At 43.5% G+C, this 288358-nt stretch overlaps 4 protein-coding genes and 1 non-coding gene across 7 annotated transcripts; 2 read left to right on the plus strand and 3 right to left on the minus strand.

Annotated features, from left to right (window-relative positions):
* Positions 1-22194: 22194 nt before the first annotated feature.
* On the plus strand, positions 22195-64616 carry Dapp1 (dual adaptor of phosphotyrosine and 3-phosphoinositides 1). Its single transcript, XM_051185428.1, has 9 exons — positions 22195-22423; positions 36486-36608; positions 40857-40990; positions 51253-51383; positions 56883-56930; positions 58310-58372; positions 59344-59429; positions 61471-61558; positions 62198-64616. The coding sequence occupies exons 1-9, from the start codon at positions 22323-22325 to the stop codon at positions 62264-62266; spliced, it is 843 nt and encodes a 280-aa protein (XP_051041385.1). The 5' UTR covers positions 22195-22322; the 3' UTR covers positions 62267-64616.
* Positions 64617-67245: 2629 nt separating this feature from the next.
* Positions 67246-75432, minus strand: Lamtor3 (late endosomal/lysosomal adaptor, MAPK and MTOR activator 3). 3 transcript variants are annotated; one of them, XM_051185429.1, is made up of 7 exons: positions 75303-75432; positions 75048-75093; positions 73811-73845; positions 70574-70632; positions 69259-69392; positions 68674-68737; positions 67246-68096 (listed from the first exon to the last, which is right to left on the minus strand). In XM_051185429.1, the coding sequence occupies exons 2-7, from the start codon at positions 75054-75056 to the stop codon at positions 68023-68025; spliced, it is 375 nt and encodes a 124-aa protein (XP_051041386.1). In that variant the 5' UTR covers positions 75057-75093; positions 75303-75432; the 3' UTR covers positions 67246-68022. The 3 variants fall into 3 exon arrangements, with proteins under 3 accessions (XP_051041386.1, XP_051041387.1, XP_051041388.1); XM_051185430.1 differs by having other exon boundaries at positions 75307-75421; XM_051185431.1 differs by having other exon boundaries at positions 75329-75408.
* Positions 75433-81523: 6091 nt separating this feature from the next.
* On the plus strand, positions 81524-81627 carry LOC127222993 (U6 spliceosomal RNA). Its single transcript, XR_007834607.1, has one exon. It is a non-coding gene; the product is annotated as a U6 spliceosomal RNA (small nuclear RNA).
* Positions 81628-85418: 3791 nt separating this feature from the next.
* On the minus strand, positions 85419-123641 carry Dnajb14 (DnaJ heat shock protein family (Hsp40) member B14). The gene is made up of 8 exons (XM_051185432.1): positions 123406-123641; positions 110803-110974; positions 103168-103313; positions 92016-92201; positions 90383-90477; positions 89551-89660; positions 88922-89094; positions 85419-85868 (listed from the first exon to the last, which is right to left on the minus strand). Exons 1-8 carry the CDS (start codon positions 123536-123538, stop codon positions 85744-85746), a joined length of 1140 nt encoding a protein of 379 aa, XP_051041389.1. The 5' UTR covers positions 123539-123641; the 3' UTR covers positions 85419-85743.
* A 905-nt stretch (positions 123642-124546) lies between these two features.
* LOC127222966 (histone H2A.Z) lies at positions 124547-126820 on the minus strand. The gene is made up of 5 exons (XM_051185433.1): positions 126652-126820; positions 126141-126218; positions 125728-125841; positions 125223-125352; positions 124547-124993 (listed from the first exon to the last, which is right to left on the minus strand). The coding sequence occupies exons 1-5, from the start codon at positions 126652-126654 to the stop codon at positions 124932-124934; spliced, it is 387 nt and encodes a 128-aa protein (XP_051041390.1). The 5' UTR covers positions 126655-126820; the 3' UTR covers positions 124547-124931.
* Positions 126821-288358: the final 161538 nt, after the last annotated feature.

The following is a 288358-nucleotide window of genomic DNA, read 5'->3' on the forward strand; positions in this document are numbered from 1 at the left end:
TCTAGAAATATTTATACAACACATCCAAAACAAAAAGAAACAGGGCTGGTACTCAAGGCTGTCTTAAGTAACCTCTACTAGATCCATTCTGCTCCTCTGGCAGGCCTCATTCCCCAACCTCCCCACCCCCAACCCCTCAGCACTCACTCCTCCTATCTGCAGGATGCCTGCAATGACAGGCAGACTGCTGTGACTGTCTCGCAGCCTGACTCTGCAATGGTTCTCACAGCAGCAAGTCTTAAAGAAAAGTTCAGGAGACTCCCAGCACAGAGTGTGCTCTAGCTCAAAGAATCCCATCCTGTCATCTCTGTCCCACCCCATTGGTTCAAAGCAAGGCTCAGGTTTCACCTTGTAGTGTTGGGAAGGGGTAACATGGGTTAGTGTAACAGAGACTGAGGAGGCCATCTTAGAACTCTATTGCCCCCAGGACCCCTTATGGTGCTGTTATAAATAGATTCATTAAATGAAGCCATGTGTGGAAAGCACTTAGCCTACACCCAGCAGGTGGCAAACACTTGACAATTAGCTATTATCCTACACCTTCCCTTGCTAGAGGGATGCCAGCCACTCAAAGCAAGCATCCGCAGCATCTTGCAGTCTCCATTTACCCATCACATAATCACTTATTAAAAATCATTCCTGAGGTCCTCCTATCTCTCAGCTGGTTGCTTGCCTGGCTCCATTGCCCGCCTGGCACCAGCATGCAAAGTTGTTTTCTCAACACAAGGAGAAAAGCATCTTTGTTAGACTCAAGGAAAGGTGTGGAAGGTGTAGCCATCAAAATGGAGTTGCTTGTGCCAACCTTCCTTTTACAGAGGAAGTAAAACGGACGGTTGGGAAGGAAGCATTCTGGCATGCATTTGCCTGGTAATAGCTATCACAAAAGAGCTTTCCAGAGCTTGCACAGAGACCACCTCAAACTTGTACCAAAAGTGTTTCTACAAGGTAATCTGCCCAGCAACAGCCTGGTCATCTTACAATGGACACTATGTGCCATGCTGGCCCAGACTGTGTTCAGGTGTCAAGTATAATGACACTGCCTTATTACATAGATAGGTAGATAGATAGGTAGATAGATAGATAGATAGATAGATAGATAGATAGATAGAGAGAGAGAGAGAGAGAGAGAGAGAGAGAGAGCCTCTCCCATCTTGGAAAGGTGGGAGAGAGGAAACTATAGAAACCTATATTTCCCCCCTATATATCCCATTTGTGATCATATAGAATCATAATCAGGGACAGGAAATAAAGATGCCCAGAAGTCAGAATAGCCTCTGTGAGGTTGGGTAGCAATGTCAACACCACTCCGGGTCATGCAGAACAGAAGGTGACTAGCAGGTGAGAACGCCACACAGTGCTTTCATCCAATATCTCAGGTACACACAGAGATCTATATGAAATCTGTCTATGGTCTCCGTTTTCAAAGTGAGCCATGCAGGAGAGAGGGTGGAAATGTTACAGTGAGGTGAGCTTATGAAAGAAGCGATCTTAGTCAGGTCTGTTACTGTCTCACACGCTTTTTTATCCTCCTCAACGCCACTTCCTATGGCTCAATGTACTACACAAGGACAGCCCCGCACCACACTCAAACCGTCTCTCTTCTGCTTCAGAATGTTCCCACCCATTGTCTCCGGTTCTACTGAAAACCTCAAAGGCTTCTGTGTCTGCCTGGGCCAATGCCTGTTCTGTAATGACTGACCCTCTGCAATCAAGCCCAGATGAACCTGCTTCCTGCTTTGAACACTCGCCTGGGTTATCTTTGATCCTGCCTGACATAAGCCCTGAAGTGTTGTGTGTACACGTAAAACAGTAACATTTTCATCGCCAAAGTCAAATAATGGGGCTTACACAGTGACAGAGTCTTCCTGTTCCCCACTCCAGTTAAAACCAGCTAGCACTCTCTCCTCTTCCTTTTTGCAGGGTTAGAACACTCTGTAATATAAACTTCACTTTGCTAATTTTACTGGTGTGTTCACTAATCAAACCACACTGAGCTGTGGCAATAACATGTGAACCCCTATTCAAAACTAGGGGTCTAACTTAGTTGGAAAAGTGCTCACCAGGCATACATAAAGCACTGGTTCAGTCTCTAGCATCCCCAAAACAGGCCTGTGATTCCAGTACTGAGGAAGTATAGTCAGGAGATCGGAGATTCAAGGTCATCCTCAGCTTCATAACAAATTGGAAGCCAGCCTGGAATACATGAGGCCATAGACAGACAGACAGACAGATTATAGACAGACAGAATACAAAATAGACCCTTAATTAGTTTTGGAAAGGAATGGTTCCTTAATATTTTATATAATAAATTTAATGAGTATTGAGAAAATTCTGGGGTTTTTTTTTTTGTTGATCCAATGTCCCTTTCATACACAATCAGTTCCTCCTATGAATAAAATCATTTTATTCCATAATTCTACTGTCACTTGATAGAATTTTCATTGTGATGATCATCTTCCTTGGTTTTATCACAAATGAAGTAATAACAGTTCCTTGTGGCTCCCAGGAGCAAAGATAGACTGATTTCTTACAATGTGTCCTGGCTACTAAAAAAGAAATCTCCTACAACACTAAACCCATATAGGTTAATAGGATACTAAAAGACAGGCAATACTAGATTGGTAACATCTGAAGACAGAACCATATTTTAAATTTGATTTAAAAGATACATACATATGTATATACACATGCACGCACACACTTCCCAAATGATTTTAAGTAAGCAAAGGAGCTACCACAGCTTCTAGCCTCTCCTGTCTGTCACAGCATGGCCCTAGTTAGCCACTGGGCTAATCCTATCCCTTTTGAGGGGCTTTTATGGTTACTACCTTCCTCCCCCTGTGACTAACAGGATTAAAACAACACACACCCCAAAATCCCTTTGCCTGAGACTCTATGCATAATGCTCATGTCAAGCTAGAAACCGCCTACAAACTACTGAAGTTATCGTGACTGTAGGGTTCAGGGCTATAATATTTTTAGTCATCAAAGAGAACACTTTCTAAGCAGCAGTTCAGTCTGGTGTTTAGTATCTGAAGTAGTTTTAGAACTCTAGGGCGTCCAGACGTTGTCTAGTCATTAAAGCTTAGACTACATTGCATTCTCCAATGTTTTCTAAGCCTTCCAATCAGCTAGGATGCACTTATTAAGTGGGGCTGTGCCAGGAGGCAAACACAGATGCATAATGCCTTTAAAAGTCTCACCTTCTGTCCAGGAAAGAGAAATTAATGTTTTCAAAGGGTGAGGAGCCCATCATCAACCCCCAAAAGCCCAAGTGGGTGTCACTGATGAGAAGTGCAGAGGCAACCTGGAAAAAAGAGATGCTATGATCTGCGTAAACCAAGGTGAAGTCGTAAAATGGGAGCAGTATCTTAACGCATGAGAAAGATTAGGGTGGAAAGGGAAGGAGGGGGTGGGCATTACAGCAAGAGGAACATAAGCCAAAGCATGGACATCTCTCCTGAGGGCTTCTTCATCCAGCATGGAATCTTTAGCCTCCAGCCTCCCCTCCCTCGAGAATACATGGTTTCATGGTCACTGTGGAGTTCTGGAAGCCCCTGAGCCCTAAATGCATCTTTGCTAAGAGGCTATGTGGAGACCAATTCCTAGAATAGCGATGAGCAGCCTCTCAGTTTCTCCAGTACATTTTGAAGAAAAGAAATAAGCAAATGTCAGATTCAAATAGATGGCTCAAGAAAGATAATTTTAGTTGACTATTTGGAACTGGACGGCTGTCTGGGCACGTACGAGAACATAGATATCAGTTACCTTTGGTAGCTGGAGAAGAGCAGGTGTCTAAACAAAGCTACTGCTAGTCAAACTGAATGAAAATGACACTGTACTCCTCCACAACCCTGGGGATTAGTGTGCATGCAGCAGGCCCAAGATCACCTTCTCTCCAAATGGCTTTTGAGGACATCTGTACCTAATTAACTGTCACAGTGGATGGCTACATTTTGTACCCAAAGGATCATGAAACTGTGAGAATATAACACATCAAAGAACAGACAATATTCTTTTTGTTAGAAAGATAAACGTTCCAAGGTAAAAGATTATAAGTAAGCGAATACATAAGGAACAGAAAATGTACAACCTATTCAGATGAGAAGCACATGCTTCAAGAAGCTATAATGCAAAGTGAATTTTTTTTTAAAATGGGTTGAGCTGAACACACAACACACTTTGGCAGGGCATATAGAAGTCAAGCTGGCACTTGTTGGGAAATCCTTCCCCTGGTGGCTAGCTTTCATAGTGCAGGCTAGCTATGCAGGCTATTGCAGGGAGAAGACATTGTCTTAACTATCACTGTACCTTGGGTGATACTGTTGGAACATGGTGACAAGAATGACACATGACGAACAATGCCTTGGGGAACTGTGGAAAGACCACCGGGATGGGGAGGGGGGACAAAGGGTTTTTACCTCAAGTGCATTTTTTCCCCTGGATTGTTCTTGGACTGGATTTTGTACCTCCTGCAACAAATATTTGCATTCAATTTACAAGGCATGTTTATTCTTGTTAAGTGTCAGAACATCGCCAGAACCCAATCTGGTAACAGGATATGCTGAGTGTTGTCACTGGTGTACCCTGAACCTGGGCATGGCCTTGCTTTTGTGCTCTCCCAGATATCATCTACAGTACCTGCAGGTAGTTATATTTAAGTCAGTCTGTCCTGAGAAAGTTCTGGAAAAGAGCTGCCCTGTTAACATTTAGTGTCTGCTTACTGGTGTTTATTCACATGTTCTTCTGATCACAATTTTTCTAAACTCAAACAACCAGACTTGGGTCACTGCTTTCTTTGTTACCTTCATTTATAAAAACACACTGAAACTGAAGTGAGGTTGTCTACAGCATTAAACTGTAGTCCACCCATTTCTTTAAGGTCCTCAAATCCCAGTTCTCAAGGACAGATTTGTATAGGTTGGTGAAAGTTAACAGATACAATACTAACCTGCCAGGCAAAGTTTGCCTACAGATGCAGTAGTGGCATGACTGTTATGACAGTAACCAAATACTTTCTGGTTAGATTTGAGGCCTGCTGTACAAGAAAGAATCTATGCCTGCTACTGTAAACTTGGTCAGAAGGGAACCTTCTGTTGTTTAATAAGTGGACATCTTATTAAACCGCCTTCTAAATAATTATGTTTCTACTCCAGATGTGTGCTACCTTGGTCAAAGAAGCCTCTTTTTGCAGGAGATAGTGGCTAATACAGACTCTCATAACTGGTCAAAGTACTAAGGGTAGGTGACTGTTAAGGGTCTCCCAACATGAGATGTCTATAGTAATCTACCCAAGGGTCAGAGAACATCACAGAAGAAAGAGAAGAAAAAATGTAAGAACTGGACAATTTACTACTAAATGATATTTATAGACATGGCATGGTCATTACATTATGAACTCACGGCAGCTCTAGTTAACTACATAAAATTAAATCAGTCATCATTCAAGAGTGGATGGAGGAGGGGCTCAAGAGGCTCCACTACAGCTTAGAAGCCCATAGCTGTTGGGAGGGATCATTTTCCTTCCATAGCAGTGCCCCTAATAATTTACCTATAGTCATGAAGGCAGCATTATTGGACTCGGGGGATTATGAAGAATAAGGAGAACATGGAGGAGGAGGAAGAGGAGAAGGAAGAAAGGATTGCAGCATGAAGTTGGGAAGGGAATATGCTCAGGGTCTCTGGGATAGTAGAAGGGTGAATGAAATTGGAATGAATATAATAAACTGGCACTATGCACATATATGAAATTGTCAAAGAACAAATAAATTTTAAAAAACATAGGGGGCTGGAGAGATGCTGCTCAGAGGTTAAGATCACTAGCTGTTCTTCCAGAGGATCCTGGTTCAATTCCCAGCACTCACATGGCAGCTCACAACTATCTTTAACTCCGGTTCCAAGGGATCTGACACCCTCACATAGAAACACTTGTAAACAAAAAACAGTGTACCTAAAAAATATAAAATGGAAGCATCTAAGAGAAAAGCTGAAGGCTGGGAATATAGCTCAGTAATAGAGTGTTTGCCTCGTATGTGTAAGGCTCTAAATTCAATCCCTAGCACTAGAGGGGAAAGTAGTTGGTGAGAGCTGAACTAAGGTTAGACCTTGTCACCTATGGATAAATAGTAAGGAGCTAATCAAAATTGTGACTACTTTGAGGTATGCTACTAGAGCGATGAATGATAAATTAAATGTTTTTATTTTAAACTGGTTAAAATCAAAAGTCTCCATGTTCCTGGCATACTATGATAAGAATTATAGCTGCTTCAGAAACAATGAGAACGGTAAGGGAGATCAATTCAGTGTGTGACCCACAGTGAATAAAGCAGAAGAATGTCCCACATTGCCCCTTAGGACTGTGAGTGTGCACTATCCTTCACAGTGCCCCTTAGGACTGTGAGTGTGAGCTATCCTTCACAGTGCCCCTTAGGACTGTGAGTGTGCACTATCCTTCACAGTGCCCCTTAGGACTGTGAGTGTGCAGTATCCTTCACAGTGTTTACACACAACCTACACTGTGACAGTTAAAATTATGTTTCAAGTTTTAATTTCTGTGTCTAAGATCCATAAAACAAAAATGCCTCTGATCTGCAAGCCCCTTGCCCAAGGACAGATACTTCCTGAGATGCTGGAGGTTGTTGTTCATATAAGATAGCAAGCTACCCATTTCCACTCCTCTAAACAAGTTTGGTTGTCCTAACTCTACCAGAGGTATTGATCACATGTAGGTGGAAAGTATGTGGGAAGGAAATATGCCAGGATATATGCTTGCCCCTGATTAGATGTAGGTGGGAGGTGCATAGGCAGGAAGTACGTAAAAATATATGCTTGCCCCTGATAGGACCTGATGGCAAATATGGCGGCCTTATGGATGTGCCTTTATAAGCCTCAGCAAAATTTGACTCATAGCCGCTTTTAAGGAACTCCAGCTGTGGTAGTGGTCTATTCTCACCCAGTGGGATTAACAAAATCTCCTCCCTCCTATTTCTGATAAGAGATTGCAGGGTGGCTCTGGGGTAACATGTAACCATGATAACATGTAATCATACATTGCAAGGCTTGCACAAAAGGGTTAGGACGCATCTTTTACTGTAATTGGGGTTTCTGATGCTTAGACGATTGCAGGCTTATGGTTGAAAGGGGGGAGAGGTCATATGCTCTTAGCCCTAAGCTTAGCTCACTAACATTCTTTGAAAATATCTCTCTATGAAAGAATGTCACCTCTGTGTCAGCAACCTTCACAGCACTTGTCAGGAACTATGCTAGCATTCTTGATCCCCAGCTGGGGAGGGGCTTCAAAAGGCTCTGGAGTCAGGGGTCCCTTCCCTTCCTGTCTCTGAGAATTTTCTCTGCCTTTCCATCCTGCCTCATTACCATGAATGGGAATGATTTTGGTTAATTATGCCTTCCACATGTCCCTGATTCCAGGTGAGTGTAAAGTCCACATCCATACAAGAGCCTTGGCCAGCTTCTCAAGAGAACAGACAGTCTCTCCTGCTAATCTTGTCCGAAACAGACAACACCTGGTGGCTACACTTCATTAAAGCAATATCCCCTGAGGCTGGAAGATTCTAGCTACACAGCGTGTGGCTCTCCACACTCATCTCCAGGAAACCAGCTTCTTCGTGGCAGGTGTCCAAGAACTAATCCATTCTATAGATGGTCTGGAGGGACAGTCCCCGGGATCAAATGACCCTGCTCTCTGAAATTCCCTTACAGAGCCATGCCAGAGCCAGGTTCACAAGATAGGCCCCCAAGGAAATGGGTCAGCCCACGTGCAAGCTCTGGAAGTGAAAACGTGGCCTTGGGCTCAACGGCTGGGGAGAACTTTGAGTTGAGCTAAATATAACAACCAAGCTGAAAGCCAGTGCTGGGGGCCCCGGCTCTGTGACTAACACAGAGAATTCTAGGAGGCTTAATTGCCACAGGTGGGCCACAGGGTTCTTTTAACTCCCTTCTGAAAATAAATGATTAATGAGTCTAACTCCTGGTGTTGATTGTGCAGTCATTTTAAAATTCAGGCTGAAAAAAGGTAATGGGGGTGGGGTGAGGAAGTTATTTGTAGGAAGTTGAAGTGCCTTCCATGAGTTGCTCAGGGGTGATTTTGCAAACTGATTTTCTTTCTGAGAAGATTGCTTACCAGGGCCTGTTTCATTTTTTTTCTTTGCAATAGTCACTGTGTTTCACAAAGCCGAGAGCAAAGCATCTGCCTTCCTGTGCTTTTCATTCTCCCTGGGTGTGGAGTGGGATGAGCATCTTCTATCTCCTGGTAGTGCCTGTACCATTTGGGGGAAGACAATCCAGCCTGAAAGCAAGAAGGATCCTGTTTCCAGCCACAGGAAGCTCCATCAGAGAGCCCAGCATGGAACCCTCCCCAAGCAGATGCCGGGATGCTCAGATGAGGGAGTGATTCAAAGGGCTAACGAAGGGCGTGGCGAGTGACCACCACTGAGGAACCTTAGCATCTAAATAATGATCTTGAATAATTCGGGTGATAGTAGTTACCCTCACTACATATGAAATGCTTTGACCAAACAAGTTGATATAGACTGTCAGATAGAGGTTACTAGGGACAGGGTACTGTTAGTTTTATAAAAGTCAGTAGATGGACCAGGTGGCTCAGGCCTATAAATCCTAGCTACTCAAGAAGTTGAGATAGAGGCATAGCTACTTTGGGCTACAGAGTGTGTTCAAGACCAGCCTGGGCAGCTTGGTGAAGCCCTGTCTCAACATTTAAAAAAAAATAAAAAGAGGGTTGAGGGTGTAGGTGGTTGGTACTTGCCAAGCATTCGGGGGACACTGGGTTCAATCTGTAGCACCACCCAGAGGAGAAGGAGAAGCAGCCATCCTGTGAGACAAGTCACAGAGAAGGACTTACCTTATTGACTACCAGAAATAGGGAGGGATTACTCTATTCTTAACCGACACTCTAAATAGATCCAAATTTTCATGTTTGACTCTCGATTTAAAGTCAAATGCATCTTCACCGCAGGTGAGGGAATCCAGGGGACTTGGTTGTTGTCACTGGAGCCCAGCTCTGACCCACTGCCACGATATGCGTTTGTCTGTGGTCTTCCATATTTTCCTCAAAAGCAGCAGCCATATGTGTCCCTTTCACTACTGTGTAGGGGACATAAGTTTCCTCCAACTTCCTCCACTAGGATAGACAGGAGAAAAAGGAAATAAGCTATTCACTTCTTTTATACACACACAGGACCCTTCGTGACAAAAATGTAGCCAAAAGAAGCAGTTAGGGCCAAAGGCATATGCAGTAAGTTTGACATGGGTGGTAAATTACCTAGTGTGTCCACACAAAGGTACTTAGGCAAAGGCAGCCAACTGCGGGTTCCTTCAACAATGGCTGGAATACAGATTTCTCTTGGCTTCAACTCCCCCATTGTGAGTTCTTAGGCACATGTATAAAAGAGTTTAAGAGCTGACTCAGAAGGAAACACATTTTGCTTCAGTTTGAGAGAAAAACCAAAGGGCAGGTGAACTATAAATTTAGGCAGCTGCCATGAGGAGGGAGAAGACAGAAACCTTTGAAGTTGGCCACGGAGCTCAGCAAGCAGGTGTAGAAAGGGCAGGTCTTCAGACACAGTGAGAAAGCAGTTTCAGAGAAAGCATCCCTAGGCTTTTGGGGCTAGTATCCAAAAAGAGAAACAAGAAAAAAGAAAGAGAGGCTTCGTTCTGGGTACCGAGGGCAGCCCATTCCAGACTCTTGTGTCCCTGGACAAAGGATTGCACCAGGATCACATGCTTAGAAATAGAAACTGCATTAAGGGAAAACCTCCCATGACTTAGGAACAGGCTAGTCAGCCGAGGAGAAAACCCCCGAAACCCTGCGGCACAGGATGGTTACCTTTTACAGGGAATTTACATAACATCTGTGTATCATGGTTTTGCTGTGTCCTGTTAGCAAAATGAAGCCCAGGTGGGGCGGCTTCCAGTCTTTGTCCACCTCTGCCTAGATTGATCTTGACACGGCTTCCTGAGGCCTTACACTCCTGCAGCACCGGTTCTGGTTTTAAGTGCCAGTTGTCTCTCTTTGTGCTCCAAGAAGGGACCTTGCATATGCTGTTAGGAAGACAAAGCAGAGCTAGGCAGCTCCTCTCCAATTTGCTGTTTGTCAAGAGCCCTTAACTCAAAATGATCAATATCCCAGAGTGGCACTCACTCGGGGGCAGTATACCCTGCATGTCTAACCTAATCACCTAATTTCGGCAGCTGTGCATATTCGGGGAGCCGAGGAACTCACTGGGAACTCTCAAGTTGCTAAGAGATTTCTTATAAAGGCTTTGAATTGAGTTTTCCAGCCACAAGTTTAAAAAAAGTAAAATAAAATAAGAACAGCAGATCTGAATCAAGAAAGCCCCACCCCCTTTCTAGGCGCAGTTCATTCGCTCTCTGCCATTAAACTCCTACAGATGTAGGAGTATGGCCCTCCAACAGCTTCCTGTCTGCTCTTTTGCTCCGATGTTGTTATAATTCAGGACTATTCCTTCATGTTTTCCTCCTAAAACTCCTTTTAAATGGGTAAGCTTTGAGACTTTCGGGTCTTGCGAGGCTGGTAGTCTTGTGTCCTGCATTTTGTTTTATTTGCTTTGGAGATTCTAGTCATAACCACTGTTTGGGTGGTCACTCTCCAGAGGAAAACGAAGAGGTGCATGTGAGGCAAGGATCAGACAGCTGTGGATCTAGGCTCAGCTGCAGCCACTGATGGATGCCACAAGGACACAGGCTTTGCGACGGACGCTATGAATCAAAGATCCCAGTTTGTTGTTGTTGTTGCTTTGTTTGTTTGTTTGTTTTCTGTTGACTGAGGCTGACTGATTTGAGTGTAACTGGGGAGAGTTTGGAATGTTGCAAGTCCAGAGCCAAAATATCTTGCACCATCTCTAGCCCTCTTAACAGCCATACATTATTCTCCTCTGTACCTTAACCTGGAGGCTTCATGGCCAATAGGCAAATAATTTGGATGTACAAACAGCCTTGGTTTCTCATCAGAGTGTATTAACTTGGCAGGCACCAACCCAAAAGCTAAGAGCGTCATCGCATCTAAGACCTAGCAGATGTCTCTGTTTCCCCCAATGATTCAAAAAGTGTCTTGGTTTACAGCTTTCTTTGTTCCGTTCCTTTAAACCCCTAAGGAAACACCTTCCACGACGGGACATGGATTTGGAGGTAACCTATTTCCGTGCTTGTGCTTCTGTGTCCCTGGGTCTTGGTCACTCATATTTAGCTCCAGAATAAGCTCTCTTTTCCCCTTGAAAGCTGCTTTTTCTCTCACCGTCTTTGAAGCCTGTCAAGGGAAGTAGAGGTGAGGGTAAAGATCTCCTTGCTGCTGCTCTAAACTGGTTAGAGTCACTGAAGGGGCTCCCCCACGGGTCCCCCATCTCAGTCTCGGAAAATGGTCCAGCCCTTGCATTCAGTGATGAAAAGGTGGTGTCCTCTAATGTCACTACTGTGGTGATGGTGTGGGGGGGGGGAGGATCACAGCCCTTCAGGGAGCCAGCAGGAGCTTCATAGCAGGGATTCTGTTTACACATGCTGTTGCAGACAAGGATGAAATAAGTCCCTGCCATCCACTGAGCATCCCTAGGGGTAAACTCTCTTCTCCTACCACCCCTTTCTCAACACAGAGTCTACAGTGTACCATGAGCTAGCTGCCCTGCAGCCTCTGGAATGAAGAACTGTCTTTTCCCAGGTATCTATGCTTTGCCTCCCTTTGCAAATATAAGGGCTGTGAAGGACCATCCTGCTGAAACATCAGCTTGCTTCAGATGAAGAGCACCCCCACACAAATGCCCAGGCCTCACTTCAGACCCATTCGACCGGCATCCAAGCAACATCCCTGGTGAAGTTTGTAAACATTAAAGTTTAGGATGCTGTGACCACAACCTGGGGCAGTTACTCATCTTTGGTTTGCACACTGGGAAGATGATGTGTCTTTTTTCTGCACATTAAGAGAGGATGTGAGAATCTGGGTGCCCACTTCTCCTCTTTAGTAACTTTATTTGAATAGCACCCAGGACACATTAGTCCGTCAGTCCCTGGGAAGTCAGGGTACAGTTTGCTCCCAAGGTTGCTGGATCCCAGGCATCCGTCCGCCAGGTGGGCATCCCCATGCTTGTATGTGTCCAGAAGTTTCCAGAGGGTTTCTCACCATCACTTGGGTCTCTGCCTGCTGCTGTACTACCGGGGGTTCTAGCTCTTGTTCTGTTCTTGAGGGAGAAAGGCCCTCTCTGGTTCTATGAGGGTCCTCCCCTCCCGCAGCCTCCTCTACTGCTATCCCTTGGAGCTCTTTGATGTGTTTCATGCCTGTAAATGCTGGCCTCCCTTTCAGGAAAGACCCTGTCACTTCCAATGGTCCCGTCAAAGCTGGAGAGAGAGCAGGCGGAGAGAGAAAGCAGGAGAGGAGTCTAGCAGGTGGAAGAAGGGGTGAGCAAGCAGATCCCCCCACCCTCTACCCCCCCCACCCCCGCCCACCATGAACTGTGGGGTGTTGGAGAAATTCAGCCGAGACCCTACCACTCAATGGTAAGGCAGTTCCTAGGCTCTCCGAACTATGTTCACACTACCATATGAATTGGCTACCATGTCCTGAAGCAAACTGTTGCTAAAACTCTGCTCCCTCAATACCTTCATGAGAAGGCTGAGCTTGGAGGAACCCTGCAGAGTCTGAGGTAGATGGTGTGGAGAGGAGAATCACCTCACAGGCTGGCTCTAACACCTATGTGGCAGTGGCTGGAAGAAGTTGGGAAAACATTAATCATGGGAGTGTAAGCCTCCAGAATTCATAGGTGTCTCCCTGGCGTGCCAAGTTACTGGCTTAGCCAGCCCACATGGATTAGGAGGACCTGCAGTTATTATTATGAATTACTGAAGAAAAGATGACCTCAGAAGGCTGAAATACCGCTGCTAAGCCTAACGGTGCTATCTCCTTCCACGACGTAGAATCTCACTGGAGAGTAAGGTAGACTAAGCCACTAGGACCAGGAATCTACCTACTCCCGGCCCTGAAGCCATGAGTAATCCACCTGTTAGATTAGTGCCCCTGGAGGCCTCTTCATCATTCCATGGAATCTACCCTTTCTCCTTTTCCTGTGCCTGTCACGGTGTAAATGCTAGTTGTGGACAAAGTTCAAGATCCCACTCATGGGATCTCACCCTTGGGCCCAAGTTCATCAGTGCGAACAAGCCACAGAGACCTTGCTGGTAGAAAACACATGGGCACGTGGGCACTTTCCATGGGAAGCAGCAGGCCGGAATGTTAGCATTCCCCTCACATGAGCTCCAGCCAGGACGCACAGAGGCAAGGGACCGCAAGACTGCTCTGCTGCCACCATCAGAGCAGGAAAAGTTGTCTCTATCTTTCTGAAAATTTTCCTTTCTTAATGAAAAAAAAAAAAAAAGGAAAGGACATGACTGCTCCTAGGTAGAGTGGAGAAGACACTTTGTTACAGATAAAAGAAACTGGGAGAGCATAGCCAGAGGCAGGGACATTCATTCAGAGTAGACACAACCCGGAGCCATGTGGGGGGAGGGGAAAGTAACGAGGGGGGGTGGGGGGACCAGGTACAGCAGCCAGGAAGGCAAAGGTACAAAAAGGGATGGGTAACCAAAATGGCTGATTTATAAAGGAAAGAGCATCTGGGGGCAGAGGGTGGGGTGCACCAGCCATGGGAAGGGACTGAGGCTCCGAGGGCCTGGTGGCCAGGACCACTTTGATATGTTAAATAGGCAACTCAGCCAACTCAGTCAGTCTGCTGACTCCCAACATAGGCACAGGGAGACAGAGAGAGAGACAGAGAGACAGAGACAGAGTCACAGAGACAGAGAGTCACAGAGACAGAGAGAGCGAAAGGGACCACTGAAGACCTCTTTTGTTTAGGAATGTGATGGACACCAGGGCCTTAAAGCTGGTTAGGTCCTCAGGCACTGTGACTTGACACAAGCTCACAGTACAAATCCTCTCTCCAGGAACCACAAATCCATCACCACACCATCTTGGCCTGCAGACACTGACCTTGGCTGGAGGTTCTCCATCTTTGCAGAATGAGACACTCTTGGGGTGGCTGTGAAAAATGGAGATTCCAGGGCCTCCGGGGATTTTTTTAGGCACTGGTCCTAGCCCTTGGCTTTTATTTCCAGTGTGCCAACTCCAAATTGCCCTCTCCCAGGCTCTTACAAACACACACTTCCTGTTCCTCCAAAGCCTTCTGAGCCTCGGGTTCCCTTCAGGGCCAAGTCCGGTATGTTTGCTTTCATCCACCATGTCTCTGTCCTCCATTCCAGCATCCCAGTCTGCCGTCCTCTGCTGCCCTCCTCTCTTCACAATACTTTCTCTGGAAACGTCTCCTAGTTCTCATAATCCAGCTCTTTTCCTCTTCCACATCCCTGTAGCAAATCATTTTCCCTGTAGGAACTACTGTAAGCTGTTTCCATTGTAACTCTGAGGACCCTAACGTTGTTTTTACCATTAAATGACAGGATACTACTCTGGCAGCTTTATAGATTATATTCAAGTTTTATTTTAAATGAAAAAAAATGGAATATTAAGAAAATCTATATTTTACTAAATAAGCTAAGAGAAACAAAAAGCTGATAATCTTAAGTCCTAAAAGTATGGTGCATTTGTGGGGGAAAACATATTTTGGAAATAAAATGGAAGCTTTCCATTCCAATCACTTTTTGCTCGTTTAAATCCTTTTGGTAGCTATCTCAAAGTTTTAGAAGTTGGGGATATAGCTCGGTTGGTAAAGTGTTTGCCCAGCACAAAGCCCCGAGTTTTTGTAAACTGGGTGTGGTAGCAGAGTCCTGTAATCCCAGCCAGTTGAGGAGCAGAAGTTCTCGGCTCTCTATGCAGTCCGAAGACAGGCTGAGAAACCTAAGATTCTGTCTTGACGATTAAAAGGCAAACAAGCAGGGCGGTAGAGGCTCATTCCTTTTATCCCAGCGCTCAGTAGGCAGAGGCAGGTGGGTCTCTGAGTCTGAGGCCAGCCTGAACTACAGAGTGAGTTCCAGGACAGCAAAGAGTCCCTGTCTCAGAAAACAAAAGAACTACCTAGCATTCAATGTAAAGTGGAATTAAGAATTAAACCATATAAAACTTGAAAAGATAGGTTGCACCGTATACGTAAATCTTTTTATAAATGTAGTTTAGTATCTCCCATGAAAGTGATAATATCATGAGATAAAATCATTAGATCCCACGGCTTTATTGATAATGCAAACCGGGGATCATGAAGCAACAAGAGAGTTGAACTCCGAAAACAGTCCCAGCCCAGTACAGCATGACTGCCACCTAGTGGCGAGATATCCTCAGCACAGGGGCCCTGACAGCCCTTGTTATCTTGCCACGGCAAGGCTCATGCACAAACTAAGGTCACCGCTGGGTGGCGAGAGTGGTTCTATTTTCTGCAATGCCAACTCTTGTAGCTTCCAGGGTTGATGTAAGAAAGTTGTTCAAGGACCTTCAGTGAGTCGAAGTAGTACTCCCAAAAGCACATTGCCAAGGCCTGCCTTTCCTGTTGACTTCATTTTAGCTCGGTAAATAGTTTGCAGTGTTAGAAACGACCAGCAATATTGTTTGCTGGGTTTTGAACCCCTGGAGTCAGTAAGGAAAGAGCAGTGGTCTAAGGCATGCAAACCCATCCTAAGTTTGGCAGAGCAGAGCCAGAGTATCTCCACATTGCCAAGCTTCCCTGTCTTCCAATAGGCGCTCCAGAAGTTCCAAGACCCTGCCCACTCATTTTTTTCTCCTTACTTTTTTTTTTGATATTTTAATATAATTACATCATTTTCTCCATTTTCTTCCCTCCCGTCCCTCCCACTTGCTTCGCCCTTGCTTTCTTTCAATTTCATGGCCTCTTTAACTGCTGTTATGTGCATTTGCAAGAACGTGTCTGTGCGTGCGTGCGTGCGTGCGTGCGTGCGTGTGTGTGTGTGTGTGTGTGTGTGTGCTAAGTCCATATAATGTTACTTGTATGTGTGTTTCCAGGGCTAACTATCTGGTTTTGAATAACTTATCGGTGTGTACTTACTTTCCTGGGGATGACTGTTTCTCCTGCTCTCAGCGGTCCTGTATTAGTGATGCTTCATAAGCTCTCTCCCTTCCGGGGTAGCACATCTATTGGTGATATCCTTGTTCGGGTCATGTCCAGGCAGCCATGTTGGTGAGTCTTCTGGGGGTAGTTTTTCTGACATTTCTAGGAGATGACCTCACAGCAAAGTTCCAGTTTTTCTGACTCTTCCAAACATTTCGTCTCTCCGGAGCCTGCAGGAGTTGTGTTGGAAACGAACCTTTGCGATTTAGCGTCACCACTAGGCATTTGGGTCAGCTGTGCTTTGCTGCTGCAATCTGTCTGTCACAAAGAGAGGTTTCTTAGATGAGGCATGAGGCTTCTATACCTGTTGGTATAAGGACAATTATTCAGAATGCGGTCAGGGTTTATGCTACTTTGGTTCCCTTCCAAGATCCAAGACCTCATTAGTGCGGGTAGTTGGGCGGCGAGGTTTCCAGTACCAGGCATGGCTTCCCTCTTGTTCAGTGAACTCTCAGTCATTTCTGAACTCCAACTCCAAAGTGTTCAGACATCTTGGCTGAGCTGACTCCTCACTCTTGTCACCATTAGTAATTTTAAAGTATGAGCCATATTCATGTTTAAGTTGTGCAGATACCTTTAGGAAGCCAAACCTCTCACAAATACCACAGCTGGCCAGTTAGTTGCTCTACTTGTTTTTTGAGCATTGTCCCTGACATCTATTAATCAATAGATGAGGGCCAACGAAGGAGACAAAGTCATAGACGGATAAGGCCCACAGCACAGAACAGAGTTCAGCTGACTGGCTTTCACTGTGTTGAGTCAGCGGTTGCTTGTGCTGCCTAAATAGAATAACTGGAAAGTTGGAGTTTCATTTCAGCCCTTGCTTTCACTGTTCAGAAATCAGTGCCGAGATGATTAAGGGAGACCTTTCCACGCAGATGGTGTCTCGCTTCATCAGCACCAACAGCACCTGTCACACTAACCCTCAAATGCAGATGTTAGCATATTTCGGGACACCATGTCTTAGAGTGGTAAATTAAGTGGTGTGGAGAAGGCTTGGCAGGAGCCTAATGATCCGTGTTGGAAAGCCACTCTGTGGTTCCGGGATACTCAGGAGCATGGACAACGCAGAACTCTTCTTGCCCTGGGACCACGTGGGCCTCCTGATTGCTGGAATACTGTGGGAACGCTGCTGTCCAAAGTGAAGCGGTTCTCCTGTAATAGGAGATTAAACACCAAATACAGAAGGTCCTCAGCATCGACACAAAGCCTATATTGTGCATGGATGTGAAGGAGCGTATTTGTTCTTTAAAAGTCACAAGAAACGAACTTTGCCCTCAATATTTTCTCTGTCTAACCAATAGATCAAGAGAAAAGAAAGTGTGTTTCATCTCAGCATAGTAGCAAACTATTGTGACAGAGATATACAAGGTATATTTCACCAGAAGGGAAGTATAGCCACCAGGAAATTCACATAATCCATTCAGTAGAGAGTAGAGCTAGAAAACCCATTCAAATCTGCAGGGTGGGAGTTATAAGAAAAGGCAACACTTGTGCGTGCACTTGACAAATGAGAAAGAGTTGGCCCCACGGTGTAGGGGAAACCCATTCTAAACACAAGGAGAGGGAGACATGAGCATATTAACACTCCTTTGCAGGATTAAAATGAAGCTGATATTAATTATAATCTGCCATGGCAATGAACCAAGGTGATAATAACTCAAGACATCCTCTCAAAAATACCTGTGTTGTAAGCCGGGAGTTGGTGGCCCATGCCTTTAGTACCAACACTCGGGACACAGAGGCAGGTGGATCTCCGTGAGTTTGAGGCCAGCCTGGTCTACAGAGCTAGTTCCAGGACAGAGAAACTCTATCTCAAAAAAAAAAAACATTACAACAACAACAAAACATCTGTGCTATGCTGGAGCTGAGCAAAGTTTGGAGGCATAGTGTATGTATTATGTATATATGTATGTATGTATGTGTATGTATGTAAAATGGTATTATTTGAAAATTTGCCATGAGTATATACTCTATGTTGAGCATATTTAAGCCTGCAATTTTCTCCACTTTCCCTCACCCGCCTCTCCCCACTCCCACTAACCCCTTTGTTTCCCCGGTACCAGTTTTTATCTCCTTTCATGTAGAATACATTGACATAATTTATGTGACTATATGAGACGCAGAGACTACACAGAAGAGAAACGATATATTTGTCTTTCTGAGATTGACTGAATTCGCTTCACAGAGTTGCCTCCAGCTGCATAGTCTGCCTCCATTCTCCCATAAATCATGTAATTACATTCTTCCTGTGGCTGAAAACTAATTCTATTGTATATGCAAAATATATTTTCCCTCTCCATCCCTCTGTTGTGGGATACCTATTTTGGCCTCATGACTTCACTATTGTGAATATTACAGCAATATGGAGTCATAGCTCTTTAAAAACATTAGTTCTTTGAAATTTTCATACACTATGCTCTCATAATATTTATTGCTCTCCTAAGTCCTCCCAGACTCCCCCTACTCTGTATCCTCTTTTTTCTTTAGCCCATCAAGTCCAATTTGTGTGTCCATATATAGATGAATGTGTGGTCTTCCTTTGGAACCTTATCGGTTTACCAGGGGCCACACTGTTGAAGAAAACTGATACTTCCTGTCCTAGAAGCTGTCGGTTCCCATGAGCTCCTTGTCTAGAGAGGGACTTTGTGCTCACCTTCCCTCTCCATGTTGGGACTTGGGTCTGCTTGTGTTTGTACACATTGTGCAGGCTGCCGCAACCACCGTGAATTTACATGTGAATTTACATGTACAGCTACAGTGAGAAGCTTCTAGTAGCAGTGATGGTGGTTGACTTTGAGACCCACAGCTGCTCTAAATGGAGAGAATAAGTGATTGAAGAAAATTCAGCTCTAAATGGGACCTCTGTATCTTAGTACCTCTTCCCAAGGCTGGGGTGGGAAGATGGGATAAGAGCAGAAGAACCAGACAAGTTAGATAACTACAGAGAAACAGAGTCTCCCAGACACAATAATAGGGCAACTGTAGACACAGTTCTTCAACCTCCTCCAACTTCTGCTGTGGAAAGATCCTTCTGTACACTGTGTGACTAGATGTCACTATGATGGTTTAATAAACAAGTCTACTGTCCAATAGTTGAACAGGATAAAGTTAGGAGAATGATGGGATGAGGAAGGGCAGAGTCAGAAAAGTCATCAGCCAGATAGAGAATAAATTGGACACAGAAAATGGGATAGAGATAAAAGCCATGAGCCTTGGGGAAGCATGTGGATTAATGGGAACGGGTTAGGTTGTAAGAGCTCGTCAGTATTAAGCCTGGCAATTGGCTGAGCATTTATAATTTGTATTAAGCCTCTTCATAATTATTTGGGGCAGGCATTGGGGACAGGAAAACTCCACCTACAAGCTTCCTGCTCTTAGCCTACTTAGACCATTTATGTTGCATAAGATTGTAGAGTCTCTTCTCGAGTTGTGATTTAGACATACACAGGTGTGACTGATGGACTAAGGAAGCCAGCAAAACTATGTCTGCTTAAAATCACCCTTGATCTCTCTGATTCCTGTTCTACCAGATGTGAGGCAGTGAGGGGCCCCAATGCATGCCCCCACCTCTGTGGACCTACCTGCTGCCTGCCTTCTCCGCCATCATTAACTGTATCCTCTCAAACTGTGAGCCACGTTACATACTCCTTCCCTCCTTCCCAAATGGCTGGCATTTGGTCACAGCGAATAGCATTGCACCAAATAAGGAAAATCGGTATTGAAAATGAGAGCAATAATTATGAGTAAAGCTGAGCATGTGGCTCTTTAAAGATCTCTGGGAATGTTTGGTTTTTTTTTCTGAGAGAATGCGGAAATGACTGGAAAGGAGGGTAAAGAAGATATAGACTGTTGTTAGCTTACAATGGGACTTTCTGCTGGAGTTCAGAACACAAGAATGCCTACTGAAATCCAGGCAGAAAAGATTAAGCTTGTGAGGTTTTGGAGCAGTAACTGGGAATCTATCAGGAAGTAGGCTATTCTGGGGAAAGATCTGGCCGACTTCCACAAGAACTGAGAATTTCTGTGAGACCAAATTCAAAAGTAAGCTAATTTGTTTGGTGGTAATTGGAGAAAGCATAATACCCACATTGTGGCAGTGTTACTACTCTTAGTCAAATTTCTGGTTGAGAGAGAGCAGAAAGATAGGAAAAACTGAGCAGACAGCGTGAAAAAGGAACGCATGTGTAAAGTTATAGAGAAACAGTTAAATATTGCTACGTGCATCCAGCATTTTGTAGACACCAGCTCTCAATTGTGGCAGACCGTACCAAACAGTGTGAGATGGGTTGATGAGAGGATAGGGCTAGGGAAGGGAGAATGCCTGGGGGAAGTGAGTGACAAGGGGGGAAGGCTGTTATCAAAGGAGATAGATGGGGAGCAAGGTAAGAAAGGGAAGCCAGGAAGGTTGAGAAAAAGAAAGGAGCCATCTTAGGTCGTTACTCCCCACCCACCCCCAATCATGAAAGGCGGAACCCCAGAATGCGCTGACATGGGAATGAATGAAAAAGACAGACACTGAACAAGGGCTACGCGAAGGGGGAGGCAGGCCATCTGTCGTCCTGTCTGTCCTGCTGTCCTGCTTCCTCTGCCCAGTGCACACCGGTCCCTCCCTGCTGTATAAAAGTCTCCATTCAAAGGAACTGTAGCTGCCGGTGCATGCTCAGTTCTGTGTGTGCTACCAGAGCAGATTCTCCACAAGACTGTCTCTGAGCATGGAGAAACTTCCCGGTGGCAACCAGAGGAAGCACGGGCCTCGGGGACCACTGGGAAGCAGAGATGAGAGGAAGATTCCTGAGGCAACATCAGCCTCTGACTACTGCTGCTGTAGAGGATGCCCGGTCAGATAGTCATTCTAGCAGTTTCTTTATGATCCCACATGAAATAGCCCCCAGTGAACCCTAGTTCATTGTGGAATAATGGAGGTGTATAAGAGTCTAGATGCCACTGCATCTCCAGCGTCCATCACCCCAGTGAAGTGACCCATTGGGTACCTGACAAGACAGCTGCTATTCTGTAACTTTCTTTTGCCTTCTCACTGAATCCTTTCCCTTGCTCGTTTGGTTATTTTTGGTTTTTGTTCGGAAACAGGGACTGGCTCCAAATTCAACATGCTTCTGAGGGTAGCCTTGAACTTGTGGTCTTTCTGCCTCTACCCTCTGCGTGCTAGTATTACAGGATTCTATGTGGTGGTGTTGGGGATGGAACCCAGGGCTTTGGGCATTCATGTGACAGCCTCAGTCCCTAGTTCTTCTTCCCTAAGAGAAACAATAACTGTTGCCCAACCTAAGCCTCAAGGGCATACTGGGAAAAAATCCTGAGACAGTGGGAATGGTTTGATGTTTGACTCTAATTTTTTATTTTCAAGACCGGGTTTCTCTGTGTAGCCCTGTCTGTCCTGGAACTCACTGTGTAGACCAGGCTGGCCTCGAGCTCACAGAGTACTGAATTAAAGGCATGACCCACCACCACCACCACCACCACCACCACCACCTGGCGCTCTCTCTCTCTCTCTCTCTCTCTCTCTCTCTCTCTCTCTCTCTCTCTCTCTCTCTCTCCCTCCCTCCCTCCCTCCCTCCCTCCTCCCTCCTTCCTTCCCCTCTAATTTTTTTTCCCCCCCGGGACAGGTTTTCTCTACGTAGCTTTGTAGACCAGGCTGGCCTCGAACTCACAGAGATACACCTGCCTCTGTTCCCAAGAGCTGGGGTTAAAGGCTTATGCTGCTGCCACCACCACCCGGTTTACTCTAATTGTTTAACCCATCAAAAGATGTAGATGTTTCCTTGGTGTTCCTTGTGCTGTTGTAGGAGATTGGTGTGCATATGCACTCTCCTCTAGAAACTGCAGGCAAACAGGACCAGGGAGAAGCTACAATTTGGCCTCATACAAAGAGTTTGAATAGTTCAATCCTGGGTGAGTGGTCATTCTGTTTGCTTTGGCAAAAACTGACTTGGTGATGCATTGTGGGTATCAGAGGTGCCGAGGTGCTGCGGGAGTTCACATACTTCCTGACTGACAGAACAGCCCTCCCTGCCTATGCCTCAGGCCTAGGGTGGCAGTGTCAGGGGAGGAGCCACCGAGTTTCACTTCCTAGCTTGTCAGAGCCTCAGTCCCAGGAGGCTCCTATCTTACTGAGGAGCTGTGTCCAGCACTGGAGCCCATCTCTCCCTACAGCACCCGGCGGGGAGTCTACAATCAGCAGCGGAGGAACGAATGGGCAGAGCAGAACTTGTAGGAGGGAACATGAGTACCCAGGATCCCTCAGAGGTGTGGGGGCGATCGGATGGAGGAGCAGAGCTGCTCCAGGACTTGGGGTAAGAGCGTCTTTTCAGGGAGTCTAACTTGGTACTACTCCCACCAGTGAGTCTTTTCAGTCTCTTCCCTCCCTCTCCAGAGGACGCTGGTCCTCTGCATGGCCATTGATTTGTGGGAGTGTCCTTTTGGGGAGGCTGACTCGTTGTATGTATTTTTTTTTTTTTTGTTTTTTTTGTTTTTTGTTTTTTTCCTAAAAGTGAAAACAGATTGAGAGAATGGGACAAAACCCCACTGTTGGGCATCCTTTAACAATCGGGGCTGAAGTGGGATGTGTGAGTGGAAATGGAGTGCCTGGTTTCGTTGATAGTGTGCTGGTTTATTATTAACGTGGGCTTCAAGAGTTCTGAGCGCTGCCTCCTGGCAGTGAAGTGGATCAACTGGTTCCATAAACAGAAAGGCTATGCTGCACGGAAAAGGGATTTTTTTTTTTTTTCCTTTCAAAAGAAAAGGAAAGAGGAAGTTTGTGCCACAATCTGGTTGATATGGTTCTTTCTTCTGACGCGGCACTTGTGAGCTCTTGCCTACCTGTGTGTGTAAAGGTAACACAGACTTTTATTAGACAGCCACGGTCCAGGGACAAGGCAGCAACAGTTCTGATTTAGATGGGTAGGTAAGGTTAGGTTAGGTGAGATCATCGGAACACTTCAGAAGGGAGCCAGATGACTCTGCTCATCGGGACATTTGGTCAAGAAGAAGGGGCTACTCAGAGAGGAAGGGGACTTTCTTGGAGACCAAGCCCTGCACCCACACTGCTTCCTAAGGGGGGAGAGGCTGGGGTTTGCCGTCTGCAAACGTAGCTGCAATCCCTCATTACCTACTGACATCTTGCAAAGGATGAAAGCGAGCACCAAAGGGGTTTAAACCCCGTCTTTATCAGTCAAATCATCAAAATGAAGCTGTGACACCTGCCAGAGGCTCCATCTTCCTCTGAAGATGGCTTCAAATCTCTGTTTACACTGAAGAGATTGTATCTTCTTGTGTTGTTCTACTGTGAAATCTCTCACCCCACTCAGCTGACTCAGAGGGTAAAGGTGCTTGTGGACAAGCCTGACAACTTGAGTCTCCCCCCCCCCAACACACACACACACTGTCTCTCTACCCATGTGGTAGAAAGAGAGATCGAAGTCCACAGAGTTGTCCTCCGACCTCCTCATGAGTAATGTGGCAGGCAGGTACACACACACACACACACACACACACACACACACACACAGTATGCCTATAATAATGATGAATTAATAAAATTTCTAAAAATAGCTGTCAATAATTCTTTACATTTAAAGCCAAGGTCTCATCTGAGACCTACACCCTCATTTGGCAAACCAGACTTGACAGCTAGCGTTTTCAATAAAGGAAACTCCTTAAAAGGCCATCAGTCCCAGAATCTCCTTGTGACTCTTCGAATCTAAAATGGGAGAGGTAAGGGCCCCTCTGAGAGCATCCAAACTGGGATTGGAGGCTAGCAATGCAGCTGCGGCCTTACTGCCCAGCTCCCCAGGCTTTGTAAGAGACCCCAAAGGAGAAGTCAGACCCAGGAAATATTCAACTCTGTCTCTTTAATTAAACAAATCCTGAAAGCAGGATCTATGCTTCAGAGCTCTGAACATACACAGAGGACACAAAGGAACCTGGCTGTATGTCTGTGCCTGGAGCTGATGCAGATCTCAGGACACAATGAAGCCACTGCAGGTGAACCACAGGCTTCCCTCCCTGGCCAAAGAATAGACACCTGGTACTTAGTCCCCAGGGTCCAAAGAAAGTGATGCATTTGTGTCCAGACTGCTCAACTTCAGAAGACCTGGACATTTGCTTGAATGTTAGAGTTTGGTTTCAAGAGCAAGTAAACTTCAGTTGAAGAAACTGTAGTGTGGGTATCAACTTTCTCTGTGCACAAGACAGACAAAACAAAAAGACATTTTTATTTGGATTTTTTTTTAATTCTTGTCTGACACAAAGTTTCATGTGGCTCAGCTTCTAACTCAAGATAACTGGGGATGCCTTGAAGCCTTTGATCCTCCTGACCCCACCTCCCAAGGGCTGGGCTAACAGGTGTACGGCACCATGCCCCAATTTATGCATGGCTTCCAGTGTTCCAGTGATGCAAACACTCCATCAAGTGAGGTACTTCTTTGGTCTCTGCTTTGTTTCAGTTGTTGGTGCCAAGGCCATGCATGACACAGAAACAATCTGTCTCTTGGGTGAACATTTGTTTCCTACTTCTATAAGTTTCTAAAACAGGACCATAATTGAGAATGAAGGTATACAATGTATATTCTCTGAAGTGTTGTGTTTTTTTTTCCCCCTCCCAAGTGTTAAGCACAGTTTTATCATTTATTTTAATTCTGTTAGGCGTGTCCCCAAATTTTAAAATCACTAATAAGTCCTGGCATTCTGTTTGAGACCTTGTGGCTGATGAATTATCGAGAGGCATTTTACATATAAATCCACTCATTTCAACTTTAAGAGTGTGACTGTCATAGTAAACGCGTTAGCACCTTTTCACCTCCTTTGAAAAACAGTAAGGAACACAGTTCATTTAAACATAATCAATGGTCTACGTGGGTGGGGAGCAACTAAAGCCTTGATTTCTAGAATTCCTTTATTTCCAGACACTGCCTGTTTGAGCTATTTGCTATACAAAGAAATAAACAAATACACAAAACTGCTGGTGACTTAATCTCCGTCCTATAAAACTGAATTTTAATCAGCAGAAGCCTGCTCTGGCCCCCAGCACACCAAAGATAGTCTTTTCACAGCAGATAAGGAAGGGTTCTTGGCAAGGACCTGTTGCCTCTGGCCGGATTCTGAATGTAAATGTAAACCCAGGCTTTGAACATTTAATCCACTTGGGTGATGATCTGTACCAAGCCTCCAGAATAATCCAGTTTTTTCAAAGTTCTGTTTTTGAAAAAAAATTTTTTTTTGTGACGTATATATAAAAGATGTCTAGGTTTAATGGCTTGCATTTTTAAATTACTTTAATGGCCTATTTCAGTCGTTAGATGTTTCTTTTTGTTGTTTGTTTTCTGTGGTGCCAGCGATGAAACTAAGGGCCTTGTGTATTTTATATAGATGTAAAGAGATAATTTAGTGGAGGCATACACACACCGAAAGGGGGCCGGGGGTTGATCTTGGTTCTCTGGCCCCATTTTTCTTCAGGCTCTGGAATATGTAAACACTGTGAATTGAACCCAGAACTGCAGTAAATCCATCCCTGGCCCTCCCAGAGCACACAGGACTTAAGCTGAACACTGGCTGCAATGTCTCTAAAGGAGGTTTGGGCTCATCAAGCCACTCTGCTCCGTTGGAGTGCCGGTCCAAAAGCTCTAATTTTCCCCTCCCATGCATTAGTGAGCCGCAATGGCGAAGAGAAACAAAGCCCTGTTGGTTGTGGAGGGGTAGGAACAGGGCCAGGCCCAGGGAGCGAGAGAGGTGGGGGAAAGTCAGCTCTCTGGGACCAGCTAGGTCCACGCCTCCTCCTTCCAGACCAGGAGGTGGGTGTGGGTCAGGCACTGAGAGGCCCAGCACTCCTGCCCCACAACTACCGCTCCCCATGCCCAGCACCCCAGCAAGTCACAGGGCCAAAGACCACAGCACCATCAGAGCTCTCAGGGCCAGAGGTGGTGTGGGTGGGCCTCGTGGCCAGTTTTCCAAGTCTTATTTGATAAGGGATTATAACCGGACCACAGACACTTCTACACAGAGCATGTGACAGAGGAGCAGCCAGATCACTCTTCGGGTCCACCAAGACACAGAGGCCCAGGGGCGGGGGAAGGGTGCAGTGTCCTGCGGGGTCTTTTATGGTTCAAAGACAGGTCCCAGGAAAAGCTGCAGATGGGTCTGGGAGCTTTTAATTGATAATGAGGCAGAGCCTACTATCAGCGGGAAGGTGATTCAGGAAGGACAGCGGTTGGCATGACAACTTCTGCTGACGTATGAAGTGTCTGCTGAGGTTAAGATGGATGTAGATTAAGCTTCCCTACGGAACCTTGCCTGGAAATACAAAAATAGAACTGCCCCCCTCATCCATCCCACTGGTAAGAAAACGAAGCGCTAGCTAGCTACTGTGGTGTTCTTCCTAAGAGTCCCCGGAATTTGAGCTGCTACTTCCAGGAATGCCCTAACCCCTCTCCTCGCTGATTTCATCTTTACTACTCCCTAGCCTCAGGCAAATTACAGAAGAGTTAAGGGTTAAGAGTTGGCTCCCAGTCCATACAAAACAAATGGTTGGGAGAACTGATCCTTGGCTGGCAGTACATGACAATAAATGCAGCGAGTCCCCATTACAAGGCAGCCACTCTGGCTTCCCCAAACACACTTCTTCCAGCTTTACACGTAAGGGGTCTCTGAACCTGAGAAATCCAGCCGGCAGAAGCTCCAGAATGGCTAGATCCAATGTGCATGCTTATTTTACAAAGCAGGTGGTAGCTTCCTGTGTGACAGTCATCAGCCATTCTCACCTACTTTGCACCAACAGCTTGCCATCCTCTCAAACTGCTGCACTTAATCTTCATGGTGCCCACAGTGCAGTGCTGGGCATTGCTTTCATAGATACAGACGGTGGTGACTTTCAAAGCCAAGTGTCCTGTCCAGGTCACAGACCTCAACAGTCAACACTGGGGTCAGGAGCATGAAGAAAGGATTACCCACAGCTGAGCTGATTGACTCCCTCTGTGCAATGCTGCTTCCCTTTTTCTTTTTCTGGCCTTCTTCTTCCTTCTTCTTCTTCTTCTTCTTCTTCTTCTTCTTCTTCTTCTTCTTTTTTTTCTTTTGGTTTTTCGAGACAAGGTTTCTCTGTGTAGCTCTGTAGCCCAGGCTGGCCTCGAACTCACAGAGGTCCACCTGCCTCTGCCTCCCCATTGCTGGGATTGAAGGCGTGCACACCAACGCCCGGCTCACAATGCTGCTTTGTTGAACCCACCAATTAAACAATAATGACGATCATCCCATCTTGCAGGCTTACCACTCACAACAGTCTCATGGTCTTTGCCTGTAGGAACTCATTTAATTCATATACTGCTGGAGTGCCTGACACGAGAAAGCGAGGAACCTACCTCTTACCGTATGCCCACGTTTACAAAACCCATACGCTGGACCACAAAGACAACTTCCTACTTTTCCTTGAACTTCTCCCTTTTCATGAAACGGTGCGCTTTCTGGTACATGTGTAAAAGGAGAAAGTTCTATGACTTCTACAAATCAGCACGCCTTACTAGAAAAGGGTTCAGCTTTTCACCCACCTCACAATAGGTGGGCCATGTAGACAGGCCAATATCCCAGTGAGCCAGAACCTTACTGAATTCTGTATATGTCTGATTTTCTGAGCTAGGAAACAAAACAGGCTGGGAACATTTTCAGGTCAGAAGTGTCAGAAGAGCTGTGACAGCCAGTAGAGTGATGGGACTCGTTCTTCTTTGGACTCTTCTGAATGAATTCTAAAAGTGGAAGGCGGTTCTTGTGTGGCTGTTTGTTGTCGTGTAAGCGCCGAACTGTCTGGGATGTTTTGGCTCAAGCCAGTTTCATCCTGAGTTGTCTTCTTCTCCTCCTCCCATGGGTGATTTCCTTCTGCTTACATATTTGGGAAGCTGTCCCGTACATCCCTCACTTTGGGAGGGGCTGCTTAGCTGCATTCTTTGCTCATCCACCCATTCATAAATCCGTCTATTGGAGGAAGACATTGGGCAAGACTCGGAGGATGTGGAAGGAAAGCATGGGCTACACAGAAGCAAAACGCAAACCATGCATAGCAACAGTGTGGGCCATGGGCCTTACACTGCCCAGGGAGACACATGCAGCTGGAAAAGGGGGCGAGGGATATTTGTCAGCTGAATAAGAAAATACGGCACTTTATGGGGGGAGAGGGGGTGAAGATGAGGTGGGGAAGGGTCGGGTGGGGAGGGTGGGGGTCATGAGTCTGACTTGCTCTAGCAAAGCAACGACCTGACTTCTGTAGAATTTCACTTTTAGGACCAGCCCCATGAGTTTGCTTTTTAACCCCTTGCTTGATTGCTGGCTCAGATAGTAACCTTTCCACACTCTGGCTCCTGCTCCCTGCTCTGCACTCGCCTCTGTAGCCCAGCTGGGTCTTAGCACTTCCCCTTAATCACCTGCTCTGCCCAAGATGCCCCCACCCCCACTAGGCCCAAGCCTTACCACCTGGTAACTGCCCATGTTATCTGTAGTCTAAAGAAAATGTTCACGATTAAAATACGTACATGTAGCCATTTAATTTATATTGGCATGAGATTTACATGAAAGGACACTGTATTTTGGAGACACTAATGGGATTATATAGACCTGACATATCAAGATTGAAGGAACCCTCAAACAATCGGGGCTTCCTCGAAGACCCCAGATTAGGCACAGACCACACCCAAATGCCTGTTTTCACAAAGAGATCGTTTATTAAGCAGGGAAGAGAAGTTAAAGTGGCTGCTTTCTGGCTCGGGCATGACAGCAGCAAGTGACTTGCAGGTGTCCTTCTTAAGAAAGGGGAGGTCTGCCTTAGAATGGGCTAGGGTGTGGTGGTAAAGGAGATAGGGGACGAGGGGGAAGGGTAAGCATTTGTCCCTCTGGATGGAGAGGAGACAGACATGGAACATAAGCATATGGCCGTTTGGTTTATAAAGGTACAGGGGGAAACTGTGTGTTAGGATGAGGTGTTTTGATTTTACAGCTGCTCATCAAAAACTATATAAAAGACACAGCAAAAAGTTAAAAATGTATTCTCCCTATGGAATAGATACTGTTGAGGCAGAGAGATGACCCTGTAGGTAAAGGCAGCTGCCACCAAACCTAACAATCTGAGTTTGATCCCTGAGACCCACATGGTGTAAGACCTAATTTCCATATGCTGTCCTCCAGCCTCCACACATACCCCAGGGCATGCATGCTACACACACACACACACACACACACACAGAGAGAGAGAGAGAGAGAGAGAGAGAGAGAGAGAGAGAGAGAGAGAGAGAGAGAGAGAGATGCACACAGGAACGCTTGTACACACATGCACACAAAATAATAGGTATTTTTAAATGTAAGCATTGTTGAAGCTATTTCCCACTTTTCTGTGTGGTTGAAGGTGTTTATAATAAAGTTAAAATTTTATTAATTGGTTAATTACTAAAAATTGGGAAGTAAGCCAGGAAGTAGAGAAACACTCTGTCTCAAAAATAAAAAAATAAACAAAAAAAAATTGAGGAAAAAGTATGGAAAATAAAAAAGTTTCTTCTACCCAAACAAAAAAATCACTCCTGTCTTATAACTATATATGCAGATTGAATTCCATTCATAATTTTTCTCTTAGTGTCTGTCAGAGCAAGTGCTGGGTCTCATGTTGGGGTGGGATCTGTTAAACTTTAAATGCTTGGGTTAGCCTGGGTCCCAGAGGGTCTGAGATAGACTTGGTCAGTGGGTGATATGGATTCATTGGGTGTTTGTGGAAAAAATGGAATTAACTACTTGGTCATCACATTTTATTTTTCCGTGGGATAATGAGGTAGTTGAGCATGGTGAAGGGCCATGGTTTGGGAGCCTAGAACTCCTTAGGCAGTTCACAGATTGGTGAATGAGAAATAAAGTGGTAATACAGGTAAAGAATGTGGTTGGGAGCCAGCCATCCCATGGCACACTGAAAATAATGATTCACACCCTAACAAAGCATCTACTACTTTCAGATTTTTGTTTGTTTGTTTTATGTGTCCCCTCCCATGGTGATTTTTTTGTTGTTGTTTTTGTTGACTTAGTGTAATAAAAGACATTGTGAAAACCTTGAGGCTCACAGATAACTTCTAATTCTTCCTTTGTTTGCTTGAGTGCTGTGTATTTCTGGAGTTGCTTGGGTTCATTTCACTGTTCCAATTGTTCTGACTCACACCTGTGCCTTTCACATTTTGGGGTTGACACTTTGCAGGTGTCAATGCTGTGGTGTTCAGGTCGGGTTAGGCCACCTAGTTCACCCCTCCTTTTGGAAAGGGGCCCCTTTTCCACATGAGCTTACTTTTTGTCAAAGAGCAGATGTATAAACATTTGTCAGGTAGCCAAGACTGGAACTCAAGACTGCTGACTTCAGCCTGCTGATGTCATACCCCCTCACTCAGTCCCTTCCATCCAAGGTTCTTTACTGGTCAGCGAAACCAATGCTGGTTGGAACCATGCAGTAGAAACGAGGTGGAACAAGGACCTACCTGCCCATAACTCTGGAGGTTTAGGACTCTTTTCTGTACCCACAGGGGTTGGGCTGCCACTGGCAAAGATAGTCCTAAGTCAGCTAAGCCTGAACCAACACTTTCTGAGGGTTACAAGATCAATGACAGCGAGTGCACAATCAACTTAGTTTCCCTCAGAGACAGAGCCTTCTGAGGGAACCTTGGGTTTGGATCCTTGACCAGTCAGTCTAGGCAAATTCAAGTTGCTACCCACAGAATGTTTTTCCCAGTGCAAACTAAGCATTTCCTCTGTCACCGCTTTGGGGAATGATGCTCTGACACCGCAGACTGGCCTGGGGATGAGGAACTTGCAGGGATGACATGCAATTTCTACCCCTCTCTCCAGTTAGTGGCTGTGTCCTTCAGCTGCTCCGGTATCATAACTCCTCTGGGCATATGAGTGTATCTCAGGGCTGCTCTGTGAGTTTCTCTTTGTGTGACTGCTGTGATCTCCTCCGCTGTCCTCTAGATGACTGGGTCGCTCTCTGTGTTCTCCACATCACTACCTACTGCGCACAACACACATACTTCTGCCTGGTTGTGTGAGCTGTGGGATGGAGTGCTCTCCGTCTCCCTCCTTTCTTCAATCTCTTCCCTCCTTAGATTGCACTTGGAGGTAGGTCCTGATGAGAGAGGCCCCCCCTCCCCTTTTGTTTTAGCTCATTCTTTCCCTCATCTTTTGAGATTTGGACTAACATGTAGCTTAGCCTGGCCTTGAGCTCCTAATCCTCCTGTCTCACTCACTTGCCTGCTGGGATTGCTGGCTTGCACACATGCCCTGCTGTATCTCTGTCTCTTTGCCTGTGTCTCTGAGTCTCTGCACCTCTTCCCCCACGTGTCTGTGTGCTTCCGTCTCTCAGCAGTTCTGGTCTCCTTCCCCAGATTCCACTGACAAGTTGATGCTAGATATCTGCGTGCTGCGTCTCTGCAGTCACCCGTGTCTGTTTCCTAAAGCCCAGGACAGCTACCCTCATCATTTCACTGTGCAAGTAGGGTGCATACGTGGGACGTTTAAAGCAGTGATATGGGAAATCCCAGCCACACTGATTCCAGCACCGAAAACTCCCTGCTGGAAAGACCGTGGCGAGACTCGGCCTCCCCCGACAGAGCACTGTGCCTACCTGAGCTGTTGTTGAACTTCCTTAACCCTGTGTATAGCTTCTGCTTGCCTCTCTCTACTTGAGAAGCCAAGTTCAACCCTGTGGGTGTGTGCATTCACTCGTTTCTATAGACAAGACCATCTTGCTTGGATATAACCTGACTGTAACACCAACTATAGCATTGAGAGCTCTTGAGCTAAACAAGAGACAGCTTTATCCTACATGGACAATTTCTGATGACACAGAGAGAGGCTAAGAGCCTTGCCTTTCACACATGTATCCAGCACGGACTCCATGTACAAATGAACACAAAGGAAATCAACGCCCAAGCAATCCCATGGAACAGCTCGGGAGCTGAGGTTAGATCAACCCAAGTGAAGACAGCTTGGACCAGGAAAGCCCAATGGCGTCATCTCATGCTGTGTCACCCCTCTGCTCACAGGAATGTGAAGCCAAACCACAGGTTCAACCACAGATCTGTGCCATGGCTGTAGAGGAGAGTGACACAGTCTTACACATTTGTCATTTAGGGTACGAAGTCCTATGATCGGGGGGCTTCTATTGCTGATTTTTGTTCTGAAGTCCAGGCCATGATCCTCTTCCTTCATGAATCTTCCTTCCTTGAATCTCTCCTACCTTCCACGAAATCCAGTACAATACAACTCTAAGACGTCAGCCACAGGAGATCTCTGATTATGCTAACCTGAAGATCCTTCTCCTTGCCTTTCCATATTGAAACCCATGTAGTACTTTGCCATGCTCTTTAATCCTGATGCCAAACATGAAACTCAAGCCAGAAGTAAAGGGAAGTTCTTAAAATCAGGGGTCTTTCATATTCATGTTTCTCAAATTCTTAGCAGGGTAACAATTCTTGAGCCTTAACAAGTCAGGGGCCTGGGGCACAAGAATATACATTTCTAGCAAGACCTCAGGTGCTGAAGATAGCGCTAGCCCAAGGCTTTGCATTCATTTCAGAACACCAATGGTAACTCATTAGTAGTCTGGTAGTGAATTTAGTAGTTTACACAAATACTTGCTCAAAATAAATATAAAACTGTTGAAGTAAATAGTATTAGAATGATAATTTTTGTATGTGTATAACATTTGCTTTTTGGGTGTGCTTTATTTATTTATTTTTGTTTGTTTGTTTGTTTGTTTGTTTTTGGTTTTTTTGTTATTGTTGTTTTGTTTTGTTTTGTTTGAGAGTTTTTCATGGTGTAGCCCTGGCTGTCCTAGAAGTCACTCTGGAAGCCATGCTGATCTTGAACTCAGAGTTTCACCAAGCCTCACACCACCAGGCTTGGGTGTGTTTTAACATATATACATAGGTATATGTGAGCCTGCAATGATACATAACGTGTTATTTCAAAAGTTTTAAAGTCTGTTCTTCAAATGACAGAGCATAAATGAGACATAAATTTAGACAAGGATATTAAAGTAATAAAATCCAAAGGAAAAAGCACCTTGGTGTTTGCAGCACACTAGAGCAGTGTCCTAGAAGATTCTAGCATGAAAAGGGATGAAGGCAGGAGGGGCAGAATTGAAGACAAACTTTCTGGATCCAGCCTGCCTGTGTTCTCTGTGGTTGAGTTTATTTCCTGCACCTCACTGAGAGGCAGCTATGAAAACTTTAGTGTGTGGGTGTTTCCTAATTTGCTACTGTATCATGGAAGAGATAATACCACTGTTTCCTTCAAGGTCAACTGCTAGCTTTGATATTCTTCTAAATCCAGTGCTGTTCCAGTCTGACCTTGAGACAAAACTGAATATGTATAATCCATAGGGATAAAAAGGTGGCCACAACACATTGCTTCTAAAACACTGTTACCAGTAGTAGTTTCTTAACCTTCTTGTTTCTTTAGAGAAAGAAAGAGCAAAAGACTTGAAGTAGGAAAATAAGTTTTATTCTAAATTGCATAGCCAAATACTACCAGCCACTAGAAGAATGTCTGGCATATTAGTGATATATAACTTAGGAAAGCTTGTGGTTTCTTCTCTTTTGAAAAAGTTAAGGAATTTGGAAAAATGTACACTAGAAGATAACATCTCAGTATATGAAAAGAAGGTTTTCTGTCTGGATATTGTGACTTGCCATCTTAATGTGTGACAACCTAAGTTTCTGCTGCCAGGGGACCATAAAGTTCCTAAGCTAAAGCAGTTGGAGCATCTGGAGCTACTGAAGAAGAGATCCCAGTGAAAGCATGGCTTCTTTTCACAGCATTGCTTGCTCTGTTCCACATGTTCTTGGGTCCAAGAAATTAGTTAGCTCTTTTCTCTTAGCATTAGCCACTAGTCACCTGGTTTCTTACTGTACTTCATGCTAAAAGTATGCAAAAGTGTGGAGAAAAATGACAATGGGGAGCTTTTCTTTTCCACAGAGGGTCTATGTGAGCTCCCTCAATTCTGTGTAAAATCCTTCACGAAATTCTGAAGAGACTGGAGCAAGCTCAGGCCACCTCGTGTGTGCCCTACAAGACCAGACAAATATGGGGCTGCTCCATTTGGAACTTAGCTCTTAGATAGAATTCAAAATGCAAAATCTTAAAAGGTACTCAGAGGAGATGAGGGCTCTGGGTGATAAAGGAGACAAAAGGTGATAAAAAGAGAAGTTGAAGGTGATGGACAGGCTGAGAAAGGAATACATTCCAGGTGCTTCCAGCTACTTGTATAGTTCCATTTATGAGAGGATTATGCTGAAGAAAGAGGCATTAGCAAATGCAGGCTTAGGAAATGGGTGACTGGGAGATGTATGTAGCAACTTCCACAATCTTGTTTATTCTTTACTGCTCAGGGTGACAATTGTGCCACAGCCACATCAAAATGGATGTCTGTGATATTGACAAAAAGATGTTCATTTGGATGCTTTGTTAACACCATTTATCCCATCGTGCTGGCATTATCTGAAGGACCAGCCATCTCTGCCTCACCGTCACTAGCATCTTGGGACTGGAGGTCTCTGTAGTTGGCATCCACCTCTAGTCCCTAGATTTCTATTATCCGCAGTAAATGGAAATGATACAGTTTAGAATAAGGAAAGCATACCACAGCAGAGAATTTTCTAGGTATAGCTCAGTGACTCTCACCACTTCATGACAGTAATAACCTACTGAGTCCTGCTATATTTCACTGGTGTGAACATAAGCAGTTCTCACCTATGATGTACAGCTATTGTTACTCTGTCTTTGGATATAATGGAGCTGAATTTTCAGACTGGTGAAACAGATTGCCTAAGGTCTTGCTTCAAGTAAAAGGCATCACTACCCCAGTTATCACACTGTACTGTCACAATAATGTACTTAAAGACCAAGTGAAGGGCATATCACTAGGAGAAAGGTCCAACATGCCAAGCCATGGCCTAGAATGCTCTTATCCATAAAGAATTAAGGAGTGGGGTGATTGGGGGCCAGGAATGAATACTAACTAAATTCATGGGCTATCTCTGAGTTTTGTGGTCAACTGTGTCCTGGAGAAAGAAACAGGGAAACTAAGGCTCAAGGGTAAGAAAATGACTCTTCCCCCATCTTCTTTTAACCACACATATGTATTGCCTTTTCTAAACCACAAAGATCAATTAAAACTACAGGCACATGAAAAGACAAATTTGAATCTCCTTGGGACTTTCCCAGCTCCTCGGATATTCGTCAACTTGAAACAGTGTTTGTTTGACTTGTCAGACCAATGCTCACTCTAAAACACCAGGGTTCTTTGTGCCCAGATTCATTTTTCCTGTGACCATGGACTGTAGAGAAGTTTGGCTTTTTTACCCGTGAAACCGTCCTGCACTTGGGACAGAGCGACAGAGGGCAAGAGGAAGAGAAAGTGGGCAACACTCTTACAAGTGTTTGATTTGTACTTCTTTTTCTTTTCCCATTGCCATGTTTGTGTGTATGTAGGCATGCTTGCATGTGTGTGGACAGATGTTTACATTGGGGAGGCATGCATGGGACTGTGGAGGCTTAGTGGATGTTGGGAATCTTTCTCCATACTCTTCCACCTTACCTATTGAAGTGATGTCTCTCAGTCAAACCCAGAGCTTGTGGGTATGGCTAGTCTTGTGTAGTCTTGTGAGCAAACTTGCTCTGGAGATCCCCTCTCCATCTTCCCAGGCTATAATAACAGGCAAACTCTGGGCCTCATGCCTGTGGGACAAATACTTAACCACTGAGCTGTCTTCTGGGCCTCTACTGTGGCTACTTTAGCTTGGGCTCTTTGAACAACAGTATTAGTTTGCGGAGCTCCCTCACAAACTGGGTGGTTTGTCAAAGAATAATCCTCTACTTCACAGCTTTGAAGGCTAAATATTCAAAACTGAGGCATCTCTGAGGTCTGCTCCCTGGGAAGGCCATGAGGAAGAACAAGTTTGAGGTCTCTGGCTGTCTGGCCGCACCATCCTTGTCACACAGCATTCTCCTGTATGGAAATCTCTCCAACTTTCCCTGTTATAGGAGGTTTCCAACCACACTGGATCGAGCCCACCTACTCACTTCTCTCCAAATAGGGTCCCTTTCTTAAGAAGTGGAGGTTAGGATGATGTGGGAATCATCAAGATGTAATCAGCCCATATCACACTGCTGTGAGCCACTCCCATCCCTCACACTCACCCAGACTCCACCCTGTCCTCTTACTGGGACTGAGAGCGTGACCTCTGGCATCCTGAAGATGGAAACTGTTGCTAGTTAATCTTTGAGAGGAAACTCCTGAGAAGGGTCACCCATGGCTCATCCTTAAGGAAAGCTCTGTTCTGTTCTTTGTAGGTGGTATCACGGCAACCTCACACGGCATGCGGCCGAGGCGCTTCTCCTCTCCAATGGACATGATGGTAGCTATCTGCTGAGGGACAGCAATGAGCAGACTGGACTCTATTCTCTCTCCGTGAGGTAGGCGCTTAAGGACTTGGTAGATTTCATCCCATCTGTCACTTGTTCGCTTTACAGCACTCACACAGTAAGCAACAAAAACTCCCTGATTCCTACTGAGTCACCAGATTAAAGGATCTCAAACTCTGAGTGGAAGACTGTGAAGAAATCTTCCCAGGGCTGGACAGACGACTCAATGGTTGAGAGCACTGGGCTCTTGGAAAGGACCCACGTTTGGTTCCTAGCATCTAAGCCAGGCAGATCACAATGGCTCATGGTCCATAACTCAAACTTCAAGGGATCTAATAGATCTACATGAACACTGGCACATACAAGAACACACACACACACACACACACACACACACACACACACACCTTCCTTGTTCCATTCACTAGCAGGAAAAATGTGTCAAAACCAAAAGAGACTTTGGGAATGGTTTAATCTTAACCTATCCCTGGACACATGAATACCCTGAAACCCAAAGTGGTGGGATGTTTGGCTTGACTCAGTAAAACCGGAAACAGCACTGTCATCCGAGTTCTCAGACTGGGCCCTTTGGCTTTTCCTTTCTTGCCTGGGAAAGCCAGAATGATTTGTAACCATGAGTTCTCATAGTCACAGACTCAAGAAGACAATGTTGAACTTCCAATTCTTTCTGTGGACTCCATTTCCACAAGGGGTGAGTTCATGTAGCTCCTCAAAGTTGCACTTGGCTTATAGTCTTCAGCCCCTCCCTGGTACCCTGGCTTCTACTGGCAAGAAGGGTTTTCTTGAGTTCTTGTAGCTTTGGCTGGACATGCAGGCAAAGGTTCTTCAAGTTTTCCTGGGCCACTAATAATGGCCATTGTATGACTGTGGCAGCATCTCCACAAATCCAGCAACCCTTGAAGGAGGCCACAAGTTTCCCTCTCAGTAGATTCCCTCAAGCCAGTGTGGGTCTCTCCTTCTCCCCTTCCTGTGGACCCCTGCTTCCTTGAACTTTTTGGATGGTGGATGGCAGTACCTGTATCCCTGTCGCTGTATATATATTCTTTTCATCCAGTGAAGCCATTTTAGTTTATTTGGTTTGGAGTTTTGTTTTTAATCCCCCCCTCATCCCCCTTCCTTTCTCCTCCTCCCTCTGATTGGGAACAAGACTGGATAAGAAAATAAGAAAGTATTTCCTAGCTTTATGAGACAGCTTAGTTGGTAAAGTGCATTCCTTGAAAGCATGAGAACCTGAGTTTGGGCCCCGAAACTGAAAAAGAAAGGAAGAGAGAGAGAGAGAGAGAGAGAGAGAGAGAGAGAGAGAGAGAGAGAGAGAGAAGAAGGGAAGGAGAGAGGGAGGGAGGACGGGAGGGAAGGAGGGAGGAAGTCAGATATGGCAGTGTATATTATCAATCGCATTGCTGTGAGTTCTAGGCCAGAGGTCTCTGGTGCCTGAAACAACAACCAAGGCTGACTTCTGGCCTCCACCTGCACACACACAGACATGCACATGAACTTGCACACACAAGTATTTCTGTACACACGTGAACATGCATGCATGTACACATACAAACAACCCCCCCCTCAAAAAAAAAAAGGATTTCCCTGAACAACTGTTGTCAGGCTTCTGTGAGTTCAATAGCAGAGAACTAGCATTGCTTATCCTCCCTTTAGACCTGGGAACTTCAGAATTGATTTGGCTTAAACATCCAAATTGGTCACGCCACTCGTTCTGCATGTATGAAACTCCAGGCCTAGCATGGGTGGGTTCTCTATTCAAATTCTACCAGCCTGAAATAAAGATGCCCCTTGCAGCTGGGGCTCCTCCCTGCCTGGGGCTCAGTGTTTCTTCATCACGCCTCCTTCCCTTTTGTGTTTTTCTCTCCTTTCCTTGCTGTGGTAGCACTAGGGCCCCTGCCCTCCCAGCTACCGTTCAAGGGCCAGGACCAACTGACAGATGCCACTGGAGTTCATGCTACGTGGCCTGCAGGATGTACGCGGCATGGATGTTTGCTGCCTTCCCGGCAGCCAGAGCATACTGCTCTGGTGTCCTCTTCTGTGGACAAAGAGAATTCTCTTTCACGGAGCGCATGTGAAGAGGTTAGGCCCACACAAAGATTCTTCCTATTTTAAGATGAACCAATTTAACGATCTAAAGGATCCACAAAATCTCTTCACAACTCCATCTAGACCTGGATGACAACTGGAGCAGGGATATACAATCTATGGGGCTAGGTTTGGGAATCTTTCTGCCACACCTTTGATTTCCTAACAGTGGGTCTACTTGCCTATTTAAAGGGGAGAGGGAGAGATAGGTAGAAAATGAGAGACAGTTTAGGCAGCCTGGTGAGAGGGGTATATCTAACATTTTGATGTTACCCTGGCCGGTTTTATTTGTAAATTTTCTAAATAACAGGACTAGAGGCTAGGGTAATAGCTAAGTCTATGCAAGAAAGAATAACTGAGTTTGACTCCCAGCACCCACTTAGAAAACAGTGTGTATTAGTATGTGCTAATAATCCAAGGACTAGGGAGGAGAACACAGAAGTATCCCTGGGGCTTACTGGCCACAGCCAGCCTTGCTGAAGCCATGAACTCCAGAGTCAGTGAGAGACCTTGCCTCAAAAAATCCAGGTAGAACTGGACATTGGTGGCACATGCCTTTAATCCTAGCACTTGGGAGGCAGAGGCAGATGAATCTCTGTGAGTTCGAAGCCAGCCTTGTCTACAGAGAGAGTTCAAAACAAACAAACAAATCCAGATAGAAGATACATGAGAAATGACACCTGAGGTTAACTCCTGGCTTCCACAAACACGTGAACACATGTGCTTACACACACATGAGAACACATGTACATATATACAAGGAAAAACTAAAGAATAGGAATAAAAAAAACCTACCAATCCAGCAAGTAATTCTGTTTTAGTGGAGGAAAAAGTCTTGCTTTCTCTTATTGACAATGAGGGTGGGCGCCCGAGAGGTAAACTGTGTGTTAGGGTGCTGTATGGCATGGTTCACCCAAATATCTCAAATAAACATGTAGAAAGAATTATTGGGTCACAGATGTAATTAATGTCTTATCTATGTGTGACTCATCATAAGCTATTAATGAATAGATTGCATGCATTTCATCTTCCTGAAAAATTAAAATATAAATCATTGGTTTTCATTAAAAATGCTTGGTAACATTTGTTGGTGTGGGGGGGGGGAACTGCCAGCAGAGGTGACAGAATCCATAGGCCAGTTGTCTAAAGGTATGATTATTATTTATGTATTTGTTCACTCCCTCAATAATAGAGCAATCTTAATCCAAAGGCCTTGTTGACAAGAAGTACAGACTCAGCACCCACAAACCCCCAACCTTGCTATGAAGTAGAGTGCAGTAGTGGCATGACAGAAGGCAGGCTGAGTGTGGGGGTGATTGAGAAGCCAAGTGGCTCAGTGTGAGCCCGAATCACCATGCGATGTGCGGGAGAGAAGGTGGGGAGAGAAGGAAAAGTCGATGATGGGTAGCGAGGAACTCAATGGGTAGCGAGGAGGGTTTCTACCAGCAGAGACCAAGGGAAAGGTGACAGGGACACTGGAGGTAAGGAGCACGGGCGGAGATAACTCATAGGACAGCAGCAGGTCCGGATGGATAGGGGTCCTGAAGCAGCTTCCACTGACGGCCCCTTAGGATCTAAATTCTGAGGGAGGGTCTACCTTCCACCTGCTGAGTCTTTGTCTGGGGGGGGTCTTAACAAAACTTACAGTTGGCTTTAATGATTCTGAAGTTGGGGTGTGGATGACACATGGGAGGTGAGCCTGGGAAGATAGAATGGGGACAAATAAAGTGAGGGGGGGAGAGGTTTTATGTAATTCTTTTTTTATAAAAACGACAGCCTTAGAAATGTGACATTTTATTTAGTAGACAGTCACACAGGCAAGGGAGGAGAAGACTAGGGATATGTAACTCACTGATAGAAGCGGACTTCTGACTGACTCCCTGACAGGGGAGGGCCAAGGACAAACACGTCATTTCTGTCACCCCTGTCTTCCTGTATTTATGCCCTTTATGGAATTAATGTTCAAGAACCTTTGCGGTCAGTTCAAGAGGAGGTGGGGGAACCATCTCTTCCCTTCTGGGGGAGTGAAAAGCCAAGAGTATTTTCTGCCAAAAGAAATGTGTGACTCGTGGCTTTTGAGGGCTTTGTGTTGTGCAATCTCAAAGGCTGAAGGTGATGCTCCCTCATTGCTATATTTGCCTTCAGAAAGAACCAACATTTGTTAAATAACATTAAACACTTCTTTTCTTCCAGAGCCAAAGACTCTGTCAAACACTTTCACGTCGAATATACTGGGTACTCATTTAAATTTGGCTTCAATGAATATTCAACTTTAAAGGATTTTGTCAAGCATTTTGCAAATCAGCCTTTGATCGGAAGCGAGACAGGTAAGCAGTCTTCATCCAGTTTTAGTTGCTATAAACAACTACCTGGGGTGTCTGATTTATTTAAGAAGGGCATTATAATTCTTATCTCTTCATGAGAATTTGCTTGGATTCTGGCGACTTCTGCTGGGGCTAAGAACTTGCATAGTGAGAGCCAAGGGATAAACACATCAAAGACCAAGCAAGCGCTCACAGCAGTCCAAGCTTGCCTGAAGCATGTGATCCTCCTACCTCAGCCCCACAAATGCTGGAATTGTAGACATGTACTGCCACACCATGTTCAAGCATCTATAACAAACCTGTTCTTGGTATAATCCATTAGCCCATTAATCAACTGACAATATAATAGATTAATATTTAATGTTAGGATTAAGCCCAAATCACTTCTAAAAGTTTGATCTGGTCCTTCTGTTTAAATATCATAATGAAAACTAAATCTAACATTAGGATTGAAGAAGACAAATTATATTCAAACCGTGGTATAAAGTGTAGACTTGACCTCCAAAATACTGCTCCAGGAAGAAAAACTGAAGTACATTTCAACAAATTTCATGCTCTTGAATCTTATGCCGGTGGTGGGAAATTGCTATGTTTAAAAACAATGTTTATATTATTGTGCCATATGGAGCATTAAAACATATGTGTATGAAGGGGCTAGAGAGATGGCTCAGCAGTTAACAGTGCTTGCTGTTCTTGACCTGGGTCAGTTGCAAGAACCCTCATCAGACAGCTCACAACTGGCAGTAGCTTTAGTTCCGGGGATCCAACACCCTCTTCTAGCCTCATGGACATGTGTAAGGAGTAGGGTTTTTGACATCTCCCATCAGACATGGGCATGCATGTGGTACTCTACAGAAAATGAGGGCACCCACATACACATAAACAAAAATAAGTATTTTTTTAAATGGAAGTACTGGGATTTCAGCACCCTCTAGGTGAAAACAAGGTGTATTTTACATATATTCTACAAAGCACTTATCTTCTCAAAACATATTAAAAGCTCACATAGGCAGGAAGATCTTGAGTTTGAGGCCAGTCTGGACCACATAGTTAATTCCAGGCCAGTCAGAGACCTGATCGAGACACAGTAACTTTAGAATGTTCTCTTTTATAATACATACGGTAAAGAAGACACAAGCCACATAAGCCAAGAAAGATTTTTTTTTTTCCTTATCATTTTAAGCATGGGCACTGAAGGAAACTGTGCCTGTGACATGAAACTGATAGGGTTAGAACATTTTTTCTTTTTTTTTTTTTGCATGCAGGTGAGACCCAGAGAACTTAATTTGAAGCACTTTCAAAGATAAATTTCACATGAAATGTCTACAGTGATCGATCAAGTGCTCAATATTGAAAATGTTGCTTAGAAAGCATTTCCTAAGAACAATAAAGGCCTATATCTGTCACCTTGGCTCCTTACAAAGTTTTAGGGCTGTACTTTTGTATGACTTGTAAAGATTCAAAATTTCCCATTTCAGTAGTTAGACAAACTGGAATAAAAATATATATAGGAAGCCATTTTGTCAGCCAGCATTCTGTTGGTGTAACAAATATTAATCCCTGAGCTAAATGGAAGTGTGAGTAGGAAAGTTTTATTTTGTCTGATGATTTCCATGATGCTTTATTCCATTGTCATCATAATGGAAACACACAGCATCGGAAGCCGTTGACCGTAACCAGGAAGTAAATGGCCGAGTCCCATTGTAATATCCCCTTCAAGGGACACCAACAATGACCTGTTTCACACTGGTTCCACCTTCTTGTAAGGCCAAGCAGGGGGCCACGCCTGTAGGATATGGGCCTTTGACGGCTTTTCTCTACCCACACTCACACACACAGTATGCTGGTACTTGACTTACCTAATGTGTCTGTCTATAATTTGTAAAGCAAGTAAAAGGTGGCCCACCTCTGCATTGATGGCTTAGGGTTCCAGCTTTATTTACTCTAAACGATGAGGAGTCTCAGTTTGTCAACAGTGGGAACACTTCCTAACACAGCCGATCACCATGAACTTGCCTGTGTCAGTTTCTCAGTAAACTCCTTGAGTGGTCTTTGTGCTCGGCAGTGTGGGGGTAGAGCTGCCATCGCTGGTTTCTGCTTTTGCATTTATGTCGCTGGGACAGACCCCAGAATGAGTCAGTGTCTAGCACAGATGAAAGCCACACAGAAGCCACACAGCGGTCGCGTGACTTTGTACTGAAAAGACCAGGTCTGCGGTAGAATATTCTGAACTTGAACCCTAAGCTTTAAATCTCTTTCCTGGTGGAGACCCTCTGGGTCAGCCCTGACAAGGTCCTCCGTCTTTAGCCACACTGTGTTTATCAACAAGCACACGTGGGGATGCTCATCTCTACCGCTACCTTCACCTGAGCAAGCATTTCAGTTTCTCTATCCCTGCCCTGCAAACTTACTTCCTGGTTATGGCTAAGCCCACACTGGATTTTATCCAATGCTTGGTGTCTTGAAATGGAGACGAGTGTCTTAAATCCAGAGCTCCATTTTGACCACCTCCCCTTTTGTACCCTCGCCTGCCCCCATATTTGCTGGCAGTGTAGGGTGTGGGTGAATGAGTACGTGAAGTAACGGATATGTACCAGGAATCCCGTGGCCGTCAAAACCATTGTCATCATCTGTCCACCTTCTCTTCTCCCCAAGCAAAGTCAGTTTTGCCATTTAAACTTGTATCCTGGACACTATCAAAACCTCTCTTATGGTTCTCTGTGCTCACCCCTGGACCTTCTCAAAATCAGGGGAAGGTGCACATCCTGCCTTCAGGTAGACCTCAAGGCAGGCTACAATGAAAGTGAATACAGTGTGTCTTGAGTGACTCTTTTCCCTCCCCGGTGTGGTAACCCTCACACTGCATTTGGAGCATTGTACAGACTCCCTATAGATACATTATCCTGACTAAAAAAAAAGAATCTCATGGCCAAGTGTAGTAACTCTTGCAGTTCTAACACTTGAGAGGCTAAGGCAAGAGGATTACAAGTTCAAGGTGAGCCTGGTCTAAAAAGCAAAGTAGAGGGTGGCCTGGTCTGAATAACAAGACCCTGGCTTTAAAGGGCGGTGGTGATTAATGCGCCAGGATTTATAATTAGAGTTTATAGAGTGGTTCTCCAAAGTTAAAATTTTCTGTGCAGTATTACCATGGTTCCCATCTTACTTATTCTAGGAAACTAAGGTTACTGTCCTGTCCACTGGCTGTCCTGTCTCTTTTCCATCTGCAACTTGATTCAGCTGATGGGTGTGAGCATTGAGTTAGAATACATTCATTCTCCTTGCTTATCTGTCCCCACCAGATGAAGGCAAAGCCACCGAGGCTCATCCAAGGGACAAAACCCAGGACACTTGAGTGTTCTAATCTGCCCTCTGTGGGAGTAATAGGCTTCCGGAGAACAAGATAGTATGCTGAAGTCACAATGACAAGCCTAGAAGGGCTGCAAATGTCACAGAGTCACCTCTGTAACCATGAGGAATGGTGAATGGAAAACAGGAGGCCACCTTCTAAAAATAGCCCTTGCCTTCTCGTTCACTTATGCACTGGCTCCTGTGCTATTTCAAATTTAAAAAATAATACTAAAGCAAAAAAAAAAAAAAAAAAAAAAAAGTGTGTGTGGGCTGGGTCTATAGGTCAGAGGTCCAGTGCTTGCCTGACATGTGCAGTGCCCTGGGGGGAGGTGACATTGGTGGGAATGTTGCTACCTCTGGGGGCAACAGGACTGTATCTGTGCTCTACAGCTCCGGTAGCATGACCCCAGGGATACTCGGCTGCAGGTCACAGAAAGCTTTTGTCTCAAAGGCAGGTGAACATGTTGGTCCAAAGGGACACAATGCAAGTGCCTATTTTCTCCTCTATTTCTACTCCTTATTCCCGAAACACTCAGAACTTGTGCTTTTTAATCGGAAGAACGCAGGCTCCCCAAATCACACCTAAACCGCTGCCAGTTGTGTGAACTCTAGACTTCTCCCTCCCTGTGATCTCCATTAGAGTTTATATTCACTCAAAGATCTTTGTGTTAACATCCATAAACACTCCGAAGATGTTTCTAATCCTCAAAACTTCATCATTCCCTAAGTCCACAATAGAGCTAAACAATGAACTCACTTGCTTTTCCTCCAAGAGATTTGATGGTTGTACAATTTTTATTATCTGCTGTTTTAAGCTATCTTATTCTGCATATCAACAGACTCTTGAAGAGGGGATTGTGGTAGGTTTTGTTTCCTAATGTATCCCAGAACGTGAAAGAGTAACGCTAATCATTTTCTTAGCATGCCACGGTTGTGTGTGTGTGTGTGTGTGTGTGTGTGTGGAGGGGTGAGGGGGTAGGAGGGGTAGGGATGGTAAGGGTGAGAGGGTGAGATGTAGAGGGATACCTCATAGTGCTCAAACACTCCTGACAATTGTAACTAGCAACATTGATACAATGCATAAAGCAGGCCTATACCTCTGTGTTCAGGATCTGCCTGGTGGTAACTAAATCCAGAATCTGCCTTTCTTTTGTCATGGATGATATCTAGAAAGCATATTCCTTTCAAACAGCACTCAGTAGACATGGGTATTTGAGAAACGGTTCTAGTATAGTTGATTTTTACTAAGTCTTCCTCTAATTAGCTAAGTTTCGTGCACACAGTCATGTACATGTAGACAGCAGTTATATTTATACTGAAGTATCCTTTTCTCATTTAAATAGCTTCCAGTGAAGACTGTCATGAACATTTGCTTATTTGTTTTTAGTAACGCAAGGTAACTTCAGCCACCTAACCCACGTAGGAAAGCATGCACAATGCTCCAAGTCGGGGCTCTGTTTGTGACTTCCTCAGTTGGAGCATTTCGGACTTCCTGTATGGTTCTTTCCCAAATGTCAAATTTCCACTTCTGTCTCTTGCTGTGATGTGGGGATGCCCAGGCTTTGGGTAAAAGTCACAGCTGTTATTATTCATTTGTGGCACCAGCTGTCCTCCTCAGGTACGAAGAATTTAAGATGTGTGTGTACTGCTTCTGGAAGAAGCTTAATAGGCAACTTGGAATTTTGCCAAATCACAGCTAGCCATCACTTCCTCTGTTCATGCTGGCCAGACACTAGTGTTTTTCAGTTATGAAGGGAGGTGTGTTTGCAATGGGACAGGTAAGGGGGTTGTGAACCCACGCTGTAGAGTGCTCTCAGCAGGTTCCAGTTTTCGGCTCACAGGTTTTCACACATATCAAATTGTTTAATCTTCCCAGCTGCCCACAAGACACATGCAGTGACCTCATTTTCAGATGAGGAAATAAAAAACAGAGCTTTTAAGTTACTGAAGACTCAGAGCTGACACTGGAATTCAAGCTAAGCATCATAAGGAACAGGGACTTTCCAGCTCGCTTCGTGATGGAGACCTATTATTGTTCTAAAGAAGGTGGATCGGTTTCAACTTCCATCTTCCCTGTTATGGCTATTGCCCTGTATTTAGGTGAAATGCCATTTGAGAGATGCTTAAGTGTTTTTGTAGCATTTAGTTTGTTTATTTATTTTCAATGCACTCATGGAAGTCAGGGGAGAAGTTTCTGGAGTCTGTTCTCCCTCTCCACCACATGGGGCCCAGCGTGAAACTCAGGTCATCGGGTTTGTCATTGAGCACCTTTACCAGTGAGCCATCTCACCAGCCATCTCCTTCAAGCTTGCACTACAGAATAAAATCTTGGCATAAGAAAGCTACCCAGGAAGCATCCTCAGACAGTAGGCCTGACTATATGTCTTTTGAGAAAGGACATCACACTGCCTGAGTAACTAAGCAAGGCAAACACAAATGGAAAGATGGGTGAACGAACCCTGGGAAGGGAAATGGGAAATAAGAATGAGAGGAGCTGGGGACAAAGTCTTTCAAGGGAACGTCATAGTTTCAGGAAGCAGGACATGCACTGGTTACAAAGCTTCTCATCGTCTTCCTCACTCTGGGGCCCGTGTGTTTGAATTGCTTTCCAGGCAGTTAGAAATGAAAAGGCAGACCTGTTGAGTCTCCAGGCCCCTCGAAAACCATTCTTGATCTCAAACACTTTATGGTCCAGTTGGGAGACCTAACAAGATGACATTAGTGCATAAAATAAATATGAAAATAAAAGTTTCCTAAGTGTGTGCCAAGCTACATTTTGTTTGCAAAACAACACCCTAGGCCTGAGGCCATTCCTGTCTTTTTTCTGAGTTTCATCTAGAGGAGTCCCCTAGCACAATCACAGTGTTGGGTATGGATTTATAGATGTCACATAAGCTGTCACATGTACTGTTATCCAGCAGCCCATCGATGTAGAATGCCTATGCTGGTCCAGTTCTGATCATCTGAGAACTGCACCTCTACTGAACAAGACAAGCCACGCTTCATGTCTGCGGCAGGAAGCGACCTTCAGGGAGTTCAGAAACTGAAGTGAAACTTGGAACTAAGCGGCCAGGGCAGGCAGTTTCTGATCTGCTTCCCTCTCTGTCCTCTGCCACGCCCCCCCACCTCTCCACACCCACCCTCCTCCCCTTTGCTTTTTATCTGATTCTTCCAACCAAGTTCCTCTGTCTAAATTCACCAACCGAGAGCATCTTTCCTATAGCGTGGAGACACTGTCTTGGGCTTGGGGTGGAAGTCATGAGCTGTGCATCTCTAGCTGGCTCAATTTAAGAACACTGGAGTGCAGGAGGAGGAGGGAATGCTTTGGTACATTCTCCCAGGATGCAAGGACAAGCTGAACAAGAGAGCAAAGGGAACCAGCTCAGTAGTCACAGGCAGTCTGAGGCTGTCAGTGATGGACATGTCCTCTACTCTTCTCACAAATGGACTTTCAGTCATGTTTGTGGAGCAGGAAACGGCAGTCAACTTCTACTGAAGTTGCTGAGCCTTCTTCTAGAGGAGGAGCCAAGTGAAATGAATCCAATTAGTGTGCACTCACACACCTGCACATATCCACGCATGCATTCACTCGAGCACACACACTAGAGCTTGAACATGCATGGAGGGGGCGAGAAAGATAGGGGGAGGAAGGGGGAAAGAGCAGAGGGAATGAATGAGTAATGATAAGAGGACTTAGAGTGTGGAGCTAGAGAGAGGGCCCAGCAGTTAAAAGTGCTTGCTCTCCTTGCTGAGGGCCAGAGTTTGATTCCAGTCAAGAAGCTGAGGTGCCTGTAATTCCAACTCCAGGAGATCTGACACACTCTGGCCTCTGCAGACACCAGCATACACATGCACACAAATACAGACACATACACACACACTAAAACCTTTAAAAAAAAAAGTTGTCAAAAATTTAGTCATTAGAGTTTCATTTAAGGACTTTTAAATGTTCTTTATCACAGAATAATGTCTACTTTTTAATCTTTCCACAAACACCCGTTATCTGGTGCACAGCTTCCCTGTGAGGGAAGTTCAGCTGTTTGCACTAGTTAGAGGAAGAACAAAAGCAGAGAAGTGCTGTACTAGGTCAGTCGGTACAGCGGGGCAGGGAAGGGGCTGTCCAGCCTGGTCTTGACTGGTGGGTCCAGGGATCTTTCCACAGTGCCCGAGTGGCTATCTGGCAAAATCAGTGGGGTTGTTTCTTGGGGGTAGGACACGAGCCCTGAGCTCATCCAGCATCTACAGACTGAGCACTGTAGCCCTGACCTCACCCAGTGTCTACAGATGTGAGCAGTGTTCACATAGACCCCATCTACAGATGTGAGCAGTGTTCACATAGACCCCCCCTCCATCTACAGATGTGAGCAGTGTTCACATAGACCCCATCTGCAGATGTGAGCAGTGTTCACATAGACCCCATCTACAGATGTGAGCAGTGTTCACATAGACCCCCCCTCCATCTACAGATGTGAGCAGTGTTCACATAGACCCCATCTGCAGATGTGAGCAGTGTTCACATAGACCCCATCTACAGATGTGAGCAGTGTTCACATAGACCCCATCTACAGATGTGAGCAGTGTTCACATAGACCCCATCTACAGATGTGAGCAGTGTTCACATAGACCCCATCTACAGATGTGAGCAGTGTTCACATAGACCCCATCTACAGATGTGAGCAGTGTTCACATAGACCCCCCTCCATCTACAGATGTGAGCAGTGTTCACATAGACCCCCCTCCATCTACAGATGTGAGCAGTGTTCACATAGACCCCCCCCTCCATCTACAGATGTGAGCAGTTTCACATAGACCCTCATCTACAGATGTGAGCAGTGTTCACATAGACCCCATCTACAGATGTGAGCAGTGTTCACATAGACCCCATCTACAGATGTGAGCAGTGTTCACATAGACCCCCCCTCCATCTACAGATGTGAGCAGTGTTCACATAGACCCTCATCTACAGATGTGAGCAGTGTTCACATAGACCCCATCTACAGATGTGAGCAGTGTTCACATAGACCCCCCCTCCATCTACAGATGTGAGCAGTGTTCACATAGCCCTCTCCTTAGCTCACCCTGTGTCTATAGATGTGAGCAGTGTTCATGTAGCCCTTGGGCCTGCTCAAAGGCCGCTCTTGACTTAGATGCCAGGCTTTCATTCTGACTCCTGCCCCACATATGACTGATAGATTCTCAGAAAGTCACCGACAATGTGCAAGAGCAGAGCGTGCCCTCTGATAACTGCCAAGCCGTTTGTCATTGTGAGCCCCGTGCTATTGGTGTGAACAGGACACACAGAGGGGCTCGGATCTGTTGTCTAAGGCAGCATCACACAGGCCTTCTTTTGTCTTTGCTAAACACCCCCTTCTCTGACTTTGTGGCAGCCAGGGTATCTGATTTGACGTCAGTCTTGTATAAGCACTGTATACATCATAAGTACCACGCAGTGCTTTGAAGCGATACAGTCATCATTAACATTCTAGGATTTTGCATCACCAAGGAGGTATTTTCTAGCATTATTTGCCCCAGTTTGTGTCTATCTTTTCTATAGTTTTTTTCAATTCATCGTTTCAAAGACAGCCACCTATGCAGACTGTTCCTCCCCTCCCCAGCTTCTATCTTCTGCCCTTCTTTATTCATGTGCTCATATGCATCTTACACCAGAAATGCACTGACCTTGTGTTTCTGGTCCCTGGATCTTGACTGTCATAGTAAGAGCAGGTACCCCATGTCTGCTGTGATGGCCTCATGGCCAACACATGTACTTGGGACAGAACAGAGCAAATGACCTAATGATTGAATTACTTATTTTCTTCAGGCCTTGTTCAGTCCTGAATAGAGCTGCTAGAGAAAAGACCACTTAAAATAAAAAGCCAGGAGGAGGCTGGGGGTAAGGCTCAGTGGTTGAGCTCTTGCCTAGCTCATCCAGGACTTGGGGTGTGATCTTTAACAATCCCATTCCTACCCCAGAAAATTATCAAGAAGCCATTGCAATGGAGAAATGGAAAAGGACTTCGGCTTTCTTTGTTGTCAAAGTTTCTAGTTTGTGATTGACTGATCAGTAAGGGAAGTTCACCGAATGGGAAATGTCAGGATGCTGAGTCAGAAGTTCTCTGAGTCTTCAAATGATGTTCTCAGGGCCTACTTGTCTGGGCTGACCCTCCTATCTGCCTGGTCCCCTCTTCTAGATGGAAGTGAGAACCATTAGAAACAAGCTTCTTCCTGGTCTGCTCAGGCCATACTTCCCCAAGTCCCAGGCTTCCTTGGGGTGCTAGGAGAGCAGGGGAAGAAGGGTGGGAGGCCACGGTTTTGAGGCCCACCTACTTGCTATATGTTTCAATGCTGCTATGCAGTAAAGGCAGAGGCATATACTTTCCCTGTGCCCTGTGCTTTCTGCTCTGACTTCATGGCTCTGTTGAAGTCTACTTGCAAATTTTCTGGTCATTGCTTCAGTCGATGGCAATCGCCTTTCTGAATATCCCTCTATGTTCCCATTACTCTATGGATCTCATCACCCTGCTCACTTAATGACTATGTTGATTATTCATGTCTATACCTCTGCATCCACGTTATGCGCCTTGTGTGAAACTGGTACTCTCCGAATGCTGAGAAGATGAGCAAGCACATGTTTATAACGATGCAGGGAGGGGAGAGTGAGAAGGCTCAGCTGGGAAGAGCACTTGCTTGGCAAGCCTGGTGACCTGGATTTTACCCCTGGAGACCCAGGGTGGATGAATCCAAAAGTTGTCCTCTGACCTCCACATTTGACACATACACACAGATTGACCAATCAATCAACCAACCAATCAATAGACTTTACAATTCAGCCAGTCACCTAGCCAACATTTGGTTCTACCCTCGGGGTCATATTGAATTACATGTATACATGTATGTATATTTCTGTTTTCTTTCAGGGACTCTGATTGTTTTGAAACATCCCTATCCAAGAAAAGTAGAAGAGCCATCCATTTATGAATCAGTCCGGGTGCACACAGCAATGCAGACAGGAAGAACAGAAAATGACCTTGTGCCCACTGCACCTTCTGTAAGTGCCCCCATGCTTTTCCCTGAATGCCATCAAATGTGGCAAGAGCTAAAGGTCATGAGCTCATATGAACCTTCCAGCTTGGAGCCAACCAAGTGGCATGTGCTTGTAAAGCCAGCTCTTGGAACTCTGAACTTGAGAGTTGCTACGAGTTCAACCCTGAGCTAAACAGAGGGTTTCTTGTCAGCCAGAGCTGTCTTCTGGCACCCTCTCCTGTCTTGAAAAGCAAGCAAACAAAGAAACAACAAAACAGTGTATTCTAGATGGAGCATAAAACTTGGAAAGTAATATTCATATTTGAAGGCTATAATTTAGTTCATCTGGTTCAAGGAAAATTAAAGACAAAACAAAAAAAAGGACCTACAAATGCTTTAGTTGAGGATAGCTCAGTGTTTCAGTGCTGGCGTGGTGCTGTGAGGTCCTAGGTTCCATCACCAGTTGGACGGACACACACACACACACACACACACACACACACACACACACACAGGGGTGGGGGCATGCCTTAGTGAAAGGATTTGAAAACTTGGAAAACATCACTGGAAAGTCTCTCCTTATATAGCCAATCAGGTTCATGGTGGAGTAGAGGAGAGCGAACTAAGCAGTCGTTCTTTGACAAGCTGCTTAAGAGTTAGAAAAACAATTTCCTGTGCATTTCAACTGTCCATGGGAGGAAAAAAAGCCTTCTCCAGTTTCACCATAAAACTTGGGGTGCAACTGGGCATAGTGGTGCACACCTTTAATCCCAGCACTTGGAAGGCACAGGCAGGCTGATTCTGAGTTCAAGGCCAGTCTGCTCTTCAGAGTGAGTTCCAGGAAGGCAGGGATTATATAGAGAAGCCCTGTCTTGAAATACCAACGGGAAAAAAAAATACCTTGGGGTACTATTTTCCTAACTGGTACCCACAGAGAGGAAGTATTCATACATCTTTGCAGCATGAGCCCCCTTTTGTATGAGTGTTTCAGAAGTGCTCATGTCTGTAGGTTCCTCCTATACCCCCTCCATTCCCTATTCTCAAAGTTTACTCGACGTCTCTTCCTAGCAAGCTGAATACTTCCAGTAGGAGGACTCTCAATTTTTTTCAGATGATAAAAATGGCAATGCCCAAATAAAACACCAAGAATCAGTTCCACTCCTGAAAAACAGTCACTTGCAATTAGTTATCTCCCAACCACATTAAAACAAATGAGGTCTCCCTATCCCCGAAGTGATATTTCTTTTTCCATTCCGATACCAAAGAAGGCTTCCTTGTTATATACCACACTGGGTGTGATGGTGTGATCTGATAATTCCAACACCGGGGAGGTTAACCTTGAGGCTAGCCAAGGCTATGTAGAAAGATGCTGTGCCAATAAAAGAGGAAGAATGGCATTGGCTGGACTGTGACTCAGTGGGTAAGGCACTAGCCACATAAGCTGAGCACCTGGGTTATGATCACCACAGGCCGTGTAAAAAGCAAGACTCAGCAACACACACATTTTTATTCCCCATGAGACGATGGAAGGCAGAGACAGGGCGGCCTCTGGAAGACTCGAGTCCAGCTAGCCTGGTGTGTCTCTAAGGTGAAGATACTCGAGGTTGCACTTTGACCTCCGTAAACATGCTGTAGCACACATATGCAACATATACACAGGGATCATGTTTTTGTAACCCGGATAGTTATTGGTATGCCTTTTTTTTTTTTTTTTTTTTTTTTTTTTTTTACCATTTTCCTTCAACCCCTCAAAAGTTGGTTGAGAAAAACAGTTTTTGTGCATGCCAGGGATGGTGGGGTGGGCTTTGTGAAAGGGTTGGCAAAAGGAAGCATCAGACGTTAGAACTGGAGAAATCCAGGAAAGCAGAGTGGGTGACACATATTCCAGAGTCAGTGGGGACAAGAGACCAGACCAATACTTGCTTTCTGCTCAGTTCTTCTTTTCTATCCAGCCAGTTCCCTTCTTTCCTCTATCCCCATTCTTAGCTCTCTAGCCCATCACAAAACCACCTCTCCTATCAATTGTCTGCTTAACTCCACAATCTCCTCTGCTAGAATTTTGTTACTGAGAAAAAAAATTATGCAATCTATTCTGATCACACTCTCCCCTCCCCCAACTTCTCCCAGATTCTTCCCATCTCCCTACCCACCTAACTCATGCCCTTTTACTCTGTCTTTAAGAAACAAACAAAAACCAAGAAATGTACCTCAAAAACAAAACTCAAAACATACATGCAAAATACCAGTAACACACACACACACACACACACACACACACACACACACACACACACTGCCCCCCAAAAGCAAAATGAGACAAACAGTCTACTAATAGCAGTGAGTTTGCTTTGTGTTGGCCAACTGCTCCCAGGCATTAGGTCTACCCTGAAACATGATTAGCGAACGTAGTGAGATGCCGTCGAAGAAAATGATTTTTGCTTTGTCTGCAGGTTTCAGTTGCAAGTAGTTTCTTGGGCGTTCCCCTCTTGGACTCTGCTAGACTTCTGAAGATTCCTGATCAGTGAAACTCGCATCTCCTACAAGTTTCTTTCATCAGGAGTAGGAATCAGTCAATTTGTAATTTGTAGCTTTGGCCTTAGCAGAGAAGACTAGGACTCTTTAGAGCAAATTATGGAACTCTTACTGCTTTCTGTTTGCTCCCTCCATGTGCCAGATAGATCACCTGCCCAAGTATGTAGACACTGTAACACAGGAGGGAATTTTTAAACAGTGCTTAGTGCTTGGTCAACAAGGAACACACATTATATAACGAGAGACCCGTGAAATTTATTATGTAATGATACCAACCAAAACAATGAAGACTTTTAGTACATCCTGAAACATATCTCATTATTTTGCTTATGGAAGCCTGGACTGACATGGTCGAGGGACAAATTTTGTCCCCTACTGAGCACAAGGACTTTGTTTACTAATTGTTCCAAACAGCCATCTGATGTGGCACGTCTGTCTCCCGGTTGCAAGGTCTGAGATGTCCACACTTCTGTTTTCTTTTTTGAGAATTCAGTTCCTACCTCAGTCTGTGGAGGAAGAACATTATATCACACTTACAGAAGAAGAACTTGCTTGAAGTAAAAATGAAAGTGTCCCCATTTCCCTCAAATGAGGGTGCTTACATAAAATTACTTAATATCCTTTGTCAATTGCATCTAGGGAAATTATTACTTAAGTATTGTGAAAAGCAATGCATTAGGTTCCTGGGGTAAGAGTAAATTTAATGAACTCATTTGTTAAACTGTTTTAAGCCCAGATTTAAGTGCCTTGAGTTTTTCGGTAAACTTGACAAAGGCCCACCCTCATTGAGTTCCTGTTTTAGTGCAGGTCACAGACAAAAGTCAGCATAATATAATATCAAATGGGTTAAGGGAAGGACAGAGCAACCTCTCTGAGCAAGTGACATTGGGACAGAAATGTCATCTCAAGGAAGGTGGAAATGTGTTATGTGCATATATATAAAATTGTCAACAAACAAAATCTTAAAAAAAAAAATAATAAAAGAAGGAACAGTTTACATTCAAGGAGTAACAAGACAGAGTAGACAGAAAAAGTAACACAAAATACCTGAGGCAGGAATTCCATTGAGGGACTTCAAGGACTAACAAGGTCAGCAACGCTTGGAGGCGTGAGCCAGACCAGAGAACCAGTTAGAGTTGCTTCCCAGCTGTAGGAAGGCTGAAGCAAGCTAAATGTCCTGCAGTGCCTGAAGATTCATCACAGCCCAAGTGCCACCTCTCTCCTTCTTGTGCCCTGAAAGTCTCACTATCCAAGGCAGAGAGTCTTTGCTCCGGGTGTTGAGAAAGTTTGAGAGCATTCCTCATTTAAATCTTCACATTTGGAAAGAGGCCCCCTAACTACTAATTGTTCAGTGGACTTGCTGCTAAGTTAGGGGCAAGGAGACCTCTTAGGACACGAACTAGTCACCTTCAAGATGTTGTGCAGGAATGAGAACACGGGAAGATAGACTGAATGTAGTTATATTCCAGGAGACAATGGATTTCAAGTTTCTGAGTAGATTGGCTTGGTGAATCCTTAGCTTCCCTTTCAACAACCCTCTCCTTTTTAAAAAGAAAGTTTCCTTTGCTTCTGTGACATCTTTCTTCTTGGGTGCATCTCACTGCTCCTAGGACCCACCAAGTTTACAGTTTCTCCAATGAGGATGGGTTTGATAACATGAGAGGTATTGCTAGCTTTCTTCACTTAAAATTGCTTTATTGCTTTTGTTATTAATAAAGATTTTAGGAAAGCTACTGGGAACTGAGTAAATATGCATACTCTTTTCCTTGCTAAAATTTGGCATAGCAGTCAGTGTTTATTAGCTTTCTTAACTACAGCTCTGGTTATTGAGAGTGGTGAGCCTCAGACGCTCTTACTTTTTTATGTTTACTGTCTGTCAGGCTGCACTAAGGGGAAGCTCTTCATTTCTCACATTAGCCAGTGTTTTGTGTATTGATGGATTAAGATCCTGACTATCACAGTTTATTTTGAGCTTTCAAAATTGCCTGAAATTTGTCGAGTAAGAGCCTTTTCAAGGTGGCTTCTGTGTCTATTGCCTCTTGACATTTTGATAGCTTTACATTTTGATAGCAAGATGCCCTAGACTTAGCACATGCTGTCCTTGGGCTCATATATAGAACCAACTATTTTTTTTTAAATGCCTTGTTCTTCTTTGTCTTTTAAAGTGGTACTTTATAATCTATATCTGAGCCCCAGATACCTGTTTCGATTGAAATGTTACTTTCCCACCTACTGGGGGATAAGGAAATGATGCATGTGTCTGCATGTGTACCTATGCATTTATGTCTGTGTCTATTTGTCCGTCTGCCCATCCACTCTTCCCTCCATGGATACACAACACTGACTGAAGTCCTTACCAAAACCACAAGGCTCATTCTAGGTTTTTCCTTTTTCATGGTTGGGACACCCTTCTCCCATGGGAGATATATGGATTCCGTTATCTGGAATTTGCGGGTCAACAGAGTGTAAGCAATCTCTATCTACTACACCTGCTGCCCATCCCCCTACCCAAACTTCCTGCCACTCGATGATTAGTTCCAGGCCACTGCCAACCCCTCTCCCTGCAGATGTCTACTTCCCCCGTTTCTCTGTGACTACACCGGTCGCCACCCCCACCCATTTGGAAAGAAGCCCTCACCCCAGCCCGTTTCATCACCCACACAAGCTGCTCCCACAGCTAGCATCAGCATCCACATGAATTCTCCCTGTTCTCTGCGTGGACTCCACCACTCTGTGACCTGGTGCATGAATGTCAGATGACCCAGTCTGCAAAGAGTCTCCCACAGCCCCGGGGAGAGTTTTGAGAGCTAGGTTAAAGACCATTGGCAACCATGTTCCTCATAGAACAGGACAGAGGGCCAGCCTGTGGCTTGGCGTAAAGCGCTTGCCTGGAGGAAGGGTTCACCCCCTAGCACTGCAGGATAAAACAGGACAGGGACACACGGCCATACGTGACAATTCTGGGATTCACCCCAGCCTTTTTCTTTTTCAGCTTGGCACCAAAGAAGGCTACCTCACCAAGCAGGGCGGCCTGGTAAAGGTAAGAGAGCGTGGTTTGCTCATGGCGCCGCAGGAAAGACACCACACCGTAGACTAAAATGTTTTTAAAGGAAAATTATAAGCTTATTTTAAGCCACTTATATTTTCCTGAAAAATGTCTCGCGTTCTCTGGCAGAGCTCTGTGTGAGAGTAACCTGCAGTTCATATTAAAAAGGAAGCATTGTGTTCAGTGCAAAGCTAAGAACAAAGGAGATAAATTAACTCTTGAAAATTTCTGCTCTTTAAAAAAAAAAAAAAAAAAGCCAAACTTTTATACAATGTTCAGTGAAAGTGAGCCAGATGCATCAATGGTGCTTTAAAAGATTATAACAAGCCAAAGTAAACATGGATCAGATCTTTACAGGTCCAGGGCGCCTGACTGCTCCGTCTGCAATTGTCCCTCCATTCCCACGTGCCATGGCCACCATCACTATATCGGCTTCACTCTTGTGAATTGTGCTGGCGCTGGTCTATTTTAGGGGTCTGAGTCCTTACCTCCACCTTCTCCTGTGAACAAGCCGCTTGACTCCTCATGTGGTTGTCCGTGCCCTCACTGGACTGCAAGTTCCCTAAGGATGGGAGACATTCCCACGTGTAGCCTATTTATTAATGTTTGTTTCAGATTCAGATAGGCTTTCACTCGTAGCCTAGGATGGCCTCAAATGTACAGCCCAGGATGTACAGTCTTACTTCTCACTGTTAGAATTACAGCCTTGCACAACCATGCTTGGCCTGAAGGTTTATTCCTGAACCTTCTCTTGTCCCTTTTAAGTGGGTGCATTGCCAGCTGAGACAGGTCAGGGCTTTGTTAGGATTCAGGAAGGAATAGCAACAGCTTTTGCTGTGAATCCATGGCTTTTCAGGTAAGATTTAGAGTGTCATGTGGTTAAAGGTTCCTACACTTCAACTGGCTTATTTGTGAAATAATAGTAATAATGATGATAATAATAATAATGATAGATGGCGTTGTTTAGTTGTATATTTAGCTAAATACACATTATATGCAAATAAAATTTCAAGAGTATACATGAATATATATGTAAATTTCTGGTATGGGGATATAGTTCACAGTATGTTCTCAAAACTGATATCTCTTTGTATTACAGTGTTAATAAAAAAGGAAACTTGAGTGGCTTGTTATGAATTGCCTTGAATGTTTACAACAGCTGCACCTATTCATTTAAATAAGCTAGTGGTATTTCTACTGTGATCTTAGAACACAGAATCATCTTTTTTTCTTAATAAACTTTTCTCAAAAGTGATACATAAGGATATTTTAGGCTTATTTTATCTAACTTTTATATACTTTTAAAATGAAAACAAACTATCAAGTTTAGATATTACATTCTCTTCTCTAACTTAAAATTTTTTTCCACTCAGACCTGGAAAACAAGATGGTTCACATTGCAAAGGAACGAACTGAAATATTTCAAAGACCAGATGGTGAGAAAGACATTAGCAGTCGGTTCCCCCTTAGATGTCAGCTCTGTAAGGTTCCCGACATCCTCTGAAACAAGAGTCTAGCTCTTTTCAACTTGTATTTGTTTACAATGGGGATGGGGCATACTTGCTACATCGTTTATTTGGACAAGCTGTGGGAGTTGTTTCTCTTTTTCCAAACTGTGGTTCCTAGGAATCTGGGCTCGATTTGACAACAAGCATCTTTACTCACCATACAGCCCCTTGATTCCTAATCTGCTCTGACTCTGTGAAACAGTTTGCCCCCAGAAGCTGCTCTTGGTCAGCACAGCTGTAGCTATCTGGAACACATGGCCCCCTCTGTTTGGGGTAATGGAATTCTTCCCTTGCCATATTTTATTAACTATCCCTACGAAGAAATTTCCCCTTTTATTAAAAGCCTACCCATTGCTCAGGTCCGTTTTATCAGGCCAACTTAAAATGATTCCCTTTCTTTTTTGTATACAAATCCTCTGCAAAAGTAGAAGTTTTTTTTTTTTAAAAAAAGATGGGAGAAAATACAACTCCGTTCCATGTGTTAAAAATCTGTCTCTGTCTGATATAAAACAACAAAAGCAATATTTTTTAAAAATATCTTAAGTTATGTGTGTGAGTATGTGTCTGTCTTTTGGGCGTGCGCACATGAGTATTGGTACCAGGCCAGAGGCACAGAGTCCTTTGGTTCTGGAATTACAGGCAGTTTTGACCTGCCTGGTGGTGGTGGGGGGTGCTGAGAACTGAACACATATCCTCTGCAAGAGGAGGTCAGGTCCTAACCACTGGGCCATCTGTGTGGGCCCAGCAATGTCTTCCCATTGCTTAGTCTGTGAAAGGAAATTGGCAACAGTTGCATACAGCAGAAACCTCCTTAAGGGGTGAACGATGGACACACGTGTGTGTTTGTTCTTTTGACATAGTTTTTTGTTGTTTTGTTTTTTGTATTTTTTTTTCCACAGTCACCGGAACCAATTCGCATCCTGGACCTGACAGAGTGCTCAGCCGTGCAGTTTGATTACTCACAGGAAAGAGTAAACTGTTTCTGGTAAGTTACTCCCAGAAGGAAAGGAAATGTTTCTAAAAGTCTTTTAAGCCAGGAGTGAAAAGCCACCTATCTCAATGTATACATGTCTGGATGGGAGGGACATGGACCTCACATGAGGTTGGCGCATGTTAGTGCCTCCAGATGCAGAGGACACAGTGCCTTGTCTGAAGTGGCTTCAACAAAGGCAGGCTGGCTAGGGTCAGGCTGTGCCCTGCACAGCTAGGACGCGTCAGCAATCCACATCTTAACACAACTTTGCTCCCTTGAGATATTCCTCTCAGTTTTAATCATCATTTCACCGGCCTCAGAGATAGGTGACCTGTATTGTCTGGCTGACAGATTAAGTGTTTTTCTCTGATATAATTGGAATACCATGAAACATTTATGATACAAACAGTGTCTTGATAAAGGAAGGCAAATCTTCTTCCCCACAAGCTTCTATCTGAAAGATTCTCAGACATAGCCAGGCTGGAAGGCATGAACAATTCTCTGTGCACTAAGAAACTTATACCACTTGTCTGCAACATTTCTTTTCCTAAACCAGCTGAAAGTTAGAAAGATCCGGCATCCTGCTCATGTACCTCCTGAAAATAAAGGTAGTGTGTATAGAACTTAATTTCATTATTACATCTGGGAAAGTGAACAATTTACAGTTATCACCCAGCCACAGATACCTTTTTAATACCTGCCATGCGATCTAGCAAAAGTTTGCTTTCCTTGAGTCACAAGAATTTGAGGGGCAGGTACGACAAGATCCCACCCGTGAACCCCGCTATTCTCTTGACTGTCCTTCAGCTGGCTACTTCAGAGCCAAGTGGCTACTTTCAGCCCTCCTGTTATCACAGACATGAAGAAAAATGTATCAACCGTGCCTGACCCTGTGTACCAGGAAAGTCAATGTTTCCCTGGAAACCTTGCCTTGTGAAGCTTCTGCATGACTCATTGGCTGCAACATAAAAGACCATAATGTCATTATAATCATAACTGACTGGCTTAAGCTAAGTAGAATTTATTGCCTGGATTGCAAGAAGAAAGGGAAATTTTGGGGAATTTATAGAGCAACTCATAATGTCTCCCCCAGGGAGCATCAATGGCAGGTTCAGAAACCAGTTTACACTCAGCACTGTGTACACCGTGTCCAATGTCCCAATGTCAGCATCCCTTCATCCCCACCCTACCTTATTACCCACTCATCCACCCACCCACAGGCCTGATAGCTGCAAGATGTGCCACTTGGGCATTACGGTGACAGGATTCTGAATTTCAGCTCACACAGGAGGATCAGGAATTCAAGGTCAACTTCCTTTACATAGTAAGTTCAAGGCCAGCCTAGTATACAGAGAGAAAAAAAAATATATAGTATTTGTGTCTTGATTGTAAGGATAGAAAGAATGACCAAGATATGTTAGGGTTGCCTTTATCACTCAAATAATTTTGACTAACTAATCAGAGGCAGCAAAATGAGGACTTACTATACACCTACCCAATCTTTTGTGCTGAAAGGAAGGTTCATTTTCTTTTTGGCAGAGATTAACTCATGGAAAGAAATAGCAGTAACTCGTGGGTGAAATAGCAAACTGAGGCTTATTGGTCCCCTCTTCCTAATCTTTCTATCTCCTGGTGGAAGAATTACCCTCCTTAAAGCAGCCGGTGCAACTGAGTCCTTTCAGGAAACCCTCATCTGCCTGGCTTGTCCTTTAACCCCCAGACAGGCTCTGGACCGCTGTGGGGCTCAGCTGAGTAGACTTACATTCCACAGAAGACAAGCACAACAAAAGGATGTGGGTGTGTCCTGAACAAACACTTCTTTGAAGTCTCCTGGGAGAATATAAATCTCTCCTGTACTAATACAAACTTAAATCATCCTAGGCATGTCTGCCATTGCTGGCAGGAACTGGTCTATACACCAATTCTTCAAAGTCATCATGATAATTACAGGAGCCCTAATTCTTCTTTCCCTGGAAGGCGCCCAGATTGTTCAACCAGGATATATTCAACTAGCCATACCGACTGTCACACATTCTTTCTTTTGTTTCGTCAGCTTAGTGTTTCCATTCAGGACATTTTATCTCTGTGCAAAGACAGGAGTGGAAGCCGATGAATGGATCAAAATACTGCGATGGAAGTTGGTGAGTTCCAAACGTTCCCCAGATGTCTAGTCTTGATAACTAACATGTTGATGATGTCAAACAGACTCCAATTGTCAGAGCGGGCCCTAGGATCAAAGGGAAGTCTGTTTGCAACTTTGTAGGCTAACCCATGCATGTTTAAGGGGTTGAAAAGAAAGAGGAGCTTGTAAGGAAGGTGGTGGTGTGCTCAGGTCTCAGCCTAGCCTTAGCTGCATCTGCTGGCAGTCTTCCTGTAAGCTGGGTTGGTCAGTCCCATTCTGTCTGGAAGAGAATCGTCCTGGGCAACTGGATCTTTTAAGAACACAACCCTTCTCTGGTGGTTTTCAGAGGTGCTCCCCCAACAGTACATTACCAGCAACTACAAGCCCCAATCTTCCTTTTGATTGGACGGTGTTGGGTCATGCTTTCCCAGAAATATTAGATTGATTCCCAAAGTGTACACATTGTAACAGCCACTCTACAATGTCTGGAAGGAAAATTAAAAACAAAATTAAAACTTGGTAGCGGTATTGGTAATTTATAGCTGCATGACTACTTTACCACTCAACATGTCTTCCTTAGGAGTCAGTATCTCAAGTGACTCAATAGTAAAGGTACCTATGTTCTATTAATAACAGATGCACCTATGTTTTGTTACAGTCAAAAATAAGAAAACAGCTGGACCAAGGAGAGGATACTGTCCGAGCGCGGTCATTCATCTTCAAATAGAACTTTCTTGGCTCAGGGGCAAGGTGGAATGTTCCAGGTGCCCTTATCTGTAGCAGGTTTCAGAGGAAAGGTCATTAAGGAATTTCCTCTAAAAACAAACACCAAGTAGACTGTGGTCAGGAGCTCTACACTGTTTGCTGATTCACGGAAAACAGCTGGTGGGAACGGCCATCTGCTCAAGAATGCAGTAGCAGCCCCCGGCTGGTGAAAACTGCCTACCTTCTACCAGGTGGAGCGGCTCTCAGAACAGTGCCAGATGAAGAAGAGCTTGTTGGCGCTCACAGTGGCTTAGGCTTGTTGACTTTGGTTGCTGGGCGTCCTGCCCCAAATCTTGGGCCAGCATGACTAAGCTTTAGATGTGTTATTAAACAGTAAGGAAACAGCAGTATGCCAAGCCCAGACTGCTCTTTTAGGAAGCAAATTAAGATAATAAACACCAAGGTCTTTCAAAGGAGGGGCTGCTTGTTTTGTTTATATACAAAAACCCCACATAGGGCTGAAGAGATGGCTCGGCCATTAAAAGTACATCTGCTTTTGCAGAGAACCTGAGTTCAATTCCCAGGCCCCACATCAGGTGGCTCACAAAGCCTTCTAACTCCAGCTTCAGAGGGCTCAGAAGCTGATGACCTCCTTGGGGACCGGCACTCAGGCACACACACTCACACATACGCACATAATGCAATAATAATAAATTAATATAGTTTCCAGCTGAATGGTTGTGATGCACGCCTTTGATTCCAGCACTGGGGAAGCAGAGAATCTTTGTGGGTTCAAGGCCAGCCTTCTACAGAGTGAATTCCAGGACAGTCTCCCTACATAGCTACTAAGAAATCCTGTCTCAAAAAACCAAACACAAAAAAGTTCTCAAAACTAAAATGAAAAAATGATGTTCATCCTATTTTATTTTTCCTTCCAAAAGGCTTAGAATAAGGCTGGTGAGATTTACTAAGCATCTTAAAGGCGTTTGCCAAGCAACAGTTGACATGTGGGACTCCTCAAAACTCATAGAAGAATTGGAAGGAACCAACTCCAAAAAGTTGTTCTCTGGCCTCTACATGTGCGTCAGCATGTGTGCCCCACATCATACATACATCGTATGTAATCGATTTTAAAAGCTCACAAGTCCATTGGATCCTTTACTGCTAATGCTGAACTGTGAGAACTAGATAGGGAGAAGTAAATTAATGTGCACTAAAGGGTGAGGATGTTTTAATCAGCACGAAAATGCATTTTGAGGAAGGGTGACAAGCTGTGGGTGACTTTTAGTTTAATGGTTATCATTCCACATGTAATACACGTATAAGCACTAAGTTATCTTCAGCAGCCGTTTCTTCAAATTGATTGAGACTTCCCCATAAAGGCTGTGCTCTGTGTCTTTGCAGCTGTAACAGAGTAACCCTGTGAAGCTCCCCAAGATTATCGAAGGCCACCTTCTGTGACATAGCTGCTGTAAACTGGGGTGTGAGGGTTGAACTGGACCGAGGTGCTGGTGTTCAGGGTCATAGGTTTTAACTCGTACTGTCGTTGTTGATGTGGCTTTTAATGACAGAAGTTAAAGGGACACAAATGGCTGACGAGCCAGCAAGTGATGCAGAGCTGAGGGAACTCTGTTCTTGCAGTAGGAAGAGGCAGTGGTTAGCACTTTCATCAATGTGACAAAGATGCCTGAGCGAACAGGGATAATTGACTTTGCTTCACGGTTCTAGATGTTTCAGCTCACTGTGGTTAGGGTGTGGCGTAACTGTTCATGTCACAGCAGGCAGGAAGCAGAGTAAGGCGGTAACAGGACACAGAGGAGGGAAGAGAGACCCCAGGGACCTGTTCTGAGTGGCATACTTCCAACCAGGGCCCAGCTTCAGCATTCTGCCACATCCCAGGAGTGTGTCCAAATTCTGATCCATTTGGATGAAATGAGTGGACCGGAATGCCTTCAAGGACATACCCACAAGGTATTTCCTGGTATTCCTCAAGCTGCCATCGAGATTCATTCATAGTACTTTGTTAAATATTTGTCTCTGTTGTTTAAACAGCTAAGACACAGAAACTGTTTTTCCAGGAGGGGTTTTGGAGTTGGGTTGTGGATCAGTGGGAAGAATACTTACTTATCTGACTGCAAGGGGAACATTTATTATGTTTGTGTTGTGCAGAATAAACGAAGGTCAAGATAAAATGTATTTGTCAAGTTTGCAAAATAAGGAGTAACAATGGCCCTTCCTTGAGATGTATGGTTTTGTTTCCTTGCAAACCACCTTTCTTTATGTGTTAAATACTCTTTTTTGCCGTCTGTAAAATATGTTTATTTATATCCTTTGGTTCTATTTACTAATAAAAAGCGCATGATTTTGTTGTATATGTCCAATTTTGTTACCATACATTTTTATTGTTTTGAAGTAGAATACGGTAGAAAGGAACAATCAGTAGATACTGTTATGCTAGTGATTGCTTAAAGCAGTTTGTACTGCCTTTTGCCAAGCATGACTTCACTTGCCACCTGGATCGGAGTAACCTGAAGAAACAGCTGAATCATGGGTGGTTGCCCTTAATAACCTTCTGACTGCCACCGGAAACTTCTGTACAATCATGCCTGCCTGCCCACCCACCTTGTGGTGTTAGAGTATAAAATGAGAATACAAACTGGACCCAGGATGGAAGCCGTTCAGGAGCTGTCCTGGCCTTGGTCCGCCTGGGATGCCTCCTCTCTTCTACTCTCATTAATGTGATAACGTTTTCTCCAGAGAGATTCCTGCAGGCTTTTAAAACTTAAATATAACTGATTAAGATCATAAATAGCAATGGTACTTCACAGAAGACTATAGAAGCTTAGGAAATATTCACATTTCTCCAGGGATTTAGTTGAATATGGAGAGGACAATACATACATGCATACATACATACATACATACATACAACATACACACACACACACACACACACACACACGCACATATCATATATAGCAGTCAATACTGCGAAGGGTCTGCAAAGCAATGTAGGAGTGTGTGTGGGTAGGGCATTAGACATCTGTTAGAGAAGCTGACACACACCCCTATTTGCCTAGGACCAGGTCACAAGCTTTATCTGCTTTTTGTCTGTCCAGAAAGAACATCTCCCTGGTGGGGAGTTCTTGGATAGTTCCCCAAATCCAAAATGGCAGAAGGGAGGATGCTATGTGCAGATGGCAGACCAGAGCAGGGGATGTGGGAGAAAAGTGAGTGAGGCGTGTCTAAGTTCCCCTAAGAAAGACACAGCCAGACGCTAGCAATAATTGTCAAAATTCCTGGGAAAATCTTGCTCCACATAATCCTACTAAGATGATAAAATCTTCCCTTGGGTGAGTGAGGACCAGTGCAGTTGGAGAAGCTGTCCCCTGCTTCAGAACCCCCGGGCATCAGAACACTGCTGCGCCCCTCTCTGCCTTTCTACATAGGAGGCATACAGCAGGGCATTAGCCTCCTCCCCTCCCCCGTTCTGATGAATGAGCCTGCTCAGAAGAGAGAGCATGAAGACTGTGGTGGAGGACACAAGACCCTACTTCCCCTTCTTCTACACTTCAGCCTGTCACTAATCTCTTCCTCACCAAAGAAATCATACAGTGCAGGGACTTGAGCCATGGCTTCAAGCTGTGTAGCCAGGGCTTCAAGTAGAGTTGCTTCGCCACCTGTGCTGGAGGACCAGTTTTACTTTCTAAAACATTTTCTGACCTATCAAAGGCAGGGATTCTATAAGTCATTAAAAATGATTTAAGGGGACTGGAGGAAGAACCAGAAAGATTTCTAGCATCCACATCGGAGAACTCACAACCATCTGTAACTCCAATGCCTCTTCTGGCCTCTACAAGCAACCCTACACATACCTACCCCATCACCACACACATACACATAAATAATAAACTAAAATTACATATATTACATGTAATATATAAGTGAAATTATAAATCTCATTTTAAAGATCAGATTTAGCAGACAGCAAATTAGTGTAGTCTACCCCCCCCCGCCCCCAACCAAGTGCTTGGGAAGAGGCAAGGAGTTAAGCACCAATCTCTGTATTTTCCACCAGTACAGAACAGCTTGGGCCACATTCTGAGTAGCGCAAGTACAGCTGCTGTTGGGCAAGAGGGAGAGACCACTTGGGAAGGAATCTACGTGAGGTTGGCAGGCTTTGGGGTGTAAAGTTTAGTTAACAAAGTATGAGCAGGACTCATCCAATCAGCTGGAAGATCTCTACAGCAAGAGGGAAAACCCTGAGTGGAGATGGTCTCCATCTCTGGGCATTCTCCACTTTTGCTTCCCAGTTTCTCGCCCAGATCCTTTATAATGAATACACATACATATGTGTATGCTCTGGTTGAGAACTGATACAGCTTTCTCCCCAAATACCTCACTTTGTTTTGTTACTTGAAGCATTTTAAAGTTTTTACTTATTGTGCGTGTGGCCAATCTGGGTTCGGTCCCTAGACTTCCATGGGAGAGAACTGACTCCCCAGGTATCCTTTGACCACTTATACATGTACATGCATGTGTGCATACACACACAACACTGGATAGATAGAATTTTAAAAGTTATTCTAGCTTTATGTTACCTTTACAAAGGAATATTTAGCAATCCCCACCTGCATGATTTTACAAACGATGAATAATGTATCCCGTACATTCCCTGAGACAGAAACCCAACAGTAGCATTCAGTTAATAATCCAAGGACAGCACCAGCACTTACTCCATGAGGAAAGCCTGGACCAGAATGGTTGATCCACTCCTGAACCTCTTAGGCGTATGAAGCAGGTATAACCTCCTTCCTGGTGATTAGGCCAGGCTCATGGAAGAGGTTTCCTTGACAGTTTCTATTAGGTAAAACAATCTCCAACACAATCCCTGCAAGCAGCACTCACGGCCTACTCTTACAACTGAAGGACAGGATTAATTACATCCATTGCAGTTTTGAAAGTCTGAAAAAAAGAGACCTGTACAAAGCTCATTCTGTATTTTTAAAAATACTATTTTATTTGTATTTGTGTATGAAAATGGCTATACTGTCATTTTATATACATACTGATATGGGAAACAGAATTCAGTAACACGGCATTTCCAATGTATAGAGAACACAATTGTGGAAGCACTGTTACAGAAAGTAGAAGAGAAACCATGAGCAGTGATTTTCTTTCTCACTGAAGAGCAGCACCCTCGAAGATCAAATCCACCGGTAATACTCATCTACACTGAGACCACATACAGAGCAAAGTTAGTGATTGTACTTATGTATTATTTGTACTAAGCCATTCATCTTCCTCACACTCAATGCAAAGAAATAAAATATAATCTTAAGAAAAATATGTCCTCATTATTATTCTTAGGAAAAGAGTCTCTGTGGCTTGTGGAGCGGGAGCACTGTGCAGCAGGTGCGGGGAGCACCGTGCAGCAGGTGCGCTTGCTGGCCCCCAGAGCGTCAGTGTACCGTTCAGATCCCGATGTGCTGGATGGAATACTATCCACTATCAGGCATCCACACTAACTCCATGGGAGCTGCACTAGAATGAACCATTTTTGTGGGGTTCCCAGATCTCACTAAGTAAGAGAAGACTTTATACACATAAATACAACAATTGATCTGTCTATAAATTATAGCTATAGGCTCTTCTTTAGTTTAAGGTGGAAAAGCGGCCTCTGAATAGATAGATAAAGTATTACTGTGGTCTACAGATTGCTGACTGCTACAGTGTTGTTGCAATGAAGACATAGCACGTATCAAAACCACCGTTAGACTAAGACACTTCCACAACTTTTATCAGCTCTTCGAATAACGGAGCCAGGTCCTTTTCTAGGCTGACAATTAGTCCTAAAAGAGATTTAAGAAATTAGAATGTTAGAAAAATTTTCGTATGAACGCTGAGCTAAAAGCCAACCCTTTCTCCTCCTGTTCCTGTTGCTTTTGTCAGAGTATTTCACTAGGCGACAGAAAAGAAGGGACTATCTCTAAAGTCTCAGTCAAACTCAATTTTCTTACAAGTATCCAAAATCTTAAAGCTGTAATTTAACTGATGGGTCTATAGAATTAAGTCATTTTTAGCATTTAATATGTGTTCTGTTCAGTTTGTATTTTGTAACCCTTCGTTTCTGTAGGTTGTTTTAATGTGAGTATAACAGCACAAGATGTAACACTGAACTAGCTTCTACTGCAAAAACACCCAATCTCTTGACCACCTCTTTGCATATGGAAACGACCCTGTAAGATGGAGAAGGTCCTGTTATGTGGATATGGGAACTAGGAATCAAGTTACGAGAAAGTGGGGCTGAGCCACAAGTGCAGACTTCCCTCACTCCAAGGCTGTCATTCCTGATCGATCATGCTGCACATGTGACAAGCACAGTACTGTAAAGAGGTAAAACACACACTTGTGGGACTTCTAACATACCTGTGTTGGCGTTACTGCTGGCTATGAAACTCACGACCAGAGGCAAACGATTGAATTGAACCACCTGCAAGGAAAATAAGTTCTAAGTAGTTATGTTGCATGGTGAAAACACAGTTATGATTAGGCTGGAACAACAAATTTAAACAGGTCTTTTCAAGGAAGGTCTTTTACCATCACAACATAGGGACTGTGTTGAGAACTCACAGCTGTGTAAGTTAATGGCACCATCTACTGGGGTTCACAGCACACATCTACTAGAGAACACATCTACTGGGGTTCACGGCACACATCTACTAGAATACACATCTACTTCAGTGACCTAATACAGCATACTTCATAGGATAAGAAGCTCTTAGCTCTTTATTTTTAAAGTTTTAGTATTTTCCCACAATAACTATTTCCTGATATAAAAATATCAAAAAAGACTAGTTTTAACGTAAGTACTTTGAAGACCAATTTTTCTTAAATTCTGTCCTTCTCATGCTAAAATTTAGACTTATACCAAAAAAACAGTTTGTAAAAAGATATAAAAATGATAGGTGAAGTCAGCGAAGTATTTGGTAGCTGCATATTGACTATACCAACCTGGTAGGTATTATAGTAACAGATGATACTTTTGTTTTTTGAAAGTCCGAGTTTGCTGCCTTGGTCTGTTGCGAGGGCAAAGGTGGATAAGAAGCCAGGCCTCAGGGCGTGCTCTGGAGCACTGTCGTTGGCCACTGAGGAATGAGAAATAAATAAAATTATACAGAGTAGGAGGAAGAGTTTAACAGTAATGTTCCAAAAAGCATAAACCCATAAAACCCTAGGCACAAAGGTGCATTCACAGTGTTGAAACCCTTCTACTACTACCTGGGTCTCATCAATTCAGGTGGGAAAAATTACTTAGTTGGAAGTTCAGTGTTCATAACTCAGATATACTGATTTATATGTAATAAAATGAATATTCTGGTCATCTAATAACACACTAGAATAGAATGGAAAAAGCTACACAAATCATTTGCTCTCATAAAGTCCCCAGAACCAGTGTGTCTCATACTAGCTTACAGCCCCATAGCTGCCTGCTTCATCATCCTGTCAATCATTCAAGGCTGGATTAGAGTTAGCTGCATTGGTCAAGTATGGAGTTTTCTGTGTTTCACAGAATCTGTGAAAGAACATTAGTGCTGGAGAATCATAGAGGCAAGAACAGACAGCTGAACTTCCCATAGCCACCCACACTGTGCGATGGGCAAGCCATCAATAATGAACTCTCTCGTGTCTTTCACCAATTCAATGCGCAGCTGTGGACAGGCAGGGTTCTCTCTGCACTTGATCATGCTAATGTATAAAATAGAAGAATTAACCCAGGTGACCTCTAAGGAATTTTTTAGTCCTAATGTCTAAGATTACCTGATCTGTTTGTCCTGATGTGGAAAAGAAATTGTAAAAACTATGCATAAGATATTGTTTAATATTTGCTAAGTAAAACTAGCAAGATCCACTTTGATCATGCCAGAAGATACAAACAGTAAACAATCTGAGTTCACACTAACTCTGTTACAGCAAATACATGTTAATTTATAGGAAAAAAAAAAGGTGAGAATCAGCCAAAATCATATTGGGTGGATTAGGGGGTTGTAGTGAAGATGATGGAAACATACTGTATACTTGCATGAATTCTTATGAAAAATTGGGCCTGTGGTATGCATGCAAAGATTCCAGATGTTCCAACTGACATGTAACCCACTACCCCACTATAGTTCCACCCAGCCTCCAACAGACGAAAGTACGTACTCCCTCAGAAAACTAACAGTCTTTCCCATTTGGTGAAATAAGCTTTATATAGTTTTAATTATTTAAATATTAGACTTGTTTGTCCAAAGTAAACACACCATATGCACAAAGTACTCCGTTTTACCTTTAATAACAGGCACCCCGTCTCTATCTGATACAACAATTGCATGGAGCCCTTCAACGCTACAAGAAAACAAAGTTCAGCATTACAAAATCAGTTTGAATTCTACATGTACCTCAGATTCATGATGGTATTCTCAAGTGTGTGTATGTGAGAGAGAGAAAGGGAGGGAGGGAGGGAGGGAGAGAGGTGCACAGAGAGGGAGGGTAAGGAGAGAGAAAGCATGATACAGTGTACATACATGTGAGGTAAGGCCACTGTCAGCTCCTAGGGATCCACCATTTCACTATAGGAGCGCTGACTTCAGGCAAACTTGGGTCCTTACTCTTGCATGTGAAGTCTTTACCCACTGAGCCGTATATTCTCATTAATTTTTTTTTTTAAATCAGTGTGTCTACTTGGATATATTCCACACGAATGAAGGTGCTTTCCAAAGCCAGAAGACAACATCAAGGTCCCTGGAACTGGAGTTACAGCTGACATGCATGTAACTGGAGTTAAGTTCCCGTGGTGGGACCTTAACCAGTCTCTGTCTTCTGCAAGAACAGCAAGCGCTCTTAATTACTGAACTTAATTACTCCAGCCCCTCAAAGTTATATTCTTCAGTGAAAAAGAAACTCCAGTTTTCAAAATTATAACTTAAGCAACACATTGCATAACAAAATGTGTAAGCAAGCCTCATGTGTGTTGTGTATTACACACACAAGTGTACATTTGTATCTGTGTCTGTGTGTGAGTACACAGATACCTGTCACCAGATGCTTCTAGCAGCAGAACTACACGACTGAACAACAGGCAGGAGAAGCTTCTGAATCTTGAATTTTATAAATACACTGTCTACTCAAAAATCATCATCAAAAAAAAAAAAAAAAAAAAAAAAAAGACAGATGCTCAGGGCTGCAGAGATGTCTCAGCTGCTCTTCCAGAAGACCCGGGTTTAATTCCCAGCACCCAAGTCTCAGCTCACAACAGCTGTTTGTACCTCCTGTTCTAGAGGATCCAGCACCCTCACACTGACATACATTCAGGTAAGACATGAACATGCATAAAATAAAAATAAATAAATCATTTTTTAAAAGATAGATGCTCAATATATTACTTAGAAAAATCTGTACACCACAAGATTTCCTAACTTCCACAGTAATTAATTTACATAGAAACTAATGCACCAAAAGAGGAGGTAAAGAAGTAGGGTGTCCTTTTTACTGCCTTATCTGAAGGCCAATGAAAGGGACACACGCCCTGAAATGACCCCACAAAAACAAACAAACAAACAAACAAACCTTAAGTTTCTTTTGCTTTTTAGCTGCAGTAGCAAACAGTTTCATTTAGTGTGTGCGCAGCAATGTGGTCAGAAGACAATGTGCAGGGGTCAGCTCTATACTTCCACTATGCATGTCGCACCACCCACATCATGCTTTACAGCAAGTGCCTCCTTTACCTGCTGAGCCATCTAACGTCCTTGTTCTTTTGGGACAGATAAGACAGAATCTCCACCTGTCACCCTCCAAATGCTGGGATTACACGCCTATCCATCATGCCCAGCTCACTTGCACAATGTTTTTACTGTTTTAGGATACTAAGCAGACACTAGTTAGTGGATTCGTCTGTGTGATGGTTAGATTTTTGTCAGGTTGGTATAAGCTAGGGAGATCTGGGAAGCGGGAACCTCAGTTGAGAGCATGCCTCCTCCATTGGACTGGCCTGTAGGTAAGTGCAGGGGCATTTTCTTGACTGAGCTGATAAGGGCGGTGATCCTGAGTTGTATAAAAAAGCCCACTGAGCTAGTTCTGGGCAGGCAAATCAAAAAGCAGCAGCTCCCCTGTGGCTTCTGCTTCAGCTCCTGCCCTTTCTTCCTGTGATCCTCTTAGTCCGTGTTTTATCACAGCAATGGAAAGCAATTGAGGACAGTCTGCATGCCCAAAAAGTATTTGTAAGCAACAGTGGTAAAGTTTTAATGTTTGAAAAGAGATAAGGTCACAAAGCAACGATTATTCCCTCCACTATTCACTAAAGTTCCCCTCCATGGTTTTAGCCTATGCCATGGTTTCTGTTGTCATGTGTTAGCATGCAAAGCTATAGCTGCCGTCTTGCTGGCCATGTGTGAAAAATAACCAGCAGCTATAATTTGCCATTTTATTCAGAGGAAGAGAATTAAAATTAGATTAACGATTTCCCATCATTTTATTCAACACTCCAATAGTGTTTTCTTCATGAAGACATTAAGAAAAACACATGTAAGTCAACACCAGAACACAGTCATTAATCTCCACTGATCTACAACCAGAGTAAAAGCATAAGACAATATATGAACACATCCAACAGTTCAAACAAGTGTCAAAACAACCGTTCATTTTGCCAGCCCACTGAGATAAACTGATATCCAGACACAACCACTCATAACCCTACACTGAGGAGACAGGAAACGGTGTCCTAGGCTATTCCCCTGACTATCTCAAAGGTTGTTCAATCCAGTCTGATTGCTTTGTTCTGGAACGTGAAAACACAACACTCAAGTCATTGTCCCCCTCCCTCCTCTCATCCTGGACCATCACAGACTTTGAGTTATTTGTGAACAGTTGTGAATGTAGACAAGATAGGCACTGTCAACAAACACCTCTCTCTGTCTCTCTCTCTCTCTCCCTCTCTCTCCCTCTCTCCATTAAACTAAGATGAGTTTTAATGAATTCAAGTGAGAAAGTCCTCTGGATCAGTAAACTACGTACAAAGAAGTTTGTAACATTAACGCCTGAGCCTTTGTAAAACGGCATCCAAAGCACAGTGTGGACGCAAAGGTGGGCTGAGGTTTTAAGTATGAACCCTTGTCTGAGCCTTGTATTCTTGGATGATGTTGACTCAGCAATGAGGTCCCAATAATAACACTAAAAATAATGGCAAGTTCTTAATTTACTTCCTTAAATTTACTCAACAACTTAAACTACAATCCAATAAACAAGTGTGGTAGTGTACTTTAAAAATTTGAAAGTGGCAAGAAACCTAAGTTCTGGGCTTCAGCACCTGTTTCCTATTGAATATAAAATGTCATGAGACAGCTCTGGCTTTATACTATCTATCTACAAACTCAAGTCATTACCTATGACACTTGGGGTTAATTATAAATTTAAATGCGGGACATAATTACCATGACACATATAAAATACATATACAAAGGTGGAAAAAAATCCTCATAAAATTCATGTTACAATGAATTAATTCAGCAACAAATTAGTAATTTCTTACCTTGGCAATTTTTTGTACAGGAATCGCTTTAGATCCTGAAAGAGAATAATTTTTGTTTTGTTTCGTATTTCGAGACAAGGTTTCTCTGTATTGCTTTGAAGCCTGTCCTGGAACTACCTCTGTAGACCAGGCTAGCCTCGAACTCACAGAGATCCGCCTGCCTCTGCCTCCTGAGTGCTGGGATCAAAGGTGTGTGCCACCAATGCCCAGAGAGAATAATTTTTAAAAATCATATTATAGTATGCTTTTTTTAGCTCTGTCCATATGCCCCTTTAAAGGACATGAAGTCACCATTTTAACTGTTGTCTCATCTTGTATAACTTGGAAGAAGTTAACTAACCTCTTTTCTAGGCCTCAGTTTCATTACATGTAACAGAGATAATCGCAGATCCTACATCCTAAGAATGCTGCACAATTTTAGCAAGGTGTGTGTGTAAAGATTAGTAAGGTTTGTGTACCTGGGGTAGGGAAACACAAATACACATTTGCTGTGAAATGAAATAATGTGTCTTACAGTAATTTACATCCTGATAATACTGTATTCATTTGGGAACAGTCTATGAACCTCTTCTCATGTCCATACAGACTTCCCACAACCATTTTGAATGGGCCTAAGTCAGTTAAGCTACTCTGATATTCAGTCTCTTGACCAAACGTAATGACGTTGTGATGTATTCAACATGCAACGTGGTTCAGACCTAGAGAACAGAAGGCGATCTTGTCCCATGACAACTCATCTGGAAACACTGACAGTTCAGGTATCACTCACTTATGAGCCCCACCCTAAAGGAGGGCTGTTTTGAACATTTATCTCAAACATGAATACGTATCTTATCACATGTCACCACCACGAACTTACTGATGCTCTCGTCTTAGACAGACAGACACCCAAAATCGGAACATGGGTTGCAAAAGGCGCACCCGTTAGAAATTCTTAGATTGTAACAATGGACCTAAGGAGACATCCTGAGCACTTAGTGTGAAAGGGCCAGAGCACCGTCCCGCGGAACAGTCATCCTGTAGAATTTCAAATGTTAACTAAGAGTTCTTGTGTGCCCAATAGGATCGGGAGGAATAGGAACTCAGCACCCTGCAAATCCACTCTCATATTAGTCCCCTGCAGCAGATCCGGGAAGAGGGGGCACGGCTAAGGGAAACAAGCTTCTAGCTCTCCCCACTCTGGCCCCACGCAATCCCCCCCACCTCGCCTTTCTATTGGGAAGGGGTGTCAACTCACATCCGCCATGATGAACCCCTTCCTCTCGCAGGATCAATCTGCACGCCTGGAAGAGAAACTTCCGTGACCCTCGCCGCATCCCGGGCTTTTCACCCTCCCCAGACCCAGCATCACGAGATCCACCCTCGCCAGGGCCGGGCGAGACGCCGTAGTTGTGGGTCTCCGTCGTGGGAGGGAGGTGGCCAGCCCCGACGTCCCGCCTGCGCCCACCCCCACCCTGTCCCCGCGCCCAGAGAAGGGGCGACCTCTGCAGACCCGCGCGCGCTGCAGCCTGGGGCGACCTGCCCGGGTGTCCCCGCAGTTCGCTCGCCTCTCTCCAGCCGCCTGTCAAGCCGCTGTCACATGACTCGTGACCTCCGCCGTGCTCCAGGAAGAACTTGCTGCACCCTGGGCTCGCGACGATTCGATTCGGAAGTTCCGGGGAGGCCTGGCGGGGACTGCGCCTGCGCGTGGCGCCGAGCGCTGGCACCTGAGGTCCCCGCACCCTAATTCCTCCCCCCCCCCCAGCACCCCTGCAGCGGGAGACGTCCCTGTGCCGAGTGTGCACACGCTTTTCCCAGAGCCATTGTCTCAAGTCTTTTCGTATGAACGAAGACGTTTGAGGAGCACGAACTGAACAGCCTACCTGTTAGAAGCCCCAGGTCCCTAGATGACCCATTTTCTTTGTCTCGCCGTTGCCTTTATGCTCGTCCCCTGAGTTTTTACCCAGAGTCAATGCAGGAGCCGTGGGCGGGGGGCTCATGTTTGTCAAGTCTGTTTTAAACTGGGCTGCCCCTTTAGCTCTGGATCTGCTTTGGTTGTGTCTTCTTCTAAAAACTCTACCTTTTGTTTGGTGTTTGCACATTCATACTGGAAGGGGAATGCTAGCAAAAAAGGACTCCCCAATCGCCTTGGCCCAAATGTTTCTCACTATTGACGCTTTGCGGAAAAGTCAGCTTAGTGGACTCCTGTAAAAATGCAGAGACGAACAGAAATCCACCTGGGATAAAAGTCATGGCCCAGTAGGCCAACTGTCTGATCTTGGGAAAAGTGAAGTTGATGGCTTTTGAGGCATATTTCCTCTTACCTCATGTGTTCGTGACAGTAGCGCGCCTTGAAAAGATGTATGGGAATACATTCCTAATCTTACTTTCCAGTCCCTAAAAGGAGGGGCGCAAACACGGGAAGATGTGGAAATGTCGTATATGCCTTACCTCCAGTTGTCTGTGAGGATGGCACTGTTAACTACTCAGCGGAACAAATGACCCGTCATTTCAGGTGTGGCATGAGGAATTGAGAGGGCCATTCTTAAAACCCACTCCCTCTTTTCATTAGTAAGACACTTCAATTTAAAAAGTATTGTTTCGGGATAGGCTCTCACTGTACATCTGGCTGGTCTAGAATTTGCTATGTCCAAGCTGGCCTCCACCTCACAGAAATCTACCTGCCTTTGTCTCTTGAGTGCTGAGTCTAAAGGGCTGGCCCAATTTCTTTACTGCATAGCATGATTCAGATCCCCATTCTCTGTGGTCTCCTAAGACAGAATTTATTATTAGTTGTTGTTATTGTTGTTTTGCAGTTCTACTACTTCCACAATGAATTCATTCTGAATCTACACTTTCCAACTGTGTTCTATCTTCATTTTCTCTTACTTACTGAAAGTTGAAATTTTTCTTTCCCATCTCACTCTCTGCTCCAACCCAGTGAGCGTTTGTCCTTACGGTTGTATGGAATCATGCCTCTCTAAGTCAGTGCTCATATTTGTTGACCTCTTTCCTCTTGCTGTTTTCTCTAACAGTGACTTTTGCACATACATCTTTCAGCTCTTGATTGAAGCCCTCATTTCTGTTCAGTGACAACATCCACCCATGTCAGCCAGCTTATTCTTAGTCTAATAGTCAGCTTTGACTCAGTTTAGACGTTCCTTTTCATGACTGATTGGTTCCACTATTTGGTATTAGCATACCAAGATGTGGGATGTTGGGAGACAAATGATCAAGGTTTTACCATCTAAACCATTGGGAGATACTTAAGATCCAAGCTACACCACCACTTAATAATAGCAAACAATACTGCTAAAATTGTACATATTACTAGCTGCTCAACAAGTTGTTAGGAATATATCACTGCGAGCCTTCAAATAGCAACTAAAATTATACTCTAAAAACTCAAATCTAAGCTTTTGGACAACTGACTTGAGGTGTAATATCATCGTCATGACTTGTGTATCATCTTCTGAAGATTAGGACCCTATCTTTAGTCTCTCACCTACTTGGGAATTCTTACACTAAATCATCATTATTTTCATTTCCATACAGTTTTGTTTTGTTTCTGACAGTATTTCTCTATGTAACAGCCCTGGCTGTTCTGGATCTCACTCTGTAGACCAGGCTGACCTCAAGCTCACAGAGATCTGCCTGCCTCTGCCTTCCAAGTGCTGGGATTAAAGGCATACGCCACCACTGCCTGGTTCCATAAGTTTTAATGCTTTTATTCTTTGAGAGCCTTATACAGTGTATTTTGATATTCCCCCCCACCCCAGCTCCTCTGCTCCAAGTCCTCCTACGTCCACCCCCAAGACTGTACCCCCCAAACTTTGTGTCCTTCCCCCCCCCCCAATATTCCATCAAGTCCAGCTTGTGCTGTTCATGTGCTCCCAGGCCTGTGGAACTGTCCAACACACCAGGGGCCACCGTTAAGGGAAAGTGACACACTCTCTCAGAAGCCAGCGGCTGTCCATAGCTGCATAGTTATGAACTGAGGGGCCCTTGACCCCTCCCCACGCCATGCTAGAAAGCTGACTGGCTTGATCTTGTGCAAGCAATCTCAGCTGCTGTGGATCCTAACAGTTTCCTGATAACATCAGTTGGCACACACTGTGTGAAGGTTTTCTCTAGGATTTTACCTTACTCTGTCTTCATCTTTGGGGTTTCAGCTTAAGTTTACTTTCTCGGGGAAATCTTCCTTGACCTTTCTGGAATAGTTTAGGTGCCCTAGATAAATGTTCTCACTGTACTCTGTGACCCTCTCACACTGTATCAAAATTAAAACTAGATTCATCTCTTTGATTAAATTTACACTTAGAGCTTTGTCTTGATCAGTTAATATTCCCTGGCCTTAGCTGTGATACAGCAGAGATTCATACGTTTATTGAATGGTTCAATGAATTAAAGAATGAAGAGCATAACATAAGCCAGGTGGCGATGGCACACACCTTTAATCCCAGCACTCAGGAGACAGAGGAAGGCAGATCTCTGAGAGTTTGAGGCCAGCCTGGTCTCCAGAGCCAGGGAGTTCCAGGGCAGCAACAGGTACAGAGTGAGACTCTGTCTCAAAAAACAAAAGGATAAAATATAATGAAGGCAAGCCTTTCTTTTTATTATGTTGAGATAAATTACAGAGACTGAAAGACAAAAATCCATAAATCATTCATTAGAACATTCATTAAAAATCAAAAGCAGCATGAGAGTTCTCACAGGAAATCTTATATATGTCTGATATAACATTACATTTTTACAAATCAGACCTTTCATTTTTGAACCTAATTATGTGATCTTGAACGAACTACGAAGATCTCATTTACCAATAGCACTTTGTTTTACTAACACAAGGCTTCCATTAAAATCGCACCAGACCTTGAAAATCTATATCACACCTTGGAAATTACCCGCAGCTTAAAAAACAAAATAAAACAAAACTTTAAATGGAAAGTCTCACATAGCAATCTAAAGACCAGAAATGAAGCACTTTTTAATATAAATAAATTACAAATACCAATTGTTTCTTTCTTACTGTAGTCATCCAACTCAAAAACAATTTATTTCGAAGGTAATGATGAAAATGCTAGTGTCAGTCAAAAGTCCCTTCCAGTGTTAACGGTGCCATTGAAAAGCTAAGTGGAGTCTGATGACGAGACGGCAGACTTGCCACTCTTGCATCCGATGTCTGTTGCCTCTACACAGTTATTAGGCATCTCAGCAACCAGTCACCCCAAGTTTTAATAACCTATTAATGCAGGTCATTTCAAGAACCATGTCTGGGTTACCACTCGGTAAGATACAGTTTTACTCGACACATGAGCCTTATAATAGGAATCTTCATTAGAACATGGAAATCAACTGAACGACTTCACGCCAGTGAAATTCTGTTGACTGATGGTCAGAGTTTTAAATAGTAATACCCACTGTTAATGGAAGCCCTGCTCTGTGCAAACAGTATGGTAGTTATTAAACAATCACACATCTGAGGTATTAGCTGGAAAATATATACATTTATATATATGTATATATATAATATATATACACTTATACATGGACGCATCCACAGAATATTCACAAATCTATTGGCCCCTACACCAGCAGAAAATCAAATTAGTTGAAAAAGAATCAAGTAATAGGAAAAAGTTACACAGGGGGGAATTTACAAAAATGTGGTTACATAATCCTTAATATAAGGAGCATGTTTTGAATAATTGCTTTGAGGAAAAAAATGTTTCCATTTATATGAAAATATCTGTCTTATAGAAATAAAACTAAAAGGGGAACCTGGATTCAGGACTACGAAGCCTACCAGATTATTAAAAGTTGTGCAAGAATTGCTTGAACAACCTGGTTCTATCTGCTTTTGTTTTCATTTTTTATTGTATTTGAGACAGCCTTACAAGGTACCCAGGCTATCCTCAAATCCATAGTTTCCCTGCCTCCTAAGTGTTGGGACTACATGTATGTATGAGTTACCCTGCCTGTCTTTGATTTGTAATGGAAAACTGGATTATAGAAAAAAAAAAAGTGGAGGTTATTATCAGGCTATTCTCCTAATTTTCATTGGTTTACAAGAATTTTAATGATTTTACCTACTCTGATATGGCTACCAGACAAGGGTTTTTAGCTTTCTTATGATTAAAATTCAGACTGTTCATTTTCATACATTTTTCTATACAGATAATAAAAATTGATATGGGTTTCCTTTCAGTTTGCCTCACTCAATAAAAAGATGGCTAGCAAACCATCTAAAACCAGGCTCAAGCATCAAGTGGATAAGCTGAGCAAAGACATTCGTCCCTTTTTAAACCATTTGGTCCTTTGTTACAATACTTGCCTAATTGAAAGGATGGTTCATGTGGCCCTCTGGCTTGCCAATAAATATTTCATTGTTTTAAAAGGTGGGAGTTTAAATTACACATCTTAGAAAAAACAGAAACAACTGTATCAATTGTTAACAGTTGCATTTCAAATATTACTAATACAGAGGAGGAGAGTAAAACCTCATTTTAGTTTACACATCAGAGTAAAAGTTAGAAAGATTAAGCACAGTAGTGCATTTGGAGTCACGGGCTATCCTTGCACATTCCTGTTCTTGTGAACACCCGAGCTGACATGAAACAGAGTACTCTGACGCACTGGAGACCGACCGCAAGCGCCTGTGCACACCCCGTGTGTTCTTTACAGACCTTCATTTTCCTTAGCAAAATTATCATTTGAAAATCATAAACATGTGGTGGTTATGAAATGATTGTGCACTCAATGCCATCGGGTCTCAAAATGTTGTTTTCACTTATTAGATGGAAAACTTGAGATTTCTCAGTGTTCATTTAACCTATTTAGTAAAAAAAAAAAATAATAATAATAAAATAAATAAAATCCTAAGACTTCAAGATGACTAAATAAGTAATGTCACTGTACTCAGGAAGAAGGTAATCAAAAGGAGGAAAAGTTTTGTCTTCTTTCCTCCCAAAGAGTGTGTGTGTGAGCATGTGTGCATGCTGCTCTATGTATACAGGGATAAAATGCCAATTACTAGCAACTATAACTACTGTTCCCAAACTTCAAAAGAAAAAGCACCTAGAAACCTAATTAATATGCAAAGGTAAATGCTACTGGGAAAAGATGAAGGTGATCAAATAAAATTAAAACTTATGTAGCTATAAGACAGGAAAGTATTGGGGTTTGTAGCAAACCTCAAAATCTTTCAGCTCAAGCCATATAAGTACAAAGAAAATTAAATTCAAAGCCACTATGTAGTATTTTCCATAACAGAGGCATCATTAAGGATTCAGTTTTCACTTACATACTTTATTTGTAGCATAAGAGACCAGGCACTCAGCCAACCACACCCACAGCTATTTCCAAGTTTGATTTAATCCAACCCATAATATCATAAATGTGATGGGATGCAGCAACAAACCTGAAACAATACTGTCTAAGCCATGTGTGACTCTGCATTGTGTTAGTTTCTCTCCATCTGATTACCTGACCTATCTCCTCTATCCTTTTAAAGGTGGGATCTAAGTAAGTCTGGCTCATGTAAATATCAGTAACAGTAAATATTAATCACATTAATGTAAATTTCCCACTAAAACTGGAAAAATAGCTTAAAAACTTTCATTCAAATTCCCACAAATTTCCTGATAGATTTGAGCCTTCAAAGTTAATTGGAATGCTATATTTTTAAGTGATTTATTTTACAGCCTCAAGAAAATGTTTAAAACTCTATGATGTGTGCTCACTCTCGCAGCACATCTACTGACAGCAGAGCAATACCGAAATCAGCATGGCCCCTGTGCTAGGATGATGCGGAGATTCATGAGGTTCCTATATTTTTTAATCCAATGAAAGGCAAGTAGAAACTAAGAATAAGCACAGTGAACTACTTCAGAGAAAGTGGGAAATGAGACCGGTGTGCGTCAAGACTAGCAAATGTAAAACCACGAGGGCCGCAGGCCGTTTGGAAGTGGAGACAGAACTTTGCAATTGCAGACTTCCATTAAAATAAAAAGGCAACAAACTGCTTGTTAGGTTTTGTGCCCACAGGTGAGAGCTACAGCCAGCTATTGTCAGAGAACCTTGCTTTTATAGTGGGCAGAAGTAGCCTTCGGAGCTCACAGTAATGGGAAGACATGACTATCGAGTACTCAGCGTAGGCAGGACATCTCCATCACCCACTCTGAGGCTCAGAGAGCACTACAGAACAGGGGGTGGGAACCATGCAAGAAGTACTTAGTGACCTGTTGTGGGACACTGTTTTCTGACTGCACCGGTCTCTGTAAGGTTGGGCCAATCCACATCCTGTTGTGAAGGGGGAGGACTCATGAGGCTGCACCCCACCCTGAGCATCTATAGGTAGGTAGTGGTTGATGAGGGAGGGAGGCATTTTCTTCAGGGTTGCAAGCACTGGGAATGAGCCAATTTCTATAAATAACCCCTCATCTATGTACTACATGCAACCATAATGAAAAGTCTTTGGGTCACCATCATCATCATCATCAATAACGACAAAAAGACAGAAGGGAGGAAGAGGATCAGTGGAGTGGGGGGTGGCAAGAGAGGGTCATAAGGAGTGAAGACGACGGAATGCATTATACATGTGTGTATGAAAATGTCACAATGAAACCCAATGTCATATATAATTAATATGTGCTAATAAAACACAGTTCTTGAAAAAGGAAGGGAGAAAATGAAAACATTAAATGAAGTTACCGGGGAGAAAGAGCTATATAAGGAAGAGGCTGAAGTCTCTCTGAGGACCACTACCTTGAAATTAAGCTATAAAACAGAATCTGAGGGCTGGTGTGCTAGCTCAGTGGTAAAATACTTCCTGCACAAGTCTGGGGACTCCAGGTAAAGCCACAGAATTGAACAAGGTATAAAAAGAGAACTAACTCCTGCAAGTTGTTCCCTGATCTCTGCAAGTGCACCTTGGTACACACACACACACACACCATAAACATAAGAATAAATACAATTTATAATAAAACAATTTCAAACAGTGGCAAGAATCACAGGAATGCCCAGAGTCTGACTCAGTCACAAAGCTGGAAGCTGAATGTTCTAAGTTAAAGGCTGTGCTAACAGCAAGGTGGAAAACAGAACAGACTGAGACCATCCGTGCAAATCCGACTGGAGAGGAAAGGGAATGATTACAGAAAGTCACTGAGTTGAAACAATGTATACAACGTGTCATTCTTTATAAATAAAATATAGAGGAAAGAAGACTTAAAAAGTGCACTGGACTTAAACTCTTAAAAGTAAGAGCAAAGGACATACATGAGCAGGAAACTCAAGAAATTAGTTGTCACAGAGCTTTAACAACTAGAGAATTTGAAATGGATACTTCAATGGCTGTGTTAAATATGAGACTCTCCATCTTCATGGGAAATGGAAAACTACAAATTCCTCAGAATGAAAATAAACATTATAGCTAGGTGGTGGTTCACATGCCCTTCATTCCAGCACTCAGGAAGCAGAGACAGGTGGATCTCTGTGAGTTCCAGGCCAGCCTGAGAAACCCTATCTCAGAAAAACAAAAACAAAACAAAAAGCAAAGCAAATCAAAAAATCCCACATTATTACCAGATGCGGGAGTACATGCCATTAATTCCAGCATGGGTGGGGGTGGGGTGCAGACCAATCTCTGAGTTCCAGGCCAGCCTAGTCTATAGTGAGAGTTCCAGCCGGCCAGGGCTACATAGTGAGTCAGAATGAGCAAGCAAGCATCACAAAAGCATCATGGCAGCCTCCTCAAGGAACAGAGGACTCTGGGAAGAGATGCACTATCTCTCATCATCTTGTACCAGAGAACAAGGCCGTCAGGTGACAAAAATGCAAAGAGATTAAAGGAACAATAATGGCTCAATGTAATTCAGAAATCTGCAAACTGAATGCTGAAATGGCAGCTGGAGAAGATTCTAATGAAAGAAACGGAAAACACAAACAACTATGTTTAGAGGCATGCAGTCTTGGAAAACCAGTCACACGAACTAGACAACACAGATTCAGGCTAACTGTCAGACAGGAAGTTTGCTGAAGGAAGCAGACCAGAACTTGGAAGGCTCTGAGAACAAGGCCTAGAGAGTACCCTAGGATTGTGAGGGTGTCACTAGGGTAAAAGCTCAGCCCCAGGCTTATCCCAAGCAAAGAGCAGTGATTCCTACATCAACCCTCGGCCTCTGTGAGAGCAGGAAGAAGATCCTGAGCAAGAGGTGCTCAAAACTGACAAGATACACTGACGAGGCAGAGGCAGCCACTGGGGAATGCAGTCCTTTAAAATCACCCCTCAGAATCTACAAGTCAAGACTCTAAAGTAGAGAGTAACAAAAATATGAATAGATGGCGAGGAAAGGGCTCTTCCTAAAGATGGTGAGATATACACACAGCATTTTCACAGTGTCGCATAAAATGTACTATGTGAAAACTTTAAAATGGACCTTTTCTTTAGAGCACTCCTATTTTTAAAGGTCATGTTTCTAGACATGGTTGGGCTGTCCAGACTCCTAAAACGATGTGTATAATTTAACCCACTATTAAAACCAGGTATTATACTGCAGGATCTGCCAACAGGACACAGGAAACCATTTTAAAGAAAACTCAACAGATGACATAACCAGCAACATTTAGAAAAGAAATCTTAAAGCAAAAGCACAAAGCCACTCTACCTAGCGTTCTAGTTCTTGAGCAAGGGATTGGGGCAAGGGCAATGACAGCAAGCCACCAAAAATGTGTTTGTATTTCTTTAACTGTGTGAAGCAAAACCATTAAGCCATCACTATCATTACATAGAAGACCAGAAATCATTTCAAACCCAACAAGCACCGAAACCTAAAGTCCCAGCTGTGTTTTCCCACCATATATTACAGACTTGGTTACAAGGAGCGTATTCTAACGATCTAAGTGGAACTTAGCTCAGAATGCTCTGATGATGCCTTGCTGTCGATCACTGCCCTAGCTGCTGCTCTATCTCTGCTCACGGCTGTGTGTGACCCAACAGATCAGGTGCTGTCAAGTAAGCCAGCCGCAGTTGGAAGGCACGAAGCTGGGTGTTGGTCATTTTGTTCTTATTTGTAGAAGAATCCATTTGCTTTGGGGGCTTGCTTCAGTTATCTCCATGAAACTGTATTTCCATGGGAAGAAAGTTCATCTTTTCCTTCATAAGCTTCAGTAGCCTTGAAAGACACATAAGTGAACATTTGGGGCTAACTTTTAGTTACCAGAATTGTGAATGGCATAACTGCAACTTACCACTGAAAACTCATTTAGCATAATATTATCATCATATTTTCTTTAAAATCTATCTTATAGCATTTTGTTCCTATGTATGGCTTAGCAATTCATAAAACTAAAGAGCATACTGATAGTATACACCAGTTCATTTACCTCATTACATATTCTGGGATATAAGAACACTATTAAAAATGTCAATTCCTTCTACACTGATAAAAGATTTTACATAAAGTTTTGCTTTTGCTTTTTGAAAAACTTTCATTGTTTAAACTCCACACACCCAAACACCTAATGGAAAATGTGACTGTGTCATAGACATTCATTCCATCAGCCTAAACCAAGTGTCTCATGGAGCTAAACGCTAAAATAATTTAAATAAAAGGCAAGCGCTCATATATACACAAAATCATTCTAAAAATATTTACATGTTAAAGGAATAATGGAGAATCACTAGAACTGGCAATTGCTACAGGTGTGATAATCCTCTCCAGACATCGTAAGGAATCACGTAAGGTTTTAAAGTGAAAGTAATTGCGGAAGCATACTAAAATATTTAGTTTTCAGTTCTTACTATTGAAATGAGCCAGTAGGTCATTAACAGTCCAAGATTTCAGGAGTCAACTACTCAGCTTAGTCTTTAATCAAATCTTCTTCGGCTTCACTGCGAAAGGAAATTACAGAAAAGACAGAGTCTATCAGAAGGAGTAGGCAGGACTTCCGGCTTATCCCCCCTTGTAGAGACTGGTCAGCCGCTCTAGCTCTTTGCAGTTGTCCATGCTGAGAGCATCTGCCTTCCTCCGCAGCCGCTCATCACGGTACACTTTTGCTGCATACTGCATATCTGTTTCTGCAGACGAGACAGACGAGATGTTCATTAGTTACTAACCATCCACATCACCTTAGTTACTTACATTTAAATAACACTTTAGAGAAGTTCATGTATGTACATATATATTTCTCTGAACTGCCTTTGAAGAAAGAATCGAGTACAATTCCTATAAACCATTACACATGGATATTTTCTTTTCTTTTAAGCTGCTTTGTTTGTTTGTTTGTTTTGTTTTGTTTTTTGGACAGGATCTCTACATAGACCTAGAAGTCCTGAAGCTCTCTATGTAGACCAGGTTGGCCTTGAACTCAGAGATCCTCCTGCCTTTGCTTCTGAGCGCCTGTACCACCACACTGTCAGGTGTTTTCTTTATATAACCTTACTCTGAGCTTAGCACACAGAACCAACACCAACAGGAAATAAGGTGGAGCCTGCCATCTCTTCCCAGAGCCCTTCCCCTGCAGCCTGAGCCCAGTGGCTAAGGCACTGGGATGCCCTCTCAGCCTTTTCTAAAGTATCATCTTGAAACAAGGTCTGCCAAGGCTCTGTTCATCGTGGTTTGTGATAATTCCAACAGTTAAGAACACACATTAAAGTGCCTTTAATCCTAGAGCTCAGGAGGCAGAGGCAGGTGGATCTCTGAGTTCAAGGCCAGCCTGGTCTACACAGCAAGTTTTAGGACAGCCAGAGCTAGATAGAGAAACCCTGTTTCAAAAACCAACCCCCCCACACACACACACAAAACACACAATTAAAATAAACCCCTTCTCCCCATCTCCCTCCTCCACGTTCTTCTTCTTTGTGAGAATAGGTTTCATTATACAGCCGAGCTGGACGCTAACTTGTGGTCCTTCCGCATTGGTATCCCAAGTGCCAAGGCTGTGTATGCTTTCACACATGGGGGAAAACTGGAAAATGCAGCATTCCCCCACGCATATGCAAACAACGCCCACACACATCTGCCTGCCAGAACTAGATGATAAGGCCTCACAGCTGGACATATTACATGGCTTGGTCACAGGAGAATGCAATGGTAATTGTGCTGGAAGCCTCCTCCTTCCCAGATAGCTTTCATAGTGACAAAGGGGGCTATGCAGGCTGATGAAGAATTTTTATCTACAGTCTCATTCAGCTGTGATGGTCTACTGATCTGCTAGGCACTATGTGCCCATCACACAACAGTGCCATGGCTGCTCTGGGGTAACTGAGCACTTTCTGATTGGGGCTGAGGTCCACTCCACATCTGGTACTGTAAACCTGGTCAAAATCCGGGGCTGTGAGATCACAGGCCCAACTGGAGAAGCTATGCTGTTGTTTTGCTAAATGGATACAACAAAGTTGTCTTTAGACGATTTTTTTTTTTTACACCCAGTGATTAACATGTCATCAGCTTTGAAAAGAAAGCTCCTATTTGTAGAATGGAAGAAAGGAAGAGCTGGAGAAATGGAGGGTTATAGACTGATGCCCACCAGGCATGATAGCATGGACTCACAGTAGCTGTAATCTGCAAGGTCTGAGCAACATTGGGTCCACCAGTATTCTTACATGGAAGGGCGGGAGGCCCCAGCCCTCTCTGAGGATCTATAACCAGTTAGCAGATGGTACGGGGAGAGCATCATGAGGCCCTAACCCTCCCTGAGGGGCTATTTGCAGTTACTGGTTGCTGGGGGGAAAAGAGAGGGTTTTTTTTTTTTGTTTGTTTGTTTGTTTTTCCCCCAGTAGTGTCACAGAACTAATGTGAAGATGCCCATGTCCCTGTAAATATCCATGCTCCTGAGAGTGGTTTAACTTACAGAGAGAAAGAGAGAGACAGACAGACAGAGAGACAGACAGAGACAGAGAGAGATGAAAATAGGGAGATTAGCTGGGAAGAAAAGAAGGAGGGATCAGCAGAAGTATGATGGGAACAAGGTAGGTAATGGGAGGTAAACATGATCAAAATACTTTATATACAAGTATTAAATGTCACAATGAGACCCAATGTTATGTACAATTAATATTTGCTGTGGTTGCTTGAATGAAAATGGATCCCATAGGCTTATAGAGTGGCACAATTAGGAGACAGAACCTTCTTAGAGGGGGTGTGGCCTTGGTAAAGGAAGTGTGTCACTGGAGGTGGGCTTTGAGGTTAAGTGAGGACCAGTGGCATATCCTCTTCCTACTGCTTGCTAATTTGGATGAAGAATTCTCAGCTACCTCTCCAGCACCATGCTCCCTGCCATGATGACAACAGACTAAGTCTCTGAACCTGTAAGCCATCCCCAATTAAATGTTTCCCTTTATAAGAGTTGCCATTGTCATGGTATCTCTTTACATCAATAAAAACCCCAACTAAGACATATGATAACAAAAAATAAGCCATTGCTATATACTAAGTAACACTTAACAGTGATAAGCCACTATATTAAATGTTTACTGAATAATATGTTAGGATGATAAGGTAACTAGTTTAGCAAGAAGTAATTTAATCTTCTAGATAATGTGTGACTGGAAGAAACACTGTGTAAGGCTATCTACTCAGCAAAAATACTTATTAAACACAGTAAGACAAGAACCATTTAGTAAGTTCTTACACCGTACCAATTATTATTTTTTGTCACATGTATAAAAATCATTACAATCAACCCCTAATAGATATGTTAGATTGTTTCCAGGGTCTCCAGATACTAAAATACAAGAATGCTTAAGTCTCTTACACAAAACATCTATGTTTGCATAGCCAATACATATCCTCCTGTGTATGTTGCCTCCGTCTTACTAATGTTGCCTAATATGGTGGAGACATGCAAATCGCTGTTAGAATGGACGAGTGAGAGCAAGATGGCAACAAAAAACATAAGCACATGTTCAGGGCAGAGACAACTGCTCTTCTCCTGCAGAGTTTTGATTGACAGCTAGCTGAATCCATGGATGAGGGATGCCTCAAACACAGAGGGCTGACTGTACTTATTCATGTTCTGGATCCCAATTATAAACCAGGTAATTTCCCTCCCTAAGTAGTGAACTCTACAACAATAATCCCAAAGACGCTAAAGGTTTTCTAAAACGGTAAAAATGCCTGACAGACTTACTCTGCTGTCTTTCTTTCCAACAGTTGTTTCGAATGTTGGTCACGTAGTCCTCCTCCACGCTCTTTTCTACCTTCTGTAACAGCGCCCCTTTATATTCGCTTTTAAAGTCTTTACCGACGTAATAAACAACGCCCAAGTTTTCTGTCTGCATTTTAATAGTTTGTCCTGATCCACTGCAAAAGAGGTACACGATCATTCTTCTTTTAATTAAGACTACATCCTAATATGCAATTCAAGAGGCAAAAACAAAAGTAAACATCAGTATTTGTTACATTTTTTGAAAACTTTTCGAGGTTTTGCTTAAGCTTATTTTATTTTCCCATCAATTAAGTCATGTCCCACTTAGTGAAATGAGCCTAAGACCAATTGTTTTCACCTTTCCCCTTTTGTCCCTCATGTCAATATACTGACTACTACACTAAATTCAAATTCAAACATGGCGCTTTTGCCCTTACCCACAGTGGGACAGAAGTGTACAACACCAAGAATCATACAAATGTACCACTTATTTTAACTATTTTTAAAATCAGAGACTTTCTTTAAAAGAGTTGGCACGTAAAAAGCATCAAAGGACCCTTCGAAGGAAGAAAAGAAACAGCAACAATGAAATTTTGTAAGACTTCACTTACGATCTGGGATATAAGGAGTAAGGAGGGTTGGAGACCATCAGCTGGCTTAACAATGACACCAGGATCAATACGATAATTGGCATCAGCTGGATAAACACAGAAAACCCTCCCTATAAAAAAGATCAGAGAACAACACAACACAGTGTATCATGAGCATCAGAAATCCAGTGGTTGTCATACATTCTTACAGGTATAAAGGACATTGTGGCCATCTAGGAAAGTGCTTTCAAAACTGCTAAGTAAACCCAACCTCCTGTTATAATCCCTAAAATACAAACTCCCCAGGGCTTGAGAACTAATCTGACCTCATTTTAAAGATAAGGAAGCCCCCTCCTGTCATATACCCTGAGACACCTGAGTTCTAAGGGGACACAATACACAACGGAACTGGGCTCTGGCCTCTTCCTGTCTAGTCTAGTGTCCTTTCCATTCCTTTCTTTTCTACAAAAGTTGCTCATTTAATACAGGCAATCAGGTATACCCGCATTAGAACCATGCAAAGGCAGAGATGCTTCTAACGAAGGTTTTTCAGTATATTCTAAATCTTTCCAGGATCTATAAAAAGAAGCACCTTCAGAACATGCAAAATAGACACACCATTGTCAGAACCGTGCAATACCAAATCAGAAGGATCACACTGCACCACCCTCCCCGACCTCTACTCCTGCGCCTACTCCTGCACTATTCTCCCAGGATTTGAGTCACTTTTGAACATTGCTAAGATAAAACTCATTATTTCCTAAAACAACTTGCCCTATTTTTAGACAATTCTAATTGCTTTCCTGAACTAGAATTTGTCATTTTGAAATTGATAATCACATTAGAAACATACATCTCCTCTTTCTTCTTCTCTCTCGTGTCCACTGTGTCCGTGCTGATGCGGATGGCTATAAGCAGCCCGGCCATTTGAAAATGAGTGGACACTACCTAGAAAATGAAAAGCAAGGTAAAGTTAGTGAACCCTGCTTGCCTTGAGGCAACTAAAAGCACATGCCACCACGCCTACCCTTCTTGAACTAAATTAAGGGATGTTTGTTTTGAGCAATGAATGTTTACTGCCTGATCTTGCCTCCACCTTCCAAATCAGATATGAGCCACCATCCCCAGCTTTCTAAATTTCTCTGTGAAAATGTGAATAAGAGCTCCTTAACAATGCTAAACACATGAAAGGCCATAGCTGTTGGTGACTGCTCCTACAAACCTTAGGTCTTTATTCCGAAAATTCTGATTTCTGCACTTAAATGAATCAAACACATCTAGAAATCCAAAGAGCACTTCACAGTCAATGGTTTTAAAATGCTAATATATTAAAGTATACGTGCATCACAGATGGACATTGAAGTTGTTTTCAAAGGGGGTGAAGAGCCAGAAATGGTTATTATTGACAAAGTAAACCATGGTATAATTAACAGGGAACTGCAAATTAACTATTAAGAAAAAATTGCTTCAAAGATTTCTGATTGTTCCCAACATGTTTTCAGTCAAAATTCCTAGTTTTAGTAACTTTTCTTGGAGGTAACATATTCTAATTTGTCAAAACACAGGTTAAAGTTTTGATCATTCATTTGTATATTTTACAACTCAGGGATGACTTGCAAAAATGTCCCATCAATGAAAACTGTCTTTCTCTACGATACTAAGAGAGGCTCTCAGGTCACATTCTCATTTTGAAAGGTACACTTTACTCAGCACCTGAAGTCAATGCCATAAACAAGCCTAGAGCTGAAAGAAACTATTCTTAAATTCATGTCCTCTTAAACAATTCACAGTATGTGAAAATAAGAGTTTATACTACTTATGCCACAGTGGAAAACTGCATTTCCTGTCAGCCCCGTTTAAGTGGCTGCTCCTACTGTAACACAATAAAAAAGCACCAAAAGAGTTTAGATATCAATCAGACTGTCTACTACTTCAATGAAAACAACACAGATGGAGACATTTATACACATTGGCATTAACAGTCTAGGGTACTAGTGTCAATCACCCAGGTACCAGATGCTTCCCCTAACTGTAACACTGCCTCTGAATCTCCAATTGAATGCTCCTTTTCTTCAGTTTCTTTTTTAATAAGACAAGTCATCTGTACTATTCAACTCTTAATTAAAGTGCTCTGAATCTCCAATTGTATACTCCTTTTCTTCAGTTTTTTTTTTTAAATAAGACAAGTCATCTGTAATATTCAACTCTGAATTAAAGTATTCTCTAGGAAAAAGACAGGCTTAGTTTTAATGTTTTCCCTCCTCGACAGAAAGTCCTGTAGAAAATGGGAGATATTCATGCTCAAGCCTGTAACCCCAACTCTTGGGAGACCAAGGCAGGGGGCTGCTGTAAATTAGAGATTAGTCGGGGTTACATAGGCAGTTCCAGACTAGAGTGAAAGTGTCTCAAAACAGAACAAAGCCCAGATGTGAATGCTGGAGATCTCTATGAAGTCTACCTGAGGAAGTACAATGAGCTCAGAGTACCTGAAGGGAATCCACCACCAAAAAAGATATTGAACAGGTCCTCTGGAGTTATGTCGGCTTCACAGCCACGGTGGAAGTTGAACCTGCCGTTGTTTTGGTGATTACAAGCTTGTTCCTCACTGCCTGTGAGGTCATACTGTTTTCGTTTCTCTGGATTGCTTAAAACCGCGTAAGCATTTCCGATCTCTAAAAAAAGCAACAAGCAGTAGCATTGAAAAGCAGTGTCTTCAGTTTGTAGAGGACAGTCCCACACACAGCCCATCACTCAAATACTTCTTGAAACCAACTGAGGAAAATCACAAAACGGCAATGGTTTAAGTATTATGTGTATGTTTTGCAGCATCACAAGCTATCTCTTTACACAAGCTAGCTTTCTGTACTAGGCAAATCTTTCCACTGCCTTGGAAATAAAGGGATTGCCATCTACCCCCCCCCCCCCGCCCCCTGCAGCACTGTCCCAAAGCCTTTAAAACCCTGCTCCCCCACTCTGAGTTCTCAAGTTAAGCCACTCAAGATTGCTCAACCTACACAGCATGGATGGAGGTCACAGACCTTTAATCCCAGCACACGGGAAACTGAAGCACAAGGGTTAAAAGTTCAAGGCCACCCTTAGAAACAAGACCAAACCATCTCAGAGGGCTCCACCATGTATTGAAAACCTCCTGTGTCTGCATTTCACTGGTTAATATTTTCCCCATCACAATTACTTGCTAAGTAAGACGTTTGGGGTCAAACACTCAGCATAATATACATATCTACTACTACTCCAAGACATCTCTGCAGGAAATCTACATATTCTTTTTGCACACTACCATCCATTTATTTCTGAACAACTCGTTTTCCTTAAGATAAAAATTCCCATGTGAGAGTAGGGTCCTCTACTGCAATGCTCAGGGTCCAGCATAAAGTCTTATGTGTTGTTGCTATTGTGTTTTGGTTTTGCAATTGGGTCTCACTGTATAGCCCAGACTAGCCTTGAATTATTAACCCATTTAGTGCCTGTGGAAAAACCACAAATGCTTGTAGCTCCTCATTATTTAGAGAATTAAATACAATTTTTATTTTGGTGTTCAAAACTTTACAAAGTTCATTTCTACCTCACTGTCATTTTTTGCACATAAAAAGACCTTTTTTTCTTCAAATATTTTATTTTGTGGTAATTATAGATTCATACACAGTTCTAAAATATAAAATAGAGATTCTCTGCACCTTTTTCTTAGTTTCTCCTGGTGATAATATCAATTATAGCAAAATGTCATAAGTGGAATACTGATGAACACAGAACATTCTATAGCCATCTTTCAAGTATTCTAATTCTTCACTTTGTGTGTGTGCATGATGTGTGTTGGGGACACATAGACCATGGATAACCCTGATCAAGTTGGTTCTTTCTGACCACTGTTCTGTGAGTTCTGGGAATGGAACTTGGGTCACTGGGTTTGCTTGGCAAGCACCTTTATGCTAACTGAACCATCTTACTGGCACTAAGAGGTCCTCTTTCATAACCACATTCAATTCCTGCTCCATCCTGATTCTCTTCAATACCTGATAACTACCTAACTATTGGTCATTTCTCTAATTGTATCATTTCTAGGATGCTGAAGGCCCAGTTGGGGGTGCATGTATATAATGTCAGCATGAGAGAAGCTGAGACAGAAGGACCCTGGGTTATATGTTGAAGTTCTCTCTCTCTCTCTCTCTCTCTCTCTCTCTCTCTCTCTCTCTCTCTCTCACACACTTCTCTCTCTTTACACACACACACTCTCTATAAAAACAGGATTACTTCATATAAGTGAAACTCTTTGGAACTGACTCTTTTCAATGAGCACAGTACCCAGACAGATCCAGCTAGTCATATCAGAAGTGTGTTCATTTTTATTACTACATACCACTCACTCCTACACCATGGTATGGCTACAGTACTGCTGGTTTAACTGCTCATCCTCTCAATGACAGCTGGGCCCTTTCTAGTTTGGGGCTATTACAATAAAGCTGCTATATGCCTTTACCACAGGTTTATGTATAAATGTAAATGTTCATTTTTCTGGGATAAATGCCAGGAGTGCATTGCTCAATTGTATGGTAGCTCAGAATTAGGTTTTTGATCAACTTCCAAAGCTGTTCTGCAAATGATTCTCATTTTACATGAATAATCCATTCCTTGCACTCAGAACCTTTAAAAGGAGCCAGTGCACTTTCCTACGCTAGCCATTATGATAGGCGCACAGCATTATCTGGCATCTTGCTTTCACTCTGCATTTCTCTAGTAGTTAACGATGCCGAAGTCTTTCCATGGCTCCTTTGCCATGTGCAAATTATCTTCAATAAAATATCACTTCGTGTGTGTGTGTGTGTGTGTGTGTGTGTGTTTCATGTTGTATGGCACATGTGTGCATGCTCATGTATGTATGCATGTGCAAGCATCTGTGTTTGCATGTGTGCAAAGGCCAGAGGATAACCTTTGGGTGCCCCAGGGATTCAGCAAGGATTCTGAGTGTGTGCTGCCATCACGCTTTTCTTCACATGGGTTCTAGGGATCTAACTCAGTGCACTTTACTGAGTCACCGCCCCAGGCCCTTCTGGGTGCTTTAAATAATAATTTTAAAAGCTTTTATTATCATACATTAATTATGCATAATAATGGGTTTCACTGTGATATTTTCATGTGTGCATACATAATGTATTTGATCATATTCATTCCCATTAGCCTCCCATACTGTTTTGTCCCCGCCCACCCCTTCTTGTCCCCGCCCATTCCCACAAATCCCTGTTTCTTCCCAACTGGCCCCACTTCTATTTTCATGTCTTAAACTTTTTAAAAACATATTTCATGTACGTGTGTGTGCTGCACGCATGTGGAAGTCAGAGGACAAGTCTGTTTATGTCTTTAATCTCCACAAGGTTGATTGTGATATCTCTGCTGTAGATTTCCTTTAACTGCTTAGGGCTCATTCAATTTCTCATATACAAAAACTTGCATTTTGGTGTGAAGTTTGGGAAGTCTCCAAACTTTCATTATCGGCACTTTCAGCTCAATCTTTCTCCCCGCTCTCAGAACCCCCCCCCCCTTCCCAAGACATGAGCATCAGATCTTCTGTTACAGTCATGGTCTCTGAGGCCGTGTCTTCAGACATGAGCATCAGATCTTCTGTTACAGTCATGGTCTCTGAGGCCGTGTCTTCAGACATGAGCATCAGATCTTCTGTTACAGTCATGGTCTCTGAGGCCGTGTCTTCAGACATGAGCATCAGATCTTCTGTTACAGTCATGGTCTCTGAGACCATGTCTTCAGCCCTCTATCACAGTCTTGTTCAAAGTGTCCATTTTTCTTTGTCTAGTTTGTCTGTTCTTTGCTCATTCTGCCTTTCTTCCACTCATTCATTAGTAGGGATTTCAGATCTCTACTTTTGATAATGCATTTCCACTTTGTTCAGATTCTGTATTTCTTTTCAGATCTTGTTTGCGTTTAGCCCACTAAAGTTCATTCTTCAGATCATCTGTATCACAGCTACAGTAATGTCTTTACTCTTCTGTCCTCTCCATGTGGGTATCTTTAACAGACTGAGTTTTAAAATTCCACTCGAGGTCCTGGTTCTTGGAATAAGAGATTTTCAATCGAAATTTTGTTATTTCGTCTACTGGAAGGCTCCGCATCTTAAATGCTGCGCTTTACCTTCTTTTCCTTGTACCATTCCAATGGCACAGGGGACACTACCTCACCACTTTCAGGCAGGAACAGACATCCAAGCCAGGTTCCTTGCCCCTCCGACTCTGATGACATCAAGTGTTTGAGTGGGGAACTCCTCACCAGCGCTGGGAAGATATGGGGTTTCCAGACTCAGATAGGACTATAGCTGTCTCCTGGCTAAAAGAGAATGAGTGCCTTATTGCTGCTCTCTGTGTGGTTTTACTAACACTGTGAGGCTATAGCTTTGTTGCTTCTAAATGGTGGTTACCATGTCATTTGCAATTCCCCTTGTGATGGTAAATCTAAACTACCAACATGATTAGACTTAAAACTGCCTAGGAGATTGGTAAAGCAATACGTTGAGTCGTAGGTGCTGAGGGTAGAACGTAGAGCCCAACTGGAGGAAGTATGCCGTGTGCCTCATGCTGTTAGAGCGGTAACTTATTCTGGCTTCCTTTCTGCATCTCTTTTCTTTGCTCCTATCTACCATTATGTGCATAGCCTTGACACAGCATGGCATGGCATGCCATGTACTTTCCCTTCATGATAGACAGACATTTCTTAAACCATATCCCCAAATAAATCTCACACACTCCCCTTAAGTTATGTGTGTCACTTATTTGATCAAGCTGGTGTGAGAGTAACTAATATGCCACCCCAGTAGGGAGGAGAATAGCTATTCATCTCCAGGGAAGCAGGGGTGTGGCCCCCACAGCATCCCATTGACACCATGGAAGGGCAGGAAAGGTAAAGGGGACTATGCAGCATGAATGAAAGTGGAAGCTATTCCTGAGGCTGGAGAGATAGCCTGGCAGTGAAGAACACTGGTTCTTACGGAGACCTGGGTTCGGTTCCCAGCACCAGCATGACCATCTGAAAGTCTAGCTCCAGGGGATCTGATGAGGACATCAGGCACATACATACATGAAGGAAGAACACTTACATATAATAAATAGTTTAAAAAAAAAAAAAAAAAGGAAGGAACCTGAAGCTCCCAATTCCTCCTCTGCCACTGTCCCTCCAGGGGATTAGAATATCTGTTAGGGCAGGGAGCTTAGTGTGGGTCGCTATGAGGTCAATTTTGTAGTATTTGAGCACAGTGGTATTTGGAACAATTACTACTTCTTTCTTGTATATTTCTCGGTGTTTTGGGGTTGCCAAGTCTTCAAGTCCTCCATCACCTAAATTTAGGATATGCAAGGTCAGATCTACCAGATACTACGGTGTCCCCGCCACACTGCTCCCCGAGTACCGCGGTGTCCCCGCCACACTGCTCCCCGAGTACCGCGGTGTCCCCGCCACACTGCTCCCCGAGTACCGCGGTGTCCCCGCCACACTGCTCCCCGAGTACCGCGGTGTCCCCGCCACACTGCTCCCCGAGTACCGCGGTGTCCTGCCACACTGCTCCCCGAGTACCGCGGTGTCCCTGCCACACTGCTCCCTGAGTACCGCGGTGTCCCCACCACACTGCTGGTGTGGTCCTGAGTACCGCGGTGTCCCTGCCACACTGCTCCCCGAGTACCGCGGTGTCCCCGCCACACTGCTCCCCGAGTACCGCGGTGTCCCCACCACACTGCTGGTGTGGTCCTGAGTACCGCGGTGTCCCGGCCACATGCTCCCTGAGTACAGCGGTGTCCTGCCACACTGCTCCCCGAGTACCGCGGTGTCCCTGCCACACTGCTGGTGTGGTCCTGAGTACCGCGGTGTCCCCGCCACACTGCTCCCTGAGTACCGCGGTGTCCCCACCACACTGCTGGTGTGGTCCTGAGTACCGCGGTGTCCCGGCCACACTGCTCCCCGAGTACCGCGGTGTCCCCGCCACACTGCTGATGTGGTCCTGAGTACTGTGTTCACAGATCTTCTCAACACCTGTTGGTTTCCTGTGTGCACTTGACCTGTTCATTGTATAACATTCAAGCTTTTCATCTACCTGGTATGAGGAATCAGGACAAAATTAGTGATTTTATCCAAAAGGCTACTGTTGTTTAAACTACTCTGCCTCGCTCTCACATCCAAGCCTTTACCCTCCCTCTCTTCTCTAACCATAAAAATCAAACATCTCACCAAAAACCGGTTCTCATTGAGATATGAATGATTGTTCAATGACTCATCCTAATGTCACTTCAATTTTCATCTTTTCTCTTGTATGGCACAAGGGATCAATTACTCATGAGTGCTGGATAGGTGCTGAACACTTAGCCACATACCCAGGGGCAGGGGCTCTTAATAAGTTACCAAAGCTGTCCTGAGTGCACTCTGAATCCTGCAGTCCCAGCAACCCTTGACTTTCTGGGCCTCCTCAAGTGCCTGTGGTCACAGGTTTCACACACAGGCACAGCATTACTTGTCTTTCTGACTCTTCCTCAGACATCCTTTTCTGTTTGAGTATTTAATTACAGAGAGTCTCCTGGGAGACATGGAAAACGTCAGTTAATCTTTCTGAGTCTCCATTTTCTCATTTATGAAACAAGGGTGACACTAGGTCACTTTGTAGGGGAGGGTGTGGTTAAGACAGGCCTCATGTAGCCCAGGCTGGCCCGTACATATCTGAGGGTGACCTCAAACTCCTGATCCTCCTGCCTCTTTCACCCAAATGCTGATGTCACAGATGTGTGTCATGAAGTATGGTCTCATGGGAATTTTAATGAACATTAAATGAAAACCAAAAGGAAAATGAAAAACTGCAATATGCTTGCCTGGTCTTAGGCTTCACGACGCTGTGACGTTGTGTGTGAAACATGTCTCATTTTATGAGTTACAAATTCTGTGAGGATGAGGGGATCTCAAATCTCTCATTTAAGATAAGAAAACACCCCAAGGTAGCTATTACCTTCTTTGTTCCGAGAGACATGCTCTTGAATCTACAATGTTAATATTAAACTGCCAAACCTAGCACTAGCCATGGCACATGATCCGTAATTATTTATGAAACCAATGGCTAGTGCCCTCTGCTATGACACCGTGTATACACCCGTCAGACAGGGTAACAGTCTGACATACCTCGGTCTTGGAGGATAGTCTGTACTAGTTTTGTTGGGGTTTTGCTTGTTTTGTTGTGTTGTGTTTTGCTTGTTTGGTGGTAAGGGCCGACAATGGACTAAAGGCCTTGTGAATGAGAGGCAAGCATCACTGAGCTACAGCCCACTTCAGTCCAGGCATCCTTTAGTGGTATTTATGCCAGAGAGGATAGAGGAAATCCATGCCACTGGAATAGTTTGTAAAACATGGTTGGGTATGCTGTGAAAGCCATTCTGCATAGTAAATATTTCTCTGCTTTGGTAAACAGAACAAGGTTCATGGAAAGACAAAATAACCGCATTCAGTTTACTGCTGTAAAGAGTATTTGTTTGCCTCGCAAAAACACGTCTTTAGTGTTTAACTTGAGTCCCTAATCTAATTATATTTATTTTTCTATTCATGAACAAAAGAAATTGCCAGTGGCTTCCACTTTCTATAAAATAATGTCTCAGTGTGATCACTTTCGTTTTCATATAAAAGACCAAGGCGGGGGCTAATGCAACGGCTCAGCAGGTAAAAATCGCCCGCCACAACCCCAGGGCTCACATGTGGGAGGAGAGAATCTAGTGCTGCAAATTGTTCTCTGATATCCATGTGTGTGCACACATGAACAGGTGTCCAGGCATGTGTGTGCAAACACACACACAAATAAATAAATAAAAGGAGGGGGAGGAGAAGAAGAAATCACCCAAGCATTAGAAGAAACCACTTGATATCTCCAAACAAAGACTGGTTAAGAATACCGTCAGACATTCAGGGATTGTGTGTCACAACTGAAGCCAACCATTTCTGTGTGCTTGCTGCACACTTGCTGCAACCAAAACTTGCTGCAAGACTGAAAATCTGTGGATTACAGCTTGGAGTTTCTGTCATGTTTCTACTGGGAGAAACTGGCTCCTGACCTCCCAATTCTGATCCCTTGGGGACCAGTAAGATGGAATTCTGATGTATAGATAGCCACTCATACTCTGGCTGTGTGAACCTCTTCATAGAGATCACCATTCCCCAGCATGCTGATCACTATTATTTCTCCTTTATAAAGCAGAGCATTAAGCCATGACTATATAACACCCAACCCTTAACCATCTTGGTGAGTGCATGGCTGGCTTTGTCTGGGGCATTTGTGCTATTTGCTGCTTTAAAGGGACAACAGCAACTATTGCAATGCAAGCACCTATATTCTTAGTGTTTTTATAAGCCAATAATGTTCACATGACCTTCCTATATTAGTGGGAGAAATTGGTTTAACATTCTTCAGGGTGTGTGTGTGTGTGTGTGAGAGAGAGAGAGAGAGAGAGAGAGAGAAGAGAGAGAGTGGTGTGTATGAGTGTGTGTGTGAGTATGTGAGTGTGTGTGTGTTACTACAGACCAAATCCAAGACCTTGTGCACACTAGCCAAACATTCCACCACCTGTCTACAGCACTACAGCTACAGACAGCCTAACATTTCTGTTGGTTCATAAGTTACCTTTATTTTATGTGTATACATGCTTTGCCTGCATGAATCTATGTGCCTTGTGCATGACTGGTGCCTACAGAAGCCAGAAGAGGGCATCGGGCGCCACAGAACTGATGCTTTAGCCATCATATTGGTTCAAGGACTCAAACCTGGGTCTTCTGGAGGAGCAGCCAGTGCTCTTAACCACTAAGCCATTGCTCCGGGTTGTTTGTTTATTATTCTTTATGTGTGGTTTTTTGAGACAGGGTTTCTCTGTGTAGTCCTGGCTGTCCTAGAACTCACTCTGTAGACCAGGTTGGCCTCAAACTCACAGAGATCCACCTGCCTCTGCCTCCCGAGTGCTGGGATTAAAGGCATGGGCCACCACCTGTAGTGAAATAGTTCTGTGGCACTGACCACGCCCATTGGGGGGTGGAGCCATGGGCGGAGGTGACCTGTGGAAGGAGGTCGGAGGGGGCCAGGAAGGCGCTCTCTTTTTGGCGTGACTCGGACAGGAGAGGATTGGGTTGAATTTCCTGGTGTTCATCTGTCTAGGTTGTAAGTTATTTCTCCCTGAATAAACATCTATTCGGCCTATTTGTTTATCCTGAACCTTATTTACCACGATAACCACCTCTTGGCTTCTCATTATCGTTTGACATAGTTTCTCCTGTAGGTCTGAATGACCTGGAGTCCCTGTTCCTGCTTCGCCTGCTTCTATCTCCCAAGTGCTGGGATTACAGGTGTGCACAAGCACACATGGTGCCAAGCCTAACATTCTAACATGACGAAGGACTACTATTTCCTTTTAAGTGCATGAGTATCTTGACTGGATGCTTGTACCACATGGGTGCAGCACCTGTGGGGACCATGAGAGGGTGTCAGATCCCCTACAACTGAAGTTACCTGACAGAAATTCAACCTGGGTCCTCTGGAAGAGCATCATGGACTTTTAACCAGAGCAGCATCTCTCCAACCCAGGAACAAAATTACTGACAACACTGGACGATCACAAACATTCCGATCACAAAAGTATTTCTAAGCATTTTGAAACAAAGCATTTGTGTTCATTTCATTAAGTTTGTCCTGACACTTTTATACATGTATAAAATGCATTCTGAGTGATGACACTCCCCAGGCTCTCCTATGCACCTCCTCTAGAAATCCTGCTAGGTCTTTCTTGTGTGCCCTGCTGAGTTTAACCAGGGCCACCTGTGTGATCATGGGGACGAGCTAACCATCAGTCTGGTGGACTCATGAGACAATGAGGAGACTAAACTAAACTGCTTTAACTCATAATGTTGAACTGTTCAAATACGGTTTCTCTTAATTCCTTTCTTTTAGCTTCTTATTTATTTATGTGTGAGTGCGCACACATGAACATATGTGTGCAGGTAATAGGATGACCTGTGGGAATCAGCCCTCTCCTCCCACCACCTGGGTCCCAGACTCAAACTCAGGTTGCCAGGCTTGGCGGCAAGCACCTTTACCTGCTGAGCCATCTTGCCCGTCCCAGGCTTCCGATACTTTCAACACACCACTGTTAAGAAAACGCTGCTTTACTTTTCCATAAGCACAACTTTGGCAGTGCTTTCATTGGAATATATTACTAATTCCCAGTTGTATTTTCCTTGGCAACTTCCTTCAACAAATAAGACTGTTCTGTAAACAGTATTGTCCCTCCCCTACTCACCTCTCTCCAGCTGATGGGAAAACAAAAACAATGTTATAATGCATAGCCCTGCTGGCCTGGAACTTGCTATGTAGACCAGGCTTGCCTCAAACTTGTGCTCCTTCTGCCTCAGCCTCCTGAAAGCTGGGGTTATAAGCATGCTCCACAATGCCTGGATGGTTAACAGTTTTATGAAGGACCAAACAGGTCTTTTTTTTTTTTTTTTGACACCTTTAAAACATTAAGTACCTCCTTCCTTCCACTGTAAGACCTCGGCATGCTACTAAAAACAAACACTGGCTCTATGAATATCAAATTCACAAGGTTCATCAGTCACAAAGTGACATGTTGCACTATGGATAACATATTCATCGCTACAATGAAACTATAACAAAACATGAAACTATTGCTATTGTTATTAATAAGCCCAAAGCATAGCCATCCTACTGCCGGAAGCCCAATCTTTCAGAGAGGGGGGCCTCCCAAGAAGACGACGTAACAGGAAGCATGTGCAGACATGGGGAGAGAAGGGTAAGGGAGAGAAGAAATGGCCATGTCTCTTTCATTACAACATACAAAACAGGAAATTATGAAATCAGTTACCTAATATTTATTCATATTTCATATAATACTTACTAAACTCACCAAGACTTAAACAAATATTGGGCAGGGATGGAATAAAAAAGTGCAGACAAGAGATAAGAAATCAACTTTGAAGAGGCAAAAGGAATCATATTACTAGAAATGCACACAAGGAATGGAGAATTGTGCTGTGTCTATGACCTCAGCCCTCAGAGACAAAGCAGGAATGCTGTTAAGTTCAAGGCCAGCCTGAGTTACATAGCAAGACCCAGGTTCAAATATCCCAGCTCAGCAGCCAAATACTTGCCTAACATGTACATGGCCCTGGGTTTGAACTGCAGCATCATAAAACCTGACCGGGGTCACAGAAAGATAAAACTATTGCCATCAGTCCTCGAATAGACTGTCTAGGAAATCCTGGTTCCAGACCATGTCCAGGAAAAACTTATTAACACTGTCACTTCCAGTTGACCTGGAGCCAGATATCAAGGCTGGAAATGAATGCAAACCATCAATCTACCTCCTCAAACTAAACTAGAAGGCATGCAATTATCTAGAGTAGGATTGCGGATACCAGCCACATCGCATTTGCTTGACTGAGTAATGGAAGCTAGTGCTAAAGTTTCAAAGGATCTTTAGACAGTCCTTAAGCTGGTTTCTAGATGCACCAGCAGAAAAGCCTAATCTCACATTCTGAAACATTGTAAAGTGCATTCTAAAGAAGACTGTGTTGAAGCTTTATAAGTTACTTTACTTTTGAAAGCATCGGTGGCTCCCGGGGCGTGGTTTTTGTCTGGATGAAACTTCAAAGCAAGCTTCCTATAAGCTTTTTTCAAATCTTCATCACCAGCATCTTTCGTAACTCCGAGAACTTCATAGTAATTTTTACATTTGTTTATGCTGTGAACAAGAAAAGTATGATATAAATTTCAAGCAAGAGTACACTGTCACTATTAGAATGGTAAGGGTTGTGATGATCTAGCCAGGCTGTTTGGCTCCATTCTCTCCAGTACACAGACAATCCCTCCACCCACAAGAATGTCCACCTCATAGTTTATCAAAGCTCCAGGGGAGTATAGCTCATGGAGAGTACAGATGAAGGGCGGTACGCTCACTGCAGCTACAGTGGGAAAAACTCCTCAAAAGTGTGTCACAACTAAGAACTAAACATTGCAAGAACAGTTAGTGCACGGTGCAGATCTAGCCAAGAACAAGGGCAGGGCTACCCTCTGCACAGGAGCTGCGGTCCTGTCCCGTGTGAACCCAAGACAAGCCACTGCCACTGAGAATTTACCTGAGTACTCTAAAAGATCAGGGGTCCTGTGCTAATAAAACATTCGAAGGTGATAATGGGGATTAAAGAATACTTGTAACACCCAATTTCCATCAGGGCATTCCTAGTGACTACTTTAATGCAGTCCATTTCTCAGGTCTTCCCGAAGGTTTGCACACTGAAGTCTGGAGTGTTGAAAACATGCCAGGAAAAGCAGAGAAACAATGAAGGGGTCTGAGAATCTAGGATGGCAACACTCTACAACCAAATTACCTGGCACCCAAAAAGCCAAGGTAGGCGTAAGGGCAGAGCCCTGTGGCTGAGAGCACCCAGCATGCACATGTGTATTTCTTTGTACAATATTTTGTAACTTGGGCTGTGTCCCATATCCTGTGTCTTGAGAGCTTAACAACAGGCAAGCTACCTGGGGCAGCTGGTCAGTAGGGGCCAAACTTGGAAGAGATGGGGGAGAAAGGGAAAGGGGGACAGAGCCCAGGAGGAAAAAATCCCAGAGACCAATCCAAAAAGAGCTGAGGTGGGTTTCAGTGCTTGGCACTCAACAGGCACCTTGACTCTTGCTTTATAATGAAATCACCCATGGTGTACTGTGTCTATGGAGAGGAAACAAGAGAAGGGACAATTGCAGAAATTACAGTTTTCTTGGAGAAGCCAGTACTGTGGGGTGATCACCAAGGACAGCAGCCGCTGTGGCACGGAGCCGGCCTCAGTCTAGGAGACTCCCTACATGTGCTGTGGCAAGCTCATTGGAGCCTACAAGCCTGAGTCCCCAAAGCCTGACACTGAACTTCACAGTGTGGGAGGGATGCCAGCTTTGCTCTGGTATGATTTTGACTGTATGCTCTGATTCTTTCCTCTTGGAGTAGGAAAAGGACTGAAATTATTTTTCCTTCCTTCCTTCCTTCTTTCCTTCCTTCCTTTTTTAATTTTATTTTTATTTTACAGGAGTCCAAGGTTGACAGAATTTGAACTTTTATAGAGACTTTGGTGTTTTGGAGAGACTTTGGATATTTTGTTTTTTGAGATAGGGTCTCTCTGTGTAGGCCTAGCTGTCCTGGAACTCTCTATGTAGACTAGGCTGGCTTCAAACTTACAGAGATCTGCCTGCCTCTGTCTCTAGAGTTCTAACATTAAAGGCATTCACCACTGTGCCTGGCTGATTTTGTATATTGTAAAGAGACCGAAATTTTTAAGGCTTGAATTTTTAAAGACTTTGAGACACTTAAAGTTTTGAATATGTTTTATATTGTCATGCTGATACTGATGGTATCTTAGGGACAATAAGAAAAGTTATGGCTTACTGGTGGTGTGTTTGTGCAGTAAGTTGACAAAGGGTCAATTGTAATGAATAGTTTCATGTCAACTAGAATCATTTTAGAAACGGGAACCTCAATTGAGAGAATGTCCCCAGCAGACTGGCCTGTGGGCAAGCCTGTGGGACATCTTCCTGATTGATGATGATGGAGAGAACTCAGCTCACTGTGGATGGTCCCTGGGCTGGTGGTTCCTGGGTTCTATGAAAAATCAGGCTGAGCAAGCCATGAGGAGCAAGCCAGTAAGAAGCATTCCTTCATGCCTCTGCATCAGCTCCTGCCTCCGGATTCCTGCCCTAACTTCTCTGGATGATAGACTACAAGCTCTAAGGTGAAATAAAACCTCTCCTCCCACATTGCTTTTTTGTCATGGCCGTTATTACAGCAACAGAAACTCTAAGGCAACAGTGTAAGTCAAAGTCCTCCGGAGATTCTTTTTCCTAGACATGTTTAGAACTATGTGTCGGGAAGGTGTGGCGGCGGAAGGGGGACTGCAGAGCACCTACTACATGCCAGGTGCAGTCCATGGGGACTACAGGTGAAGAAACTGATTGGCTGCAGAATGTCACTCTAGTTTGCTTTCTGCTGTTGGGACCAAAAGCAACTGGAGGATGAAAGGGTTCGTCTTAGCTTATACCTCTGGGTAAGTCTACTGAGGGAAACCCTGCACTCAAGCAGGCACTGAAGCAGAGACCTCACAGGAACACTGCTTACTAACTCACGCACCCTGGCTCACTCATAATCTGCTGTGCAGTGGCAGCTTTCATAATATAGCCTAAAACCACTGCCCCCCCAGAAGGCTAGTGTAACCCCAGGTTAGGGTAACTAATGCTGTGATCAAACACCAGGACCAAAAGAAAGTTGGTGAGGTAAGAATCTATTTCACTTACAGGTCCATATAACAGATCTTCACCAAAAGCAGTGAGGGCAGGAACTCAAACAGGGCAGGAACCTGGAGGCAGGAGCTGATGCAGAGGCCATGGAGGGGGCTGTTTACTGCCTTGCTCCTCACGACTTGCTCAGCCTGCTTCCTTAGAGAACCCAGGACCATCAGCCTAGAGATGGCACCACCCACAATCATTAATTTCAAAATGCCCTACAGCTGGATCTTATGGAGGCATTGTCTCAATTGATAGTCCTTCCTTTTAGATTACTCTAGCATAAAATTAGCCAGCACAACTGGGCTCTCCCACACCGATGAACAATCAATATAATTCCCCACCGATATGGCCAAGGCCAATCGTGTCTCTGCAGACCCTTCACTGTGATTCATTCTTCCTTCTTGGTAGAGTCGAGTTGGCCACACAACTAGCTAGGAAAGTGACACACTTCAGTGTAGTGCTCCACCATAGGCTCACATAGTTGAGTGCTGAGTCACAGGGGCTAGGAGGCGTGGCTTTGTTGGAGTGGGTATGGCCTTGTTGGTGGAAGTGTGTTACTTGGGTGGGCTTTGAGTTTCAAACGCTCAAGTCAGGCCCACTGTCTTGCTCTCCCTGCTGCCTGAGGATCTGGATGTAGAACTCTCAGCTTCTTCTCTAGCACCACGTCTGCCTGCCTGCTGCATGCTCTCTACCATGAAGACAATGGACTAAACCTCTGCAACTGTACGCCAGCCAGCTCCAATTAAATGCTTTCTTTTATAAGAGCTGCTGTGGCCCTGGTGTCTCTTCACAGCAACACAACAATCACTAAGACACCTTACTTTCTCACATCATCAGCTACATGTTACTTTTCTCATGAGCAAATCCTGCCTACAGCAACTTAGAAAGCAGCCGGGTTTATTCTGACTCACACTGGTAGGGAAGTCCGTCACAGCAGGAAGGGGAGATGTGAAGCCTGACCGCCCTAAAGTGCAACACTAAGCACTGAGCAACGAATGCTCACCGTGCTCAGCCTTCTTCTTGCTAGGCAGACCAGACCTCAGAAGGTGCTGCCCATCCAGAGAGCATCTGCCCACCCCAATCAACCTACTATAGAAAATCCTCACAGATGTGCCCAGATGCACCTGTCTCCACGGTGATTCTAGATCCTGTCAAGTTGCTGGCTGAAATAAGCATTTGCCATGCGTTTAGTTTGTTCTTTTCTGAAAGAATCAAACTTTCTGCATCCTCAACAATAAAACAAACTTTTAAAAAGAAGTTTCAAAGGATAAGTCATTTACACACACGTGCAGTCTCTCCGTGTGCTCTCTTGGACCTCAGCCGGCAAGACCACAAACAGATACACACCACCCACTCCCGGAGCCTGGGCCAGAAGCACAAATCAAAGCAAATCTCCTTTCTCAACAATTTTAAAAGGCAGGGGTCCCCATCACCTATTTTGGAAGAGAACATTGCACATGAGGCCCACAGGACCTGTCTGGCCCACTGTTCACACCTTCTTTAAGTGGGTTGGAAGTATAGAGGCAGGAAAGGAAAGTCATTTGTCAACCCCCTCTCTCTTTGTAAATGTTATAGATGCTCATTTAAATTGATTCCAGTAGCTGGGGATGCATCTCAGTTGGTAGAGTGCCTGGCTACCATGCTGAAGCCACGGGTTCACTCTCCAGCATGGCATAAACTGGGTGTGCTGGCAAACACCTAGGACGCCAGCATTCAGGAAACCGGAAAATCAAGGTCATCTTCAGCTGCACAGAGTTCTAGACCAGCCTGAGCTATGTGAGACCCTGTCTCGAATAAATAAGTAGACTCTAAATGAACTGGTGTTTGGGGAAACACTTCTGGGTCAAGGCATCATTCGTTTGAAACAACTTTAATTTATCTTCCTCTAATTTAAAGAGCTGAAATGTAGTAAGACCTGTAATCCCAGTATTCTGCAGGGAGGCCGAAGCAGAAGGAACATGAACGAGTTCAAGATTAGTCGAGGCTATGCACCAAGAGCTGGTCTAAACAACAAACAAACAAATGGGCAGGGGAAGACATGGGAGACTGAATCGAATCTGAAACTCTGGTCACTGTAATTCAAACGAGACAGAGCTATATAGAAACAGGTGCAGACTTACAACTGCCTGTTAGACTCCACACTGACCTTACATGTTTAATACAAAACTGTCTTTTTTACAATGATGTATTAAAAACCAAATAAAATTCATTTTCCTCAATTTTTAAAACCGATTTCAATTCAAAGACACAGAGCCTAGTGGCACAGACTGCTCCCTTGCTAAGTTACACAATTTTTCTTTAGTCTTACTGTAAGTTTGCACTTATGCAATGGGTACAGGATCATTGCGTGGCTTCTCCCCATTGAGCCAAACTGTTACTGAGCAACTTGTTTGCATAATCATCCTCTCTATCTAGACAGTGTACTTTCCTAAGGAAAACCCCTTGTGTATACATAAAACAAAACATGAAATGACAAGTACAGGCTCTTCTCTCTGATCTGCCGCCTCACCAGGGCCACATTTATGATGTCTACTATGAATATATACATACACTCGCCAACTAGGCAACTTACATATAAGGACTGCCTGAAATATTTCAAATAACTTAGGGATTTCACGTAAAAGAATGTTTCATAATTGCTCCCAGAAGGGGATTTTACATATATAATTTATATTATATAGGTAAATGTAATTTATATTATATAGAATTAAAAGATGCAGTAGAGTTATTGGCTTAGACACTCAACCTGTAATGCAGGAGGTAAATCCTTCTAAAGTAATTCATTCATCCATAAAGAACTATGATCATAAATATGGCTGGACTCTCAGTCAATGCTAAATCCTAGTTCATTCCATTCCATCTGTAAAGAAACCCACGCTTTACCAGTCTCCTCAAACTTCAACCTCATCAACAGTTTTACCTCCAATCTCACAGCCATAATGGAAGTCTACAGACTCTTTCATTCTCAAGATGTCCCAAAGGCATGTCCCCTTGCCTTTGGGGAAAACAAAAACAGACACACATGCACACTCACACCAGTAGGAAAACAATATACTTCCCTTATTCATGCAAGTCCATCTGTGTGTGCTCTCACACATGCTCTCTCTCTCTCTCTGTGTGTGTGTCTCTGTCTCTCTCTGTATGTCTTTATCTCTGTCTCTCTCACTCTCTTACACACACATACACCTCAAAGTAGGGATGAGGAGATATAGATTTAAAATCAAAACAAAACAAAACAACATCAACAACAACAAAACAGCAGCACGGAATCTGGAAGAATAGAATTTTCCAAAATTTACAACCATAGTTCTGTTTGTTGGTGACACTTCCAAGCAAATCAGTGATTCTATTCTGGGGGGGGAGGGGTGTCACAAAAATCACCTACATTACAATTAAATGTGTAATCAGAAAAGTCAAGGAGGAACTGAAGAGATGTCTCAGTGGTTAGGGGTACTTGCTGCTCCTCCACAGAACATAGGTTCAGTTCCCAGCACCCACTATTGGAGAGGCCTGAAAACTAACACCCACAACCTTCTCTAACTCCAGTTCCTGGGGATCAGCCACTTTTTTTCTGGCCTCCACAGGCACCAGGCATGTGTGTAATGTACATATATACATACAAGTAAAACGCTCAAACATATAAAAGTAAATAAATCCAAATGGAAAGAAAGAGGGTTCATGGAGAGTGTCCTCCTAGTGTAATGTAAAGCCTACAGGAAAATACGACTTGCTTTAGGATATAGTTTCCGGAATTGTTTCCTTATAGCTTGTCCCCGAGAGAAGCCAGAAAGCAGTCTTTGTCTCCCTTATTCAGTTAAATGTGGTAAGGCGCGGCACATGGCTTCACTGACGCCTTTGAAATGCTTGCCACCACTCACACCTGTCCAGTGTCCTCTTTCATGGCTTTACCTGAAGGGGAAGAATTTCCCTCATTGTGAATTCAGACACTATGGTCCAGTCAAGCTTTAGCATTCACATACAGAGGGAAAAAATAAGACACGAATACATCAATATCAGATTCAAGACACTTTCCTTCCTAGATAAAAACCCGAGTCTCAAAGTACCAATCATACAAATGATGTTGAGGGAAACAAAGTGAAAAGGATGACAAAAGCAGGGTCCAAGGACAAGGGATGAGACTACTCTGCCCCCGCGTTAGCCATGCCTTCTTAGTTACTTCCCAATGCCACGGGATCCACTCACCCTGAGAGCTCGGGTTGGTCATCTTCAGGGTCCATCACCTGTAAGCTCCAGCTGCCCAAAAGAGCAGCAGCAGCCGCAGCAGCACACTTCCCTCAACTTCCGAAAGGAAACTAAGCCATCTATTCTGAAGTATTTCGTGCCTCAGAGCTTAGCCCATTTGCCAGAAAACCCTTTCTCCTTTATAACATTAGAAATGCTGTATTTCTAAAAGGGAGGTTCTGGAGGATCAGCGCAACCCAGCTCTACTGCACTGGGAGTAAATGGAGAGGCTCTGGAGGCAGAGAGGATCACCGTGGGGGACAACCAGAAGGGGCACTGTGGTGTCTGTGTACAAAGGTGTAGGGAATTTAGAGCATTGCTTCCAAACTTTTTTCCTCCTATGAAACTCTCCCGTTTTCAATTGCATATCACAACAAAGCAATCCATTCTTTCACTACTGCAGACCGAACAGTGCATAGCATCAATGCTGAGATCATCATTTTACAGTTGTGGCTTGTTACTTAGGAGAATGGAACCTTCTGGAGAGTTAGCTCCTAACAGGCTGATCTCACAAGGAAAATGAAGCACGGGACACCCAGGTAGCACCTTCATTTCCCTCCTGTTGAACTGCACTTCAAACACCTTTCTTAGGCATTATAACATCAGTTAGGCTCTACTGGAACCAATGGCCATGGGGGTGACAAGCTCACACTCACTCCTACCTGAGAACGCCATCTACTTGGTCTTTGGTGTAGACTTTCCCACCTTCGCCACTACTGGGCGAGCTGTCCTTTGTGCAGGTGGGCTTGCTCTGGTCGCCACTCCCTGGGGGTTTTCGGCAATGTGTGCTGTTTCCAGTGGTGCTCCCATTTTTCATAATTATTTCCAATAATGCTGCAGAAAATAAAGCAGACAAATTGCAATGTCAGCCCCCTCCTTTCCTTTTTCTTGGGGCGGGGGGTTATATTGTTTTGGTTTTTCCTTTGTTTAGACAGGATCTTGCTATGCATTTGGGCTGACCTAGAACTATGGGGCCCAAGCTGGTCTGAACTCTCAACTCTGCCAAGTTTCCCAGTGCTGGGACTACAGGCACAAGCTAACAACCAATTCAGGCTCTGCAATGTTTATTTAAATAAGAAACCTCCCACTGGGTGTGGTGGCCCACACCTTTAATCCCACCACTTGGGCTTAGAGGAGGCATTATCTGTGAGCTCCAGGCCAGCCAGAACTCACAAAACAAACAGTGAATATTGTGATTCTTTTAGTACAAAACTGTCTACAGAGCATTAACTGTCATTTCGGAGAGCTCAATAACTAGAAATCACTATCATCTAATTGTTATGACATGCTTATCACACAGTGAAACTACAGGTTTTTAAAAGATATTTCAAAGTAGTTAATGAGACTATTAAAAAAAAAAAAAAAAAAGATGGATCTCTGCGTTCTAGGCCAGCCTTGTCTACAGAGTGAGTTCTAGGATAGTCAGAGAGAGATACATAGAGAAACCCTGTCTGGAAACAAACAAAAAACAACAAAAAAGGCAAGCAGAAATCAGATCTGTTTATTTTTCAGCAGCAACAAGAGGAACCAAAGGACACGGAGATATGACTTTTTAAGTACGATCTTTAAAGTAGAAAAAACAATTGTCAACTCGAGTTGAACAGTAGTATTCTTTCAAATACACAAAATAGAAAGATTTTAAGAGGCCAGAGAGATGGCACAGCAGTTAGGAGAGCAGTAATGCTCTTCCGGGGACCCAGACTCAGCTCCCAGCACCCACATCAGGTGGCTTCACAGTCACGCTCTAGTTCCAGAGGAGCCAACACCTCCTGGAACCAGCATTGTTATAGAAAGATGCATCACTCAGGCATGCACTAAAGAAAGAATACTGTAATGTTTACATGTCAGACAGAATAAAATTGTGTCCATATGAGCAGAAATTACACTTTTATAATTGATTTATTCCTTAAAGGGGAGCACAGCTACTCCTAGGTTGTAGTCACTGGACACTAGTTGACTAGTTGGTTTTTGTTTTTGCTAGAGCTCAAATGATACAAAGTATTGGTATGGGAAAAGTAACTGTGACCTCTAAAGTAATCAGTGGTGCCACAAAGACTTGTCAAGCCAGCAGGTGAACAAGGGACCCTGCTCTATAGGAATAGTCAAACTACAACCATGTCTTTAATCCCAGCACTCAGAAAGGCAGAGAGAGGCAGGCAGATCTCTGTGAGTTCCAGGACAGCCTGGTCTACAGAGCTAGTTTCAGGACAGGCTCCAAAAGCAATACAGAGAAACACTGTCTCAAACAAAAACAAACAAAGCAAAACAAAACAAAAAACCAAGAAACAGTTACTTAAAACAACAGAGAGTACCATACAGAGAAATAAGACATATAAAGGTTGAAATTTTCAAAATTAAAAAATAAAAAAATTTTGAAGGAAAGTGGCAGATACTGATGATGAAGAAAAGCCAACACATGGGAAACAGACATCTTGAAAAAAATATAACCAACATACAGTAATTAGATGACTTCTGACATAGCAACAAAAATAAAAATATCTAAATGACATAATAAAATACCAGAAATTCTAAGAGGAAATAATACCTGAGATACACTCAAGTAAAATTGCTGTGTATCCACACAAAACAAACACAGAAACAAAAAAAAAAAAAAAACCCACACTTAAATGAATGAAAAGTGAGACTGTTCTTAGACTTTGTCCATCACTGGCGCTCACACAAGACCCTGGAGTATCTTGCATACCCAAAAAAATAAGTGTGAGCTAATGATTCCCTATCCAATGACATGGTTAACCTTGATGTCTACTTGACAGGCTCCAGGATGACTGTCAGATACGCCTCTGGACATGTCTCTGAGGGATTCTATAGTCTCTAGAGGAGCTTATCTGGGATAGGAATAGCCATTCTACATTTGGGCAGCACAGTTCTGTGGGCTCAGGTCCTACATACCATGAAAAGGGCAAGGCAAGCTGAGCACCAGCATCCATCTCTCTCTGCTTCCTGACTGCAGATGCCTGTGACCAAGCAACCTCAGCTCCTACTGCTAGGATTTCCTGCTATGGTGGCTAAAATAAACCCCCTTCCTTAAATTGCTTTCGTTGGGTATTTTAACCCCAGTAACATGTAGAGTAACTTAATACTTCAACAGCAATGTCACAGGTAAACTGTCTTCAGCATTCTAGAACTTAAGGAACACAGATCTATAAACTCTCCCTGTGACCCTCTAGGACACAAGCTTCAGAAATCCAAAATAATGGCATACATCTTGGCATAAGGACTACTGGCAAACATCACATGCATACTTGCAGAATTAAGACTGAATTATGGTTGAGAGAAGACTGTGTATAAAATACTGTGTTCTGACACTATAAATACTCTTCCAATACTCTAACTAGTGGGCTAGAAAGTTATGAGGGTCTCACTCCCTCTGTTCCTTCTGTCAGCTAACGTTTGCAGGACCTATAGGCTTGGGACAAGAAACATTTTTGGGATCAAACTTGACCTAGGAGGTCTTCTGTATGCTTCGAATAAGTTTTGCTTTTATTAGTTGATAAAGATGTTTTGACCAATGGCTAGGCAGAATATAGGTAGGCGGGAAATCCAAACAGTTATCAGAGAGAAAGAAGGCAGAGCCAGGGAGATGCCATGTAACCACCAAAGGAGTAACATGCTGGAGCATTATTGGTAAGCCACAGCTTTGTGGCCATACAAAGACAAATAGAAATGGGTAAATTTATAAGAGAGAACTAGCCAGTAATATGTCTGAGCCATTGGCCAAACAATTATATTTAATATTAGCCTCAGAGTGCTATTTCATAAGCAGCTTCGGGGACCTGGTGAGCGGGAGAAAAACTGGTCCCGTGGGAGCGGGTGTGACAGAGAAAAACTTCCAACTACACAGACAGTCGTAGCCAAACACATGGTTCAGCTTGACACCGCCTGCATCTATGCAGTTAGGGAGTTAATTTACAACACACAGAAAATGAAGAAATAAGTGGGAGCTACATTGCTTGCTGAACAGCAGAAGCGACATGGAAATAAAGAATGTGAGTGTGGTCTGAGTAAGAATGGCCCCCATAGGCTCATCTGTTTGGATGCTTAGTCCATAGGAGGCAGCACATTTGAAAGGATTAAAAGGATTGGTATGGCCATGTTGGAAAAAGTGTGTCACCGAAGGTGGGCTTTGAGGCTTCAAAAGCCCATGCCAAGCCCAGTGTCTTCCTCTGCCTGCAGATCAGTTAAGTAGCCCTCGGCTACCTGCCGTGCCTGCCGCCATGCTCCCTGACATGATGATAATGGAGTGAGCCTCTGAAACTGTAAGCACGTCCCCAGTTGAATGCTTTCACTTACTGGAGTTGCCATGGTCATGGTGCCTCTTTACCACAGAAGACTAAGGCAGTGAGAACGAACAACGTTGCACTGGACTGAAAATGAGAGGTGAGTTATGTGTATACGTGTGATATGTGGGTTACAGACACCAGACACATGAAAAATTAAAATAATCACTTTCTCATAATGGAATGCCAACACAAACAACAGATGCACATACAGGACTGGACACAGTGATGATACTCCTATAGCAATGACCATCTATATCTATCTCAGCTTCTGTATTTCTCAGCTTCTGTATCTCACTGCACCAAAAGGAGGCAGGAATAGTGGGGAGCTGATTCCTTTGGGCAGAAAATATAAAACTCTTATGGGCTAAAAAGTAAATAAGTTCAATAAATGGTGAAGGTATGTCAAAAAAGACTTTGAAAGCAGGACACCCTCTGACTAACCTTTAGCACCAAAATAATGATGATGAGAGGCTAAGTGGGAATCCATGAATCCATTCAGAACAAAAAGAATCGAGAGCAACTAACATATGATGAAGGAATTAAAACTCCACTTTTTTTTTTTTAACAACTACCAGAACTTAATTCAGAAAAAAAATCATCGATGCACATTACAAAGAGATGGAAAGTGTGTTGAGGAATATATTTATACAGTTTCAATGATGTCTCCCCACAAAATATTTATTAATTACAAAATAATTAATTATAAAGTCAACTTTATAGTAGAAAAATGTGTTGCTCAACAGCTTAATTGGGAGAGCAGGTAGTCTCAATAGGAAAGTCCAAATTAAAATTATGTGTCTCTTGATAAGTTACACCAAGAACAAAACATCAATTCTATGGTCTTCCTGCAAAAAACAAAACAAAACAAAACAAAACAAAAAAAAAAAAAAACCTGAGAAAATGTCAATCAAACCCAAACTTCAGGGAATTCTATAAAATAATTAATTATACTCACCAAAAACGCCAAAGCCAAGAAACAAAAAATACGATGATGTATACAAACTATCCTGCTCCCCCCCCCCTTCACCCCTGTGCCCCAACAAAAAAACAACACAAGCTGGAGAGAGAGTGGCTTTAGCGGTTGAGAGCACAGGGGGCTCTTACAGAGAACCCAGGTTTGGGACCCAGCATCTTCAAGGTGGCTAACTGCAGTTCCAGAGGATCTGATGCCCCAATTTGGTCTCTGCAGGTACTGCTTTAACATAAACATTGAAGTAGGCAAGCCACCCACTCATGCACATAAAAGTAAAAGGACAAATAACTCCTTTTAAAATGTTTAAAAGGTCTAGGGCTCAGTGGTAGGAGCATCTGATACTCATGGGTTTGATTCCCAACACCCACATAGAGGTTCACAACTGCCTGTAACTCCATTTCCTGGGGACCTGACACCTTATGTCCTCTGAAGGCTCCTCAAAACATGTGGTGCTCATAAACTCATCTAGGCTTACACATATAAACACAAATAAAAAAACAATTAATAAAAACGTTTTTGTTGTTGTTTCTTGAGACAGGGTTTCTCTGTGGCTTTGGAGCCTGTCCTGGAACTCACTCTGTAAACCAGGCTGGCCTCAAACTCACAGAGATCCTCCTGCCTCTGCCTCCTGGGTGCTGGGATTAAATACAAAACATGCCCCCCCCATTTTTATCATAACAGATACAATGAGTCTACTGACAGACTTTAAATGAATGTGTTAACTAATGGCCTAAATGGGATCATTATAATGTGGCTACATATGGATGTCCTTATCTTATAAAATATATGCAGAATTATTCAGCAATGGGACAAACTATCTACAACTATTCTAATTGGTTCAGGGGAAATAAATTGTATGTGCGTGTAAACAGAGAAAATTCATAAAAACTTGAATACTAACTTAGGTGTTTTGGGGGTTCATACTATTCAGGAGAGCCTTGCATTACTGTACAGGCAGCACAGGGCTATGTCCTAAAGTGTTATTAGTCAGTTTTACCATTGTGGGAACACAGAGTGTATTTGCACAAGACCAGGACTATAGCTAAGGAAGACAGAAATGTTTAAGCAAAGACTGAATGCTTACCTTGAATCTGAAGGAATCCTGTACACTCATAAACTGACTATCTTTAAAAAGACAACACACTATCTAGGAATAGTGGCATACATCTTTAATCCCAGTACTCAGAAGACAGAGGCAGGCAGATTTCTGTGAGTTCCTGGTCAGCCAGTTTTAAAAACAAACAAAAACCGACAGACAGATACATACACATACACACACACACACACACACAGACAGACACTCACACACTGCATTTCCCAACCCTATGCTTTGAATAGAGCCACAGACAAAGATCTAGTATTTGCAGTGTCCCTAGTACTTGTATTGTGATACTGAAACACAATTTTCCACTAAAAGAAACCAAGATTATAAAACATAGGGTTAGCCCGGCAGTGGTGGTGCACACCTTTAATCCCAGTGCTTGGCAGAGGCAGGCAGATAGATCTCTGTGGTTCAAGGCCAGACTAGTCCACTAATAGAGTTCCAGGCCAGCCATAACTACATGGTGAAACCCTGTGTCAAAAAATGAAAACTAAAAACCAGCACCACCACCAGATAAAAACAGCCCAGTCTTTAGCATTCATATCCAATATGAACTGAGTGTGCCTCTTCACAGTTTCAACTAAAAATGAAGAACGTACTTTTAAAAGCTGTGGACCAGAGGTGAAAATGGTCATTTTCTGAATATTTATAGGTGGCCACTATGGAGTTTAAGGCTAACTCTTTATTGTCTCATTCTTAGCTAAAAAAAAAAAAAAAAAAATGTTCCTGGTATGCTAGACATGTACAGCTAGATATGAGGCGATGTCTAAAACAGGCTTGATGAAACTGCTTTGGATTTTCAGTAGCTACAATGACAAATGAAAATTTTCCTACGATACCATGCATATGGGCTCTCTACCTAACAATGGCATTATGGCAGGGTGTGTGTGTATGTGTGTTCATAAACTTCCTGGATCCACTAAGTTAAAACAGCACAGGGGCTGGGAAGAGGACTCGATCCCCCGTACTTCAGGGAGCTCATAAGTACCTGTAACTCCAGTTTCAGGGGATCTGAAACTCTCTAGCCTCCATGAGCTCTAGTACACACTAGACATGGAAGCATATGCAAGCAAGGTAAATCAATCTGTTTAATTAAATAAACTGGGACAAATTCCACTACTCTGGAACTCAAAACCCAGTTTTATTAACTAAACAATGTGACTAGGGAAGCCTTCGTGTTAGCAATCATTGCATGTATGAGAAAATAATGATTCGGAACTATTATTTAATTCTATATGCGAATGGAGGGAGTGTCAAGCAGAAGCAGGAGGATGTCTGTGAGTGTGAGGCCAGCCTGATCTACTTATCGAGTTCCAGGACAGCCAAGGCTACAGAGTGAGACCCTATCTCAAATAAATAAAAACATAAGCTTTATTCTATTTGTTGACGTGCTGAAGTCATCCTTTTACAGAAATAAATATATGTCCTCGTCACTGTTTTCATGGGTGACATGCAGCTTGTTTTATCCATTCTCATTTGTAGACGTCTACATTCTTGCCAAAAACTGGTCATAATCATTACTCTATACCATAATCTATTTTACAGTTAATTTAATTTTGGACATGCTTTATATGTGGGTGTGACAACATAGAACACATCTAATGTAACCACATGTAACTACAAACGTTTTATTTCGGACTGGAAAGATGGCTCAACAGCTAAGCGCACTGGCTGCTCTTCCAGAGAAACTGAGTTCGATTCCCAGCACCTGAATGGCAGCTCACAACCATCTGTAACTGCAGATGACCTCTTCTCCCTACACATGCGTACATGTGTGCTCCCTCACATGCGCACACTCACAAGATTAAATACATAAATAGCTTTTTAATACAAAAACGAGGCTCCAAAATGGAAGGTGGGCTGGGGACATAGGTAATTTGGTAGAGTGTTTGCCTAGCATGCATGGAGCCCTAATCGTGACCCCCAGTACCACACAAACCAGGTGTGGCTGTGCCCATGTATAATCCCAGCAGTGGAAAAGTGGAGGCAGGAGGAGCAGAGGTTAAAGGTCATCCTCAGCTACCTGTAGAGTTGGAGACTAGATCCTATCTAAAAAGGGGAGATATGGAACTACAGAAATCACACTATCATTGTTACAGCCACCAGATACTTAGTTCTCCTTTAGAATATAAATGCCATAAAAAAAAAAAAAAGAGAGATTGGCATCATATTATTTACTTACTCCGTAGTACCTAAAAAACCGCCAGGGGCTAGAGATGGCTCAGCTCACAAGTGTCCATAACTGCAGTTCAAGAGGATTCAAAGCGGTCCTTCCACCTCTGAGAGCACCAGACACACACACACACACACACACACACACACACACACACACACGGGCACACACGGGCACACAGAAATATGTGTCCTATACACATCTGTTGAATTAATGAACTCATATTTTGGTTAGAAAACTGCAGCTCAGGAGTGGAGATTTACACCCAAGCCCTAAGTCCAAACGCAACTCAGAGCTCTCTCCTCAGAGCTAACATCTGAGTTTCACCACTAATGGGAATTTGGAAGTAATTTTCTAACACATAACTCCCGATACAGAAATAATTGTTTTCAATGTTCTCATCACTAAATTTTAATTAAGCCAATTAGGAAAAGAATGGAATGATCCTAAAAGAAATAGGATGTCTAATGATTCTGATACACATGATGTTTTAAAAACTTATCAGATGAGACAAAGGGAGGAACAATTTTCAATTTTGTATTAAATACAAAGAAACAGGGCAGAAAAATAGGCTTCGTCTCTCACATGAATGGAAATAAACTAAAAGGATTACTTTAACTATTATTAAGCCGGGAGCATATACAGATTATCCATGCACTTAAACTTATCTGTTCATTCATTACAGCAGATTCTGTGGTTCTATTTGATTCAAACTGCTACCATGTTCTTGAAAAGAATAAAAAGTTCTTCTCTGCTTGCCAGATATAATGGGTTCAGATGCCTTTAATCTTAGCACTTGGGAGGCAGCAGCAGGTGGGTCTCTATGAGTTCAAGTTCTATATAGTGAGTTCCAGGCCAGCCAGAGATACATAGTGAGATCTGTCTCATTAAAAAGGGAGGGAGGGAGGAAGAGGAGAATGGAAAAGAAGAAAAAATCTACACTTCTAAATATTCCAAATTACTCTGAAAATCTAAAGCTTCAAGCAACAATGTGTGGGGCTGGAAGGGTGGCCCAATGATTAAGTGCACCTGTGTTACTTCTGCAAAAGGCCTGGATTTGGTTTCAGCACCCACATAATGGCTCACAACCATACTTTAACTGATGACCTCTTCTGACCTCCATGGGCCCAAGCAGGCAAAACAGTCACACACATAACGTAAGAATAAATTAAAACAACAACAACAAAAACAAAAAATGTGCACCAAGCCCCAAACAGTGATACCCTCTCCCTCTACCAAACACTGAACCATACCAATTAAGCAAACATACCAATGTAACTCAGAGTATGAGCATTTGAAATTTGTGCTAGTCGATAACTACGCTGAAAGGAACAGTCTCAACTAAAACATGGAAAACAATAGTGTTCTTCATCCATCTCAGTGTCAAACTTTTCTTCAAGAAAAGAGCTTGCCAGTTTACTAAAGTGTTTTACCAGATTATCTCCTTACTTGATAAGAAACTCTAAGAGGACTAGAATTTAATCTTGTGGTTCACCACTCATCAAAATATAAGGATAATGAAACGAAAGCACAGTATTTTCTTTTGCCTTGGTGCAAGCAAATCTAAAAGACTATCCAGTCAGTCAGCTTACTGAGCTTTCCGCTTGGGAATCATCACTCAAAAGCACCAATTTTCCCATATACAAAACCTTTATCAGGGTCTTTCATGAACATTCCAGATGTTTCTATTTCCTCAGTTCTTATTTAATTCCCATAAACATTTCCTGGGAATACTCTATGTAAAAGACATTTTTTTTCACAGAACAGTCACACTGTTTTATTTTGGGTCACATCAACTCTGTGATGACATCTTCATTTTGCATGTAATTAAAGCTTAGAATAGCTAAATATCTTGTCCCTGGTTATAGACATGGTAGGCAAAGTCTGCATGTGAACTGTTTTCAGACTTTTCCACAATTATACCCTACCACTTTATTTGATAATTACCCAGCATCTTTGTAATATCTCTGTACCTGACTCTCTCTTCCATTTCTTCACGTGTCCTACACCTATGACTTTCAGAGCAATAAGGATGCTGAACTTTTAGTGTCCTTTAGGAGACTCATTCTAGCTGTTTACATGATAGAAGCATGGCCGGTTGTGAATTTGGGCTAGTTTTGAGGATTCTTAGATGATTTCACTTAAAATAGAGAGGATTCATGAAGACTTACTAGATGCTTTATGTCAGTTCATTTTGTCCTCAGAGTATCATGGGATCAGCACACTGTTCCTGCTGCTCAAATGAAAAAGCCAAGGACTACAGGCTCTCCCTTGACTACAGTTGCAAGCCAGTTTGTGAAGAACCAGGCCTGCAAAGCCAGGCTACCTTGCTGAGTGTCTGCTACTTTGATGCTCAAATTGTTCCTCCAGGACCAGATGACACCTAATTGGAATCTAACTACCCAGTGGAAAGAGGGGCACAAGAATAATTTCTGCCAAGGATTTCTTAGATAGGGCACCAAAAGCCCAGACAGCACAGCAAAAAAAAAATTGACAAATGAGACACAAATGACAGGGTGGAAAGATGACCTACGGAAGGAAAGAGGACATCTGCAAGCTAGAGATGTCAAAGAGCTAATGCCCCAAGTGTACAAAGAGCCCCACAACAATATCAATGAAAACAGTCTGACTTCTAACTGGGCAAACAAGTAAAGACATTTCTCCAAAGGACACACAAATGGTCAAGTAGATACAAGAAAACCGTTCGGCATCCGTAATCATCAGCGGGACTGCGATCAAAGCGACAGCGACTATCACCTGACAGTCACTGGACTAGCCACTATCAAAACAGGCAAAAACCGGAGGTGCTGTGTAGTAACGGGACACTGGGAAACTGCACCCTGTGTCTGTTGCACTAAACGGTGCAGCCTCTCTGGAAAACACTGTGGTGGTTCCTCAAACTTCAAAATTAGAATTACCCTGACCCACTAGTGCCACTTCTGGGTATAAATGCAGAACTGAAAGCAGGCCTGCAGACACTCATGCTCACGGGAGCAATATTCATTCGCTATAGGCAAGAGGTGGACAGGACCCAAGCGCCCACCCACAGTGCGTGACTAAACTGTGATGGCTGGTGACAGGTTAGAGGACCGTGTGCAGCCCTACACTGTGTAGAGAGAGCCTTTCCCCCACAAGTTGTCATCTCATCTTCATGAAGGTGCTATGGCACGCACCCCCACACACATAAGTACCCCCCAATGTGACTGATGTTTGAATGTTCATGGGCACACTCACACCTATCTATACACATGTGTGTATGGACAATAGAATGCCATTCAGCATTTTTTTAAAAAGGAAATCTGGCCAGGCCATGGTGGCGAATGCCTTTAATCCCGGCATTTGGGAGGCAGAAGCAGGCAGATCTCTGTGAGCTTGGGACCAGCCTGGTCTACAGTGAGTTCCAGGACACTCAAGGCTGTTTACCCTGTCTCGAAAAAACAAACAAAAAAAACAAACAAACAAACAAAAAAAAAAGAAAACAGAAAGGAAAGGAAAGAAGAAGAAAAAAAGGAAATCTGTCGTATGTTGAAATATGGATGAAATCTGAAGATCTTAAGTGAAATTAAGCTGGCACAGAGTTAAATTCTGTATGATTTCTCTGAGATCGGGTACCTAATTGGTCTAACCTATGAAAAGTGTCAGCAGGGTGAAGGTTAGGGGTTAGTTAGGCAGCAGAGGGTGTAAGATGAAAAAGTAGATACTATGGTGCACAATGTGAAAATGTGGAAATACTTAACACTGCGAAACCGAACACCTAAAAACGATTAGAATAATAAATGTTATGCTGCACTTTTTATAAATAAAATTAACTTTTCTTTTACTGTCTTTTCCTGCCCTAATCCAATGTAACAAAAAGATAAAAGTGAAAAACAGCACAAACAAAAGACTTCAACAATGTAAAAAGAATTAAGAAAACAATCGTCAAACAGACGCCCTGTATTGTTTCCTCTTAATTCTCTTAACCTGGAAATACATTAAACGACAGTAAAATGTCATCCCATCGGCAAGGCGAAATGGTAGTAGTTAAAGGCCATTTGGAGATAAAACTCAGCTTCTATTCTGACTTTGCCACTTACTATACGACCTTGGGCAAGGTATTTTCACTCACTCAGTCACTCACTCACTCATTCATTCATTCATTCATTCATTCGCCAAAGTCTCTGTACATGGGTTAACCTAGGACCGGTCTAGGGAATAAATGAGGGTTATTATACAAAACACTAGGCACAATTCTTGGCGCTTTGTGAGTTTTGTGTTGACTGTTTTACCTCGAAGCCTAGAGAGTTAGGCAATGAATAAGGTGAATTAAAGTAGGGTAAGTCCATACCCCACTCTTCAGCGATTTGCCCAACTTGCGGGTACTTACGGTGTCATTATCAAATCAGACACTAGAAATCATTAGTAACTTCAGCATCCCTATCAAAGTGGAGCGGTCTTGTAAGGGGCTGTCACCCTCTCCCTGGGAAAAGCAGTGTCATCTAAGGTATTGAAGATACTTAAGGAAGAGCTACATACAGAACCCGGGGATGGTGGAGCCCGAGAAGCCACCGAGCGCCGCTCCTGTCACTTCACAGGGGCCTAGGCTCATCTGGGGAGGGGCCCGGTCACCCAGCACCCACGGCGCCCGGCCGGCGTCCCCGAGGGCTGGAGCGGCCGCGGCCCGCGGGGCGGAGGGCGCGGGGGCCGGGGTGGGTCACGGCGGGGGCCGGGGCTCACCGCGCGCGGCCGGCAGCGGGTACAGCTTCTCGGCCTTCTGCAGGAAGCGCTGGGCCTTGTCGCGGTTGCCGGCGCTCAGGGCCTCGCGAGCGATCTGCACGCATTTCTCCGCCTCGTCGCGGTTGCCCTCCATGGCTCGCGCCTGCCTCGGTGTCGGCGGCCGCGCAGCTGCGAGGGGGGCCCGCCGCGGAGGAGGCGAGGCGGGCGCGGCGCGGGGAGGAGCGGGCACCGCGGCGGCGGCGGCCCGGAGACGGGCGGCCTCGCAGCTCCGCCTCCTCACGGCCGCCTCCCCGCCCCCCGCGGCCGCAGCGGCGCCAGCCGCGTCCCTCCCGGGCCTGCCGCGCTCCGGCCCCGGCCAGAGCGGGTGGCGCGCCCCCGGGGAGGGGAGCCGGCGCGACCTCAGGCGCTGCCCCGGAGCCCGCCTTCCGCGCCATCGGGGCGGGGACAGGGGACCCGCACTCTCAGTTCGAGACCCAGGCGCCCGAGGCCCCGCCTCTGGGCCCATTGAGAGGCCTCGGGCCTGTCAGGGAGGGGGCTGCACATTACGAGCTCACCCCCCCCCCTTCCCAGTGGGGGCACTTCTGACCCACACCCCTCCTGGGCCCAGCAGGCGATGCAGCTCTGCTGGTTGGTTAAGTCAGCTGTAACTCTAGCAGGGAGTTTTTCACCTACGTAGGCTGCACTGCACCTCCTGTTCCGTGTTTTGTTTTGCCTCAGGAAGTAGCAGGAATGTTGTCTCAGGAAGGGGAAAGGGGCAAATGCACAGCAATGTATTCTTAAGGAACATGCCTGAGGTTTCTCAAACCCATGTCTTCATGTTATCCCAGTCTGAAAATAGCACTCATCCCTGTGACCAACATTTGTGGACAGCAATGTCTGGTCTCCGTGGAGGCTTTTACTTATACCCCAGGTGTCTCTACCAGTCGGGGCTGTGGAGGCTTTTACTTATACCCCAGGGGTCTCTACGGGTCGGGGATGTTCCACATTGGGATACAGTGCCTTCCACATTACTGTCAAATTGCATGCCTACTTCATTATGACAAAATTGGTTATGACTGGATCTACAAAAGAACTGTTTAATTAGTAAGCAAAGAATGTACTGGAGCTGAATGAGATCTAAGAGACACGTTCATTAAGCAAGTTTAAAACTAGTTTGGGATATGACCTTTATTGAGCTTATCCACCAGAGTGGAAATAATGTCTGTACAAAACCAAATGTTTGTTACTATAACTTCTGCATCACAATTAAAATCCAAACAGTTTTTTAAAAACAGTCAACTCAATCAAAACCCACTACTTCAGAATCAATAGCTTCTTTGAAGCCACAGTAACACTTAAATATGGTTAAGACTCGAATGCAGAAATTTGGTTGGCTGGAAGGCTAATTAAGCCTCCAACTTGCTCAAATAGAATTACAAAAAGGCAAAATTGTGTTTTTCACAGAGATACAGTCCACTGGAATCACCGACACTGGACAGCTGTTAAGAATATTTAGAGTCCTGAGATAATAAGGAATCCAGGCATCCTTAGACAGTCTTCTGTTGTCCTTTCTTCCCAATCAGAGATTTGTGGATGTGTGGGATGACACCTAGGAGAGTGACAAGGATTAATTCTACTTTCTGTAGGAACATTTTAAAACAGCACATAAAATCAAAGTAGGTACATCTACAACTTGAAAGGTCTTTAAAAAAAAAAAAAAAGTTCAAACACAAAGTAAAAACTGAGTGATAGAAGTGTAAACCAAATTTCATAAAGAAGCAATGAAAATTTAAGAGCGTTCTACTTGGAAATTTAACTGAGTTTCAATGATAACATACCACCACCAGCAATTGTAGCCTTGATCAGGGAGTCCAATTCTTCATCCCCACGAATGGCAAGTTGCAAGTGACGAGGGGTAATACGCTTTACCTTTAAGTCTTTTGATGCATTTCCTGCCAACTCTAGTACCTAAAAGGCAAAATTCTGATCAATCTTCCAACTTCCCTGATCCCATGGATCAGTCAAGATCCATGAAGCTGGCTAAACCCCAGTGGTTTTAATCTACCAACTGTCGTCATCCCCCCACTACCTGAATGACAAAATTATGCAAATTATGCAAAGGACTGAAGGGGCACGCAATTGCTTTTGCAAGAGCAGCAAACTCTGGCTCAGCAGGAGCCTTGGCTGAACACTAGCTCCCTCTAGCGCTCTCTCGGCCTCTGCGCCGCGCTTACAGCCTGGGAGTTTTCTTGCATCACTTTCCTCCTTCCCTCTCGCCACTTTCCCCCCCCCCCCCGCCCCCCAAACCTTTCCCAGATCACAGGCACACACACTCCCGCTTACCTCTGCGGTGAGGTACTCCAGGATGGCTGCGCTGTACACAGCTGCGGTCGCGCCCACACGTCCGTGGCTGGTTGTCCTAGATTTCAGGTGTCGATGAATACGGCCCACAGGGAACTGGATTTTTACGCACACAAACAAAAAATGCACAATGATAGGAGATTCGAAGGTGGAAGGATGATGTGCGCGCCAAAGCCAAGGACGGTGGTGCACCCAGGCGCCCCGGCAGCAACACGCGAGCTCGACGTTTCCCCCCCCCAACCCACCCCGCCCCAATCTTCAGCCGCTGAAGGCCAAGTCGCGACACATCACCCACGCAAAGATGGAACACGCATGCAAGGCGCCGACAAACAAGCAAGGGGGTGCAAAGATAAAGGCCGGGCCACCGGGCTGCGGCTGCGGCAGCAGCTGCCTACCTGCAAGCCGGCTCGCTGCGAGCGGGAAACCGCCTTTGTCTTGGCCTTTCCGGAGTCCTTTCCAGCCTTACCGCCAGCCTGCGGCGCCGCCGACGCCCGCGAGCCCGGGAGGGACGGAGAGGATAGAATTACCGAGGCGGCGGGCGCGCCCCTCCCCCACGGCCGCGCGTCCCGGGGCCGAGCGCGCGCTCGCGGCCCGCCGGGGTCTCCGGGCCGCCGCTCGCCCCCGCCCGCTGCCCCCGCCGACCCCGGCCGCGCGCCCGCCGCGGCCGCGCGCCCCCGCGGCGCCGCGCGCGCCCTCCCCAACCGTCGTCGCCTCCCTCCCGGGGGAGCGGCGGGCTCCCCAAACAGCTCCCTCCGCTCGGCCCGACCCTGTCTCCGCACGCTCCCACTCGCCGCCGCCACCGCCGCCGCCTCGCCCCCAGCCCCCGGCGACGGCGGCCCCGCCCGCTCCAAGCCCACAGCCCGCGGCCGCCCGGCCGCCCGGCCGCCGTCGCTCTCTCAACGTTACCATCTCGGACCGCGCTGAAGATCGGACGAGCGAGCAAGAGACGAGGCCAGGCGGACGCACAGCGAGATCCCGGCGCCCACTCCTCCGTCGTACCGCGATTCAAACTGCGCCGTCTCCCGCCTTCCTCGCGCCCTTTATACCGCAGAATGTTCCCTCATCCGGGAACTCGGCTGGCTCGGCCCACCAATGGTTGCCGCCCGCCTTCGGGCCGCGTCCTTGAGGCTCCGGCCAATGGGAGAGCGCGGAGCGGGCCGCTGGGGCGGGCGCTCGCGAGCTCGAGCGCTGATTGGCGCGCGGAGAGCGGCGGCGGGGAGGGGGGCGGAGGGGGAGTGGGGGAGGCGGCGGGACGGGACCGGGCGGAGAAGGGCGCCGCGGCGGGAGGGCAGGGACTGCGCCGCGCCGCCCAGGCCGCGGACGCGGGCGTCACGTGCCTGCGGGGAGGGGCTGAGAGGCCGGGGAGGGGCGCGCTGGCGCCCTCCCCACCGCAGCCCCCCTCCCCGCTCCCCGCGGGGTGGACGGGACCACGTGAGCCCTCCCCCCCCCCCGGGCCAGCCTGGGCCTCGCGGCCTCCCTCCCGTCGGCCTGGCCGTTCCTCTCGGCCGTCCTCGGTCCCCTCCAGGCCCCTGCGTGGTGGTGACAGGTGGCTCGGAGGCCAGCCCCGCGGGAGAGGAGCTCAGGTCGGCCTGCACCTGCCCCGCCGCTTCCCTGATCCACTGTCGCCGCCGCCGCCACCCCCACCCCGAGGTGGTTTCTCATCTTCCTCCACTCCTGTCCTCTCGTGACCGCTCACGCCCCCCCTCCCATCCTGTCTCATCACAACAGTGGGGCCAAGTTACCTTGGTGATAACAAATAATTTTGTCCACACACAGGAAGCTTAGAATGAAGCGTCATTATAATGAAATCATCAGCCGTAATTTTGCAGAGACTCCGCATCAATGGGATGCGCCTATAGCCTAGTGTCCAAAGTTGATTTATTGAAACATCAAAGCTATTATGTGTCAGCTTTCCAACACTAAACATTTTGCCACATGAAAAATGTTGGGTAAATGTCAGTGGGGTAACTGTAACATGATTCACAAGCAGTTACAGATGGTTCATGTAATCAATTACAAATGCTGGACTAAAAAAAAAAAAAAGGGCTGTACACACGGTACTGTCCTGATGCCAGCCACTTAGACATGCAGTTAACAGGTCGACGATGCCTGTGTACATCACTAGCTGCTTGGAGACCAGAATGATCTAAGTCTCTCGTGTTTATGGTACTTAATATGTAACATTTTTAAATAAGAAAAATTATTGGGTGGGTGGGTGCCGGTGCACATGTCTTGACGATTTTGTGGAAATCAGATGACAACTTGTGAAATGGGTTCTCCCTAGATGGGTTGCAGGGATCTCTGTACATGGGTGGCAGGGATGGGACTCAGTCATGCTTGCACAGGACTTTTACCCAGAGTCATACCATTCATCATCAGTCCAACGGCGCTTTACACTTTTTTATGTAATTGAATAGTAATGTGAAGAGAATTTTGAAGCATAAACTACATCACATCGGGCTTCAGTTTGAAAGGTTTTATGAAATTTGAGACCGTCTCTGGTGCCAGGAGATTAATGGCTAGAGGAGAGGCTCCCAACAGTTTTGATGCCAAGCCTTATTGGAACTAAAGAATTATAATGTTGTCATCATATAAATAAAATAAAACTGTGAACCTGCAGTCCCAGCCCTTAGTAGGCTGCATCAAGAGAATCACAAGCAGAAGGCCAGTCTGAACTACACACAGATTCTATTTCAAAAACGTAAGGACTGGTCTGCAGCCCACGTTATTACCGTTACACCATTAATTCTAGCACTAGGGAGGCAGAGGCAGGTTGATCTTAGTGAATTCCAGGGCAGCATGGTCTACACAGTGAGTTCCAAGCTATGTAGTGTTACAGAGTGAGGAAGCCCTGTCTAAAACCCCAAACACAAAACCACAACCAAATACCTCAAAGCAGTTTCATTGGTAGAGCAGTGATCGTCTAGCAATCTGCAAAGCGTGGAGCTCACAGCTTAGCACTGGAAAAGAAAGAAAAGTACAGCGCCAAGCCCAATGCAACCGTTAACCTTGGCTTCACTTCTGGTGAGAGTTCTTGATGGGCTTCTTTGACTTTTGGTTTTGTTTTTGTTTTTGTTTTGTTTTGTTTGTTTGTTTGTTTGAGACAGGATTTCTCTGTGGCTTTGGAGCCTGTCCTGGGACTCACTCTGTAGACCAGGCCTGCCTCTGCCTCTCGAATGCTGGGACTAAAGGAGTGTGCCACAAACATCCGGCTAGAGAGAGTTCACCTCACAGCCAGCATCAGTGCATTCTCTCCATAAAGCCCTTTAGCTATAAAGTCTAGCTAAAGGAATTTACTTTTACTGTTTTTTTTTTGTTTGTTTGTTTGTTTGGGTTTTTTTTTTTTTTTTTTTTTTTTTGGCTTATTTGGTTTTTGGCTTTTCAAATCAGGGTTTCATTGGTGTAGCTTTGGAGCCTACCCTGGCAATCATTCTGTAGACCAGGATGGCCTCGATGGAACTCACAGAGATCGGCCTGGCTCTGCCTTGAGAGTGCTGGGATTAACGATATACGCCACCATGCCTGGCTTTTGTTCTGTGGCCTAGGGTAGCCTGGGACTTTCTCTATAGATCAGACTGAGTTCAAACTCAGTGATCCCCCTGCCTCTGTCTTCGATGTTCAGCTTACAGATGCATACTATCATGTTTTTCGAAAAAGGTTATAAACCTTTTGAAAGTTGGAGTTTCATTCCATCTGATTTCACATAGGTGTCCAAAGAGTAAGGAAAAGGGTATGCGAAGTACATGGTAGCATGTCCTTGACTGACACACGGTAAATAGGGAGGGTGTGGTGGTTTGAGAGAGAAAGACTGCTTGGTCTCCAGTTAGTGGTACTGTTTAAAAAGAGTTAGGAGGCGTGGCCTTTGTTGGAGGAGGTGTATACTGGGATGAGCTTTGAGGTTTATATGACTTTGCCAGCCCCAGTCTCTCTCTGCCGGGGTGCCTGCAGATCAGGCTGTAATAGCCCATGCCTGCCTGCCTGCCTGCTGCCATGAGGATCATGGACTAAGCCTTTGAAACTGTAAGCAAGCCCCCAGTTGAACGCTTTCTTTGATAAGAGTTGCTTTGATCCAGGGAGAATAAAACATAAGGATAAATAAAGTAACTTATATTCCCAATCTGTTTATCCTGACCAGTATTTTTACTTCTTTTGATGTAGGATCTGAAAGTTTAAAGGACACCCAAAGTGTGGTTAAATGAAAAATGTTGCTCATAGTCTTGGGCATTGGAACTCTGGGTCCCAAGTTTGGGGAGATTTAGGTGTTGCCGCCTTGCTGGAGAGGTAGCTTCACACCACCTATCCAGTTCCCAATGCTTACAATTGAAGATGTGAGTTCTCGGCTCCTTTTCAACCCCGCCACTTGCCTCTGCGCCTATTCAAGGCAATGGAGACTTACCCATTGGAACTATACGTCAAAATAAACTTATGCCAGTTGCCATGGTGATGGTGTTTATCACAACAACAGAAAGGTTCCTGATACAAAAGTTGGTACTGAGAATGGAGTGTTGTCGTAAAGAACCTAAGCATGTCTTTTGGAGGAATGTAGAAAGACTTTGGGACATTGAACTACAGAAGTTGTTGCATGGTGTGAGTAGAGCTTAGTAGACCATCACTGAAGCCTGGAAGACTGTAGTGCTGAGAGCCACTCAGACTGTGGGAACCTTGCCAAGGAGAACTGCCTACATGGAGTGGATCCAGCCCAAGAAAGAGCTGTTTCGTAGACAGCAAAGCTGGATGGGCGGAGCCTTTGGTGACAGAAATAGAACTACAGAACTTGGTATCTGTCCTGTTGAGTTTGAACTTATTTTGGGCCAGCATTTCTTTATTATGCTGTTAATCCCACTGGGTAAGAATGAGGCCACTATCATAATTCTCTACCCAGATTCAAAGCAAGTTGTATTAATTCCTGAAGAGGACAATGGACACTGGCCAGATCCACAGCCAGCCGGGATTCCCAGAGAATGGCCAGGAGTTACATTAGTTAGGGGCTTATAAAGGCACAGGGCTATGTATTTCCCACCTTCATCCAATCAGGGGCAATCATGCATCCTGATGTACTTCCTGCATATGTACCTCCCACCTACATGTGGTCAAGCACATCCTGTGCAGTTGGAGCAGCCAAGCTTGTTTACAGAAGCGAAAACACATGGCTTATTATCTTATGTGAGCAATAGCCCCAGGTTCCCAGGAAGTTATCTGTCCTTAGGCAACTAGGGCTTAGAGGTTAGAGACATTTTTGTTTTATGGATCTCTTAAGCACAGTAATTTGAAGTCAGAATTTAATTTTATCCCTCACAATGTCCCTACTCCTCTCTTTTGGGATGATAACGTATTCGCTGTACATATGTTGGAAGTGTGTAATTCGCTTTTTAATTTTACAGGGTGTTACGATTAGATTTCCTTGAGTCTTAGAAGAGACTTTGGACTTTTAAATTGTGTTGAGATTGTGAAAGACTTTAAAAGTTTGACTAAGCGTATTTCACATTGTGATCTGTCCACAAGCCGATGAGGACCAGGAACTGGACCATTAAGATTTGAATGAAAATGTCCCTGTCTTCGGGTTTCTGTTGCCGAGATAAACACCACAACCAAAGGCAACTTGGAGAGAAAAGGGTTTATTTCAGCTTAGTCAATTATCCAAAGAGGTCAGGGAAGAAACTCGAGGCAGGAACACGAGGCAGGAATGGATTCAGAGGCCATGAAAGAGTGCTGCTCACTGGCTTGCTCTCCATATCTTGCTCAATGTGCTTTCTTCTAGAACCCAGGACCACCAGCCTCGGGCTGGCATCACCCACAGAGCCGCTCCCTGACATATCAGTCTCTAATATGCACTGTAGACTTGCCTTCAGTCCTTTTCCCCAATGACTCTAGCTTTGTGACATAAAACTAACCAGCACAGTCCCTCAGGCATCTGAGCGCTTGGTCCAGTTTGGCAGTGCTATTAGGGGAGGTTTAGGTAGTCCAGCCTTGTTGGAGGAAATCTGTCATGGGGTGGGGATTTGAGAATAGAATGCCTCACATCTCACTTCCAGTTCTCTCTCTCAGCTTCCTGTCCCTGCAGCCATGCCTGTCACTGGCTGTTACGCTTCCTTGCCGTGATGGACTTTTACCCCTCTGGAACTGTAAGCCAAAGTAAACTCTTTCTAAAATAAGCTACTTTGGTCTTGGTCTTTTATTACAGCAACAGGAAAGTAATTAATATATGTACAACCAAGTCACCCAGCCTCCCAACTGAAACCCCAAGATTATTTATATACAGTAACAAAAGCTTCCCTTTTCTTTCAAAAAAGAAGACAGTATTAGTTTATCTTCTTTTCACAGTAATTCTGTGGTGATCTCCTCAGTCCCTTTCCTGTGCTAAAAAGGATATGATACAAACATGTTACTGTTTGTTACCGTGTGTGTGTGTGTGTGTGTGTGTGTGTGTGTGTGTGTGTGTGTGTGTGTACCAATGCAATATCAATTTTGTATGGTACTGAGGATCAAACCTATGGCCTCCCACATGGTAGGCAAGTACTCTACACAGAGCTAAAGCCCCAACCCCACAATTACTAATGTAATAAGTACTCTTCTCACAAAAATATAAAGTGATACGAAGTAGATGGTACCACTAGTATAACTTTAATAACGCTCTCAGACTGAGTTTCTATTAGCAGTCACTATCTTCTCCCAGACACCACCATCGTCCTTAGCCTTTCATATACAGAATTTGAGATAATGTCACACTTGGAAATTCCAAATTCCCAAACTACATCTTGCTTAAAATGCCTATTTTTAAGCAGAGAGGAACAGATTTCCAAGCTATTTCAAAGGATATTAACATTTATAGACAATGGCAGAATTTCTCACCAGAAAATTCATGTAAGAATCTTGATTCTCTCAGGACATGGGGTGGAGGGACTTCATAGGCTCACTGATCTGTTAGTAACTGAATTCCAGTGTGATAAAATACAAAATATTGACCGAGAATAAAAGAATCAGACAGCCACTCACATTCTGCAAGGCATCAAGAAAAGCGAACTCTGAGCCACGGTGTTTATTAAATAGCTATTAAATAGTTATTAAATAGCATTTATTAAATAGCTCACAGAATCAGAGAAACCAACACTGAATAATTGTGAAATGGCTTAATAAGGCGAGAACATATACACAGATGTATCACTATCCATGTCCAAATCCCTCACATAAACATAGTAAAGAGATGCCTTGGAACCTAAGAGAACCATTTAATTCAGTGGTGAAGCTAAAGCCATGTGTTTATAGCACACTTCTCATAACTACTGATGCAACACTAAATTCACAAGTGCATGGCATAAGGTGTAAACATAACCAGCAAAATCTACTCAACCCAGACTTTCACATCAGGGAAAAACATTCATAGGTTATAGACTCCATTGTATCTTTTTAAATTTTGTAATACTTATTATCTGTTTTCTTAATTACTTTTATCTGCGTGTATGGGAGTGTTGTGTGTATGTATGTAAGTATACCATGTGTGTCCCCAATACCCTTGAAGGCCAGAAGATGGCACTGAGTGCCCTGGCACTAGAGTTACAGATGGTTGTTGGCTACTACGTGTGTGCTTGGAGTTGAACCCGAGTCCTCTGGAAAAGCAATCAGTGCGTTTAGCTATTGATCCAATTCTACAAACCCCTTTAATATCTCTTTTAACTCAGTTAAAAAAAAATTGTATCAGAGTTTCAGAATTTTTGTACATATACTATTTTAACAAAAATGGCATTTCCTCCTCATGATATTTAATTATCTAATATTGTGGATAGGTATTAATGCTGATCTTTAAGAGTTATGGGATATAGGGAACTATGTCTATGCATTGATATTATTTTCTTACATAAGATCTTAATGTTATAACTCTTTTCTCTGCAGATAATTTAACAAGTCCATGTGCACAATGTTTGTAACATAACCAGGAGATGATTGTAGATTCTTAACATGTCTTCATTGTTCCGTTGTCTCCCTATAGTCGAGATGGAATACAGGGACTTACATTATAGCATAGGGTATGTAACACTCCCCAGCAATGGAATATGACAGATGGGCTCTGCCACTCAGTTTGGTACAACGAGGCATGGCTACCCCGGTTGTTCTGTGTCAGGCATTCTGCCAAGCAATAGCAGCTGGGAGAAAGAACATGTAGAAGTTTCTGCCCACCCCATCTTAATAAACCATAAATAATATATCGCCACAGTCATAGGTCCTTCCCTCAGGCTAGCTGAGAAGATCAGACCAGGGGGAAACTTCAAACAATAATGCCTCAGTCATTAAGACCGTATTGATAAGGCCATTGCACCATTGCAGCCTGAAGACACCAAGTGGACAGCATCTCTAGTTTAAAGACAGAGCTAATGTAGAGGGGTGGGTGCTTCTGAGGACTGTATGTTTAACTGGTTTAGTGTGGCTGGAGTGGCAGGTTGGTCTGAGGAAGTGGCAGTTGGAAGGTAGGTGTGGCAGAGATTTCCTGTTTGTAATAGAAATTAGTAAATTGCCATATGCTGTATATATTTAGTGAGGGCTGCCTCTGAAAACAAGCCTTATTTCAAGTAGTCCCCAAGTCCTGAGGCAAACTGCGCCCTTGGCCCTGTAACAGAGAGAAAGGAGAACAGCAAACAACCATGGCTATCAAAAACAGTGTGCCCTTGGAAACAGCCAGAAGGCAAACTGTTACTGGTAAGGTTACCACTGTTTGTCCCATAGTAGAAAAGTACCTGTGTGGGGCTGGGAATCTCGGAGCCCAACCACAGAATGCTCTGCTCTGCAGAATGCTCTGCTCTGCCGGGGTTCTTTCTCAGTCAGACACTCTAGCATGGCCGTCTCAGCGAGGTTTCCCCCAGTCATCTCCCACGGATCCTGTAAGCACCTGATTTGATGACGTTTTGCTGTCTATCTGCCACTTGCTATTTGTTCTTTTACGTTTGCTTACCACACATTTGGAGACTGAAAGCATGGTGCGGTGCTTTATCTTGGTTGCCAACTTGGCTAAATCTGGAAATAAAACCCAAGCACCTGAATACAGCATGAGGGGCTTTCTGGATTGAATGATCAGAAGTGGGAAGACCCACCCTAAATCTGGATCATTTGCAGTTGGCAGAACTACCCTAAATCTTGGCCAGACCTTCTGGTGGGAGTGACATAAAAGGCTACCGAAGAGGGAAGCTGTTGCCTTCTGCCTGCTTGCCCTCTCTCTCACTGGCCAGGTCATCTATCCTGTTTCTGAGACATTCCTTCACAGCAGTTAGAACTACTTCTTTAGGATTCCAGTGTAGACTGAAAACTGGCAGCTCTCTAGGACTTCCCTGGGGCTCCAGCACCAGATGGAGACTGCTGAGACATCCGTATCAAGGGTGTATGTGTGTATGTATATTATATCCAGCCTATCGAGTCTTTTCCTCTAAACAGCTCTGATACACATAGCTCCAGTGTGCATTCTCTGAGCCTATGCCTACTTTCCTATCCCCTTCAGCCTTAGAACCTCCAGTCTTCAGCAGGATATGAGGTATGGTTGTTTTTTGAGACAAGGTTTCATATAGCCCAGGATGGCCTCAAACTCATGATCCTCATGTTGTAGTCTCTCAAATCCCACCTTACTTGATTAGGACATAGGATGTCTTCATCCACTGCTTGCTGCTATAGAAAAAAGTGCCTGAGGTTGAGTAATGTAATTGTGTCTATTAATATTTAAGTTAGTATACAAAATAATGGATTATTTTTCACTATACTTTTATTTATTGACAAACTCCTGTATCAAGGGCTGACTTTCAATAAATTCGTTATGACATTTACACACAGAGATTTATACACCCGACACCCCCCCCCCCAACTGTTCTTCATATGTCTTCTTCTCAATTCCTTATAGTTTTGGAAGCTGGGAAGATGATGAGCAAGACTCCAGGATATTAAATTATGTGGCGAGAGATGCTTCTTAATACCAAGTTAGCATCGCCATGCTTCATCCCAGGTAGGAAGGAACAAGGAGGAAAAGGAGATGGGCTTCCTGGGTCACACCTTTCATAAGTACCTCTGATCTTATTCACAGGGACAGATCCGTCATGACACAATCACTTCCCACTGTCGCGCTAGCCACTGTTCAAGTTTGGCTTCTGTTGCTCTGATAAGATACTAACCAAAACTAACACGGGGGAGAAAGGGCTGTATTTGGTTTTGTCTTGCCTGTCACAACCCATTATTAAGGGAGACCAAGACAGGAAATCAAGGCAGGAGCTGACCCAGAGACCATCAGGGAATGCTAACTACTGGCTCACTCCCCATTACTGGGTCAACTTGCCTTCTTCTACAACTTAGGACCACTTGCCTAGGGTTGGCATGTCCATGGTGGAATGGGACCTTTCATATCGAATCAACAAAATCCCCACTGGCATGCCCACAGATCAGTTTGATAGAAACTGTTCCCAAATTGAGGTCCCCTTTTCCTAGGTGACTCTAGTTTGTGTCAAGTTGACAAAAAGTCTAATGACCACAGAGATTAAGTCACAACGGTGATTTCAGAGGGGGCACAAAACATTTAAATCAAATTACTAGTTTTTATAATGTGTACTGGTTACTTTTCTCGTTGCTCTCACCAAATACTTAAGAAGAAACCACTTAAGGGAGGTCTCCTTATGGCTTGAGGTCATAAAGTCTGTTGTGGCAGGGAGGCCTTGGCTGCTAAGCCCGAGGTAAACTTACAGCTAGGACAGCTTACTGCATGGTTCAGATCAGGAAGAGAGAAGATGGAGGGGTGGCCATAAACCTCAACAGAGCTCCTGTGCTCTGTTCTCCCCTGTTAATTCCACCTTCCAAAGCTTCTATAGCTTCAGAATACAGCTAACAGCTGGTGGTCTAGTGTGTACAGTAGCAAACCATCCACAGAAATAGAAAAGCCAAGATCTGGGGCTGCAATCAGTGGCTGTGTTTGCTTCCTACATCCCAAGCCTTAGTTCTCACACAGCCCAGGCTGACCCTGCAAGCTGCTTAGTAAGCAAGGGTGCTCTTGCACTGTAGATTCTTCTACTTACATCTCTCACTTGCTGGGATAACAGAGGTGTGTGTGTGTGTGTGTGTGTGTGTGTGTGTGTGTGTGTGTGTGTGTGTGTGTGCATGAGCCACCAGGCCCAACCCTCTCTGTGTAAACAAAATCCGCAAAGCATATAGCTGAACAACCTTTAAGAGATCAATGTCAGTTTTTAGAGGACCATTGTTGACTTTGTCTGTCCTAACATTTTGCAAAACCGTCATTAGTTCCTTCGGCAAACCTCAACTGCTCAGCATCCAAGCTGGAAACAGAGATTTCTTCATCCATTAATAGATTAGTCCAACTTCTCCAGGCAGGAACTGTCTAGACCATTTATCATTTTTCACCACAGGATGTGGAAATTTACACTGTGTCTTTGTTTCCTTTTTAGTATCCTATCTTAAAACAGTGTGCTTATCTTAATGAAAAGAATGACGAGGGCTGGAAGATGGTCCAGGCGGCTTGGCGCACTTTCGGATGACTGGAGTTAGTGTCCAACACCCACAGTGGGCAGGTTCACAGCTTCCTGTAAGTTTTGCTCCAGGGAATCCAATGCCTTCTTTTGGCCTCCAAGGTATCTGCACTGGTATTCACAAGTACATACGTGCACACACACACAAGTTTTATAAAAAAAAAAAAAAAAAAAAAAAAAAAAAAATTCGCCTGGAGTGGTGGCATATGTTTTTAATTATAACACTCAGGAGTCAGAAGGATCAATGCATTCAACATCAGCGTGGTCTATATAAGGAGTTCCAGGTCAACCAGAGATACACAGTGAGACTCTGTCTCAAAAAGTAATCTAAAAAATATCTTTAAAAACAACATGGGTGTGGTAGCACACATCTTTAATCCCAGTACTCTAGAAGCAGAGGCAGGCAGATCTCTGTAAGTTTGAGGCCAGCCTGATTTATAGAGTGAGTTCCAGTCCATCCAGGGCTATATGGAGAGATCTTGTCTCAGAAAACAAAAACAAACAAAGGAGCTGAAAAATTATTGTATACACCTTTAACCCCAGCATTTGGGAGGCAGGGGGATCTCCAGGTTTGAGGCCAGCCTGGTCTACATAGTAAGTTCCAGGACAGCCAGGGCTACACAGAGAAACCCTGTCTCAGAAAAAAAAAAAAGTAATAAAAATAACAATGAGGAAAGCTGGGCACAATACTGGTCTTCAGACTTAGTATTTAGGAAACTGACACGGAGGGTCAGGAGTTCAAGGCTATCCTTAGCTAGATAAAGTTCAAGGGCAGCCTGGACTATTGAGACCATGCCAACCTCTCCTCTCCCCCAAAACCAAAACAAGGAACAACTCATTTCCCCCTCCAAACTAAGTTGAAAATGTATAAATGTTACACCCTGTAGGAAAAACCAGCAAAAAGGGGAAAGTGCACTGAGGCTACTAGCATCTGCTTCCTGACTGTGGATGTCAAGAAACCTGGCGTCTCAGCTGCTGCCAGCTAACTTCCCAGCGTCTTTACCACGATGGACTGCGTGGCCTTGAACTGAACTGAAATAGGAGTTTCTCCCCCAGTGGCTTTGGTCAGGGTATTTTGTCACTAGAAGAGCAAAAGTCAGCAAAGCAGCAGCAGACAAGGACACATCTATTAAGACTGAGTTCACAGAAGGAAATCTCACAAGTGGGAACATCAGCCCTTCCGTTGTGACAGACCACTAGGATCATGTGTGGTACAGCGTTTAACCCTCCCAACTAATAAAGCATATGAAGGTAGTTTTGAAAGACTTGTACCTGTGAAATCTGTTATTATTAGGATTCAACTCTCATGCTTGAAAACTTGGGTTCAACCTTCCACACAAATTAAAAAAAAAAAACTATTTAATATTTGAGACAAGGTCTCCCTGTGAGCCCTAACTGACCTGGAACTCAGTAATGTAGACTAGGCTGGCCTTGAACTCTTAGAGCTCCACCTGCCTCTGCCTCCTGAATGCTGGGATTAAAGGCAGGCACCATTACTGCCCAGCAGTTATATTCTTAACAATGCCCATAGCGTGGCACCTAGTGGCTCATAACAGTTAACCCAGCACTCTGGAGACAAGAGCAGGAAGAGTGTAATGTAAGTTCCAGCTCCACAACAGGGCTGTGCCTCAAAAGAACAAAAAAGGAAAAAAAAAATACTGAAAGTAATTAAAGAAAATATCAAACAACTGTTTGGTTTTAAAACGCTCCAGCCTACCGAAAAAGAAGACACGGGTCATCTCCATTAGGTTTTTGTGGCTGTGATAAACATCATGACACAAAGCACCTTGGAGAGGAAAGGGTTTATTTCAGCTTGAAGTTGTAGGCCATCATGATAAACAGGTCAAGAATTTAGGGCAGAAACCTGGAGATAGGAGCTGATGCAGAGGCCATGGAGGGACTCTGCTTACTGGCTCACTCCCATGGCTTTCTTCGCTATCTCAGTATGCATCCTACGCCCACTTGACTAGGGATGGCATGACCCACACGCAGGTCTAGGACCCTTCCACATCAGTCATTAATCAGGGAAACACCCACACAAACTTGTCTACCTGGCCAATCTAATGGAGGCATTCTCTCCACAACGACTCCTCTTCCAGATAACTCTAGCTTATGTCAAGTTTACAAAATGTAGCCAGGACGGAGGTGGAGGGATGGAGAGATAGGGCTGACTCTGGCAGGAGTTAGGAGAGAATATGCTCAAAATGCATTGTATGGCATTTTCAAATAATTAAAATGTTATACTGAAAAAGGAAAAAGTGCCAATTTTAAAAAAATAGGTGCAGGAAAAGTAAAAGTATGGCAAAATCTTGATGACTGTTAAACACTATACTCATGATTGAAAATTTTCCTAGGAATTCAAAATGGAGAGGCAGATAGTGAAACTGTCGGGGACGGTATTGTTCAGGACAAAAAATGGCAAACACAATTTGTCCTTTCTTGGGGCCTGTATTCTTGTCGCCTTCTCCTCCTCCTTCTCCTTCTCCTCCTCCTCCTCCTTCTCCTCCTCCTCCTTCTCCTTCTTCTTGTTTTCTCCTTCTCCTCCTCTTCCTCCTTCTCCCTCCTTCTTTACTTATGAAGAACAAATTCAATATCTGAATTAAACAAGCCAGGCTAGCTTCTCAGGATATTTGTTTGAGGCTGGGCTAACTATCTTGAAAAGCTAAATTCATCTGTGTAAATGTATTTGTTGCAACTTTTATTTTGCTTGAGCTATACTAAAATAACATACAGGAACCTTGTGCAAACATTCACAGGAACTATCATGGACCATGAAAACTAAGAAATGCTACAGCAAAGAAACAAAAGAGGAAAACTGAATTCAGACAGCCCAGATTTGACATTGACACTTCTCAGCTAGGACACACTGGCTTAATTAACCTCTATGAATACCCCTGTTGAGCAAAATATATTTGCATAAACTGCAGGAAGCGCTTTGCCAACCCTAATTCATCCATCATACCAAGATGAAACTGCAAAGTGAGTGTGACCCACACATCTGTAATCCTAGAACTTGGGGTGTGGGAGGAGGACCATGGGCTTGAGGCTAGCCCGGGGTATATCACAGATACATCTCAAAAATAAGTAAATGAGTGAAGAAAGAATACATAGCCTAGCTGGCAGAATATGGCTCATGCACGGAAGGAGGGGTGGAGAAATAAGAATGGCCACTCTGACATCAGTGAGGTGGTCTTGGGAATATAGTAGTGACTCCACAGGCACATCTGTGGTGTGAGCTTCAGGAAGCATGCTCGTCAGGCCCTCACAAAGGTCTGGAAATTTGCCACAAAGGAGATGGAAGCTTCAGATGTGTGTATTGATAACAGGTGTGACAAAGCTGTTTGGGTCAAAGAATGTGAACCTGCTTCTGAGAGCGTTTGCCTCACAAACATGGTGGTGATGATTCAGCAAAGAAGCTCTGTGCTTCAGTGACCTATGTACCTGTCCCCATGTTCAAAACTGGACAGTCAATGGCGTGAGAGCTGCTCAGTGCCAAATAAAACCACAAAATACCAAACAACAATGGCAAAACGAAGCCAACCTCCCCCCCAATGAATGTTGGAAAGGTGACAGATTTTTCATTTTATACAAGTAAAGAATTATTTGCATTGATATTTTAAAAATCTTTTAGATTCACTTATGTATGTATGTGCACCACATGTATTCCTGGTGCCTGTGGAAGCCAGAAGAGGGTGCCAGACTTGTAGAAGTGGAGATAGATACTGATGATTGGAGACACTGATGATTGGAGACACTGATAATTGGAGATAGATACTGATGATTGGCAGCCACTATGCCAGTGCAAGGACCATACCAAGGTCCCCTGCAAGAGCAGCAAATTCTCTTAACCACGCAACATACTGTCCAGACCCCACAGTCATTTTTAAAATAAAATCATGTAGTCAGACACAAAATTACCATTAAAATAAAATTACTCACTTTGCTGGCTCATTCTTTTCTTGTTTGTTCTGGTCTCCAGTAACCCAGGCTGGCCTGGTACTCACTGTGTAGCCAAGGATGGCCTTGGACTTCTGACCCTCCTGCCTCTGTCTCCCAGGTGTTAGAATTATTAATTATAATGATAGAAGTCCCTTATTCTTAATATAGCCAGTCAGTTTCTTTATTGATTTTTTTTTTTTTTTTTTTTTTTTTTTTGAGTCAGTCCTGGAACTCACTTTGCAGCCCAGGCTGAGATTATAGGGAGCCTCCTGCTTCTGCCTCCTAAGTGCTGGGATCTAAGATGCACACCACCACATCTGGCTTTTTTCTTTCTCTTTCTTTCTGACTTTAATTTCAGCACAAAATACAGCTTTATGTCTTAAAAAATTTGTAGGTAAACCGAGGACCACACTGAGAAGCCCTAGGTCATGTTAACTATTGTTTGGACTGCTATGTGTTGTAATTTAAGAAAAGCAGCATGCGAAAGAAAGACACCATGCAACGGCGATCAAGCAGAGGGTTTTTTTGTTTTAAATTAGGGAAAGGGATCATAAAAAGAGGAAAGGGAAGGGGGGAGACCAGCTTCTGAGACAGGAGCAGCAGGAGAGAGGAAAGGGGGGAAGAGGAGAGGGGGAATAGACAGGAGAGAAAGAGAACGGGAGGCAGGCAGGGCCCTTTTACAAGGGAACGTAGTGAATGTGCACAGGTGGTGCTCTTAGTGGCTGCAGCTGAGGGCGTGTCCTGTCAGAACCCCAAGGCCAGGCCAGTACAGATGCCTGAATACTAACACTTTGAGTAGTATTTTATAATTCAATTTGAAGCAAATACTAGTTGGTGCTCAGACTTCTAAGAAATTGTTTACTTAGTTAACCATAGAAGAAGTTGTTTTTACAACATAATTCTGTCATGAAAAGAAAACATAAACTTTTTACATCCCCGTCTTGGAGAAAGAGGCCACAGGCAGGACTCTGGCCATTTCTAAAGATATTCATTTATGGCCGGGAATGCTAGCCTAATGGGTAAAGACACTTGCTGTCAGTCCTGATGACCAGAGTTAGATCCCTGGAACCTACACGGTAGAAGAAAAGACCCAAATCTCCACGTGCACCCCACCCACTCCCGCACGTAAATAACTGTAAGAGGCTGGAGAGAAGGCTCAGCAGCTCAGAATACACACTTCAGCACCCACTTAGGTGGAGTTTTTCATCGGGACTGCTCCTCAGCTCTGTCCCACCAACAGCTTCCCTGATAACGATCTGCTGATAGCTTGGGCTTCTCTCTAGCCAGCTCTTACACTTAAATTAACCCATTCCTAGTAATGTTGCCCCAAGGCTCATTGACCTCATATATGAACTCCCCATGCTCCATCTTCTGCATCTGGCTCGTGATCCCTCAGACTCCGCCCTTCTTCCAGGCGCCCTCCTGGTCTGGCTCTCCTGCCCAGTCTGTTCCTGCCCAACTATAGGAGTCTGCTCTTCATTAACCAACGAGAGTAATACATATTTACAGTGTACAAAGATAGCTTCACAGCAACCACTGTAGCAAACTCACAGCGCCCGCTAACTCCAGACGCTCTGGCACCCTCTTTTAGCCTCCCTGGGCACCAGACACATACGGTGCACATGAACTCAGTCAGGTGTACACCTACACATAAATTAAATAATTAAATATTTTTGTTTTAAAAAATCAATCTCTTTACAATGTAAAAGGAAAATTTCATTTACTTAATTGATGACTTTAAAAACTACCAAGTATCTTGGAGATAAATGGAAAGTCAGCAAGAACTATGTGTTCTGTTGCTAACATATCTTCACCAGCGAAATGATGCAACCAGCTGACAAAGGCAGCACTGGCTTCTTTTTTAATTATGTTTTTATTGACTCTTTGAGAATTTCATAGAATGTATTTTGATCATATTCACCCCCTACTTCTCCACATCCATCATCTCTACCCCCAGCTCCCTACTTACCTGACACAATAGCTGTTCCTTCTTTCCATCTCTCTTTAAACGTCCACAGAGCCCAGCTTGTGTTGCCCATTTAGTCCTGGGAACAGGGATTGTCCTGGAGTGTGTTGAACCTACCAAGGGTCACACCATTAGAAAACGATTGTAATGGACTCCCAGACCTCAGCACAACCATTTCCATATTATAGGCACCATTCTGACCTTAAAACCCAGCATGCAGGCCCCAACACCTGCCAAGATGGGAACAAAGATCTAATCCATTAAAGACCTAGTCCAAAGTTCCAGGACCCAGGAAAGTCCCTAAGTGACTACCCTTACTTTTTAGCTTCTGTGGTTCTGCTTCTTGAGATGTCCACCAGGATATGGTTTTTTGTTTGTTTGTTTGTTTGTTTGTTTGTTTTCATAAAAGACAAAGAGCAGGAGGATTGGGGCTGCATGATTTTGGCAAGTTCCCAGTTCAAATACTTTCTTTTTATTTGTTTGTTTTTGTTTTTTGAGGCAGGGTTTCCCTGTGGCTTTGGAGCCTGTCCTGGAACTTGCTCTCTAGACCAGGCTGGTCTCAAACTCACAGAGATCCACCTGCCTCTGCCTCCTGAGTGCTGGGATTAAAGGCGTGCGCCACCACCACTGTCCGGTCAAATAAAGACTTTCTGTTAGGCTTTAAGATTGTTTATATGTATTCTCTGGTGAGCTTACCTTGCAAAACTTTATTTCTGAACACTTACTTGTAGAAAATTTACAAATAGTTGAATAAAGTACTAGCAAGTTTTATGTCAGCTCGACACAATCTATAGTCACTGAAAAGAAGGGTAATAGGGGCAAAGATAACTAAAATTCATTAAGTATAGGTATGAAAGTGTCAAAAAAACTTTCAAAGTGATTTTAATTGGCTCAAATTTCATTTGGGGAAGCAATAACATCAGAAACTTAAATAATTCTTTTTTAAAAATTATTTGCACCACTGGAGTGGAATCAAGGGCTGCATGCTTGCTTGGAAGGGCACAACCACAGAACTATATCCCTACCCTTAGCCAGATCTGCTTAAGTGATGATCTGGTTTAATACTGAAACTTGGTTCATACATGGGTTGGTGTGCTTATGATAATTATTATCTGTCATGCCATAATTTGTACTGTCTATTAAGTAATATACAAATGTTTAGAGTAATTTGAAGAGTCAACAGCATGCCTGACTAGTGTTGTATCTGGAGTGAGTTGTATTGGGGGGGGGGGCAGACTGCCAAGCATGGCTCCTCAAGCCATATATATGCACAACTGTGGCAGTTACCTTGCTGACTCAGTATTTCTGCAACCACAAACGGTATACACACTTTTGTAAAGATGCTCGGTATTATCAGGAAACTGTGTGTATGCCTGAGACCACAACTAGAACCTTATACATGTTAGACAAGTGCGGATGCTGCCCTAACTAAGCCACAGGGTGGGCATCAGGAAATTAGCAGTCTGTGTCAAGCCCGCAGACCCCATTCAAAGGTCCACAACTGTCTCAATACTAACTTGATTGTGAAAGAATCCATCCAGTTCTGAAGCATGGAGTACAAGTCTCTACTGTACCTAGCCACTTGGGATTACCTGTCAGCCTCTTTGGACTTTGGCACTTATTTTGTCAAATGGCTTTCAATTTCTGTTTGTCTCGTGTTTTCCGTCTTTGGTAAGAATGTTGCAACCTCATCACACTCTATGTAGTTTATAATTTCCTTCTCTCTCTCTCTTTCTCTCTCTCTCTCTCTCTGCTTTTTTTTTTTTTTTTTGAGACAGACAGAGTCTCTCTACATATCCCTGGCTGTTCTGGAACTCACTATGTAGACCAAGCTTGCCTCAAACTCACAGAAATCCACCTGCCTGAGCCTTCATAATGCTAGGAGTAAAGATGTAAGCCACCATTCTCAGTGGTAGTTTATAATCCACTTTGTTCCATTATTCTTACTATGAATTTGGATTCCATAACTAGGGTACCACCTGTCAGTTTTTATACTGTGAAATTTTATTTTTTTTTCTCTGTAATTACTAAATGGTTTTATGGTTTGGTTTCTTTTTCTTTTGCCTCAAGATAGGGTCTCAGAATGTAGCCCTGGTTTGGAACTCACTCACTATGTAGACCATACTGGTCGCTAACTCACAGAGATCTGCTTCCTGCATGCTCGGGTTAAAGGCAACGGCCACTACACCCTGAAATATGTTTTCGAGTAAAGATACTTTGAAGCTTTCTTCTTCTTTTCTTTTCTTTTCTTTTCTCATTTCTTGGCTGTTTTGAGACAGGGTTTCCTTGTGAAGTCCCTTCTGCCCTGGAACTTGCTTTGTAGACCAGGCTGACCTCAAACTCACAGAGATCCTCCTACCTCCTACTCTGCCTGCTGAGTGCTGGGATTAAAGGCTTGTGCCATCATGCCTGTGGAAACTTTTTTTCACGTGCTATTTCTCATCAGACATTCTCTAGGACCCCTTATCTGTTTTATAACATTGTCCTAGTTAGCTTGAATTGTCAACTTGACACACATGAGAGGAAAGGCTGAATTAAGGAATCTCGAGATCATATTATTACGGGCATATCTGTAGATTATGTCTTGATTAGTAATTGATGCACATGGGTGTGTGTAGTCTACTTTGGGCAGCCCCATCAGGCAGGTAGTCCTGGGCTCTATATGAGAGCTAGTTAAGCAGGACTCGGTGATGCCTTTCCTTAATCTCAGCACTAGGGAAGAAGATGAGGTGTATCTGTCTCTTTGAGCTTGAGGGGTTGCATAGTGAGACTGTCTCAGAAGGAAAGAGAGGAAGGGAGGGAGGGAGGAGGGATGGAGAGAGGGAGGAGGGAGGGAAAGAGGGAGGAAAGAAGTGTTAATCCCACTGATCTAGAATAAGACCACAACCACAGTTTAGAGCCAAATTTGAAGCAAGCTTTAATTAAATACTGGCCATGAGGATGGGCTCTGGCCAGTCCATACCCAAGTTCCTGGGAAATGGCCCCAAGTCACAGTTTGCAGCAGCTTGAGAAGGAAACTCCACAATCCATTGCATTTCCCATCAGAGCCAATCAAGGTCGAGCATACATCTTGACATACCTCCAGCTTACATCCAGTGAGGGGCAAGCATATATCCTGATGTATTTCCTGCCTATGATCCATCCGCCTTCAATGCAATCAAGCACATCTGGTGCAGATGTGTCAAACAAACTTGTTTGGGGGGGTGAAAACATGTGACTTGTTATCTCCCTTAAACAGCCTCCAGCACATCAGGAACTGTCTGTCCTTGGGCAAGGGGCTTGCAGATCAGAGGCATTTTTTGTTTCATGGATCTCTAAGACATAGTAATTAAAACTTAAAATGTAACTTTGGCTCTCATGGAAGGAAGAAAGGAAGGGAGAGAGGGATAAAGGAAGAAGAAAGAAGGTAAGGAAGGAAGGGAGAGGAAAGAAATAATGAAAGGAAGAATGGAGGAAGGGAGGGAGGAAGGGAGGGAGGGAAAAAGGAAGGAAGAAGGAAAAGCAAGCAAGCTAGCTACCTAAGCACGAGTATGGCAATAAGCAAGTCACTAACAGCATTCCTGCGTGGCGTAATCCTGTGCTTGCCTCTGGTTCTGTCAAGATGGAATGTGACCTGGAAGTGTAAGCCAAACAAACCCTTTCTTTCCCAAGTTGCTTTTCATGAGCATGGTTTATCACAACAACAGAAAAGTAAGTAGAACCCATTTCATCTACTGCATCCTATGTTTTTACTGCTATGCATCACTAGCATGCCTCAAAGGTCCCAGATGTGTATGAGTTTGCTGTAGCATCTTTCCCTCATCCTCCCTTGCACTCCTACTTCTTCAGAGTTGCATCAGCTACATGTCAGCCCCATGGTCTCAGGGTAGACCATCTTCCTCCTTACATCAGGTCAGTGGCCTTCCTTTCCCCCAGATACATAAAAACAAAAGTGAACTCATTGCCCAGCATAGCTATTGTAGTTCATAGCACCTCACCTATAAAATGAGAGGGGAGGGTCTAAATTAGCTCAAAGATAATGGCTAACTCTGAAATCCCATGTCATGGAGAGGGGGGAGCATTTTATCTCATAAAGACAGAGTTTTAAATACATGTGTCAGTAAATTATAAAATACTTTATATGGAAAAATCTCCAACGAGGGCAAGAGGAACTAGCCAGAAATGAGATTTAATCATAAGACACCCTCAGGACTCTAAGAGGAAGGTGTGGCTTTCCCTCCACAGGTACTGTATCTGAGTACTAGGCTCTGAGTCCAGTAACTAATTAGCATTTGAACTAGGCTGCCGGGATTCCCCCAGCAGGTAATTTCCCAGAGCCTTTCTTTCCCCGTGTCTAGCCAATCAGAAGACTGCACTCCAAAGTACACGTGACACCCGGTGGGCACAGTCCTTCTGCGATCGATCCGGACTACCTCTACAGCTTCCTTCTTTCCACTCAGCCTGGCAGTTCCAAATTGTCTTCAAGTTTTTCTAGGCCTTAAACCAACCATGTTGCCTTCCATGGGTGTTAAACTGGAGAAAATTGGCAAATGAGTCAAGAAGGGTGGAGTATATACCTTCGGTCTCAGTACTGGGAGGATGAAGGCTGAAAATTTACCATACTGAGGAAAGTCTGGGCTGCATAGTAAGACACTGTGTCAAAGAAAGGGAGGGTCACATATGAAATGGGATTCAAACTTTATTTAATTCTTTTAATTATTACATGTATTTAATTATTACATGCATACAGGCGTACATGTGTACGCAGGGATGAGGGTCAGAGGACAAGTCTTGAGAACCAATTTTCTCCTTTTACCTTGTGGGTCCTGGGACATCTAACTCATGTGGTCAGGTTTGGGTAACCTTTGCCACTGAAGCATATTTCTGGTTCTATTTATTTATTTACTCACGTTCCTCTGTTTATGTATGTTTAGGTGTGCACAAAATTGTGTGTGTGTGTGTGTGTGTGTGTGTGTGTGTGTGTATGTGTAGGCCTGAGTACACCTGGGCTGTAGTTCTTCATTCAGTGCTGTATGTTTTCCTTATTTGCTTATACAGCTCCTTTTCTCCAGCCTAGAGCTTGCCGACCTAGCTGGCTGGCTGGCTGATCCCTGAGCCTTAGGGTCCAATTTGTCTCTGTCCCCTCAGCACCAGGATTACAAGCATGGTGACACCATACCAGACTTAACTAAACAAAAACAAAAACAAAAACAAAAACAAAAACAAAACATGGCACTCAGCGATCAAACTCTGGGCCCTGTGCTTGCAAGGCAAGCACTTTACCAACTAAGCTATGTCTCCTGGACCCTGGTTTACTCTTTCCAAGAACTTTCTAGTTCTGTGTGGCTATTGCGAGGAGGTAGTGGGAGTGACCAACTGCTGCTGAAGTTTCAGTTGTGCAAGATAAATAAACTGGCTGGGCATTGGTGGCGCACGCCTTTAGTCCCAGCACTCGGGAGGCAGAGGAAGGAGGATCTCTGTGAGTTCGAGGTCAGCCTGGTCTACAGAGCTAGTTCCAGGACAGGCTCCAAAGCAATACAGAGAAACCCTGTCTCAAAAACCAAAACAAAAAAGATAACTATCTGTAGAGATATGCAGTATAACATCCTATAGTCAACGATATTGTAGAGTTAAAAATTTGTTCAGAGAGTAGAATACATATTAAATGCTCTTCTAATAATAAAATACAATTTTCAAAAAATATTAAATTTGAGAGTTAGGTATGGTGGCACAGGCCTGCAATCCCGGCCCGGGAGAGGTAGATGAAGGGCCATCTTTGGTTATGTAGTGAGCTTGAGGCCAGCCTGGACACCCTGCCTTAATAAGCAGAGTAAGACAAAGCTAAGGGAAGAGGAGAAAGGAACTGAGCACGGCAGGGTAGAGATGCATGCATCACCTCCATTATTTTTCCAGTTACTGTGTGGGACTGATATATTATCATCGCCAGCAGCAATTAGGAATAAAGCAATTAGGACCCAATCTCCTAAAGTTTCCATCACCTCAGGACACCAGAGGCTGGAGAACAAGCCTTTAACACATGGGCTCCAGGTAGTCTTTTTAGATCCAAAGTGTAGCAGGACTTTCTTGTTAAATCCAGTAAGACCACTCTTTTGGGAGCTAGAGAGATGGTCGAAGTAGTAAGAGTGCATTCTGCTTTTCTAGAGGACCTGAATTTATTTCCAAGCACCTGTGTTGAGTGGCTCACAGTTGCCTACTCTGCCTCCAGGAGATCCAATGCCCTCTGCTGCGGAATATTAGTTGAAGATGTGGAACATTTGTTTATGCTGTGGAACATTTGTTTAATGATGCAAAGATGTGTTTCGTCCTTTTATATTGCATGTGCTTAACTCTGTGAAGCTGTGTTACTTTGTCTAAAACACCTGAAGGTCTAATAAAGTGCTGAAAGGTCAATAGCTAGGTAGGAGAGAAAAATAGGCGGGGCTGCCAGCCAAAGAGAATAAATAGGAGAAGGGGAAGAGCGAGAAAAAGGGAACGTGTTCTTAATTATTAACCCGCTTCTATTAAACTATGTATTGCCACGAGGCTGGGGCTTACCTGTAATCTGGCATGTTACTCCTTCCACAGCTATATGGCGTCTCTTTCGGAGTCAATCTTGTTATACGTATATTCCGACTCTAGTTTAAGTATTGTGTTTATACAGCTCATTTTTAAATGTATAATATATAATTAAATACAGATTATATATAGTCACCTATAACAGTCAAAACTTATAGTGGATGTTAGTTAGGTTTTCTAGATATATAGAAGTATACTTCAAATGGAGAAGTATTCTTCAAAACCTTTCAAAGACCTTACAGAGACTCTGGCTACAGGAAAGAGAGGAGGACGTCAGGGGCCAGCCGTCCAGCCATACAACCAGCAACAGAGTAAGAAGGAAGGAAAGGTGTACAGAATAGAGAAAGATAAAAGCCCAGTGGCAAAAGGTAGATGGGACAGTTTAAGAAAAGCTGGCTAGAAGTAAGCCAAGCCTTATTAGGGTGGGCATTCGTGAGTGAGAAAAAGTCTCTGTGCATTTAATTGGGAACGAGGTGTCAGGCCCCCAAAGAGCAAAGAGTTGGGGAGGAGGAACAACACAAAACCCAACAACTACAGCCCTCTTCTGAACTCTGTGGCCACCTGCTCACACATGGCATGCTTGCACAGAGACACATGCTTAAAGATAAATCTTTAAACACACACACACACACACATTTTTCAGAGATTTTCCTAGTTGCCGTGATAAAGCATTGACCAAAACCAACTTGGGAAGGGAAGGGTTTATTTTAAACCTACAGATTACAGTCTATCAGCAAGAGAGGATGGAGGAAGAACTCAAGCAGGAACCTGGAGGCAGGAACTGACACGGAGGCTATGGAGGAGCACCGCTGGCTTGCTCAACCTCCTTTATCTAGCCCAGACCCACTGGCCTCCTACATCAACAAGCAGCTAAGAAAAATGCCTCACCGACTTGACCACGAGCCAATTTGAGCTTGGGCAGTTCCTTACCGGAGGTTCCCTCTTCCGGGGTGACTATAGATTTGTCGTGTTGGCAGCCAAAGCTGACTGTGACAGCGATCATTTCTATAATTTGTCACATGACAAGAATCTCTGATGTAGAGCACTGAAAACAATGAGGCAGGAGGCTCGGATGGGTGGGGGATGGGGTGGGTTGGAGGGGGAGGGGTGATAGACGTGGGGGTGGAGGTGTCTCTCCGGAACCTGAAACAGGCTCTTAGCATTCAAGAATGCAGTCTGGGTGGCTTTGAAAACAGCACAAATGAAACAAAACCAGCCAATTGTTTACCCAGAGGGCAAGGGGAAAAGGCTTCAGAAGCTTAGGGCATAGCCTGTGGTAATGACTCAAATGTAAACTCAGTAGTTTTGTATACTGAGGATGTATACCTCTTTGTGCGTCAATCATACCTCCCAAGGTGATTTGTAAAAGCCAGAACATCCTTGAAAGCACCTGGGCTGTGATTTTCACTTGCCTCTGCTTTTAAGGGCTTTTCCTCTTCTCTGGAGTTGTTACCATTCTTAAGAATTTGGTTGATGTTTAAAGCTGTCCCATGGCAAACTTCACACAGATCCCTTGGCCTCTGCTGATACTTGGAATGAAACAATAGTGTAACGAGTTTATAGTTTGCAAGGTTCCATTGCAAACAGAGTATCAAGACCGTTGATCATTTGTCACCATGATTTATAACCTTTCTCTAAACATCCCCTAGCTGCTTCTTCCCGGGGCCCAGGAGCATTCTTCCTCTCCCAGGCATGTTTAGAGGACCTGCTAGCTGTCACTGCCATGTCTGCACCTTGACATATGCAGTCCCTGCTGCCTGGGATGTTGTTTCATTGCTCAAGTATGCCGAGATCTCCCCTCCACCTGATTTCCAAGCACTCTGTCTTCTCCGCACTTCTGTGCATTCATGGATTTGTCCTCTAATCTCTGTCGTCTAATCTCAGTCTCTCTGTAATAGAGACTGTCAAGCCATGCCTCTGCCTTAGTCTGTTTTCTGTTGCTATAACAGAACTCCAGAGAGCAATTTATAAAGACAAGAGGTTTACTTTGGACTCTTCTGGTTCTGGACGGCTGCAAAGTGTGTGACTGTGCAACCATGTCTGGTAAGAGCCGTGTGTTATTTTTATCATAGCCCCTTTCACTTTGTAACTAATCCAGTGCGAACAAGAGCTCACTTTTAGGAGAAAAGTAGCAATCCCTTTAAAGTCCTCCTCTCGATACTGTTGCTTTGCAGCCCAAGTCTTAACAGGAGACAACAGGCAGGCCTTCAAGCTACTGCTGAGCTAACTGCCTGCTTTTTTTTTTTTTTTTTTTTTTTTACAGCCTGCTTTGTAAAGGTGACTTGTTAGAGCTGAGCCTCCGGCCTCCAGAGTGTCCAAGTATCATAATTGAGACCATAGAGCACAGGAAGCCTCAAGGATTTGCTGTTTTTCTAGCTTTTGAGCTATAACAAATCTCCCTTCCCATGCACTTGAAATCCTGATCAGGGCTGGGGATGGCTCACTGGGGAAGTCTGGGATTGATGCCTGTTGTAGTTTTCTTTCTATAGTTGTGATAAAACATTGACTGAAAAGTTTTTTGTTTGTTTGTTTGTTTTTCTTCAGTTTACAGGTTAGAGGCCATCATTGAGGGAAGTCAAAGCAGAAATCTTGAGGCAAGAACTAACCCAGAGCTGGGCAGTGGTGGTGCACACCTTTGATCTCAACACTCAGGAGGCAGAAACAGGGGAATCTCTGTGAGTTTGAGGCCAGCAAGTTCTAGGACAGCCTCCAAAGCTACAGAGAAACCCTGTCTCAACAAACAAACAAACAACTAAAGAACGGACCCAGAGACCATGAAGGGGTGCTGCTTACTGACTCGCTCCCATGGCTTGCTCAGCCTGCTTTCTTACATAACCCAGGCCTACTTGCCTAAGGATGGCTGGCACCACCCCACAGTGCTATCCCATATCAATTATTAGTCAAGAAAATCCCCAAGAAGCCTGTCTATAGACTGACTTTACTGAGGCATTTTTCTCAGAGGAGGTTCCCTTCATCTCTGATAGATGACTCTAGCTTGTGTCAACCAACCAGCACCACCAACAAAAACAAACAAACTCTTGCCTCAAAAACAAGAAATAAACAAAGGCTGAATATTTTACTACTATACACTTTACACAACTTATAACTAGTCACAAGTGTAATGGGATAGAATGCATTTTAGTTCTCTGGCACTGATAAAACAGCAAGGCAAGTAATATTGTGTGGTTATTAGAAGATTAGTAACACTGAATGATGGCTAAGGTAACGGAGGAGAGTCAGATAATAAAAGGTGACCCATCAAAGGAAAGTGGCTGGATGAGACAAATCCAAGGTATTTGCTGAAATAGAGAAAACTAAGGCTCAAACTCAGAATGAGAAACCTAAGACCCACAACCTGTTTATCATGGTTAATCTTAATTTAATAACCCAGATATCCCAGGAATGTCTGAGAATGTACATACTAGACATAAGTACACAAAGAGCTGTGACCTAAAGGATAATTTAATGAGTATAAATTTTAATAGAGCAAGGAGGACATACATGGTGGAGTGTGAGAGGCAGGGCCTGTTGGAGATATGTCCTGGGGCTGTGTCTTCTTCTGGCTCCTTCCTGTTCCTGCTCCACACTAAGTCCAGAAAACCAAGAAATCCTCTGCTGTGGCCCACCTCTCCTCACTGTCCCTCCATGTCCTTCCCTTTTCCTCTTAAGTTGTTTACTGAAAAAACAACAGTCTACATCAGGCATCCTGTCAGGAACCAGACTGCTGAGAAATGGTGGACAATTGGCTGGGGATGGTACCATTTGTGGGAGATGCCACTCTTGTAAACATGGCTGCTGGCGGAGCATGGCTGCTTTGGAGAGTCCTTCTGCAAAGTGGCCTAAGTCAGTGGCACAGGTCAGGACGTGCAGGTGTCTATGTTACTTGTTCTTATATTTTCTTGGTGGATGCTATTTTCTGAGCCATAAAGGATATGGCGGACATACAACCATCAAGCACATTTTTGTAAGAGACAGTGTTACTTTATAACATTTAAGGCTGAACCTACACTTGGCTCTGCCCTTTTTTTATATGTGAGTCCTTTTACTTTTAGAGAATAATCTCAAAATTAGATTATTTCTCATGGAACCAAGAATCGCCATATTGATTAAAGAAATACACACACACAAACAATAAAATATAATATAAAGCACATATAAAAATAAAAAATGTTTTACTGAACATTTCACACATGCATATGGTGTGTTTTGAACAAATCCAACCCCCGTTCTTTCCTCCAGTTCCTTCCTTGTCCTCTTGAGCATCTTCCCCCTTTCCAACTCCAACTGCATGCTTGTCCTCCCTTCCCCCAACCCCACCATGCCTGCAGCACCGAGTCCACTTAGCTCCATCTGCACATAGATTAAGGCCATTTGTAGTGAGAGACCCGCCCAGCTGCACCTGTGGCACTGACCACGCCCAAACGGTGGTCACAGGTGCATAGGTGAGCGTGTGGTATTTGGTCTGGGGTCTGGGACAGGCTTGCTCTCTCTTGGTTCTGGTCCGGTCATGGAGAGCAGCCTGAGTGTGGATCCTCGGAGCGGGAACTTGTGGGTCATTGGTTTCTTGTGTAAGTGACTTCTCCCAGAGTAAGATGTATAACCCATATTTTACTCATCCCGTGTATCTTAATCTGTGCATCATTAACCGTTAGCTGAAGCATAGGAGCCCTTCAGGGCTGTATCCCTGAAGAAAGCTGACTCTCCCTTCCCCAGTGCCATTCATTGTCAATAGCTTTCAGGTAAGGATAGGACTTCATGAGATTTGCCCTTGTTCATGCCGGGATTTTGGATGGCTTGATCTTATACAGGTCTTGTGAAGCTATCACCGTCCATGTGAGTTTATGTGTATAATGGCCCTGTGGTGTCCAGTAAATATTATTTCACCACAGATATTCACTCCTTCTGGCTCTTATAACCTTTGTGCTACCTCCTCCTTAATGATCCCGAGCCTTGGGGAGAAGGATATGACATAGATGTCCCATTTAGAGATGAACACTCCACAGTCTCTTATTCTCTGAATTTTGACCAGTGTGTGTTTCTGTATTGGTTATCATCTACTACAAAAAAGGGTTTTCTGATAAAATTCAAGAGATGCACTAATCTTTACCTATCCTTTTCCCCTAAGGCGGTGTCTGTCTCTAATGGTAAGGTATATTTTTTTGAAGGCATCAATGAGATGGTCTTGCCTCTTTATTTGGCTGGAATTGAGACAATGTTAAGAGTATTGAACAATATGCATTAATATATGTTATTTTCTTGTTTTGGGTGCTCTTCTATATATCTTTTGATTAATCAATTGTATACTTTTTCACTTATTCCTGTGAATAATTGGGTGTTTTTAATCCTTCTCTTCAAACTAAAGCATCCTTTCCAGTATTCTCTATGGAACTCTTAGCTGCCATAAACTTCCTTAATCTGTTTTCATCGCGGAAAGTTTGGATTTTTCCTTCAATTTTAATATTTGAGGGCATGTGGAAAGTGGGATGTAGCATGAATAATATAAACCCAAGAGACAGATATAGGGGTTCAAGCTGAAGATCAGAAAAGCAAAGCAGCCAAGCGACCAGAGCACTTTCACCTCTACCAATGCTCAGACGGAAGGGGCGATCCACTGAAGCTCCGATTGCATCTCTAGACTGCACTGCTCCCATCCAAGCCTCAGAATCCTAGACTGCTCCCAACTTCACTGCTCCTCAGATTCACTAAGACTGCCCTGAATTCCTGTCTCCTCCAGGCTTATCCTCTCTCTTCCCAGCCATAGCATTCCTGTTTCTGTCTCCCTAGTGCTAGGATTAAAGGCTGGAGTCTGTTCTTCTTTTAGAATGTAGCCCTGGGTGGCTTTGAACTCACAGAAATCCATCTGCCTCTGTCTCCTGAGTCCTGGAATTCAAGGTGTGGCCACCACTGCCCAGCTTCTATAGCTAACTGGTGTGGCTAGTGGAGTTAAAGGTGTGGTCACCACGGCCTGGCTCTATGGCTGCAGTTAGCTCTGCATTTTGATCTCCAGTAGCTTCATTAAATTATAAACAATACATCACCACAGTGGGGAAGATGATATTCTAGGAGTTTCTTTTCTGGTCATAATTGGGTTTCTGTAGGCCTCTTGTACCTGGAAGAACATCTCTTTCTTTAGGAATTTTTCTCCTAAGAAAACATTCATTATGTTACTGTTCTCTCTCTCTCTCTCTCTCTCTCTCTCTCTCTCTCTCTCTCTCTCTCTCTCCTTCAAGGTTAGTTCTCTTCTTGGTTTCACAGAGCTCTCTCACATTCTATACCTCTATACTTTCAAAATGGTATCATTGGCCTTTATCGGGTGGACCAATTAGTTTTCTTTGCCTTCCATCCCAACTTGACATTATGTGTTTTCTACACCCTCCATTCCCTTGTCTCACTGGCTCTCATTCTGGGCTTTCTTCTGCAGCTCTCTCTCTCCGTTCAATTCCTTTTCTGGCTTGCTCTGGCTTCCTTATTTTATTCAGGTATTTCCCTTTGCCCTCAGAGTATATTCATGTCTTCTTTGGACTGTTTGAACATACTTCTCAGTCTTTTGTGTTATTTGTCTAGAAGTTCTCCTGTGTCAATTTCATTAGGGATGAGTGATTTGTGGTGGAACCCCATCTTGAACTTTTGTGTTATTTCAGCCTCTTCTCTGGGACACGCTCAGCTGGTGTTAGTTTCTTTGTTAAATTACTATCTTTCTCTTTTTAAATCAAACCTCTCTCCTTCTTTAAAAAAAAAAAAAGCTTTATATTTACATATTTTATGTATATAGATGCTTTGCTTTCATGTCTGTCTGTCTGTGTACCATGTGCCCATGAAGATCAGAAGATGGCATCCTATTCCCTAGAGTTGGAGTTAAGAATGATCTTCTGTAAGAAGTGCTCTTACACAAGCCAAGCCATCTCTTCGGCCCTCCCCATTTTTCTTTCAGTGGTGGTGTTTTCAATGTTCCATAAAGGAAAAAGACTTAGAGTTCACTTGTCACTTTCCCCCTTGGAGACTGGTATTTCGGGCTGGAGGCATTATCTGAAGTCTTCATCTGAGAGTTAGTTATGATCCCGTGTCAGCTCAGGTCTCCAGCCTGGGTCTGCAGCTCTTGGGGTTTGTGGAACTTTCCACAGGTCTGTGGGCCTGCATGTCTTACCCGAAGTCAAATCTGGTCTGCACCCCAGGTCTGAGGTTACTGTGAGATATAGAACCTCCCACGTACTGTGGGCCTAGCCCAAAGTCAAATCTAGCCTATCCTTGACACTCCATTTTTTCAGTAAGTGCCAACAAACCTTGTCCTTGTTTAGGGCTGGCCCCCTAATTACAGAAAATGCTTCAAATGTTACAAAATAACTATTTAAAAAAATCACATTTATTTTTTTATTGCCTGTGTATGTGTGTGCATACATGTCAGAGTGCCGTGCTGTGCTGTAGAGGTCAAAGGACTATTTACGGGAGTTGGTTCTTTCTTCCTTTGTGGGCTTGGGATCAGTAATTTTTTAGACATGAATTTTGTTATTTTTAAGTGTGTATGTGTGTTTGTTGTGACTTACTAAATACTTTTCTTTTTGAAGTATTTCAAACATTTGATAGATAATTCAGGTTCATTTTCAAAAGTGAAATGCCCCTTCATGCATTTTGTTGCCCCCTCTATCACACGCATACATTAAGTTTTATCTTCAAAACTTTGAAAGTCCAAATGAATTAAGCATTTGTGCTTATTGAGAGCTTAATTTTCGGTTATGGGTAAAGATCTTTTCTTTCATGCCTTCGTAATCATCAATCAGTTTCTTAGAAAATGAAACAATCTTAAGGATAACTATTTCAAATTGAAAGGGTTGTATGCGTGTGGTGTGTAGGTGTATTAGCCTGACAGTGCTTGTACAGAGGCTAATGGTCAATATTGGGAGTTGTCCTCTATTGTTCTCCACAGTATCATCATCATCATCATTAATTTTACTATTCACCAACCTTATGGAGGGAGACAAGAGCATTTCTGAGCCTCACTGATTACCAGTCTCCAGATCTGGTTTCAAAGGAATAAGGCATGGAGTGAGAGAGCATGTGTGTGTGCACCTACACTGAACACACACACACACACACACACACACACACACGCACAGGCATGCACGAACACGCACACAGGGCAAACGGAAAGGAAACAAAAGATGTCAAAATGGACAATGTTGAAATGGATGAATTTGGGGATTAAAAACAAAATATAGAGGACATTTTCTTGTAAAACATGGAGAGGAATCTTACCATTGTAGAGATTTTAACATGCTGAGTGACAATGCCCTTTTCTGGCAACACCTCTGAGGAGCACACAGAATGTTGCGGTCCTGTTAGAGAGCTCATGAGCACTGATCTGAAGATTCGCTTGGGGCTGGAGGAGCAGGGACAGCTGGCTTGTGATGGTTTGGTCACTCTTTAGAATCTTTACAAGCAGAGTGATTGAAGGGGGCGGGGTCTCCAGGGCAACCAATGACTTCGTTAAAGTTTGTGTGGAAAGAACATCATGCTCCTTTGATAGGATCACTGGCAAGGTCTTTGCTTCTAGAGTTGTTTTACAGGTCTGCTCCACAGAGATGCTTAAAGAATCAAATGAGGCTGCATAAGAAAGAGCTTTGAGAACTCCAGCCCCTACCAGGGTGAGTAGTAGTAGTTTGCTATCTGTAGACAACTGGTCTTAAATTCCAGTGACTACTATGGAGTGATGGATTTTCTCTACACTCTATCTGTTAAAGAATGGAACCTGTGCTGGACAGGTGGCACACATCTTTGATCCCAGCACTCAGGAGGCAGAGGCAGGCCAATATTTACATTTGAAGCTAGCTTGATTTACATAGTGAGTTTTAGGCAAGGCATTGCTACATAATGAAACCCTGCCTTAAACAAACAAACAAAATGTCACCTATGTTGAACAAATTTTCCCTGATGCAATTCAAGAAAGCAATTTTTAGCTAACAAAAAGCGGTATTTATAAATTGCTTTTCCTGAAGCACACCAATCACCTATACATCCGGCACCAGAACTGTGGGGGTAGGGAATACAGTGTGTCTGTCCCAGCTACACTGAATATCTGTAACTAAATGTTCTCGTGTAACCTCGGAGTTAACCACTGCCATTACTTTATACTTACTAGTATGTCACCACGTTTGCTGGTTTGACAACTGCCAAAGGATACTTTGTTCATTTATGTCTCTGTGCTATCTAGAATGCAGCCCTCTATTCTATGAGTATTATAGGGACAATAATTTCCCTCCTCAGAGCCCTAACTTTCTATGAATACCTTATGTTCTTATTAAAGAATTAAGCCAAAAATCTTGAGTCCTTTAAAAAAAGAGGAGCAGATGGTTGAGATGTGTTTACCCTTTGCCCATTCCATTTCTCTCTAACAGCTTCGAAAGATTCAACTGCACGGATTCAGTCTACTTCGTGTAGATTTTGTCCTGTCAGATGCAGAAATGGAAAAAGAAAACATTATTATTATTATTATTATTATTATTATTATTATTATCATCATCATCTCCCGCAAGTTCCCGTTTCTGCTTGCACTGTATACAACCAAGAAGAACACTGCACCTTCTCGTGTTAGCTCTGTCTATGCCCTAGCTAGCTTGAGCTGGTTTCTGTATCAGTAGACTCAAAGCAGCTTCAGCTAGAACTCATTAACCTAACTGGGCTTCACCTTCACACATTCTTGACTGGCAGGCAGGGGGCCAGCCTAAGTAAGGAGTTCGTCTAATGAAAAAGTGGAGAAACTTTGCAGGGACTAGGAGAGAAGGGAAACAGCCCCTTGGCTAGTCTGTCTGTGGAGTGTGGAGGAAGCACTGCCTCACGTGTGGAAAGAGTATTTCTGGAAAGGAAGGCAGTGCAGAGAGAGCTCGACCTAGTGCGGCGCTTGGAGTTACCGATGAAGGTTAACGGGAAACAACCTGATTCTGCCGCGTTTGCATTCTTTGACTTTGGGTGTGTCTCAGTTTTCTTTGGCTTTAGTTTCTCCTCACAACTGTTCACAAGTCAGGAGAAACGGCCTGGAGAGATGGCTCTGTGGTAAAGAGTGCCAGTTGCTCTTGCTGAGGATCCAAGTTCAGTCCCGAGCACCCATACAACGGCTCATATTGTACTACAGACCCAGGGTTTCCCCTTCCTCTTTTGGCCTCCGCAGGCACCTAGTATACACATGGGGTATAGGCATACATGCTGGTGAAATATTCATACACATAAGCGTGCGCGCGCGCGCACACACACACACTCACACTCACACACACAACAACAACAAACTTTTAAGGACTCAGGAGTGAGTGAACAATAGAAGTCTATGATCTTAGAGTTCAAGACGCTCTGATTCAGGCCTCTACTCTGGACTTGAAGATGCCATCTTTTCTGTGTCTACATATCATCATCTCTTTATAAATGTCACTGTGTCCAAATTTATTCTTTTTGTAAAGACACCAGTTGCACTGGATTTGGGCCCATCTTAATGACCTCATTTTAGCTTTATTACCTCTGTAAAGAACCTATTCCCAAATAAGGTTGCATCCAGAGGTACTTGACTTTAGGACTTCAACACACAAATTTGGGGGGGAGGGTGATACCATTAACCCGTGACTCTAATCTTATGGGTGATCTAAAATAATGAGTGTGCAGTCGTGGCACCCAGGAAACTGCAATTAATCCTATTGGCTGCACTGGCATCTTATCTGGGAAAAAAGCAGTGGCAAGTACCAACAAGACAGCATCCCCAAATGTGGGCAGACCTGAGACCTCTTCACTCTGTCAAGGACAAACTTACAGCAGTGTCTTTCCAGGATAGGGCAACACTGCATTCCACAAACAAGAGTGCGTGTTCTGTGGGCCTGGCAGGAGTTGGTTTATAGCCAGGGAAAGGCTGGAGGGAGCAGGAAGATAATAAAAGAGGACAAAGAGCAAGCAGGCCATTGTGAGGCTGAACTCCTTCTAAGGCAACAGGAGAATACTGACTGGTTGACAGTGGGTTCTACTCTCTGTGAGGAGTAAGCAGAAAGTCTTGATTGACACTGAGACCTGCTGGGAAACTGGGCTGGTAGCTGGCTGATCCTGGTGTCTCCCAAGCCCGGATAAACAACTTAGAATGCGAGAGACTGACACTGTTTGGGTTTTCTGTCTGGTCTGCTTGGACCCAGTACAGGAAGTCTGTCCCCAAACAATGGCTCTTTTAATTTTTATTGGACAATACACAATCTAATCTGGAACCCACTATGTAGCCACTGGAGAGGAGGATTTCTGGTCCTTCTACTTCTACCTCCCACATATTGGGGTATAGACCTGTTCCACCACACCTACAAATATGATAGAATTTAATTCAACTAATTTCTCTGAGTTTTCCAGTGTTCACAGGAAACATATACAAAATAATATACAAAATCCTGCCATATGAGCAAATCTAATAACTCATTTTATGAAAAACTGTGTTTAAATTACATTATTATTATTATTATTATTATTATTATTATTATTATTATTTAGTGAGACTGGCTCTCCCTATACAACTCAGGCTAACTTGATGATTTTCCTGTCTCAACCTTCTTCTAAACACTACCTACATTCAAGCCTTCTTCATAGTCTTAGTGTCTTCATATTCCTTATCAACATTCCTTCTTGCATGCTAGCGAATCATAAATACATAACAATCAGCAAGTTACACACATATTTCTAACATAAGCTAGACTAATTATGGGAGTGCTTGTTCTGTTTGCTCCTCCTCAGCACCTGGTGGAGCAGGGCTCTCTGTAGTGCAATGCAGGCCCTGAAGGATTTGTGTGTGTGAGTGAGCAAAGCAACCACACGATGGCAGCATGCTGAAAGAATAAAGCATTCAGAAGGCTTTTTAAAAAATTGTTTTAGAAATCTGTATAAATGAAGAAGAAAGCCTGGTTCCCAAATCCCTGACTCACATCACCTATTTCATCGCTGATGCTGATGTTTTGGTTTTGGGGAAAGGGTCTCATGTAACCCAAGCTGGCCTCAGACTTGCAATGGAGATGAGGCTGGCTCTGGTCCTTGACCCAAGTACTGAGATGACAGAATTGTACTATAAAGTACAATGGCTCTTCCCGATGCAGGGGACAGAGGTTAAGTGACCAGATGTCAGCTCCTAGAAATAGCAAGGCAGAAGAGACCAGAATCTGGGTGTTCTTACATCTTTAATTGAGAATCAAATGATCAGACTAATTGATACTGCAAGTGGAAAAGTTTTGGTAATCAGTATGGGCATATCTGGTGAACTATAAGGAAAACACATGATAACTTAAGATGGTCTCTGATATCAATATACAGCAGTTATACAACATGATCTGATCGCTCTGTGATGGCACAAGAAGTGTCCTGGGTACATTTAGATATGTGCTATGGGTTTTGAATGTCTAGTTAAACTATTACAATAATGAGTTTATGCAAGCCTTTTCCTTACCATCTTTGTTTGAAGACTTTGTTTCAGACGGGGTTTACATATTCCCATGCTGGCATCAAACTTGCTATGCAGCTCAGGAAGGCTTTGAACTTCTGCCCTTCTTCCTCTACCTCCCAAGTGCTGGCATTACAGGCGAGGGTGTGGAAGCAGTCCTTTGACAGGACAGAGCCTTTCTTGCCTATTGATAAATGTAACTCAGGGAGTTGGGGTGTCAGTGTTCACTCACCAAGGCCATCCAGAGTCTGTGGCTTCCCAGTCTGTTGTTTCACACCCCAAAATAAGGAAACACGGACAAGGTGTGATGAGAGCAGACCGATTTATTAAGGGAAGGAGAAGAAAACGTCCGAGAGTGGGAGGAATTAGGGATGCATAGGTGCGACTCTGCCCAGCACCTCTGTCTTCTGAGACAGAGGAAATCTTTATTGGGACTGTTCATTTGGGGGACATGGAGGCTCACCCATAAGGTTCCTACACATGTTCCCTAGGCCTGCGGGGATCTAGCAGGTGAGTGATCACTTTGGAGCCACTGTGGGCCTTACTGCTTAAGGGGAGCGAGCTCATCCTCACCTAGTGTATGTAGAGCCGGGTACCCAACCCAGGACTTGTACAAACTAGGCAAGCACTCTACCAACTGTGCCTCAGCCCAGGCCTGCCTGTCCCTCTGTCTGTCCTTCCCTCCCTTTTTCCCTCCCTCCCTCCCCTTTCCAGTTATCAAGCAACTTAGCCTAGGGCTCAGGAGGCTGAGGTAGAAAGTTGGAGAACTTCACTGTGAGTTATGCAGTGACATGGGAGGAAGTGAAGGAGGGAGAGCAGGAGATTTGGGGTCTGGTTTCCTTTGATGAACCTCCTTCCTCTCAACAACAGACTGAGAATCGATGGCCAGGTTCCTAAGGGGAAGATGGGTGTGCTTAGGAGAAAAGGTACAACACTAGGCGGTTTGGAACAAAAGCTACCCAGGGACAAAGTTTAAAAACTGCAAGCCTTGTCTTCAAGTATATGAGAAACTTTTTCTTAAATCACAGGTACTTAGCTCACCAAGAACCAGTACTCCACGAACTTTCCCAATCTTGTGACCTGCCTGCTTCCCCACCCCTAGACATTCAGGTGAGTGAGTATCCAAGTGGATTCGTTTTCATAGCAAATACCTTAAAGACTTAGGAAAGGCTGAAGGTGAGCTTCCTTTGTGTTCAGACAAGGAAATCAACTTCCCAAAAAGTGGAGATTTGTGCAGCTGGACCAGTCAGCATTGGTGCTTTTCAAAACTACTCATTTTGAATGGCTATTTCACTTAGGGGAACTTTCATGATAGTGAATGAGCATTCATGATTAAAACAGCTTCAGTTACATTTGATTGTGTGTGCACCAGAGCACAGAATTCAGTTTTAGAGTCCTGAGGCATATTTCCTGTTGTGTCTTTATTAGCAGTTATGAATACTTGCTATCTCTCTGTGTGTGCCTTGGATATGTCATCTTTAGCACCCTAAGAAGCAAGTGCCAGTGTACCCATTTGATGGCAGATGTCATTCTGTAAATATGTTTCTCTTATTGGTTAATGAATAAAGTCCTGTCGGCCAATAGGAAAGCAAGTTAGGTGGGACTAGTAGACAAGAAGGATTCTGGGAGAGGTAGGAGGAGAGATTCAAGGTGCAGAGATTTGAGAGAAGAGGTCCAAGCCCTCTCTGGTAAGATAAGACCATGTGGAGACACTTAGAATGATAGAAATGGGTTAATATTTAAGACAGAGCCAGCCAATAAGAAACACTAGTAACTGGCCAACAGCTTTATATCTAATATAGTGTCTCTGTGTGTTATTTGGGACTGACTCGGCTATTGGAACAGGCTGGTAGGAAAACTGCTCATAACACCCATTTTGTAAATAAAGAAAGCAGAACATAAATGTATTCTGTAACTTCCTAGGCTAAAGTGTTCCCACTAGAAAGCTTTTGTTAATATGTAAATCAAAAAGCCATCCTGCTTTTACTTTTAAAAATCTTTGAGACAGGATCTCTTGTAGCCCAACTCAGGCAGTTCTGAGTCACCTGACATGGTGCTAAGGACTCACTGTGGGACCTCTGGAACTCTGCTATGTCTTAGCCAGCTCCCAGGTAAAAGTCAACGCTATTGTTGTGTGGACCACACATTGAATAGAATGTTCCTATATCATGTGCCCTAGTGTCTCATTTTCAATAGCATACTTAATTAATATAATACTTCATTAATTAATACAATTCACGGTTTTATAAAGTTTAAGTAAGTGTATATAAATGTAAATGTATCCAGTTCTGTCTCATTTTTCTTGGTATTCACAGGTTATGTTGATTCATCTTTTGTTGGTTTCAATTGTTTGCTTCAGATGTGCTTTCATATAGCCCAGGCTGGTCTTAAATCTGCTGTGTAGATTTAAGGCTGTAAACTTCTGATCCTCCTGCCTCTACCTTCCAAGTGTTGGGATTCCAGGCATATGCCACAATGCTCTGATTTATCTATGCTCCAAATACTTCCTTCTGCGGTATTTTAGTTATAACATTTACTAAAAAAAAGGAAGAGCTAGGTATAGTGGCACACACCAGTAATCTCAGCACTGAGGAGACAAATGAGAAAAGTCATCATGAGTTTAATGCCCTGCTGTTCTAAATTGTGAATTCGAGAACATCCTGGACTACATAGTCAGACCCTGTTTCAACAAAACAAAACAAAAAAAACTGAACAACACTTACACACACCTCCTCAAAAAACAGCCAATTAAGCACATTTCTCTCTCTCTCTCTGTCTCTCTCTGTCTCTCTCTCTCTCTCTTTTTTTTTTTTTTTTTTTTTTTTGGAGCCTATCCTGGAACTAGCTCTGTAGACCACAGAGATCCACCTGCCTCTGCTCCCCGAGTGCTGGGATTAAAGGCTTGTGCTACCAAAGCTCGGCTTTAGACTGATTTCTTATAGTGCCCAGGACTACCAGCCTAGGGATGGCTCCACCCACAATGGTCTAGGCCCTCCCCTATGAATCACTAATTTAAAAAAAAAAAAATGTCTCACAAAGGGCTCTCATGGAGGCATTTTCTCAATTGAAGTTCCCTCCTTTCAGATAACTCTAGTTTGTGTGTCAAATTGACATAAGGCTAGTCAGCACAGTCACATTGATTAAAATAGCCTGGTGCCAACCAAGACAGCTTGCTCGACCTGTGTCTATCCAGCCCAGGGACAAAAAACTAGGACTATGGCTGGGTGTTCAGCATAAAATCTGCTAATGACAAAGCCAGATTTAGGGAAAGGACGTCTTTGTCTTTCCCATGTTTCCCTTGGTCTGTGTTTCATGTCTCTTTCCCGGGGCTTATCACTGAAAGACAGCTGCTTTGCCTCAGCCACAAATTAAAAGAGCAGAAATCAGGTTAGCTAGTGCAACCTGGGCTTGGGGGAAAGCTAGAAGGAGCCTGAATTGTAGAAGAAGAAAGGACTCCTGGAGGAGCATGCCAGGTCAGAAACACTAACTGTTTTGGAACAGACTGTCGGAGAGACTGTCAGAGGTAGAGAGGAAGATTTTAGGCAAATGGCATACTCCACTTGATCTTAGCCAAAAGGCCAAGAATCGATGTAAGTGACACACGCAGCGTTGGCACAGGTCTTCCCTGGATGGTCAGGGTTGTGGTTCTCGACCTAAGGATTAAATGGGAGGTAAGTGTTTAACTTCACCATGTGAGACAAACCTGGGCAAGGTCTAGGAATGCCATCGTTTGTAAACCACAGACACATGGAGCCGTAGTGTTTCTTACCGTGCTCCAGAATTGAGTTTGCAGGTGGTTACTTGTAATTCTCTGGGAAATATATTGAAGATAGATTCAAGATTATAATACATTACAGAAAGGAAGACCTTCTTAAACACTTTGGAAAATGTTTATATTGGCATGTTAATCATTCACAATAGTGTTTTATTTTGATATTTCCATGTATGTACATAATGTATTTTATTGTATTCATTGCCTACCCTTTCTTGTCCACGTCTACTCCCATAATTTGTCTTCCTTTTCCCAACTAACAGTTTCCTTTTGCATTTGTGTATCTTGTTTATGACCCAGAGCTGTTCATTAGCTTTGTTTGCCAGAGCATGGGTGGAAGTGTGCTTGCAGGTAGCTGTGTACCTTGTCCATGACTGTGCCGCTGAGGAAAATGTTTTTCTCCTATCGACCTGAGCAGATAATCTTCAGGAAGGGGTGGGACTGTGTGAACCTCCCCCGATTCCATGAGAGAGTCTCGACAGGTTGAATTTTTTTTAAATAACCTTTTTTTATTTTGCATACCAATCCCCATTCCCCCTCCCTCTCCTCCTCCTACCCCCCACACCCACCTTTCCCCACCTCATCCAACATCCACTCCTCAGAGGAGATGAGGCCTCCCATGGGAAGGTAACAGAGTCTGTCATATCATTTTGAGGCAGGACCAAGAAAGGCCCTCCCTCCTGTATCTTGGCTGAGCAAGTTATCCCTCCATAGGGAATGGGCTCCGAAAAGCCATTTCATGCACTAGGGATAAATCCTGGTACCACTGTCAAGAGCCCCATAAACTGCCCAAGTCCCCCAACTGTCACCACATTCAGAGGACCTAGTTCAGTCTTATGCAGGTTCCCCAATTGTCAGTCCAGGATCAGTGAGCTCCCACTAGCTTAGGTCGGCTGTTCCTGTGGAATTCCCCATCATGGTCTTAACCTCTTTGCTCATGTTAGCCCTCCTCCCTCTCTTTGACTGGACTCCGGGAGCTAAGCTTAGTGCTTCGCTGTGGATCTGTTTCTGCTTCTATCAGTAACTGGATGAAGGTTCTATGATGACAGTTAAGGTAGTCATCAATCTGATTACAGGGGAAGGCCAGCTCAGGCACCCTCTCCACTATTGCTCAGATTCTTGGCTGGGGTCATTCTTGTGTATTTCTGAAAATTTTCCTAGTGCCAGATTTGTTGCTAATCCCATAATGGCTCCCTCTATCAAGATAATTCTTTCCTTGCTCTCCCTCTCTGTCCTTCCCCCAACTCAACCATCCTATTGCCTCATGTTTTCTCCCCCTCCCCTTCCACACTCCTCCCTCCCCGTACACTCCAGACTTACTCTGGAGACTTTGTCTATTTCTCCTTCCCAGGGGCATCCACGTATGTCTCTCCTAGGGTCCTCTTTGTTTCCTAGCTTCTCTGGGGTTGTTGACTGTAGGCTGGTGATCCTTTGCTCTAATATCCACTTATGAGTGAGTGCATATAGTGCTTGTCTTTTGGGGTTTAGGTTACCTCACTCAGGATGGTTTTTTGTTGTTGTTTTGTTTTTTTCTAGTTTCATCCATTGCCTGCAAATTTCAAGATGTCATTATTTTTTATGGATAAGTCGTACTCCATTGTGTAAATGTACCACATGTAGAAGACTGCAGATAGATCCATATACATCACCATGCACAAAACTCAAGTCCAAATGGATCAAAGACCTCAACCTAAATCCAGCCACACTGAACCTCACAGAAGAGAACATGGGAAGTAGCCTTGAATGCATTGACACAGGAGACCGCTTCCTAAATATAACACCAGTAGCACAGACACTGACAAGTTGAAATTTTATTTCTATGTTTTTTTAATCCACGTAGTTAAAGCTGGCCTCAAACTTGTCTTTCTCATGTCTCAGCCTGTGACTTATTAAGGTTACAGGAATGCCTCAATTGACTTGGCTCCTGTCAGTATTGAATGTAAAAACAAATTTGGATTTCCCTAATCAGCCAATTAATGTATTTAAGATAAAAATTAAATAACAAACAAGTGAAAACTCCTTAAAACTCAGTTGAAATAGTTAACAACAATCATGTAATATTATATTTTTCAGGTTTACGAGTAGTTTTCCCTACCGGTTTGGTCCCACCGCCAGGCCAGCCCCAATTAATAGACAGAGATACTGTATTTGATATAATTCTGTTGGGCAGTTACTAGTTTCTTATTGGCTAGCTCTGTCTTAATTATTAACCCATTTCTATTAATCTAAGTATTTCCACGTGGTCTCATCTTACCAGAGAGTGGGCCCAGAACCTCTATTCTCTCCAATCTCTACATGCTGACTCCTCCTTACTACTTCCTCTCTCCTCCGTGTCTCCTAGTCCTGCCTATCTTGCTTTCCTATTGGCCAACAGTGTTTTATTCATTAACCAGTATGAGGAACATATTTACAGAATGACATCTCCCATCATTCAGGTGTTAGCTGGTTACCAGCAATCACATCTGACACATCCACTTAGCTGAATAGGATTCTCTTTTATAGAATTAGTGCTTGCTTGGTATTAAATGTCTAGAACTCTTTTAAACTTGGGACCAGAAAGATGGCTCAGCAGTTATGAGAACTGGCTGCTCTTCTAAAGTACTCAGGCTTGATCCTAACCATACAGATGGTACCCCACAGTTGTCTATAACTCCAGTCCCAGGGGATCTTGTCCTGCTCTGGATACCAGGCACAGATATACACAGACAGAATAAACATATACATAAAATAAATAAATAGATTTGATTTTTTAAACTCTTATAGACTTGATCCTTGTGTGGGGAAGAGCTGAAAAGTATATTATCAGTATATCTCTTTACTTATTCTAACTTGCTTATCCTAAGTATTAAAAGTCAAATCTTTAAATACAGTAAAGGCTACCAAGATGGTGCAAAGGGTAAAGCTGCTTGCCACAGAGGCCTCAGATAGGCCTAGTTAGCATTTTCCATCTGTCTAGAAAAAGCCATCCTGACCATCACAGAAATCTTACCTACTCACCTATATTTATTTGTCTTTATTTTTAAACATTTACATGTATTTATTTATCGTGTATATCTGGTGGGTGGGTTGTCTGTAGAGGTCAGAGGACAACTTTGAACGTTGATTATCCCCCTTTTCTGTGTGGGTCCTGGAACTCAATTGTAAGCATCAAGATTTCTGGCTGTCAAGTCAAGATGGCCTTTTCTCAGCAGATGGAAAATGTGAGTTAGGCCTATTTGAGGCCTTTGTGGCAGCTAGAAATACACTGCCAGGGCCTTTAAAGATGCCGGTCCAGATTTATAGTGTTCCTGGTGGCTACGTTGATCTATACCTTTCTCTGCATTCCCCTTCTCTTATCAGATGGCTAGTAGACACTGTATACTTGACATCCCCCAAAGAAATGAAAACAGGAGGGATTTCAGTGTGCCTTTTTAAAAAATTAGGTCTTACCTGCAGACATGCAGGAATACAAACACACACACACACACACACACACACACACACACACACACACACTATACAAAAAAAGAAAGGAAGGAAGGAAATAACTGCTAAGGGGCTAGGTTGTAGCTCCATTGGTAGGGCTCCTGCCTAGAATTTTCAAAGACCTGGGTGCAAACTCCAGCTTGGTATAAATCAGACATGGCGGTATGCACCTATAATTTCAATACTTGGCAGGCAGAGTCCAGAACATCAAAAGTTCAAGGTCATCCTTAGCTATACAGAAAATTCAAGTCCAGCCTGGGGATATGTAAAGCCCTGTCTTAGAAAGACTGCTGAGCAATTCAGGTGACGTGACGAGAGCTCTGTCTAAATGAGGTCTGTGACAGACGGGAGGAAGTGTGAACATCTGAGAGACATTTAGGAATTAGGACTTGGAATAGATTGGATGTGGAGGAAGTGAGGAGGGGCTCTGCCAGGAGAGAAAAGATAGCAAACTTAATTTAGGAAATTTTGAGTTTGTGAAGGATGCCAAGGAAGGATTTGAGTAGAACACTCAGAAGGGACGTACTTTTGAAACAGATACTTCATGTTGTCATCTGTATGTAATATGACTTGAGATCCCGGGAGGAAAACAAACCAACTCAAGAAGAAGGTCAGGGAAGGTTTGATGTTGGAAACATGGAGGTTAACAGACATCAGGAGAGGAGCTAGGGAGACTGGCCTGATCTCAAGAGAGGTCCCTCTCACAGTTGAACAATTCTCTGTGACACTAGCAGTTTTGCACATACATACACTTCCCATTTAATTCCTTCTCTTGGCTGGGGGGGGGCACGGACTTCCGATTTTATCTGTTGACTAATCGCTTACGATATGGAAGACATGGAAATCAGCGGAGGCTTCCCTGTAGGAGTGACCATGTGGGTCCTGGGAGTCCAACTCAGGTCCCCAGGCTTGGCTGGCAGTACACACAGGGTTGTTCCTTCAAAGGAAGGGACATGCAACCTGTTATCCAACCGGAAGGCTGGGACTCATAGCCTGGGGACTTTTGCAGTATCTCCCTCCTGCGGTAAGCTTGTTTTTCCCAGTCTACAGAACCCATCACAGTGCTTTACAGGGTTTCAATGCAGTCACGTCCATCTTTATTGAGCTTACCTCATTCCTTTATGAATGCTTTGTTGTGCACATAGGATTGAGTTAATTATCATCAGTGCTGTGCTTAAATACGCCTAAAATAAACTACTGGTGCTGGGGTCAGGATCCTGAACTTTGAACCAACACTGGCTACTTAGTTGTGTTGAACCGAACTGCCTCCCAGGGATCATTATCATTACTCAGCTGACTGGGGAGGCTGCGGAGACTGCCATATTAATGAAATAAAACCTCAAAGAAAATAGAGGATAAAGTGCGGTCTCCCTTTCTCTCATTCCCCACACTCAAACAGCACAAACACCGACATGTTCAGAATCCGACTCCTTTGTTCCACAGCTGGTCCAGCTGCATCATCTCTGCACTGTGACCTGCATTTTTACAGCAGCTTCCTAATGGTTGTCCCTGTTTCCGCCCTTCCCCCTCCTCTGTGTTCTTACAGAGGTGACAATACTACTAACAAAACAGGCTTCGACTTAACAGTTTAGGGATCAGGGTCCCTCACAGGCTCGCAGCCAGTGTGTTTTCAGGAGCTGTTTCTTCTGAAGGTCTGACTGAGGGATGGCCTGACTCCAGGCTGGGGGGGGGGTGTGCTGGGAGGAAGGCAAGGACCCTTGCTGACTGGAGGCTGGAGACAGCAGTTATTTATCATGTGGTCTGGCTCGGAAATAACACGGTAGTGAGAGTGTGTGTGTGTGTGTGTGTGTGTGTGTGTGTGATTCCCTGTGCCTTTGGATTCTTTAAACTTTACTGGGAAATTTATTACTACTCAGAATATTATCTGTTTTCGCCCCTGTTGCTGGGGACTACACATGAGGCCTTTGGCTTGCTTGGAAAGTGCTCTCCCATGGAGCTAAAGCCCCAGCTCTGTTTTTGTTTTGTTTTTCCATATTTTCCCTAATCTCCATTCCAATTGTAATATAAGGCACAATGGAACAGGAAATTATGTTTATTTTGTCCCTTATTTTTCTGCAATCATTAGCCAACCTGAGCTACACAAGACCTTGCCTTAAGCAAACAAAATAAATAAATAAAACACTAATTTAAAGATAAAACAGTTTTGAGGAGTGTTAAGAACAGAATTCTAAGGCTAGGGATGGTGATACATATCTGTAATCCCAGCACTTGGGGACTGAGGCAGAAGGATGGCCATAAGCTTGAGGCCACAGCCTAGGCCATGTAAGATAAGGAGCATCAGGCCATCCTGGGATTCAGAGTGAGACTCTGTATCAAACAAAACAAGAAGATGTAGCTTAGCCTGCATGGAGGTCTGGGTTCAATGCTCTGTTCCACATAAAAACCTGATTGGGATGATGCAATGCTGGAGGATCAGAAGTCCAAAGTCATTCTTGACTACAAAATGAGTTCAAAGCTAGTCTGGGCCTATCTTTGATCAAAACAAACTAAAACACATCCCCCACCCCCACCCCAAAACAACCAAATCCATAATAAAAATGAGATGTCCATTGGCTGTGTAACCCTGAGACACACAGACACGCTGTAAGAGCCTATAGTCTGTTCTCGAAGCAGACTAAGGGGGTGGGGGCAGACAATGGCAATACCTCCCCTAAACAAAGCAATACCTATAGCAACAACATGCAAAGACTGTCATGACCGCCTCACACACACATACAAGCAGGTTGACACGAACAAACATGGCAACATGCTTATGAATAGTCATGAATTTTCAGTTGCAGCTTTTGGTCCTAGAGTCAGGAACAGCACCAGTGAGCAGGGTTTTCAGGATGGAAATGGCATCCTCATCTTTCCTGGCAGTGGAGCCACACCTGAAAGGGAAGGGGGTCTTAGTTACTCTTTTACTGTTGTGACCAAACACCATGATAAAGGCATCTTATAAAGAAAGCGTTTAATTTGGCTGCAGTGGGAGCAGCTGAGAGCTCACATCTTGACCCGGAAGAAGGAGCCAGGGAGAGGCACACCAGTATTGGCAAGTTTTTTGAAACCTCAGAGCCTGACACCACCACCCCGACATACCTCCTATAACAAGGCCACACCCCTAATTCTTCCCAATCAGCTCCACCAACTGGAGACTGTGCATTCAAACACACGAGCCAATGACGGCTGTTCTCATTCAAACCACAGCGGTAGAATGCACACTGTTTTTTTACGGAAGATGGGCTCCTTCTCAGGAAGCCAGGGTGGCCCAAGCAGGGTGATTGGCTTGTGAGCTGCCGGTGCTGAAGGAGTGGTCTGAACACTTGCTGTCTTTCAAGGTTGTCCCACAAGATGTATTGCCCAGTATGAACGGACATCATAGAAGATATTTTGCTGCTTTTCTGAAAATAGTAGTGGCCTTGCTGATTTGGCTGCTGGACAATGTGAACTTGTTTGGGGGCACTAGTCCATTGAGGGGCTTGCTTCTCATGATGGGAAAGGGCCTCTGAGACACACATAGTGTGGCGGGTTCAAACGACTGGATGTCACAGCTTGTGTGGAATGAAAGGAACCCTGAGTGAATGCAGTCATAAGCAATGTGTGCCGTTGAATGGGCATGGCTATGCCAAGGACCCTAGCCTCAGACCCATGTAAAATTTGCAAAGCCTCACCACCCTGGGGTGAGGCTCAGTAGGGTGGCACAGCCTTCCTCTGGCCCAGGTGCAGATGTTAATGTTGTAGAAAATATCCACTATGCCCACCCCGCCCCACTCCCTGCCCTGGGATGTTTATGGCCTGAAGACTGCTCCCCTACGGAGATTGCACTTCCTAAGGTTATCTAAATCTACTTGCCTCCCTGTTCAGCTGGATATTATAAATGTGCTGAGCTTGGGGCATGGGGGAGGGTGCTATAGCTTCTCCATCAGAGAGCCCAACCCACCTGATCCCAGCTTTCCTGTTTGGTGTACGTCTGTCCGACCTCAGTCAGGTCTAAGCCTCAAGGGTGTTTCAAAAGCTCATAATTTTACTCCTCCAACGAGGCCCCTGCTCGAACAAGTACATTAACTCCCTGTTGCTTTTCTCCTTTTGCTTCGGTCTCAATGTTAATCCTATTGATTAGCGTCCAATACTTAGTTGCCCAATTCAGCCACGTCATCAAGGAAGAGTGTGTGCCAGAGTGACTAAAAGTAAGCTGAAAGACTAGAGGCCCTGTGTGCTTTCCCCCAAAGCCACCTACAACACGGACGTTTGCATTCTTAAATCATATGCATCTGTTTCCAAGAGTAGTGCATGCCTGCAATCCCAGCAGCACTTGGGAGGGAGAGGCAGGAGGATAGGAGCTCTAGGTTATCCTTGACTACATAGTAAATTCTAGGCCATATGAATAACGTCCAGTAAATTCTGGACTATATGAGACCTTGTCACCAACCCACCCACCACCCACAGAAATGTCTTTGGTGGCTTCTTTCAAAGAACGTGCTGGTGCCTATCTGAACAGTATCTGCAGACACTCTCTTCTGCCCCTCATTTTGTAGCTCTTGGCCCGGGAGACACTGGTTTCTCTCCTTTTCCCCACGTTTGTGTTTCCAGAACTTCCACTTCTGAGTTGCACAACTTAGCTCAACTTGGATATCATGGTGCCTGGCGTTGTGTGTTCTTCTGGTGCCATTCCTCTGGGGCAGATGTAGAGTGGAGGAGCCCGCTGCTAAGACATCGCCATCTACAGGGTTATTGGTCATTGCAGTAAGCAACCCCCCTTTCAAATAAGCATGACTAGTATTTTATTGAAAAGGCTTTACCTTTGAATATTTCTTAGTTGTAGCTCCTTGCTTTTTCAGGGTATGGTCCCCACCCCCCTGGGGGCCAAGCAGAAGTGCTGTTATGGAATGGCAGGCTCTCACTTCTGGCTTGAAGCGAAGGAGTAGGACTATTTACTTTCCTGACTGAGACCAATGGAATCAGTCCTCAAAGGGAGAATGTGCCTATTCTGAAATGAGATGTGCTGGAGAGTTAAAACAGAACAAGGCTATCAGATTCACTACCAAGAGCATATCTACCTTACGAACAATTTCACATCAACCACATTGTACATGATAGTTCTGAAATACATTTGATTATTATACCCAATTTCCCCTGTTGCTTTCAATTTTTTTAAGCTGTGAATGCTAGACAACTTAAGATCACAAAACAAATAAAAATAAGAACAAAGAACAACACTCAACCAAACAATGACAGAAAGTCAGTTTCTTTTTCAGTGGAGCCTGTTTTCCCTGTGATCTCTTTTGGAGTTAAACAGGAGCTGTGTGGTAACCTGTGAAGGGAAGGCAATGCAGTGGCTTAGGTAAGACAGCATCAGGAAGGGCTGAGACAGAAAGTCTTATGTGATGGGGCTGGAGAGATGGTCTTCTTGCAGAAGACCTGAGCTGGGATCCAACTCATTATGTAGCTGAAGATGACCTTGAACTCCTGACCTTCCTGCCTCCATCTCCCAAATGCTGGAATTACAAGTGTCTCATCAAGCTTAACAGATTTTGTGGTGGTTCCACTGGAACCAAAGTAATGGTCTAAACTTGGAACTTCTCTACTCAGTGATGAGTTAGGATTGGGAGAAGAGAGATAATGGGCCCAGTATCCTTTAACATGGAAAACATGTTATATTCTAAGTTAAGATCATCAAGAATTTTGTTAAGCTATACCCTATAGTATATGTCTCTAGACATTACTACTTGCAGGATAAGGCAATAAGATAGCTTGAACACAGAAGATTGAGCCATCATGTGCACTGTAGCAAGATCTAATCTCCAATAACAGTTGTAATTACTATTACTTTATTATGAGTAATGTATTAGGATCATCTTCTCAATTAATATCGAGAACGCTTACTGATAAAATATTCATTAATTTCAAACTTACAAGCAGAGCTGGACTTTACGATTCCCAGCAACCTTGCAAAACTGATGCTGAGTTCCAGATTGACTTAATTGAGCAAAGGGTGGGCAGGTAAAACAGAGGAGTCTTTTGTGCTGACTATGCTGTCTCATGCCTGCAATCCAGTGTCTGGAAGGGATAGGATCAGGAACTCACCGTTATCTCTACACAGAGTTTGAGGCCAGCCTGAGCTACATGAGTCCCTGCGCCCACTTGTAAATCTCTGAAAACTCAAGTACTCATTTTATGTCATTTGTGAAACTCAACTGTTTCCTGTTTTCCTTGGTAATCTGTACTTCTTTTTAAGCCCATTGCCCATGCATCCAATCCACCCATCATTGTACTTTTTAAAGAAAGTATCTCACAATTTAGCCCTGGTGGCTTGGACTATACTTTGTGCTTTCCCTGCCTCTACCCCCCAGGTCCTGGATTGCAGGTATGACCATAACAGGAAGCCAGTTCATCCCTCTCTCTGGAACTCAACCGAAGTAAACACCAGTCAACAGAGAAAGCCATTTCAGGAACGAATTCCAACACAAAGGGAAGCTTAAAGGAGACTCTAATAAAGTCATTTGTCAGCAGCAGAAGCACCTTTGAGAGCAAAGGAGGGAGTGTGTGGCTCCAGAGCAGCCCACTGTGGGTGTGGGATAACTACACTTGGCTAAGGTCATGACTGCTGGGCTTTAGGCTTTGTCTCTGCAGCTTCTGCACCAATAGGTGAGAGTCCCTGTTTGAAATGCTGTGACTGTGACTAACAGACCCATGACAGCACCACATTCATTGCAACAAGTTCTGGGAAGACTAATGCGTGCATTCAAGTTTTAGCATCATTGCCCTAGACATTTTGTAAGTCCAGTACCTCTCTGGCGAGATAAGGTTAAGAACCAGTTGGATTACTTTTATCTTTCACAGATGCCTTCCATTATCACTGGTGCGCAAAACATTTTGGAAGAAAGCTTTCCCTCTGTGTGTTTTAAAAATGGATTTGTGGTTCCTTTGGACCTCCAAAATAATTCATACAGAGGAGGAAACCAGCAAAACATGAGGAACAAAACCCAACCATATCACATGTGTAATCTCAGCTTTTGGGAAGAGGAAAGAGGACTATCACTAGTTCCAAGCCAACCTGCTCTATAGTTAGATGCTGCCTTAAAAACCCAAGGGAATGGGGACTGGAGAGATGGTTCAGTGGATAAGAGCACTTACTGCTCTTGCAGATGACCTGGGTTGGGTCCCCTACACTCACTTGGCAGGTCACAATCGCCTATCACTCCAGTTTCAGGGGATCCAATGCTGTCTTCTGACCTCTGAGGGTGGCAGGCTCAGGCATGGTAAACGTAGATATATCCAGCCAAACACTCATACACGAACAAATACATCTTTAAAAATTTCCAAGAAAAGTGTCACCTATGTGCTGGACAAGGAAGCTCAGTAGATAGAGTGCTTGCCTACATGAGTGAAACCTTGGGTTTGCTTTTCAGCAACCCAAAAATGGGGCTTGGTGATGCATGCCAGAAATTACCAGCCCTCAGGAAGTAAAGACAGGGGGATCAGAAGTTTAAGGTCATCCTTGGCTACATATTGAGTTTGAGGTCAGCCTAGGATACATAAGACCCTGTCTCAAACAACAACCCACTTCAGGTTTTACTGTGACAGGCCATAGCAAAAGCTTTCTGGTGTTCTACTTTTGCCAAACAATAAAGCTCAGTTTTATGGCTTCTTCTGTCCTAATTTGCTTCCTATTGCTGTGATAAAACACTCTAGCCAAAATCAACTTGCAGAGGAAAGGCCTTGACACCTTCCTTAGTCACAGTGCGTCATGAAATGAAGGCAGGAACTCCAGGCAGGAACTAAGGCAGGGACCATGAAGGGTGCTGCTTACAGCTTGTTCCCATGGCTTGTTTAGCTTGCTTTCTTACAGAACCCAGGGCCACCTGCTCAAGAGTGGCACTGCCACAGTTCCCTGGGCCACCCCACCAACCCTTCATCAAGAAAATGCTCCCCAGTCCTGCCTACAGGCCAGACTTATGGAAGTGTCTTTTCAACTTGGCTCCCTCTTCCCAGATGACTCTATCTTGTGTCAAGCTGACAAAGAAACTAACAAGCACATTGTCTTTCTACTAGCAGAAACTGATGGTGGCATAAACCTGTCATAGACAGCTTTTAGTCCCTCTATTTTCTCATAGGAACTCACTTAAAATGGAGCAGTGAGGTCAGAGCAGGGTTGCTCCTAGCGGTGGATGGAGCTCATTGGAAGACACATTTGCAGCACTCACAAGGCCTTGTTCCGTTTTTAATACACACAGGGAGAAAGTCATGGGGCCAGAGGGTGGGCAGGTAAAATAGAGGAGTCTTTTGTGCTGACTATGCTGTCTCATGCCTGCAATCCAATGTCTGGAAGGGATAGGATCAGGAACTCACCGTTATCTCTACACAGAGTTTGAGGCCAGCCTGAGCTACATGAGTCCCTGCGCCCACTTGTGAATCTCTGAAAACTCAAGTACTCATTTTATGTCATTTGTGAAACTCAACTGTTTCCTGTTTTCCTTGGTAATCTGTACTTCTTTTTAAGCCCATTGCCCATGCATCCAATCCACCCATCATTGTACTTTTTAAAGAAAATCTCATGATTTAGCCCTGGTGGCTTGGACTATACTTTGTGCTTTCCCTGCCTCTACCCCCCTGGTCCTGGATTGCAGGTATGAGCCATCTTGCTTTCATACTTTCTTTTATACTTTGTGTGTTTGTGTGTGCAGGGGGGCACCTGTGCTATGCTGCACTTGTGGGGTTCAGAGGGAAACTTTCTGAAGTCAAGTCTCTCCATTCATCATATGGGTCCCCAGGAATCAAACTCAGGTCATCAAGCTTGGTGGTAGATGCCTTTACCCGGGGAACCTGTACTTCTCTTGAGTTAGAATTGTTATTTCTCAGTGAGAATAAAATTGTATTCGTTTATCTTTATTTCTAACACTTTTTTTTCCCTAACTAGTTACAATGAATGTGGATGTAATTGTATAAGGACGTAGTTTGTGCCGTTTTGGCTATTTAACTACACCTGGTTATATGAATCTTAAATGAACTGCCTGGTGTGGTGGTGCACACCTATACTGGCAGCGCTAGAGGCAGTGAGAGGCAGGAGGATTGCTGCATGTTCAAGGTGGGCATACTGAGTTCCAGGTGAGTGAGTGAAACCAGGTCTACATTAAGCTTCCTAAGCTCTGTGTCAGAGCCTATTCTGCTAGGGCAGTGCAGGTAGAGGTCATGAGGTCACTTCCGCCTTAAGTGAAGGTCCTTTTGGACAGACCTGGCACATCACACCCACATTCAGCAACCAGAAATAGTACTGAGGGTCAGGTTACATGTCACTAAGTCTCTGAAATTCCTAGATGATCCTTCCTGTGTTTCTATTTCCTGTGTGCTTTGAAGAGAAGAGGCCAATGATATTAATATCTGGGAAAGCTGAAGAGCAAGTATAAGACAAATAGGTGATTCATTTCTTAAAAAGTGCTTCTTATAACTCAGGAAAAAATTATATATATACACACACACACATATATGCATGCATACATACATACATACATACATACACATACACATATATAGATAGGTTTTTGTTATGTAGTCCAAACTGGTTTCTAACCCCTGGCTGGAGCTCCCAAATACTGGAGTTTATGGGCATGTACTTCCATGCCTGGCCATTTGAGAGAGGCTGGTTATCTAAATATGAAGTAATATGGGAGTCATGTTTGCCTGTGTGGGGTGTGTATTTTTACTGGCTCTGTGCTGGATTTTGCTAAGGGATGTTTTTTCATGGTACACACCGTTGTGGGGTAATGTTTTTGTACACTGTGAAGATGTGTCTCTGTTTTACCTTATCTGTCTAAGGCATCTTCTGATTGGTTTAATAAAGAGCTGAATGGCCAATAGATAGGCAGGAGAGGATAGGCAGGACTTCTGGGTAAAGACAGGAACTCTGGGAAGGAATCTGAGAGGTGGGAGATTTGCTAGCAAGACTCAGAGGAAATTGGATGTAAGGTACTGAGGAGAAGTAATGAGCTACATGGGAGGACACAAATTACCATAAATGGATTATTTTAACTTTTAAGGGCTAGTTGGGAACAAGCCTAAGCTAAGGCCAAGCTTTCATACTTAATAAGCAGTCTCTGTTTCATTACTCGGGGGCTGGTGGTCCAAAGAAAGACTACTTACATAGAATTTTCTGTTTTTCCACCCTTCTTGGCACGTCTGTTTTCTGATTTTTGTTTTTTATTCGGACAAGCTTCACATCATGACTACCCAAACTTGCCTTTACTGTGAGCATAGGGAACTGAGAAGAATGGCCCCTCCCCCAAGCCTAGCCTGTGCTATCGGCAAGTGACAGGCACCGTTTCCTATGTGGGTTACCTCCCACGCCTCTCCTCCTGTGCCCAGTGGGGTTACAACAAAGTCACAAAGACCTCAAGGTTTGTATGTGTGCATAGAGGCCCTGACCATGTCCGGAAGGCATCCATGGGCCACAGATGAACAGGCATGGTGGCCTTTTTGTCATGCTAGCAGCTCTCTGTTGAGGATGCTGCAGACCGAGTCTTTTCAGAGACCACAGGGCTGGGCTGAACAAAGACAATTCCAAGATGAGTCAGTAGGAGGCAAAGCTGGAGTTCTCCAGCACAGTTTCTATATAGATTTAACGGCAACATTAAAAGAGAGCGCTGCTTAAGGAAAGGGGGCATCACCCAAGAATCACACACTCCTGTCTTGGCACTAGTCCTATGTTTTTAGTGGCTTCTGACGCTACATTGCTGAAGGTGATTTTAGGAAACGTTCTTCCCTTCTGCTTTGTTTGAGGCAGGAGTCTTTTTAAACTGTGGCCCAAACTGGCTTCACAAGCCCTTCCACCTTAGTGTCTCAAATCCTGAGATTTCAGGCATGAGCCACCCTGCTGGCTTCCGGAAATGTTTTTCCTTCGCTCCTTCCCTCCCTCCCTCTTTCCCTCCTTCCCTCCCTTCTTCCCTCCTTCCATCCCCCTCCCTTCTTTTCCTGAGCTGCAGGGTGATAGGTTAAAACTATAGGAATGGAAGCAGCCCTTGCTACAGGAGGCCACAAGACACTTAAGACCTATGTTCTGATTGTAAACGAAGGTCATCATCTTCTTGGGAAGTTGTAGTTTTGTCTGGAAAAGGAAGGTTAAACTAAGAAGGCATGTCCCCTTTAGCCATAAGCACAGCTTATTGCATCTTAGCAACAAAGGGTATTGAAAACCAGAGAGATGGCTCAGTAGGTAAAGGCTCTTTTTACCTAGCTTGGAGACCTGAGTTCAGTTCCTGAACTCACATGGTAGGAGAGAACTGACTTCGAAATGTCCTCTGACATCTTCATGGATGCTGTGGTATATGCTACACACAAAGAATAAATACAGGTACAAACGTAAAAAGTTAAAGATTTGTCCAGACATGGTAGCATATGCCTTCATGCTCAACAACTAGGAAATAGAATTGGGAGGCTTGAAATCTAAGCAGGCGACTGGCTACTGAGCTATGTTCCCAGCCCAGATTATTTGACTAAATGAAGATTTGAAACTACCATATAGAGACAACTATGTCAAAATGGTAGCATCGCCAACATACACTGTTCTGCAGTTGACAGAGAGGCAGCTTGTGATCTATGGAACTTGTTAAAAAAAAAAAGTTCTAGGATTTACTTCAGAGAGAAGAGAGAAGATATCAGGCATTAACATAAGATTCTAGGTGTAAGGGTAGGCAAGACTGTCTGAGTAACGATATTTACTTCCAAGTCTGATGGCTTGAGTTCAATCCCCAGACCTTGTAGGGAGGAAAGACAGAATTGACTCCTGACTCCCTTAAGCTGTATTCTGGTCTCTACATGTGCACCATGGTAGGTATTTGACCAAACACATCACACACACACACATTTAAAAAAAAGGTTATAGGTTTGAAATCTATTAAGTTGAGTGTGGTAAGCTTGCCAGCAATTTGGAGGTAGATGCAAGAGGATCAGGCTCACCATTGGCTACTTATGGAATTCAAAACCAGCCTCTGCTTTCTGTGAGCCTGCCTCAAACAAACAAACAAACAAACAAACAAACAAACAAAACAAAAAACCGAACAAGAAACCCAAGAAACAAACCCATCTGGCTCCTGGTGTTTTAAGATGATTCTGGAGGTCTCTGTGCTTTTACTATGAAGACTGCCATCCCAGGTGGGATGGTGATGCTCCCCTTTGTACCTCAGACTGAGTTTAGATAGGCATTCACTTGGCTCTGACACCAACCTTTGGACATATAGGTCCTTTGTTTCGCCTTTTTGGCACCACTAACTCATTGCCTTTGCTAAGGATGTGGAGACCTTCTTCATGTTACTACAAGACTGGGAATCCAAGCTGACCAGGAACTTCTGGATATTGTCATTTGAACTGAAAGCAAGCTTTTAATCCCTACTCAGGAGTCAGAAACAGGACGGTATCTATGAACTCAAAGCCAGCCTGGTCTCCATATCCAGACTGGTTCCAGGCCAGTCTGGGTTACACAGTAAGTCTCTGTCTAAATAAATAAATATAAAATAACAAACAAACTAATCAATATAAAAGCAAGTTCTTGGCAACTAAAAGAATAAAGAGGTCTTTTCTAAACCATGATGGCTTATGTCCTGCTTGCTTTAGACCATGGATCCTTTGACATCTTTTGTCCACAGTGGCTTTACAATGCTTTGTGAAACTTTCTTTTAAATTTAAAAAGAACATTACATTTCTTTCTTTCTTTCTTTCTTTCTTTCTTTCTTTCTTTCTTTCGTGTGTGTGTGTGTGTGTGTGTGTGTGTGTGTGTGTGTGATGTTGTGAGTATGTAGGTCAGAGAGCAACTTGTGGAAGTTGGTTCTTTCCTTCCAACGTGGGCTTGCCTGGGGCTTAAAACTCATTTGGTTTAGTAGTAAGTGTTTTTACCCTCAGAGTCATAAATATCAACCCTTTTGTAGAACTTTTGATGGCAGCATCTTTGAGTAGTCGTTGACACTGGGCTTCCAGCATCACCAATTTGCGGCTCATAAACCTTGTAAATTTTCCAAGAATCCAAGTGAGACTTCCCCTGTAAGGAGCATAGCCTATTTGTTTCACATACTGTTCTCTCCATCAAGCTCCAGTCAACCAGTCAGCGTTCCGTCCAGTGGCGGAAGGAGAAAGAGAGCCCGTCTCACAGAGGCCGGTGAGAGCTGCTTGGCTTCTTAGCTCTGTTAGGCGGCAGCCACTGAAGGCGTTAAATTCTCCATCAGCTAATCTGTGTCATGTGGCTTTCTACTTAAATTAGGCTTGTTTTCATGTCCCTGAACTTCGATTTCTTCCCTATTAGGTTTCTATGGTGTTCTATTTACTTTTTCTATTACAAAATGTCCTTTATAGGAGAAAGAAATAGTTGTGATCATGGTCGAACGTGAAAGGAAGAGGTGGATGGGCAGCAAAGAGTATATCGAACATACTGCTGCTGTAGAAGACCTGAGTCCTGTTCCCAGGGCCCACAGCAGGCTGTTTACAACCACCTGAAACCACAGCTCCAGGGGATCCAATGCCTTCTGTCCTCTAAGGTTACCTACGCATACCCCACACAGACACACACACAGCACACAGACACAATTTTTTAAAATGATAAAAAGAAATTCTAAGAAGGGGGAAAAGATAACGTATAAGAGTGAACAACTACTAAACTCCTTCCATATGTGGGATATTTTCCTAACCACTGTGTAAGTATTTTAGCCCAGGGTGACGGGCCACACCTGTCACCTTAATACTTGGGAGGTAGGGGCGGAGGGTCAGGGGTTCAGGGTCACTCTCAGCTATACAGCAAGTCTGAGGCCAGGCCACTGTGTGAGACCCTATCTCAACACTGATATTGTATCATCTTATAGTTATAAAAGTCTAAAGAGGTGGGTGGTATTAACACTCCCTTTTACAGACCTGAGAGCAGGTGTAGGAAGTCACATGATATGCACAAGGTCACAAAGCCAGTGGCAAATCGGATCTCACGGTGTAGCTCAGGCCCATGTGTATTCACTTATTTATTTTCTAAGACGGGGTTCACTATGTATCCCTTGGCTGGCCTGGGAACTCCTATGTAGACCAGGTTAGCCTCAAATTTATGGAGATAGCCTTCTCCTAATTCCTGAGTGGTGAGATTAAGGTATAAGCCACCATGTCCCATCCTGCTTTTTGTTGTTTGTTTTTGTTTTAAAACATAGGGTCTTACTATATAGTCCTGGCTGGTCTAGAAGTCACTATGTAGTTGAAGGTGGTCTTGAGCTTGCAGAATCCACTCACCTTTACTATATAAGTGCTGGGAATATAGGTGAACCTCACCAAGTCTAGCCTTGTGTCTGCCTTTTAATGTTGACTTAATTGTATGGGTTGCTAATATCTCTTCCCTATCAGTTCTTTGTTGCTTAAATAAAACAATAAAATAACTGAAGGACTTGAAAAGCTTATGTATGGTTAGACTAAATACATACTCATACTTTCCTTTTTTTTTTTTTTTTTGAGACAGGGTCTCATGAATCACAGGATGATTTTCAACTCACTATATAGCTGGGGATGGTCTTGAACTGATGTCCCTCTTGCCTCCTCGTACTGACTTCTGGGATCCTAGGTGTGCCCAACCATACCCAGTTTTATGCAATGTATTGTCTTGCATGTTAGACAATTACTCTAACAATGGAGCTACATCCCCAGCCTGGGCCAGTGACTTTTGGCTTTCATAAGACAGTAGTACTTGGTTACAAAACACGGCACGCCTCACCAGTCCATTAGGATTGAAACAGAACTCTTCTTTGAGTGCCAGCCAGCGTGCTGGAAACAAATTCAGAGTGGGAGAAAAGCGTGACATCAGGAGAGGAGGGTGAGAATAGACTGGTGCATTTGTTGGTTCAGAGACATCCCCACACTCTGCTGCTGCCCTTCATCCTTGCTCCTTCCTCTAGGCTCCTGTAAGACAAAGGTGGCAGAGACTCTGCTTGCCTCTGGATGCCCCCAGGCTCCCCATTTAGCTCGTCTGATGCTTTGATTCCTTTTGTCATCAAGGCTTGTCTGCCAATGCCTTAAAGAGTAAACCTTTTGTGACTGATGTATGCAAATTATCCCAGGACTCTACCTTGTAGCTCAGGGTTTAATTCATTGCTAGGAAGTATGACACAGCATGTTTGCGCTATTCTTCAGGAGACTTCAGTGTCTAATAGTGTTTGTTTGCTTGCTCTGGCAATGTGGGGGATGGGACCAAGGCCTGACTCCCATTAGAGAGGAGCACTCTTCCACTGAGCTAGCCTTGTGGCATCTAAACAAGCTCCTGTGTCGCAGAAAGCATAGCAAGCTCTCTTGCTCTTTCTCTGCCCTAAACTTACTCTGTTCTCTCAAGGCTGCAGCAGAGCACACTTGCTGGCACCAACTAAGGCTTCACACACACACACACACACACACACACACACACACACACACACACACACAGTACAGTATTTCACACAAAGGCATCACAGGGAAGGCGGTTATGCAAATGTTGTCTGCATGAGAAAGCAGTCACTTCTAATCAGAGGCAGACTCACAGCAAAGTAAATAAATCAAGTTTAAACTTTACTGACATTTAACTCTCTCAGGCAGAGGCCCTTTGCAAGCATATTCAAAATCAGGTATTTTAGTTCCAGCTGGCTGGGATTATTCCCATTTTGCCTTCTTCCCAGCCTTACTTCTTCTCACGTCACCTGTCATTGAAAGGCTGTGTGTGGGAAGCTGGGCTGGGAAGACATTTAATTAGAACTTATCAGACACATTGATTCTCTTATCCCCTTCACCAAAGGATGCCACTGCATCTCTGGCTGGTGGGCATGCCCCCTCCCAGGGTCACCATGGCAACTCACATGAGCTATACTTGACTCATACTTTTGCCTATACCTGCTGCCTCACTGTTGCATATATTCTAGAAAATTCAGGCTGCCCAGTGTTTGATGTAGTGTCAGAAATATGGCCAAGCTGTGGGCTGTATTTAGCCATCAGCATCAGCAGTACTGGGGCTGAAATAGCTCAGCAAGTAATGAACCTAGGGACTGGAGTTTGAGTGCCAGGGCTCACACGGTCAAAGGTGAGAACTGACTCCCTCATGATGTTCTTTGAGAGCCACAGTCTCACCAAGATAGGAGAATTCTCCACAACTACCACACAAATAATAATGAAACGAGTATGCGGCTGGTTGGGGAGGAAGTGTGTTGACGTGCGCTTTATATACAACTAGTAAAACTCCTTCCTAACATTGCCTTCAGTCCTAAAATGTTATATGAAATTAACTCTGATGAGCTATGGAGCTGAAGATTCCCTGGAGCCAGAGTTCCAGGTTCTTGTGAGCTACTGGACATGAGTCCTGAGAACTGGAGCCTGGTCCTGTGGAGAACCAGCGAGTGCTTCTGACTGTGGACGCATCTTTCCCTCATCAAATCCTGCCCTTACTTCCTGAGTGTTGGAATTGTAAGTGTGCACTATTACATGTGTTCTGACTTCGCTCTCTTTGCAACTGTGTCCCAACGACTGATGACATAGAGGGTTAGGCATGCTGAACTCGATTTTGGTTGTCATTGGATGGAAGTTTTGAAGTACCATGAAATAGAAAAAAAATTTGGGTTTTTGTAAGATATTTAAATTTTTGTACTTGGTGTGTGTGTGTGTGTGTGTGTGTGTGTGTGTGTGTGTGTGGTGTCCTCAATACCACAGCATTTGTGTGTAGGTCAGAGAGCAGCTTGCAGGAGTTAGTTTCCTACTTGTATCATGTGGGTTCTAGGAACTGAGGTTGGGGGTCAGCCTTAACCACTAGTGCCTTTACTCAAGGAGTCATTTTGCCACCCAAGACAGACTTCTTAGAAGTCTTTCTGTGCCTCCCTTTTCATCAGCTTATTTCAGTATGCCAAGTCTTGTGTTTGCGTTGCTGAAGGAGAAAATGAGGTACATTTTTATTGTGGGGATGTGCGTCTCATGTAGGCCAGGCTGCCCTTGAACTTCTGATCCTTCTGCCTCCACCTCCCAAAAGCTGGGATTGTAGGGATGTGACAACATGACACCTACAAATAGGGGCTCCTTGTTGCATTTCTTTCCAGTGTACTACGCAGAATGAGGAGGGTCACTTTAAATTCATGGGTTCCTTACTGTGTCCAGGGAAACGTCAGGCCATATACCAGTTAGAGGGAGCAGGTCCTAGTATTAGTTATTCACCCTGGACTATAGTAGGAAAATTATGCTACTTTATCTATTAAGGAAACTGAGGCACGGGGAGACCCAGCTGATTCATCCAGTGGCTGGTATTAAGCCTGTCTACTGGATCCACTCCGTTGCCGCTACCTCAATAAACAATTCCTTCAAAACAACAAAAGAAGAAAGATTTGCTGTGAATGTACTCAGATATTGATGTTTCCTTGGCAACAGGCTAAATTAAAACCGAGTAGTGACTGAATGTGTTAGTTTTGTTCAAGCATAATTGTGGGCTCTGCAGCCTGTCCTAGAAGCCCCTTTTCATCCCGTGTGGATTTTAGACAGGCTCTATTCATAGGTGCTGTTGTGTAGCATGTGTTACGGAAAAACTGCCTTTGAGACAGAAATATGGGTGCTTCTTCCTTTATTCTGTCTGCTCTGGCCTCTGGTACCCGCCCACAGTAAACCAGTCCTAGCCAACTTAGTGCTTAACACTCAGGCCGCAATGATCTAATCAGCACATGTCAGAACTGAAGTCCTTAGTTACAGTTTCACCAAGATTAAATATACCGAGCTGAAGTGCACACGGAGCATCATTATTAGGACAGCAGTTTTCTAGGACCTTCCTATCCTAAGGTTAGGTCAAACCATCGCGCTGTTGCATTCTTGCACAGTACGCTTGTTCTTTGCTTGGTTGCTTGGGTGTTGAAACAAGGTCTCATTCTGTAGCCTGCACTGCCCTTGAAATTCTGGCAATGCCCTTACTTCAGCCTCCAGATTACTGGGATTACAGATGCAAGCCGCTATGATCAGGTTTCTCTTTTCCTAAGAAGAGTTCTGTGGCTCAGTATGTAGAAGTGCTATATGTAGGCCCAGTGACCTGAGTTCTGTCCCCCAAGGCAGAAGAAAAGTGACTCCTGAGAACTGTCTTTTGACCTTCTCTGGTTGGTAGTGGTATGTGTACACCTGCACATGCGCACGCTCGCGCGCACTCACACGCGCACACACACACACACCTGGAGGTGAGTCACAATGATAAAAACGGGGCTGGGAACATAAAAATTGGTAGATGGCTTGCCTAGCATGCAAAGGGCAGGCCCTAGGTTCTGGCCACAACACCACATAGATAATTATGGCACATGCTGTAACCCAGCACTCTGGGTAGGGGGCTTGACTCCCACTTCCTGTGTGGGAAACTAAAGCACAGAACTCACAGCTACTGGGATATTGCTTATTACAGTTTTGCTAATCATGATGTCATCAGGGACAGACATGTCATCTGGAAGCTAGTTGGTAGGCAATGTGTAATATCAGTCCCCACCAGTCGGAGATGTACCATTCCTCATTGTGAGTACTGTTGAGAGAGAACCACAGCATAGGTAGTTTTACAGATTGATCTGCTGTTCTGGAATCAGGCACCAGTATGAGCCCAGAATGATCCAGAATGTTCTGCTCCACTACATAGGCTATATAAGAAAAGGAAGTAGACTAAAGGGATGGATGGACTTTTTTTTTTCAGTTTTTTTTTTTGTTTGTTTGTTTGTTTGTTTTTAGTTTTTGAGACAGGATTTCTCTGTGTGGTTCTAGAGTCTGTCCTGAAACTAGACCACTGCCCGGCCTTTTCTTTTTCAGTTTTTAAAAGGTTGTTATTTTACTTATGTGTATGTGTGTGGGTGTGTGCATGTATGTACAGGTGCCCAGAGAGGCCACAGCATCAGATCCTCTGGAACTGGAGTTGCAGGAGGCTGTGGGTTGCCTGAACTGTGTACTGTGGATCCCCTGCAAGAGTTATATGAGCTCTCAGCTTCTAACCCTCCTTTCTAGCCTGGAGCATGGATATGCTTTTTAAATCCTTACATGAAGAATTATGTTTAGACTGAATATTTGATAATGTAGGACACGGAGCATTTTTGAAGTTTTTCTAAATCAATATTTTAATTTTATAATTTAAAATTTTAAGAGTTTATTTTTAATTATGCCTATGTGTGTGTATATCGCATGTGGGTGTGTGCTCATGAGTGCAGGTGACTGAGGTGGCCAGAGGTGTTGGACCTCTGGAACTGGAGTTCCAGGGAGCTAGTTGTGAGAAGCCCAATGTGGCTGCCGCGGAATCAAACGCAGGTCATCTAGAAGCATCCTTAACTGCTGAGCATATCTCTAGCCCTGATTTTATGATTTTGACCTTAATACTCAAAATCTCAATTTCATATAAATGCATAGTATAAAATGATAAAAGTACATTCAGGGCCATTCTGTTCTGATTCCACACCAAAATTCATTTTTTTTGGGGGGGGGTTTGGGTTTTTTTTTTTTTTTTTTTTTTGTGAACCCAAGTAGTATATCAAATAGAAAAATTAAAAAACAAGCAAGCTAAACACAATTCAATCCCAAGATTTACTAATTTGATGCTTGTGGGCTAGGGATGATAAGAATTGACAGTAAGAAATGTTGTCTTTATTTGGGGTCTGGTAATGAGGTTCAGCGGGTGAAGCCACCTGCGGCCAAGCCTGACAACATGAGTTTGATCCTTGAGACCCACACGGTAGGAGACAACTGACTCCTGAAAGGTGTCTTCTAACTCTACACCACCAGCCATAGCACACACACACACACACACACACACACACACACACACACACACACACGGTGTGAACACGGAAGCTGGAGCTGGGAGATATCTCAGTGAGTGAGGAGCTTGCTGTGCTGAACATGCAGGAAGTCCTGTGTTTGATCCCCAGGCCCCACATAAGAGCTGGGCATGCTGGCATAAGCTTTTAACCTCAGAGATGGGATGGAGAGACAGGGACATCTTGGGCACACCCTGGCTAGCCCGTGTAGCTGACCCGTGAGCTCCAGGTTCAGTGAGTGCGAGAGCCTGACTCAAAAACTAAAGTGGACAGTAATGGAGGAAGACATACACACTGGGAAGTGTACTCACACACATGCAGACACACACACACACACACACACATACACACACACACACACGTGCGCACACACGCACATTCAGATATCTACCTCCCAAATTTACTGGTATCTAATTCTATTTGAGTCACTTATTAGTTGTGTGATTTTAGGAATATTAATTATCTTCCCTAGCTCTGTTGCCCCTTCTGCAAACAAGAAAAGTAGGGTCTTATTTTGCTATAATGCGATGGTCAATGTGTCTTTTCTTTTAGCATACTACCTAATGATCTTGGTAACTGTATCTCTCTTTCCAAATCAAATTCAATAAAAGCTTTCTCTCAAATTAGCAGGATATCTAGGGCTGTGCGAGCCCACCCCCCACCCCCATTCCTGTCATTCTTGAGAGCTCCTTTTGCCTCCTGGGCTCCCCTGGCGGATGGGAGCTGCTATGGCTATGTCCACTGCCAACTCCTGAGGATGTTGCCGGGATTCGGTACCGTCTAGGTTTTCTGACTCTGCAGAGACAAGGACAGTAAGAAAGATGTTCTCTTACCCGGGAGCATCACACTGTGCAGCTTCTAGCTTTCCCTTTGGCTTTCTTTCCGTCTCTCTTTTTCTTTTTCTTTTTCTTTTCTAGGTAGCGTTATTTCTCCCACCAGAATATATTATAACTACTTGAATTAACTTATTTCTGAAGGAGTTCTATAGATGATTCTTCTGCGTGGGAGTCTTTAAAAGAGTACCTGACTTCTGCCTGCAGGCAGGTTTCAGGTTTCTGAAATGTAATATGCATGAGAATCAAATAGGAAAAATGTCTTGAGTGTTCCTTTTGCTGACGGAGGATCTCATGTACCTCTGGCTGGCCTTGACTTCCATATGTAGGGGAGGATAGCCCTGAAGTGCTCCTCCTGTCCAAGACCAGGATCAGACATATACACCACCACACTCAGTTTAACCCATGACTTTGTGTATGCCAGGCAATCACTCTACCACCTGAGCCAAATGGCCAGCTAAACTTCAGGCACTTGAAAAAGGGACTAATTAAGCTGATGTCTATCAAAGACAGTATTCATCATTATCACCTGGCATGTCTTTCCTGGCCACAAAGCAGCTAGAAACAAAAGCATAACAAAACAGATAACCTGTTTTTTTCATGTATTTAAAAAAATGAATGCATGTTAAGGAGAAGAAACGTGTATTAAACACATGGGCTGCCTTGGTGGGCAGCATGCTCCTCCCGTACCAGGGTGTCTCTATTTTTTGTATGTTATCTAGAGAGACAATTTTGACCACACATCTGGCAATCTTGCTTTCTGTCTGAAATCTCTTTGACTTCTTCATGCCTTCAGAGCCCAATAGGAAGGCTTTGTCCAATCTGACGCCTCATGACCTCTCCTACTCTACCTTCGCCCCTGCAGCCCAGGAGCCAGCATCTCCTGCATCCTCTAATCTGCTATGTAGCCCAGGATGACCTTGATCTCCCGATACTCCTAACTCCATCTCCCAAGTGCTAGGTTATTGGTGTATACCAGCATGCACAGCTCTTCCATGATCAGTCACTCTCCAGGTTCTTGTAGACGAAAGCATAGTAGCCTTTGTAACCTTGACAGCTGTAGGGTTGATGGTAGGGCAGTGGCTTCAAGTTCAGCTTGGGTGTGTTTCATCTCTAAGATGTCAGGAAGACAACTGAGACTTTCTCATGTCTTTTCTCCTTTGCTTTTCTTCCTGGTATTTTCCTCGTGGGACACCCAATACACCAAAGAAAATACACAGAATATGCATTTCTAGCACACACTCTGTCAAGTATTTATCAAAAGTTTGACCACATGTTTGACTCGTACAAACACTACATGTATCCACATATGAATGTGCCAAAGAAATCCTCCTCTACTTTGAGGTTGTCTTGACCTGAATTTTTTTGCAGTTCCCAGGTTGATGGCCAAGACATCAATGGGGAATCCATTGTACCCGGGCTGGAACAACACAGAAAAATCAAGAAAGCATGAAACTATCCATCAGCATAGTCCATGTGGGAAATGCATTCTCAAACCTCTCTCCTCACAAAAGAGACACTATTCAGTTAAGACCTTTGCCACTGTGTCATGGACTCGGGAGAGGAAGAGAATGGCACGGGTGTTGTGTCGAGCAGGTACATTGGGCACGGGAAGCTTCCAGCTGGGAAGACACATCTGGGGGTTTCTTTCTTCCCAGAAAGTCTTTGAGTCTTAGGATTACGTTAGACTCTTCTAATTTCCTTTTTGTCCAAATCTTTCAAGCCTTCAATGACTTTTTGAATTTTTTGCATTTGTATGTGTGTGTACATTTGTGCAGTTGCATGGACATGTATGTGCGCTCGTGTATAGAGATAAGAGGCTAATGTTGGATGACTTGCACAACCTTTCTCCACCTGATCTTGTGTCACACGGTTTTGCCCTGAACCTGGTAGGCTGATTGGCCATCAAGCTCCTGGGACCCTCCTGTTCCTAGTGCTAGGAATACAGGCACGCAGGGGGTGTAACTAAGGCCTATTCTAATTATTGGGGTCTAACAAGGGTCCGTGTGTTCACACTGCAAGAGATTAACAACATGAGCCATCTTCCCAGCCCCCGAGTTTTTAAATACTTCATGTTGTTTATTATATAATTTATAATAAAGCTTAGTGTAGATTTGTGTTCAATAAAATCAAGAAGCCAATTCCTTTGCCACAACAAAATGTCAAGGAATAAATTGAATCTGAGGTGAAAAATTTTGAAAAATGTAGAATATTAATGGAAGAAATTATAGAAGATACACAAAGGCATTCTGTGTTCATTACTACAAGAACCAATATTGGTAAAATAGATAAAAAAAAAATCTGTATCGTTGGGGATGCAAGTAGTTTAGTTCATAGAGTGCTTGCCTAGTATGTGGAAAGTTTTAGATTTAATCCCTGGTGTCTCTCACATACATAGACATAAATAGTTATTTTTTTGAAAACACTGGTATCCAATTCTGATGAGTGGACACTGTTAGGAACTAGCAGCCAGCTGACTCCTGCCCCCGACGATGGGCGGGACGCTCATGGCCATGTCATCGCTAAGTCAGCCTTACCTGGCCTGGCGGCTCAAGCTTTACCTGGCTGCCAGAGGACTCAGTTACGCATGCGCAAGCCCCCCTTTTAAAGCAAGCGCCCGCCAAGCACGCCTCTCTCTCTTGCCCTCTCTTGCTCTCTCTTGCCCTCTCTTGCTCTCTCTTGCCCTCTCTTGCTCTCTCTTGCCCTCTCTTGCTCTCTCTTGCTCTCTCTGCCCCCCTGCTCTTTCTCTCTCCTGCTTTCTGTTGGCCACCAGCTACCCCCTATTTCTCTCCCTTCTCCACGTGGGCGCTGAGTCTCATGTTTGTGTTTCTTAGGCATAAGCTGCAGCAAAAGAACAACAGACACACCCCCCCCACACACACACACACCACACACACACTACACTCACTACACACACACACATTCAACACACACACTCACCACACATACACACACACAAACCACACTCACACCACACATACACACACTCATCACACACACACACACACACACACACACACACCATAGGCTCCAGAGGAGTGTGTCTGGTACCCTCTTTTCTCACCCGTTGCCTGATTTCTCCGAGGCAGGGCCTTCACCTCTACAAGAACCTGCAGTTCACATTTTTTGGCGAGCCTGGCACCGCTGGCACCGGTAAGCCCCAGCAGTGCCCGCGCTGCAGTGCTGGGGTTGTGGGCATTACATGAGTGCTGGGATCCAAACTGAGATCTTCATGGCTGCACAGCCAGCACTCTTAACCACTGAGACATCTCTCTTGCTCTATTTGAACATTTAAAAAACATGAATTGGACATTTGTGGGCTGGAAAGATGGCTCTGTGCTTAAGAATTGGTATGTCACTCCTCCTGCAGAGGATCTGAATTTGGCTGCCAGCGTCTACACTGTGCAGCTCACTGACACCCTCTTCTGGACTTCACAGGACTGGAACATCACACGCGTGCACGCACACACACACACACACACACACACACACAATCAAATTAAAAAAATATTCAAGACAGCATCACTATTAGATGAATAGAAAACAAAGCTACAATGAGATATCTCCGTGATCCAGTAAGAGAGAGTACTACCAAAAGGACCAAAGATGGTAAGTACTGGTGAGAATGTTGATTGAAGTGGACCCTCACATAGTGCCACGTAATGCCAATCAGTCTAGGCATTATGGAAAAGAGTGTGGAGGTTCCCTATACATTAACAGAACTCCACAGAGTTCGCTCCTGGGTATTTACAGGCAATGGGATGAGGTCTGTACGTTGAAGAGGCATCTGCCCTCCCATACTCATTAAAGCCGTACTCACAATAACCAAGAATGGAAACACCCTGTCCATCAACTGAGGAATGCATAAAAGAAATGCATATAAACCACTGGATACTGTTCGACTATAAAGAGAATGAATTGCTGTTGTCATGACAACATGTATGGAATTGGAAACCATTTTGCCAAGTGAAATAAGCCAGGCACAGAAAGCCGAGCACTGATGACCTCATCATGTGGAAAATCTGAACAGACCAAATGGGTAGACATTAAATAGAGCAGAATGGTGGTTGCCAGAGGCTGGGAGTGTAGCAAGGAGGGAGACTTGGGGATAGGATGCTTGGGTGTAGGGGTGCAGGGTACAGTGGGCAAGAACAGTCAGTGTGTCCTATTGCATTGGCTAGCTTAAAAACCTAGCAGGAAGGTTGAGTGTTTTTTTGCCATAAAATAGTGTGAAGTATTTGATACACGTTTAATCCGACTGATATCAGCAGGTACTAGAGTTTTGTGGGTGCATCTAGAGGGGTTCTGGGTTTTTATGTACTGGAGCAGGGAATTGGACAGACACAGGATTGGTATAAGAAGGAGGGCAGTTTACTAGAAAAAGACTTTTCCAAAGGAGGAAGCAGGCTGGAGCAGGAGAACCACACCCAAACAAAGGATGGGGGCGGGGTCACGTCCCTCGATGGAGACTCCTGGGTCATTTGCGTAGTGCAGTCTTGCTGGGTCCTGCTCTGTCACATGTGGTTCTACACTCAACAACATGCATCGAATGTCTCATTAGCATATTAAAATCTCTATCCGGGACTCACACTTGAGTACCCACTCTGTAATGCCTCAGCTCATGTGCCAGGGGCTGGATTTAGTTGGCCCCAGAGTGGCTCAGGTCTGGGTGTGTGTGTGATTCCAGCCTCCCGTTTTTCATTAGCATATGCCTTTCATATGATAATTTTGCAGCTTTTTCGCTGGGCCTCCCAGACTCTAAACTGTACTCTTTGCCTCGTGACTGCTGTACTGAATCAGGCTCATTTTGCACGTCCCTCAATATGCTAATTACAGAAACAATGGGACTTGCTGAAGAGAGGGTTAATGCTCGAGGGGGCCTTAGAGCTGCGAGAAACCTGCTTGGAGGAAAGAGTTTAGGGGTGCTTATGGAGAAGCAGAACAGATCTCAGCACTGAGGAGGCTGAGGTGGGAGGATCATGAGGTTGAAACCAGCCCAGTAAGAAGCTTCAGCGAGAAAGAAGTCGAATAGCCCAGGGCTCAAGGGAAAGTAACAGGATAACAGGAAATGTGAACCAGGTTTGCAATTAAACTTCAGGATGCTCCTTAGCCTTTAGGAAATGTCATTAGCATGTTCCTCGGAGAGAGCTTTTGCCATCTGGTGTCAAAAGCCGTCCATGGCAAACTCAGATAAAAGGTGGGTGATTTCAACTGGCTTCAGTTACCTCCAAGCTTATGAAAAGCATCTTAGGCAACCGTTACCATGGTGACCCACGTTGCAGAGATGTTATTGATAGCAAAGCTAATGGAACTATATCACTTAGCCATGTGACCACCGAAATTGAAAATAAAAGCCAGCAACTAAAAGCAAGTGAAGCTATAGCTTTTATTCAGACTTTCCCTTGGTTTTGGCTACATAATCTGTGTATTGATTACCCCCATACTCCATTAACATGTAAAAAAATTTAAGTTTTTTTGTCTTTATTTTATGTGTATCAGTATTTGGTCTGCATGCACATTGTGCAGAGTGCCTAGGTCCCATGGAGGTTAGAAGAGGCCACCTGATCCCCAGACTGGAGTCGACAGTGGTTGGGAACCACTGTGTGAATACTGGGAATTAGACCTGGGTCCTCTGGAAGGCAGCAGCTGCTCTATTTGCTCTTCACGTCTTAGTTCCCTTTTGCAACAGGCTCATTGTGCCGCATCCAAGAGTCTCCTCGTCAACACAGGGCGGTGAGGAACAGGAGTGATGGCAAACACTTTACCATCATCACTGGATGCTGAGAAACTCTTCACCATCTTCACAGGGTGGTGAGAAACAGCAGTAGACAGGGTGCACACAGCCCTCCTGTCGCTCAGGGAAAATTTCACCTAGGAAGCATGTGTTCTAGGGCAGTAGTTGGAACGGTGACTACTGGTGACAAAATCGAGTCAGCTTGCAGAACATCGCCATACATGTACTGTGAACTGAAAGCCACAGCTACTGAGATGGCGGTTGTGATTCAGGAACGTAGAGTCAGCAAAACAAAGTTAATTTTGCATGAAACTGATGCCAGAAATGTGACTTTATTGTGTTTTGTTTGAAGTTGAAGTTGTAAGTTCTATAATGCAGTTTCATTGTATAAACTATGTAGGACCCCTCCCCCTTCTGAGATGAGCCAGGGGCCTTTCTCAGCCCATGAAGCTCTCCATCACTGAGCTGCCCTCCAGACCCAGATTCAGTCTTATGTACACTAAGACCAGCATGTGCCTATTTCTAGTCATTGTTCTGTTTCTTCCCCGAACAGACGACAGGGCTGCCCACTTAGTTCATCCTGGTTCCATCCTCTTCGACACACAGGGGCTGCTCCTGAGCGATGAATTGCAAACCATACCATGCCTGAGAAATCAACTGAAGGAGGGCAGGGCTTATTTTGGCTTACAGTTTGAGATGTAATACAGTGTGCTGGGAGGAGTCATGACCACAGTCATACTGTGTCCATAGTCAGGCAGCTAAGAGGGGAGGGATGGAGGGAGGGAGGAAGAGAAAGGAAGGGAGAGAAGCTGGTGGGTTTCCCCCTGTTAGCCCTTCCCCTCCCCCCAAAATAAACTTTATTGTATTTCGTTATGTTGGCTTTCTCTCTTTATTGATGTGAGACTCCAGCTGATAGAGTGATGCCACTTTATTCAGGGTGGGTATTTCTACCTCGGTTAACCTAATGTAGACATTTCCTTACAGACATGTCAGGGACTTACTTCCCAGGTGATTGACTCTAGACCCTGTCAAGTGGACAAGGTTAACCCTCACAGTGAAGTGACACCCAGCCCATTTGGGGGACATGGCATATGCCAAGAGTTCAAGTTTGATAGTGGAACCTTCTTGTTCCATAGCAAGGTGTTTTGCCAAGGGCTACAAACTCCCCAGTCATTCAGGGGTCTTCAACAGGACCACCAAGGTGAGCAGAGGAAGGATGTAAAGGTTGACAAGCAAAAATTGATACTTTGGATCAGCAAAGAAAGAAAACCTGGAGTTTGGGGTGCAGTGTATGACGTGAGTGCTCTCTCTCTCATTCCCTCTCTCTTCTTTTTAAAAGATTTTTGAAATTCTGCGTATGCTGTGTGTGCCCCCAGTGTATTTTGAGAAGGCTGTTTGTTGTCCCGTGTTTAAGACAGTTGGGACAGGGGTCGAGAGACTTTGAGTTGTTCAGTCAGGTAGGGAGTAGCTAAGCGCGAGGAACACTCTCAAGTACAGACATTAAATCGGAGGGGGGAGGAAGGGGTCATCTACTCCTTTTGAGATGGTAACTATTCAATGAGAAATGCGCCCAGCTTCACACCAAACTGTGCTTTGGTGGTCTGCACTGGAACATTCGTATCCAAGTCTTTCGTATTGAATACAGCAAGGGAGTTTCATCTGTCTTTAGGAGCTCAGATTCCCAAGGTCTTCAGTGAGAGGATTTCACCATTGCCTTAGCTAAGAGGGATTGTATAGTCCCGTAGGAAGAAGCCTAGATCGGAGACGCTATCTGGCCTCCAATTAAGCTTCAGTTGTGAGCACGTGAAGTATTATGGACACCTGTTTTACATCTCGAAGGGCTCTGTGGCTCTGCGTTCCTCACCCAACCCTCTTACACGTGCACCATATGCTTTCAGGAACTACTCTCTCCACTTGTCTACTGAATGCTGCTCTGGACTGCTCACCAGGTAGGGTACCATGCAGCTGGGTGTGGCGGCTGGTGTCTGATCCCATGGCTGGAGAGGTTGAGGCAGGAGGTTTGAGTTCCAAAGCCTTGTAGGATTCTTCATAAGACCTGAACACAAAGAGCACCACAGAGGTTAAAGTGAAAGGGGTCAGAGATGCTAAGTGAGTGATGCAAATGGATGAATGGCTTCAAAGATAAGGGAAGGCCCGGGGGTCTAGAGAAAGGCCCCCTGAGAAGCCCTGATCACCTCAGTCTGAGGTCTGAGGGAGGAGTGGGAATTCACCCTACAAAGGGTAAAATGACAAGAATGTTCTCTCCCATTTCAGAAGGTGGACCGATGCCCCAGCGGAAGGAAGGACACCTTTTGAAAGGATGCTAGGCTTGGGCCAGAAGACCTCATGTGAGGTCTCTTGCAGTCTCAAGTCTAGAAGGACCTGGGAATTTAGGGAATGTGTAGGGCTTTATTCTAAAAGTGGTTGGAAGCAGTTAGAGTTTTTTTTTAAGTGATTTTTTAAGTGAAAGAGGTTATTCTTTTTTTTTTTTTTTGTTTTTTTGTTTTTGCATGCCATATGATCATGGCACTTTAAATAATCCACATGGTCAGAATGACATATAACTTTCTGTCTTAGATTATTAAGTAGTTGATTTAACTTATGGCACAGGGGTAGCAGCTAAATGGCTTTCGGTGAGGGTGAGTTCTGATCAATCTGTGTGGAGAAATAGAAAAGCAAATGGCCATGTGATGAAGGCATGGCACATAAACTTTAAAAAAAATGTGTTAATTTTTTTTTTAATCCCAGCACTTGGGAGGCAGAGACGGGGGGGGGGGGGGGGGGATCTCTGTGAGTTCGAGACGAGCCTGGTCTATAAGAGTTAGTTCCAGGACAACCTTCAAAGCCACAGAGAAACCTTGTCTGGAAAAACAAAACAAAACAATTATGAATTTTTAATTTGCTCTGTGTTCACACTCTATGGTGCTTGATAGTTCCCTAGCTTTCCTTGTGGGCTATGGGAGTGGTTTGTGACATTCTAAGGAGCCACATCCCATCCTCTTTTGTAGGTATTTTGGGCACATATGGGTGACAAAGATGCCCCCTTGCCATGAATAAACACAGTCCTGCCTAAGTCAGGCCAAGCCTCTCTCTCCACCTCCTGTCTCTCTACAGCTGCCTGTAAATAGTCTAATAATGCTCATGTGGAGGCTGGAAGACAACTGACAGGGTTTTCTCCTTTTACAGTACAAGCCTGGGAGTCAAAATCGGGTTGTCAGGCTTGGTGAAAGGGCCTTTACATGCTGACTCATAGAAATGGCCTCATATCTAAATTTTCAAAAAAGTTTTGTACCGGGGCTGGAGAAATGACTCAGAGGTAAGAGCACTGATTGTCCAGAGATCCTGAGTTCAATTCCCAGCAACCACATGATGGCTCACAACCATTCATAATGAGATCTGGTGCTGAAGTTGACTTTGAAAGTTTGAACTTCTGGTTTTCTTGCCACCAGACCTCGCTAGCGCTGGGTCACAGGTGTGTGTGCCACCATGCCTGGCTTGTGCAGTGCTGGGGGTGAACTCAGAGATTTGTACACTTTAGACAAGCAGGTCTATCCCTGGCCTGGTTTTAGCTGTCTAGCCCAGGTTGCTTCCAATTCCTGGGATTATTCCAAGCCCATTAGATTCACACTTCCCTCTCGGCACAGCTCTTCTCGGGCCACATTTCACTATACTGGTCTGGGGCCTTTTCACACTTCTTCGATTCAACCCAGTAAACAACTCTCAGTGACCTACAGTGTCCTTCCACATCTCTGCATGCATCTACAATCGGGCAGATAGAAGAGCTATGGCACAGCAGGGGGTGGGGTGAGGGAGGGGAGCAGGATGAGGGAGGAGTGTGTTCTGATGTCTTCCCTTGTTCTTAGAAATGTACTTGCACAATTACCAAGTCAAGGTCGCTCCTGGAGGGGCTACGCACCTGGGCTTCCGCAGAGCAGTCTGTCCTGGTCTGTTTTAGGGGGCGAAGGTGGGGGGGTGTGGTCGGGGAGGCTCCTGCGGCATCTCCTTCTTAACTTCAAAAGGTTTCGGAAGCTTTTGCAGCCGTCCCAGCCTGGGCTCTCTTTTTCCAAGATTCTGTGTCACATTCTACCTGCCTATTCTTCCTGCCCCCTTTCTCTCTCCTTTTACCCCGCCCCACAAAGCCATGTTGCAAGCCTACTGTGTGCTAGTCAGTGTTCTGGAGGCAGTGGGGGTAGGGCTGGTTTCATGAGGATCTGCGGGTGTGCTCCTACACTGGCTTTAATGCTTTGCTCCTGCTGCAATGACATGCATGGAGAGTGTGTATTTTTATTCTTGACTGGTCCCCACTAATTATGTAGAATTTCTGGCACCCAGTGTCATGAAGAAAACAGGCCTAAGTTCCCACTGTGGCAAACCCCCCCCCCCCCAAGTTTGAGACAAGAGTTTTACTCTGCAGCCCAGGCTGGCCCCACACCCACAATTACAATGTAGCTCAGTCTAGCTAGCTTCTGTTCCTGGCAACGCTCCTGTCTCAGTTTTCCAGGTGCTCATATTACAGGTGTGAACTAGCATAGCTGGCCCAATTTTACTCTCTTGGGCGTCCTGTACACTCTTCTCTCTCTTACCTGGGCAGTAGTTGCCCTGAGTGTTAGTTGCGTATTTACTTTTCTGTCATTCCACCCAGGCTGTCCACTTGTCAGGGAAGAAAGGAAAGAGAGCCTGCTTGCTCCCTTACCTTCCCAAGCAGCAGAATTTCGGAAAGCGCTTCCATGCTCCGTTTCGATATTACTTTTAATCAAAGAACTCTAGACTTTAGGGTTTTGTAGGCTATAACTGTTTGCAGAATGTGGCTCACTGTTTGCAGATGTGGCTCACTTGGTAGAGTGCTTGCCCAGCATGCACAAAGCCCTGGGTTCAATCCCCAGTAACACATAAACTAAACTGGTGGCAGCATGCCTGTAGAAGCAAGAGGGTCGACTTCAAGGTCATCCTCTGCTATGCAGGCCATTCCAAGCCAGTCTTGGGCAGATGAGACCATGTCTCAAAACAAATAAAAACCAAACAAAAGTTAATAAATTCCTTGGTTAATCCTTACACCTTACCTTGCACTGCCATCCTGTGGCCATTTCATTTCCTACATAGAAAAATAAAAAGCCATTTCTTTCTTTTTTTTCTTTTTTTCTCTTTTCTTTTCTTTCTTTCTTTTTTTTTCTTTTTTGTTCTTTCAAGACAGGGTTTCTCTGTGCAATAGCCTCAGCTGTCCTGGAACTCACTCTGTAGACAAGACTGGCCTCAAACTCATAGATATCCGCCTGCCTCTGCCTCCCGAGTGCTGGGATTAAAGGCAGGTGCCACCAATATCCGGCAAGGAAACCTTTTCTATACACTCCATAGCCTCAGATTTTTATCTATCTTCAGTAAACACAGGAATACTATACTACACATATTTAGTGGTATTGCACTTTACCAAAATGTCCTGCCATGTTGAGATAACCATTGCATTTAAATTCTGAGTGGGAATTTCCAGGTTTTTCCAGGACTCTGGTCTCCAGGCTTCCCCCCTTTCTTTCACCCTGGCTTGTGGAGCCATCTGTAGGCACGTGTGCAATAGTGTCAGTGACACCTGGCTTCTTTCTTGAGTGCTCATACACACTTTCTTCTGGAACGCTGGGTGTGCGTTTCCTTCCTAAACTGTCTCGTTGACTGGTCTTCTGAACTTCTACATCACAGAGCTTTGTTTCTGAGATGACAGGGCTCTCAGGATGCCTGGACTTTGACCACACATGGTTGAGCCTCTCTGGAGAAGGGCTGGGTATGGGGTAGCCAAAGGTTTTCTGTCTTTCCTGGGATTCCTTGTCAAGAGCTTAGCTTGTCTTCTGTGACTAGGAGACAGTCAGAGGGCACATTCCAGGAGAGCAAGCTTGGTTCTTGTGTTTAGCATCCAAGACCATTAGGGTTCAGTGTTCAGTTCTAGCTGGGAAATATTACCAGTGATAGCAGCTACTATCGGTAGAGCCCTAGTTTATATGTTCTGTCCTATCTAACACACACATAAAAGCTCAATTCCAGCCAATACAATGAGGTGAGAGCATTATTATTTTTGTTTTACAAGTAAAGAAAATTCTTAGCTTTAGAGTGGTGATTCCTCCATGTCTGAGGTGGCTCAGCCTGGAATTGGGTTGCTGAAAAATGACTGCTTGAGAGAATAACTTCTTAGCTGTGATATCCCTGAATGAATTGCAGTTGTGGCTCATTCGAAGTCATTTCCTTATAGCCAAGTGTATTTGAACTTTTCAGCCCAGGGAGAAGTATGGATAGGAAGGGACGGGAGAGTGCTCATTGTTCTACAGAATCTATGGTGCAGTGTTAATGCTACGGTAAATACCAGTGTTTTACTCTGAAGGGTAACTGCAAACATTAACGTCCAGTGTTCCCTCTGACATCTCTAGGGTAATTTGCAGCTCTGAACCATTGCTTTACAAAGACCTTCCTCTAAGAATGCTCAGGATACATTCTCATTCCATCACTGGTAATGACTGCACCTGCTGCGAGAACTGTAAATCTCTCTGCAGAACTGTAAATCTCTGCTGCAGAAGATGTGCTTTTAACAACACTGACTGCCTGGATGGCAGTTCCAGGGATTCTGATGCCCTTTTCTGGCCTTTGAGGGCACCAGGCATGCATGCAGTACTCATATATACATGTAGGCAAAACATATTTACAGATAGACATAAAGCAAAACAACAATAACAAACAAACAAAACCCCAAACATGAATAAACCTTTAAAAAAAGACCTTGTTTAAGTGACGTGTTGTGGCACATGCCTGTAGTCTCAGCACTTGGGTGGCAGAAGTACAAAAATCAAGAGTTTAGGGTTATCCTCATCTCCAAGGTACAACAGAGTCTAACCTGGCCTACAAGATTCGCTCCTTGCAAAAGAAGGAAAGAACTCAATGACCAACATAGCTAAAGCAGAGTGAAGGGATTTGCCAAGGGACCTGTCAGGGTGTGAAAGAGTAGTCAAGGATGCTACGTCCATTGTCGTCGGTATGCAATTGTCCTTCTTTGAGATTCGGACGGAGGTCGGGGAAGCAGGCTTGGGTCTGGGGCAGGTAGGGTGGGTGATGTGGGAAAAGTTGGGACCTAGAGTGTGGATGTATTGACTCTAAGATGCCAATTAAATGTTTCAGTTGAGCTGTCAAGGGTGCAGCTGGAGATGAAGATGGAGTTGAGGGAAAGGTCTAGGCTGAGATTGAGGCTGGCATTTGGAAGCTGGTTCTGGGAGTCCTCCCTGTACAAGGCCATCTGGGAAGTGAATTCAGAGATGGCGAGGCTGAGAAACAAGCAGGAATGCCTCTTTCCCCTCACTCTTCCAGGTTGAGGTCCATATCTGATCCAGCTCATACTTGAAACCCGCTTACCTGCTGGCGTTTCCCCTAGCATCCCAGGCTTCCCCTGCAGAGACCTTTGGAAGATCCCTCCTCCACCCATCTAGCTTCTTTACAAACCACACTGACACGCCTTACAAACACTGCTGCTTCCTGCTGGGAAATCCGTCTCCTTTTATATATATGCACAGCTCATAAACCAAAACAAAAATGGAAGAGATTTCAAGCTAGAGAGGGACCAGATCTGTAGGCAAAACCGTGACGACTCAAAGTACCACAAGGAAGAGAGTGGTCTCTGTTCAAGGCACTAGAAGCTTCCTGGGACTCTATCTGTGCAGAGAGGCACCAGATCCACAGACCCAGGGTTGAGGTGGCAGACTGCTCACTCTCTGGAGGAAGGAACATGTGAATACTATTTTTGTCTTATAGTACCTCCCAACCTGAGTGAACGCAGTGTATACAGTTCCTTTTAGTAGAAGGCTGTCGACTTGCAGGGGCCCACCCACCCACTCCTTGCTCTCCATGTCACACTGACTCATCACTCCTCGCTCCAGGTCCTGAGCATTCTTGTCATCTCATCGTTGGCATCTGTGGATGTGACAGCTTCCCTCTGCCACTGTGCACAGAGACCAAGTCCTTGGAGGTAAGCCCGTGTTTCTCTTTGACAGAGGCCATTCCCTCTGCACAGCCACATCCACTGTTAAGAAAAATAACATTTAAGTAACTAGAAGTCCTCTTAGGCCCCTCCATGCTCTGCCCCTTCCTCTCTCTACTGCAGGGTGGAAGGAAACCCATGATGCATAGCTGGCCCTCCAGCAGCACTGTGGGTGGGCCAGGCTGACTTGCAAAGATTCTAAGTGCTTTCTCCCGTTGCACCAGAAGCCACAATGAGGGAGTTGGGGAGAAGACCCTGCATAGAAGGGCAGAGATGGTCAATCTGTGCTAACCCTGGCGCCCATTACCCAGGCCCGCTGCGGTTACAAGCCAGCAGTGGGTAGAAGGGCTGGCAGCTGACGGAGGAGGGTATGGTATAACCACCTGCTGCCTCTGTCTCCATCTAGCAACGTACTTGACCTATTGATCTTTCCAAGAAAGACGGATGCCCTTCTCTTCTGCCCTCGGCATGCTCTTCATGTTCCTTGAGCTACAGAGCGAGGGAACTCTGGTACCTGTGGTTCTTGCCTCAGTCAAGTCCGCTGTAGAATGAATGCCTCTGCTCCATGGGAGCGACCCCTCAGCAAACGCACTGCTTAGCTCTGGTTGCATTTGATCGTGAACAGAGTAACGGAATATGTGTTCTTATCACTTGTTTCTCCTGTTTCCAGTTTTTAATACTATTCTTTGAGACTCCTTTTTTTATTATTTTATTTTATTTTATATAACAAAGTCCATTTAAATGAAAACAAACATTTATAGACAATATTTGGGAATTTGGGTGTCGTTCTTTCCAAACTACTTCCTGCTGGTAAGGGGCGCTGTCATGGGGGATTCGAAGAAGATGCAGAAATCCTGGCTGTAGTCTGTAAGGCTGCTTTGTCCAGCTGTTTTGAATGTAGGATCACCTGGTACTCTGTTTCTGGCTTGATCAAACCACATTAGTCTGGAAGGAATCCACAGCTTTTCATTCGCTACACAGCATTTAAAAAAAATTAATTACTTTATTTTACATCCTGGACAAAGCCGCCCCTCCCTCCTCTCTTCCCACTCCCCCTCCCACCCCCCCACCCCCCCCCCGCTTTAATTTGCCCCATAATCTCTCAGAAAGGGGCAGGCCTCCCAGGGCCATCAGCACAGCACAGCATAGCAAGCTGCATTAAGACCAAGCACCTCCCCCTGCATTCAGGCTGGGCAAGGCAACCCAGCACGTGGAGCAGGTCCCCAAGAGCCAGCCAAAGCACAGGGACAGCCCTGCCCGCCCTGCCAGGGATCTCACAAATAGACCAAGCTACTCACCTGCCACATATAAGCAGAAGGCTTAGTCAGTCCCCTGCAGGCTTCCTGGTTGTTGCTTCAGACACTTGAGTCCTCATGAGCCAGGGTAGGGGTTTCTGTGGATTTTCCTGCAATGTCCCCGACGCCCCAGGCTCCTGCCATCCCTCCTCTCTCTCTCCTGGGGGGGGGATTCTTCAAGCTCTGCCCAGTGTTGGGTACATGGCGTTTTCTAAAACATGTGTCTCAGTGAGGGTGGGATAGTCCCTGTGCACTCCGTTAGACACCATCACACTCTGTTCCGAAGGCAGTGTACTATGCATGCCATTCTCCCTGCTACTAAAAATGGATGTGAGGAAGATACTTTGGCATGAGATACTTTAATATTTATGAAACCAGGAAGGCATGAAAATGCTACTTTTGGAGATGTGTGTCTCTTGCGTGTGTGTGTGTGTGTCGTGTGTATGTGTACCTGAGTGTTGGGACTGAAGATGAGCCACCATGCTCAGTGGTAGGTTGCCACTTGATTTTTGTCCCAAATGCCCCCTTAAATGCTAATGAGACTGGATGCTGTTTGCATGTTTATAGACCATGAATATACAGTTTTCTAAAATGTTTATTTATGGATTGGGAATTTAGTTAATAACAGTGCTTATACGATATGCATTTGGGTTCAATCCCTGAAACCAAGAGAGGGAAAAAAAAATCGATTCCTGTATTTTGTGTGCTCTTTGCCCTCACCCCCTTCTTTCTTTCTAATAGTTGAAGAAAGGCCTTTATCGGGATAATGTAGCAGACACATAGGAAACGACCCCCCCACCACACACACACAGCAGAAGGGGGACTTGGGAAGACAGAAACCCTCTGTCCTTTTTCTTAATAGGACTGTTTCATAAATCATCTGTCTTATAGCTATGTCTCCCAGTCTGAGCCACTTTTGCCCTGCCGTTGCTCCATTTCACTTACGCCTGACTTATTTCCATTGTCTCCTCTGAGTTAGTCTGGGCTCCCTAGAGGAACAGGGACGATAGAACACACATATTCATCATAAAGAAGAATTATTTATTATTATTTATTTATTTTTTGGTTTTTCGAGACAGGGTTTCTCTGTATTGCTTTGGAGCCTGTCCTGGAACTAGCTCTGTACATCAGGCTGGCCTTGAACTTACAGAGATCCGCCTGCCTCTGCCTCTGCTTCCGGAGTGCTGGGACTAAAGGCGTGCGCCAACAACACCGGGCTCATAAAGGAAATTTATTGGATCAGCTTAAGTAAGGCAACGGGAATTGGCTAGTCTGACAATGGCTGCTTGCATGTTAGAGAGGCTGACGGCCGGTAGTGGCTCAGTCTGTGAGGCTGAAGGCCTTGGAAGTCCCATTTGACACCTTACTAAGTCCTTAAGGATTCCTGGACAGGGGTGGTCTCCAGTTCACACTGTAAGGCTGTAGGTGCTGGGTGCTGATGGCAGCAAAGGATGCAGCCTCCACCATCTGGTGCACGGGAGTAGACACACCCACAGCAAGGAGTGAGCTTGGCAGGCAGAAGCCACACGCATGCATGCACGCACGCACGGTTTCCCTCTTTATAGTTCTGCTGCTGCTGCTGTTGTACAGTGTGGTCCCCCTGCGGCAGAGCCCTGCCTGCTCAGTGAATCCTTCTAGGAGACACCCTCACAGAGCCACCCAGAGGCACGTCTTTAGTTGTTCCAGATCCAACCAAGTTACAGCCAAGATTAACCATCACTTCATCCTGTTTGTTGTTTTTCTGGGACAGAGTTTTACCCAGCCCAAGCTAAATCCTGAGTATGCCATGCAGCTGAAGATGTCTTTGAACATCTGATCCCCCCTGCACCCACTTCCCAAATGCTGGGATTACAGGTGTGCACCGGAGCTCAGGGTGTTATGGTCTGCACAGTGTCTTTGGATGAAAAGAAGGCCCTGCATTTAGTGCAGTCAAATGTGACATTTTCCTCTTGATATGGTAACTTGGGATCTTATGTAAAGGATCTGTATTTACTTTCAGGACATAAAGGCAAGCAATTCCTTCTAAAACGGTATTGGTTTTGCCATTTACACTGACGTCTTTAGTCCCTACTGTGAGCGGAACGTTTGTCGAGTCTAACACTCATTTTGAAGTTCAGTTGGCATTGCGATAGCATGAAGGCTTAGGACTTCAAAACACATGTGCGCATCACAAGAGCCCCGCCCTCATGGGCAGGGTCTGCGCTACTATAAAAGGCCAGCTTGGTCCCCTCTTCCCCTCTTCCTTCGCTTCCAGCTGGTGTGGTGATGGTTGCTACCACCGTGTGCTGCAGCAAAAAGGCCCTTGCTAGATACCGACTCCCTGATCTTGTACTTCCCAGCTTCCAGAACTGCAAGTCAATACCTTTTTATTCATTACAAATTACCTAGGTCCTGGTATTCTGCTATAGCAACCCAAAATGGATGCAAATCGCTCTTAGTTTCCACAAGCATGGAATTCATACTCATTTGTAAATGGGCTCCTCTGTAGTCACAGGTTTTTTTTCTTACCTCTGATGAGTTCCATTGGTCCTAGTATTTGTTATTCAAGGGTGCTGATGAATATTGATTTTTACCCGACAAAATTCAGAATCATTTGGAGACAAGCCTCCGTGCATAAAAATGAGGGGTTATCTGGATGAGGTTAGCCTTTGGCCATGCCTATGAGGAGTTATTATAGTCCAATCAAGAAAGTGGCAGACCATGCATATAAGGCTAAATTAGATTCCTTTGTTAGCTGGCAAGGGGTGTACCTATGCCACCGCATGGCATACAAGAGGGACAGGACCTACTCTCCCACTCTCACATCCTCCAGGCCAGCTTGCGCATGCCCTGTGAACAGGGTCAGCTCTATTGTGATGTCCATGGGAGGTGCAGGACCCTCACTCCTAAGTGCTTCAGCTGCCTAGTGTTACAGTCAGTGAGGGGCAGGGCCAGCTCTATATATCCCTATTCTCCTGGCCTTTGGTGGTATCAGGAGCCATAGACATCAACATGAACTAAGAGACAGAGACTGTGTCAGAACTTGAACCCAGACATGAGCCCCAGCAGAAGCCGAGACTCAGACATCACCATGGCCCTGGGTGGCAATCAAGTCACACACCTCTGTAGTGCGAATAATAAAAACCCAGAGGCAGATATTGGGGGTTCAAGCTGAAGATCAGAAAAGCAAAGCAGCCAAGCCACCAGAGAGTTCTTACCTCTACCAAGGTTGGGGCAATCCTGTCCTCAGTGTGGCTAGAGACTGAATGCTGCATGAGACACGAGTTCCTGTCTTATATTCCTCTCTAGTGCTGGGATTAAAGGCGTGCACCACCATCGTCCAGCTTCTATGACTAGTGTGGCTCCTGGGATTAATGGTGTGTACTACCATTGCCTGGCCTCTATGGCTGTAGCTAGCTTTGCATTGACCTCCAGGCAAGCTTTATTAGATCATAAATAATATATCTCCACATAGCTCAGCCCGCTCATGTCTTTCGCCTCTTGAGATGCACCTTTGTCCACAGGACATGAACCATTCTGTCTCTCTCATACCATTCATACATTTGCTCATTAATGCTGTGTATGTGTGCCTGGTGCTTCGAGGTGCTGGATGGGCCAATGTCTTCTCCTCAGAGCCTGGTGCAGAGTGCCCCAGGCCTATGTGTGGGTTTCCTTGTTCCTGTTTAGACCATGACTCTGGGCAGAACCCTGCTTCCTCATTGCAAAGAGATCATGATGGTGTCCACCTGCCTGGTGCCAGGGGCGGGCTCCTGGTTGGTGTGGAGGTGTTGCTGGAGTCCTCTTGAGAGCCTGGGCTAGAAAGCCCAGTCTGTGATCTGTTGAGTTCTGCCTTCCCCAGCTGCTTAATTTTGTGTTTTTATGATGGTCTCATACTTGATATGTAGCCAAGAACCACCCAGAACTCCTGATCGTCCTGCCTCTGCCTCCCCAGTGCTGGATTTTGGGATTTCGGTTGTGCTATGCTATACCTGGCTTGGTTTAGAATTAAATTGTTAAGTTCCTCCTAAAACTTTCAGTGATTTTGATTAGAGCTGAGGAACTCTGAATTTTTTATACTGTTGATTTGTTCTTACAAAATATGTCCTTCCTACTCATGACCTGTGGCTGCCATCTGAAGACTCTGTCACCCTCTTGTCTGCTGATTGTGACCGTAGAGTCCTTGGAGTCAGGCTGCACTTTATACCCTTCCTCCATCAAGGCTCTTTTGTGCTGTGGCTGCGTTGCTTTTCCTTGTGGTAGACTCCATGGATCTCACCACATGTAAGTCTAAGCCTGCTTTGTGACTTGCATTGCCTACAATAATGCACAGGTGGGCAGCTGTTACGAGTAAGGTTTTTCCTGTCAGCCTGGACCCACCGCAGCGCCAGCCCCAATTAACACACAGAGACTCTGTATTAGATATAACGTTGTTGGTCAGTTACTTGTTTCTCATCTGCTAGCTCTGTCTTAAGTATTAACCCATTTCTATTAATCTAAGTACTTCCACGTGGTCTTATCTTACCGCAAAGAGGGACCAGGGGTTCTGCTCTCTCCAATCTTTCCATGTTGACTCCTCCCTACTACTTCCTCGAATCCTCCTTGTCTCTTAGTCCCTCCTATCTTGCTTTCCCATTGGCCAACAGTGCTTTATTTATTAACCAGTATGAGAAACATCTCCCATCAGGCAGCACTGTGTCAATTCTGCTTCTCCATCTCAATTAACTTTTTGCTATTAATTTCTCTTGGAATCTTACTGTTGTCTGTGAATAAGCTTGGGAAAGCATGTTGGATGGTATGAGATGTGGTTCATCACTTCATCTCTTCATCTGACAGTTGCTGGTTGGCCACTGACAAAAGATGCAGAATGCTTTCTACCAGACCTGAACTGAGATTGGTGTCTACCACCCAGCGGTAGGATAATGAACTGAATACAAGATTGCTGCTTTAATCTACTAACCTTTGGGAATGGATTTCAGTCAGTTAAGACCAAGTAACCAAGTTCTTGCTAGCGTGATGCAAGTACAAGTCACACATGGTCTCTCTTCTGTCACCAAACTGGTAAGAATATCACTCAACTTGGACCTTAAAATTACAGACAGAGCTAGAGGACATGTAGTCCCAAGGATACTGCCCAGATTCTTAAGTGTCCAGGAGAGAGGGCTGACCTAGTTACATAAGTTCTATTAGTTACTGTTTTCATTGTGTTTCTAAGTTGCAAACACAACTTAAGGATGGTAGAGTTTATTTTGGCTCACAGTTTCAAAATGCAGTCCATCATGGCAGGTGAGTATTGGCAGCTGGAGCTTTAGGCATCTGGCCACATCATGACCACAGTCAGGAAGCAGATAGGGATGGTGCTACTCACATTGAGAGTGGGTCTTCTTCCCTCTTCAGTTAAATCCTTCTAGAAACATTCTCCAAGACATACTCAGAGGTGTTTCCATGGACAATCTGCATTTATTAAGCAGACAAGGAAGGCAAACTATCACATTTAATTAATTAACTGCTATTTTCACTGTATTGGCATGTCTCTATGACCCACAATTATTTATAGACAAGATGGTTGCTACTTTACCAGCACCTTGGGCTGTTTGCTGCACTGAGTGAGTAGTCATTCACCCCATTACCCTTTACTAGTAAAAAAAAAAGAAAAAAGTGTGGGTTCAACCTAAGGTTGTCCTCCATAAAGCAGTGAAATTATTAAGCATATTCAATCTTAGTCTTTGAATGTATAGCTGTTACTTTTTATTGTCATCTGGACACAACATAGAGTCACCCGGAAAGAGTGAGCCTCAACCCTAGAACTGCCTAGGCCCATGTCTATGACAGCGCCTCAGTTGGTGATTGATGTGGGAGAGGCCGGCCTATTGTGGGCAGCAGTATCCTTAGGCATGATTCAGAGAGCAGACATTGGTTTCCATGTCAAGTTCTTGCCTTGAGTTCCTTCCATGACTTCCCTCAAGGATGGATTGTGAGCTAGAAGCAGAAGATGAAGTAAACCCTTTGCTCTCCAAATTGCTTTTATTTATGGTATTTATGAGAGCAAACTATGTGTGTGTGGGGTTCTGTCCTGCCAGCCAGCTTCCAAATAATTGCAGAGAAACTTATTATTAAGTACAAATGATCAGCTGGTAGCTTAGGCTTGTTAAGAACTAGCTCTTTCAATTTAAAATAACCTATATTCCTCATCTACACTCTGCCATGTGGTGGTACCATTTTTCAGCACAGCATATTCATCTCCTGCTTCCTCTGTTTCTGGTTGCTGAATCAATCCTTCTTTCCAGAATTTTCCCAGTCTGGCTCTCCTGCTTAAACTCTTCCTGTCTAGGTGGTCAGTTGGCTCTTTATTAAATCAATGAGAGTAATACATATTCACAGCATATAAAAGGGTTATTGCACAGCAAAATTAGGACATTATAATTATAATATCCTGTGGCAAAATGTCAAATATGTACACTTAAATATGATGTTTGTATCAAAACCTGTTGTGAAGTTGTTCAAATGGCTAAACTTGTAGTTTGATTTTTATTTTTTGGGCAGGTCACTGTTTTTATTTAAATGAGTAGACAGAAAAATTATGATTATCTAGTTGAGGTTTTGACTTGACAGTTTTTGGAAAATGAGCAAAGTCAGCCAATGTAAAATTCCGAGGAGTCAGTGAATATTCTAGAAAAACATGTGTCTGCTACAATGACCTTGAGATCTTCTTAATATTTAAAAGCTTTTCTAATGACCTTGGCAGTTTGTTATTTATCATATATAAGGCATATTAATTTTAAAAAAAGCACACCAACATTTAGAAAGCTGTATTAACTTTTTGAACCAGGGATTTTCAATGACTAATGCAACCTGTCACGAAATCGTGCATAGTCAAAGACCCATTCACATTTCAGAAAGCTCTTCAACATCTTATTTCTGATTCTGCCTCACAGTTATCCCATAAGAAACTAAAACCTGTAGTTGGCCTTTCTTGTGGGAACCACCAGCTCCCAAAGAATGACATGGAGACTTATTATTAATTATGAAACCTTAGCCTTTAGTGTAGGCTTGTTCCCAACTAGCTCTTATAACTTGAATTAACCTGTTTCTATTAATCCATGTTCTTCCATGTGTATGTATGACTCAGTGCCTCAATTCTAACCCTGAGTTCCTCTCTCAGAAGTCCTGTCTATTCTCTCCTGCCTAGCCATTGGCCATTCAGTCATTGTTAAGCCAATCAGGTGCCTTAGGCAGGTGAAGCAAAACATAGACACATCTTTATGCAGTAGCATCAAATATCCTTCAACAAAAACCTGTCTAGTTTTGGTATAATGGAAAGCAAGAGTAGTTATGATATTTGGAATAGCTATTAAAATAGTCCTTATCTTTCCAACTATCATTATAGGATAAGGGCTGCCCCACTTACAAATTACTGCTTACATGAACTCTTTAAAATTGTTGTCCAGTGTTTTTCTTTAAACATGGCGGGGGAGGCACTGAGTTTAGTTTGGATTTCTTGGCTTTGAATGACCTGACTAAGGAACAGATGGACGGACTGGTGAGTTTACAGGTGGTCTTAGAGCACTGCTGAAGAGATGAGAATTATATGTGGCAGCTTTCGTTGTAATTACTTTATTTTGGGTCTAAACATTTGATGCAATCCTTATTCCCTTGCCATTCTTAGACCTGATGGTGGGTTATACCTGGTGACTTACAGAGGAAAAAAAGCCAGTGAGCAGCGACTCTTTTTGTCTACATAGAATTCATTTCCGATATCCTTCCCTTCCTCCTCTTGATGTTGTGTGCACCAGGTGCTTTGGGGCTGCCTATTCTGCTTGTATTCTGAGTGCTATGGATGTTAATCAGTGTTTACATACAATTTCAACAACTGGGAGAGTTTTCTTCTCAGTAAATTACAATCTAGTTGAATTTGCCTTAAGAATGCTTTGATGATTATACCACCACATAATGCAATTGGTAACTTTATTAGCTTAATATACTCTAACTGTGGTAGTTCTTCAGATGAGAGAAAATTTAAATGCCTTAAAAATACTTTCTTATGTTTTACTGCTGCTAAATGAATCAGAAATACAGTGAATAAAACTGTCCTTATCTCCGTTTAATTTGTATTAATGGAACTTTATTTCTGGGTAATATTTTCATACTTTGATCGGATTCTTTATAAATTGGTTGGGAAAGAAAGGCATTTAATTTTGGCAGGTTATCACTTTTGTTAGCAAATTTTTGTATAGAATAAATTTTGAGTAATTACATAACTAAAGAATCCATGGGTCTGAAATTCCAAATCTTGATGAAAAAAAACCCTGCTTTTGGCTTAATTGACCCATACTAGTTCATAAGATCACCAGATGCTCATCTGTCATTACTTCTACTATAAACTACCTGTAGGGGGGAAATAACATTTTCTGATTTTGTGACAGTAGTTCCCCTGAGTTGCCAGAATCACTGAACACAACGAGGTTAATATTTAAGCTATTCATGTATTCAACACAGCATGCATGTATGTGTGCAGTGTTTATCTCAGGTGAGCTGCTTGCATGGTACTGGCTCGTTAAAAGAGCAGAAGAAAAGGAACCTTTGGCGGTGTAAACAGATAAAAACCACGTCAGTGAGCTAATCAATACTGATTTCCAGATACTTCTAGTGCTGGGAAGAAAATACTAGCAGCACACAGCAGCTTCCTCATTGCTAAAACAAGTGCTTTTCTTCCTATTGTAGACATACCTGTAACTCCATCACTATTACCTGTCTTGGTATTCAGTAATAACTTACTGATATGATTAGGTATGCCATTTGTGGTCAGCTTCCTGTTAAACTTTCTCTGCGTTATCTCATTCCATCCCTGTCCCTCTCCAGGAAGCAGGGCTATAAGTGTCTGCAGCTTACACATTTGGATACTGAAGCTCAGAGAAGCTTATGGTCATAGCTTCTTGAGTTTCTGGCTAAGATCAAGTGTGGAAAGGTTTATGGTCTTAGCTCAGGCCACATGGCCTGTAAAAGCAGGGCTGGCATTCTAACACAATTTGCTATAACCTGGAATTGTGCCCTTTGATGTGGTAATGATTACAACAAATGTGGGAAGTTACATGGAAATTTATAAGAACTGAAACCGTGAGACCTGGAGAGATGGCTCAGTGCTTAAGAGCATTTGCTGCTCTTGCACAGGACCTGGGTTGGGTTCCCAGCACCCACATGGCAGCTCATCACATCTGTAACTCCAGTTCCAGAATCAGACTCCCTTTTTCCGGATTCTGTGTGGAACACACACACACACACACACACACACACACACACACACACACACACACACACGGAACATATACAAACGTATGCACAAACACTTAGACACATAAAAGAAATCTTTAAAAATACTGAACATTCAAATTCTAACATTTACTTTGTGTGTGTGTGTGTCTGTGTCCCATAAAAGCTACTCTTTTTTTTTTTTTTTTAAAGCAAGCCACTCAGTCTGAAAAAAAAAAAAAAAAACCTAGCATCCCTCAACACCTCTAGGGTACAAGCCCAGAAAATCCTATGCTTTAGGGAAGGAGTGGGTATGAGCACATAGCTTCATGGTGAGACTTGTCTAAATAGATAAGCTGGCTCTGATGCTACATGTCAATAGTTCCAGTACTTGGAAGGCTGAGGCAGGAGGATTTCCATGAGTTCTAAGACAGCCTGGGTTACAAGTGAGTTTCAGGCAAACCTGTCTTAAAATGTGAAACCCTATTTGAAAACAAAACCAAGAGAGAAAGGGCTGACGAGATGGCTCAGTGGCTGAAGGTGCCATAGAGCAGTGCTCCAGACATACAGCTCCTTTGTCATTGCCACGGGACTGTGATAAAGTCATTGTGCCTATCATACACAATGTTGCCTGCATTTGATGTGGGAAAACAGACAGACAGACAGACAGACAGACAGACAGACAGACAGACATGTGCTGGCTATTTTTGTGTCAACTTGACACAGTCAACTAGAGTCATCTGAAAAGAGAGAACACCAATTGAAAAAAAATCCCTCCACAAGACTGGGCTATACACAATCCCATAGGGTATTTTCTTAACTAGTGATTGATGTGGGAGGATCCAGCCCATTGTGGGTGTTACCATCCCTAGGCTGGTGATTCTGAATCATATAAGAAAGCAGGCAGAGCAAGCCAGTGAGCAGCAACTCCATGGCTTCTGTACCAGCTCCTGCCTCCAGGCCTTTCCCTGCTCGAGTTCCCAATGTGAACTGTGATGAGTAAGCTAGAGAAACCCTTTTCTCCCCGAGGTGCTTTGGTCACGGTGTTCCTCTTAGCAATCGTAACTCGGCTAAGACACAAGTCTCACTGTTTTGAGTTACAGATGGCTCTCTAGCACATCTGAAGCATACCTTGCTGAGTGGTCTAAGTAGGAACACCTGTGGGTTCTGGGATTTAGACAGATGAGACAGGTTATTCCAAATTTTCTGGGCAGGAGCCGCAGGTCAGACACAGAGAAGAAAATTCATGTCTCCCACTTCTGTCGTTGTATTATGGAGAGTGTTGCAGAGCCAGGTAAGACGCATAAAGCCTGAGGACTTTATTTCACTGCAGTAGATCTTAGCTAGTGAGCATTTGGGAAGGAAAGATGCTCGAGAAATAAACCAGTGAGGGTAGTTTGTGTTAGTCATGTGAAATCTAAGTGAGGAAAGAAGGGACCCATGGTAATATTAGCTGTATGTGAAGGGGGAGGGCTCAAGTGAGTATTTAGGTTATGCTGACCAGTGTGCCCAGAGGCTTGCATATGTATAGTGCCAGGCGACAGTCTACCGGAAGATGTCGGCTGTGTTTAGTTTAAAACAGTAGATCAACTGCACCCCAATGCTTCAGTCTTGACTGCCCAGCATAAACACCCCATACCGACTTGCTGGTGTATCATGTCACCAGTATCAAGGATGATATGATTGATTCCAAGTGGTTGAACAATGGGACCAAGTAGAAGGCTACAGCTGGAGAGCTGCACTGTCACAGTCAGCTCTCGACACTTCCTTTCCCCCACAGCCATTGCATTATTCATGGCTGTTTCTACTCCAGCGGGGAGGGAAAGGTGGGGCTCAGCCCTGGAGGGAGATTGGTGCTGGCAATTGTGCAGTTATGAGTCTCTAAGCAGGCTGATTCCACCTCATTCCCAAGCAGCCTGGGCTGGTGAACTGCACCCCAGGGGATCGTTTGGTGAAGCCTCACAAAGACTGTTCAAGTTAAGGGACAGAAATGGTTTGCATTGCTAGAACTAGAGCAGACTGGCTGGGACACTTAAGCAAAGCTGCTCCCCCGACTCCAGCATCTAAGAAGTATATTCCAGGGTGGAGTGGCGAGAGAAAAGGAAGGTAGTGACAATCGCCTGCTGGAGATGATGAGAACCCAGGGCCTGAAGCTATAGTGAAAAGTGGAACTACAGAGGTGCCCTGATGCCCCAGCTCCAATTCACCAGCATCAGCATCCTCTTCCCGCTCAAACCTTGGCCCCAATATCCAGATTACAGAGAGGAAACATTCTAATTTTGTGGGAAAAAACTTAACTTATACAGATATAAAGGAAGAAAAAGCTTCTAATTTTTCATGTGTATTTGCCACAAATAGTCTTTTAAGAAGGGAATTTTGCAACATGTTTGTGAAGCAGAAGTTTAAGCGGTATTACTCTGTTTAATGAATATTTAATGGACATTTCCTAACACCGAATACAGCTGTGAATAATAGAACATGAAAGAATGAAGATAGATAGTCATTAATCCAGCAACCAGACTAATAACTATTAAAACATGCTAGGCCTGGTGTTATACACATGCAAAGCTATCTGTTGCCTAAGGCAGGAGGATCTCAAGTTCAAGGTCAGGCTGGGCTATATAGAGTAAGAATAAGTTCAGCTGGGGCAGCTTACCAAGACCCTGGAAAATCAAAAAGTGAAAAAGGATGCTGTGGACACAGTTCAGGAATAGACAGCTGGTCCAGCACACACAAGGTCCTAAGTTCAAGTTCTAACATCACAGAAGAAAACATGAAAAACCATTGTTCACAGTGCCAAGTACTGGAGATGGGCTTTGTTTTGATTGGTCGGTGTTTTGATTGGACAGTGCGGTACTTGATGTGGTTGGGTAAAGGACGGTCCTGGCTGGGAAGTGTTGGGTTGATTCAGATCAGAAGGGTAAATAGGAATGGGCAGAGAAGGAGCATGGGCTGTTGGTGTGGAGGAGGAGCTGGGCACAAACATGTACTGTTGGAAGGGAAGCTGATACATCTGAGGTGACATGGCAGAGCTGAGTGTGGGGAGGGTCCTCAGCCAGATGAGGTTGGGATCAGTAATGAAGCCTCTAATTTTAACTTGGGATGTGAGTACTTGGGCAAAAAGACTACATTTCTTAGTCCAAGTTTGTCTGCACTTCATCCCTTGACTAACTTTGGCCAGCTAATTACAGGTGGCAGCATGGAATGAAGCTTTTGGGAAGTCTCTGTAAAAGGAGATGCACTCATCTCCTGCTGCAGTCTCTGTAAAAGGAGATGCACTCATCTCCTGCTGCAGTCTCTGTAAAAGGAGATGCACTCATCTCCTACTGCAGTCTCTGTAAAAGGAGATGCACTCATCTCTTACTGCAGTCTCTGTAAAAGGAGATGCACTCATCTCCTGCTGCAGTCTCTGTAAAAGGAGATGCACTCATCTCCTGCTGCAGTCTCTGTAAAAGGAGATGCACTCATCTCCTGCTGCAGTCTCTGTAAAAGGAGATGCACTCATCTCCTGCTGCAGTCTCTGTAAAAGGAGATGCACTCATCTCCTGCTGCAGTCTCTGTAAAAGGAGATGCACTCATCTCCTACTGCAGTCTCTGTAAAAGGAGATGTATTCATCTCCTGCTGCAGTGTCTGTACAAGGAGATGCACTCATCTATTGCAGTGTTGGTACAAGGAGATGCACTCATCTATTGCAGTGTTGGTACAAGGAGATGCACCCATCATCTACTGCAGTGTCTGTACAAGGAGATGTACTCATCTCCTACTGCCTTCCTCATGTTGGTGGAAACCTGGATTCAAATAGACATTTTCAACTTCAGGTTGACTTTGGAAAACAAATTCTGAGTATGGAAGAGCAACAATATGGAAATAACCTGGGTCTGTAGCACTGTGCAGTATGACGGCAGACATAGCTTGTCTTTGCTTGTTAAGCTACTGGGCTTCAGTTTTTGTAGTCCCTGTGCCCCACCTGTTACTTGTGAAGCACCTGATGCAGTTGGGGTTTCAGAAGTTTAGCACCATCCTAGTAAACCCACAGAGCGCTTCAACTGAGCTTACCCTTTGTGAGGGTAAGCACTGGGGAGAGAAGGCCAGTTGTCACTTGTCCTTGGTTGCCCGAGCACTGGGAAATGGCTGGGCAGTTTTCTCTCAGCTGTGGATCTTTCTTGTGCCAACAGCACGGGGAAGCCACCATGTGGAAAGCAGGGAGCCTTCTGGTTTGCTGAGGTATCAGGGACCAAGCGTTCTCTCCAGCCTCCATTCTCTAGTCATGGCTGCTGTATGGCTGTGTGGACCACCTGAAGGCTCCAAGGAACACAGTCTGAAATAATTTTAAAGATCTTAAATACAAAATAGTGCTTTTCTGGCTATGATTTCTGGGAAAAGTCTACTTCTGCTGGCCTACCCACCCTGCTTCCCATACCTGCAAGCCCCACCCCCCCTGGATGTTTCTAGATAGCAGTGTTACATGAGATATCTTCCCTCTTCATGGGTTCCAAACTGACCACTTTCTACTATGTTTTATCACATGGCTATGATTTTTACATCTTTAGATGACTGGCCTAGAGTTGCCTTTAAGGACAGCCATAGAGCGAGTGGCTTAAAAGCAACAGGAATATTTTCCACTTTTAATCCCCAGGAGGCAGAGGCAGGCAGATCTTCAAGAACTCAAGGCCAGCCTGGTCTACATAGCAAATTTCAGGTCAGCCACAGCTACATAATTAAATCGTGTTTCAAAGTAAATCTCCCCCCTTAGCTACCTTCTTTAGCTCTCTCTCAGTAATATTCTCCTTTAGTCCTGGAGGTCAAAAACATAAAATTGAAGTGTTGGACTATCTTCCCTTTCAAGGCTTTAGTAAAGGAAAATTATGTCTTGTCTCTTCCAACTATTAGTGGCTGCAGGTATTCTCTGGTCTATGGGGACATAGTTCCTGTATGTCTTATATCTTTGTGTGACCTTTTAACCTCCTCTCTATTTCACGGCATCTTTTATTTGTTCTTGAGTGTAAGGTTAATGTGGGTAATCTAGAATAACCAAATATACAGGTATTTAACTTAGTTATCTACACAGATTTCTCCCTCTGTAAACACATTTGCATTTACAAGTTCTAGGGTCTGGGGATGGACCTGTCCTTTGAGGAATTTATTGAACCCACCCCATCTACAGCAAACACACCCGAGGGATGCTCCAGTGAGAAGCTAATGAGCCCTTGGTTACCTGTGCTGTCTGACAGTTCTCTTTTCTGTATTGGCTGTCTGGGTCCATATTTACAGTCACTACCAATGTCAAAAGTGATATCTGTACCTTCGATCCTGGGAAGACAGTCATCAAAGGCAGCAAGACACACTTCAGGCAAGTTAAAGTTGCAGAGCACATTTGAACAAGAAATAGTTCACAGATTAGGCAACACTCAGAACTGGTAAAGTATTACAGAGTGCCAGGAGGTGGTGGTGCACACTTTTAATACCAGAACTCTGGAGGCAAAGGCAGGTGGATTTCTGTGAATTCAAGGCCAGCTTGGTATACAGAGTGAGTTCCAGGATAGCCAGGGCTGTTATACAGAGAAATTGTGTCTTGAAAAAAATCAAAAAAAAAAAAAAAAAAAAAAAAAAGGAATTAGAGAACATCACTCAGCAGTGCCAGCAGCAAGTCAGAGTCAGATGGTTGGAGAGATGGCGCAGTGGTTAAGGGAGTATCAGAGTCAGAGGGTTGGAGAGATGGCCCAGTAGTTAAGGGAACTTGCTGCTCTTTCTGGGTACCCAGGTTTGCTTCCTGGAACCAGTAGGGCAGCTCACATTGTTCTGTAACTCAGTTCTAGTGTCAGGGGATCTGGCGCCCTCTTTTGGCCTCTAGAGGCACTGCACTCATTTTGTGCACTAACATCAGGCAAAATGCTCATACACAGGAATAAATAAAAATATTTTAAAACTTTAAATAAAAAGAATATGTCTAGAGAAACCCGATTGTTTTAATGAGACCGAGGTATGGTCTGATTGGGGGGTGTGCTGGTGGGTTTGGTCTCCTTGACATGAATGCAGACGTACATAGGAACTCTCAATTAAGGAATGTTTCCACTAGATTGTGGGCAAGATCGAGAGCATTTTCTGCATTAATGATTGGTGTGGGAGGACCCACCTTGCTGTGGGCCATTACATCACTGGGCAGGTGGTCCTGGATTTTATCAGCAAGCAGGCTGAATAAGCCATGGACAGCAAGCCAGCACTGCCTCTCTCCATCAGTTCGAATCTTGAAGTTCCTGTCCCGACTTTCCACCATGCTGAGCTGTAGGTAGTAAGGTGAAAGTTTTCCTTCCCAAGTTTTTTTTTTTTTTTGGTCAGTGTTTTATCACAGCGACAGAAAGCAAACCAGCACAGGCAATTGTCTATAACCAGTGACGGAAGGGTGAGGCTGTTTATCTTCTGCAACAAAACGTACACTCTGGGTGAACATGGTAGCTTATGTATGAAATCCGAGCTCCCAGTAAACAGATGCAGGAGGATCAGGAGTGCAAGGCCTCAGGGGGTTGGCTTGTTTAAAAATAAACGAACAAACTAATACTTGTAAGTTAGATTTCAGTTTATTGACTTGTAAGTGATAGTTTGTAACAGGAGCTCAAAGTTCAGAGATAGGCTAAGGACTGCCTGCTTTCTTAATCTAACCTTGTCAGATTACGTTTCTGGGGTGTGTGCTGGCGCGTGTGCGTGCGTGTGTGTGCGTGTGTGCGTGTATGTGTGTGTGTGTGTGTGTGTGTGTGTGTTGGGGTGAGCAGTGAATGCTGCCTCCTCTGAAACCTCCATGCCTCCCCTGCAGGCGCTCTTCCTTCTCTAGACTGCAGATGTAAGGCAGTATGCGCGCGCGCACACACACACACACACACACATACACACAATACCAAAAAAAAAAAAAATTGTCATCTCTAGACCTGCCTGCCGTTGAGTCCGGATCACTTATTATTTATTCCCCATCACGATATAGCTTCGCTGCTTGTTTTCGGTATAGTTCATGAAATAGGTACAGGAAGCAGAACCACAGGCGTTCTATCGGCCTGCCACTTGTTGGTGAGCAAGGCTGTCCTAGACTCCTTGGTCCCTCCGTTGAGTGGAGTCTATGGAATGGACCTAAGACGCGGCTCTCATATGCAGCAGTAGCCGGGCTGTCTGCACGAGAAGCTGGCACACGGAGGACAGTCAAGGGCTCCTTCCTCAGCTGCTTTCTGCTTTCTCTAGGAAGATTGTTGGGGGGCATTTCAAAACCCTCTCCAAATATTGAAGTCCTTAACACTCCCCAAACTTGAGGTTTGCTTGGGCCTGACATAAAGCAGCGCCAATACCCTCACCCTTATCACCAAATTCCCATGATGGTGCTGAGGACTCCTTTGAACACTGGGAAGAGAGGAGGACAAAAATCATCAAAGCCCAGTATTCATGCTGAAGCTCCAGCTTTGTTTTATTAGAGAAACCTATGTTGGATGAGGGCCACTAGGGGGAGCTAGCGGGCTACGTTGGCGAGGGAGAGGCACTGCATTCCTGCATCCACGCCCACCCCCATCCTTCCCACACACATGGGGGCGGGTGGGGGTGGGGGGGGCAAAAACAACCCGGGGCGCTGACGTCAGCCAGCCCGAGGCGCCTGTCCCTGTCCCCGTAGGTATAGTTAATCCCTCAGGAGTGGGCCCGTGCTTTCACTGGCAGCCCAATTTTCAGCTTAAATCATTGCTTTAATGTTATTTTAATGTGTGTTGCGGCCATGGTGGCTGGAGTGGGTGGTAGGGGCGCAGTTTAATTTCCTTTGGAGTTTGGAGTGCGCCTAACACTTCTCAGGCACTTGGGTGGGAAAGAAAGACTCTAATCTTGCAGCTGCACTCACCCTCAGTAACCTTTTCCTTAGTTTGCAAACAATGGCAACGTTAATTTTGGGGAATGGGCTAGGGCTGGGGTTGAACAGAAGGAAACGAACACGTATAAAACAGCTAATATATGCCGCACACCCTGTCACTGTATGAAGTTATTGGAAATGCTCTGTTTAGCAGAGATGCTGGGAGAGATGGAGCGGTTGGCCTTCCATCACAAGAGCTGGCAAATGACCCTAGGAGCCCTCCACTGGCCAGTCCCGATCTGGGTGCTGTTTGCCTCACTTTCCAGTTTTACTGTAAGAATGCTCACCGAGTGGGTCTATTCATAGTTTTCCAGGAGATTAGACAAGAACGGAGCAAACCCCACCACGCGCTTGCCTGGGCATGCAACAGCACACCAGAGCCCAGGCAGAGCAGGCTGTCTGTCCCTAAATGGTGAGTTGGAGTTAACTGATGCTTTCAGATGGTGGCAGGCCCACAGCCTGATCCCAGACTTCTTCAGCTGAAGCCCTCATCCAGGTTGAGTGAATGAAGTCTAGTCTCCAAATTTAAGTACGAGACAAGAAACCAAACTGTAGACACCACACAGACGGAAGTGCCTTCTGATAGTGGAATGACTTCAAGGTTGGTCAGAGAGGCATCACCATCCCATGAGGCATCAATACCCTGTTTGTGCAGGCTTTATTTTGCTGTTCTGAAAGGGCAATTTTGTTCCGTTCTCGAAAAGCTTCATGGGAAACTATAAAGTGACCATTGGGTGAGAGTCCCCAAGTGGAACTGGAAAGCGGGGTACAGCCAGCAGATCCCAGGGGGAGCCGAATTAGAATGAGAAGGAACAATGACCAAAACATGTATTCTAGTTTTTAGTTACTTGTCCGTGAGTAAATCTTAACTGTGGTGATGGTTCATCGTCAGTGTCAACTTGTCTGGCTTTAGAGTCGCCATGGAAACACACCTCTGGGGACATTTGTAAGGTTGTTTCAGAGAGGCTTAATGGAGGAGGGAAGGTGTACCCCAGTGTGGGTTGAACTCTGTCCTAGGCTGGCATCTGGTTGAGTGAAAAGGAGAAAGCTGGGGACAGAGAGATGGCTCTGCAGTTAAGAACACTTACTGTTCTTGCAAAGGACCAGAATGTGCTTCCCAGCACTCACGTGACAGCTCGCAATCCACAGCAACTCCAGTTTCAGGTAATGCAGTGCCTTCTTCTGGCTTCCTAAAGCACCGGGCATGTGAGTGGTACATATATGTGCAGTCAGGCAAAACACTCATGCATGTAAAATAGCAACAAAAGAAAAAAAAAAAGCTTAAAATGAAAAGGAGAGGGCTGAGAGAGTCCCTCATCTCTGTCCACTTCCTTCACATAGGTACAATGTGAGCAGCCACCTCACATGCTCCCGGACAAGACACTTGCCTGCCATGATGTGCTGTCCTCCAGCGGTGAGCCAAAGCAAGCCTTTCCTTCCTTCCATAAGTTTCTTTTGTCACAGCGATAAGAAAAGTAAGGACTGCAGTGGTCATCGTAGGAAGAAATGATGGGATGCAGCTGGCATAGTGATTAAGTAAACTGGCTCTCAGTGGTACCTTCTGAGACAGACAGGTAAGGCATGGGACCTCTGAACAAGCATCAGTGACCTTTTGGCGCCAGGGGTGGGGGGTTGGGGTGGGGATGGGGGTTAAACAAAGCACAAGAAGGGAAATGGCGGTCTGAAAAGGAACATTTAAAGGCAAGGTTTTCACTTCTGAGGTCTGGGCTGACAGGGGTGTCCATGTTTAGCGGCCAGATATTTGCAAATTCTGAGTCTTGATGAGTATAATGCCACTCAATCCTCGCTTCAAATCATGCAAGAGGAATGGCAAGGACAACATCTGAAATTTGTTGGCTGGTTGCTATTTACACACCCGATCCAATCTTTAATTTGTAGTAATGCTTATTGGTTGGACATTATTATCCTTGTGTGTCTGAGGAGCACGCTTAGGGATGTTGATGTCTTTGCCTTTAGATCTGTAGCTGGTGGGCTGTTGGAAAGATGTGGGAACATTGGTAGTCACATTGTGTTTTCCCCTGGGGGCATGTGGCCATGTGTTACACAGTAGTGACACTGGTTTAGTGTTGACAAAAACAATAACAGGAACATTTCTTCAGATGCCTTCCTCCTTGGACTTTTCACACTGCCATTCAAGTACTCTGTCATTCACACTTGCTTTCTGATAATGTCTGGCTGTGTATATCAGACTTAACCTTGGATGAACTTACACCCCCTCCTCCCCAACCTCCTGAGACTACAGTCCTGTACCTCCATGCTTGCCTGTGGCGATCAAGCTTTCTGCAAGAAAGATCTCATTTTCTTCAACCCCCGTCCCCTCCAGGAGGAAGTGATGCAGCCAGGCATCAAAGCCTGCTTGTCTAGGCCCCAAGCCTATGGTCTCCTCATCTTGTAGGCCAGGTCCTGGGGGAGGACCTCCTAGAGGTGGTGATGTTTGTACATGCTTTGTGGAGTGGGACTTGCCATCGGTGCCTTTGCATGAGCCATTCTGTCTGGGTTTGGAGAGAGTGAGTCAGTGCCAGAGAGCCTAAGTATGCATCTTCTGTTTGTGACTCACCCTGTTTTTCTGTTTTGCTCATTATTAATAAAAATAGCCAACAAAACAAACAGCAAGACAACCCGCAAAATATGAACGAACAGCACATACCCACAGCTTCTCCTGGTTTTGCTTTCTTTCCCATTTTAGACACTTCCGGTGGTTAGGAAAATCTAGCAGAATGCATCTTGTTTTAGACTCTGGCAGAAAATGGTCATGTTGTCCCGGGTCTCGAACTGTTGCCTAGCCCATGTCCCTGTTTGGAATGAGGTGAGCTTGGACTCAGGGAAGAACCAGGTGCCTGTGTAACCAGACCATGGGGAGAAACTTATTATAGGATTCCCTGGTGGGGAAGCTGCTCTCAGTCCATGATGAGTGATGATACCAAGGCGGTCTTGTTAGGCCTGGGACCTCCAGTCTGCATTTCCCACTGCCTTACTGTTAAGCTTCCCCACACCCACACTGTCCTGAGTTTCTTTGCATTTTTCTAATTATGCTGTACTTTCCTGTTCATAGGGCACAGGGAAGGACATTAGGAAGAGGGAGAGAATGAATTAGAAGGCAGTACAATGGCCTCACACGCGTGGAAATATCACGGTGATACCCATTACATTTTATGTTAACAGGAAATTCATTAAAAATAGAGATGAAGGCTAGATTGTTATTAATTCAAGTTCTTGGCAAGGAATTTGGATTTTATCTTATAGTCTTGTTTCTTCTATCCCAGCTTAAAGTGGGCCAGGGATATTCTTAGCAGGATTTAGTCTGATCTTGAGAGAGAAAGAGACAGACAGACAGACAGACAGACAGACAGACACACACACACACACACACACACACACACACACACAGAGATGGGAGGTGGGCAGGGCCCTTTTAAAAGGGAACATAGTGAATGTGCACAGGTGGTGCTCTGAGTAGCTGCAGCTGAGGATGTAACCCCAAGGGCAGGCCAGTACATGTGCCTGAGTAGTAACAGTGGCTCTAGGTGATGGAGGAGTCCATTCTTCCTGAGGTGGCATGGGAGGGTTGGCTACCTACAAGACCTTGCCTGCACATGCAAAGGTAATCTCAAGCTTAGTCTGGAATGCTGAATGAATGTTGGTACAGAAACCAATGGGCTGTTCTTAGTTTAGATTGAGCTGCAAAGTGGTCTGAGAAAAAAAACAGTAACAGAAACAGCAAACAAAACATAATTAATAATAATGATAGCAATGATCATAGTAATAATGATAATAACAACAATCCCTAAACCAACATTGACAATAGTTTTCCATGGAAAAATCTGTCGGTTTTACTCTTTAATTTGAAGTACTTTATCTAATTTTAACCCAAGAACTGGTTATGTCATTGTATGTCAAAGCTTACTGAAGATAAGGTGAATCCCTTCACTCAAGGCTCTTTGTGATCTGACAACTTTCTTTGGGAACAAAAGAAGCTGACAGGCATCTTAATGACTTCTCATAGATGCCTTAGTCACCCACATGCTCACACGCTGGGTGTTACATAGCACTGTGGTTAAAGGCCAGCTTGTGAGCAGTACCTTTCTCTCAGTGGTAAGAACAGTTCCCCATTGTAAAGAAGACCTCAAAATCAGTGCCTGCCATCCATCCATCCATCCATCCATCCATCCATCCATCCATCCATCTGGGTTTAACATCTATCTATCTATCTATCTATCTATCTATCTATCTATCTTATCTATCTATCTGTCTAGATCTGTCATCTATCTATGTCTATCATCTATGTATCTATATATCTATCACTATCTATCATCTATCTAGATCTATCATCTATCATTGATCTATTGATCTATTTATATCTATCTATCCATCTAGATTTATCATCTATCTATATAGATCTATCATCTATCTATCTATATATCTATATCTATCTATCTATCATTTATCTCTCATAGTCCATCTTATTAATAATATAAAGCTCAGGCTAGCCTCAAACTTGTTATGTAGCTGAGGCTGGCCTTAAACTCCTGACCCTCCTGCCTCTATCCCCCAAGTGCTGAGATTACCAGCATGAGCCACCAAGCTTGATTTTAGTGCCTTTTATTTCACCTGGTGTGTTTAAGATGGGAGTTGAGACATCTCTTGGGTTGTAGAGGTAGGAGCTGGTGGTGAACATGTGGAACACTGGTTGGATCTTGCCTATGTGCTCCTTGGGAAAAGCTTCACTGGAAAGGAAGACCCCAGAGTCTGCATGCTGCTTTGAGGTTATGACCCTGGTTGCTGCCATGGGCAGAGCAGAAGACAAAGTACTCACCCAGCTCTGCTGTTCAGGATGTACAGCTGCTGACACAGCACAGAACTTACAGAGGAGGAAATGTCAACTCCACACACTTAGCCCAGGCCTGTTCTTTATCTTCTCTACAAGCAGTCACATCCACTGGAGGAGAATGGATTTTCTGTATAAACACGAGAAAAGCACTTGGTTGCTAGTTAGGCTTTCACGAATAACTTCAGACATGAGTCTGACACAATCTGGGAGAGAGAAATTCAGAAATCTTGGCTTGAGAGTCCAGCCAGGTGGTGGTGCATGACTTTAACCCCAGCACTTGGGAGGCAAAGACAGGCAGAGCTCTGAGTTCAAGTCTATCCTGGTCCACAAAGTGAGTTCCAGGACAGCCAGAGCTGTTACACAGAGAAATCCTGTCTTGAAACAACAACACAACACAAGCAAGCAAAAATCCCCTTGAGTCCTAGAATATCATGAACACTCCATCTTTTCCTTTTTTGTTTTTTTTTTTTTTTTTTTTTTTTTTTTTTTGCATGTGTATGTGTTTTTGTTTACATTCATCTGTATATATATATATGGTGGCAAGAGGTTCACAGAGTGTCTTCCTTCATTGCTCCCTACCTTATATATTAAGTAAAGACCTCTTGTTGGATCTGGAACTCACTAGTTCAGCTAACAGTTACCCAGATTGTTCCTGAGATGTCCTGTGTGCTGGGATTGCAGGCAGGCCACCACCTGCCTAGTTTTTATGTGGGTTCCAGGGATCTGAACTATTGTGTTTACATGGCAAATAATTTTCCCTCTGAGCCATCTCCCAACCCAGACACTGCATCTTAATAAAATATCACATTGCATGGAGAAATGTAAAGTAGTGTGCCTGAATACAATTTTTTTTTCAATAAAGCTGTATTGTTCAGTGAAAGAAAAACACATGTTATAATCAGGGTTGGGAAAAGGTTCATATATGCTCTCTTCAAGTATCTGTGGGAAAATCATTGGCAACATAGCAGGACATTTGACCTGTAGAATAGACACATTAAGAGTGATCTGATGAGGTATGGTGGGCATAGAATAAAGTCTAGCACATATTACACAAGACAGGGGCCCAGTGTGGTTTAATTTTCCAGATATTAATTAAACACATCTTGTTTTACAGCTAAAAATCAACTAATTGTGTTCACTATATCAGTAACACTTTAAGAAAAATATGAAGTGTCAGTTATTTTTGATGTTGACTTATTTCTGTGGGCTAGTGAAATAGTCTTACATTTCCTATTAAACTAATTACACTTTTTTTTCATTTCTTTATTCATTTTCTTATTTGAGGCAAGATCTCTTCTGTAGCCTAGTATGGCCTGAATCCCACTATATAGCTCTGGTGACTTCAAACTCTCTGTATTTCCTGCTTCAGCCTCCTTAGTACTGAGATTACATGTTTGAGCCATCACACTCAGCTAACAGCATTTCTTGACAAGCTCTTCAGGATAGGATAAAAGTCATGTCAAGACACAGAGGATAAAGGAAATTTCCAAGGATTATACATACACCTCAAATTACCAAGGTAACCAACTATGTCAACACACACTTGTAATTCTAGTACTTAGGAAGTGGAGGCAAGAGTATTAGGAGTTCAAGGCAAGCCTCAACCATATAGCAAGTTCAAAGCCTGTTTGGGCTACATGAGACCATGTCTCAAAAGTATTAATAATGTATGAAACAATAGAAGGAGATGCAGGTTAAATAAAAAGAGGATCGATTGTTCTCAAGTATTGTGGCCTTTCTACACCTCAAAGGTAAACTATAGGCCAAGCCTAGTGTGCAAACTTGTAACCCCAGCTGCTCAGGTGGCTGAAGCAGGAGAATCACAAGTGTGAGACCAACCTGCTTAGGCTCCAGAGTGACTTGAAGGCTAAAACAAGCAACTTAGTGAGACCCGCTCTCAAAAAGAGTAAAAAAGAGCTGGGGATGCAATCCAGAATCAAAGTACTTCTCCCAAATGTATGAGGCCCAGGTTCAACCCCCAGGACTGGAAAACAAAAACAAACAAATAAGAAAAGCTAATCGACTTCATTTTCATTTTGAGAGCATCACACTGCTCATCATAGGAAAACAGGTAAACTATTAACAACATGTGCAGGACATTGCACAGTGTGGGGAGGAACAGCGAGCCCTTATGCCACAGTTTGCCACACTGTGGGTCACGACCCTGTGACTACAGGGAGTGGTGAAAATTTGGCAATTGTAAAATGTGTCTGAATGCTCAGTGGTTTGCATGTCACTGTGTGAGGGGCAGAGGGGACTTGTAGAGTTGGTTCTTTATTTCTACCTTTTCATGGGTTCTGGGAATCAAACTGTCATTTTACCATCTTACCAATTCCTTCTTGATGGCTATTCTGTCCAGTTCATACATCTGAAGATGCCAAGAAGAACAAGCCAGTGGCATGCTCCTTGTCTCAGGGACAGACTTCTGGTCTTGGGAATATCCACATTTCCATAGGAATATCTCCTATGTATCCACCTTTCATTTTAAATGATTCTTACATGTTGACAGATTAATGCTTAGAAAAATTGATTAAGCGTCTATGCTTTATATCACATAAATGTCACTGAAACAGGAACTGTGACTTCTGGAGTTTATTGTCATGAGACTGACCTAGGGAGATAACATGGAATTGCGTGTTTTTGTATGCTCTTGGAATTCAGTGCGGGGCCACCTGTGTGCATCCATATTTATCTGCTCGGCTACCCTGGACCTGCATTGTCTTCAGGCCCTGCTGAATTGCCTGACTCAACCATCCTGTTTCCTAGATGGACATCAGTTGGCACCAGCTGCTTTTACAGGCCTCTTGAGTCACCAGGGTTGAAGGTGGTGAGAGATATGCCCCTGACAGGGTATTTGCATTAGCTACACTTTACCTGGCATTTGTCTTCTGTACTTTCCCTACTTTACAGCAAGGGAACAGAACAGATCCAGCAGGACATGTGTTTCAAGAGCAGCCCTCATCCACACGGTGCCTCAGCTCATGTCACCACAGACAAAGCAGCAGCTATCCTAGTTTATGAAACACAGAATGCCTTTGTCTCTGTGGTTGGCCCTGGTTCCCTCCAGTCTTCATGGGTCACTATGCTGGGCTCTGATTACAACTGTGGTGGGCCAGCTGGGACTGCCCTTTCAGTGTTAAGTATAGTTTAAGATTTTTTTTTATTATGGTGCAAAAGAAATATCATGTTTTAAATTTTAAGCCAAGCTGAAGAGTCTAATAATATTTTTGTTTTTATAGCACTTTTAGCTTTTCAAAATCCATCCTTGTTATTTAATCGGCAACACAAAATGTCTTTAGGATAGCGAAGACTGCTAAACTAGGGTTTAAGATTTCCCCTAAGGCTAAGCACAGATTTCTGAAGAGCTTCCACCCTAACATTGTAAGATTTGTGAGTGGCAGAAATGTAATCTTCTGGTTTGTATTCAAGAATTCCTTTAAAAAATTACTTTCAAGTGAGCAAACCAAGTGGGTTTTCATACCCTCTGAAATTATCCTTTATTGTTATGCATTCCCCTTCTTCTTCATCCTCCCCATCTACTGTATCCCCTTCTTAGTAGCCCCCTTCCTCTCCCCATATACCCCCCATCTTCTCTCCCCTCCCTGTTTTTGGGACAGGGTTGGCCTTGAACTCACTGTATAGCTGAACTTGGTCTTGAACTCCTGATCTTTGTGCTCCTACCTCTCCAGTGCTGGGCTTACAAGTATGTGTGCCACTGTGCCCAGCCAGCTCTCTACTTCCAGGCCACATGCTCCCAGACTCCCTGTATTCTTGCTTTCCTCCCCCCACTCTCCCAATAAGATCTCTTCCTCCCTGACATGGTCTCTTTTCTACTTCCCTTTTCTATTTTCAAGACTTCCCCACTTCTGGACGGTACAATAAACACTTTTATTTGTTTTTATTTATAAATATGATTGTATCATAAAGGTACAAGAAAGTGAAAGAAGGTAAATCCAGGCCCAGGGAGCTCTTTCTTATGCCATAAAGCCTGAAGCATTTCTTGGGGGCTTGGTCACAAGCCAGTGCCAATGTTTTCACCACCACTCTCATTGCCATGATGCTGGATTCCCTGGGATGCCGGGAGTGGTAAACCTCCTGGGATGCCGGGAGTGGTAAACTTGGCACCAGTGTACCAGCAGCTGATCCACAGAAGACTGGTCCTCTTAGTGTGTGAAAACAAGGATCCAGAAGCACGTTTGAACCTGCCAACGTCTAGGAACCAGTTCAGGGAGTATCACCCCTTAGATCTGTCAGAACCTGGGTCCATTTTGGTCCTAGCCATTGTGCCCCAGAGGGTACACCTCCAGAGCCCCAGTGTTGCCTGAGGTGCATGAGAAGGAGCTGAAACACAGCCCATTAGTGTCTTCAGGGCACTGGGTGTAGTATAAAGACATTCAATGTGTGCATAGTCAGGCTGGTCCTGAGGTGGCATGTTGGTAGAGATGCTTCCTTTGCAAGGAAAGCATCTTTGAATCTACCAATCAACTCTTGTTGCTTCTTTCTTCTGGCCCCCTATTGTCAGTGAGGCCACCGAAGCTGGGGTTGTTTGTATTCTCAGTACTGGAGAGGGAGAAGATGGAGGATGATAGCTGTGGGGTTGTTGATGCATGTCATGATTCCCAGCACTTGGGAGGCAGAAGCGGGCTGATGGCTGCAAATTCAAGGCCAGTTCTGTCTACACAGTGGGTTCTAGTAGCTCTTGAGGGCAAACCAAAACCAAAGCCAATATCTAAACGCCCCATCTCCAGCCTTGAAGCCAACAAAGATCTTTGGACTAAATTTGTTGTGACCTTGTTGCTTGGCACGAGCTTTGAAGAGTGTTTCTGCACCCAGATTATGGTGCATCCTGTACGTTCTTGGAAGTAAAGTTTAGTCATGCTGTCATTCAGTTCATGGAAACACCAACTGGCAAGCAGAGGAAAAAATTCTGTCTTTTGAGAGGTCTTCTCACGGATGACTCACATCTTCAGTCTTATTATATCATCTAGTATATGCTAGAGTGGGGGGAAATTTAGAGCTATTTTTAAAAAGTTTTTTTTTTAAAGAGAAAATAGCTTATAAGGAAGTCATATTATTAATATCTATTATCTAACTTTTAACCTTTGTTCCTTTATGTATACAGACTCAGGGACACACTTTGTGTGTGCTTATGCCACGCTAACAAGTGGGAGTTGGTTCTTTCCTTCCAGTATATGTTTCCAGGGATTAAGTTCAGGCTGTCAGGCTTGGCAGGCAAGCTCCCCCCCCCCCAATGGAGTCATCTCTCTGGCTCCCATGGCTATTATTTCTTAGGTTCCTATTATAATTTGAATATAAAATTCCCACCACCAGCTCAAGGATTTGCAAATTTGGCTTCTACTTGAGGACCTGTTTTGGGAAGCTGTAGAGTGTGGAGAGGAAGGGCAGCCTCTGAAGGTGCTATCTACTTCAGGTCTAAATAAGCTTCCTGCTTCTTGAACCACTAAGATGTGAGAAGCAGAAGCTTCCTATTCCTCCTGCCATGACTCCAGTGCCATGATGGATTCAAACTTACAGCCAAATCAAAGCCTCCCTTGAGCTGTGTCTGTCAAGTTTTTTTTTTTTTTTTTTTTTTTTTTTTTTTTTTTTGAGACAAGGTTTCTTTGTGTAGCCCTGGGTGCCCTGGAATTTGCTCTGTGGACCAGGCTGGCTTCAGACTCACAGAGATCCACCTGCCTCTGCCTCCCGAGTGCTGGGATTCAAGGCGTGTGAACCACCACCTGACAACAGGGCAAGTCATTAATACAGCACCTATTTTATTTTTAACTATTGATGTCAAAACTAAGGATCGGAAAGGGGATATAAATTGTTTTGTTGTAGGAAGTTTATGATGGAGCTGCTACTTGGATTGTGTTGTGCCTAATCCTCCAAGGCCTTTTTCAACAAAAGCCATTCTGCAAAACAGGAGAGTCACGGTGCAATGTGCCATCACCTGGGGACAAAGCATGGGTGAGGAGGTTGTGTCTGGGTGGCAGCAGGTCCCTGCTTGGCTCTTGGCAGGGGCAGGTCACTAGCCTTCTCAACTTGACTCTCTTCCATTGCTGAGTTCGGATCTGCCCACACTGCCTTTCTTTACTTCACTGTTCAGAGCTTGCTTCCTGCCTTTTTAAAAACTGCAATGTCAGCGATCAATCCTTGCTCATGATAGGCAATCTCTTTACCACTGAGCTTCAGCCCCTGCCCCTCAGAAGTGATTTTGCCCTGGGCTACAGATGGCTTGTGATTTGGAGGACTAAAATTGGGTTCCCAACATCCATGCTGGGTAGCTCATGGCAACCTATAACTAATTCCAGGGGATCCAATCCAATGCCCTTGTCTGGTTTCTGTGGGCAGGATCTCATGGGAGCAAACACACATGAACACAGGCACGTGAACACACACACACACACACACACACACACACACACACACGGGCTGGAGAGATAGTTTAGCAGTTAAGACTGAGAGCTGCTTGTACAGAGGACCTGAGTTTGGTTAGCAGTACTCATGCCAGGAGGCTCACAGCCCCTGTAACTCAGCTCCAGAGACATGTCTGAGGTCTCTGGGGCTTCTGTGGGCACGTACACTCATGTACACATAACCCCCACACAGGCACACATACATGTTATTTAAAACCATAAAAATAAAATAGAAAAGATATAAAGATGGGATTTTCTCTAAGTTTGGTGTATGGAGAGCCTGTATGGATCTTATGTAATACACTGATTTAAAATGTGTTGGGAGACTAGAACGTGGTGCTTTGTGGTTTTGAATACACTCTCTGGGCCTTTTTCATCAGCTGGGATTGAAGAACCATGCTAGTTAGCGTTTTGATGAAAGAGATCTATTTTATTCATTGTTGTTTTCAGAGGGATTGATTGTCATGGAGGATTCATTAACTGTTTCTGGGAAAAGAACAAAACAAAAATCTGTGAAACAGCTTATAGTTACTCAACAAATTCTGACTCATCTCTGTACCTAGGTGTAAGGATTCAGGCATTATGCTGACCTGCCCCTGTCACCTGGTAGAATGCACTCAGGCAGTACCCTGGTTGGCCCAGGGTTCCATGGTTGTGTAGTCTGTCTGCACATAGGTGCAAAGGACCCTTTAAAAGAAAGACCCTGCCCACTTACACTCTCTCTCTGTTCCCCTGGGGCCTGTCTTGCTTTTCTCTTGTGTCCTCTCTGTATGTCTTTACCTCCCCTCCTTCCCTTTCTAATAAAACTTCTCACTTAAGCTTTGTCTGCCTGTCATGTTTCTCCCCCTCCGGTCACCCTCACCTGCCATGGAATTGGCAAAGTCCTCCTTACTCTTAATCATAACGGCAGGGGACTCAGAAAGTGACATAAAGTTTAAAACGAGTGAATGGCAATGAGTTAAAGAGATAGGCTGCGTATGTTCATTATGTACTGAGCCTGTGAATTAATAAATGCTCTCTGAGTTGGAGTCCAGCATGATCTACAGAGAGTTCTAGGATAGCCAAGGCTACTCAGAGAAACCCTGTTTGGAAAAAACCAACCCAAACCAACAAAAACAACAACAACAAAATCTGCCCACAACCTAAATTTCCACATTAAATAATTAAGAGTCATCCACATATTTCACTGTTCATTGTGCATCAGGGACCCTTAAGTGAAACTACAGGTATGGAGCACTACATGGAATGCTTGACACAGGGCAACTGCCATCGTGATGAGTGGCCACCATTGTGATGCTAATAACCCTGCAGTGAGAAGGTGCAGAGGACTCCCAGCAGGCGATTATTCTCATTATGCATTTAACAAACAGACAATTGCGCTTTGTTTGCTGATTAGATAGGTGGTTTCCAGGAAGATCCCTAGGAGGCTCGAAAGCCTTGGACGTGAAAAGGGTTCAGAGGAGGGAGGCCTAGTCTCCACTTTCTCACTTTCTGTGTGGTCTAGCAAGGCCTGGCTGCACACAGCTGACTCACCACAGAGGGGCTGGGGCTGGCCCTGGACAGAGCAGCTGGTGCCTGGGCAGCTATTCCTGATGGTTAGAGTGGGATGGAAGAATCCCGAAGGCACTCTCCACCCGCTTCTCACCCACAGTGAAAATAAAATTGAAATTTCACAAGTGAAATAAATTCCAAGCCCGTGCTTTTAAAAGACATTGTGTGTGTGTGTGTGTGTGTGTGTGTGTGTGTGTGTGTACGAGTACGGGTGTGCGTGTCAGTTTAGAGACTTTTTATCACTGTTCCACTGACAAATCACATTTTGAAGCACTTCAAGGGGCTTTAAAGTAAATGACCAGGGCTTATGGGAACTCATGTGCCTACCACAGGCTAGCAAATCCGCTGGTCTGCAGCAAAGGTCTCAAGTTTAATTGGCCCATGCTTTTGAAGTAGGCTCCAATGTTAGAGCTAACATGTAGAACCTTTGGAAGAGGACAAACTGAAGGATTGAGTTGTCAGGACACGTTGCAACTGTAACTAAAACCATTAGAGCAGCTATTTCCCAAAATTAGGACAAATGTTCATCTGAAAAGGTGAAATTTTAGCAAATTCTGTACCTCATGCAACATATCTTGTCAAGCATATATTAATTCACTGATACACCAAATAAATGACAGATCACCCACCCAGTGTCTTAGGGAAATTTACCTTATAGAAACGGAAGTTTCTGATTGTTTTCTGTAGTTAATGATTATGTGTTATAGGTCAAGTCATAACTGGAGAAGGACTAGCTGTCTTGTTTGGGAATGATCTTCCACTCTAGGTATGGCCTGGCTTACAGAAATGAGCTAGCCAATTGCATAATCATTTTTGTAGATTACATTAGGGAACTCAGGGTCCCATCTTGGTTTCTCAGTCTCATTAACAAAAGAATGGAGTCAAATGGAAGCTTTCGAGGACAATTTTTTTAATGTTTTATTTATTTGTTTATTTTTCTTATTTTACATATTGATCCCAGTTCATTCTCTCCCTCTCTCCCTCCTATGCCCCCCTGACCACCCTCCCATCAGCCTACCCCTCCATTCCCCCCTCACCCCCACTCCACAGGGAGGGTGGTGCCTTCCAGGAGGGGTCAACAAAATCTGTCAAGTCATTTGGAGTAGGGACTGGGCCCTCCCTCCTGCCTCTAGGTTAAGGGAGTATCCCTCCATGGGGAATGTGCTTCCAAAGTCTCAAAGACAATTTTTATTAGTGTTTAAAAGAAATAGTGGTGGGGGTGGATTCTTGATGAAGAGTTTGGCAGCTGCTAAAGTCCATCCCTGGGTGGTAAGGTCTATGCCACAGGTGCAAAGGAAGGTCCCAGTTGGTGGCCTAGGACCCCAAGGGAATATCTGTCTTTTTCTGTTACATAGAGAGAGAAGAGGTGTGTTAGGTCTGGGGCCTGGAGGGATGCCTGTTGGAGCTTCTGAAAGGGCTTGGTAATGGGAGTGAGATAGGGTGCATGTGATGGTCCAAGGGCTGGTAATCTGAAGAGAGAAACAGGAAAATGGGGGAGGGGTGCTTAACTAGGGAGGGAGACTATATTCTTGTGCAAGTTTGAATGTGAGCTCTGTCAAAGAAGAGTGTGTTTTGATAATTATAGCCTCCCAGGTTTATATATAATCATGGTAGAAACATTTATTATGCAACAATTATAAAAGTATTTTCCTAAGTAAACATTGTTGTACACAAAGGTGGTTATGGTAAGCAGCTGGGAGCAAACAGTCTCCTAAAGAGGAATTGCTCATTGGGCCATGTACAACAGTCTGAACTTGGCATATGATAGGGATTTGGGTAGTGGTGTTTCATAGTTGTTTGTTTAATATTTTTTGTTCAAAGTCCCACATCTTCAAGGCGTTTGTGTCAAGCTAACCCGATACAACAACCAATGGTGTTTTATTTTTCTCTAGATATCTGGAGAACACATCCCATGTTTTTTCTCTAGATATCTGGAGAACACATTCCATGTTGACGTACCAGGAAGCTATGTGATGCCTAGGTTTGTTGTTGATACATTTTTTTCTTTGCTTATGAATTCACTTTCTCTTTTTTTTTCTCCTTTGAGATAGGCTTAATATGTAGTTCTAACTGGCCTGGAACTCATTGCATGGTTCAGACTGACCTTGAACTGGGCCTGCTTCTGCCATCGAGTGCTGGGATTGAAGGCAGGCACTACCATGACCAGCCAATTTACTTTGTCTTGAATATAAGACACATAAAGTATTTTGTCATTCATTCCTTAACAATTCTCTATCATTTTAAAGAAAACTTTCTTGAAGAAGAACTTGAAATTGGGAAAGCCTATTTGACAAGATGTTAAATGCCCTTCAAAGGCTTACATGAGTGAGCAGCAGATGCCAGTACAAGAGATGCTAGGCACTTCATTATGTAATAATGTAATTGTTCATTGTGTAATAATACAAACTCCATGCAAAATATGCAAAGAAGCCCAAGGGCTGCTGGCACAGGCCTATGATGGAAGATTTTCTTGAATGAGATTCCTCTTCCCTTTTGACTCTAGCTTGTGTCAGTCAAGTTGACAAAAATCTAACCAGTACACAACTCCCAGGGTCCTTTTCAGAGAGTGCTTACCTGTGACCATGTCTTGGAGTGTTGGAGTGTTATGTCTACTTGCTTCTAGTATTTATAAGCGTTCAGGCTTGACAACATGATTTTTACCCATTTTGGAGAGATTTTTCTTAAATGGAGAGACATAGGCATCCAGTTACATCCTTCTACAGATGGCTATCAGCCCTCCCAGCACCAACGTTTGAGGAGGTCATCTCTCTTCCCTATAGTTTTGACACTTTCGTGAGTGCTCAGATTGCTGTAGTTGAGAAAGTTTATATCAATGTCTATTATAGCCTGTTGGTCTATGTGTCTGTTTTTGTTACTGTGGCTCTGTGATTTAGAACTGTTTGTGTTTTCGTTGTTGCGTTGTTTATGCTTAGTTCTATGGTGAATTTTGTTGGGTATTGTGTTGTATCTGTACATCCTTTTTGATACTATAATAGAGCTATTTTTACAATACTGACTCTGCCAATCCATGAGCTTGTGAAGTCTTTTTATCTTCTAGTGTCTTCATTGTAAAAGCTTTTCACCCAGCTGGTTATGTTTATTCTTGGGTGTTTTACCTTTTTGAAGCTATTGTGGATAGATTTTTCTTCTTCTGGTTTGTATGTTGATTTGCACGTAATTTTGTAGTTCTCATTTTCAGCTCTTGGCTCAGCACACTTTGAAATGTGTTGTCAGAGCACAGTTTCCCTGGTTCTTGCTAGAGCTTCACTTCTCAAATCCAGGCTGTGAGAATTTATTTCAGGCACCCTTGATCTTCATCCGTACCTTAGTCCTTATGGAAGAGTTTCCCACTAGTAAAGGCAAAACAAAACTGGTCCTTTGTCTGCTCACTTTCCTGTGGCTACCTGACAGCAAAAGAATCAGCTCACTACATCACAACAGCAATCCCACAAGACAATTAGATGTGATTGTTACTATTATTTATTTCTATGACAATTATGGACAGAGCTTTTGAGAGAAAAAAATGTGTTTAAAAAATTTACATTTAAATGTGTTTAAATGTGTTTAAAAAAAGTTACATTTTTATTTGTTTATTTATTTGGTATATGTGTTTGTGTGATACATGCATAGAGGTCAGAGTCTCCTTGTGGGATTTGCTTTTCCCACCACTGGGGTTCTGGGGATTAAACTCAGGTTGTAAGGCTTGGCGGCAAGCACTTTTATCCTTGGAGCCATCCCATGAGCCCTGTGAATTTTCAAGAACTCTACTTTCAACACAATATAGGCTCATATATTAAAGACATCCTTTTCATACAAGGACATTATGAACTCAAGTGCCCATTTAGGTTTTGAGATATTCCAGATTGTGTAACTGCTCATCAGTCTGTTTCTTAACTGGGGTGGGAATGGGGGTGGGGGGTGTCATTTTGTCCAGTTCCTCTACTCACCTGACCCCCTGCCTCAACTCCCAGTGGTGCAGACTTGTGCAGCAGAATGCCTTCCAGCTGAGATGGCTTGCACAATGTTGGTGTTCACTATCTACAGCAGCAATTATACACAGATGGCAAATTGTGACCATCTTGCAATGTACTTCCATAATCGTCTTTACAGATGGGCAACATAATGATGAAAATGGAGAGACTGGTTCTAAAGCACAGGGGAATATGTTCCAACAGCTGTTTTCCCCAAACAAGCTGGACCAAAAATCAGTGACTGGCGGGGGCTTTCTATCTCACCCTTCAAGGAAGCGTCTGCTTTTCAGGTCTCTTTCTGCACCAACTAACTTTCTTTTTCAGATTTGTCAATTCTTCCTGCTTTTAATCTTAGTTAAAACAAAAGACCCCAAAACTTACAGATAAGGTACTGAAGATGTACGCTGGTGGTCAAGTGCTTGCCTATCATGTTTGAAGTCATCAGTTGATCCCCAGCATTGCATATAACTGTGCAAAAATAAAAAAAAAAAAAGCACTACATTAGCAAGTAGTGCTAATCAGGTTGCAGGTGACATGGCCGTCTGTAGGTGATGTGCACATGTCCCCACAGTGTGTTCATTTCTTTCCTCTTTCCTGGTTCCATTGGCCATCAAAGTTTTTAAAGGGTTTTCTTTGGAAGATTCTCAGATGTACTTTATAAGAAAATGTTTACTTCACATCTTAAGAGCCCCAATTTGAGGCTTTTAAAAATCCACTTGCCTAACAACACCTGTCTACATTTCCCATCGATGTCACTTCATCATCTCCCGGTGACTTGCTGTGATAACTTACAGATGACAGCTGCTTTAGTCCACCCAAAGGGGGAAGATTCTCATTCCTGAAATGTTATATAGTAAAACATTAGCCATGTTTACACACACAGTAACCTTTTCTTAGTATGCACCTCATAGAAAACACTAGCAGAAGGGCTGGGGGTGTAGCCCAGTGGGGGAGTATCTGCTGAGAATATGTAAGGCCCCGAGTTCAAGCCCCAGAAGAACCAAATCAAGCACTGGCAGATAGAGATGGTGTGCATAGATGGTTCTAAGACCCCATTATTTTTCTAGCAAGCTTCTATTTGGGGTAGTTGAAACTTTTTTTTTTTTTTGCCAACGTCTAGCCAAAGCATAAAAAACAAAACAAAATGAAACAAACAAACAAAAAAAAAACCCAAAAACAAACAAACAAACAAAAAACCCCCAGGACAGCTCACTTCATTAAAAGTAAAACAACAAAAAACAAAACACCTTTTATTCCAAAATTAAAGAATACTAGAGATATGTTGCAGGTTACCAGTCCCAGGTGGTTGGACTAGAAATGGAAACTGATTGACAAACTTCTAGCCACAGGCTGGTCGGCAGATGGATCTCCCCAGGCAGAGACAGGAGCTGGAAAGTCATACTGAGTAGAGATGGGAGAGGTGTGTGGGGCGGGCTGAAGAGGAGGGGGAAAGAGAGGGGTGGAGTAGGTTCATGGAAAGAGGTAGAAGTGAGAAACCACGAAGTCCCAGAGAAAGGAAGCCATCAGGGAGAGGAATAGCACCATCTTCCAGTCTTCAAATCCCCACAGCACTGCTTCGCATCCCTTTTTGATCTCGATTGCTACATTGTCCCCACAACCTCGGACCTCCCCACCAATGGACTAGAGAAGGCTTCTGCTTTTGCATGAAAAGACTGTTTTTCTTTTCTCCCATATCCAAGCAGTAGGGAAGTTTTCTGTGTTCTCTCTGTTCAAGGGATCAAGTTTCTAATCTCAGAACTCTAAAAGAAGAAAAGCCAAGGCTTAACATTTGAGCTACACACCCATGGTGGAGGCAGTCATTCAGAGAACAAAGCATTTTGGAGGATTTCAACATCCCTAGACCCCAGAGGGAAGATGATATTCCAAATGAATAAGATTTGTAAAGCCCAGGCTAAGCCAAGACATTGATACATTTCTCTCTCTTTTACCCAGGAGTAAGTGAATCAAGATTTTATTTTTTTTGCCATCAGAGGGAAATCGGGACTTGGAGGAAAAAAAAAAAAAAAAAAAAAAAGAACTCTATCTGTTGAAAAATTTGAATTTAAAATCAGCAGAATTGTACTTTTTTTTTTTATTTACCTGAGTTTAGAGTCTATGAAAATTGTACCTAGAAGACATTGCAATTTCAGACAGAAAATGTTACAAAGAAATAAAAATAATCCATTCCCTCCTTCAGTCATAGATTTGATATCATGGGGTATGCATGCTTGCTAAGAGCTCTTCAGAAGTCTCTATTGACCTTAGATTAGAACAATAACTGACCTTTGCTGACCTAAGCATTTAAACAAATCATTTCACTTTATCCATGGAATTCCCATTTTGTAGAGGAGGAAACTGAGGCTTTATAATTTTATACACACACACACACACACACACACACACAGAGAGAGACAGAGAGAGAGAGAGAGAGAGAGAGAGAGAGAGAGAGAGAGAGAGAGAGAGAGAGACCCATGTAACCCAGGCTGGCCTTGAACTTGTTATGCAGCTAAGGATGTCTGATGCCCTGCCTCTGTTTTCTGACTTTACAGGTGTGTACCACCACCACAGTTGGTTTATATGGTTGTGGTGGTTTAAATAAGAATGTATCGCATAGGAGGGTGTTGGTGGTGCACGCCTTTAATCCCAGCACTGGGAGGCAGAGGCCAGCCTGGTCTACAGGGCTAGTTCCAGGACAGGCAATACCTTGTCTGGAAAAACAAAAACAAAACAAAACACACAAAGAATGTATCCCATAGGCTCATAGATTTGGATGCATGGTCACCTATGAGCGGCACTATGTGGCCTTGTTGGAGGAAGTGTGTCTCTGGGGGTGGGCTTTGAGGTTTTAAGAGCCCAGTCCAGGTCCAGGGCCCCTGTTTTCCTACTGCCTGTGGATCTGGATGTAGAACTAACTCTCAGTTGCCATGTCTGCTTGTTTGCCGCCATGCTCCTTGTCATTAGGATAATGGACAAAACCTCTGAAACTGTAATCCAACCCCAATTAAATGCGTTCCTTTACAAGCGTTGCTGTGGTCATGGTGTCTCTTCACAGCAATAGAATACTAAGGTATTGAAAAATGGACATGGTGTAAGCTGGGTGAACACTACCAACTGAACAACATCCTCAGCCCTTGAAGCTAACTAATTTCAATGCTTGTAATTTCAAAGCTGTCACACCAAGTTCTGTCAAACATTACGAACACGTAGCCCCCACTAGCAGGGTTATAGTGCCCTGTATGGGGTAGTACTATCTAGACCATGGTTCTCATTAGTGAAGCACGTCAGCATGTGGCAAGATCAGGAACTTTGGAAGCAAGCTTGGGTTTAACTCCATCTGGCTCCTTAAAGATGAGAACTTTAATTTTTTGAAAAGGTCTTGCTATGTAGTGCTGGCTATCCTAGCACTCACTGTATATACAAGGCTTGCCTTGAACTCATGTCCCTTCTTCTGCTTCAGACTCCTGAAGGCTGGTATTAGAGGTATGCACACCATTCCTGGCTTCAGAACTTGGGAAAGTTGAACACTTTGAGCCTAGGAGGACTCTCTCCTAAAAATGGTCTAAGAATTAAGCAGTTTAGCATTTAAGCTGCACATATTTGATGGGAGTTGAATGGACCAAATTGTTTTTGGACCTCCCTGTTCATATGTTCAACTTATACAGATTCTAAAGGGACAGTGTGATGAGGTGTGGTCTGTGGTATTTGGTAAGTTCTGTGGCTGAGACCATTAGTAATGACATTAGTGTCCTCATATTTTATATTAACTTATTTTACTTATATTATTTTGATCACAATTTCTTTTAAATTTAAAAGAGACCCCTCAGCCCTGCTATTCCATGAGGTCATGGGTGGAGAGTGCTGAGTGTGACCCAAAAAGTGAATCCTCATTAGGTATGAATCTACTGAAGTTTTGATCTGGGACTTCCTAGAAACTGGAGTTTTTATTGCTGCTAAGAGGCAAAGAGGAGGTCTCTTATGCTGCCAGTGCCTCGGTCAGAGGAGACAGAGTGTTTGCTGAATAAATGAGTACATTAAAACAAAACAAAACCACTCATCCTCAAACATTAAAGGCAGTTCCCCAGAAAACAACATTTATTCTATAAAATACAGATTTTTTTTTTAAAGCAAAAGGAATAGTTTTGAAAATACCCTTTTAACTGAATTAGAAGACAAAGATATTTAAACCACTTGTTGCCTTTTTTTCCTGCCCATTTGTATTTAGAAAATATGCCCATACAAAAGCTACCCATGTGGTAAGCCATTAGGCAATTAAGCCCAGTGCTGTGAAGTTACTTCTCATTCATGTGGAATGCTCCAAGCCAGGATCAGTTCTCTGGGCTCTGTATTTTTCCATTCTTCAATTGCTCTCTTGTTACATTTACTTAATTGGGGATTGGCTACTTATCAGGCCCCTGAAGAATCCTTTTTTTTGCCATTTTCTGTTTTCTGAAGTTTAAGGACAGAGGAAGTCTCATTTGTATTTTTCAGATGCCTCTGACTACTCATCCATATTCATGAGCTCCCAGCTGGGCTGTCTCTGGGTGACTTGCTCCTAACTGGTTGTTTATTCTCTCAAACCCTTTGCATCTTAGTATCTACTTCACAAACTCATAGGAACATGGACAGCAGGTCAAATCTCCATCACTGGAGGTAAGACAGGAATGATGCTTGCTTTCAAATATTAACCATCATTTTTTTTTCTCAGTGTCTTTCTACACATTTCACCTATAATTATTATTTTTTTCTCCAGACAGTGGTGCTTCTGCCTGAACAGGAGCCTTTTCATAGCTGATGTCTCATGATGGCTTTCCTGGGATCTTATTTTCCTAAGTAAGAGCTTGACTTTGACAGAATTTGTAGGCCCATTGACACTTCCATGGAAAATACAGCTGTAGGAGGAAACCTGCTAAGCCAACTTAGCTGTAGACAGCTGATCATTTGATATTGGATTGCAGCCCCACCCTGAGATAGATGGTTGAGGCCTCATTATCCTGAACTGTCTGCATCTGGAATCTGATTGTGTCTGTTTGCCCAGAATCATCCGTACTCCCGCTGTTATGTCTTAGTACTTTTCCATCCCTTGGCCCCTTCCTGTTTCCACTTGAGCACTGTATTTGGAGTGGAGCCCAAACTTTTTTCTCCACTTCAGTATCTCATTGATCTCATCGTAGTCACCCCTGAACCTGCTGCAATGGCCCTCAGTAAAGCCCATCTTCCTTTGCTCTCACGAGGGCTGTCAAATCCTCCCTTAGTGACTGGGTGAAGGCACCATCCCCCTAATTTTATGTTTATGGTTTGTTTCTTGGACAGATGGCTGGAATTGACAGTTTTTACAGTGAGCGATCTTTCACATTAGATCTACCAATTGTATAAATGGACAACATGACTGCTCCATGGTATGATTAAAGGGAAGATTTTTATTGTAGATTGAGAGAAAGAACAGTCAGAGGTATCTGGGAGAATCCAGAGTAGAGAGAGAAAGAAGTAGGCTGAACAAGGTCAGGAGGTGGGATTGGAGCTGGGTACCACAAGAGAAGCAAGAGGAGAGCAGAGATGGATGATGGATGGATGGAGACAGATAGATAGACAGCAGGGTTATAATGAGAAGTAATAGCTAAGGGATGGGGTCCAGTGAGCTGGAGGGAGGGAGTTTCAGATAGAGCAGGAGGTGAGAAGGGCAGATTGCCAGCATGGACTTGGAAATGTGTAACAGGTACTTGTGATACTGAGGGAGCCTAGAAGCCAACATGTGCTTTGGCATGCTAACAGACACCACAGGTAGCCATATAATTCTTCTGCCAGTGATGACTCCTTTTGGTAGAAGGGAGCCAGCTTCACGAATTCCTGAGGAATGCTTGATTTTATCTAACCACCATAAATCTTTCTATAGTTCAGGTTGAGCCCATGTCTGGATATTTGGACTGCCTTTTAAAGTTTGGGAGACTCTGAATCTCCTTTGGACCTAACACCAATGCCTTGATTTCATATTCCCCAGTCTTCTGGAATTGTGAGAAATACATTTATGCCATTTAAAATCTCTGTTCTATGGTATTTTGTTACAGCAGCCTGAATGTCTCTGCTAGCTGTATCACAGCTAGGTCCAACTCCCAGGTCTTTCAATGTGCTTTCTTAGCTGCAGCATGGATTGTGATTTTCATGAGCTCAGGGGAGAATCTAACAGAAATAAAGCAGTCAGTAGGTTTAATGCAACTTTCAAGATAAACTGTCCTTGACTTCACTTGACCCATTCAAGTTCTGTGTTCATGTCTGAACGAGGAGCTGTGGCATCATAAAAGGGTTCAGCTCTACATGACCTTTTCAACTAGGAATTTCCTCTCATGGGTCTGAGCTGCTTCTCCCATCTTTGCTGTTTTCCTCCCCCTCCTTTTCCAACGGGTTGTTAGTGCTTTCCCCACAATTAGCTGGCTTAGAGCACAGGGAGGTGTATTTTCATTGCTCAACATCTGATCATATCATAGGAGACACTCACATTCTTCATGATGTGCTCCTGGTATCTGGATTTGGAACTCTGGATGATGCATGGTCTTAGAAATGCAGCATAGCAAAGACCCGGGAGAGGAACACACATTCTGTTTCAGGGCTGATAGGTTCAGGTTCCAGCTAGAACTTGTAATGCACAATCTCATAAAAATGAGCATGTAGCAGTTAAAATGATGGGGGACTGCATCGCAAAATCTGCCTTAAATCCTTCAGCAACAATCAGTAGCTTGAGGTTCAGTTTTGTCATTCATGTATTGGAGATGGTGGAGATGATGATGGTGATGATGACAGTGATGATGAAGATAAATGATACTTAACTCATGGTATCATTTATAGTTTAATTGAGGTAGTGACTGGAATACATGAGGCATCTAAAACACACAAACTGTCTTTTCAAAGATTAACTTACCTATTCTATGTATATGCGTGTTTGACTCTGTGAATTATGTGGACAACATGTGTGCAGGAGCCCTTAGAAGAAGGTGTTGTACTCTCCTGGACCTGGAGTTCCAGGTAGTTGTGAACCACAGTATGGCTGCTGGGAACTGAACTCTGATCCTTGGTAAAAGCAGCAAGTGCCTTTAACTGCTGAACCATTTCTCTAGCCCTAAGCTGTTCTTCATCTTATTGTTAATGCCATATCTACATTCAAACAGATATAAAAACACTAATGTGACTTTGCTGAGAAACAAGTTTAGATTAGGAAATTATGTAACTATATCATATGCCTATATAATATGTAATATACAATCTCTTACAGTTAAGAGATATCTCTTAACTGTAAGAGATTGTGATTTTTGAAAACATATTTTAGGGTTGCATCTTTGTGTGGAGTAAGGTCTTTCTTCTCTCCATCTTTTCTCCTTTGAATTTCTTCAGTTGGACACTATGAATGAAGTGTTCATGGACATTATGTGGATTGTACTTTTTACATAAATCCATTCTTAGAAAAGTATTCTGTTCTCCTCCTCTTCCGTGAAATTGAAGAGGTTGGTTTGATTCTTTGCATCCATTAAATGGATGAGATGCCCAGTCTTCTTTTGCCTTTGCCCTGTAGGTCTAACTGCAGCCCTGTCTCATGTACATACACTCATTATCTGTTGGCTGGCAGGGTGGAGGGCTGAAGATGGGGAAGGGGTCTGGAGACCCCTAAGCAGACACTGACTGAATGTTTTCCTGGGAAGCTCTTGAAGTTGGGATAAAAGCTGAGTGTTAATGGCTGTTTGCATTAACTTCTGTGCTAGATATGTGATCTTTGGACCCAATTTTGCCCAGAAAGCCAAGTGATATTAAAGTGTATCTGCCTCAGAAAGGCCTATAGAATCAACCAGTACACGCACGCATGCACGCACGCACGCACGCACGCACATGCACGTGCACACACAGGTTACATACACACACGCACAGACACACATGTGTGCATATGCACAGACACACACACATGCATGTACATACACAGAGGTTTTACACATACACACACATGCATGTACATACACAGAGGTTACATACACATATGCACATACACATATGTGCACATGCACAGAGGTTACACACACACACATGCATGTACATACATACACAGAGGTTACACATACACACACATGCACAGACACACATGTATGCACATGCACAGAGGTTACATATGCATTCACAGGTTACACACTCACACACAGTTCCTGGTAAGATTGTGAAAAACACTAAAACTCACAGGTAACATCACTTAGTGGGCTGGAGAAGTAGGGCACAATCAGGCACGCCTTTGTACAAATTTCATTTTGCTATTAAAGGAAGCACTAAAGCTAAGTAGAGCCACATGGAATTATTTGAAGACTTTTTTGGGTTTAAAGACTTTAAAGGGTTTGGGTTAGCTGTGCTACATTGAGACACAAGTTAAAGCAGGAAAACATTTGGAATTCAATAGAGTTTAACAAACAAAAAAAAAAAAAAAAAAAAAAAAAAGAAAAAGAAAAAAGAAAAGAAAGATAATAACAGAATGTGGTGGTGAGCCACTGGATTCCCAGGAACTTGGGAGGCGAAGGCAGGAAGACACTTGAGTTTATGAATTCAAGACCAAATTGGGCAACGTGAAAGATGTCGTGTCAAACAGTAGCAAAACCCCAAGAATCTCAAGATACTTCAAAATAGGGAGAAAAACAAAAAGCAAAAAGGAGCACTGATCTGGGTGGCGTGACCTCATGGCGGGGTGTCCGGATTTCCAGCTGGTGGGGTGTTGGGGTGGGATGTAGCTTGTAGTAAAAGTAGCAAGAGTCTAAGACACAGGGCTGGGGGCTGACTATCCCACCCCCTCACTCCTCTTGAACACTCTAGGGGCTGGAGCTGTGCTGAGAACAATGGAGGGATCTGGAAAGCTCTGAGTGAGGGCTCAGTGGGGTTTAACGGAAAGAAATGGACCTGCCAGTTTCACTCACACTTTAGCTGCCCTGAGCAGTAGAGATTTCTGCCCATATTAAGGTAACATCACTTATATGTACTTTCTATTCACTACCTCCAGGTCAGCTTTCTGATGTGATACAGAACAAAAGAAACCCTTCGAAATGACAACCCCTTCAATACTGAACCATCCAGATCACATTTCCATTCTTGCCCTGCACCAAGCCTTTAATTTTACTCATTTAATTACATATTTCTAGTTTTGGTCAGGTGGTGGTGGCACACACCTTTAATCCCAGCACCTGGGAGGCAGAGGCAGGTGGATCTCTGTGAGTTCTACTTCAGCCTGGTCTACAGAGCAAATTCCAGCACAGCCAGGGCTACACAGAGAAACCTTGTCTCCAAAAGCCACACCCAGAAAAAATTTTCAATTTTTCTTGTGATGTGTTTCATAGACACATTATGCTTTTGGCTTCTGTAGGCAGTAGAGCTAGTCAAGAAACCTTTTAAAATGTTGAACTGTACAAAAGACTTCAGCACAGACTGCAGCTTTCCAAAGTGGAGGATTTCTCTTGTCCTGGCTGCTGTCATTCTTTTAATAGATAAGATGTTTCCACTGAAGTTTCTGGTAGTCCTGGGAGATGTCTCAGTGGTAAAGAGCTTGATGTACAAGCTTGGGGATCTGAGTTCAGATCCCCTGAATCTTGTAAAAAGCTGAGTGTAATCTCAGTGCTGAGGGCTAGAAACAGGAACACCCTTAGCCCTGCTGGTCAGTCAGTTTAACCGAATGAGACAGCTCCAGGCTTAGTGAGAGACTGTCTCAAACACTAAGGCAGTGAGAGGCTAAGGAAGACACAAACCCCAAACAAACATGCGTGAACCCACCTGCACACACACACACACACACCCCTTGCAGCAGGATATCATTGGATTTCAAAGGGTTTGAGGGTTGGTGTTTACATTTCTCCTTTGGTAGCCTGCACAGTACCTTCCTTTCCCAAAGACGCTGGAACATTTGTGGAGACAAACCCATAGTTTGGGCCACATCTTGGGTTAATTAGGGGTTGGCCAACAACGCAATTAGATGTAACTCAACCCAGGTACTTCAGTTGGTGTCCTGTCTCCCCCATTGTTTGGCAATTTCGTTTAGATCATCTTCATATAAATATCTTAGGGAGAATCTACTGTATTAGGTTTCCACACTACCCTTCAAATGGCCCTTACATTTAGTTGTCTCTCCCCATATTTCCTCTCTTGTCCCCTCTTCCGATCACCTTCCTATTGACCCTCAAATTTCATGCCTCCATCCATCCATAGCTAATCTATTTCCCTTTCCTAGGGTGATCTATCTGCTTCCTACCAAGCCCAGTCCCTTAACAAGGCTGGTGGGATATTACAGGGAACAGAAACTCCTGTTCTCATGTATCTTTTGCTCAAGGAGGATTCTCAGCGATATTCAAATCCTTCTGTGTCTTATCACTGGGAGTTTGTTGTTGGGCCAAGGCTGTCTTACTTTATCCTTAAAGTTGGTCTGTCTGTGTTAGGAAATACTGTCTTCAACCGTACATAGGTATAGATTTATGGCTCCTTTCTTCAAACATTACTTTTTGAAGCTTGCTCAGAAAAGTGTGAATCTTAACTGTGGATCTAACATTTGGAAAAAATAGATAAGAAATTAATAATTAAAAACCCAAGAGAAAACAAACACCAGCCATTGCATAGGCAGAATAGTCAGCTGTCATGGTTAGTTTATCCTCTAGAACTTTCTATGGTTATTTAGATGCCTCAAATACCATCAAGTCACCTCAGCTGATTTGGTTAGGGATGATGACAGAACCTATAATGTCTTTCTTTAATTCTTCCTCCTTGGCACTTTTAGATAAATCTGGTTCCCTCTAAAGTGTCAGTTTTAAAATGAAATCTAGAAAAAATGACTTTGTGCCAAGTTAAAAAAGATGAACATAGGATAAGGGATTGCTGGCAATAAGCTCAGTGGGAGTGGGGGGTGAGAAGGGGAATAATGTGGGCATGTTTTTCCCCACCCACCAGTCCCCAAATAACCACCATGGAGGCTTAATACTAACTATAAATGCTCATTCGATAGTCCAGGCTTCTTACTAGCTAACTCTCACAACTTAAATTAGCCCATATATATAAAATTTTTTCATATTTTACATATTGATCCCAGTTCCCTCTCCCTCCCTCCCATGCCCCCTGACCACCCTCCCATCCCACCCCTACCCCACTCCACAGGGAGGGTGATGCCTTCCAGTAGGATCAACAAAATCTGTCAAGTCATTTGGAGTAGGGACTAGGCCCTCCCTCCTGCCTCTAAGTTAACGGAGTAACCCTTAATGGGGAATGATCTCCCAAAGTCCTTTCCTGCACCAGGGATACATCCTGGTTCCACTGTCAGAGGTCCCTTAGACTGCCCAGGCCTTCTAACTGAGACCCCTGTTCAGGGGGCCTGAGTTGGTCCATTGCTGGTTTCCCAGCTATCAGTCCGGGGTCCATGAGCTCCTCCTTGTTCAGGTCAGCTGTCTCTATGGGTTTCTGTAGCTTGGTTTTGCCCCCTTTTCTTATTACTCCTCCCTCTCTGCAACTGGATTCCAGGAGTTCAGCTCAGTGTTTAGTTATGGGTGTTTGCTTCTGTTTCCATCAGCTACTAGATGAGGGCTCTATGATGATAGATATCTTAGTCATCAATCTCATTATCAGGTAAAGGTATTTAAGGTAGCCTTTCCACTGTTGCTCAGATTGGTAGTTGGGGTCATCCTTGTAGGTCTTTGGACATTTCTCTAGAGTCAGTTTCTCTTCAAACCTATAGTGGCTCTATTATGGTATCTCTCTCTCTCTCTCTCTCTCTCTCTCTCTCTCTCTCTCTCTCTCTCATCTTCATCCCCCCTAATCGATTTTCCTAGTTCCACATGTTCTCCTCTCCTCCCCCTCTCTTTCTCCTAGTTCCCTCTCCACTCACTGCCCCCCCCCCAATACTCAGGAGATCTTGTTCCTTTCCTCTTTTGTGAGAGACCTTGTATGAATATCTTATGTTCCTCCTTGTACCCTAGATTCTCTGGTGGTGTGAATTATAGGCTGGTGATCCTTTGCTCTATGCCTAAAATCCATATATGAGTGAGTACATACCAAGTTCCTCTTTTTGTGACTGGGTTACCTCACTCAGGATGGTTTTTCTTCAAGTTCCATTAATTTGCCTGTGAATTTCAAGTCTCCTTTATTAACCCATATTTCTCATCTGAGCTCTATCACACAGCTCATGGTTCATTACCTTATTTTCTACATGTCCTGTTTTCTCTGAGTCTGGCTCGAAACTCCTTTGACTTCACCCTTCTTCCTTGTATCGTTAGTCTGATTTTCCCACCTAACCTTATCCTGTACAGCTATTGGCCAGTCAGGCTTCTTTATTAAATCAATCACAGTGTGATCTACACAGTGTACAGAAGGATTATTCTACAGCACATTAATGGAGATGGGTAAGATGAAAATACACTGTAGTGTTTAGGGATATTTGATCATACTGTGTGAAGATGTATTTCTATCCTTCATCACTTGCCTAAGGCACCTTCTGATAGGTTTAATAAAGAGCTGAATGGCTGATAGGCAGAAGAGGATAGGCAGAACTTCCAGGCAGAGATAAGAACTCTGGGAAGAATCTTTTTGGGGGAGGGGCGGGGAAGAAAGGGTTTATTTTGCTTACTACTTCTGTATCACAGTCTGTCATTGAAGGAAGTCAGGCAGGAACTCACACAGGACAGGAACCTGGAGCCGGAAACTGAGGTCAGGTGCTGCACACTGGCCTGCTCTCCTCTGCTTTCTCAGTCTGCTTTCCTATCCAACCCAGGACCATCAGCCCAGGGGCGGCCCCACCATTGGACACTCCAGCATCATTCAATGATCACGTAAATGCTGTACAGGTTTGCCTACAGTCTGGGAAGAATCTTAAGGAAGAGGTTCACTAGCAAGACTTAAAGGAAGTTGGGTGTACAGTACTGAGGTGTAATGGGCCATGATGTGGATTAATATAAGTGGGTTGATTTAAGTTCTAAGAGCTAGTTGGGAACAAGTCTAAGGTAAAGCCAAGTTTTTATAATTAATAATAGGTCTCCATGTCATGATTTAGGAGCTGGTGGTCCAAAGAAAGATCAGCTACACTGTACACATCTATGAAATTTAAAGTGGAGGTAGATTAACCTCTGAGCCATCTCTCCAGTGAAGTAGAGGTAGATTAAAATAAGGCTAATTTTCTCTTAGTGTCCCATTTTCCACACTTTGAAGGCCATATTTTCCCAGACGTGAATAACAATAACCTCCCTATTGTGAATACTAAATGCAGAGCAGAGGGTGAACTCAACAGTTGTAGGAATGTTGTAGTTCCTCTTGCCTTTTCCTCCCAGCTTAGTGAGTTGCTATCCCCGTAAACATGTTGTGTGCCGTGATCATCTTTTCCTTGATGTTGTTAAATAAGGGTTTGTTGACTGAATTCCATTTAAAAAATTCTAACACCATAATGTTTATTCTCTCACATGAAGGTGGAAAGGAATAATTGGTATTATAGGCATAATTATGTTGACCATTATCTCCATGTTCTTGGGTAGAATCTCATTAAGTTTTCTGGGAGTATTGAGAAAATGACTGAAGCATTTAGCAAAGTGTTCAAGCATTTATAAATCTTTCCCCTGAAAATTAAAGCAAAATTTGGTTATATAGATTTATATTCTGACCCACTTCTGTTGGTACAGAATAAAGGCTGTGCATGAAACTAGAAACACAGCCACAAATCAGATTGTGTTTCTTTGTTTCAGTTGAAAATTGCATTTCCATTACTGATGAAAACCCATGGCTGGGAATGTTGCCAGGAAATATTAAACTTATTAACAATAAAAAAATACACAACCAATTACATGAGTTTGTCAAAATAGCCCAACGAGTCAGTGCAAGTACAGGGACAAATATTTAATAGACAAGTAATTTTTCATGCAAGAATATTTGTATAAAATGGGTAATGGGGTAATTTTTATTCAGGGAGTTTTATTCTTAAGATTATCAGCAGTTGTTCGGTAATAGAATAATAAGCTTAAGAAAAGAAGCAATGGAGTCATATTTTAGCAACCCAAACCACCACCAGCACCAGCATCACCAGTACTGGCACTGCCACCACCGCCACCACCATCATTACCACCATCACCAACACCATCTTTATGACCCTCATAACATCATTATTGCTTCCACAAAGGTGTTGCACAGTTCTTCAGGCAAGGTGATGTTTTAAGATGTAAGAAATGTCTTCTTTTTTTCTTTTGTGTTATATTAATTAGTTCTAAATCTGTTAGACTGAAAGTAGACTTTCTTCTTTTTCACTTATCAATCACCAAGATTAAGGTATTCAGTCATTTTTATTGTTTTATGACAAAACACCCTGTGTGAAACAACTTGAAGATGGTTTACTTTCCTTCACGGTTGGAGGAGACAGTTCATGTGCTGAAGAAATCATGGCAACAGGAGCTTAAGTCATCTGATCACACTGTGTAGGAAAGCAGAGAGCAATGGATGCTGGTCTGGTGCTTGCTCCATTTCTTTATTCAGTTGATGTCCCAAGTTCATGGAAGTTTGCACTCATGGTTCAGGTGGGTCTCTGAATCTTAATTAACCTAACATAGACAGTCCTTCACAGGCATGCTCAGAGGTCTGTTCCCAGATCATTCTAGATCCTGAAAAGTTGACAATATTAATCATCACAACTCCACCCCGGATCAGCTTACACCCAACATCATTATAAAGCCTTAGTCTTCCTCTCTTATCCCAACAGACTCATGGGCATCACATAATGCAAAATGCACCAATTCGAACTTCAAACTGCTTAAAGTTAAAAATCCAAGTCTTATCTGAGATTCAAGTCATCCTCTTAACTGTGAGCAACTATAAAATAAAAATAGGGGCTGGGGATATAGCTCAGTGGCTAAGAGCACTAGCTACTCTTGGAGAGAACTACAGTTACAAGGGAGTCCTTGTCTTCTTATTTTTATGGGCAACAGGTGCACACATGGTACACATGCACACATGAAGACAAAACACTTCTGCATATAAAATAAAATAATTAATTCTTAAAAATAAAAGGTAAGTCATGCATTCCCAACATACAATGACACAGACTGATAATCCCTATTCCAAAATAGAAGAATGGGAGTATAGCAAGGGATGATCAGACTAATGCAAGACTGACCCAGCCAGGAAAACACAGTTCCTGCAAATCCATGTCCTTCAGACTTGTGATGGAATTTTCTGATGTACAAAAGGATTAGGTAGCCCCATCCTTTCAACACACACAACACATATAACCTCTCTCTTGGGCATTCTGTACATACAGCTTTCCTTTAGTGTATGTTCCATGGTTCTGGCATCCTTAACATCCTTGGGGCTCCATTGTAATACATGCTTTACCCATAAAGTTCCCTTGCAGGGCCTGCTTGCAAGGACCCCAACACTGTCACACATTGCTGGGACCAATGCATAGTGCAAGACTCCACAACTCCCCCTGTGGTGATATCTTGCTTGTACAAGCCTAACCATAGAGGTCTGTATAGACAGACAGGAAATGAGATAGTTGGGGGGAAACAGTATATAAGCAGGGAGAAATAGGAATTTGCTCTCTTGTCTGCTGAGATGCTAAGGAGGTAAGGTGTGGCTATGGCTTGCTCCTTTCTCTGATCTCTCAGCATTTTCCTCTATATGTAACTCTGGGTTTTTATTAATTAGATCAATTAAGAACTCCACTTACACTCTAGATCATGCATCTTTCATGCTTGCATGACCAGCACATGTAGATGAGCCTGTCTAGTTCTGCTGCCAGCTTGGGATGGAGCCTGCCCCTTCCACCACAGCTGCATAAATATCTGTGCAGCCTCAGTTTTTCAGGAAGTGTTAAATACAAAGGAGATTCCGATTTCCTGAACTCCAAAAGGCATCCAAATAGCCAGAAATAAGCTCAGCTTTGACTGTTGGAGGATTTCTAGTGGTTATATAAAAACAATCCATCATTCCACAGAAAATTGTGAAGCTGGTTCCCCTCTACCAGAAGGGACCAATGGCTACATGTGGTGCCCATTAGAATATCAAAGCACATGCTGGCCTCCAGACTCCCTCAGTATCTCAGGTACCTGGTACACATTTCAAACCCATCACTCCTCCTCCCTTATTCCAAACTTCCTCCAGTGCACTTCCACCCCCCAATCTATTTCTTCTCATTATAACCCTGCTATGATCACTACGCTCTTTCCCTCTGTCTCACCTACTTCCCTCACTATTTTCTCTATTCTTTATCCCCTGCTGTTCTCTTCTCTCTCACAGATATCCCTGCTAGGTCCACTCAGCTTGCCATGCCCAGCCTACATCTCTTCCAAATCTCTCTCTCTCTCAAATCTGCAATAAAGACCTTCCCCTTAACCATGCCATGCAGTGACAGTGACCATGTCTTCAGTTTATACAGGGGTTGCTTCCCATAAGTAGGGGACCCCTTTTAACAGCACTGTTAATTTAGTCTCTCTGCTTTCAAAATTATCTCACTTTTCGTAAGATAGCACCTTCAATGTGCAGAGTCTTTTTGTCAGGGCTTATTCACTGTTGTTCCAGTAGAAAGTACATCTCACTTTAAAGGTGCTAGTCTCTTTAACAATTATACATTTTTACCATCTCCCCTTTCCATGTGGGGAATTTTAAAGTTTCTCATCTATCTTTTCTTGCCAAACATCACATTTTTCTTCTCTTTCTTCCTCTCTTTTTGTTTTCTTTCACTGCAATAGGGAATGGATAAGTGACCAGGAACCATGGCACTGCCTGAATGTTATCCTATCTTAAAATTTCCTCTAATAGAAAACCTACAGAATTACTTTGAATTCAGCCTCATCAAGTTCTCAGGACATGGCAGAATGCAACCAGTTTCTTTGCTAGAATGTCACGTGCGTGGTCCCTAATCCAATTATTGACAGAGTCCTTGTTCCCCTTTGCTACTTCATGAATTAGGCTTCTACTGTCTGTGCTTGTCTTAGCATTCTTGTCTTCCTAGCTTCCACCAGAATGGTCCATTTAGCTTTGATTACATTTGTTTTTTTCTAGCTCAAAGTTCCAAACTCTTTCACATTCCACCCCAAACCAATTCCAAAGACCTAAGAATCACATAGTCAGGTTTATTACAGAAATGGCCCTTTCTGTACCAGTTTTGTGCATCAGTTACCTTCTCATTAATGTGACAAAAATCCAATCAACCAGCCAACCATCCAACCAACCAACCAACCAACCAACCAACCAACCAACCAACCAACCAAAAACACCCTCCACCACCGCCAGCAGAAAAAGTGAAAAGAAAAACTGTAAGGAGGAAGGGTTTATTTGGCTCACAATTTCATGGTACAGTCATCATGGCAAGGAAGTCATGGTGGAAGGAAATTGAGATATCTGGTCATATCACATCAGTTGTCAGGAAGCAGAGTACAACAAATACTAATGTTTTTCAGTTAGCCAAAGATTGTACTTGGCTTACACTCAGGGCATCTCTTCCCATCTCAATTAGCCTAATATAGATGGTCCCTCACAGACATTCCTTGAGGCCTCCTCCTACTCAGATCTAGATCCTGACAAGTTGACAATATTAACCATCACAGACATCATTAAAATAGGAGGAACATTCTTTCTGATCTGGGTGTGAAGCAATTTTAACTAAGGTATGCCTCTTTATATCTTATTTACAACATAGATCTACCTATCTGTCAGTCTACCTATACTTGATCTGCCACCATGCATTGACTTATTGCAAGGCGCTTGCTGCTTCATTTCAGAGGCTGGCAATGCAAAGTTTTCAGAGCCAACATCACAGTTTGATCCCACTGCCAGTGCTCTATGAACTGGAAAGATCTGAGACTCAGTTCACTGTGCTTCATTGAGCAAGACAGGGTGACTATTTTTATTTATGTAGGCCTTTAACTGATTATATGAGGCTGACCCAGGATAGAGAAGGTATTCTGATGCCTTAAACACTAAATACATAAAAAACATCTCCATTGAAACATCCAGAATATGTTTAACTGAATATCTGGACAAGCCTTGGCTTAGCCAAGTTGACATATTAATGAACCATCACATTAGGTGAGTGGAAGGTATAAAGTAGGAACAGGAGGACTGAAATGCTGTCCTAGTATAGATAACTATCACAGTCTGAGCTCTTAGGGATTCTGTTTACAAAGATACCTTAAAATACTCATAGGAGAAATGCCAGCTTCTGACCAGAAATATCCCATGGGCCTTCCTTTTGATGGGAAAGGTGGGTGATTTGCTTTAGGAACTCTGATATACAGGGTGTATTATAATAATAACAAAGACTTTATATAAGCTTCACTGCTAGCATTTACACATAAAAAGTGCGTTGTTGGCAGAAGATGAACTCTATTCTACAATATGAGAAAACATTACTATTTTTTTCTTCATCAATATTTGTGATATATGGTGTTCTTGGCCAGAGTAATGGTTTTCCAGGTTAGAAGCCTATGGAGAAGGTCAACCACCAGCCAGTAACTGGTGGTTAGCTTTTACTCTAGAAAACTATTTTCATTGAATACAGAATTTTATAGTTACCATTTCACTCCTTGAAGCACTTTAAAAGATTCCATTCCATTTCTCTCTGTCTTGATTTCTGATGTGGTTGTAATTCTAATCTTTGTTTCATACACAATAACTTTTCATGCCATCTGTATTTTGTCTTTAATTTTCATCCTCAGGTTTGAATAGATGTGTCTACAGTTTTATTGTCATTTTGATTTATCTTGGTTAGTAGTTTTAAACTTCTGGGGTGTGTGATTCCTTTAAAATATTTTTTGAACATGTTTATACTTTGTATAAATATGTTTATAGTGTATACTTTGAGAAAGTTTTTTGCCTTTATCTTTGAAAATATTTAGTTCAGATCTTTTCTTGTTCTTTCCTGCCAGGCTTTAATTACACATTGCTATACTGTTTTATATCCCCCCCCCCAACCCAGCCAGTATCTTAGAATCTTAATCTTCTTTTTTAAAACACTTTTATTACTTTTTTTGGTGTTTTGCTTTGAGGAATTTTTATAGACCTACTTTCATGTTTACCAGTGGGTTTTTTTTTTTTTTTTGTTTTTTGTTTTGTTTTGTTTTGTTTTTTTTTTTTGTACTGTATCTATGGACAAATCAATAAAATACACTGCTTTTAAATTTTTTAAACTTTTTATTTATTTATTTATTTATTTATTTATTTTTACCCTTCCCTCCACTCTTCTCAGCCCTCCCCACCCCCATCAGATCCACCCCTCCCCTGCTTCTCTTCAGAAAAGAGGAAGCTTCCCAGGGATATCCACTGAACAGGGCATTATAAGATACAAGACCAGGCAGAAACCCTCATATTAAGGCTGGGTGAGGCAACACAGTAGGAGGATAAGGGTTTTAAGAACAGCCAAAAGATTCGGAGACACCCCCACTCCCTCTGTTAGGAGTCCCACAAACCCCCCACCCTAAACAACCACAGCATGCGTGCAGAGGGCCTAGCGCAGACTCATGCCAGCTCTGTGGCTGCCACTTCAGTGTCTTTGAGCCCTGCTTTGTTGATTCTGTGGACCATATTCTCCTGGTGTCTTCCCCTCCTTCTTCCGCGGGGTTTTCTGAGATCCAAGGGCAGGGACCCGATGGAGAGCTCCAATCTGGGCTCTTTCTCTGCCTCACACTTTCTCTACATTTGACCCTTTCAGCTGCCCGCAGAAGCCTCTTGCAGATGACTGGGCTAGGCACCCATGTACGATTCTAACGTTATTTTGAATTTTGTGCAGAAAGTTGCCAGTGATTCCTTTTGGTGGAGTATCTCTGTGGTCCTGAACCATCCCAGGAGAAAACTGATGTTATTTAATGCCTGGCAGCCTGGTGGTTGGCAAGGAGCAGGCTCTGTAGGTCTTGCCATCAGAGATCTTCGCCTGTGTTTAGAGATGGTGAGGTGCATTCTTACCCCTTTACCTCAGGCAGACCTGTGTCCTCTCAGTGCTTTAAAGTGTTTGCCTGCTAAGGTCAGAAAGGGAAGAAGGACTCACTGGCTTTTGCTCTTTCCGGAATTAATCTCCTTTCTCTGTCCTGGCCTGGGTCTAAGGGAGGATTTCTAAGATCCCCCTTCTGTCTTCAGTCTCCCCGGTGAGCTCTAAGTGATTTTACAGGATCATAATACTTGTGCTAATAGAAGTTGGCTCTGAGAAGTTAACTCAGAAATCTCCCTGAGGTCTCACTGGCCTTATGGGGGCTTCCTCCTTCCATACTCTGCTCTGTGAATAGGATTTGGTGTCCCATCTGGCCTTGACAATGCTGGCTTGTTTCTACCTTGGATTATGTCATTGGTCAGATCTAGAATAGTTAAGATTTGCTCACTGTCTGATTATTTTTCTGACATAAGCTTAGTACTGCCCTATCTAGCTTGCCACATGCTCAGGTGATGGTGAATGTATAGTTTTTTATTCTTTAATGGATGGCAAACAGGTTTCCCAGGTGGGCTAAGGTGAAGAATGGGTGGTAGTCATTTTGAGAAATGAAAAGAAATTATAAGTTGGTGAACTTGAATAACTAAAACATGGCTTAAACTCTATGTGTTGCCTTGCAGAATCCCGGATTCACAATAACCCCATGTGTACCAGAAAGAAAGCAGACATCCAATGGTTAGCTGCCAGGGAACTGTGAAATAACAAATGGGCACACATGAGGGTAGGGAAAGCTGCAGAGGATGCAGCCAGTATCGAAATGGGGACTGGAATATTTTGAGACAGTGTTTACAACCTAGGCTGTTTTGAGTTTGCAATCTTTCTGCCTCAGCGCTCGAGACCTGGTATGTATTATCATGCTTGGCTTGGGCATCTTCTGTCTTAGGAACAAATAGAAAAAATATGAGGGACTTAATATCAGGCAACACAGTAGCTCCTCCCTATTCCCACATCTGCCAGGCCCCTCTGAATAGCTACAGTGAGACACATCGTTCTGGGTTCAAGGAACCTATCCTACCCTGTGCTTAGAATCCACTACTACTGAAAAAATGCTCAGATTTCTTTTGGAAATGGTATTTTAAAACTATGAATATGAGATGTACTCAGTGCTGGCTGGGAGGTCATTCATCCAAGACCTCTCCAATGTGCTGAGCTAGGAAGTAAACAATACATACAGACACAGACACAGACACAGACACACACACACACTTGTGTGCACAGCTGCAAAGACCTCATAGGTTCTACAAAATTCATTTATGGGATAATTATTTTTTTCTTAAAATCTCTTGTTTTATGTCTCTGTCTTCTTCTCTTATAGTAAATTTCCACTTTCCAAGGACACAAAATAAGAGAATTGGAACATATCACAATTAGTCACTTTATTCCATTTAGCCATTTCAGGACAACAGCAATGTTTAGAGCAAGATAGTAACAGAGAACATAACATTTTCTTGGATATTTTTCTCATTTTCTATCTCCACGTTTTGCTACTTCTGCCACATGTTTTCTGATCATAAGGTTATTGCACTCAACATTTTCTTCCTTTTTAAAATAACTTTGCTTTTTTGTTTTGCAACAAGTATGTTTTATTTTTCTGTCTCTTTTGTCTCATTTTTGAAGCCTGTGCTCCAGGAGATTCTTTGGGAAAAATCCAGAATAATATTCCCTGAGGACTCAAATGCTGTTATCACTTCATATCTATCATCTGTCTGTCTGTCTGTCTGTCTGTCTGTCTGTCTGTCTGTCTATCCATCCATCCATCTTATCATCTTTGAGTCAGCCTCACTAAATGTTTCATGCTGACCTCGAACTCTGGATGGTCCCACCTTTACTCTGAGATTCTGGGATGACAAGTTCCCATGGCCCTGCCTGGGCATGCAGGAGTTTTTTTGGTGCTGTACTCTGTTGTCCTGTTATATGCGCGATCATGGCACAGGCTGGCAACTTTTGGCGTGAGAGCCCTCAGGGCTCCTTCCTTCTGTGGGTGTGATTCGGACCCTTCTGGAGCTGACTCACATTGGCCCCTTCTATACCGCTTGGAACTGGATGTTCATTCCTCCCTGCTGATGAGCTATTAGTGCCAGGGTAGGGCACTGTCTCAAGGGAAGTCTACCCCCACTTTTGATCTTGGCCTTGAGCTCAGTCTTTCTAGGGTAGTAGCAGCTGAGTTCTTTTCTGTGTGGAGACAGAGATTCTGCACTTTGTAAGGAGCAGGCCTTGTCCTCAAGACATGCTGCGAGGAGGGTGGACAGAGGGTTTCTGACTATCTGAGGTTTCGGTGAGTGCAGTGCTTAGCTGTTGCCATGACCACCCTTTGTTTGTTCTGCTTGATAAGGATGCTTTCATAAAATGTTCCTACTTGAATAAACATGCTTTAGTGGGTCTGGGAACAAAAAGACTGTGTTTTTAAATATTTTTGTTTTGCTTCTCACTCACACGTAATGACTGAGCTGAAACGCGATGAACTCTTTCAACCTCTGTATCTCCATGCTTTTATCATTTGTATACCAGTTTTGACAGTGTATTAAGTGAGTTCTGTGGTTCAGAGTACAGAAGTCTCATTTCATTTTATTCTTCTTCTTCTCTTCCTCTTCCTCATCCTCTTCATCTTCCTCCCCTTCCTCTTTTTTTCTTTTCTTTTCTTTTTTTTAAACACAGGGCTTCTCTGTGTAGTCCCAGAGCTCACTCTGCAGATCAGGCTGGCCTGGAACTCACAGAGATCCACCTGCCTCTTCCTCCCGAGTGCTGGAATTAAAGGTGTGCACCACCACAGCCCAGCATCTCACTTAATTGTTGCTTCTGTTTCAGACACTTTTAACTCTCAGAGTGGGAACACTTCTTCCATTTGGGGTGTGTGTGCGTGTGTGCGTGCGTGTGTGTGTGTGTGTGTGTGTGTGTGTGTGTGTGTGTGTGTCCCTGCTATTCTACAGACCTCACCTTCTGCCTCCATCTACTGAGTGCTGGTCCCAACGCAGATTTTCATTATGCTCCTGGGTCTCCTTCTCCTTTTTGCCAATGTCCGTTATCTCTGCGTTCATTGCAGCCCCCTCCCCGCCCCCCCCCCCGGTATACCTGTGTCTCTGTAACATAGGCTCTTGGGGTTTCTCCAGCAGATAGAGTCTTGTAAAATGCTTAAATCTTGAAAAACGATTTTCAGAGCCATGGCCTTCCCCTTGGTCTTTAAGGAAGTGCTCCTTACCTAGTCTTCTTTCTCCTCCATGCTTTCTTCCTCCTTGCTCTGGGGACACAGCCTCCATTGTTACTTCCTGTGTGTGCTGCCTGGGTGGTGGGGGTGGAGGTGGGGGTGGGATGGAGGGGTGGGGGGGGGAGTAATCCAGGACGGCAGTCTTCAATGAAGCTGATTTCTTTCCATTTGGACCAAGCAGGCTTTTGTCTTGGCTGATTTATACCTGAAGTTCAGGAAGGAGCATTTGACTTTCTATGTTTGCACTGTTGGAACAGCCCTCAGCAGCTCTGCCTGGGCTGGTGCAGGCAGCAGTGAGCTTCCTGCTTCTGCCTCTCCTAGGGAGCCTCTTGGCACTCCTTGAAGAGTGTCCTAAAGGGGGGAGTATGCCCTTCTCATGCTCACAGCTCTTCTGCTTCCATTTGACTGTTTTTCAGAATATAAAACACCCTAGAATACCATCTTAGTCTCCTTCTATCTTCCACTAAAGGACAGAAAAAATGAAAAAGAAAGAGCTTATGGAGGCAATGTAGAAAGGCAGGTTTGTATTTTGATTGTGAGCCTAGCCTTTAATGGTTGGACCATCCCTCCAGCTCCAGATTTCTAATTCGAAAACAATCGTTTGCCTGTTTTTGAAGAGTCTGACCATTATGTTTTGGTGTTAAATGCCCTAATGGGAAATGAGTGTCAGAGTCACTCTCTCTCTCTCTCTCTCTCTCTCTCTCTCTCTCTCTCTCACACACACACACACACACACACACACACACACACACACACACACACACACACACACACACACACACACAGAGAACAAATAGATAGATAGATGGTAGAGATATGGTTGAGTTCAACAACTTCCTTTTTGCTTTATCCTTACTGACAGTGTATTTAGAGAAGATTGCCTGGAAATTTTGGTTTATCTTCTCTTTCCCTTTGCAGTCATTAGGTTCTGTCTCTCCTTAATCTTCATGGATATTTTAATGGGAGACAGCCAACCATCTCATCTCATCTGTATCCATGCTTCTTATTGAATATTACTTGACATAGGGAATTATATTTGTGTTTATGAAGACAAAACTTCTATTAGTCTACTTAATTGCAACACATTTATATTTTCATTGCCAAAGACAATAAAATCCTCCAGTAGCAGGGACTCTCCTGGTGTTGAATAGCACGGACCATGAAATCAGCAGATCTGGGACTAAAGATAGGTGTCACCAGGCTCTATGATTTTGGCTTTGTAGCCATTTATAGCACTTCAGTTTTCCCATGTGTTAAATGTAGACAGCCCCGTTGCACAGTGCTAGGATGAATGCCCTCAGCATTGTGTTCAGTATAGTATAAGTATTCATCAGGTGGTGCCATAGTGGGTGATTACAAGTGTGATCACAGGGGGTGTCTTTGTCTTCCAAACTGCATGGGAGACTCACAAATGTGGCTGTAATCAGTACTTTAGAAAGTATTTATGGAGACATTTTAGCATATGAACTAATATAATTATGCAATCAATACAGCAGAAATGGTTCTCTCCTACACAGCTTACCCATGTAGATTAGCATATAAACATGTCCTTGGGCAAGTTGTGCAGGAGCTGGTTGTCCGTTTACTCTCTTACAGAGATAGTGACGCACTCAGAGTCCGTTTCTAAATAAAACTGGTAAGCTGCTTTGCTTAAAAAAGATAGGAAAGCTCTTCTAAGAAGTAAAATATCTCCCACAGAGCAAAGAAAATAAAAGTCCCTCTCAAATATGTGCTAAGGACTGTCACACTATCTGTGTGGGGTTGCCTCCAATATCTGGAGGTGGGCTACAGCATGGGAACATGATGTAACAGATAGAAGTTAGCTTGGCTCATGGTACATGGCTATGTACTTTATACATTTATTTATTTTTATTCAAAGGAAAATTAAAAAAAAATCCACAGTGTTTTCTTAGTGTGATTCCCCTCTCCCAACTCCTACCAAATCTTTCCTACCTTCTCATCCACCCAAATCCATAGTTTCTCTCTTTAGTATACAAATAACCATGTAAAATTATAATAGTAATAAAAGTAAAATAAAATAAGATAAAATAAAAGCAAGCCAACCAGAAAAGAACACACCAGACAAGTAAACAGGAAAAAGGACCCCCCCAGTACAAGAAACACGTATAGATGCACAGACATATACATTCTTGCACACAGATAACCCATCAAAATATAAAATCAGAAAGTATGTAGTCAAAGGACCTGTAAGGAAACAAAACAAAACAAACAAAGAACTTCTAAAGATGCTATTGAATTTGTTTGGTCTTGTCCATCTACTACTTTCTGGGCCTGTGGGCTGGCTTTAAGCATAGTTTATATATCCAGTGAGATTCCATTGGAGAAAAGTAATTTTTCACTTGTGAGTGGTTATCAATTAGAGATAGCTTCTGAATTAAGGATGAGGGCTGTGGCCTAGGTAGGCACCAGTTCAGCTTCTCTATGATCTATGTGTTGTGTAGGTGTCTTCAGCATGAGGACCTTACTACCAGTTTGTGGAGAGCAACCAATAGCCTTAGAAACAGACTTGGTTGTTTGGTGGTTCTCATGGGGCCCCTTTTGCCAACAACTTAATAATGCAATCCATTCCTGGAACTGGAAGTTTCATTTGGTGATAAATGGTGTTCATTTAGGGCTGTTTCCCCAATTATTTGGTGATTTCACTTAGACCATTTTCATATATGTATGTATCTTATCTTTTACTGTTCTAGATATCTATCCTCCCCCTCCCCCGTCCTGCTTGATCCCCCAGTTCCAGTCCATTCCACATCTACCCATAACTATCTATCCTTTTATTCCTTTGTAGGATGATCCAACTCTCCCCTCTCATCCTGTACTCTACACTGAACCTCTGTGGTTATAGGAATTGTAGCTTGTTTATTAATGCATAAACAGCTAACCCCCATATATAAGTGAATACATACCACATTTGTCTTTCTGGGTATGGGATACCTCACTCAGGACTTTGTTTTTTCTAGCTCCATACATTTGCCTGCAAATTTCATGACTTAATTTTTTTAAGAGCTGAGTAGTAATATTCCATTGTGTGAATATGACACATTTTCTTTATTCATTCATTCATTGGTGGACATCTAGTTTGTTCCAACTCCTGGTTATTATGAACATGGCTGAGCAACTGTCTTTATAGTAGGATGAAGCATCCTTTGGGGTATATGCCTAAGACTGGTATAGCTGGATCTTGAGGTAGATCTATTTCCACCTTCCTGAAGAACCATACACTGATTTCTATAGTGGCAGTGCAAGTTGGCCATCTCACCAGCAATGGATGAGTGTTCCCCTTACTTCACATCCTCACCAGCATAAGCTTTCATATGTTGTTTTGATCTCAGCCATTCTGATTGTTCACAGCAAGTGTCCAGGATCATCCTCCTGTTCCTGTCTCTTCAACGCTGGATTACCAGCATGCACCACCATGCCAAGCATTTGTGTGGGTGCTGGGGAACTGAACCAGATCCTCATGCCTGCAAAAGCGAAGCCAGTGCTTTACCAACCAAACTCACCCCTCCGCCAGCCCTAAATTTCATTTCTTTATAGCATTAGTTATGCTTTCCCTGCCTAATTCATCAGCTTCTGAGAGGGAACACAAAGTTCTCACCGTAGTCATGGTTGTGGATAAACTTAGCTCTCTGTTCTTTCTCATTCACTGGGGGTGGCAGTGACACTCACAGGGATTGGTCCCTGTACTTTCTCCAGGGGAGTCTTGCTTCCTTATGGATAATCCATGCAGCACCTTCCCTTCTTGTTATCTGTTTCTTCCTCCCCCACATTTCTTCAGCCATCCGGTCCAATACTGAGATTTTGTCATTACAAATAATTTGAATTGCCGATAGCAACAACCCAAAGCAGGCTAATTTTCAAGAATTTCTCCAGTCCTTCCAGTCAGTTTTCATTGTAACCATCCTTCATTGTAACATCCAATCCATTGGTTCCGTCACATTCTGATTGTCTCGCCTGCCTGCTCTATTTTTTCTACTTACTCACTTCAAGCCACTCTCCTCCAGTCCTTCACTGCTCCCATCCAGATCTGTTTGTGTCTCTCTTCTTGCTTAACTAAGCCTCCTTCTTGTTTCCACTAGTACCTCTTCTCAATGGGATCTCAAAAACAGTAGTCAGAGTCATTTGTAAAAACAAAAAATAAAAATTTCCCCAGAGATCCCAATTTCTTAGTAAAGTAAACTTACCTGCAAGTGCTCATAAGATCCTGATTACCTCCAACTTCATTTCCTCCTTGGCATTGATCCCACTCCAGCCATGCCAATACCCTCATGGTATTCACATGTCCCATGCTTGTTACTGCTCTGGGGCCCTTGGGATGGTATTCTTCATATCTGGGATGTGCATCTTCAACACTCAGCTTGGTTTCTAGCACCATTAAGAGCTTTGCTCCAATGCCATCCTTTTCTGAGAGATACATATCCTGAATACCCCACACCATTCTACTATATATTTCTTTAAAAAAACTCTATCTATCTATCTATCTCTATCTATCTATCTATCTGTCTGTCTGTCTGTCTATCTGTCTGTCTGTCTGTCTGTCCAGGGTTCCCTTGTATAGCCCTGGCTGTCCTCTAATTTGCCCTGTAGGCCAGACTGGTCTCCAACTCATAGAGATCCTCCTGTCTCCGCCTCCTGAGTGCTAGGGTTAAAGGCATGAGCCACCACTGCCTGGCTGTATTTACTTTTTAATGACTATCATCTTTAATGCTATCATATGGATTCTGTGGTTTCAGAAATCAGTCTGTTCACTGACAGTTTATCTCTGAATAGCACTGGTTCAATTGTAGATGCTTTGCATTTATTGCATGACTATATACAGTACTTTTTATATTTGACATATAGATCTTCAAAGATTGTAACCTTACTAATTAAAATAATTATGTGTTCCAATCAGTGCCTGGCCATATACTCAATCTTATCTAAATCTCATTGCTCAATTTTACTGATTGCAGTTGATTATTGTGTTATTTTTTACTTATTTAGTGTGCACGTATGTGGTTCTATGTACATCATGGGACACATGAAACAGAAGGAGAACAAACTTTGGGAGTCAGTTCAATCACCATGTGGGTCCTAGGACTTGAACTCAGGCTTTGAGGCTTTCTGAAGATTCTTTTACTTGCCAAGCCATCTCATTGGACTTAATTCCTATACCTGATTACTTTGTATCTACTCTGCATCTGTTTTATTTACTAATTTTTATTCAGATTGTTATTCCCACTCCCTCCATGACTTGGTAATTTGGGAGTTCTTTGCTTTTCTAGTTCTAGCATATCTAGAGATCTGTTAGTTTTCTTCATCTTTCAAAAGAACACTTGTTTGTTTCATTGACCTCTCCTTGCTTTTCTACTCTGGGTTTCATTGGCTTTTCATTCCTGACCTTATATTTTCTTTTCTTTGGTTAATATTACTTTTGGTCTTTTCATAAGTTTTTAAGTTAGGAGATTCACATCATTGATTTGAGAATTTTTTTCCCCCAGTGTATGTGCTTAGTTTTCTGAAATTTCCTATCAACTGTGTTTTCATATCTCACAAATTTTGAAATCTATTATTCTTTAATTCAGTTCAATACTCTGAAAAACTTGCTCTGAGACTTTCTATGTGATCCACCTGTTGTTGCCTAATATTCAAATGTTGGGAAATTTTATTTTTATTTTTACTTTAAAGATTTCTACTGTGATTAGAGAACTAGTGTTCTAGCCTTTCAATTCTTTAGATTGTTTGAACTTTGCCTTGAGCCTCAAGCTCTGGTCTATCTTGGTCTACAGTCTGACACTTGATCTATATTGGCACCTAACATGAATATTTATCCTGCTGCTGTTGAGTAGAATGGTCTATAAATGTTGACAAGGTTCTGCTAGTTGATGAAATTCTTGAGTTCTTCCATGTCCTAGCTGGCTTTCTGTCCCATTGGTTAATGAGATGGGATGCAGAAAGCTCCAGCTCCTATGGTGCCTGTTTCGATCTAATTGTCAGCTTTTGCTTCCCCTGTTCTGTAGTTCTGCTGTTTGGGAAGACATACTAGGACTGTTATCTTCTCTTGAATAATTGACTTTTGTCATTCTATAATATGTGTATCTTGGAATTTTCTCTAAAGTTTACTTTTGGTAACATTAATACTTGTGTTCTAGGAGATTTTTTTTCTTGCTTTTTACTTGTACTTGTATTTTCTTTTCCTATTCTCTTCCTCCTCCTTCTTTTTTTTTTCTCAAACTCAGAGACCTGCCTCTGCCTCCAGAGTGCTGATATTAAAGTGTGTGCCACCACTGCTGGCTTTAAGTATATTTCTTATTTGCTACACATAATGGAATCACTTTTTAAAGTAAACTTTGCCAAATTCTTTATTTTAATGTGCATGTTTAGTTCATTTACATTTAGTGAAATTATTGATGTCAGGCTTCAAGGCTGAGGTATCTCTTTTTTTTCTTTTTATCCCGCTTTCTATTATTTGTTAATGCTAAAAATATGCTTTTATTTATCCATAGTTTCTTTCTTTCTTTTTTTTTTTTGTGGGGAAAAGTTCTTACTAGGTAATCCAGACTGGCATAGTAATTATGATCTGATAGTCTATACTTCCTAAAGATTGGGATTATACTTTCTTGGTTGAAAATGCTCTTTTTTTTCATTTAATATATTTTGATATCTGTTTCCCCTTCCCCAGTTACTCCCAGATTCACCTCACCTCCCATCCAACTCCATATCTTCTTTCTGTATCACTCTAGAAAACAACATACAAGAATTAAGCAAACAAAAAGAATGAAAAAGCAATGTACAACACACACACATCATAGAAACATGAAAACCATAATATACAAAGGCCCAAACAAAGCTCTATGAGACAAAACAAACAAACAAAACAAACAAACAACAACAAAAAGATGTTTAAAAGTTCCATCAAATTTATTTTGTGTTGGCCTTTTACAACTGGTCATGGGCATGCTGTTAAGTGTGGTTTGCATACCCACTGAGACCCTATTGGAGAAAACTAACTTTTGCTTGTGGTTGTCAATTGGAGATAGCTTCTTGGTTAAGGATGGGGGTTTGTGCCTACTCCCTCCTTTCAGTACTGGGATCTCATCTGGCTTGAACTTGTGCAGGCCCTGTACCTGCTGCCACTGTATCTGAGTTCGTGTGTCTCTCAGTCCTGTTGTGTCTGGAGGACAGTTTTACTTGGTGCCATCCATCCCCTTTTGTTCTTAGGATTTTCCCTCCTGTTCTTTTGTATGACCCTTCATGACCCTTGTGGGGAGGGATTTAATGAGAACATCCCATTTGGGATGGACTGTCCCAAAGTCTCTTAACTCTGTTCACTGTCCAGTTGTGGCTCTCTGTGTTAGTTCCTATTTACTACTAGAGGAAGCTTCTCTGATGATGGCTGAGCAACAAACTGATCTATGGATATAGCAAAATGTCATTAGGGCTGATTTTAATGGTACATTCTGTTGAAAGGAGGTACCACAACATGGCAGAGGATTAATGGGTTAATTTAAAATGTAAGGGTTAGCTAGTAAGAACCCTGAGCTATCGGCTGAGCATTTATAAATAATAAGTCTCTAAGTGGTTATTTGGGAGTGGCCACTGAGACACAGAGAAACTCCACCTACAATATTCCTTTAGCAGAATAAGTAGTTTTTATCCGCCCCCGCCCTTCTGCCCGACCCATGGCATGTCTAGTTTCAGGTTCTTGGCTACAATTAAAACATATTTATTTGTTTAATGTGAATGTGTGTGATATGTGAGTATATTCCATACATATATGGGTGCCCAGAGATCTCAGAAGAGTGTATCTGATCCCCCGAAGCTGGAGTTCCAGGCAATTGTAAGCTACTAATGTGGGTGCTAGGGGTGTAACTTGGGTTCTCTGGAAGAGTGGCAGGTCTCCTTAGCCATGGAACCATTTCTCTGGAAGAGTGGTAGGTCTCCTTAGCCATGGAACCATTTCTCTGGCCCAATTACAATGTTTTTGATACCAACTTCATTTTGGAATTTCTTAGTGTTTGTCTTATGTAGTGAACCATATATATTATGCATATGCACACATGGAGTTTCTTTTTAAATTCTTTATCTCTGGAAAACGTGAGCACTGTGTTGAGAAAAATTGTAGTCCTATAGTAGTACTATAAACCACTAGGGATTGGTAGGTGAGAAGACTTTCTTATCACTAGACATCGATTTATGTTTCTTTGGTTCTATTTTCTTCTGCTTCAAAAGCAATTTTTCAAATATATTTTGCTCAACTTTCTAATGGGATAATGGAGGCCATTCTGAAAGTAGAGTTCCTGAAGAGGAATTTAACTAATATTCTAGTTATTACTGAAATCATGATAATCCTGACATCATTTATCTCTCACCAGTATTTCTGTTTGCCTCTTCTGTTGGTTCACTCAAATTACATCTTTCTCCCATTATTAGAAAATTCACACTTGCTAGTTCTTTAATGCCCGAGGATCTGGATTTTGTACCATGCTCATATTCTCATGTTCTCACTTATTCTGGTATGTTTCTCCAGTAAAGCTCACTCTAATTCAAGATATTAGTATTCCAAAGTATATACCATTATGAATTGCAAACTGTTGATAGTTTGCAAGTAGGAGGCAGAATGATTGTAGATTCATTGTTCAAGTTCAAATCCTGTCCACCTTATTGGGGCTGAGTAAATCAGCTCACTTTTCCTGTGTCAGTTTCCTAACTTGGGGAATAGTGAAAAAAATGTACTTAGTTGGAATATCGTTCCAAATATAATACATGTTAAATCTACTAGCGGTTATTGTGACGACTATGGTTTTTGTATGGGACAGATTAAGCTTTCATTGCCAGACCCAGATTGAATGGTTTAATGGGAAAAAAAGTTCATGTAACCTAACGGTTTGGTGAGAAAGATCACTCATACTCAGCTCTGTTTGACATTTATATGTAAATATACATTCGATTTCATGTATGAGAGAAACAGTGACATTTTTTCTTTCACTCCCAATTATTCCTATATGTTTCACAGTCTGGTGAGACCACATAGTTACCATTTTCGTCCCATGCACACAAAAATGTGTATATGTACAAACACACAGACATGCACACACACACATTTATTTTGCATATGGAGAAAACACATGGCATTTGTTTTTCTCAAAATCTGACTTATTTCATTAAACATGATGACATTCCACCCATTTTCTTGCTTATGGCTAAACAAAGATATTCTGCTTGTGTACAATCCATTTACTTTATGTATTTGTGTTAGGTAGGGTTTCTATTGCTGTGAAGAGACACCCTCATCACAGTAACTCTTTTAAAGGAAAATATTTAATTGAGGTAGGGACTTAGAGTTTCAGAAGTTCAGTCCAATATCATCATGGCGGGGTGCATGGTGGTGTGCAAGCAGACTTAGTGCTGGCTACATCTTGATCAGAAGTAGTCCGGAACATCAAGATGAAACTTCAGCAAAAGAGACCTCAAAGCCCGCCCCCACAGTGACACACTTCCTTCAACAAGGCCACCCACACCTCCTAATAGTGCCACTCCCTGTGAGCTTATGGAGACCAATTACATTCAAACTGCCACAGTGGCCATTTGCTAAAGGGCATATATGTTGCCTCTATGTAATGGCTATTGTAAATAGTGCAGACTTAGACATGCATGAAGAAGTTTCTCTGTGGTTTTCTGATTTAGATTCCTTTGGGTATATGATCACAGTGGTACAGCTGGGTCAGACTAGATTTTGTAGCTTAAAACAATCTGCATTGATTTGCACAGTGGCTGTAGTAGTTTATATTCCTGTCAGCAGTGAATAGTTTCCTCTTTTGTCACATGTGCATCTGCATTTGTTGCCATTTGTTTCCTGCATGATAGTCATTCTGACTCAGGTGAGATGAATTCTGAGAGTTGTTTGAACTTGCCTTTCCTTGCTAGCTCAGGATTCCGGGCATTTCTTCTTATATTTGCTAATCATTTATTGTTGTTGTTCTTCTTCTTGTGGTGCTGGGGATAGAACCAGGGCCTTGGCATGCTAGACACACACTCTACTAATGGAAATGTACCTCAACCCCCTATGTTTATTCTTTGAGAATTGTTTCCTCAGTAGTTGTGTTATTTATTATTGTTTTGGTATTTAGTTTCTTGAGTTCTTTACAGATCCTAGATACTAATCCCCTGTCAAATGTATAATTGGTAAAGATTTTCTCCTTTGTGTGGGCTGTCCTGTCAAACTCGAATGGTAGCTTATTTACTCTGAAAAGATTTTCAATATTATGCAGTTTCATTTGCCAACTCTTAGAATGATCTCCTGTGCCATGAGGACTCTTTTTCACAGAGTGCTCACCCATGCTGCATTGTGAGAGGCTCTGACTGCTTTCCTTGATTGTTTTAGAGTTTCAGGGCTTTGGTCCATTTTGAATTGATTTTTGTGCAATGTTGGAGGTTTGGACCTAGATTCATTCTGCATGTAGATATATCTACTGTCCCTAGCCCTATTTGTTAAAGAGGCTATCCTTTTTTCAATGTATTTTTGGCACATTATGTTGAACAGCATAGTTTTTTTTTTTTATTTCCAGGTCCTTTGTTCTATTACTGTAGCCTACGTTTCTGTTTTTGAGTCATTACTATGGTGTTTTGTCATTATGGCCCTGTAGTATTGTTTGAGGTCATGTATTGTTGTGGCTTTAGCATTGCTATTTCAAATTAATATTGCATTGGATTTTTGGGATATTTTTTTTGCTTCCAATTCAGTTTTTGAATTTTTTGACTGCTTTGAAAAATGTTGAAGTTTTACTGAGGGTTGTATGATGGCCATTTTTACAATATTAAGCCTTCCAGTCAAAGAGCATGGAAGGTCTTTCCTTTGAAACAAGACTCCAAATGATACCAGGAACTAACAAAAATAATTGCATGAAATTATAAACAGAGAGAAGAGGTAGCCCCTGGAAAATTTGTGCCATTTCACAGGGAATTTGCATCTAGAATCTATGAAGAGCTAAAATAGTTAGGTGTTAAAAAAGAGAAAAAAAATCCACACCCAATCCATAAATGAACAGATGAACAGACAGTTCTCAAAAGAAAAGTAATCAATAGTCAGTAAATATGTGAAGAAATCTTCAAAATGTATAGTATTTTTCATCTAATCTCTTCTTCGATTTCTTTCTTTGGTGCCTTAAAGTTTTCATTGCAGAGCCAAACAATGTGCAGGGAATGAAAGACCTGAGAACACTCAGTCCTAATGGCGTGTCTCCATCAATACCTCCCCTCGGGGCTCAGAGAACCCTGCAGAAGAGGAGGCAGAAAGATCATAAGAGTCAGAGGGGCTAGAGGACAGCAATGAGACAAGGCCTTCTAAACACAGCAGGACTCACACACATTGGAGCTCACAGAGGCTGAGGCAGTGGGCACAGGGCATGCACAGGTTTGCACCAGAGCTTAAGGAAGTGGACACACGCCCCCATCCCCAAACCAGAAGCTATCTCTCATTGATAACTACTTGCAAATGAAAACTTCCTTTTCTCCAAGGGAGTCTCACTGGAGAATCAAGCTACTCTTAAGGGTAGGATACATGCCTGCAGTAGATGGCCAAGAGAAAACAAACTCAGCAACATCTTCAGAGATTCTTTGTCTCATAATGCCATGTCAGGGCCTAACAAGCAAACAAACAAAAATAAGACTAGGTGTTTTTAAACAGTAACTGTGAAGGGACCTCTCCCATCCATACCCCACCACCATTAGAGGGACAAGGTGAGCTTTCCATCTTGGTTTTGTACCCGTTGCTGTACCATCTGAGTTTTCTGCTGAGTTTTTTAAGTCCTTCCCTCCCTCCCTCCCTCCCTGCCTCACTCCCTCCTTGCCTTCCTTCCTTCCTTTTAAATACAGGACCATATCATCTGTAAATAGAGGTACTTTGACGTTTCCCTTTCCTGTCTGTATCCTCCCCGTTTTGCTCTGGTTATGAGCAGCTTTGTTAAGTAGGTGGATGTGATGGCTTTTTTTTCTCATCCCTGGTCCTCCGGGGAGTTGCTGGTGCAGTGCTGAGCTTTGATGCTTTGTTGCATAGACTTTAGTTTTTCAGTTTATCAGTATCTTCACTTGTATCCTAGTACTTACTATTTATTGGTAAAGTCACGTGTTTCCTATTTGCTGAGTATGTCTACGGAGTAAGACCTGTTCTAAAATCTGGAGAAAGGTAAGCGAACAAAATAGAAAAAACAAAACAAACAAACAGAAAAATGTCCTACCATTTTAGAGCATTCATTCTCTCCAGAGAAACTAATTCCTTTCAAAACTAAGCAAATGCACGCAAAAAGATAATGGCAGCTACAAAGGAAACTAAAGGCGAGAGCCCAGAGTGCAATCAGCATCATTAAAGTGAGCGACCTCTCACCCTCCAGCTGTATGCCTGTTAGGCATGCCACTTGAAATTATTCCAGCTGTCCTCTTGATGAATTGTTGACTTTTTAAAATAACAGTTCTGTGAGGAGAGCCCCTGACTAGCTGCAAAGGAATTTTCTGAAGGTTTTCATCAAGAATACAGATTCCTGGGCCCTCTCAAGATTCATTAGAGTACAATGTTGGGCGATTAGGCCTGAGCTTGTATGCATCTAAGCAGGTTCCCTTGGCAACCGGATACCCAGCCAGTATGGTAATCGCTGCAGCTGAATGAGGAACAAAAGGGCGTCTGCACATCATTCATTATTAGCTCTTGGATACATCTGCTGGGAGCCCCATCAGTTAGTTTGTGGCTTTTGTTGTCCTTTCTCCAACCTTAGCGTCCTTGGGTCTGAAAACATGGGAATGAGTGTCCTGACCCTACCACCTGGAGCCTTGGCCACTAAGCCTCAGCAGCGCCTCTGTGTTACTTTGAGGGTCAGCGTGAGGTGCCGCTGACTTGATGGGTAGCAGTTTATAGCAGGGTGTGACAGTGGTGTGATTTGTTCTCAGAGCCATCTGGTCAGGATGTGCAGTGAATGTATCTCAAAAGAGGCTGTGTGAGAGTCCCTTACATGGGGAATAATTGCCATTCTTTAATGTATGATGTGGCTATATTGTCACAAACGCACAGGGGTAAGTAGATAAGAAGTGGAAGAAACTTTCCAAAGGGACAGGAGATAATATTTTTGACTGATGTCCTTCAATTATCGTCCTGTCCTGTGCCATCGTTCTGTATGTACTTAGTCATAGAAGTAATTACATCTGAAATGGCTCATAACGACAACCTTGGGAGATACATGGGGAAGTTAAATTGCCCAAGGTTAAATGTCCTGTGGAGGACTTGGAAATAGTTTAGATTGATTTGATGGTAGACCTTTGTAAAACCAAACTTAATATGGATAAATCAACCGAGGAGTTAAAAAACTCAGATACCCAATCTGTGCATCCAGATGTTCTGAATTAATTGGTTTGAGGTGGGGTTTAGACAGCCAAGTTTTTAAAAAAGCTTTCTATATAATGCATGTATGGCCTGAGGAGAGAATTACTGATTTTCACATTAGGGATTTACTGTCGTCATCTTCTCAGTGTTTTCGGGTGTTCTCTTTTGTTTGCTTTGCTTCTTGAGACAGGCCCACACTGTGTAGCTCAGGCTGGCTTAAACCCACGAGTTCCCTGCCTCAGACTCCAAAGTTTTCAGGTTGGAGGCGTGCACTAACCAGGTGTGGCCCATGTGTTCTTAGCTCCACCCATTTTCCCTCTTTGACCTGCAGCAGAACATAATTGGTTATACCCAGCTACTTCCTGGGGCTTACACTCTTGAACTTCTGACCATTCCATAGCAAACAGAAGTTAACTTTAAAACTAATTAAAAATAGGGCAATAAAACCTCACGGGGTTTTCACTAAGGTAAAAAGGGTCACGAGCAAGGCTGTAGCTAGTAATAACCCGAGTAGAACCTCTAAATTGTTGGGAGTTCCCTGGTGTTATTTTTAAATTCAGTTACATGTGTTAACTCCTACTATTTAAACACTGAAGGCTGACAAGATGCCTCAGCAGATAAGGGGATTGCTGCCAAGCCTAGTATCCTGAGTTCGATCCCCAACACCCACTAGATGGAGGGAGAGACCTCATTCCCCTTAAAACAAACATTGACTTTGCAGTCGTTTCTCAGGAACAGAGGACCTCTGTCAATACCAAGCATCCTTACATCAAATGGGACAGGAGGTATGTACGATGTAGGCACATCTTCTCAGATATTTAAACTATCTCCCAATTGCTAATATCCAAGGCAGCATACATACTATACAGATAGTTCCTACACTGTATTTCTCTGAGAATAATGGCCCCAAAATGTCCATGTGCATTTAGCACTGACACAATTTTTTTTCTCAAATATTTTCAACTTGCAGTTGTTTGAATCTGGGGGGGGGGTACAGAAGCTGTACATGTAGATGGTGTGCAGAACATACACAGTGGTAGAAAACACTGTCTTTTATTTCTCTATTATTTTTTATTTACATTTCCTACATTTACCATTTACTTAGAATGCAAATTGCACAGGAGTCAAGAAAGTGCTAGATAAATATTTTATTTTTATCCTTTTCTAAGAAGGTGGTGTGTGTGTGTGTGTGTGTGTGTGTGTGTGTGTGTGTGTGTGTACATATGTGCATGCCTGGAGGTCAGAGAAAAACCTTCGGAAGCCAGTTTTTTCTGAATCTGGGCATCTAACTCCGGTTGTCAGGCCCAGTGGCAGGCACCCTTACCTGCTGAGCCACCTCGCTGTCCCCCTGGTAAATATTTTAAAAGGAGAGACTAAATGAGCTACGGAACAATTCGTTTTCACATCTCGTGTGGCAGAATGTTGATTATATTCCCTGAGGATTATAAATACGCTAGGGAATTGTGTTAAGATTTTTAAAGAACAAAAATAAAAAGCAGATGCAGCGCCTTTTTAAAACAAGCGAACTAAAAGCTCTTAATGCCGTCTTTCCCATTGGTGGTTGCATGCCTTTGTCCTCTTTCTGTTTAGTGTTCCGAATTCCATCCTTTAATAAGTCTTCGAAGCACGGAACTGCATTGGCCCTAGCAGGAGGGGTGATGGATGGTGACTTCTCAGCCGTTTTCTGTACCAGTGGCTGAAACTTATGGCTCTCAGCACTTCCTGGTTCCTGGTTGCTGGTGATTGATGGGTTTGTTTACTGCTTCTCTCTTTGGTCTGGAGGGAGATACTGAGCTGGGCTGCTGCCAGCATTCTGGAAGGCTTGGCTCAGTCCCAGAGCCAAGATCTCTTAAGCCAGGCTGGGTCGAAGCCATAGGAAGCCCTGGGACGTTTTTGGATTTTTAAATCACTTTCTGAGCAGATGCATTTCTGTTCGGCTGAACGGGGTGCTGCCATTTGCACTCTGCTCATTAAAACCTAGCTCCGTTTGGTTGTAAGACAGTTCGCTCATGCTTCCAACAAATACATAGAATGAAAAAAAAAAAGTATTGTTGTTTTCAATCTGTTCCCTAAATGTACAGTTGCTCCTTTCTCTTTCTCTGTCCTTCCTTCTCTCTGTTTTCTCTCCCTCCCCTCTATCCTTCCCTCCACCCCCCTTTTTGTTTTTTCAGAGCTAGAGAATGAACCTGGGGCATTGACATGCCAATGAAACTTTCTAGCACCCAGCTTCCCAACACCTCCAGGTTTTTTTTTTTTTTTTTTTTTTTTTTTGACTAAAGTTAGAGACTGCTGAAATAATCTCAAATCACTAATAACCTCTTTTGGTTGAGCAGTGACAAGCAAACATGCGCTCCTAACAAGCTCCTTGCACACAGCAAGGCATGGGAATGCATGCAGTTTACTGTCTTTGAGAAAATAAAATGGCTACACATGAATAATTGTGCCCAACACACGTGCTCTTCAGCTTTCCTTTGCATTACCTGATAAGGTTGAGAAAGGGTCACCACAAACATTGGCCTTCACACATCAGGAATTGCTTTCAATTGAATAGTGCTGTCCCGTGAAGGGGTTGGGAATTAAGACAAAATGAATAACAGATTTTTTTTTTTCTGTAGCTTCTTGCTGCCAGAAAACATGCTAGGCACAGGCTAATAATTGGCATGTATGCTTTGCATGTGTAGCAGCCTTCACTTTTATTTTCCACCCCTTGATATTTGCCTCCCCTGAAAGGCCCATGGAAATCAGATCTGGCATTCTCCTGTGTTGAATGATTCTGGTAAAAAACAGGTTTCATATAAATATGACAGGTGTCAAGGAGGGCAATTACATCTGGTTCAGAGAGTGAAGTGATGGGAAAATACTACACCAGAAACTGGGGAAGGAACTGTGGATTCTCAGGTGGTTGTGGGTTGGTAGCTACTTGGAAGAGGAACTAGCCAAGATTCTCCATGGAACTGTGACTCTAGTCTAGGAAGCAGACACGCCAAGACAGTTAAGCAAAAGGCACACAACCCTGAGAGGACAGAAAGGGAGAGTCGAGCCATGTGGTCCCAAATTTCATTTAGAAAAAGGCAGTTCTTCGATACAATCATCTTTGGTGACTAAAGCTTTTTCATGATTCAAACTACTTGTGCTGCAGTAAGAACCATCTAGAAGATCACTGAGCTGTGTATGGTAGTTGGGCTACCTCTGTTCTTCAGGCCAAACCAGAAGAGAACTCAATTACCAACTTACATCAATACTAATATTGTTAACCCAGTGCTTGGACAACCCAGGCAGGAGGATTAACCTGGGCAAAATAGCGAGGATCTATCTCAAAAACCAAACCAAACCAAACCAAACCAAACCAAACCAAACCAGCCAAACCCAACCCAACCCAACCCAACCCAGGCATGCAAATAACCCCCCTAACCAACCAATCAATAAACTAACCAATCAAAGAAACAAATAAAATGAAATCATTTCTTTAGCTGCTTTCCTCCTTAAAGAATCTAGACTTATCCCATGTTTCTGGATACTTCCGAGTCCTCTTGTGTCTGACTCAGTAATGAACCCTTTTGGCTGTGGCAGGTCACATGACACCCCTTCTCCTCTGCTCTGTCTTCCTCCACTCCTCAGTGCCTGCTGAGGAGATGGAGTTTTAGGTGGGTCTTGTGAGAGTCCTCTAATTGGGACCTCATTCACAGTGAGGGTTAGTGCACTCTGAGTCTTGTGGTTAAAAGAGATAGAAAACCAGATTATTTTCAGTTTGGCAGGCCAATGAAATCTTCGAGAATTGCAGGGTCCCCGGAGCCCAGGGGAACCTGGGAGGCATCCCTGTCAGGAATCCTCTCCCTTTCAACCTTGTGGCTTCTGCTTTAGTCATCTTTCTTCAATTCAAGCTACCTTTTCCGTTCCAACCTACATGTTGATAGTTTCTAATGTTAGACACACCACCAGCTCTCTCAATTGTGGTGGCATGCTCTTGCAATCCTGGTCTCTTCTTCTCCAGTGTTGGTCCCAGGGATTGGACTCAGGTTTTTAGGCTTGGCAGTAAGCATCTCTATCCACTGAGTCATCTTGCTGGTTCTTGTTTTGTTTTAATTGGCTAAAAAAAAAAAAAAAAAAAAAAAAAAAAAAGAAACCTATTATTTGTCTCATAGTAGAGGTGGTAGATGCAGGGTAGGACTGAAGCCAGCTCCAGGGGCAGTCCAGGGGCAGCCAGAGTTCAACCCCTTTAAAGCTGTAGAAAGCCATCTTCATGGCACATTGCTTTAATCCTAGCACTCATGAGGCCAAAGGCTCATGAGGTTCAGCCAGCCTTTGAGATATAGTGACACCCCTCTCATAGAAAACAAAGCAAAAGAGAAACACACACACACACACACACACACACACACACACACACACACAGAGAGAGAGAGAGAGAGAGAGAGAGAGAGAGAGAGAGAAAGAGAGAGAGAGAAAAGAGGCAACCAAATTCACAATGTGTGATGAGCCCTGCCCTTTTTCCTTTGTGAAGATTTCTCACTTCACTGGAGAGAAGACTGTCCATCTACAGTGCGCCCCGTCCAACGTTTTAAAGAGATTCAGGGTGAAGTCCCGCTACTTGGGACCTGGGCTTCCATCTGACTTGTCTGTTCAACCCCCAAATAGTTCTGTCATCTCCCTGGTTGTCAGTTCTGTCTCTGAGAGTTCCTATGAGCCAGGTTAGTTGGTTCTGTGGGTTTTCTTGTGGTGTTCTTGACCCCTCTAGATCCTACAATGCTTTCCTCTCTTCTTCTGCAGAGTTCTCCAAACTGCACCTGATCTGCGTCTGCATGTAGGCACTCTGCATTTATGTTACAGCTGTGTAGCTTCATTCTCTTGTGGGTCTCCTAACAGTGGGAACAGGGGCTGTCTCTGACTCTGTTACTGGCTTTTGGGACCTTACTCCTCATACTAGGTCCCTTTGCCCAGCGTGAATATATGGGGAGGTTCTTAGTCTTACTGCAACATGATAAACCATGCTTTGTTGATACCCATGGGAAACCTGTCTTTTTCTGAACAGAAACAGAGGGGGAGTAGACTGGGGGGTGGGAACAGAGGGGAGGTATGGGGAGGGCCTGGGAGGAGAGGAGGGAGGGGAAGCTGTAGCAGGATGTTAAATAAATAAATTTATTTAAAATAAAAATTAGTTCTCTTTTCCTCCTCCCCCCCATTGGAAAGCAGTCCAACCACACTTTTCCAGAGTGATCTTCTTTGACTTACTGTATTAATTTTTTTAAATTTAAAAATAGATGCAATTCAATAACAAAATCAAGACAAACAAATAAAAAAAATACCCACCCAGATATTTGCCATTCTCCCATGAAAGAGTTCAATGTCTTGTCCACCAATTCTTTTTTCTATGTGTAATTTTTAAAAATTACAAACAAACAGAGACTGGTGTAAGGTAAGGACCCCTGCCACAAGCCTGATAATTTGAATTTGGCATCTGGCACCCACATGGTAGAAGGAGAGAATGGGCTTCTGCAAATTGTAAGCCATGCCATGTGTACACACATATGCACACACACAAATAAATGTTAAAAAGTTTTAACTAGCATAAACAAACACAAGACAGTTTTATTCACTCCAGAATATGTTTTCACATTGCCATCATTTTAATCTTATCATCACCACTACCACCACCACCATCATCCTCATCATCACCATGACTACCATCATCATCATCACCACTACCACCACCATAATCATCACCATCAACACCACCATTGGCATCACCATTATCACCACTACCACCATCAGTATCTCCATTATCAATACTGCCATCGCCATCATCATCATCATCACCACCACCACCACCTTCATCAATGGTCACACTCTATTGATTAGGCCAGTCTTGAACTATCTTAGTTTCTTGAGTAGCTGGGATGAAGGTTTGTGCTATCCAGTCAGCTAACAAATTTTACCTTTATTTTTTTCCTTCCGATGCTAAGGATCAAACTCAGGGACTTGCTCATGGCAGACAAGTTCTTCATTGTTGTATGTCCTCAGGATTTACTTAAATAATATTTATTTATTTATTTGTTTATTTATCTATCTATCTATCTATTTATTTATTTATTTATTTATATGTCCATGGGTTATTTGCCTGCAGGTCTCTGAACTGTGTTTGGTGCCTGAGAAAACCAGAAGAGGGAATAAGATTCCCTGGAACTGAGGTTACAGATGGTTGTAAGTGGCCATGTAGGTTCTGGGAACCAAACCCGCATCCTCTAGAAGAGCAGCCAGTGCTCTCAGTGCTAAGACATCTCTCCAGCTCTCTCAGGGATTACCTTTCAACGTATGCTTAAGATGCTTTTTGCATATTCCCACATTGTCTCGTTGGCATATATTTACTATAAATTTAGTATTTAATTATATTTTCACCAGGTGATCCTAAGCACTTTGTTATTTGATTTAACTTCTTGTCAGAAGAAATCTCTCAACAATGGGGTCTGTTTTTAGAAAAATACTCTTTAATAATAGACCCAATGCAGCAGTTTGGAGCTTAGCACTTCCATGATAACTGAATTGGGTCATAAGACTGGGCAGTATTGCTGTTTGAGATAGCTCTAAACATGCACCCATTAAAGAGTTCAGTTGGATGGTTATAGGAACAGGGAAAGGGGAAGCAGAGGAAGTGTGCATAGTTGATCTGAGACACACAGTTTTCATGACTGAGAGGCACAGTGAAGGCAAACTTACTGCTTCTCAGACCAGACCAGTGTGCATCTAGGCAGCTCCTCTTCTGTGGGCCCGTTCTTGCCAAAGAAAACAGACTTCGTTTCCTTTCCATCAGTGATCTGGGCAGGAGTGACGGCAGCATGCAAATGGGAGAGGCTTTGGCCATCTTCCCGTTATCTTGTTACTTCTCAATGCTGATTCCTCAAACAATACTCCTGAATAACTTCCAGCTGCTCCAGTGGTCTGTGCGACAGACTATTGTGGCTTGGCCCATTTTGAAATTCAACTTTTGGGGTCCGTATATATTTATCTAGGGAGAAGATATGCATAACTACAGAGGTCTAAAAAATACCACAGAAGCATACTATGACTTGAAGTAAAAGGCAGGATTTTTCCTAGTCATCTCTTTTGAAAGAATGCAGGAAAAAAACCCCTAGTATCTATTGTAGCTTCATTCCAGCACTGTCTCCTATACTTTGGGTATGACATTTATTCACCCTGTAGATCAGAAGTGCATCTCCTGGAATGAGGAGCCTGGAGGGGAGCTGGGAGAATTTGCTTTAGTTCCTCAAAATCTAATGTCTGGGTTGCCAGTGTCCTTGGACCAACCCCCAAACATATCATATTCTGTTTTATTATACTTTTTTATCTATAACTAATTTTAAGAAGAATTTCTAAGAAGAAGTTTAAGTTCTCTCTTCATTCTACCACCTATTAATTTCTCTTTATGTTTTTATTTATTTATTCATATGCATGTGGCCATTAAAGGGCAACACCTGCCAGAGTCCATTCTCTCTTCCCACCATGAGGATGCCACGAGTCACACTCAAGTCATCAGGATTGGTGGAAAGTGACTTTACCACGCTGCCTCACTGTAAAAATTTACTGATTTTATTCAAAGACTGTTCATGTGAATTAATTTATGTTTTAATCTGTTTCAGGATAGAAAGGCAGAGGAGAGGAAGGTGGGAGGTGGATTAATCAAAACCAAAGATACATACATGAATGAGAAGCCATTATAGGAACCCAATACTTCATAAACTAATTAAAAATGTAATTAAAAGGGAGTTTGAACACATGTACACTGCATAAGTGGATAATGTTTGCTCCAGAAGACATGGGCTATTAAATGAAAATTCTGATATTATATATGGATACCTCCTTATGAGTTATTGGCCAAGGAGACTCTAGAGATCTCCAAACACAGGGCATGCCATTTCCCTTAGTTGCTGCTGTCTTAGTTAGGGTTTCTATTGCTGTGAAGAGACACCATGACCATGGCAAATCTTATAATTATGGTGGATTGTTTACAGTTCAGAGGTTCAGTCCATTATCATCATGGTGGGACATGGAGGTATGCAGGCAGACATGGTGCTGGAGAGGTAGCTGAGTGTCTTACATCTTGGCTTCCAGGCAATAGGAATTGGTTTGAGATACTATGTGGCATCTTGAGCGCTCGTGTGCACACACACACACACACACACACACACACGCACGCACGCACGCACGCACGCACGCACGCACACACACACACACACACACACACACACACACACGAGACTTCAAAGTCTGCCTCCACAGTGACACACTCCCTCCAATAAGACCATACCCAGTCCAACAAACCCATACATCCTAATAGTGCCACTCCTTTGGCGACATTTTCTTTTAAACCACCAAAGTTGCCCACTACAACTAGAAGGTACTGCTGAAGACACAATACACAAAAAACAATCTGAAAATGACCTGAAAATTTAGGTTTTGTAGTTCCAGAAGGGGGAGAAGAGTTAGCAATGGTAGTTAGTACTCAACAGAAAAGCCTGGCTGTTATGGTACTGTGTACCTACTGGTGTAATTTCGTCATGAAGGTTATGGCTGTGGCTAATTGCTCTTTGATTGGGTTTAAGGCTTAATTCATGGAAGTAACTCATACCTAGTATTGTAATCCCTGACAAAATCCTCTGGCTGGGGAGGCCAGAGGCCCTTGGGGGAAACTGACTAAGATTGTTTTGTTAAATGGACATGTTGTCCAGCAGCCTTCTACATAATTACGTTTATACTCATATGTTTGTGCTGTTCTCAGCCATGCTCTGCAAGGCTCCCATCCTTGGTTAATGCAGGGACTCATAACTGGCCAAGATGCCAAAACCAAGAGACTGCTTATGATTAGTCTTACGTGAGATATTTGTATTAATCTCTAATCCAGAGCGCAGGGAAAATTATTATTTTTGTTATTTATTTATTTGTTTGTTTTAATTTTTTTTGCTCTTATTCCAGTTCCCTCTCCCTCCCTTCCTCCCTCCCATGCTCCCCACCACCCTCTCATCCCATTCCCCCTCCCCCATTCCACAGGGACAGTGATGCCTTCCAGGAGGGAAGGAGGGGTGGGAATAGTGTTAGAGCCAGAGGACTGGGAGGTGTGATATAATGCTGCCTTCTGGGAACACCACTGTAGTCATGAACTTACAGCAGCTATGGTTTCTCACATCAGATCAAGCCAAGAAGACTGGTTTACATTCCAGCGGAAATGTAAACTCAGTGGGTTACAGAAGAAACAAAACCCAAAGGTGAATAAGGTGTGAAGGTGGGAAGGAAACATGTTGGGAAATGTCCAGGTAGAGTGGGATGGGGCAGTTGAGGATGGGTATGATCAAGGTACATTGTATACATGTATGAGATTGTCAAAGAATAAAGAAAAGATATTCTAAAAGTTTATACCACTTCAGAAACTAAAACTGAGAAATTGTGAAAAATATGAATTAAGTCATAAAGTAATAAATCAGTTGCATGTTAAATAACAGTTTTACTAAAAATTGTCTTCTCTAAAATGAAGATGTCTGAGGAGCCACACTTGACAAAGCTCAGCTTATCTTTAAGGCACAGATAAAGCTTCATGAGGACCAGGATACCTACAAAGGATCACACCTCATCACTAGACCCTAACTGTGCAAGGCAGAAGTGTTTCGAATGTGCTTGCTGTTTCTTTGCTTACAGTGTTAAATCATATGTGTAATGTTTGAAATTTAATAACTAATGTTTTACCGCTTTAGAAGATCCTTTGAATTCTACCCCCATTCTCACCCTGATGATTGTTTTCATTAAATGTACCAGGTAAGGACTTTGAACATCGTTGGCTTGATTTGGGAGTCAGCACCCATACATTTCTCCACTGTCACTTTTGTCCTGTCAATCCAAATGCGAAAACTGCGGAAAAAGCCACTGACATTTTAGTCTTGTCATGAAATTAGATCTGGTCTCACAACCCACTGTGACAGGCTTAGGGATTCTCAAGTGTCAATTTCTGATTCCTTAAGACTATCGATCACAATCCCCTTTGTCTCCTTTCTTTTACATATCATTGAAGTGACTAAGTGAGATAAATTTTGGGTTATGAAATTTCAGTGGTTTGACAGATTACAAGTTTTATATGAAGGAAAACAGTGATTTATTTCCCACTGTACAAAAAGAACTAACTCCCTGAGGCAAAAGTATACAGCTCTTAAGCTTATATTAGAAAATCATAATAAAAAATTAAACCCGAACTTTGGACTACTTATTGCATTCAGCCAATATTTTAAATTGGATATTATTTGCAAGGCACATAAAATGAGAACAAGGATAACATTTAGAAATGATGAATATATAGTAATGCATTTTCACAAAAATGGGTTTTATAATTAATTTGAAAAGTATTCTTGGTGCATATGTTCTATAGAATGGACTTCACTTGTTTATTTCAGGATATGGAATTTTTGTATCAAATCAATTCTGTTACAGCGACCAGTGTTGTTATGCTTTTTTTTTTTTGTTATGAATTTAAATGTAAAGTGTGATTCAGGATCTGTCTATGCAAAGTTTTTCCTTTTTCCTCCCTTCCCTATTTCTTCCTGCTTTATATTTATTTGGAAATCTATTTTAAAATATTATCCAATATAAATTTAAAAACAAAATGAGAAAAAAACATAAAAAGAAAAGAAATGTTATTTACTAATAAACTTTCTTCAGTGTGATAAAAGGCTTTTTATGGTTTTATCTATTTAAAAAAAAAAAAACAAAAAACCAGAAATTTCAACCACAACACACCTGAAATCCTCTTTTGATTTTTGTGATGAGTGGTCCCCATCCTGAGGCTAAGTAAGTGCCAGCAGCTATCAGTCAACTCATTAGTGTAAAAAGGGGAGGGGGCAGGATCACTATGGAGATCCAAATTACTTTAGGAATTACATGTCTGGCTATGGAATGACTACTAAATATAAATTCCACAATATCAACATGTGGTGATTTGAGTAAAAATGGCCCCATAGGCTCATGTACTGGAATTCTTGGTGCCCAGTTGGTAGATCTATTGGGGCCCCATTAGGAGGTGTGGCCTTGTCAGAGGAAGTCTGTCACTAGGGGTAGGTGCACCAACCCCAGTCTCACACTCTCTCTGCCTCCTGCCTGTGTTACTGCTCCAACAAGATGCCTGCTTGTCTGCTGCTGTGCTCCTTGTCATGGTGGTCATGGAATAAGCCTCTGAAACTGTAAACCCTAATAAGCTATTCTATAGGTTGCCTTGGCCATGATGTCCCTTCACAGCAATAGAAACATAGCAAAGACACTTTCTGTGTCCTGGTCCTTATGGAATTCCTCTTGTTTACCAGGGACTTGCTTGTCCTGTTAGCCTTAGAGGCTGAGGTTGTTGACTATCAATACATCCAGGGTCAAGACCAAGCATCCCTCTTTTGGTTATTGAACTTAATATGTCTGTGGTATCTATTTGGTCACTGTGACACATTGCCCTGTCCCTCCAGCTTTCCAGAAGCCAATCAGGGTATGGACTGGTTTCTGTATGTCACCTTATGGGAATCTCTGGAGATCCTTCCTTCTTTTCCTTCCTCCTCCCTCTCTCTGTCTCTGTCACCTCATACCTATCTCTGGAGATTCTAACTAAGATTCTTTCATTTTGTAGGATTTTGCTTCTGACCTGGTATTTGCTATACAATCCAGGCTGGCCTCAAACTTGTAAGCCCACCTAACCCTTCTGAGTTCTTGGATGTATAGGTATGCTCCCTACCCAGTTTAAAGACACACCACTTTTGCCTGATCATACTGTGTTAAAGCTTTCACTGTCACAATCACCACTTCCCTCATGAGCAGTAGGGAAAAAGCCATCCAGTTTATAGACATCTCTTGGGATTTAATTTCTGTCCAGAACTCATCCTCTAAAGTAAGAGATTAGCACACATATCCCCCCATTTTTTCTTTTGTCTCTTGGTCCAGTTTGGAAAGCAGATTCCTACTTTCTTCATACATATTTTGGGATCTGTGATCTGCTGAACTAGCTCTACCTCTCTAGATGCTCCAAGCAGAGCTTTGGAATTTAGACATTTTTCTTTCTCCGACAGACTTTTCTGAGGGGCCACGAAGGTCAGCTCCGAGAATCAAAGCTGATTAGTTATCATCTCAACCTTTCCCTTCCCTGGTGCAATAAACCTCCCAGATCACAAGGACTTAAAAGCAACAAGGACTTGAAAGGAGGAACAAAGAGTGCTACAATATTCACAAAGCCACACGCTCTTTTACATAAATTCACCAGTGTTTTCTCAACTACAAATCATGCGCTTTTTCCGTACACGTTGTTCTATTCTGGGCAAGCCCCCAGTCTTTTTTCAGGACAAGGATGTAAAGAGATTTGAAGTAGCTAGAATTGGCATACATGGACTGAGAGAAAAGAGACAGAGAGAGAGAGAGAGAGAGAGAGGCGTTGAGAAGTTTCTCTGAGAATATGCATGCCCAGTAATCCTCCTGCACAAACCAGGAAATTTTTGGGATGTTTGTGATTGGGGCATTTTGGAAGCTACGGGATGGCTTTTTTCTTTTCTTTTACTTTTACTTTTTAAGTGTGTGTGTATGTGGTGTGTGTGTGTGTGTGTGTGTGTGTGTGTGTGTGTGCGTGCGTGTGTGTGTGTGTGTGTGTGTGTGTGTGTGTGTGTGTGTGAGAGAGAGAGAGAGAGAGAGAGGATGGAGATGTCAGAAGAGGGTGTTACAAACATCCTTCAACTAGAGTATCAGGAGGTTTTGGGCCACCTACATGGATGCTGGGAACCAACCTCAGGTCTTCTAGGGTGGCAGCAAGTGCTCTTATCCACTGATCCATCTTTCTACCCCTAGAATTGGATAACTCTTATTCAGTGATAGGCAAGCAAATATTTTAGGTTATAATAGTGTAAAATATTCTTCTAGATTTAATATATTAAAAATCTCAACCTTTCCTGGCATTCACTTAA

The sequence above is a fragment of the Phodopus roborovskii genome, unplaced genomic scaffold (genome assembly GCF_943737965.1).
Source record: "Phodopus roborovskii unplaced genomic scaffold, PHOROB, whole genome shotgun sequence".
In the NCBI taxonomy this organism is placed as follows: Eukaryota; Metazoa; Chordata; class Mammalia; order Rodentia; family Cricetidae; genus Phodopus; species Phodopus roborovskii.

Excerpts from the sequence above, each read along its gene's own strand:
- Dapp1 (XM_051185428.1), top strand. The coding sequence starts at position 22,323 with ATGGGCAGAGCAGAACTTGTAGGAGGGAACATGAGTACCCAGGATCCC. Across the intron at positions 36,609-40,856 it reads CTCTATTCTCTCTCCGTGAG|AGCCAAAGACTCTGTCAAAC; the intron begins GTAGGCGCTTAA and ends CTTTTCTTCCAG. Across the intron at positions 59,430-61,470 it reads GAAAGAGTAAACTGTTTCTG|CTTAGTGTTTCCATTCAGGA; the intron begins GTAAGTTACTCC and ends TTGTTTCGTCAG.
- Lamtor3 (XM_051185429.1), bottom strand. Across the intron at positions 70,633-73,810 it reads CTGTACAAAAAATTGCCAAG|CGTTGAAGGGCTCCATGCAA; the intron begins GTAAGAAATTAC and ends GTTTTCTTGTAG. Across the intron at positions 69,393-70,573 it reads CGGGGTGCCTGTTATTAAAG|TGGCCAACGACAGTGCTCCA; the intron begins GTAAAACGGAGT and ends CTCATTCCTCAG.
- Dnajb14 (XM_051185432.1), bottom strand. The coding sequence starts at position 123,538 with ATGGAGGGCAACCGCGACGAGGCGGAGAAATGCGTGCAGATCGCTCGC. Across the intron at positions 89,095-89,550 it reads TACTCCTTATATCCCAGATC|TGGATCAGGACAAACTATTA; the intron begins GTAAGTGAAGTC and ends CCTCTTTTGCAG. Across the intron at positions 85,869-88,921 it reads TTGGAAAGAAAGACAGCAGA|AAACAGATATGCAGTATGCA; the intron begins GTAAGTCTGTCA and ends TCTCGTCTGCAG.
- LOC127222966 (XM_051185433.1), bottom strand. Across the intron at positions 125,842-126,140 it reads CGCAGCGAGCCGGCTTGCAG|TTCCCTGTGGGCCGTATTCA; the intron begins GTAGGCAGCTGC and ends GTAAAAATCCAG. Across the intron at positions 124,994-125,222 it reads GGCTACAATTGCTGGTGGTG|GTGTCATCCCACACATCCAC; the intron begins GTATGTTATCAT and ends TCACTCTCCTAG.